Raw genomic sequence first — 288358 nt, 5'->3', positions numbered from 1 at the left:
TGAATCAGAGCATGCCTTGGAAACTCTCACTTTCTTCTCAAAGCTTCTCCTTTTTTATGTCCATGGCGTTTTCATGGCAAAATAATGGAGTGGGTTGCCAGTTCCTTCTCCACCACCCAGTTTACTGAGCCTGATAAGGATCTGGCCCATGGAGCCAAAAGGGTTACACACACACACCCCGCTTTAGAATCTTAAATGGCCTGGGACTAGAATATCAGAAGGCAGAGCTGGCTAACCCGCAGGCCACACCTGGCCTGCCAAGCTACAGGAAGATGCCTGCCAGGTCCTGATCTGATCGGGAGATAAAGCAGAGAGCGACTCAGAGGAACAGACAGAGCACTTAATCTTCTGATGGAGGGAGATAAATAGGGCTAACCAAATCCCAAACCCATGCAGGTCCTTTCAGGCCAGTGACCTGAAGCAGCCCCAGATCTCCCAGGGTTGAACTGGTCCACACAGAGTGACCCATAGTTGTCTCAGGGGTGGAGGCAGTCAGGCAGTACCAGTGGAGAAGTTATGGCTCTGATTGGTTGGATCCAGCTCATGGTCTCAGCCACGGCTGCCACCACATCCTTCTCTGCCTTCGTCTCCCCTCTGCCTCCAGAACTCCCATGTGTAATGGGAACTGTAGTCTTTTGCCAATGAGTGTCCTCTGAAGCCACGCCTACTGTTACAAAATTAACACTACCTTCCACATTGTTCTTTTTGGCAGAACCCACTGCCCACAAATCAGGTGGCCTGTGCTCCTGACCTGCCTTGCACTGGGGTGGGGAAGAGGCGCCTAGTTATCTCCCATTGGTTCAGGTGGAATCCCAATGCTTGCGTAGCCTCTGTGTTTAATAAAACCCTAATGAAGTATTTAGTTGGGAGGGGGGTGGCTAGCTACATGCATGCTCAATTAGGATTTTAAACCCTGTGCAAGGCCCCTATTAAGTTTGGATCCAAGTCAGGTTGGCCCCGATTGTCCGGGGTTGGAGCTGTTCTGAAGCACTGGGAGGACAGAACGCTTCAGATCAGGGGGCGTCATCTCTAAAGAGCAGGCAAAGGGATTTCTCTCTCTCTGTCTTCTCTTAAGACAGTTAGCACCTGCTAACTAAGTGAGAGCTGGACCATAAAGAAGGCTGATCGCTGAAGAATTGATGCTTTTGTATTATGGTGCTAGAGGAGACTCTTGAGAGTCCCATGGACTGCAAGAAGATCAAACCTATCCATTTTGAAGGAAATCAGCCCTGACTGCTCACTGGAAGGACAGATTGTGAAGCTGAGACTCCAATACTTTGGCCACCTCATGAGAAGAGAAGACTCCCTGGAAAAGACTCTGATGTTGGGAAAGATGGAGGGCACAAGGAGAAGGGGATGACAGAGGACAAGATGGTTGGACAGTGTTCTCGAAGCTACCAGCATGAGTTTGACCAAACTATGGGAGGCAGTGGAAGACAGAAGTGCCTGGCGTGCTCTGGTCCATGGGGTCACGAAGAGTCGGACACGACTAAATGGCTAAACAACAACAACTAAGTTCAGAGATAAAAGTCCTCAGCCTGCTTTTTAAGGGTAAAAGGCAGCACCCCTCCTCTCCTCCATTTCAGTGCTAAAATTTCTCTCTGAGAGCAGGTAGAGGCATCTTTTAAGAAAACCCAAAGACTGACTTATTCTGAAGGAACGTGTGTTCTCTCTTAAGGCATCCTACCTTTGTGAACAGGCAGGTGGCTGAACATGATGGGGTCTTTTGGGTGACACACTCAGACTGTAGAATTTCCTCCTACAAGAGACCCACTTTGCCTCCTCTCTCTCTCCTGGTCTTCTGACAAGTCTCCTGGCCAGACTCTTTTGCTTTACAGGGCTTTGGGGGTATAAACGTTCTAACATCAATCTCAACTAGGTCCTGCTTGTGAACTTCCTCTTCTGGCTGACCACTGTGATGCTGGACTAGATGGGTCTTTGATCTGATCCCCCAGGACTGTTCGTAAATTCTAAACACTGCATTCACTCCTGCAGGGATTTTGTCGTGATTTGGGTTTTTTCTACTGTTCTGGTTTTGTATATTTCCCCTATATTTACTTACACACACACACACCCTGGTGGTTTTAGTTTGGGACAGAAAAGGAAACAGCACCAAATATAGAAGAGAAAGACAAAAAAGAGGCATGCCTGAGAATGACGCTGAAAAACAATGAAATGGCAAATTGCCTAACAAACCTTCATCTGAAGTATGAGAGTTCATTTTGTTGGGTTATTCTGGGAAGCCCATTTCTTTTATTCTAACAATATCTTGTCAAAACAACTTCCTCTGCCCCTGAGAAGGTTTTCTTTTGAAACCATTTGGGCAATTTACTGTTTTATGAAACTTCCCTATTGTTTCTTACTGTAATTTTCAGGCTTCTTCAGAACCTCTTACATTTTATTGTAAATTTTATTAATTTTATTGAGAGCTGCTTTGGATGCTGCTGCTGCTTTTAAGCAGAAAAGCAGCTTATTTACATTTAAAAATGACTAGCAGTCAAGACCACATGACTTATCCCTTCCATTGCACATGAAGCATCATAAAGGGATATTGACCAAACTGTGGATAGCAGCCAGGATAGAGACAGACAGAAATAATGTAAGAGTAATGTAAAAAACCTCATGCCCAGGCTCCTGCAGCAAGCCCCGCCCCAGCTAAAGGTTTACACATGGTGGGCTGCTGGGAAGCCATCACTTTAAATGTCCCACAATGCTTCAGGCCAGCCTTAGATTGGACACTCTGGGAAATTTAAAATGGTGGCTGCACATACTCAGCTGCCTGGCACAGACAGCTCAGGGCAGGTATTAGCGGCAGTGGTGCCCTCCTGGAGTTCTGGGACCCCAAGGTTGGCACTGCCCCAGGGAGACAACTGGCAATGGCCACAGGTCTTGTCAAATACCATTTTAGGCAAAGGCATACAGAGGGGCAGGGACATTCAGTGTGGTCAGACAGACAGCTCAGAGATAAAATGGGAACAGACAGTGAATGCTGGTTTCCGGGGCAGGGCTTGACCTGGCTTAACCTTTTGAACATCTCCTTGAACACAGCCATGGGAAAAAGAATGAAAGGAATAAATATTTCACTTCCCCACCCTACCCCACCCACCACTTCTTTCTACTAAGCAGGCTATTGAGACATTGTGCGGAAAGAAAGGAAACAAAAGAACTTTTATACAATTGATATCAAGGTTGTCCTGCTTGGTGGTGCAGTGAGAGAGGCCAAAGCCCATCAAGGGTGCTTCAGCAGCAGTCTTATGGTCATGAAAACACACTCTCCAACATTTCTCTGATGAAAATAGAGTGCTATTTTTCTAGAAAAAGAGGTGCTGGAACTCACCATGAACGCCTGCCTTGTTCTCTTATAATGGCAATGGCACTCACCAAAGAGGTGCCAGAACTGAATTCTGGTGAGTTCTGGCTGAAAAAAAGCCCTGGGGATGTCCTATTCCATACCCTCCAACATTTCTCTGATGACAATAGGGGAAGGCAGGACATTCCAGGATCAAATCAGAAGCTGGGGTGGCTTCTGTAAATCTGTGACTGTCCCTGGAAAATAGGGACACTTGGAGGGTCTGTGAAAAATCCACCCTCTGTCAGGGAATGTTTTGAGTGAGTAGAGTCTGGGGGATTCTTCCTGATGAGGCTTTTGGTGTGCACTCACTCTGTCTTATTCACTGAATTGTTTGGAGGGTCCTATTCTTATATCGCTCCCATTCTTAAAGTAAGCAGTCATTCTTTAAATATGGGCTGCCATGTCACAACTTAGAAAGACAATTTTTAATAAATAATAATGGGGGCAGTCACTCCTTGAGGATGGGGGTACACCCATTTGCTTACAGGGCTGGATCCATTCTGCTCCCCCTGCTTGGTTTATAATAAACAGTTTCCTTTCTTTTCTTACTTCTCAGAATTGGGCACAAAGAGGCAACAAAGCATATGTTGCTGTTTTTCATTTTCAGGAATTGAAAGTTGTGTCTGCTGACTCCACTCATATAGAAACCAAGAAACTGGAAATCGTCTTCAATAAAGTGTTCTTCTTTTCAGAAATTGAAAGATTACGTCTGGTGGGTGCTGGATTCACCCAGCAACCCTGAAACTCTGTCAGCCCTCTGCCCTCAGCCCTGTAACTAGAGCACAGGCCATCTTCAGAATATATCCTCAGTGGTGTTATCAGGGTAGGACCTTGGGGCAGAAACTCAGGACTTCACTTAGTAGAATGAGCAGGAGCCCCCCCCCCCCGCAACACACGAGAGCTGGCTTACCACATTTCAAAAGAAGTGAAGTGTTTTGCATTTCTAAAGAGCAGCTTGCAAGGCCATAAAGTCCAGAGTCTAAAATTGCCTACCTGCACCACTGCATATCCTCTGAGCTATAAGTGCAAGAAATTTTTCTAAAAATGATATCTAAGATTCTCATGAAACTGCATTCAGTAGTGTTCAATGCCAAGAGTCCCAAACAGATAGTTCTTCCCTTCTGTTCTTCATATGATATGCTTAAGTGTTTGGGCCAGCAGAAATTGCACCGGCTGAGAGCCTCAGGCTGACAGCCCTTTAGAGCCCTTTTGGCTCATGCCAGAGGCACACTCCTCGTCTTCCCAGCATAGATTCACCCACTGAGTGCCTTTCCCGCTTTCCCACAAAATGGGTGCCAGCTCAGGGTTATGCATGCTCATCCATAGGCCTCCTGGGTGCCGTTTTTAAGAATCACCTCCCTTCCTCCTGACAACAATGGTGCTAGTCTGACTTTGGAGCAAGGTCTCTGCGCATGGGTGAGAATGCATTGATCCTGATCGTCACCTTGTTCAAGCCTGGATACAATGTGGATTGGATTCCAACCACCTCTGCCGTGGCCTATTATCCATGGGGTTATTGACACAAGGAGCCATAAAGAGTGACCCATCCCATTTTCCAGGTCATCGCATGCCTAACGAGTCCTCCATTTGCTATTCATTAATGCAAGAGGCAGCTCTCAACAAGCCCTCCTGCTCCCCTGAATGGGGCAAAGTTTCTAACGCCATCATTAAAACAGTATTCTGTGTAGCTAAATCCCTATACAGTGGTACCTCGGGTTACATACGCTCCAGTTTACATATGCTTCAGGTTACAGACTCTGCTAACCCAGAAACAGTGCTTCAGGTTAAGAACTTTGCTTCAGGATGAGAACAGAAATTGTGCTCCACTGGCGCAGCAGCAGCAGGAGGCCCCATTAGCTAAAGTGGTGCTTCAGGTTAAGAACAGTTTCAGGTTAAGTACGGACCTCCGGAATGAATTAAGTACTTAACCCGAGGTACCACTGTAGGTAGCGATGCTTCATAGATTTGTAAAGTAGATGGGCAGAAGGAGGCTTCTCTTCAGGTAAGTCATTTCAGTTTAGAAAGAAGGATGGGTTATCAGGGGTGGACGTGATAAAGGTGTGTACAATTATGCACGGTGAAGAGAAAGTAGATAGACATTTCTGTTCCCTTCTCAAAATATAGAACCCAGGCTCATAGGAAGCTGCCTTATACTGAGTTAAGTCATTTGGTCCATCTAGCTAGCTCAATATTGCCTACACTGGCCAGCAGGGTTCAGGGTTTCAGGCAGGGGACACTTCCAGCCGTACTTACAAATTCTGGAGATCAAACCTGGGGCTATTTGCATGCAAAGCACAGATTCTCACTTGAGGTGCTGGGCTCTCCTTCCATGTTGGTTTTAAAGAAAAGACTATTTGGTTATCTGTCACGGATGCTCTATGAGATTCCTGCATTGCGGGGGGTGGGTTGATGCTTGGGGTCCCTTCTAACTCTACAATTCTATGATTCCACTGGTGTTCAGTGTTGCTCAGGGCCAAACTAGATATGATATTAGATTTTCTCTTTAGTTTGCAAATGGCCTAAGCAGCCTCCAGTCCATGAGGGTTGGGGAGGGAAAGTTAAACATTTTGCTTGCCATTCATGGGCCTGACAAAAGTTACATCTCCTATTTTGTATTTCAAGCCTCCTCTGACATCATCAGAAACTTTTGTGCTTCCCCACAAACTGTGGTTGGCAAATTCAAAAGGTCCCAATTTGTTTCAATGGGTCATCTAGTCAACAAAGGGTCATCTAGCCAACAAAGGTTTGAAGCCCACTATCACAGTGACGCAGGCTGGGGGCTTTGCCCTGCAAATCTGTGGTAGGGATAGCGCCCTGCTCTCAAGTGCAGAACTATACATTTATGACCATGTGTAATTTGCTCTGACTCCACAATAAGTGGTGGCCAGAAATTATAGCGATGCAGTAAGGCCTGCTTCCTGCAGGTGGCGAAAATAAATTGGTTATCACAAATGCCTATTGGTGTGCACCCAAAATTCTTCTGAGTGATGGCACCCACTTGGGGAATTTGCTCCTTGCCCGCTCCCTGCTGTCCCTCATAGCAGTTAGGATATCAGTGAAGAAATGGTTATTCTGTGTTGCGACGGTGTTTGAATTAGTTCTTTGATGTAAATCACTTTGGGGACCCTGGCCCAAAAGTGGTATAACGTGCGTTTTCCAACATAAATTGCAAAATCCATTTTAGGTATTAGGCTAACCAAAATGTTACACAGTTATGTGCAAGCTTTCAGGATATCTCCACCCTGCCTTATTTATCATTTAGCTCGATGAAGAGTTCTGGAGAACGTGAAAGCTTGCACCCTGTTTTGTAACATTTTTATTGGCCTAATCCCTAACGGGGATTTTTCTTACGGATCAATGTGGCTGTCTTTGCTCTTTATAAAATATGCTCAAGTTAATCTGTTAGCATCTCCTATTCCTGTCAGGTGAGAAAAACATCCCAACTCACCCCCTCTCTGTTTTAGGAGTGCAACTGAAACCAACCTATCACAGTTTCCATATTCACAGGCAGGGCTGCAGCAATTTTCACCTTGGGGCAGGGATGGTGGCTCATCAAAGGAATGAACAAGTCAGCTACATCACAGCCTTAACACCTGCCAGGGAAGACTGGTTCCTGCTTCCAACCATAAGCTTTGCAAAAGGCCTTTTCTCTCCCTCCTTCTGTGAACCCAGAGAAACTTTCTTAAAGCCATAACTCCAAAAGGAAAAGAAGGGTCTGAACCAGAGGTTGGCAACCCAAGGCCCATGGGCCGTTTCCAGCCCATGAGCTTCCTGGAACTGGCCCATGGCCGTTCCATGGATCGACATAAGGATTCCATGCTTTTCCCCCCCTTTGTGACACCATTTTTTTTCTCGCCGCAGGGGCCGACTTCCGGGTCAGAAGAGCGCCAGAAATAACTTGAGCGCACGCCGGGGCGCACACAAGAGGTCTGCCGGGGAGTGGACCAGACCGGCCTCAAAAAATGTTGCCACCCCCCTGGTCTGAACATTTAAGAAACTTAAGAGACACAGATGTTTCCTTCCAGGCAATTTGGTTTCGGAAGGAAGAAGAGCTTTTTTTAAAAAAAACAACAACAACTCACTTTCAAGGGACCAACTGCTTTGGGTAAAACAGACTACAAGCTTTCAACCTATGCAGAATTGCCTGATAGTGACCTCCATGATGCAAGCCAGATGGCCTTCTCTGTGAATTTTCCAGCAACAGCAACCTACATCACCAGTAAAAAGCACTGTTTTGTTTTTAAAACAAAAACAAAACAAAAACATTTTGGAAGCAAATTAAGATACAAAGATCACAGGGGTTTTTTTAGAAAAAGAAAAAACAACATTGTTTGTTTGTTTAGCATCACCAACATACTTAACACTTTACAGCCAGCGTGGCCAGTGGTCAAGGATTATGGGAATTGTAGTCCAGAAATATCTGGAAGGCCATAGGTTCCTCATTTTTCTGGTAGCAGAGGAGGAGGAAGGCCTCTGCTCAAAGATAGCTAGAGTTTTTGCTTGTGCAGTCCATTCTATTGCATATGAGGAGACTAGACCATAGTGAGTAATGTGGGTGAGATGCTGTTTCTTTCCAGCAAGCTGTACCAGACTGTTCCCACTGGCTTTCTTTGCTGTGCTTCCCACGGTTTGGCAGGGCAGGAAGTTCCTCGCAGGCACACCCAGAATCACTCAACTCCAAGGGCTCCAGGCAAGATACACTATCTTCTTGTACACAAAATTTGTATACCTGCACATTTATGAAGCCAAGTTTCCAGACCCTGCTCTCCTCCCAGAAGGACGGTGCCGAAGTGACTGGCCCAGCCCAATGCCATGGGCCCAGCAAGTACTTCCATTGGGCAAGGATCGGCTTTTAACAGCACTCACCTGTCTAGCTTATAATTGCTTGCAAGCAGTGGTTTCTAACCCCATCTAGAGTAAGTCTTGAAAGATATTTGCCATGGTGTGGGATGGGAGATTGACTTATTCCCAGAGTATGGTCCTCAGCAGGAATGGGGAAGTTGTGGCCCTACAGATGTGGTTGGACTGTAGCTCCCATTACCTCCATCCAGCATAGCTACTGGTCAGGGATGATGAGTATAGTCTAACCACTTCTGGAGAGCCATAGGTCCACCCCAAACCCTGCCTAAAGGAACACAGTGAGGAAACTAAGCAGGTTTGGGTCTGGTCAGTATCTGGGCAGAAGTTTGTTTTATGCCCTCTTGAGTTCTCTGTTCAAAGAATGGCAGAAACCTAAATAAATAAAATAGTGTCATGGGCATATAATAGAAGCTGATGTGGTGCAGTGGTGAAAGTGCTGGACTAGGACCTGGGAGACTGGGGTTCAAATCCCCACTTGGCTACAAAGCTCACTGGGCCAGTCACAATCTCTCAGCCTAACCCACCTCACAGGGTTGTTGTGAGGATAAAACAGGTATAGGGAGATTCATGTGTGCCACCTTCAGCTCTTTGGAGAAAAAGGTGGGATATGAAAGTACCGTTTTTTTTGCTCTATAAGACTCACTTTTTCTCTCCTAAAAAGTAAGGGGAAATGTGTGTGCGTCTTATGGAGCGAATGCAGGCTGCGCAGCTATCACAGAAGTCAGAAAAGCAAGAGGGATTGCTGCTTTCACTGTGCAGCAATCCCTCTTGCCGTTCTGGCTTCTGAGATTCATAATATTTTTTTCCTTGTTTTCCTCCACCAAAAACTAGGTGCATCTTGTGGTCTGGTGCGTCTTATAGTGCAAAAAATACGGTAATTAATAAGTACCTATGATATATAGAGTATCCTCTTACACATCAGCCCCTCCAAAAAAGAGAAAGAGGCAATGAATCATGAAAAGAGGAAGGGACAAAAAGAAGAGCCCAATGTGCATTAAAAAAAATACAGATGATACTTTTACCTGTAACTTAGAAATAATTACTGTAATACATTGCACCATAGTTGGGAAGATAGTGACTAGACTCCTATCCAGGTACTAATGGTTGTTGAGCAACTTCAAGGTCCCTGTTCTCCCTTTTAATGGCTATTTACCTTTAGCACAGACTTGGGCCAGAGGGACAGGCTCCAGAGGGTATGTTGGTTGTCATCTGGTGGGTTAGTAGGGTCCACTAGTGGGCTGTGGCCTGACTTAAGGTGGGCTGCAGCAACAGCAACACTAGCACTGTACAAAGAGATGGCGTAAAATTAAAATTTTTATGCACGTTGGACTCAAGGAGTGGAAAAGGTTCTGGGACTATTGAAATAGCAGAGGCCTTCAAACAGGGGGCTGTCCTTTGTAAAGCTGGACCCGCGGCCAACCAGTCATGATGGGGATTCTTGAATCTCTGTCCTGATGCTGTGAGCTCTTCCATCCTCCTCCGCTAGGTTTGTAGCCCACAAATAAGCCTGGCTAGCTAGGCAGAAAGAGGGGTGGTGGTGGCAGTGGAGGGAGAAAATGGCAGCTCAAACTATAAGATCAGCCCCACCTACCTCACAGGGCCATTGTGTTTATAAAATAGGGAGGGAAGAACCATGCGCACCACTATGAGCTCCTCAGAAGGATAGGTGGTATATAAATGTAATACATACATACATATAAGTTGCGATAACTAATAAGTAAAGAAGAAAATGCTTCCTAGATTGAATGTAATATTTGCATCTTTTTAAAAAGCCTGTTTGGGTGAGGCAAGGAAACACCTTGATTTGGGTGAAATAAAGTCAGCATGTTTTGACAAGCGCCCCACCTGAATACAGTGATGGTGAAAGAGGCAATAAATAATCCATCCTGGATCAGTTTATTTGCTTTCAATGCTGGCTGAGAGTTGTAGTCTAAAACATCCAGAGGGAATGATGTTGTGGGACCCTAGTTTACACACGCAGGAAATGTCAGCCAACAACATTTACCAGGTTTCAGGGATTTGCACACCTCTAGCAATCTACTATATACAGTGGTACCTCTGGTCACGTACTTAATTCGTTCTGGAGGTCCATTCTTAACCTGAAACTGTTCTTAACCCGAAGCACCACTTTAGCCAATGGGGCCTCCCCCTGCTGCCACGCCGCCGCTGTGCGATTTCTGTTCTCATCCTGAAGCAAAGTTCTTAACCTGAGGTACTATTTCTGGGTTAGCAGAGTCTGTAACCTGAAGCGTATGTAACCCGAGGTACCACTGTATTTGGAAAGTGTTTTGTCCATTTGTACTCTACAAATTCAGATGCCTCTAGATATATTGTTGCCAAACTTGGCAGAAGGGTTCCTAAGTTGGGGATAGTGCTCTTCCTCAGCATTTGGACCTTGGCCACCATTTGTACTCAATATTGTGGATTGAAACATCACTTTCGTATGTGTTTTGATATAAGTTCTACTGTCTCTTCAGATATCATCGCCAAACTCAGCACAAGGGTTCCTGAGGTGGATGTCTACATTGCTGTTTGGGTGTCAGGCACCATTTTGAATCAGATAGCAGACCAAAATGTGTATTTTTCGGCGACTACACATATTTTTCAGCATATATTGTCACCAAGCTAGGCATGAATGTTCCTGATGTGGAGGTGACAGTCTTTGTCAACACTTGGATGCTAGGAGCCATTCTGAATCAAGACAGCAGACCCAAATGTGACTTGGGTGTGATTACACCTGTTTGGGGGCATAGGTTTGGATGCCTCTTAAGATATCATTGCGAAACGTGGCCCAGGGGTTCCTGAGTTTAGGGGTGGGAGATTTCATTGGAGTTTGAATACCAGGCACCAATTTGAACAAAGACAGTGGACCAAAGCATGACTTTGGTGTGACATCACCCAATTGTGGCATGCTAGGTCCAAACTCACCAATTACACTATCCATTTAAAAATCACCATATGTGGGGGGGGTTATCAAAATTCCCAGGGAATGAGCAGTCACCACTAGTATATAATTGATAATAGGGATATACATGAGCTAGAGATGATAGATAGATAGATGATAGATAGATGATAGATGATGACAAATATTAAAAAATAATAGAAGTTAAAAGCAGAAATCTTTTGAATCAAAAAGCCCAGTATTATATTGCACAACACAACCAAAAATATCATTCATCCTCTCATTTTCATGCTATTCTATGTGGGCAATGTACCCTCACTAGAAAACAGAGGCAGTGCACCAAATTTCAGGCTCCAGAGATTTACAATGTGCTTGTCTGGGTCTCCTGCTGGCCTCCTTCATCAGCAATGGATTATCCTTCTCTGTAACAGAAGTCTCGCCTTCATCGTTTGTGGAGGAAAAGAAGGAGCCATTAATTTGAGAGCATGGCAACAGCTGCACCAGGCTCCCCGGAGACCCTGTGTATATTATTAGGGCCCCTCCGAGGCTTAAGCTAAGCCTGGTTTCAAAGCCGGTTGCAGGCGCCTGAGCTACACTTAGGTTTTGTACCTGTCAGACTGACTGTTTATAAAGAGAGGGGGTGGAGTGGCAAGGAGTATGCAGGTGAAATTCAAGAGAATTTTCAGCTCTCTTGCAAAGAGACAGAGAGAGAGAGAGAGAGTAGCTAAAGAGGCCAGGCCATGATGAAGAGAACTAGGATTGACTGCAAACATCCTGCCACCTGGGTGATGCTACAAGAGGAGCCTGGGCGAGTAGGAGAAGCCTGGAAGACTCAGGTGGATGCAGAGCTAGTCATAATTTTTTTAAAAAAATTCCCTTTCTATTCTTGTTGATAGAGTTGACAAGTAGATAGAAGGGTGGCCACAGGCAGTGACAGTGATGGCTGGTGCCCACTGGGAATGGATAGGGCAGAAAGCAGAGAGACGAAGAAGAGGTGAAGCCAGAGACAAACTAATTCTAGTTATCCTCCTCCCTGCGTAATTCTATAAGGGCACCACTAAGGGCTCATCCACACTTCCACTTGTCCCGTGCCTACAAAACAGGACAATACTGTGTCCCCCTGTCCCACTGTACGCAAAAGCCAGCTATCAGGATGACCAAAGGTGACTCAGTTAGAGGGCCAGATCTGAACTCAGATAGCAGCTGTCCCAACACAACCCTCTCCATCACCTTCCCTAAAAGGGAGTATTAGCAGTTGGTCAATAGTTGTTCCTGTCCAAGGGATCCAGAGCCAGTTTCTTTAAGGAGAGAGGCAACCACTGCCTCTTTCAAAGCAGCAGGGACCAGCATCACACGCAGTAAAGTGTTAACCAGATTTTGTACAAAATTGAGATTTTGTAAAATCTCAAAAAAGTTTTTAAGCTGTTTTTAAGGAAATTTGCCAAAATCTACACTTCCAACATGGGTTGCCATATGTTCAGATTTCCCCCGGACAGTTCAGCGATTTCTACCCAGATGCTGTTTATGAGGACCAAATACCGGCTACGTCTGGAAAATTCTGGATGTATGGCAACCCTACTCTGGAGCCAACCAGTCACACCCCCTCAAGCCAGGAGGGACAGGACTCAAGAAAGCACATGGCCAGATGTATTTCCCGCAGCAATTTTGTCCACAACAGCTGACTGCATAAGCTGAAACTGACCCCACAACACATCCCTGATTCTGGCATTGGGTACATCAATCGGAGCTGCAACAAGAGCAACTTGGGGATCCACAGATTTGCTTCTGGTGCAAAGTATATGCAAATCTGTCCTCTTTTGCAAGAGGAAGACCCTATCCACATACAGTGCACTAGCCCCAGAAAATCTTGTTGGTATCTTGGTTCTTCTTGGGTTCTTATGTTCACTGTTATGATCATGGTTTTCCCAAACAATCCTGGAAACTGTAGTTTAGTGTGACTTTGAACTACTCAGCTCCGACCATTTGCTTTTCTAGCATTGAGAATAAGAAAGGTATTCCAGTTGGTGAACCATTTGGCAGGTTTCACAAACTTGCCACGCCTTAAGTTTCAAGGCAGGCTGCCAAGTCACCCAGGGAGTGTTGTTGGCACCATCCACAGCCATTGGGGCTAGTAAAAGCCTTTTATGAATAAGGAAAGAGACAGGATGGGTGGGTTGTATTGTTCTTCTGTGGATCATGTTAAAGGCCTGGAGATTCAGGCCACTGTTTAATTGAATATTGTACATGACTTTGAAACGTGTTGTAAACCACAACAGCACCCAAGGGCTCTAAGCGTTTCGTAGAAGACACTCAAAAATCCCAGCTGTCTTGAATAAGGCAGCTTCCAGACAATCTGTTTATTGAGCATTCATCCTTATTTGTTTGTGGGGAAGTTAGACGACATTGTATCAAGCAGATGCCACCCCACACTTTCCAGTGCATTTCCCCATCACTTTCCTTATTGCAAAAAGTGGGTTGGTTGCACAATCACCTTTCATTGTGCAACCTGAATTTGAGAGTATACAACTGAATCCCACCCAACAGTAGCGACAGCCTGGAATCACCCGGAGTACGATAGAGCATTGGATGAGTAATTGCTTTTTGTGGGAGCAGAGCCAGCATTCTCTTTAACTTCAGAGCATAAAAACATCTTGTAATTGCTGAATTATATAGAACCACCCCACCCTTTTTAAAAATGCTTTTATTCTGCTTATGGTTTTGGATGTGTGTGTACATGTTTGTTGTGTTTTGAACTGTTTAGAAGATCACACCTTAGAAGTTTTTTGCAACCCTAGGAAAGAAATTTCCCCTTTTGGTCAACAGGAAAAATAATTATTGATTGATAATTGAGTTTGCCTGCTGGATCTGCATTGTACACAGCACAGGTCTCCCTTACTTAACAATTCTTGACCATAATAAAGTTTTGCAAACATTGTGTGAATGTGTATTCTTTCATGAAACTAAGGACATCACTAATCAACATATGGAACCAGTTTATTATTTAGCTTTATTACACATTTTCTCAAACAGCAATGAGAATTTGTGAAGTAAAGTGTTGACAAGTCATTTTTAATGGCAACAAAACTAACAACCAGCCCTTTTTGCAGCAGTTTGGATGGAGCTACAAGAGAATACTGGTATAAAAAGGGTTGTAATATAGTTTTGGTTGGAAAGTTAACAAACAATATGAAGTTAGGGACTAAAAAGAAAGATCATTCTGGATTAGAATGGTTTGATTTTGTAATGTATGCAGATAAGAAAACCAATGATGTAATGGCACCCTCTCAGCATGCTTTATGGAACTCATCGTTGTTTGTTTATGCTTTAGAATGATAAGAATAACAATGACACTGGAAATGAATTTTATCTATGTTTTAAGTTATGTTCTTTGTATGTTTCTATGCATACAATTAATTAAAAAGAAAGGAAAAACTTACACAGTATGATTATGTCCCATACGACAGATGGGAAGATTGAGGCTGAACAATAGGAGCTTGCCTAAGGCCTCTTGTTAAGTACATGGCAAAGGTGAGATTCAGGAATAAGGAACTTCCTGATCCACAGCTCAGCCTGTTAGTCACTATACTACTGTGCTGAGCCACATTTGAACCCAGATCTCCACAGTCCTAGTGCAGCACTCCGCAGTGTACATTGGTTCTGACTTACTGCATGGGGATCCAGGCAGCCTGCTCCTCAGGACCTGCCTCTCTACATCGTCTTGTCCCATGATCAAGTATACGTGGGTATGCAGCATTTGGGTGAGATCACCTGAGCCTGCACTTTTACCTGCTTCGACTTTTATGAGGTCAGGCTCTGTCTCTTGAGTTGCTCCTCCTGAGTCACCCAGGTGGTGTTCACAAAGGTGTGGCTGGCCGCCCTTCTGCCATTCCCATGGTAACTAGGGTGCAGTGAACTAGCCTTAAGTAAAACAAACAGGCTTTGTGGAAACCAAAAGCAGGGAAGGCAAAGCTGAGGCTCCCACCCACCCCTGGCTTTCATTAAAGAGGCTGGTGTTTGATTCAATAAGCTCCACTTTTCCCCACCCCCACTCCGGACATGAAGAAGAAACCACCAGGCTTGATGACACTTCTTGAATAACACTGCAGTGACAATGATTGCTAAAGGAACCACCTCGTCACAAAATGCATCATTAACTTATTGGCATTGTATACCATCAAGACAAGGTCTATTCATTTTCACACCTGTTCCTTTTTACATTCATATCCGAACTTTCTTCCAAGGAGCAGCTCAAGGTGGCATACATGGTTCTCTCCTTCCCCCGGCCCCATTTTATCCTCACAACAACCCTGTGGTATAGGTTATGTCGGGCAGTTGTTACTGGTCCAAAAAGCTGGGGCTGATGGATAGTCGAAATCCCCTGGAGGCACCAGACCGGGCAAGGCTGTTAAATTTTGTTCTTGAATGTCATAGCTGTACAATTGATCTTCAAGTACTGTATACCAGGGGTCAGCAACCTTTTTCAGCCTTGGGCTGGTCCACCGTCCCTCAGACCTTGCTGAGGGCCAGACTATGTTTTTTTGGGGGGGGGGGGGATGAACGAATTCCTATGCTCCACAAATAACCCAGACATGCATTTTACATAAAAGCACACATTCTGCTCATGTAAAAACACCAGGCAGGCCCCACAAATAACCCAGAGATGCATTTTAAATAAAAGGACACATTCTACTCATGTAAAAACATGCTGATTCCCGGACTGTCCGTGGGCTGGATTTAGAAGGCAATTGGGCCACATTCAGCCCACGGGCCTTAGGTTGCCTACCCCTGCTGTATAATCTTCCTTTGGCAGATAGGAGGAGAAAAGTTCCTCCTTTGCAAAATAAAAGTGACAGGTTGATCTTAACAAGCACATGACAGTATAGGGCTGTCTACACGCCATAGATTTGAAACACATGGCTACCCCGCCCCCCAAGACTCTTGGGAACTGTAGTTTAAGGGTGCTATGAATTGCAGTTCTGAGAGGGGTAAACTGCAGCTCCCAGGATTCTTGGAGGGAAGTCATGTGCTTTAAATGTATGGTGTGTTCGCAGGCCATAGAACAATTAAGTATATTGTCTAAATTCTGAAGGTGCGGGCAGGGTTAAAGGTGCATGCATACCTGAAAGAAAAGCAGCAATTTCTCTCCTTTGACAGAGCAACATTGGTTGGTGTCTGCTGTTGCTTTCTAACTGTTAATGTTATCAATGATTTGATGAATAATGGCTGATTGCGCTATTCCAATGAAACTGACTGACAATCTGAATTGTGGGGGAGCAGAGGGCAGCTTAGTTTATTTTTGCATTATTAAAAAGAAGAATATAAAGCAGATGGGCATCTTGTCTAGTAATGACCACCAACCTGGAAGAAGATCGGACCCATTCATGGAGGATAAGGCAGTTGATGGCTGCAAGCCATGATTATTGCTCTGCCTCCATGGTCAGAGGCAGCAGTGCTTTGGGATTCCAGTTGCTGGGGACCTCAGGAGAGGAGAGTGCTCCTGTGCTTGGATCCTGTTTGTCAGTTTCCCACAGGCATCTGGTTGGCTACTGTGAGAAAAGGATGCTGAGCCACTGTCCTGATCCAGCAGACTCTTCTTATTACTTAGCTGACTAATATAATAACAACAGACAAATTCAAAAGGGAGGGCAGGTATTTTTAACAACTATTGGTCATTGATTTCTTAAATTGAGCCTCCATGTACACACACAGTATATCTGTGAATGTGACATGCCCACGGAAAAACAACAGGGGAAGACTTGTTTATCAACCTTCCGAGACTTCGGGCCATGGCAAGGCATCTCTTGTGTTTGTCGTAAGTATGTTCAGAATGTGAAGGCTAAAATTGCTTGCCAAACGAAACCCATTATTTATCCATTGGAATGGTTCGGGCTACCGAGTTCATAGAATACCGAACTTGAAAGAGGTGTGTAGGCTTCCACTGTGCTGCTGAACCAAAATCAAGGTGCCAGGGATGATGCAACATTCTTACGCAAGACGAAGATGAAGGGAAATCTGCAACAGTCCCATATTACCATTGAAACATCTCTAGACTTACCTTAACTAAATTAGAGACAGAGGCAGCCCTATCATTAGTGATGTGAAATGTGCCCTTAAGCTCAGGGCTGGGCACCACACAACATCCATTTTGTGCCCAGTATTATATTTCTGACAAATATTGTGCTGCTTTTCTGAGTTTGGCTGGAATGATTCAAATATTGTTATAAATTGCATTTAAGTGTATGGTGCTGCAGGATTACAGCTTCGCTGTGGGTTACTCTGGGGTGGCAAAGTTGATGTGCATAGTAAGTTTCAAGGGCTGGGCCTATTGGAGCAGCTTAGAAGGATCCAATCTGGGTTGGGTGGTGGTCCATCCTTGGTTCTAGCTCCACCTTGCCATTGGCTCTGACTCCACCTTCCCTGCCTTCTGCCCTACCAGTCCCAACAGGCACCAGCCCCCACTGGTTGGGAAGAGTTATGGGACAATTGTGAGGCATCTCTATCTCCTGTACATCTCTCACACTTTTCTCCCATGTGGCAGACTGCAGGGCTAAAGCTGCATGCTTCTCTCTCTCTCTCTCTCTCTCTCTGTCTGTGTGTGTGTGTGTGTGTGTGTCTCTACCTGGAGATACAACTCCTCTGCCTGCCTAGGGTGAAAATCCAGACACAAAAATTGAGCTTTTTCTTTGGCAAAGTTGTTGAGGGAAAGTGGCAGGAGGCCAGGCAAATCTGGAGACTTTGGGTCAAAGCCTGGCACACCTTCTTGGTGAGTTGTTCCTAGTAGACGGGAGGCTTCCATTTGTTTCTGGCTGAGGCACCAAAATATTTTAGGCTGGACCTGGATTGACAAAACCAACAGTTCCCTGGCTAGCTAAGTTCCTATTCCTTGGCAAACAAGGGCGTTCCCTCTGAAGCAAAGCTCTGTGTGAAAGGAGGTGGGTGTGGTGCTGGCAGCTGAAGGCATCTGGTAGGGCTAGGCCAGAACACGTATCTACAGCAGCATGACTCTGGCAGGAGAGGAGGCAGCACAGCGCATTCTGCACCTGTTGAGCCATATGCCTGGTTTTGGTTTGTTTTTTATCAATATTGACACTGCAATTCCTGTAGCAATAGAGTGATAAAGCAACGGCCAGTCTTTTAGAATGCACAAAGTTGAAAAAAAAGTAAGAATAATTCTGGCCGTTTGGAAGCATTTGCTCAGTTCATGCGACGTGTGCATGGATAGGAAGGCATGGAGGGTAGGGAGTGAGGTTGTACCCCTGCCTCTGAGACCTTCATGGATTGATGCACAGCTCTGAAGAAAGTCCACATTTGAGCACTGAGAGGCTCCCTCTGCGCAGCTGCATCCCTGCGTTTGCATACCCCTCCAACACTTTGAAGCAGAAATCTGGGATACCATCTTCTTGGACACCACCTTCCCGATTTTTATTGCAAGAGCGTGGCGGCCATTTTGGTTGTTGTGATCCTGTCTGATTTATCACCACTGTTTCCTGCCCCCCCCCAAAAAAAATGCTTTTTCAGGCACAGCACCCAAAAATGCATACTTTACATGAGATGGCAGCCCTGAAAAAACATTTTTTGGGGGGAAATCACGCCATGAAATCATCAGAGATCATAACAACAAAAATGGCCACCATTCTCTTGCAACAAAAAAATGAGATGTCCCAGTTTTTCCAGGACACTTGTGGGAAAACTCTGTACATACATAAAGCTCTGTTCAGACCTTGAAATGAGTATAGGAAGATCCATGGAATAACCCTTTACTTTTGCATGCAAAGCTTGTGATCTGCCACTGAACTTCAACCCTTACTTTTCAAATCCTTCCCCAAATCTCTCAAAACATGCCTTATTCAAAATGTTAATATTACAAAAAGAATATATTTCTGTCAGTTCTAATATAGCTACAACAAACAACAAATGTGTCCATTTTTCTCCCAACTTCAGGAGGGACCTGGATCCATTTCCTCTGTGTTAACTTGTTTATTAATTTGTCCATATCACCAATCTACCAAAACGTTCATGAGCCTATTCTTTGATTCCTGAAAATACAGGCCTTTTGCAGTATGGAGGAAGCACAATCCTGACTGCTAGCCAACAGTTAAATAAGAAGCCTAGAAGCAGAGGATTAATTTTCATACAAAACACTGAATAACACAGTCAACAGATCCAAACTCAGCCTGCCTCCAGGTATTTGGAAATGGCCTCTGAAAACAGGGGACAATTTATCTGAAGAGAATCACCTTAGCGCTACAATTGCCAAAGTCTGTCCGGACCCTAGAACAATGTCTATTGTAGCATGCCTCCTCAGATCCTGCACCCAGTGTTGAGACACTGTTTGTTGTATTCTAGTTATGCTACTGACTTGCATTGTCTGCTTTTAAGATGGCCAGGGTAGTGAATGCAAAAACCTGGAAAGAAAAGCACAGTTCAAATAAAGTGGCACTGATAAGGAACTTAGGGGAACATTTTGGAATGATAAAATTAGCAAAGTTGAAAAAGCAAGAAAACACCAAGGAATGTTTAAGCTGAAGAAGGTAAAGGTAAAGGTACCCCTGCCCGTACGGGCCAGTCTTGACAGACTCTGGGGTTGTGCGCCCATCTCACTTAAGAGGCCAGGGGCCAGCGCTGTCCGGAGACACTTCCGGGTCACGTGGCCAGCGTGACATCGCTGCTCTGGTGAGCCAGAGCCGCACACGGAAACGCCGTTTACCTTCCCGCTGGTAAGCGGTCCCTATTTATCTACTTGCACCCAGAGGTGCTTTCGAACTGCTAGGTTGGCAGGCGCTGGGACCGAGCAGCGGGAGCGCACCCCGCCGCAGGGATTCGAACCGCCGACCTTTCGATCGGCAAGTCCTAGGCGCTGAGGCTTTAACCCACAGCGCCACCTGCGTCCCCAAGCTGAAGAAACCTAGGGTTAATAGAGGCAGAGTCATTGTAACAGACAAAATAACAATAGTAACAATTACCATATGTTTCCGTGTATAAGACTAGGTGGATTGCTTTGTTGGGGGGTGGGGGGGTTGTGTTATGTTGTAAATAAAATTTCCAATAAAAATTTATTTATTTTTTAAAAAAAAGACTAGGTTTTTAAACCAAAATATTAGGTTTGAAATTGGGGCTCATCTTATACATGGGTAGTGCTGAGTGGTGTTTTCTTAATTTTGAGTCCGCAAAAATAGGGGGTGTCTTATACATAGGGGCATCTTATACATGGAAAAATACGGTAATTAACTTTCACCAATGAAAAATATTTTCAGAGGTGCACACTGTGCATTTAGGTCACCCTGTAGTTTGGCCAACAGAAGGATTCACCCCAGCAGCTGCTGATGGAAAGAAGGAAAAGGCAGCACAGGGAATCACGCTGGGACAGAACAGGCAGACTCTCCCCTGAATTTGCATTCAGTTTTTTGTTTTTATGCTGCTTTTCAGAGGAAGGAGCCCTCTCGGCAGCTCACAATCTGTCTCATCGAACAATTTTTAAAATTAAATTACAATCAGCAGCACAAAACACATCCTGGTTGGCCCAGCCCAGCAATCCAGATAAAACCAATTCAACAATTAGTCCTGGGTCCAACAATCTAACCACTACACCACAAATGGCTATTCTGGTTTGCAGCCTGAAAACAGGATGACCTCCAGCAGCCAGTGCTGGCTGGTGGCTGATGGGACTTATAGTCCAAACCATCTGGAAGGCCTCAAGTTGTGTGAAGGCTGCACTCTCTAGAAATATGACTTTCAGAACTCAAGTTAAAGCTGAGCAAGAGTAACATTTCATTGCAGCAAGTTCCAGGTTACAAATTAACTTTGCTGGCACTGCACGCTCAGGGTCTTAACCCCACATGTTGCAGCAGGAAATGGATCCTGTTTTTCTTCTCTGCAAACATTCGATACTATTTCTTAGTATTTTCAGCCCAGAAAATTGTATTATATATAGATCACAAGTTGGAAATGCATGGATGAAGGAGGGTGATTGGATGGGGTAGAATTAACTAGATTCTAAGCAATTCAGACAGGTCCCTCCCTGCTTTTTTGAGGGTTGGAAGGGCAAAATTTTAAATGATATTAATGAATATACAAAACCAATGAAAATTGAACATAAAACATTGCATCATTATTATATTATAATCCTCCCTCCCTCTAAGGAGATCTGAGCAATACATACTGTTCTCACTCATCCCATTTATTCCCCACAGCCACCCTGTGAAATACAATAGACTAAGAGTGAATGACAGTCACCCTACACAGTAGCTGGGAGCATGGTGGGGCAGAGGCGCTTACCAGATCTCCCTGCAGGTGTGTCACTGCTGCTTACCAGGAGAGAGAGGTGGCAGGTAGCAGCAAGGCAGGCATGGTGAAAACACACCATGCCAAGCCAATCCAGTGCTCCTGCTGGTGCATTTGCACCATGCTTTTCTCTCGGTAAGCAGCAGTGACACACCTGCCAGGTGGTCAGGTAAGAATATAGCCATTGCAGCTAGTATCCATTGATTTAATTCCCTTTAATTCCCAGGGTGAGCTTAATAGCTAAACAGGGATCTGAACCCAGATCCAAAACCAGATCCAAAACTCAGCACTGGCTCAAAGTACGAAAATCTATGGCTGCATATGAGTCAAACTGTAAACTATAATCTCCAAGCAGAGACCTGTTGTCTTATACCAGTATTTAGTAAAGTGTTGTCCGACATAGTTGATTCTATATGTATAAATATTACATTGCACTATTAACCTAGAAATGCCACTTCAAATCTTGCTTCTGGCACACTAATCAGCTTCAGGTCAAGCTACCTTCTCAACCTCAGCCCCTCAACAGTAATATGGGAACCTCTCAGGGTGACGTGGGTGACACTGTGGGTTAAACCACAGAGCCTAGGACTTGTCAATCAGAAGGTCAGCAGCTCGAATCCTCGTGACGGGGTGAGCTCCTGTTGCTCGGTCCCTGCTCCTGCCCACCTAGCAGTTAGAAAACACATCAAAGTGCAAGTAGATAAATATGTACCACTCTAGCGGGAAGATAAACAGTGTTTCCGTGTGCTGCTCTGGTTCTCCAGAAGTGGCTTAGTCATGCTGGCCACATGACCCGGAAGCTGGACGCCGGCTCCCTCGGCCAATAAAGCGAGATGAGCGCCGCAACCCCAGAGTCAGTCATGACTGGGCCTAGTGGTCAGGGGTCCCTTTACCTTTACCTTTACCTTTACCTCTCAGAGTTGGTGTAACACTCAGAAGGCACTGAGGTAAACATTTTTGCAGCTAGGAAAGAAATGCACTGAAAAGTGTGGGATCAATGAGAGATAGATGCCAGTCCCCTGGGGGCTCTGGGGGCCCAAGCACCCACACATTTCCCCATGAAGAGGCCAGGCACCCACAAATTTTGGTCATGCACATTGCATGGCACCCACAGTCGCAGGGCTAAGCTGGCACTCCTGAATGAGAGATTAATGGGAAGACTTATAAACAGGATGAATGTTCAGTAAACAGGTCACCAGGAGAGCCTCTAGTGGAATTCTGCACATTAGTTTAAAACTTTTGTGGGAAGAAAATGTCACCTTCCTCCTCAATATGACTCTCTCTTTTTTTAAAGCAGCGGTTGGATGGCAGCCTGTCATGGATGCTTTAGTTGAGATTCCTGCATTGCAGGGGGCTGGACTGAATGACCCTCGGGGTCCCTTCCAACTCTGCAGTTCTATGGTGCTATGACTCTCAGTCACCCTTCCCCCAAGTAATGCAAACGGTGGCTTCTTCCCCTCCTTGGCAGACCCTGTAACAGAGGCACCTGCAGCAGGCATTCAGCAAAGCCACTTAACATTCCATACCTGTGCAAAGGCCACTCCATTTTCAGCTGAACACTCCCTTCTTCTTGTGTGCTGGATCCATTTCTACAGGGAAGACAGGAATTCACTGAGCCACGTAAGGTGGTCAAACCCCACACCCCACCCCAAGTCCAACCAGCAAACACACTTTGGGCTATAACTGTATTCAGTCAGTCCTCTCAAACATCTCTTGTTTAAAGCCACTGGTGTGTATTCGAAAGGGCTCGGTTTCATATTCTGTGGTGCCTTTCTCTGAAGCCATGTCCAAACAGCTGCCATTATAGTGCCTGGGAAACACCTCCAGATGCAAATGGTACTGTTTCTTAACCAGATTTTTATACCTTCCTTTCACTAACAGTCACTGGGCAGCATCTTAAGACTATTACTTGACAGTAGAGGCACTCTATAGTCTCCTATGCAGGCTGTGTTTGAAGGGTGAGGAGGTGATAACTTGCAATGAAGGCTAGCAAATCTTTAAGGGAAGGGCCTTTAAATTTGCCTTGAACAAAGTTAGGCCTCAAAGCCTGCCGATCACTTCCTCCTCAGCCTTAGGGAAATAAAACTTCATCACATAAATTCCTGCCAGCTGTGCATAAGAGCCCTGTCAGTTTATTATTATTATTATTTAAAGGAAGCAACCTTCAACTGTCTCTGCAATGCAAATGGCGGGACTGGAGGACCCATATTTGGGCAACTTTTGGGAGGGCCTCAGTGCCACAACCTGCCAGCCATGCCACAGCCTTTGAGCTGGACATTCCTTGCCTGCCGAGTGAAGGTGACCAGGAGACAGAAGTTCCAGGGCAGGAAAGAGGGAAGGCCTTCCTCCTCTGAGGGGAAAAGGGCCAGAGGAAGGTGTTGAAGGAAATTGCAGATAAAAGCTTGATATTTATTAACAATGAGAATGGAAAGGAAGGGCATAAGAGAAAGAAACATGTGACTCAGGGGCAGGGCCTGGATTAAGACTTTTAGAGGTCCTAATCACTGAAAAGATTACAGTGCCCTTCTCTTTCTAATTCAAAATGAAAACCATTTAAAGGAGGGGAGGAGTGTGTTGTGGAAGGCTAGCAAATGGCTTTCTCACAATGGCTACCTCAATGCTTTTTAAGAAAAATCAAATAATTTCAAAAGAAAACCCTCATTTTGTGCAGGTTTTGCTGGTGTTTAGGTGTGATGCATTGTTCACTTACTTATTTAAGATACCTCTGTATGAAATGCATTTCAAAGTATAATTATAGGAACACAGAATAAAAACCACCAACCAAGAAATAAAATACACAATAATGCATCATAAAATTAATACAGCAACTAAAAGCAAAGCTTAAAATGCCTTCTCAGATGTGCAATAAAAACATTTAAAATAATCAAAACCACTGTTAAAATGTTTAAACCAAAATAACACTGGAAACCACTTCATTTCACACTACACTCAGCTGCCCCACAAGCAAAGTTTTTGAGTGACCCAACCCTCAACAAGTCCCCTAGTGGCCAGGTGCAAAATTGGGGAGGCTTCTGCACCTTTAATAGATGCATAGCACAATTTCAGCTTGCCTGCTGAAATTCCCTTTTGCATCTGCCCCCCCCCCATGCTGTTAGATTTCAGCTTTCCCCTCCACGCCCCCTGCATCCCTGACCATTGGCCAGGCTGTCTGGGGCTGATGAGTGTTGGAACCCCACACCTGGAGGGCAAAATCTGGAGCTACCCCACCCCTGCTATAAACTATGCAAAGATTGCATTTGTGAAATGCAATCCTAAGCATGTTTACTCTGAAGTAAGGCTCATAGTTCTGCCTTACAGGATCTGTCTGCAAGCAGGTATAAGATCCCAGGCTTTTAGCTTCATTTGGGGGCTGTTTCGCTCACAGCAGCAATGAGGTTTTTTACTTCTGCATAGAATTGAGAGCCAGTATTGGGTAGTGTTAGCCTAACGCCCTAACCCACCTCACAGGGTTGTTGTGAGGATGAAATGAGGAGAGGGAGAACGAACCACTTGCACCACCTTGAGTTGCTTGGTGCAAAAGGCAGGATATAAATGTAACAGAACTTTAAAACAAAAAACAAAAAACGGTTGCAGCTTTAAACAAGTAAAGATTTCAAAATAATGGTATCTGTGCCCAGGTGACAAAAACCGGCAGGTAACTAGCGAGAGAGGGAAGGGCTGAACACAAGATATTGAGGACGGAAGTCTTGCGAGCGAATATATCCTGGGGGCGCCCACTGTGCCTTTAGAAACGAATTGTAGCAGGAGTGTTGCATTCCACTTGCTGATAAAAGACTCCTTAAAAAAAAAAACCCCTCAGAAAGCAGGTTAAGGCACTTCCTGGAGTCAGAATTAAAACCGAGGGAGGAGGAGAAAAGGGAGTTTCCCTTCTGATCTCTCTTTCTCTCCCAGTCAGGAGCAAACACCAGCCCACACCAATCAGGTAAGCTCAGCCAGGCGTTGATTTCTCCCTAGGTCCCTCCCCTATACCTTTTCCAAAGGCCCAATGGCCTTGCCCCTTTGGGAGATTGACTAGGGTCACATGGTCTCACTCATGGGCAGGTAACTTAGGAAGAAGAGGAGAAGAAAAAGATTTTTTCCCCCTCCTTGATTAACCAAAGCTGGGTTTCCTGCCATGATGTCAGAAGGAGCTTGTTAATTTCATCCCCCAGTCTGACCTAGGAAGTAAGAGAAGCACCTCATCAAGGCAGGTACAACTGCAAAACAGAATCTCTCCTTAAATAATTTATTTTGGTCTTAGCTACCTCTCCCTGCCCCCCTTCCCCATAGTTCTGGCTCTTCTAATATTGTCCTTTTTAATCTCCACTTTGATCACTTGGAGGAAAGGGGCAACCCTTTATTTGTGGGGGTTTGTGTTGGGTTTGTTTTATACTCGATCTCTCTCTCTCTTTCTCTCCCTTATTTTTTTCCCTTTGTTTTGTTGTTCTTTTGTTTTTTACCTCTGCTTTTGATTGTAGCTGTTTCCCCCCCTGTGGTCATGACGGCTGCTTCTCCGCACAGTGACTCTCTGGTGGTCTTGTTTGGGGCAACAGCTGGTGCATATGGGGCTAAGCTGGGTTCCGATGAAAGGGAACTAATTCTCTTGGTGTGGCAAGTTGTGGATCTACACAGCAAGAAGGTATGGCTTCCCAAACTCTTGGTACAAAGTTGGGTGACGTGCAAAAAGGAAATGAGAAAACAGCAAATGCAGACCTACCCAAATTTGCCTGAGAGTAACATTCCCCAACTCCCCCCCCCACTCCAAAGCTGAGAAGGGCTAAGTATCCCTCTTCTCCAAAAATCTCCGTAGGTGGGGGAGCAACTTAAATTGTTTGACCACCTACATACATACACATATGCACTCTTACGAAATGGGGAACTCACTTGCTTCAAAATTGTCCTTAAAATTGATTGATGGAGGGGAAAATCTAGACTACAAAAGTGTTATCTCCCCCACTCCAGCTAATTTTTATCTGTTAGGCTTTAAATGCCAAAAGCTTTTGCTTCTTCTAGAAGTTGAGCCTTTTCCTCATTTGGGGTATTTGGTGTGTGTTGTGTATTTTTTTTTATTATTTTAAATCAGGCCTGCATGTTGCTTCTGGGACCTATCGCTTTATATGGGAATCGAACCCAGGGAGGGGGACTTTCTGTGTGCATTAAGAGCAACTTGGTCAAATCTCATTCCCTCCCCGCCTTCATTCTTGCACCCTGTGTCATACATTAACAGCTATTTAAAAAGCAAAAAAGCTGCCCAGTTGTCAATATGGCTGAGCCCCTTAATGAGAGTGTTGCAGGGTGACTTGTTTGCCCATGAAAACCAGCCAGTTCTGATGGGATAAACATAACTCCTCTCATCAGGATTATATAAGAATTGCAGCCAAGTCCCTTTTTCAGGGGAAGGGAGCAAGTCTTCCGAGAAAGAGAGCAACCAAGGAGTGAAACGAAACTTGGATTTTGTGAAATTGGCAAAATCTAACCTTTTTAAAGAAATTATAAGGCAGATTCCCTTAAACCATTGTGCTTTTCTTTTAACACACATGCATGTGTGCACACCACCCTGTTCCATTTTCTTACTTTTTCTTCTCCCTCCAACCTCCCCCCCCCCATTCCCACTTTGTTAAATATTTTCAGGTAGGGACCCTGCACAAATGCTTGGTGAAGGCCGACAATTTGGAGCTGAGCGATGAATGTGGAGAGGTGACAGGCTTAACCCCTGAAGGCCTGAGCAAAGCTGAGCCACTGGATCGAGTTCTCCAGCAGGTGAGGGAAGCTGAGGGTTAATGTTAATGCAGAGAGCAGGATTCTGACTGATGCAACAAGGCAAATAGACTTGCTTTTGACTTTCGCTTTGAAATCCGCTCCGCGGACCAGTTATTCACAGCAGCAATATTGCAAGCATGGTTTGCCCTGCCAGTAAGGCCTGCTCTGTTTATTCACCACATGCTTGCACATTTCTGATTATCGTCTCCAGTGACTTCTAGCTGAACGATGACAAGTATTGAATCTGGTGCTGTTAATAACCAGAGTGTTCGCCATGAGAGCCAGGAAGTCCCAGATTGTAATTTCACCTTTGCCTTGAACACCCTAAATGGCCTTAGACTATCTGTACCCCCACCCCAAAAAAGAACTACAACGCTTATGTGTTAACACACTCTGAAATCTCGAATGTGGTGTCTAAATGCAAAGTATAATGTTGACTATAAGCTAAAGTTATTTGGTCTGCAGTGGCTCATTCAAAAATGTCACTTGGTGCTTGATGTTGCACTCATCCAGGGACAAATTTGAATTCTCCATGGGAATTTGTGTATGGGTGACATATTCTGGCAGCTTTGGTTTTGAAAGCCTCTTGACAAAAGTCCAGTAGCACACAGGTCTAAAACAATCACAGATTGCTTGTACAGCCAGGTTAGCCCTCTTAATGCAATGTGGTAAGGCTGTTCCTATGGGATTTGGGCAGTGATGTAGTCTGGACATGACACTTTAAATGCTGATCTACTTGTCCAGTAAAAAATAAATAAAGAAAACAATAAATGATGGAGCCTCAAGAGCCTCTTTCCCCCAAATACCAAAGAGAAATTGAATAGAGAAATATTTAAATAGGATCCCTAATGGGGTTCAGGTGAAACTGAGGATGATGGGGGGGGGATTATTCTGAATATGGTAAAAAGACAAAGTTATCACCAAAAGGGCCGTTCCTGTACACAACTTGGATAGCAAGCCAAACTGGTTTGTCTTAATGTAATAAGTTAGGGAAAACAACTGGTAACCCTGAGGGTAGGGGGGCCGGAGTATGTTGTCTTTTAAGCAGTCCCACCATTAGCCCATTGCCATGAAGAAACACTTCACATGAGGGAAAGGAAGGGGTGTTTTAAGGGGATGGTTGTCTTTAGAAATACTTGAATGTGCCCTTCACAGCTTCTGCAAAGCCAGTGAGGTGCAGGGGGCCAGAGTATAGCTCTCTGTCTGGGGAGATGACTCCCACCACCACAAAGTTCACTGGGTGACCTTGGGCCACACGCTTTCTCTCAGGCTGACCTGGGAGCTAGTTATTACAGGGCTGGTGTGAAGGTAAAAGTGGGTGGGAAAGCTTTGCATGCTACCCTGAACTCCGGGGATGAAACTTTGGATAAAACTGTATTTGGGGGGGGGGATACTCTGTCCCTGGGTGCAGAATTGGCTGCCCTCCATATGTTGTGGACTACCAACTCTCACCAGCTTGCTATGCTGGCTTGGGCTGGTAGGAGTTGGTAGCCCCAAACATGTGTAGGGCACCAGGTTGAGGAAGGCTGATAAATAATACTTTATGTATTCTTTTAAGCAGTTCTGTAAAGGAAAGGTAGACTGAAGGGCAGGGAGTTTGCCCACACATTCAGATTTACTCAACGAGTTCTGTGGGATTTGAATATGGATGTAACTATCTAGCTCTGTGTTCTTACATTTTCATCCCACCTTTCTCCAACCTCGAGGCCCAATGCAGCATACATGGAGGTCCTGGGTAATCTCCCATCCATGCCCTAGCCAGATCCAGACCTGCTTAACTTCAGCAAGGTGGTGGCCAAACTCATATATGTTCTCCACGCAGGGACAGTTTTCTATCTAGGGGGAAAAGCTTGGGGCATTAAGACTTTTTTTCGTCCTGAAATTAGTTGTATATGGAGTTCACGAGTGGTACAGTTCTGTGCATTCTCTCCCCCACCCTCCCCAGCACCCAGCCAAACTGCAGCATCACGTACTGTCCTTTCTGTATGTTGCTGTTAATGTGGGGAGAGAGTTTGTTGGTTCACTTTTCAAAACATGCAAAGGTGTTTTGCCTTTACTTTTTCATATATGTGTGTGTCTTATGCTTTTGAGCAACCTGGAGTCAAATGGAAAAATACAACACCATAGCTTTTTTTTGGAATGTATGGAACTGGTTCTTCATATCTCATTAGAATTGCTGGTTGAGTGTGTTTGTGGGGAAAACTTGCTTAGGCTGTGGAACAGGTTAGTGTGTTGCCGCTTCTGGTGACAGGGATAGGCCCAGTAAGTAATGAGCAATGTATTTCAGTGTTGCTGTGATTTTGCCCTACATTGAATCATCCTTAGTTTTAATTATGAGTACAGCAGACTCTGGGTAGGGCAAGGGGAATGAAGTATTTTTGCAAAAGAAATCATTAGGCGTGGTGTATCCTCCCCCCCTTCTCCTCTCTTCGCTCTCCCCGGGTAGATTTCATGCAAGACCAGTTAAGACTGTAAAGTGACTTTTCAGTAGTTTGGAAATAGCTCTGAGACAAACGTTACGTACTGCAAGTTCAATCTTGTCCTTCGTCTTGCAACCAAAGACATCTGGAACAGCTTAGCTAAGTACACCTCGTTGTTCATCTTTTTTTAAAAAAATGACACACTATAATTATGCTCAATACTTCTATGTGATTGTATCCTATCATCACAAATTGCAAGTTAGATGTAGGTAGCTACTGCAGTACAAGCACAGAGGACATGCTACTGCCTCTGTCTAGGTGTGGTCGATGCTTCTTGGTCAAATGAAGGAGGATGCCTTGGGTGAGGCAGAGAATTTTGAGTTAAAGGATATCCACCTGTAACTCTCGCTGGTTCTTAGAAATCTGGGCTCTGTATCTTGTCCTGTTTTAAGACACAGCAATTTGAACATTTATTTGAACTAAGGAATCTTCTAGTCCTCAAGACCCGAAAGCATGGTTTCAGTGTTCCATCAATGCTGCAATTCAGATATGTGGTGCATTTCAGCCCATGCTAGTTCCTGTTGATCCATGCAGTTGATGGAACCAGGACTGCCCGTTTGGTTCCCCATAGTGACTTATCCTCCGATTATTTATAGAAGAAAACTTGTAATATTCCAATCCTCAATGTCCCACCACTACCAACCCTCTCTCTTGCTGTCACACCTTGCTGAAAGTTCTGCTCCTCCTCCTTAAAGCCTTTTGTTTACTCTGTGGTCACTGGTCTTCCACCAACTTTAAAAGCCAGAAGGGTGTGTTCTTGTTAAGAGAAATACTAGAAAAGGCATCTTGTAGGACAACTTGCCTTATCAATTACGAAATGTACCTTGGCAGCTGTGGTGTGTGAAATGGCCTTGCAGCATGCACATACATTTGCAAGTGTATGACAGATAAGTTGCGCCCACACCCCACTCTTAGGTTTAACTTATAAAGGCTCTGAAGAGGAAGTTGAATCCTGAAAAACAGCAGATCAAGAAAAACTAAATTGGTGCCATTTCCTAAATACACACACACACACTGGAAGCCAAAAATTGGTGATTTACCCCCCCAAAAATAGGGATTATGCCTGCTAAAGTGGGGCAGTTGGGGTGTTTGTGTGCTTGGGGAAAAGTGGGGGCTACAGTACAGTGGTACCTCGGGTTAAGTACTTAATTCATTCCGGAGGTCCATACTTAACCTGAAACTGTTCTTAACCTGAAGCACCACTTTAGCTAATGGGGCCTCCTGCTGCTGCCGTGCTGCCAGAGCATGGTTTCTGTTCTCATCCTGAAACAAAGTTCTTAACCTGAAGCACTATTTCTGGGTTAGCGGAGTCTGTAACCTGAAGCGTATGTAACCTGAAGCATATGTAACCCGAGGTACCACTGTATTGAACTTGGGGAGTTGCCACTGAGCCCACACCCTTTAAAATTGCAGAAATAAGCTTGAATGGCAAGGAGATTGTTACTTTTGAGCTAACTGTATATAAATATATTCACTCCCAGTCATTGAAAACATTCTGTTAAGTATCCTGTGCAATTGAGGTTCAGAAGTTCTGTCTTGCTTAGCAGAACTTACAAAGCTGCCTTATCAGAACACAGATCCATCTAGTAGTGGCAGAAGAACTCTGGGATTTTGGACAGGGATCTTCCCCAGAATTCCCTGGAGTTGCTAGGGATTGAACCTGGGACCATGTCCATGCATAGCAGATGCTCTGCCACTGAGCGGTGGCTCTTCCCAGATTTGAGCAGGAAAACAAGAAAGATTTCAATAGATGGGGGTGAGAATCCCAGCAAGATTTGAAAGTCTTGTCCTTCAAACTCTAGTCAAGATTAAATTGCAAAAAGCAGCACAGTTCTGGAGCATATGTTATGGCTGCTTTTCATAGGCAGAGCTCACACCAAAGGCTCATCTAGTCTAGCAACCTCCTTCCCACACTGCAGTGGCCAATCTCATGCCTCTGGGATACCCACTAGCAGGACATCAAGAAGGCAAGAGCCCTTCCTGGTTGTTGCTTTCCAACAACTAGTATTTAGAAGCACACTGCTCTGGAACTTGGAGGTTTTGTTTGGCTATCATGACTAACAGCCACTGGTAAGCTCATTCCTGGAGGATAAAGAGAACGCCCTTTTAAATACATCTAAGCTACCGGCTGTCACCAATAAAGTGCAACAGGTAAGTCCTGCCCTGTAATTCAGCCTCCCTCAACCTAGTGCTCTCTAGATGTTTTGGATTATGACTCCCATCAGGGGCAGTCAGAACATCTGGGAAGGACACTAGGTTGAGAAAAGCTGTCATAATTACATGAAAGTCATCCGCTCAGGAAAATCACACTCTGCTGCTTTTAAAAATGCAAAGGGGTGCTTGTGTCACATTGCAACCCACGGTTCAGTGTGACATGCACACTCATAAAGGTCTCCACGGCCATCATTTGAACTTGAGCCATCAGACAATGCTAAAGCAATGCTGATAGTAGAGACGGAGCTAGTTGCAACTGGCAGGTTGCTGGTGTTTGCTGCATGAATCTTTACCCAATATCCAGGAAGGCCAAAATGAGGAGTTGACACATGCCTGGAAAATATGCAAATATAGAGCAGCAGTTGACTAACCTGAACCCAGATGTTGTTGATCTACAAAGCCCATGAATTCAGAACATTGACCATGCTCTCTGAGGTTGATGGGAGTTTGCTCAATGACATCTAGACAGCATTGTTTCCTTTCTCTTTCTCTTTCTCTTTGTCTTGACCTTCTTATAGAAAATAGCACTGTTTTAGAGTCAGAAGATTAGCAACCTGTTTGAAGCATGGGAAGCTGCCTTGATCCTGAGTTGGTCCATTAGTCCATCTTTCTTAGGTCAATTCCAGACAACCTGCTTATTGAGCGGTAATCAAACTCCCATCAACCCCAGTCAGCATGGCCAATGAACAAGTTGTCCAGCAACAGTTTCGGTGTGCTTGAGTCCGCTCTTTCCCCATACATAAAGTTGTATCCAATTACATTCTACTCAAAGTTTACCCATTGAAATTCATTGACCTTAGTCCTGCCCATCAATTCCAACAGGTCTACTCTGAATAAAACATAGTTGGAGACAGCCCATTGATGGTACACAAATATAACATGCTCACAATGTGAGTGATTGTGAGCTTTAGAAGTCTTTATTGTAGCTCAAACTTTTATTGATAGTTCTCTTTGCTTAGTCCTGATTTAAACTCTCGAGTTGCAGGGCTAGCTTTGCATTATCTTATTTTGTTTTAAAAAAATCTGAGTCCTTGAAGATCAAAGGGAACCTTCACATAGCTGAAAAGCCATGTGCATAGCTTGTTCAGTATGGATCTAAGTATTTAGTTAAGTCCACAGGGACAATTGCTTATAGCTGCCGCAGCAAACACAAGGTAAGGTCTTTGACATGTGTAGACACTGATAGCTCTGTCTGCAAGCCCTCTGGCAGGGATATTTGCTTCTTTTTGTCTGACTTGGAAGCAACCTGGATGAATAGGCTGATCTCCTGGGGGGCATATTTTACACCTCTCTTATCTCCTCTCTATTCGTAGATTGCAAGAAGTAGTGTGTGAAACACAAATGGCATCATCAGTTTTTCTTTTGGCCTTTGTCCCTCATTTGTTGTAGGGTATCCAGGTCCCAATTTCCTTAATAGTGTACACCATGCATGTTTCATAAGCAAATGTATATAGGTCATGCCTACAAGGAACTAAAATGTTTTCCTTCCATCTATTATGAGGTTGAATGCATTGCCGTTTGGTTATCTGTTGTTGTAATATGGTGTCCCATGCTTTGTGTCCTGAGCTACAGCTATCCTTGAGAATGTGAAAGATGACTCTTGGCTCAAGAGAGTGCAGGAAAAAGTGCACAACATTTTGTGATATTTGTTGGGTCAATATTTCCCTGCTTCACAGCCAGAGGTGTGTCATAATCAATGTCTAAGTGCCAATCAAAGGCCATTCAGACATCTTTTTATTGTGTGTTTGTGATGTTTTGTGCTAATTATGATATTGGGGCCATTACATGTGATCTTGCTTTCAATACTATATGTTTGAGATAGTTTGGTTTTCTGTCAATTCATACCTTGTAGATTCCTGCTGAAATCCTGCATATATTTTTTCTTGAATGTGCTGCGCTGGTGGGTTTTCTTCCCACTTCTGTTGTGCTATAATTCCTCTCTGGACAGCAATAATGAAGTAGTATTCAGGAAGCATAATAATTCAGGAAGCAGTATAAATCCCTTACTAGTGTATTCTTATTGCATCAATAACATGTTGCAGAATATACCTGCAAACAAATTGGAGGAACACTAAGTCTTCTCTCTTAGTTGTTGTATTTGACAATATCCCCTGCATGATAGCCTTGAATCAATGTCTTATTTCCCCTGACAACTACACTTCTTTGAGCTTGGAATTCTAGTGGAGATTCTAATGCACTCTGACCCCAGGGCACCTCCAGACAACAGTTATGCTCATTCATATAAGGCAGAGGTTTTCACCCTTTTTGAGTCCATGGCTCCCTTGACCAACTACATTCTTTCTGCGGCACCCCTGTGGGGCTCAAGAGCTTAGTTATGACACCCCTTGCCTGCAGAGCTGGCAGCCTCTTGTCCTTTTTCAGACACCCTCCCTACTGTTGCCCCTAGTCTCTGAGCTGCCCCCGCCCCACCCCACCCCAAAGAGAGGTGCCTCCTCATACTGCCACACAGGAGCCTTGGAAGAGGATGCCCCCAGCCTTAGTGGCCCAATGGAGACTGGCTAAAGGTGAATGTGAGGACAACACCTTACCTTGGGAGGCAGCAGCGGGCGCTGCAGGGCCTGCACGGTGAAAAGGCTTCCCTTCAGCACCGGGCACTCAGCTCCCAGGCAGGCGTTGCTCACAGCAAGCACAAGAAAGGCCAACACAATGCCTGCCTGCCTGCCCAGTCTATCCATTCCCAACAGCAAGGGTTGGCGGGCTGGCTGGCTGGGCTATCTTGCCTGCTTGCTTACTTACTCTGAGGCTATCTCAGCTGCTGGCAACCAGCACCCCCTGGCCAGCCATAGAGGCACCATTCACTTGTAGCCAGGGCTGCTGCAACAAACAGCTGTGCAAGCCTTTGGGCAGCAGAGACACAAGAGGGCATCAGAGGAGGGAGGGAAAGAAAAAAAGAGATACAGAGACCAGTGTTGCCTGCAGCACCCCTGAACATCATTCAAGGCACCCCAGGGTGTCATGGGTTGAAAACCACTAATATAAGGCCCTGTCAGCACTATACATTTAAATCAGCATCATACCACTGTAAACAGTCATGGTTTCCCCCAAAGAATCCTGGGAACTGTAATTTAAGATACTGGTGTTAGGAGACCCCTATTCCCCTCCCAGAGCTATAGTTCCCCTCCCAGAGCTATAGACTAGCTTAACAGTCAATCAATCTTCTCAGGGAACTTGGAAATGTTCCCTAAGGGGAACAGGAGGCTCCTAACAACACTCAGCACCAATTCAGATAGGAAATCTTGCTGGTTGGTTTGGTGCTGCACTTGTTCTAGATTACCACCATAATTGTTTTTTCAAGAAGAAACTGTTGTATCAAATTTAGTAACTGCATTATAATACAGGAGCAAAGGAAAGTTTTCTGCAATGCTTAAAAGGAGCTTTGAGGGTGCTCAGGTCCTGGTTCTTGGTATGTGTCAGAATACAAGGACCTTTTTCCATTTGTGAAATTTTGGCAGGCATGATGCTTCCATCAGCAGATGGAATCTGTCTTTATTCTTTCAGACTAGTTTGGTTCCTGGTGTATTTGCTCTTAGCAGGGGAAAACAAATTTCAAAATATGGTCTCTTCTTCCAATGCCTAGTGGGAACTCTTCTTCATTTAAACTGCAAGGAACATCATGTTTCCTTTGATATTCTGAAAAGGCACTGGTAATACATAAAATGTAACATGCTGGAAGGCAGGTCATTTAGCAAACTAAAATTATTCAGCTGGTTGACAGGCTTGTTATTACTTTGCTTTTTTTATTGGGCTTCTTACCTGCCTTTTACCACAAGGTCCCAGGGTGTGTTGCCACAATATAAAAATGCAACATTAAAATCTGTTGAAAGGAGCTGGAGGCTGTAGTCCTGCAGTCCAGGAAGGCTGTAGGCCCTTAAAATATCTGGAGAATGTGATTTTGGGGGTAACTTATTTATTTATTTAACAAGACTGATATACAGTACCATGTAATCAACCATAACTTCTAAGAGGTTTCCATAAAACGGTAGAAAATATTCATAAGAAAACACTGATGATAAAATAAAACTTTAAAAGCAAATAGACTTAAAATTCATGAAAAGACGGGTGAAATCACCAGTTTCAAAACAAATATTCATAAGCAAATCACATGTGTAAGTAGGTTTGCCTAAACAAATATGTTTTTAGCAAGCACTGGAGGCGCCTGCCTAATATCTGTGGGAAGGGTATTCCAGAGAGTAGGCGCTGCTGCTACACAGAAGAATCGATTCCTTGCAAGTGCAGAATGATCATTATGTTGGTTCCACAGATCAAATGGGCAAATGTTGGATGAGGTGATCCTTCAAGTAAACTGGTCCCAAGCTTTATATACAAACAGTAACACCTTGCATTTGGCCCTACAAGGGAACTTGTGGTGGTAAAGCACTCTGGGTGAATGCAGCACAGTGCCATGCACGAACTGACAGTTCAGGAAGGCTCTTAAGAGCAGAGCCTGGGTTGACTTCGGTGCATTCATGTCTGGTCCTGCAGATGAGTGAGAGGCGTTGGCTCTTGGTAGCCGAAGAACAGAGGCACCACTTTTCTCAACATCAGTCAGCAGAAAATGGGCTGCATGTTTTCAACTTAAAAAAATAAAAGAGGGGTTCGGAAAGGACACAAGGGAAGATTACAGCCCTAAGATTCCTTCAGTCTGATTAACAGGTTGCAATTTTGTTTCAGGGGAAACCTGTTCTGCAGCCTTTTCCTCCTTCCTCTACCACCCCCCACCCCACCTTCACCATTTGATGGCAAGGGGCGTGTCCCTTTTCTACCTCTTTATATGGCCTTGCAAACCATCTTGATTTTATTCCACTTTTTTTAAAAAGGGGAGGAGTGCGGAAGGAATTATTGCAATAATGCATCAGGGGTGGAGGTTGGGAGTATTTCTGTCTCATTGCAGGAGTTTTCCTTTCTTTGATATGCACCTTTGGCCCCATCTGAAAAAGTGATCAGGAAAGCTGATTCAGCAGGATTCCTTCCAATTTGAATAATTAATTTGGTGTGGACGAAAATGCTGCTTAGCCACTCCTCTGCAGTGTATGGAGGACTGAGACCTGCCTGTGTGTTTGTGTGTGTAAAAATACTACAGTGGTACCTTGGGTTACAGACGCTTCAGGTTACAGACTCCGCTAACCCAGAAATATTACCTCAGGTTAAGAACTTTGCTTCAGGATGAGAACAGAAATCGTGTGGCGGCGGCACGGCAGCAGTGGGAGGTCCCATTAACTAAAGTGGTACCTCAGGTTAAGAACGGACCTCCGGAACAAATTAAGTTCATAACCAGAGGTACCACTGCATACAAAAGTAGCATGTACATTTGTTGCTCCACCCACTTTTTCCTCTGGCCCCGCCCACCACTTGCATGTGTTCCTTGGAAGGTTTGCTCAGAAGGAAATGCTGACCACATGGGCTGGGAAAGATTCCGCACTCCTGCTCTCCCCACCCCCTTTTTCTTTTGCCTAAAATGTTCCCCTGCCCTTTAGAAGCAGTGACAGAAAGCACAGGGATTTGCCACCAGCTGCATATTTAATACATTGCATGCCTTTAAAATGCAAACCAAGCCTGCAAGTTGCTAGGGTAAACTTTGGTTTTGCTGCAGAAGCGGATGCAGGTCTGGTGGTGGGTGGGAGGTATTAACGGTCCCTCACCAACATGCCTGTCAGGTGTTTACCTTTTCTTTGGAGCCAGCCAGTGTTTCTTCCACAGGGCATGTGGAACTGAAATGCCACTGGACTTGGGGTTTGATGGAGCTTGGTTCTATTTCCTTCTCTGATTTAACTGGGTGTCAGTCAACACTTGTCAGGTGTTCATCTGTGGTGGTTGATGCCCACTGAGACGGATAGTGGCAAAACGTCCTGCGCTGGTCCTACCCCAGGCTCTCCCTCCCTCCGCTGCCCTCAATCTGCATGAACTAAGTCCAAAGGCTGCATAGAATTAGGTCAAGGTCTGTAGGTTCTTTCTCTGTCTCCCACCTCATTGTAGCAGATCAGGGAGGGTGCATTAAATATATGGATTTTGACTGACAGATTTGCTTGGTTGCACTTATATGCCAGTTTTCTGCCAAGGCACCTGAGGCTATTTACAATATTAGGATAAACAAATTATACAAAATATTCCCAGGGCAACTTCAGGAGCTGCTGGCACAAGCTCTGTGGTCTGGGCTTTATGTCTTCTGCATTTCCCCCATGGCCTGCAGGTCTTAATACCCTCAGATGGGGACAGGGATAGGCAACTCCAACAGTTCTCTCAGTAGCTAGTGAGAACCACAGACAGGGGGAGTGCTGTTGTGTTTGGGTCCTGCTTGCAGGTTTCATATTATGGCATCTGGTTGGTCACTGTGAGAACAGGACTGGGTGAGCTACTGTTTTGATTCAGTGGAGCTTTTCTTAGGTGCTTATGATTCTTCTGCAGAAGTTTTCAGATTTATTAGTAGTAATTTATTTTTTGCACCTCTTTCTTGGTAGCATCCATTTCTATTTTGCATCAAGGTTACCTGCCCCTTTACCTTTCCTAGGGTCAGTCTGCATACTATTTAGTTCCACTTCATTCCAGTCAGCTTTCTGGAATTGCCAAAAATAGTGTGCGCCCTTGAAAAATTCCATTAAAAGATTCAAATTTCTAGAAGTGGCACTTTCTTAATTTTTGTTGCTGCAAAAAAGAAAAGAAAAAAAAGAACTGAAGAAAAGACCAGAGCCTTGTCACTGTGCTGGCTGAATTTGATGGGAATTGTAGTCAAAACAGGTTGGCAAATGCTGAAGTTAAGCTTTGCAAGAGTTCAAATGGATGGCTATTAAAATTGGTAGCTGGAGAACAAAGATGCCTTCACTCAGTTATCTGGCCTTCAACATAGCAATGTAACATGATTTAATGGGTCAAATGCATTTCAGAATTAATTCCTACAATAATTATTTAGCTGTGTGCTAGGTGCTGTATGGAACAAATATACAATGCAACTTCTCCATATTGATAACCCTGTCAATGGGAGAGTAACCTGAAGGAGTGCATAAAATAAAATGCCTGGTGCACCATTTTTAATTTGGTGGACTACTGAATCATGTTGATTCACCTGGCTAGGGGATGGTGTGTCTCTGTGTGTCTGTGTGTCTGTCAAGGGAGCAAAAGCTGTAGCTCAGTGGAAGAACATCTGCTTTGTATGCAAAAGATTCTAGGTTCAATCCCCAACATCTCTAGTTGGGGCTGGGAAAGACTTGATTCTGAAACCCTAGAGTCTTTGGGGAACCTTTGGCGCTCTCCAGATACTGCTGAACTACAACCTCCATCATCCCTGGTGGGAACTGTAATTCAGCAACACAGATAGAGGGTTGAAGGGTTCTCATCCATGCCCCAGAGAGCTGTTGCCAGTTAGTGCAGGTAGATACTGAGCTAGAGGGACTCACTTCTTGATCTCACTTCTTCAGTGGCAGTGCCCTATTGCTAAGCATGAAAAAGTACTTTTGTACTTGAATTATCAGTGATCATTAAAATAGAATCCCAGAGTCCACTTTACTGTTTCATGCCTGAAATGGGTCTCTACTTGACAACCCACGCTACACCACTGCACCACAAGCAATTTCTCTGTCACATCCTATAAAACAAGCACCTCTCTTTGTTTTCATCTTCTAAAGTGTCAGAGAATACAAAAACACATGCACTCCTCTAATGCAGTAGTTATCTAGGATCACATCTGCGGTCTGATGTGCCATCGCTGGTTTCTTCTACTTTCGCCAGGAAAAGGATTACCCTGTTCTTTGCCTTAAAAGTAGCATTATTTCCCCCTCCCCTGCTTTCTGCATTTTGCATTTACTTGTGCCAAGGCCTAGGTGACAGCACTGATGCATCCATGTGCATAATAAATGTGCAGAAACTGAAAACCAGGTGGAAGTTTCAGATATGTTGAGATGAGTCTGCAGAAAAAGGTGCTCTTTATTCTAAAGTTAGCACCACGCATGCCATGGGGGGGAGCATACTTGATATCTGATGTGGATTTTTTAAAAAGAAGTATGTGTAAACCCTTGCTGGTGGGAGTTGTAGCCCAAAGCACCAGGAAGGCTGGTGTGCACGGTTTCCCCCAGCTCTGCAGCTATTGTTTAGCCTTCCTCCTGATTGGTCCAGCTGTGCAGTACAAACAGTGAAAGAGTGTTGGGTAAATACAACGGGACCATGCTTTGCAATCAATAGAGCAAGTGCTAAAGATCACGTTGCTTAGGAAAGCTTGTCCTTGGAATGGGGGGAGAGAAAGAGAGAGAGAAGGCAAGAGGAAAACTAAACACTAACAACACACTGCAATGCCCACCATGGTTGGTTTGTTTTTTACTGACTCGGTCTATCTGTGTGAATGTGTGAATTCTTAACAAGTGTTGCTTTTTAGAAATAGCTTTGGAAATGGTTATCGTAGTTCACTGTCTACAACTAAGCTTAGGTAAGAGTTGAGGCTGCACTTGTTGCCATACAAGAGATACCTAAGGCGTCTCTTCTCTCTTCCCACCCCCTTTAATGCAACCACAGAGAGGGCTGTGAATCTGATGGGATTAGTAATGCAAAGAGGAGGGTGCCTTAGGGCCCCTCCAAATTGGAGGTGTGTTGGGAGTTTTTGCAGCTGCCTTCTGCAACATGTCATTAATGAAATGCTCACTCCAGCAGCACAAATACTAGAATTGGAATGATACAGAGAAGATGAGCATGGCCCCTACGCAAATTTGTCGGGGGGGGACGACACCCAACATGTTGTTAATTAAATAGTATTGTATTTATGCTGAATGGTCCACACATCATTATTGCCATCTAGAGGAACCACAAAAGTGGGACAGAAAACCAAATTGAGAGCGTTTATGGTGTGAAAGGTTGCAGGATTTTTCGGGAAAACCACAGGGCACAAACGTATTACAAGTGAAACACTATGCCCACCCTGAAATTTTCCACACCAGTTTGGTGATTATTAGTTTTTTGTTAGCATTTTGATGTGTGTTTCTCCTAAATTTGTGTCTGCTACTTTTCTTAACACAATGCATTTAAAGATTTTCATGAAAAAAATACTTTTACACTTTCCCCTAATGCAAAGGGGGCTAGCTTATGCCCCCTCCCCATGACATATGCTGTTTATCCACAACCCTTAATTGTTCCTGTGCATTTGGGGCTGCTGGGAGTTGCTAGTTGACTTCAGTTGGGGAAGGCTCTGTTACTGGACTTCCAGGATGCTGTTGCTCTTTAGATGGGATTCAGTCACACACCCAGTAAATTTAGGTTGTGCAATTAGAGGTGTGTGTGTGTGTGTGTGTGTGTGTGTGTGTGTGTTGCAGAACAAACCCTCTTCTCCAAAAGGGAGAAGAGGACTTTTTCCAGTAAGAAAAGTAGCAGGAAAATATCCTGGAAAGTTTGAGATGACACTTGACTTGCTGCAACATTGTCTAACCTCCCTGCAAAAAAAACACACCAAAAAAACCTGGATGGATGCTTAATAACCAGGTCATTTGGAAGCCCCCTATAGTATGCCCCTGAACTATGAATGAAGCAGAGTTTGTGGAAGTGGTCTGAGCGTGAGCTCCTGTCCCAAAAAAACCCTGTATTCTTTTCTTCTTCCTGGTTCTCTCAGCAGTGCAGCTATTCTGTGTGTGTGTGTGTGTGTGTGTGTGTGTGTGTGTGTGTTCGTGTGTGTACAATGATTGTACTGCCAGCCACCACTGATTAGGAGTAATCAGACTAGCAGGCAGTGTTTAGTGAGGCGTTTGCAGGCTGAAAGATGGCCATGAAGTGGAAGCTGGTGGGGCGGGGAAGTGAGAGAGCCATGTTGGATGGGGAATTTTTTTAAGAAAAGAGCACATCTCAAGGCATCTGCAGCATTAGTTCTTCCAGGTGTGTGGCGTGCAGGGCTGCAAATGGCAACAAGTGATCATTTGCTCCACTGTTGTTACCTGGAGCCCTGCAGGTGTTTGGAGGCTACAAGTAGCTGTAGTTGCTAGGGCTGATGGGAATTATAGTCCAAAACACTTGCAGGGCACCAGGTTGGGAAAGGCCATGGTAGATCATGGATGGGGATCCTGAGGCCCTCCAGTGGTTGTTGGACTCCAACTCCCATCTGCTCCACCTAGGATGGCCAACTGGCCAGGGATGATGAATGTTGTGGTCCAAGAACATATTCCTGTTAAGTACAACCCTGAAATTATTATCTGTGAGTGTATGTTTTAACCTTTTAATCTGTTTTTGGAAGGTTTTTAAAAACTTCATTTAGAAGTTTTAATTGTTGGTAAGTTTGCCGCCCTGGGCTCCTTTGGGAGCAAGAGCAGCATATACATATTAATAAGATAAATATGCTATAGTCCCTCTCCTTACTATGTATCTGTACTTATTTTGTTTGTATTCTTGTCTTTGGGAGGTGCCCATTCCATTCCCTCCCCACCAAAGAGTTGTTTATTGTCTTCCTACTTATGCAAACTGAAGCCCATTGAGACTTTTCTGTCGTGTTTGGTTGGCACTGTTTTGGTTGCATGCTTGGATAATGTGTTTGCTCTCAGTGTGTGTAGGGTGACCAAGAGGGATTTGCGCAGACGAGTCTGCTCCATTAGGGCAAATGGGGCACTGCCCCACCACTCTGCCCGCCTGCCTTCTTACTTACAATCTGTCAAAGGGGTGGCAGATGTCAGCTTTATTCTCCTTTCTACAGTGCTGCTTTTGTAGGACTCATCAGATCTAGGATTTCTTTGGCTCTTCCCATCATTTGCCTCCCTGCCCTATCAGGCTCAATGGGTACCAGCCACCACTGATTTGTGTGCGGGTTTTTCTGCACCCCAGCTTTGGGAGGTGCAAACTTGGGCTTTGAGATCATGAATGTTTTACATGGGCAAGAGATCGAGCGTCCAGCCACCATAGCTTTTGTGTGTGTGTGTGTGTGTGTATTGCCAGAAGCAGAAAGAAATTAGCTACAGCTTGATGGATTGCATTTGTTGCGTGTGGCAGCTTTTTAGCACAAGGTCACAGTGATCCCATTTTCAGTCATGTGGAATAACAGTTAACAGACGATTGAAAAGCAAAACCCCACTGGCAGGTGGGGGGGGGCTTTCTGTTTCAGAAAGTTTCTTTGCTTTTATTATGCCTGCAGGTGCGTTTGTAATCCAAAAAACTCATCTCTCTTCAGCAGTATTTCGTGGGCACGGGCTTGCTCTTGGTGAGGCCAAATTGGAGACTGCAGCAACACCAGATTTAGCAGAAAACAAGCTGTTAGATTTTTAAGAGGGAGGCCGTGAAACAAAGGCAATGATTTGGGCCCCAGCCTGTGTGTGCCCAGCAGTGTGTGGTGTGACACCACAACATCACGTTTTGAGCATGCACACTGCCGCTGCTCTCTAGCACCGCTTCTGTGCTGCCGCAACGGGGGTGGCAGAGCATGGGTGCACATCCAAGGCAGAGCCCAACAGAGGCCCAGAGGCGGAGGCCTCAGCCCAGTCGCCACCATGGTGGCAGAGTTAAGGCCGTGGGCAGCAGACGGAGGCCGGGCACCCACAGTGAGAATTTTGTGGGTGCCCATGCACCCAGGATTCTCTGGAGTTTGCACCAGTGCCATGAAACAACATCCATGCCATACATTTGAAGCTCCTTGCTCCCCATCCTTCATCCTGAAACCTGGGGGGGTTGTAGTTAACTCTTTACAGAGCTACAGTTCTCTGCGGCCTTAACAAACTACTGTTTCCAGGATTCTTTGGAAGAAACCATGTGCTTTAAAGGCCTGGTACGGATGGGACACAGGTGGTGCTGTGGGTTAAACCACAGAGCCTAGGACTTGCCGATCAGAAGTTCGGTGGTTCGAATCCCCGCGACTGGGTGAGCTCCCCTTATTCGGTCCCTGCTCCTGCCAACCTAGCAGTTTGAAAGCATGTCAAAGTGCAAGTAGATAAATAGGTACCCCTCCGGCGGGAAGGTAAACTGCATTTCCGTGCGCTGCTCTGGTTCTCCAGAAGCAGCTTAGTCATGCTGGCCACATGACCCGGAAGTTGTACGCCGGCTCCCTCGGCCAATAAAGCGAGATGAGCACCACAACCCCAGAGTCGGTCATGGCTGGACCTAATGGTCAGGGGTCCCCTTTACCCACTTTATGGATGTGATCAAAGACTCCATTCAGATACTGTGTTCTCCATTTGATAAGGGATGCTAACCATGATGCCTGAATTGATAATCTATGAATTATGCCCAGCTAGCTGAGGGCCATAGTTCTGAAGCAGGTTTGAAACCATGGTTTGTGCTAACACATTGATGGAGTGTCAAGCCAGAGTTATGGCTGTGTTACACTGCCCCCGGAGGTTACTACTATACCTAGAAATAGGAGTGTTGAGCCAAGAGAGTGTTGAGAAACCAGTGTAGCCTAGTGGTTAGAGTGCTGGACTAGCTGAGAATGTCCCCTGCCTGTGAAACTCAGGAGAGGCACTTCCAGTCAGGGCAGACAATACTGAGCCAAACCAACCAACCATCTCACTTACGGTAATGTAAAGCAGGTTGTGGTCGCACAAAGGGAGTAGGGGTTATATGCTGTCAAGCTTGGAGTTGTCTTGAGGAAAAGAGAGCAGACAGATGCTGGCATTTGGCCAACATGCAACTGACTAAACTTGCTGAGCCACTTTTCTCTCTGCTGCCAGATAAATAGCCAGAATCCTGTCCAACCAGTTTCTAAATCTGCTGCTCAATCAGTTTTCCCCTTCTTGGCCCAAATATTCACTTGTAGGTAAAATGTATTATAGGAGCTGGCGGGGGCAGCTAAACTTTTAAAACAAAGCCCTTTACAAAAAAAATTTCTCTTGTTACTTCATGATTCATGCTTAGCACTGCAACTTTATTATTGGTTCTGTTTATGAGCCAGGAAAGCAATATCATTGTCGATTATGATGCAGAAATCCCAGGTTCAGACTCTGGCATGCAGAGAGAGAGGGGGGGCTGGGAAAGACTTCTGAGACCCCCAAGTGTTGCCAACAGTCAATCCAGCGAGGACTGGGCTTAGTAGAATATGACTCTTGAATCATAGAATTGTAAAGTTGGAAGGCACACTGACACATCTGAATATGCTGCTTTCCCATATGGCGATCAAACCTGCAACCTTGGTGTTATCAGTACCACACTCTAAACCACTGAGCTAAAGGAACCATCAATCAGGCTTGATGCCAAGTGCCCATGTGTTGTACAGGTTCAAATCTTCACTCTGCTGTCAAGCCTGCTGGGTGATGGTGGGCCAGTCAGGATCTCTCAGCCTAACCTCCCTCAAAGGGTTGTTGTGAGAATAAAACTAGGATTAGTCACATGTACTACCCCATAAGACTCTGGATCCCACTGATCCACAATGTCTGACATCCCACTCCAAAATGCTCTGTTTCAGAGCTTTCTGTTGCTGCCACTGGTGATAGCTCCCCAACCTGTCTGGGTGGAGATCAGCCCTCTAGACATTGGCAGAGGCCAGTGGAGAAGGAACTGAACTGCATGTTAATTTCCCCAAGACATCAGTAATCAGGGCAATTTTCAGGTTGCAGCGCAAAGCAACCATATATTAAACAACAATGTAAGCAACCTGAGATTTTACCTTGAGGGCTGCTTGAGTGGAATGGCGGGCTACAGGTTTTCAAGACATGCGGGGAAGATTCTATCTCCCCATAGAAAGCCTCTGCTCTGGATCACTCTGTTTTGAACAAATATATTCATGTATTGACCTCAGTCCCCTATTATTGAGATGCTAATGAACTAACTGTTACTGTTTACCAAATGTGTTCAGATACATGCTGTGTTTGGATTCCCTCTAACCTGAGTCACCTGCAAGCGACTTCAGATCTGGTGCTTTGGACAATGGATCTGACTGAGTCAAAACCTTGCTTTTGCTGTAATTCCTGTAATCAAACACACCTTGGGCACAGCTACACTCCTACAAAACAGACTCAGGGGGAGGGGTGTCAGAGCTCCGACTGCATTTGTTTAAATGTTGGCATCAAGACAGTTTCTCTGAGGCTGCTGAACTCCACGCTCTTTAACAAGGGAGGCCTCTGAACTCCAAAATGTGCAGACTTCTGAAATTTCATGTTAATGAGAATAAAGAATAGAAGTGTGTCTTGGGATTTAGTTTTGAAACTGGCACAAGCCCTGAAAACGCTCTTTTTTTTCCGGTGCATACTGTTTTGCATCATTGGGCTCTATGAGTGAACCTTGAAGGGAGGGAGAACAGGTGGAAAATGCTGTTTCTGATGGTAAAAGGCTGTTGTGTTTTTTTTGTTTCTTTGCAGACCTCTTGAGACTGGTGGGTTTCTGGTTGTGCTGGGGCTTATTAGCACTGTCTGATAGCTGCAAAGAATATTATTGCAGGAAGGAGTGACAATCCTTTGTTGTTTTAAAGAGATCAGCAACTGGGAAGCCCCTGATTCCAATCTGGCCTCAGCCTGCTGTGAAAAGATGTATAGGGTTGTGAAAACACCATACGTGACTTCCGCCAAATAATCTTGGGACTTGTAGTTTACTCCCTCACATAGCAACAGTTCCCTTAAACTACAGTGCCCAGGATTCTTGTTGGGGGCGGGTGAAGAGTCTGGTGCTTTAAATGTATGTTGTATATGCAGTCTTGGACTAAGCACTTGGGTCTTCTGCTCTCCTTTGCCTCATCTGCTCCTTTATTGAGTTGCTGACCATTGTTTGCTTAACTTTCTCTCCTTATCAAATTGGTTAACAGAAACTTGTTAATCAGTGTTAACTGTTTGGTAGCTTTTGCTAAAACAGCACTGATCTTGCACTGGCATACACTCTCTTGTTTTTAAAAAGGCTGTGGTTGGCACCCTTGAATGGCAGATGCACATAATTACTGAGCCAAATTGGTGCATGTGTTTAATCAGGGATAGAATAATATGTGAAACCAAAACTTTCCTGCTCCCAGTTTGACTGGATTGCTCTGCTCTGATCCTCATTTTACTTTATATTTATTGTATTATTATATTTTAAAGAAGTCTGAGTTACCTTTCACCCAGGCACTCAGTGCCTGGTTTGCACATCACACTGGACCAAATCATGGCTTAACACAAACATGCAGCTTCCCAGAGAATTGATCACATGTGCTGTGTTTCTCCCCTAATCCTCAAACCATGGACCAAGTTGGGAGGATAAGCTAAGCCAAACCATGGCTTGACTCAGAGCAGCACAGGAGGAGGACGACCAGGGAAAGACCACAGTAGCCACAATCTCCTCTCTGGGAATCCTCACATTTCCCAAGCCTCTCCCGACTGCATTTCCCAGAATGGGCTGGGCCTTTCAGACATTTTTTGCAGAAGCATTCCATTGGGTCATGTTTCAAACTCGCTCATTTGGTGACTAGTATTTTAAATGGCGAGAAGAGGGACTGAGTTGGAAATCTGAATACAACTGTTTGCTTTTTCTAGTTCAGCCAACTTGTATCCAGTGATCTAAAGGCTCTGGGAAGAAACACTTACACATTCTGCACAGATGGCCAGCTCCTCATTCGGCAGGTCCTTCATCCAGAGGCCTCAAAAAAGGTACGTGGCTAGCAGGATCCTAGCACTAGCCTGGAAAACATGAATGCAGCCAGTGGTGTTCAGAGTAGGTCTGAAAAGTACAACTCCTTCGCCATCACCATGGCAGATTGTATAGTCTCCAAATGTGAGTGGAACTTGTGAAAGATGCACAGCACTGACCCAAATCATCTTGCTGCCTGAGATAAAATGCTTTTGCAACTTGTAAGAGACACAGAAGTTTCACAACTTTGGATGTTATCATGATGGGAATGGGACCTGCTTTCCGCTGGGCTCCCACACTCTCCCCCGCCCCCCACTATCTAGCATGGCTGAAAGGAAGAGATTTTATTTACCACAATTTACATTTCCAAAACCCTAAACCTGTTAATCCCAACTACTGTTTGTTGGAAACAAGTCAATTTCAAACTGATTTATTGAAGCTGGCTTGTTTCGGTTAAGATAAACCACAGTACGGGGCTTTGACATAGCACTAAAGTGTGGATAACAAAATTAGAAACAAAAGTTTCCAATCTCTTCCTTGCTGGAGAAGAACAGGGGAGCAGGGAGTTCAGAACAAACCAGTTTGGTATACAGTGGTACCTCGAGTTACAGATGCTTCAGGTTACAGACTCCGCTAACCCAGAAATACTACCTTGGGTTAAGAACTTTGCTTCAGGATGAGAACAGAAATCGCACGGCAGCAGCGGGAGGCCCCATTAGCTAAACTAGTACCACAGGTTAAGAACAGTTTCAGGTTAAGAACGGACCTCCAGAACGAATTAAGTTCTTAACCCAAGGTACTACTGTAACATCCTAAAGCTGTCACTAATTATGAACAGAGAGTGCCTCTCTCCTCCACTGCCATGGCTTCCTCCAGTAGTTTAAGGGTGCTGGGAACTGTAGCTCTGTGAGGGGCGAACTACAGTTCTCAGGATTCTTTGGGCGAAGCAGTGTGCATGAAATATATGGTGTGGATTTGACCTTAGTTGGAGAAAGCTAAGGATCTGCATCTATGTAGATCTGCATGAGTTTTTGTAACAATATTAATTATAGTTATAATAATGCCTTTGTGTTTGTCTTCTACTATTGGAGAAAACTAAAGACCTGCATCCGTGTAGGACATGAATGAGGCTTTCTAACGCTCCATATGTGTTGTTGTTTTTCTCCATCACAGAATCTCCTACTGTCTGACTGCTTTTATTCATTTTATGATCTGCGCAAAGAGTTTCATGACTGCTACCCTAATGTGGCCCCCGTGAAAGACCAAACTATCCAGTCTATGGCAGAATGTATCCTTTCTCTTGCTCCTTCTAAAGCAGGATTGGCTCTTTGTGTTGATACAGGTCCCAGTGGCCCTACCAACTTTTAATCCAGTGGGGTGATTTCTTCTCCCCACTTTTAAGGAAAAGGAAAACTTTTTTCTTTCTTTTTTAGTTTTAAGAAAGAGCTGAGCTTACACCACAATGCCACACTCTCTCTAGGGTTTGCCTGTAATGCCCTAGCTGTGACTCAGCACATGTGACCCATCTACCCTTTTCCTGCTAGGTTGCACTGTAGAGTTGGTGTAGTTTATGTGGCATAATACACTTCAGGTTCCTAGAGCACTGTCCCGAGAATAATCCACCCTGCAGAATGCAGGTGTGGGCCATCCCTGTTCTAGAAAACATAGCATTCCCCCCATCATGGATGGGATCTGTAGTCCAAGATCTTTGATCATTGGCCGTGATATCTGGAGCTGTAGTTCAATTCCTGCTCTATCACTGTAGTGAAATAACAACAACCCATGTAGCTGAAGATATCATGTGTAGTGCTTTTTTCTAGAAAAATAGGTGTCGGTACTCCCCATGAAGTTGTTACAGTAAGTGCCACACATTTCAACCAAAAAAAGAGAGGTGGTGGCACTGTGTACCCTTGAATACCCCATGGAAAAAAGCACTAGTAATTGTGTGTAGCCTTTACTTCATGGAGACCATAGCCATATATGCTGCTGATGTTTCTTACTATGCACTTGTGCATGTATCAATTGCGGTCGGATCATCATTTTTCTGATAGAACTCTTCATAATGGCAGCCTGCTGTCTGACAAACAGAATCAATATTAATCAGCCTATGGTGTATTCACTGCCATAATTGTGTGTCCTTGTTGCTCGTGAAACCCTTTTCCCTGTTTTCCTGAACATGCTGTCTAGATATAGGCTTTAGGATTAACGAAGCGGAGGAAGATTTTGGAGTGTGGCAAGTGAAAGCCATGGTGGCCATTATTTTCAGCATGCTGCCGGATACATGTGGTAAGTGGAAACAATTGCTTCTGCTGAATGTGGGCACTTTTCCATCATGGCTGACAAATGCCAGTTTTTCTCTCTTCAATCTTCTGGGTGCATTTCCATTTGAAAAATAAAGTATTTTTTAATGTGTTTTGATCAGTTGCAGATCACAGGTTCACTGTCCCAGAAACTGTGAAATACAAGTATGAAACTGGACCCTGGTAAGTAGTAGCTTCACAGTGCAGCAATGGGTGCATGATTGGGAGGGGGGTGCAAACAGTGGAATTTGCTCCCAAGGAGTGTGGTGGAGTCTCCTTCTTTGGAGGTCTTTAAGCAGAGGCTTGACAACCATATGTCAGGTGTGCTCTGATGGTGTTTCCTGCTTGGCAGGGGGTTGGACTCGATGGCCCTTGTGGTCTCTTCCAACTCTATGATTCTATGATCTCTGTCCCCAAGATGATTCTGTCACCCTGGTGTGAGGAACCATTGGCCCTCTATATGTTGCTGAACTACAACTCCCATCAGCCCCCATAAGCATGGCCCGTAGCCAGGGATGATGGGAGTTGCAGTCCAACTACATCTGGAGTGCCAAAGCTTCCCCATACCTGGTGCATCCCATGAATCCGGTTTTCTTTTGGTTTCTATACCTATATGTACTCTTTATTCCAGTATATCACGGGTGTGTATTTGAGGTGGTGGGGTTGAAGGGGAGCCTTCATAAGTCTTCCAAATATAAGTGCTTGTTTCTTTTTTCCACAAGCACATAAAAGAGTTTGATCCATTATTTTAGTGGTGCTTTCTTTGAACACCAAACTTGTTATGAGAATAATTTGCCCATGTTGTTGATACAACTTATGCCTCATAAGACATGGAATCCAAGTGGGCCACAGTAAAATGTTTTGCATGAATCCAGCACATGTTCTCCATTTTTTTCCATGCATCTAAGAAACCTATAGGTTCATGCAGATGTGGCCTTTGACCCTCCAGCAGCTTGGATGCAATAATACCAAAATAATTAAAGCACCTAGACACCAATCGTTACACCATTGCAACCAGACCTTTAGATACCTTTACCCATTTTTGCCTGTTGCATTAAAAGTTAATCAGCCCCTCGTAAGGTTTTTCTCACAGAATATCCTATATTCTTTTCTTTCAGTCCAAAGGGATGGGGGAAAGGAGCAGTTATACTGTAGAACTGTATTGCAAACTGCAGTTGGACGTAATGTAAGCAATGAAAGGCAGGCTGCCTCAAATTGTGTGGGAAGGTCTGGGGCATGCTTGGTCTTTGCACTTGTGCTGCCACCAGAGAGAGAGAGAGAGAGAAGAGAGAGATGACTACATGAAGGGACAACTCTGTTTATCTTGGTGCTCTTTCTGAGCTTCTTGGAAGTCTCCTGCCTTGCAGGCTGCCTCAAATTAAGGGCTGCCATCTCTCTTGAGCCCTTGAGCCAACCTTCTCAGCAGGCATTTGCACACTTTGCTCTTCACTCTTAGTGTGTCTCTGACTGAGTGTGCATTTTGTCAAGCTGAAATGAAATCATCAGGAGTGTGTAAACTTCTGGCAGTTGGCATCCAGGCCAGCTGACTGACAACTTGCTTCAGCAGCAGCGTGAGAATTTCCCCTTCCCCAGCCTTTCCTCAGTCCCATTTCCTGGGTCACAGGATGTGTGGTTGTTTTGCTGGGTTCTTAAGAGATGGAGAAGGGTGTGATTGGATTGCTTTAAATTAAAAACACGCAAATAAGCTAATATGGCAAGCAGGGGAAGGGAGAGAAAAAAGCCACAGGCAAATTTACAGATGGACACAGGCAGATGGACAACGGGGCTTCCTGCAGCTTGTCAAATCTTTTGGCTGGTTTGATTTCTGATAGTGTGCTGTTTTTCTTTTATTGCATTGGATAATCTGGATTCTCTTTTTTTCTTAGATGTGTTATATATTCTGTGCTGCATCACAGTTACTAAGGGGGTTCTTTTATTGTATGTGCTGTTTAATCTTTAAGCAGAAAAGCAGTATCTTTTTTGTTGTTGTTAAAAATGTGATAGTGAAATGGCGAAAATTGTCCTTTATTTGGGAGGTGGCAGTGTGTCTTGAATGGCATCCATTTTCCATTGCTCAAAGCAGGGACTCAAGCTGCCTCCTTATACTGAATCAAATCGTTCTTCTAGCTCAGTGCTATCTACACCAGGGGTAGCCTCTAAATGTTTTGGCTGTGCAGGAAAGAGCAATCGCAATAGCCTTGCCAGTCCAGTGTGCACCTATGTTTTGCTTTAAATGCACTATCTTGGAGCGGTGTCTTTCGCTTCCTGCAAGCTCAAGCTCATGTTTCATTTCACATCCTGGCTGGGATCCAAAGAGCTATTTTCATCCAGTGGAATGGTTTGCACTTCCCCCTCCTTGAATATCCGAATTCTCCCATCCCATATCACAAGCTCTCTCACATTTAAAACTATGTGGACACCTGACTTAGCAGGATGTGTAATTGTTCAAGAAACGCAAGCACACAGATGCTTGGGTTGCACAGAACTCATTGCGTAGTTCTTTGGCTCCTGGCCTCCACTGTGAAAGGGGTTGAGGCTCCCACTTCAGTGGCTGAAGTTGTGCACACCGGAATTGCCAAATAGCATAATTTGTTTTGTAGAAAGAACTCAACACTGGTGTGCTTATTACATGGTTGCTTGCAGCATAGATTAAAAAGAATTGTGGAGTGCTTGGGTCAGTTGCTGATCTCAGACGTCCTCCTTTTTCTTTTCCACAGTAGTAAATCAGAAGCAGTGGACAGCGAAACAGTAATACGTGCCAGAGGGCTCCCTTGGCAGTCTTCCGACCAGGACATTGCTCGGTTTTTCAAAGGCCTTAATATTGCCAAGTAAGATCTGCTGTAAAGTTCCCTGTTCAGGATGCAGTGCTATTTGACTTCATTGCTACAAATTCGTATGTGTGTTACATTTTCCTGCTGAAGGATTCCGAGTGCTTGGGAGAGAAAGAGGCATTTAGGCTGTCAGCCCATATGACTTGAGAAGTCAAGATACAAATAGGCCCCAGCTGATAAGGGCCCTTAGGGTTGCAGCCTTAGTTGTCTACTCAAGTCCCAAACGTTACTGCAGCGATGGGCAACCTCTGGCCAGGGGGCTCTGGCTCACCCTCAGGGCACTCCCTGCTCTCCACAGACCCGTGCCAAGCTCTGGACCTTTCACAAGTGCTTTCCCATGCTGGAATGTGCTCTTGAATAGTGATGTTGCATCTGGCTTGCTTTGATGGGGGACAGAAAGGGGGGGGTGTCTGACTTTTGCAAGGTTGGAGATGTAGCTTGAAGTACCAAGCTAAGAGTCAGATCCACTGTTCTGACAAATTTTGCCTCTCTCCCCCCCCAAACATATGTAGCCCCTGGAAAGTTTCCAACAAATCAATGTGGCCTTTGAGCTGAAAAATGTTCCTGCTTTACCTTAAATATGTCTTGCATCCATGCACTCTACCCCGGAAGAATAAAAGAGTAATTATTTTTTTCAGGATGTAGATGAAGTCATCCTTGTTCATCTTTTTTGTTTGTCTCCCTGCTAGAGGTGGGGTGGCCCTGTGCCTGAACGCCCAAGGAAGGAGGAATGGAGAGGCCCTGGTGCGATTTGTCAACTCTGAGCAGAGAGATTTGGCCCTAGAGCGGCACAAGCACCACATGGGTAGCAGATACATTGAGGTACATTTCTTGGGTTCAGGTCTGAATGCTTTTGGATGTTGTTAGCCCCTATGGTTTGTACAAGAAAAAGTGGGGAATGGATGAATAAATGAAAAGAAACAGATTTATCTTTACTGGGTTTCCTATTTCAACATTAAATCCGAGCCATTGTCAAATAATACTAATTTGGGAGCTGTTTGATCTAACATCACCAGAAAAGAGAGTACATATTTCCATAAAATGTGCATGTGCTAATTTGCAGGTTAAGATGGAAATTCAGTAATAATTAACTACAATTGAAATAGAATTGAGATGCTATGATTTAAATGGATGCATCTCATCCTAGTGGGGAATAAAATGGAGGACTGTCCTCTGTAAATTAGGACATGTGGTCATGTTAATTTGAGGGATCATCAATAAGTGTTGACAGGGTCCCCTCCCCTCACTCCTCCCTCTGCTGTAATTAGGCTTGGAAGACACATTTTGTGTTAACCAGTGTAAAAGTTTGCTCTGTGTGTGGTGCTTCTGGGCCCAGAAGGTTTGCTGACCTCTGCATTATCAGATCAGTAAAATGTGTTTTGCATGCACAGAAGGGTTAAAAACCTGTGTGTCAAAAAAAACAACTCCAGAAGTTATGCAATGCTAATGTTGTTCAGATTTAGTAGTATAGTCTGTCGCACCAACACAGGACTTTATTTTTTCCTTTCTTTACTTCAGGTTTACAAAGCAACTGGGGAAGAATTTTTGAAGATTGCTGGAGGTGAGAAGTTTGGAATAAACCTTGTCAGCTTTGCCATTGAAAGTTTGCTGTTGTGAATGTGCGAAAACAAAATAAATTTACAGTGTACTATCCATGCTCCATTGATGGGACGCAGGTGGCGCTGTGGGTTAAAGCCTCAGCGCCTAGGACTTGCCGATCGAAAGGTCGGCGGTTCGAATCCCTGCGGCGGGGTGCGCTCCCGCTGCTCGGTCCCAGCGCCTGCCAACCTAGCAGTTCGAAAGCACCTCCGGGTGCAAGTAGATAAATAGGGACCGCTTACCAGCGGGAAGGTAAACGGCGTTTCCGTGTGCGGCTCTGGCCACGTGACCCGGAAGTGTCTTCGGACAGCGCTGGCCCCTGGCCTCTTAAGTGAGATGGGCGCACAACCCCAGAGTCTGTCAAGACTGGCCCGTACGGGCAGGGGTACCTTTACCTTTACCTTTTTATCCATGCTCCATTAGCTTCCTGGTTAGACTACTGTCATGCACTTTACCTGGGGCTGCCTTTGAAGGCTACTTGGAAACCGCAGTTAACTCAGGATGATGTGGGATTACTAGCTGGGACTGGGCATGATGACAATATCGCTAACTGCACTGGCTCAGTTTCCAGGCCTGCTTGTGAAATAATTAGCAGTAAACAAGAAAGACCTGCCTCAAAGAGTTACCCCCTGTAATGTATTGTAATGCTAGACTGTGCTGAAATGTGCAAGTGCCGGGGAACTGAGTGCTTGACAGTACTTTACAGATGCCATTGAATGGTCGGTAATGTTTGATAGGGTTGCAACATTTAACCAATCGCATTAGATCAAGGGTGGTTGACCTGTGCCCTTCCAGGCACTCTTGGACTCCAGCTCCCATCAGCCCCAGTCTGTGTGGCAAATGGTGAGGGATGGTGGGAGTTGATCAGCAACATCAAGAGTGTCCTAGGTTCCCCATCCCTGGGTTAGATGAATTCATTTTGAAACACTTTTGATCATCTTAAAAGTTGCTTCAAAAGTTGGAGAAAGTATCTCAACGATCGAGCATCTATCCTGCATGCAGGTTCCTGGATCAATCCCTGGCATCTCCAGGTAGGCCCTTTCCTGAAACCCTGGAAAGTTGCTTCCAGTCAGTGCAGACAGTACTGAGCTAGATGGACCAATGGTCTGACTTGGTATAAGGCAACTTCCTAGGTTCTTAGGTCCACTTAATTAAATGCATGTGTAAAAGGATGCGGGTGGCGCTGTGAGTTAAACCACAGAGTCTAGGACTTGCTGATTAGAAGGTCGGTGGTTCGAATCCCCGCAACAGGGTGAGCTCCCGTTGCTCGGTCCCTGCTCCTGCCAACCTAGCAGTTCGAAAACATGTAAAAGTGCAAGTAGATAAATAGGTACTGCTCTGGCGGGAAGGGAAACAGCGTTTCCGTGCGCTGTTCTTGTTCGCCAGAAGTGGTTTAGTCATGCTGGCCACATGACCCGGAAGCTGTACGCCGGCTCCCTCGGCCAATAAAGCGAGATGAGCGCCGCAACCCCAGAGTCGGTCACGACTGGACCTAATGGTCAGGGGTCCCTTTACCTATGTATAAAAGAGAAATAGCAAATTATTGTAACTCTTCACCCCCTACCCACCCGCAGGTACCTCCAACGAAGTAGCTCAGTTCCTCTCCAAGGAGAACCAAGTCATCATCCGGATGCGGGGTCTCCCTTTCACAGCCACGCCTGAGGATGTCCTGGGGTTCCTGGGACCCGAGTGCCCCGTCACAGGAGGGAAGGAGGGGCTTCTCTTTGTCAAGTATCCAGACGGCCGGCCTACGGGAGATGCTTTCGTCTTGTTCGCCTGTGAAGAGTACGCGCAGAATGCACTTAAGAAACACAAGGAGATCCTGGGGAAGCGATACATTGAGCTCTTCAGAAGCACGGCAGCAGAAGTCCAGCAGGTTGGAGCACTTCCCCAATTCTGTGTATATGGGGGGGAGGAGAGAAAAGTGGCTCATCACTGTGTCACAGGAAACTGCAACGTCTGGAGGGCCAGAGGTTCCCCGTTCCTTTCTTGGCAAGAAGCTGCATTGGTGCTATGAGGTGACTGAGGTTGTTGGTGAGCCAGGGCCCCATTCGCCCAGCCTCCACTGCTTCTTTCTTCCATCCTACCAGTAGGAGCTTTGACTTCCGTGCAGCCAAAGCAAAGGTCAGGGGCAGGGCTGCTATTTCTTACTGAGGCCTTTGCCTTCCCCTTCCTTGTCACACAAGCAAGCAAGAACTGGAATTCAGTCCAGTCTTGTATGTTCCCACTTGCAAGGGCAGGGACCTCCTGAATGAGAGCCAACCTGGTTTAGCACCCAAAAATCACTATTGTGAAGAAACAACTGCTAGATAGTGGAAGGTGGAGAATTGCTATACAGAAAATCACCATCTTGGGGTCAGGTTGATGCATCCATGTAACACATTATTTACTGTACCTCATTTAGAGCAGACAAAGCTGTGTTATACTGAGTCACGTGTGAACTTAAGAAGCTGCCCTGATAATGGGCCATCTCGATCAGTATTGACCTAGAGCATGTCCATCTCATTGGTCTGGCACATGCAGCTTCCATGTCTGTGCAGTTATTCCATTGAATCTATTTTTATTAAGAGCAGTGACTGATAAACAGAAAATGCATATGCAGACGCTGCTGACATGGAATCCTATTTTTAACAAGTTACGAGTTCTTGGAACAGGAAAAGAAGGCAATCTAAGCTCAAACCCAGGGCAGGAGCTGTGCTAGGCTGTAATCCTAACTACATTTACCTGGGAGTGAGTCCCATTGAACTCAGTAGGACTGACTTCTGAGTGGGCATGTTTAGGATTGCACTATTGTTAGCCTGTTGCAGCAGAGGCCACTAAAGCCTCACCAAGCCTTCTGTAACCTGTTGCCCTCCAGGTGTCTGAATCTGTTAACTTCCATCACTGCCCCCCCAGCCAGCACAGTTACATATGGGAGTTCCAGTCCAGAACATCAGGAGGGCAACAGGTTGGGGCAAGGCTGACCTCAGATTTTTGTGTGTGGCTGAATAGCTATGACCAAACAAGCACATTACCAGACAGCAGCCACTTTATTTGCTGCTCTGCCTCCCCCTTGTCCTCTTTTAATCAGCTTTTGAACAATGGGCCTCAACAGGCAGCTTGTCTCCAATTATTTCTGTCTGGTTTCTGTCTTTTGGGAGGAACCCAAGAGGGAGAAGCTTCAGAAAGTAGCTCATGGGAACTGGGAGGCAAGGGGACCAGTGAGAAGCAGAGATTTCCCCTGGCCCAGATCTGGCAAATGATAATAAGCAATCTTTCTGCAAGTGGGAGCTGGTGGTAGTTGTTGTGTTTGCGTGCTCTCTCTGTGTGTGTGTGTGTGTGTGTGTGTGTGTGCGCGCACGCACTTTTTGGAACATGTAATGTCATTTCATGGAGGCTTTCCTTGTCATTAAAACAAAACGGTTGAGCAGGGCTCAAGTTATAACAGCTATCTGTAGCATTTAACCAACTTTAGCAGTTGGTTACTTTTCATTTATTTTCATATTATGTCTGTACCACTTAAATGTAATGAAACATAATAACATACCAGAGAAAAATGACCAGGGTTCAGGTGTCATAATGCGTCTGAGGCAGGTAACCAATATCACTTCCTGCATGATTAGAGGGAAGAGCATCGCAAGCGAAGCAGTGTGGCAAGGAGAGGCTTGTGCTGTTTTTTCCAAGGATGTCCCAAATTAATCTGTGGCTCATACTTCTATTTTTGGGGGAGCTTGTTCAAAGCAAGCAAGGATATCAGAGGCTGCTAGTCTGCAGTGCTTGTTGTTTTTGGCAGCTGGACACTGTGTGCACCCTTTTGTTCAGAGTCCTTGCTCACTTTGTAGGTGCAGCGTGCCCTGACCCCCGCTTCCCTTCTGTGTATATGATGTAAAGGTGCTGATGTAATGTGGGCTGGGAATGTACCAATAATGAGCAATTGAGAGAGTGGCACATTTCTTCCCACTTACTACAGCCTGTTGCTCATCAGACTCAGTTAAGTTTCTCTCTCTCTCTCTCCTGGGTCATGGAAATGATGCACTAGCTGCACTTGGACTATCATATATTTGCTTTATTAATAAACCAAGATACAAACATCCCTGTGATTAAGGGAACAAGCAAACCAAGAAGTCTTCAGTTTTCTACAGTTTCCCATTTTGTCCAAGCTAGGAAATGAACAAGCTTTGGAACAAGCCAGAAACCCATCTTCAAACCGTGGCTTAATATCCTGGCTTGTTCTTGAGTAATTAACTATTGTTTCGTGGTTTGGGTGAAATTATAGTTAACTGAAGAGTCCCTGGCTTTTTTTTTGCTGCAATGGGAAGAGTGAAGGGGCTGGATAAGTAACCCAAGGCTTGTCCATATCTTGGCTTGTCAAACTGAGATATGGTGGTCCGCAGCAACCCATTGTAGGACTCTTTTTGCATTTCCCTGGAGTGATTCCCCAAGCAGGAGAAGATCTACCTGCTTAGTTTTACTCCTATATCACTTACTTGCTCCCATCAGTGCTCACAGCTGAGGTTTCATAATGCTGGCTAGATCACCCCTCCCCTGGCTGCAAAGAGGTACTGTATTTTTCGCCCTATAGGACACACTTTTTCGCCTCCAAAAATGAAGGGGAAATGTGTGTGCGTCCTATGGGGTGAATGCAGGCTTTCGCTGAAGCCTGGAGAGCGAGAGGGGTCAGTGCGCACCGACCCCTCTCGCTCTCCAGGCTTCGCGCAGCTCTCCGCAAGCCGTGGGAGCCCGGCGCTGGGCTCCCACAGCTTGCGGAGAGTTGCCTGCATGCCGAAGCCTGGGCGCACTGAGCTCAGCGCGCCCAGGCTTTGAGCTTCGCGCAGCTCTCCGCAAGCCGTATAATAATAAGCATAAATAATAAGTGGCATATTTTGATCAACAAATCTCTGTGAAACAGAGTTTGTTGCAAGTGAAAGCGCGCCTTCCTAGCATTTCTGTTTCACTGTGCCTTATCAGAACAGTTGCAGCTGGATTTTTAAGTTCAGTATCCATTCCTCAATTTATGACATATTGAGTCCTGCTTAAGTCACACTCTGGACCACAGCTGAACAACTAACTGCTGGCCCAGTTTGGATTATCATATTCAGTTTTAATTAGCCTTTTACCTGTGCATGCATCCTCTTTGATCCTCCCTTTGTAGCCCGAACAGTCAAACCTGGAAGTCTCTAATTAACCATAGTTTCCCATTTCAACTGAACTGGAAAACTATAATTACCACATTTGAAACAAGACAGGACATTAAGCCACAGTTGGAAGCTGGTTGGCTATCATTTCTTGTTCTGAAGTTGGTGGTTTGTATCTTGCCTGCTTGGAAAAACTAGAAAACAATTACTTCCTACTTCAATTTCCTTGCCTCATTGAAGGAGATGGTGGATCAAAAGAGCTTTGTGTTTGTTTATGCAAAAACCTACTCGGCTATTCTTGTCCAAACGTGGCTACTGTGTTTCCTAAAATGTGAACTTCTAGTCTTGTGCTTTGGGTTAGTTTGCAGTTTGGAGCTGCTCTGTATGATGCTTTTGCCCTTTTCTTTTAACTTTGGTTTGTAGCGCATCACCTGCCAAGGGTTCAGGGTGGGAAACAGCAGTTTCATATGAGTGAGAAGATAGGAGGAGACCTTCTGGATAAGGCCAAAGGTCTTTTGAATCCAGCTTTCTGGTCTTGCAAGTAGGACTTGAGTGTCACAGGACTTTCCCCTCCTGTGGTTTCCAGAAACTGCATTCAGAAGCACACTGCTTGTGGCAGTGGAGGGTGGAGCACAGCCATCAGGGTTAGGGGTTTTAAAAAAAGATTTATTGTAATTTTACACATAACAAAAAAAAATATCAGCAATCTATGCATAAGCAAAAACCAATCACCTAAGTTGTCAAGCCTTGTTACGGAAAGCTGGTACCTTCTTGAATAAATATTATTTTCCAATGAATAAATAAATCCCCCAAACAGACAACAAAATCCAATCTGCAGCAAGAGGGGAAAACTGTAACACATATAAGACACGCATCCTCTAGATCTACCGTACTGAATAAAACTTACCCAGTTTTTCATAAATAAATCTTTGTTGTTGCTTACTCCTTGAATGAGCAATTCTGCCCATGGCAGCGTATTCCAAAAATTTTGCATGCCAATCTGTTACATGCGTTATAGAGGGTTAGTATCATTCAGCATTCAGTTTTGTCTACAGCTGCCTTCTGGCTATGCCTCCCATCTTGGAAAACGTCCCTTTTACTCAGCCCTGCTTGCTTCTGTTTCCACCCCTGATTCTTTGCCAACAGGTCCTCAACAGGTACATGTCGACGCCTCTCATCCCCACCCTCCCCACACCTATCATCCCCGTGATGCCACCTCCGTACACCATCGCTGCTGGCAGCGTGCGAGACTGTGTGCGGCTCAGAGGCCTGCCTTACACGGCTGGGATAGACGACATCCTGGAGTTCATGGGAGATGCTACTGCAGACATCAAGCCACACGGAGTCCACATGGTCCTGAACCAGCAGGTATGGGAATTCAAGATGGTTTCCCTAGTGTTTCAGTTAGAAGCAACGGGTGGAGAAACTGAATTTGGCCATTGGAGAAACAGCCCAGAAGCTCCCAACTTCTTCATTTATGTAATGTCCAGAGGAGGCCCAATCAATCAAGCTGGGATACGAACTGCCCAGAGCAGAATCCTCCTGGGGGGGGGGGGGGAGAATCACATGATCCCAGAAAATCAATTGTGTGTATTGTCTTTTAACATCTCTTTAAATATTGATGCTTTCAATATTTTAGACATGTAAATTGTGCAGTAATCAATGGAATAATTCCTTTAAGAAGTAAAAATAAAGCTCTGCTTAAAAAGAATAATATGCTAAAATTACTGATGGGACCAATGACTACAAGAGTGGGGAGAATGCCCCGTTTGACTTCTCTTCCATCCCCTTGCCTGGTTTTTTCTGTCTTCCAGGGCCGTCCCTCTGGCGATGCTTTTATCCAGATGAAATCTTCTGACCGGGCTTTCCTGGTGGCCCAGAAGTGCCACAAGAAGATGATGAAGGACCGTTACGTGGAAGTGTTCCAGTGTTCAGGAGAGGAGATGAATTTTGTTTTAATGGGTGGCACTTTAAATCGTAGTGGCTTGTCTCCGCCACCATGTAAGTTACCATGTAAGTCTCCCAAGTTCTTCTGCTCTCTTCTGTGCTGCTAACGGGGGACGCTCTGGTAGGTGCTGATGGCGCTGCGGTGGGGGTCTTGCCCTCTGTCTTGGGTTGAGTTGCGGTCTGTAATCACCCCTCCGTGGATAGGCTGGGACTGGAAGCTGGGCCCCAAATCAGATGTGATTCTGAAGCTGTTAGGGCTGTCAACCGCTTCAATAATTTTAGCTGATTGATCACCTGCCTTTTAACTATACTTTTGATTTATTTATCTTAATGAATTAAGTATGTGTATCAGCAGCCTCTCAGTGTTGGTGCCTTTTTTTAGGAAGTCAAGGGTATCTTATAATTTTTAGGGGGGAGGAAACTGTCACTCATTGCTAGAAGGGAAGGATATCTGTAATAAACTTTCATAGCCCTAATATAAGCATACCCAGGGCATGGTCTTGAGGGCACATGATAGAGCAAATTTGCTTATCCTCCATGAATTTGTCCTAAACTCTTTTAATCCTCATGAACTGTTATCCTGAGTTTTATTTATTTTGCATGTTTGTTTATAAGATTTGTTACCTGCCTTTCACCATAAGGTCCTAAGATGGGTCACAACAATAAAATCATACAATTAAAAACAAGTACTGCAAAGCCATTTTTAAAAATAAATCATAAAATGCATAACAATTCTAAACAAAAGCAGCACAACATAGGTTAAACAAAACAAAAGAAATGCCCCCTCACCCAAAAAAATAAACATGTCAAAAGCTGTGGCAACAAGGTGCAGCTTCAGCACAGAATCATGCAGCCATAGAATTGTAGAGTTGGGGGGTCCCAAGGGTCATCTAGTCCACACCCCCCCCAGCAATGCAGGAATGACAGCTGAAGACTCCCTGACAGATGGGAATACAGTGGAATACAGTGGAAGCTGAGTCGTGATAGTGTGTAGGTGCATCTTTGTGGAGAGTGAGTTCCACAATTTGGGGTTACCACCATTCCCCACGCTTCAGATGATGGTGGTGGAATTAAGAAGAGAGCCCCCATCCCAAGCCAATCTTAACACCAAATAAGGTCTGTAGGAAGTTCAATAATGGAAGAAAGGAAAGACAGAAATGTAATAAGGATTAACGCTTGCCAGTTAAAACTGGCCTGAACTGTTCTACCCAGCTAACAGTACAATGTACATTTATTAGAAAGTTAAATCCTGATAAATTCAGTCGGACTTACTCCCAGGAAAGTCTACATAGGATTGCAGCCAGTGAAACATACTTTTAAGTAACTATGCTTAGTTTCATTGTATAGTGTTAGATGATGGGTTGCATTGGTTTCTTAGGCTTGCAACCCTGTATTTTAAAATATTTGGGGGGTATTGGTAGCTATAGATTCTCCCCAAATTATTATGTACTTTGCTTTGAGGGGGGGACTGTGTTAACCTCATTACCCAAAAAAACCTCTGCAATAAATTTCGCCTTTAGCAGAGCTTGCTTGGCAATTACATTTTTTGTGCTTTTCTTTTTTTAATTGAAGCAATTTGCTCTGCAGCTGCCAATGAGATTAATCTCCTCCTGCCTCTTTGCAGTAGGGAGGTGCTGGTCTTCAGGGACATAGCTTGTTGTTGAAGACAGAGCATCTGTTGGGACAAGGGTTCTGATGGACCAAAACTGAGTGATGAAACGATGCATTTTCACGGTCTTAAAACACTTTATAAACAGTGTGGCTGGATTCATTGCACACCAAAGCAATGATGTCTGCAGCTTGGCATTTGGGTTTTGTTTTGTTGGCGGACAATAAAAGGGTAGCTTAAGAGCCAGTACTTGAAAGTGTGTGTAGGTGACTTCCACATTTTGCTAGACAGCTCATGGCTAAAAAAGTAGTTGAGAGAAGGATTGTGAAAAAATCCAGAACAGTTGTTTCCAGGGCTGAAAGCAACTATTGCTGTTTTGATGCCACAGTGACTGTTGAGCTTATGCTGCCAAGCCTACCAATCTAAGTTGCTTTTTAGAGACAGGAGGAAAAACAACAGCCAGAAAATAAAGCCCCAAGAGGACACATCAAGCTTTCCAATAAAGTAGAATATGCAGTGAGGGTCCATTTATAATAAGCACAACATAAAATAAGGCCTACAAATGCATGAATATTCTTGTAACATACCGCAATGAACGCACACATCCGTGAACTACTTTCAGTAAAGTAACTCAGCAGTTCATTTGCTGGCTTTTAACACATATTCGAAGAAATGGTTCACTCATGTTTATACTTAAATCAAGATGCTGGGCCTGGTCAGTGGGCTAGATCCTGACCTCTCCAAAGCCCAATGGGCCATTTTAACTGATGGGCGGAGTCATCTGTCACCTGTTCCTTTTTCTTTTCCTGGGTGGCTTGAAACAAACCATGCGTGTCAAAGGCATGGGGATTTTCAGGTGCTGCTGATCAATAGTAAAATCAGCTTTTGGGAGGGGAGGCACATGTCACGTATGACATCAAGGACATGGCTTGTGGAAAATGGCCAAAATAAGCCTGTGGGACTGAGGATCCCCACCACTGACTTAAAGCAATGAGAACCAGAAACTTGCCTTGCTACTCCCGAGAAAGGACAAAAAAACCATGAAACTCATTGATGAGGATTCTGAACAGATGACCATGCACTGCCCATTACATAAGCTTTTGCTCACAATATCACAATATCCCTAACTGTTCAACAAGTAACAGTTCGCTTAAAATATAAAAGGAAATGTAAGCTGACATAAAGTTTACCAGCACACCAATTAATTTCCCATAGTTGCCCAAAACTTATTTATTACATTCATGTGGCAGACACAGTTCTCCCCCTCCCCACTTTATCCGGACAACAACTCTGTGCAGTATGGTTAGGCTGAGAGGGAGTGACTGGCCCAAGATCACCTAGTAGGCTCTCTGTGGAGATTTGAACCAGAGTCTCCCAGGTTCTTTGTCCACCATTCTAGCCCCTAATGCCATGGCAGTAGTAACCAGCAAGTAATGGCAGCCACTAGTAGCAATGATGGTAGTAACTAGCAACCTACCCCTCAATTTCATACCTACTCAAAAGGCTGGAACTCCACTTGGAAGTTTTTCCCACCAGTAGCTCCCGTGACAGAGGGCTGGGGCCTCACCTGTCCAATGGATTCTGTCTTTGCTAACTTGCTTTTGGGGTTTTGTTTTGTGATCTTTATCCACAGGTCTTTCTCCTCCAGCCTATGCCTTTCAGACAGCTGCCGCCGTGATCCCAACAGAAGCGGCATTATATCAGTCGCAAGCGCTCTTGCCTCAAACCAGGTCCCAGCAGGCTTCGGCTGCTGTTGCCGCTGCCGCTGCTGCCGCCGCCGCTAGTCCAGCTGTGACCTACTACCCAACTCAGGCTGCTCAACTTTATATGAACTACACAGCTTACTACCCCAGGTACTATTCTGTTTGGGCTGGTAACTTTTCCAGGTAGGGTGAACTTTTTGCACCTGCATGTGTGAAACAGCCCTTGGACCTACCACTTTCCTATCTTTCCAGCCCACCGGTGTCCCCGACCACCGTAGGGTACATCACAGCACCCCAAGCAGCAGTTGCAGCCGCTGCCTCAGCCACGCACACTCCAATGCTGCCTCAGCCTGGTGCCCTTGTCCGGATGCAGGGATTGCCCTATAATGCAGGAATGAAGGAAATCCTCAGTTTCTTCCAGGGATATCAGGTTAGTCTTGGGTTTCTACCTTTGCTTCACCCTCTGTGTCACCAGGTAGCCTCTCAGCTGAGAGCTGCAGCCGGAACTTCTTGCATCATGCAGTTTCCGCATTTAATCAAGCGGATCCTGCGGCAAAACGTTGCAGTGCGGATCGCTCCTGTTCAGGTCTGGTTAGGGCTAACGAGAAGGAGGTCAAACCAGGGCCACTGAGAAGGAAGAATCTTCATGCCTGGGACAATCCCAACATTTGCAGAATTTAAGTTACAAAATTTGTTTTAAATGAAGAAGGGATCCGCAAGGGTGCAAAGGCAAACAAACCATCAACCAACAAAAATAGCACAAGGGCTTAGTATCTTGGTAACCACAGAATGTTGGGTATCTGTTGGAAAAGGGGATTGGGAGTGGAATGCCTTCTTCTGGAGAAAATGGCCAGTTTGGAATCAGGAGTACTCCTTCTAGCTAGAAATGATACACTTCAACATCTTCTTTCAGGTCCCACTTCTTTTATAATTGCCAACAGTTGTTTCCTTTGCCAGGCATACAGGTAAATGAGATGGTGTCCCGTCAATCATGTAGGGCTAATTCCATCTTTATATCACCATCCAATTTGCATACATGAGAAGCCATTCTTCTAAAGGGGAAAAGATGATACAGACAAGGCTTGCAAATGAACAAATCTTGCAGAGAGGAAAGATGAACGCCTTATAAGAAAAAATCTGCCATTCAGTTTTCAAAACATTTGCATTAAATGGGGGGGGGGGGAGACTAACAACAACCTTATGTTGAACTTATTGGGAACAGCTCTCTTTTCTTTTTAAGTCTAGGGATGGGGAACCATTTTCAAACCAAGGGCCATATTCCCTTCTGGACAGTCTTCTGGTGACTGCATGCCAGAGGCAAAAGTGGATAGAGCAAGAATGTAGTTTATTTTTAACCCTTGTTATGGTTGGCCAGTTTCTCCATACACTCAGCACAGCCCTCTATCCTCCAGGTATGCAAGAGGCATTGTCAGAGATCAAGGAAACATTCCAACCTGGGAGGATTTCTCACCCAGGCCTGAGATTTCCCACCCCTGTTTTATTCTATCCAGATGCTTTTGATCAATTCAAAGTTGCAGCTGTAAAAATGATTTTTTAAAATTGGGAATAATTATTTTCTGTGTGCGCTATTTTCTGTTTTGTTTCTTCCAAATAGCAATTCTTTTGTGAGAATACTTGTGTGCTTTCATCACCCTTCTTTAGGTCCTCATTCTTGCCAAACAGGTGTTCTTACAAATTATAATCTTCCCCCAAATCTCCTTAAGCAGCCCTACCCTATTCAAGGGTCTCTTGAAAAATGAATTCCTCCTTCTCTCATTCTGTAATCTATTTCTGAACACGGCCTGCGCTGCTAAATCTAATTGAATTATCTTCTCACTGTTTGCCATGCTTAGAACTTAGTGCTGTATTTGGAGGCATTGCTGCCATTGGCCAGTGTGGATCAGTGGGAGAATGATTGATTGAATCGGGTTGGGATGCAGGGGAGGTTATTTAAAGGGTGTTGCCCTAACAGTTTGAAAGTGTGACGTCTTGCATAGAAGCTAAATGACTCTAGATTACTCTGTTCTGCATTTCTCAAGGGTGCTGCCTGGGCCCATTACAGTGTCACAGTTCTTACTGTGCAGCATAAGGCAGTTTGTAGCATGGTGCACATAGCTGAAACATAAATTCTGACTTCCCACTGCAGTAGTATTGAAGCTTGCTTCTGTAAGGCTGGTGGAAGGGTTATAATACATCCTTGCAGCAAAATAGTATAGTGTCTGTTCTATTTATTAACTTGTGAAGAGTGACTGGCATTGCCCGTGTATCTTTAGAAACAAAAAAAAATGTGATTTTTAAATGGATAGTGCAGGTTGTAAATTTGGACCCATCACACCAAAAATTGGGCTGAAGTCACACCAAGGTCACATTTTGGTCTGCCACCGTGATTCAAAATGGTGGCTGGCATCCAAATGCTACCAAAGACTGCCACCCCACCCTGGGAACCCTCATGTCAAGTTTGACAATGGTATAATGAGAAGAGTTGAACCCATGCAAAAAAAAGAATAGATGAAATGAGTTGCATTTTGGTCCACCATCTTGTTTCAAAATGACACCTGGTGAAGGTTTCTTCCCCATGTCATCTCATGAATAAACAAGTGCTTAAAGAAAGCTATCCACTTCCACATATATGTGCACATTTTCCCAACCTATACTGAGCTTTAGTACTGCCTCACCTTCCCAGAAACTAAAATAGGTGTTATTGTGTCTGACCCTGCAGCTTTTCCAATAGGACATGATGACCAGATATCACTGAGAAGCAGAAAGATTGAGGGGGGCAGTGACACAAAGTGATGGCAAAATGCCAGAGGCATATGCATTCTCTGTCTCTGATCCCCACTTAACAGGACAGGAGACCTCATTGTGGTGGACTTCCTTTTCTTTCAAATAGATGCTTACACAAAGACATCTTCTCTGCTCTGGGTTTCTTTAGAAACCTAACGCCTTGCAAGACTTGTTCTTGATGCATTTCAGAGTCATCTCCTAGTTTATGGTTTTGTCTATATGATTGAGGGCAGGGAGGAGGAGGAGGAGGAGGAGTGTAGAACCTCTTCTGTATGTTCTTCTTTCTTTGGGTGTGAAACTTGAAGCCTTGGAAAAATGAACTTTTTGGGGGAGAGGAGTGTCTAGTTCTAGAGCGGTGTTTCCCAGTTTGCTTCCAAAACCACTCTGAGATTTGATGTCCAATATCTGCGAACTATTCGCAGGTTGTATTTTGAAATCAACCTTTTGTCATCCAATTAAATTTTATTTTGGCGTTTGCTTCCATCACCCTTATAATATTTAACAGTTGGTGCATGGCAGTGTTTGACAGATGACATGGGGTTGCATTTTAACACTGGGCCATTAATGAGGGTTCATAGTTTGCTAAAACATCTGGTGTTAATTCCAGGGCTTGGTCTGACTGGTCAAGTTGCCCAACTCAGGAACTAGCTTTGCTCTGTAGATCCATGGACTATTTTTTTATGTTTTCAACCTCACTTAATTCAAGTTGTTTTTTTTTGTTTCTTATTTGTCACAATCCATTAATACTTTTTATAGTTTTCCCTGGACACTCTGGGCTTGTAACATAGTATGCCTTGCTGTTGCTTAACCCAGCTTTATAGATTGGATCTCTGACAGTTGCAGCTTTTGTAAAGAGGCTTATGGGTGACTTTAAAAACATAAGTGCTACCTGGAATGTGATCTAAAGGCGCCCAAGCATTAGCTAGACTTCTGATGGTGTCTTGTAGGTTGCGCCATGCTTTTGCTTACATAGATTCTGGCACCTCAGGTGGATGCGTCCAGGGCATGGGGACGAAGGGCTTTCCAACGAAACAAAGGGCCTGAGAATGTAGGCTGCTCTTTGGCATCCCCATTCAAAACATCCCCATTGTGCTGGGGCAGACCCTTGCTTCTGACATCCTGGAGAAAGGCAGCCAACATAGCTTATTTGCATGCAGAAAGTCCCAGGTTCGATCCCTTGTTTCTCCAGTTGAAAGGATCAGGTAGCAGATGAAGGTTAAAACCCTTCTCCGCACGAAATACTGGAGCTGGAATAGAGTGGATGACACTGAGCTAGGTGGACCCAGTGCTTGACTTGTATCTTTCCCATGCAATTGTAGCCATGAATCCTCCCCACCCCTATTCTAATGACATTTGCAAGTGCTGGTCTATGTGGCTTGCTGGTAACAAGATGACCTGCCCCTTCTCTTGCTGACCTTATGTATCACACTTGTACTGTAGTATGCACCTGACGACTACAATGGCCTTATTCAGATCAACGACCAAGCAAGGAGTGTGTTACAAGCACCGAAAGACTGGGTTTGTTTGTAAGTGTTTGTAACCTCCAGTGAAGGTAAGCTCAGATTGGCAGAAGGTGGAGCCTTTTGGTGGTGATTGGAAAGAGGGCAAAATGATCAGCTGGGAGTGGTGGGAAATTGGTTTTTTCCTCCTTGCATCCTCCCTTCCTAGCTTGTGGTGGGGACTTTGCTCACTAACATTCCCTTGCTTCGGCGCCTGGCATGAATCAACTAACCTAATGGTGGCAGCGATGCTGGAGACCTCTGGAGGAGAAGGGGAATGCTGGCGATTATGTCCGCTTGGCATTCTCTCTCCACTCCGTAAGGGTTCTCTTGTTTTAAGCTAACATGATCATATTGACTGCTTTCTGGCATATATGCATGTAACAGGATCTTTCTGCTGTTGGACGTAAGGCAATGAAGGCAAAACGTTATCACTTGGGGCACTGAAGGGCTAGTTTCAATGGTCATGCTTTGTGGTTATATGTAGAGCAGGAGAAGGGGGCATCTGTGACCTTCTGGATGTTACTAGACTCCGGCTCACATCATCCAAGACCACTAGCTGTGTGAGCTGCGGCTGATGGGAGTTAAAGTCCAGCAACATATGGAGGGCAACCAGTTCCCCACCCCCTTGTCCGAAGCACACAGCGTTGATCTCTCTTCGCTCTTCTAAAATACTGAGACTGCATCATTCCAGGGGAATAAGGAAGCACCAAGTTCCTTTGATGATGCAGCAGCCAGTACTACAGCTGGCAGGTGTGAGGCCAATCCTCAGGGGAAGTGCTGGGTGCCTGGGAGGCAGCATTACTAGGTTGCATTATTGACAACTTTGCAAGGAAGATGCCAGCCCTTTGTTCTGGGAGCTCATTTTGAGAAAACACATACTGGTTTCAGTCTGCCTCCAATTTACACACACACAAACACACACATACTGAGCTAAGGGAACTTATATGAACGATGCATGTAACTTCAAAAAACCCAACCCTGGGTATTTTCTTCATTTCCCCCCAATATGCTGCGTGCCTGTGCAAGGAGACAAATCTTTCAACCCAGTTTGACCTACCCCAGTGGGAACTAGTCCGAAGCACACAGGAAATTTGTTGATAAGGATTAACTGGTATATACTTTACATATAGTTTGAGTTTCATTTGGCATCATTCTCCTCCAGAAAGACTGTGTTGCCTGAAACACCTGGGGATTTTTAATGCTGCAGGTGTCATTTCATCACCTTATTGCTGAGGAGCACATCCTCCAGCCAACCATGTGCATTAAACCTCCTGTTCAGATCCCGCAGACATCATATGGCAACCAGTGTGGGTTGTGGCCGCTGCTAAATGTAGGGGTTCTGGGACTGGATAACACACATGTATCAGATTTCATTCTCCAGTAACATCAAGCAACCACTTGTGTGGACAAACCCATATTTTGCTACTGTATTGTTCAAACTCGTAGGTATGAGCCTGTGTGTCAAATCTCAACTGTAGGCATTTGTTTGCTTGTTTTAAGTTGACCTTGTTGAGTGTGTGTGCATGTGCTAAAGAAAGATGTGATGTCCAAGCCAGAACGTCAGGCTAGTGTTAATTGACATATCTGAGCACCATCATTGCAGGACTATATCCATCTTTTTTCTTTTTCTCCACTCCAATTTAATGGTGGTCTACCTTCAGTGGTGCCTTTCCACACTGACTAATTTTGCCAAGTAAGCTGTGCACATTTTAGGATATGTGCTCGGGGAGCATGTGGCTCTCCTGATGTAGCTGGATTCTAGCTCTTATAATCCCTGGCTGTGATTCATGCTAGCTGGGGATAATGGGAGTTGTTGTCCAGCACCACCTGAAGTCCCCCACCCCTGTTGCAGAGCCCTGAGGCATGTTTTAGAATGCACAGATAGCCCACAAAGGCAGCAGGTAGGCCTATTCTGAAGCAAGTCATCTAGAACTCTCCTACATGTGCATATGGCAAGGGAAAGCTCAGTAATGTGGCCAGGATGCTTTTCAGGGAAATGTGTTTACCATAACCAACCTTCCCATTAAGTAGCTCTTAGTAAGCTTCAATATATGTATGCACACACATATACCAGGGTTCCCTGGAACACACTTTGAAAATCTCTACAACCATGTCCTAGCCCTTTGCTTTAGGACACTGTGGTTGTATTCAATTAAGACCTAACGCAGAGCAAATTAGAGTATTACTGTAACCTATTGTAGTTAGACATGCTCATTAGTTTCATTGAGTCTACTCTGAGTATGACTACTGTTGAATACCACCTGGGGATTTCAATCCAAGCTCAGTTTTGGTCACTGAAAAGACTGCTAACTCTGCCTTATTTGGAACTGTAGCCTATTAGAATATGGATGTAACTGAAACTAATGGGCAGGAGCAACTACTCATTAGACATGGGGCTTTCTTCCTCTCCCTTTCCCTCCCTCCCCAGCTTCAGGTTCTGCCTTCTCTGGACTAGGAAGGGCCTCTGTTTCATGGCTAAGGATTGTGTTATGCTTTGTACATAAGAACGTTGCAGGAGTTATCAGCACTGACAGTGGGTTCAAAGGAAAGCCTTTCTCCAGGAGAGATGGTGGGATGGTTCCTTCCTAGCACCCCAGGTTCCCCCCCCCCCCCGTTTTTGTGTACATAATAGTTATTTCTCTTGAGGTATTATCTCTTGACACCTGGCACATTCATGTGTGTCTGCCCATGCACATTTTAATCTTTTACTGATTAGTTTCACATAAGGAAGGTCAGGAAATCTTCTGGAGAAAGTCATTCATGATAAAGAGAATAAGCATTTAATCTCAGACTGAAGTCCTAGATTCTGGCCACTGTGCATTTCAGGTGGGTCTTCTCGCCTCAAGGATATTGTAGAGTTGGAAAAGGTTCAGAAAAGGGCAACCAGAATTATCAGTGGGATGGAACAACTCCTCTGTGAGCATTTGGACCTTTTGAGTATAGATGAAAAGGGTGAGAGGATACATGTGTGGCATGGAGAAAGTGGGTGGAGGAAGGTTTTTCTCCCACATAACATTAGAACTCATGGAAAATTCAGGGCAGACAAACAGAAGTATTTAATCCACACTGCACATAGTCAAAATATGGAATTCATTGCCACTGGATGCAGTGATGGCCACCAACTTGGATGGTTTTAAAAGAGGATTAGCCACATTCATGCAGGATAAGGCATTGTTCTGCCTCCACTGTCAGAGGCAGTGTTACAGGGAATCACAAGTGTGCCAGAGCTCTGTTGAGCTCATGTCCAGCTTACAGTTGTCCCAAGGACATCTGTGAGAACAGGGTGTTGGACTAGATGAGCCACTGGCCTGATCCAGCAGATACCACTTAAGTTCTCAGATGTAGGCTTGGGAAAGTTTTCTGCCCTGAAAAGCAGAGGCCTACTACCAGTGAGCACTGTATTATCACATACGAAAAAGGATTTACTGCCCTTCATAAGCATGACCTCAGGTTGGTCTCTGGCTGTTTTTCAGCTGCAACCAGCATGGTTTATGGTCAGGGATGATGGAGCTGTAGCCCAGCAGCAGCTGGAGAGCCACAGGCTCACAATCCCTGGACAAGGCGGCCTGACTTAGCGTAAATCATATTGGGGAAGGGCTGTAACTCAGCAGCAGAGCATCTGCTCTGCATACAGAAGGTCCCAGGTTCCAATCCCAACATTTCCAGGTGGAGCTGTGAAAGACCTTGGCCTGAAATCCCAGGGAATGGCTTCCAGACATTGTAGATGATACAAAATGGTCTGACTCGGTATAAGGCAGCTTCCTAGGTTTCTCTGTTTTGTTCTTGAGAATAGCATTGGTGCAGCCACCCATTTCCCATTGACTGCTCTCTTCTTCTTCCCCAGTGGAGTCCAGTCACAATTGCCAAGATGCCAGTGTGGTGTAGTGGTTAAGAGCGGTGGACTCGTAATCTGGTGAACCGGGTTCGCTTCCCAGCTCCTCCACATGCAGCTGCTGGGTGACCTTGGGCCAGTCACACTTCTCTGAAGTCTCTCAGCCCCACTCACCTCACAGAGTGTTTGTTGTGGGGGAGGAAGGGAAAGGGGAATGTTAGCTGCTTTGAGACTCCTTTGGGTAGTGATAAAGTGGGATATCAAATCCAAACTCTTCTTCTATAATCCCCAAGAGCTGTGACAACTGCTTTCGGTGAGGGTTGGGGTTGCAAGGTGCTGTGTTGGAGCTTGGCTCTCCAGGGGTGGTCCTTCTCTCTCTCCTCCTCTCCTCGATCTCTCAGGGTCCAAACCTTCCCGCTCTGACCCTTCTGCTCCATCCTTGCAGCTCCATGGAGACTCCATCCTCCTGCTTTACAACTTCAGTGGTCAGCCCAGCGGAGAAGCCTTGGTCACTTTCCCCAGCCTGGACTCGGCAAAGAAAGCTGTGGCCGAGAGAAGTGGATGCCACTTGGGAAGACACTGTGTGGAACTCTGCCTGATCTAACTGAGGCTGGACCTTCTGTGGGGTGGGCAGGAGTGAGGACAATCCCTGCTCAAAATTCACCCCTTTCTTTAAAAACACCGTCTTCCCTTACTCAAAAGTGCCTTCTCCTCCTGATGTGCCTGGGAAACAATCCTCGCAAGTGTCTTCAACTGAGCGGGACAGAAATACCCCTCCCTCTCCACCCCAAAAAATAGTGCTAGGATGTTTGATTTCAGCAGCGTTGCCATGAAAATCCCCCACCCCCACGTAATTTGGAGATAAATCTGTAGCACTTCACCAGTTGTAACCACAACAGATGTATTTTTAATTTAACTTTATTTCTGTGTATCAGTTTGGAGAGGAAACTGAAGCCTGTAGAATTCTTCAAATTTTCATTTCATTTTGAATCCAAACTTGCCAAAAGTTTAGTTGTTGTTGTTGCTGTTGCTGTTGTTGGCAGCAGGTAGGGGTGGGGGTTGCCCTTGCCTTGGAAGTTGGCTAGTGGAAGCCTGTTTTCCTGAAATGTGGCTGGGCACAAAACAACAACTTTGTCTGAATGTTTATATTGTTTCCTTTACTCCACTAGAGAATAACTTGGAAAGCTGCATCCAAATGAAATTGCAGAAAAAGCTTTTTAGTTTCTTTTTTTAAAAAATAAAAATGAAATGTATCATTTTGTTGGGTATGACACAAATAAGGAAATGAAATGAAGCCATATCTGTCTCCTAACATTCAAGCTGCCAACCTGTAAACCAAACGAAGAAAGATCCAGAACTTCAAAGAATTTCACTAGGACAAAGAATGGCACATAAACATTGAGGACTAGTAAATTATATTTTGTTTTATTTAAGCATCATAGCTCTCAGATATTGTATAAAGCATATTTTGCTTTAGTTTATGTGCATGCCATTTGTTTACAACATTATTCTTTATTTGTATATTATGAAGCAACCAGAGAAGTTGAAATCTCACCCTAATTAGTGCATGACTCTTTTTTTATGTGAGTATGTATATATGTGTTCAAAGAATATAGTTTTATGTTGCGTAGCGTGTGCTGAAACATCTACTGTAGAAGCACTAAATGATTTTGTTTTTACCGTGCCTTGATCCAGGACTTTTCTCAAAATGTGCAATAACAGCAGAAGAAACCAGAAGGAGCCCATTTTTGCAAGAGGCTCTTAGGTACCTGAGTATGCAGTCTAGTCTTACTTTCTTTTTGCTAAGAACATACGACTTGGAGTAGTACTTAAAGGAGAGAATCGGCCTCTCCCTCCCATGTCAAATGATGGTGTATGCTTCTTTATATAATAAATAAAAAGATGCTTGCAGGAAAAAACAACAACCCTGGCTTTCTTGAACATTTTCTAGATTGATGTTAACCCTGGATTGGAAAGCTGCAGAGATGTCACACTGAAAAGGTTCTGCAAGTTTCCTTCACCATACAGTCAATAACAATTTGCATATCATTTTTAAAAGACACAAATAAGTTAGTGTGAATTGGGCGGTTCTTATTTCCAATAACCTTTCTGTTATGAACTTGCCTTCTGCTCTCTATTTTATATTTGATACAGATGTGAAGCAATTAAATGTTTAGCAGGTGTTTTCAGCGTCACTCTCCTGGGTCTGTGCATGCTTGTTTCAACTTGTCTTTGGGCAGTTAGAATCACAGAACTGTAGGGTTGGAAGGGGTCCAAAGTGTCATCTTGTTGAACCCCCTACAATGCATGTGTCTACCTCACTGGATTCCTCAACCTTTGATTGACCTTTCAGTGCAAATCTGCTCTGCACAAAAGCATTCTGGGTAAGGTGATGTGAAAGTTCTGTCTATGGCAGGAATGGAGAACTTGTGGCCTTCCAGTGGTTGCTAGATGCCAGCTCCCATCAGGACCAGCCTCATGGCCAATTACCAGCATTGATGGGATCCGTAGTTCAAAACATCTGGAGGGCTCCATGCTGGGGAAAGCTGCTTTCAAGTGCTGTGAAGTTCTCTGTTTCAGCAAACACAGCCTGCTCCTCTGGAAAACTGAAAAAGCTGGTTTCCTGTTGGCACTATTCTACAGTAACTACAGCAGATGTTGCTTCACTACAACTCCCATCATCCCTGAGCATTGACTATGTGGGCTGGGGTGATGGGAATTGTGGTCCAGCAATATCAGCAAGGCTGCAGGTTCCCCCAGTAGGCAGCCCTAAGAAATGTGCCACAAACCCATCCTACCAGTAGGTGTCCCCTTTACACTGAATTTGACAGAGCAAGGACCAAAATCTGAAGCAGAAGCTATGGCCTTATAGTAAGAATTAATTGCGCTGATGATAACACAGTAATGACCTTCCAAAAATATATGCTCAGTCTTTCACTCTGCCTGGACCTCATTTTAGTCATAGGTGCATCTGAGAAATGCTGTTGCATTAAATTTGAGCTTAAATTTCTTTCTAGTGCATTTGGAAAATATGTGTTTCCAAACAAGATGGCCACTTCTTATATTGCCTCCAAAAAGGATGGGTAAAATGTTCATAGGCAAATGTGTTTACATACACGGAAATTTAGAAGTAATGTACGTTAATTCCAGTTGAACTAGTGCTCACTGTTGTAAGGTGTAAGGCTCCGTGGCCAGCTGAGCTCTGTGCCTGCTCAGCCTGCTGTTAAGGAGCTCACTGTTAATGGGCAGCTTCAACTCTGCTTCCACCCTCTTGAACCTGAACTGGGACTAGACAGTCCTTCAAGAACAGATGAAATTAAATTAGAAGACTCTCTTCTGAAATGGAGGACACATGGCCATCCTATCACAGACACACTTTTCTCAGGTTTATCTTTGGAAACATTAATTTGCCTGTGACCTCATGTTATATGCAAAAGGTCGGGTTTATGCATGCTTTTTTAAGAAAGCCATGTGAAATCGGTTCCTATTTTAAAAGCTAATTGTCTTAAAATAGAGAGGGGTTTTTCTTTTCTTTTAACGTTTTGCAGAAGAGGATGGTAGGGGGCAATCAACTTGGACTTAAACACTTTCCATGAAAATAACACATTACCCACTTTTGCAACTCTTAACTGTCAGCCAACTGTTGCACCTTAAGCCATGCAGAGATTCTCAAGTTTTCTTTATCCAGGGAATTCATTTCACATTGTCTTCTCTGCTGAGGAATCCTTAGTGGATTGCAGAGGATTCTGGGCTATGGCAGCTTTGGTCACGCCGGACACAGAACTGAATGGAGTGCCCTCAAATGTTCTCACTGCATTTATTCAGCTACACCTGGCCATCTAAGTGACTTCAAATGAGTCAGACTTGATTAGGTGTCTACTAAGTCTGCTTTGTTGGATCATTTTTTCTTGCAATGCAAGAATCCAGACTTTATTCTAGCCAGTGTAAAGAGCAAGCTATAATTACACTGTGGGGCTGTTTCAGTTGTGACCACCATCAAAAGGAACAGAATCAAGTTCTTACAGTATATCTGATTAAACTCCACATGCAAATATCCTTGATCTCTGAGTAGATTTGCAGAATTTCACCCAGTAAATAAATCCCCCTTAAAATCTGGCCCTGCCTCATCACTCTAATTACTGTGAGTCTATCGGGTCAATGGACACAATGTACTTGGGAGGGGGGATATTTCTTGCCTTTTTGCAAGTGCCCAAGCATTTTATATTATGGGTACCATTTGTCCTAATGTACAATACAGAAAGCAGCTTGCTGAATGCTTGGAAATATATAAATGAAGCCTCTTGTTACATCCTTGAAATAGTAATTTAATGGATGCTGCTGGCAGGAGGGCAGGGGAAGAGGCAGGTCTGAGAGGTGTCAAGGGAGACTGTGGCAAACGAAAACAGCTTTGGCCAGCTTTTAATAGCTCTTCTATGAAGCTGAAGGCGAGGCCAGCACCTGGGAGGAAGGTGGGTAGAAGGAGGCAGGGCCTGCCTGATACCTCTGCATTGCCCTGGGAGGGGGGACTGTCCCACATTTGATTCCAAATCATGTAATACGGGGGGAAGGATGTTTTTGGGGTTTCTGCAAAGCAGGGATCTTTCACTCTGGTTAATCTGTTGGGTAAGGCAGCACTTTCTCTTTCTGCAATCTCCCCCTTTTCTGTTTTCTCTTCTCATGAAACATAAAAAAACCAAAACAAAAAAAATTCCTTCCAGTAGCACCTTAAAGACCAACTAAGTTAGTTCTTGGTATGAGCTTTCGTGTGCATGCACACTTCTTCAGATACGCTTCTTCAGATCTGAAGAAATGTGCATGCACACGAAAGCTCATACCAAGAACTAACTTAGTTGGTCTTTAAGGTGCTACTGGAAGGAATTTTTTTTGTTTTGACTATGGCAGACCAACACGGCTACCTATCTGTATAAAAAAACCAATCACCCCTGCTGCAGATATAAACACCCATCTGCACTATACATTTAAAGCAGTATCACAGAGGGTATTATTCACATGTTGCATTCAGCAAGTATACATCCTCTGTACCTGTTGTACACAAAAATTGGTATGCACACTTTTGTAGTTATTCATGCGCAACATTCAATGAGTCAGCATGACTAGTGGTTAGAGGGCAATGGGAGCTGAAGTTCAGCAGCATCAGGAGGGCCACTAGCTACTAATCTGTAAGTATATTTATTGTTGCACACAACCCAATCTCTGAGCAGTGAGAGGCTCCATATCTCTTTTCCAGGGTTGTTTCCTTGAAATTAAGGTCAAAAGAGACTGTGGTGTCTTTATAATATGTGGTTTCATTTGCATATATACAAGCTGAAGATAGGACAGAGGAACTCAGAGCACTAACACTCCAGAAGATATTTGCTTCTCCATTAGGTTTATAGGGAAGCCCCAAGTCACATATTGGGTCCAACACACCAGCTTCTGTGTCCCCAACTTCCAGAATCCCCCCAAAACACTCTATCACACAGCCTCCCTTGTTCTATTGTTCTCCCTCCTGGGATGGCAATGTATTCAGCCATGTGAGGTGGGAAAAAAGCCACCCATTTGTCTCTGTAGCAGCAGGGCAATCTCTTTGGACATGTAAATGGCCAGCTAAGAGCATTATCTTACAGATAATCTTACAGAGACTGGTCTGACTGGTGCAACAGCTTCTTATTCTACATTCTAAACTTCTAAACACTCAATATATCCCCCCCTCAGTAACAGTGAGGCTGAGCAGAAAAATGCGGCTAGTAGGAGAAGGCAGGCAACAAAAGCCTTCAGCCAAACTTCCCCTCATATGAAATACTTTATTGTCGCTTGTACAGCTTGTATACAGTGAGATTACATGAGCACCCCCACTTCACCTCTCTTAGTATTAATTCCCCTCGTTTACTGACGCACAACCACCAAACCCAAAAGTCAGTTGCCCTGTTGTTATCTTTTCATTCAGCAGCCTAACAGCCCACAGATAAAAGCTGTTTTTTACCCTGTTGGTGTGACTAATCATGCTTCTATATCTTCTGCCCAAGAAAATGCCAGCCAGGGTGTGAATCATCCCTCAGAATTTTCCTCACTCTCCTGAGGCAACGTTCTTCCACGATGTCATCCAGTGGATTCACGGGATAGCCCATAATATCTTGTGCTGTATTCACCACCCTCTGTAGGCACTTCCTATCAGTTGATGTCAAACCAGCGTACCACACCGTGATGCAGTATGAAAGGACACTTTCTATTGTGGACCAGTAGAAGCAGATCATCAAATGTTGATTGACATTGTTCTTTCGCAATACTCTTAAGGAGATGGAGCCTCTGTTGGGCTTTCTTAACCACCTGGGTTGTACTGATTTTCCAAGTAAGGTCTTCACTGAGATAAACTCCTAGGAATTAAAAGGAAGAGACTCTCTCCACACAGCCCTCCCCGATGTACAGCGGGGCTAGTTCTCTCTTCCTCCGAAAGTCCAACACCATCTCCTTTGTTGTTCCCTAGGCACCATGTAGATATTTTTTGGACCTCCCCTCTATACGCTGCTTCATCTCCACCTGTTATTAAACCCATTAAGGTAGTGTCATCTGCAAACTTAATAACTGCAGTAGACGGGTCAGATGACACACAATCGTATGTATATGTATATAAATATATATGTATATATGCCCCCTCCCAGGCAGCCTTACTCAGTTTTTCTTATTACTTATGATACTGGAGTAGCCAGATGTCCTCCAGATGTTATTGAACTACAACTCCCATCATCCCTAATCTTTGCCCATACTGGCTGGGGATGATGGAAGTCCAACATCATCTGGAAGGCAGCACATTGACTACTGCCATGCTGTATACTACTCTTTGCCTGCTAAATAGGTCACAGTATCTTTCTGATTTAATAGCAGTGACGGGGCTGGATGGGAACGATGGTGTTCCCTGCACGGTATGTGCACAGCGGATGTCCCCGTCCAGGAGAGCAGGTGGTGAGAAGCCCAGTATTGACATGCCGCATCCTGATTTCCACTGTGATTCCATCAGCTAATTAATATTAGCACAGCTCACTTGAGCTTGAAAAGATGCCAAGTGGAACACAGCACAAAACTGGAAAAGCGAAACTGGCTCCACCAACAGTAACACAGGCGGCTGAGACTGAATTCAAAGCAGCAAAAGGCCAGTTCGGTTGAATAGTACAGGTATGCTCCACCCTGTTTTCTCATATCTTCTGCTTATTAAAAGTTCATCTCCTGCACAGATTAAGTTCTGGTGTGCTGGCATCATCAAGGGAATGGCCCCCATTTTTAAATCTAAGCTCACCCATCGACACACGGATGCTGCCCTTCTCAGCACACTCTCTGAATGTTACATGTGACTAACCATACACACACAAGCTCATCTATTGTGTACACATACTGTACACTGGCTGAATGCAATCCCTAACAGTTGAACTGTGTACCTGCACAGCTATTAACACATAGCATTCAACCAGTGATGAGTGAAGAGCCTAGGATGGCCCTATCTTAACAGGGCTGAAAATTATAAAGTACTGAAAAATGCAGTGTGGATGAATAGAAAGCCTAAGGCTAGTGTGTTTTTTAAAAACCTGTGTGTGTAAATAGCAGAGCACTGTGAGGCAACTAAAATGAGACCCTGCCTAGTGTAATAATAATAATATAGCACTGGAAAATTCACACACTGGTCTATAAAAGGATAACATTGTTTGGAGAAAGGCAGCAGCAATTCACAGTTCCATGTTGTGCACAAACAAACCAAAAAGAAAACCTGACAGCTATTCCATTATGCTAACTGCAGTAAGCTTGAAAGGTAATCTGTATTGTGAACTGCATGCAAGCCTTTATGGTTTTTATAATAGTGCAATAAAAAAAGCAGAGGAAAGAGATTTTAGACGTCATCACCACCATCAAGAGCCACCAAGAGGAAGAGAGTGAAGAAAGTGATGCAAATTCTAAGTTTCAGGAGCTGCTGCACTTTGAGGAAAAGTGAGATGCAACTGGGAAAATAGTAAAATTCTAAGCAGCGGAACCTGTGCCTCCAAACTGAGATCCAAACACAACACCACCAGCAGGGAAACGCAAAAACATATGACAACATGCTGGTGATAAAACTGGAACATGAACACATTTTCGTAATAGGGAGAGAGAGAGAATAAAATAGGTTATTCAGAAAAGGTGTGAACTTGGATGGTTGTTGTTTAGTAATTTATATGGTCCTTTTAGGATCGAGGTGCAGAGCCTAAGTTCTCAATACCATCTGTCTCTCCAGATTCTGTGGAGTAGATTTGAGGGAGAAAATTGATTATATTTTAATGAGGGGGAAAAGTAACAATTCACACCTCTTTAACCAAACATGCAAGCAAAAGACCCAGTTCTGCAGACCCAGAACCAGCACACAAACCCCTTAGCTCCTGGGTTCCAGCAAAAGAATTCTTCTAGTGTAGGCAGGCAAGTAAGTGCATCTACCCAATTAGCTCTTGAAGGGCAAACTGCTTCTGTCACAACTCTTCATCGTAAGGCGATGATGCCTAGAATGAGTTATGGACTAATTGCCCCATGTGACACAGCAGAGGTATGAGAGGGGGCTTGAGTCACAATTTCATTCCACAGAGGGTAAGTCATTTTACGGCACCTCTTGGCCTCATCAGTTCACACAAGCACTAGCAGATTACAGAGAGAGGAAAGCCTGAACCCACAAGCAAATTATCCTCCTGTCAATCGATCTGCAGCTCCAGCGTTACAGCTCTTAATTACATGGTAAGAATGTGGAGCAGGGTTCAAGCCTCCCCAAGCTATCTTTAGAAAGCCTAGGCCACCATGGCTTAATATGAAATCATTGGCACTTCCATCTACCCCCTCTATTTATATTGCAGGAGCATCCATATAGGCAGAGGCGCCGTCCAGGAGGCTAATCCTAAATTGGTCAGGGGCTCTTGCTAGGTCATGTGGTCTGGATCCTTGCTCTTTCCTCACATAGACAGATGCAACTACTACCAACCTCAAAGCTACTGATCCTGTATTTACAGCTGGCACCTTAGCAATACAGGCAAGCCTTCTGTCACCAGGTAGTGTAGCGTGGGTTATTAGAAACATACTGCCCATCTTGCAACAAATCTGCAGCTCTGATGCACTGTGGCTCTCTGAAAACTAAGGGAAAGACTATTTTTCAATTAAGATGCCAGAGACAGAACTGGGAACCTTATGCTACAAGCAGAATAACATGCTCTACTATTGAACTATTGCCTCTCATAAAATGCATTGGGGGGGGGAGTGCTCCTCCTGATATTCAGACAGAACACTGCTTGGAAAGAACTCTAAATCACATGCAAGCCTATTTGGCTCCTGGGTTATCTAAATGTTACCGCAGCAGTTTGTGAAACAGGAACTGTGTGGAACAGGTACTGTGGAAAGCGCACTACAGTCAAGAGACTGTGGAATGGATTTGGGCATCTCTATGGAATCTGGAGAAAATATAAAATCCTCCAAGGACCAAGAAGGTCATGAGAAAAGTCTCATCTCATGCAAAACATGCCAAATCTCCCAAAATAGTACACACACCTCATTGGAGACATACGTTTTTGTGCATTTTCTTCTTTATTTCAACACTATGATTCAAGAGCCTAAAACGCAAGTTTTTCCCTTTGTATTTCTGCATGTAGCACTGCAATCATAACTTACAAAAGGTTTAATACACAAAATGTACATGAAATTACAATACAAGGCTCTGTAAACATCTAGAATGTAACCTTTAGTCTTAAAATCATTATTGTCCCACATGGTTAAATATAAAACTTCAATTTGAATAGTCTCCAAACCTCTCAAGGAATGACATTCATTCTGTGTATCAAAAATAGAGTTTTCAAAGTTTTGTTTGCATACAAACAAAATTTGTCATTTTTTTCTTCTTTAATCTTTGGTTTACAAAGGATGGCAGTTCCATTTCTCTGATGAAGAGTTTATTACAATGAGTGCCAGATTGTGGTCAAACTTTGGTAAAGCCAAAACTGCTTTTAGTAGCCCATATCAAATGGGCCATGTACTGCCTCCTCATTTGATTAACAAAAGCCTCCACTCTTTCTGCTGAGAGTTGTTTTTGAATGCTTCCCATAATATTTTTCTAAAAAAATTGGACATCAGCATAGAAAGCAATTGTGCAGATTTGGAGGCGGGAGAGGCTAGCAAGGTAGATGCCAAAGTGCCAGTCACAGGCGGCTGCTGCTGAAAATTGTAAGTTGCATAGTCCAATAGAAATCATGTGCTTTTATATCCACTACATTACACAAGATTAACAGTCTTTAAATCTATAGCATCACACAAGCAAAACATTAAAATAAAATTAAGACCCTTGCACTGAAGTGTTTACAAGGCAAATACAACCATTTTTAGTACCCAAAGTCTATGTTTTTGTTTTAAATAGGAAAGCAGTTCTACATCTACAGGCATCAAGGTATTTAAAGGCATCAGAAGATTTTGTGAACCATCCGCCAATTCCACAGCTGCAAAAATCTCAATTTGTTTCAGTAGCTTGCTTGCAAGGGGCTCCCCTGTGCAAGCCCTGCTGAAATGGAGAGAGGCTGTAATGGTACAGCTTTTGGTGGATTGCTCACTTAGTGCATAGCAACACGGGATTGTTTGGGTTCCCACATTTTAGGAAAAATATAAATTCAAAACTATTCAGGAGGACTTAGAGAGGGAAGAGGCTACACCACACACCACCAAGGAGCATAAAACTCCACGGTGTATTGAAAGCTCTGAAAACTTGAAATCTCCCTGCAACCACTGGTTACTAGAGACCCATTACTACTTACGGAGTGAAAACTGTAATGCAGGAATTGTCACCAACTAGACATGAAAAGGCTAAGGCAATTTAAAAAGGAGTGAAGTGCTACACATGTAACTAGCTGTACTTAAGCTTATTTTAAAGCTATTTAACTTATGTGAACAGAAGACAGACTCACTTGAAAGCAACACTACAGAGAGACTATCTTTTCCAAATGACAGTATCGCTCCTTTTGATTTCTAATATTTATATATGACAAGCTAGTAACAGTAGTCTAATTCTAATAATATTACATATCTCAAAAAGTTAATTAAAAGCAAATTTACTGGGGGAAAGGGATGAATTTAAGAGCTACTCCAATTTGACATCTACCTGATTAAAGCATTCAAGATAGCTGTTCATATGAAGGCCACTTCCTTCCCTCTTGAATTGTAAATTCTAACTCCCAAAATTGTATTTGCTTTGACTGTCAAGGTTAAATATATATATTCTAAACTTCAGGAATTTTGTAGAAGACAGGCATTATGTTTCCACTGAAGATAAGCAAAAACATCTGAATGTACTGTATTTTATTTTACACTGAATGGTGGGCCACTGGCAGACCAAGTGACAAATCAGTCAGCAGAACATTGCCAGTTGGGGCTAATATCTGTAAGTGCCCTCTTGATAGCTAAAAGGAAGCTTAAAGAAGACAAAGCTCTCTTCACAGGAGATGTGGGAAATTGATTAAAACGCATTGGGCCAGAGTTAGAACAGATTTCCAGAAAAGGATGGCCTGATTTGGATGGGCTCTTATGTTCTTTCTGCACATATATCCTGGGGATGCAGTTAAGACTTACAATGTTTTTACAACAGGCCAGGCCAGATTAATATTTACTTGATTGCTTTCTTAGCAATCTGGAGTCCCTCTTTCTTATTTGGCTAGTCAAAGCTGAATAAGCTGGATTTTCAATTTTTTAAAAGAACTCAATATTCATACAAAAAGCAACATAAATATACTATCTAACGGGGATTCTGGATCTTACATGTTTGGATTATGAATTCGTAATTGCCCATCTTGTATGAAATACTAACACAAAGTTGTGTCACTCTGATGTTTCAACTCCAATCATGATTTTTTTTATTCAGGGTGGTCTGAAATTTCAAAATGTAGTGTAAACATGATTCCTTGATGGTGTGGGTTGCTGGAAGTACAACAGGAGTTGCAGAAGGGCAGTCCCCACTAATTTCAATAGCGCTTGCAGGAGAGAAACTCATGGTGGGTGTGCCCTGATGTCTGTTAACTACTAGAAAAAGCTGCCTCTGTCAGCAGTGTTAAGCACAACTGTTAAGAGCATGAGCGGCTAAACAGTTTTTCACTATTTATCAAAACCTGTTACATTTCCTTTACTACATACTGGGACTAATCAGATTTCTTGAAGGAGGAATCCCCATGAACATAAGTATCAAAATGTTATAAAGAAAATATTTTAAGAAACAAGTCTGAGTAACAAGAGATATAAATTGGATTTGTCTAGGGGTGGGGTGGGGGTGAGGAGACACACCATGGACTAAGTGAAAAACCCTACCTGAGGGATTTCAAGACAGTGTGGATAACCCGTACTTAAAACTATTCCAACCAAAAGGTTTCCTTATAGAGCATGGCTTTTTAGCATCCAAAAATCTTGGTTCTCTCCTTAAAAATTAGCATTTTATAAACTTTTCTGAACTAGAAAAACCTGTTTCACTTATAGGGGGGCCTGGGCTAGCAAGGGGTATAAAGTTATAAAAGTTAGATTTTGGAATGTCATTTTAATCCCAATATTTCCATGATGGAATGGTCTCTTTGCAGCCTACCAAGGATTTTCAATGTATAAAGAACAACAGACCTACATTTGGCTTTGCTTCCTAAAAGTCCAAAGAAAATGCTATTTTTTAATACACAAGACTTCCAAGGCATTGGCTTAAGATGACAGGTACTTTTGTGCCTCTGGAAGATTTCATTATAAAAAAAAGTTCTCTTTCAAACAATATAAGCTTAAAGGCTCTTCAAAAAGACCCCCAAAAAGGTATACAAATTTATATTACAGTCCTAATATCTCTAAGGAAAAGCAGCATATGAAGATGTGTATTTTTAAAAAAGAATTCCCACATTCAGTACTGTGCATATTGAGAGCAAAACTATATTTCTCCATACAATTAAGCACTTAATATAAAAGTTTTCTATTAAATGCACAAAACAAGCATAGCTCATTGGTATTTTTTCATGGTTAAAGTATCTTGGGTTGCTTCTTTGTGTCTATTTTTACAAAGTAATTTTTACAGCATCCTAGGAAGCTAGAAGTGTAACCGTTTCCCCACCCTCCCAGAACAGCTATGCAAAGGATCCACTGTTCCAGATCATCAAGGCCACAAAGTCGGAAGCACAGTAAATCTAAGGAGGGGGATGAAGCATTACTCAAAGGAAAAGTGCGAAGTTTTCTGGATCACTAAGTCACAAGCTTAGTAGCTACTGAGCTCCATCTGATAGTCCTGTCTCCAGAGATGCAGAAGATGCATGCGAAGAATGGAGAGCCACCCCTGCTCCATGGGACACCGAGATCTGTGACATATCTCTTCCTATGATTTCATTCACTGAAAGGAAAGAGAAAGGATTAATGTATTTGTTCAGTTTTCGTAAATATTGTTTTCTGAGTGGTACATTTACCAAACTCCATTCTGGATATTTATATAATTTCATATTAAACACAGTTAAAGCTACACAGGTTTAAAAATCTCTATACCATTGAAAAGAACATATGCAGGATGAAACTAAGCTTTTAAACAATACAAAGGGACTGGAGAGATCATGCTTTTTTGAAAGTTAGAATTTCAGACATTTCCTATCCCATTTTTCAAAGATTCACAGAGCAGTGTGATGTACTTTGCACATGAGTAGAGATCATTACGTCACATTTTCAGAACTGAGTCATGCATTACAAAAATGTTCTGATGCACTCTGATGTGCCCTGCATCAAAGCAGTCTTTTTTTTGTCTTTTGGTTGGAATACGGTTGTACCTTGGTTTGTGAACGCCTTGTGAGTCGAACATTTTGGCTCCCGAACGCCACAAACCCAGAAGTGAGTGTTCCAGTTTGCGAATGTTCTTTAGAACCTGAATGTCTGGCACACCTTCTGTGGCTTCCGGTTGGCTGCAGAAGCTGCATGCAACTGGAAGCAAGCTGTCTTCTTTAATTTTTGTTTAATTTTTGGCAATGGATGTGTAGGTGTAAACAATGCATGGATTCAGAAACCTATGTCATGTGGTATGCCTTAATTTCTAAATAAGAGAAATGGAGTCATCTTATACAAAAGTCATACTTCAATCCACTTCTGGCCCTGGGAGACAGAGGAGCAGGAGAGGTGGGGCAGGAGGAGGAGGTGTGGAAGTCCTTGACTACACCAGCCTGACCTATGTTTCCATCCTCCTGCATCTGGTTCTTCACTCGTCAATCCTGCTGCTCTCCTGCCTGTCCCGGCTGTTACAGGCTCCGCCATTCCACTGGTCCCTTCTCCCGGTGCCCACTCATCAGTATCCAGCCACCACTCCTTAGTGTCTAGCCAGTCCCTGACACTGAGACTGATGGGAGTGCAAAAACATATGGGGGGCCTGCTTCAGACAACGTGTCCTGCACTTGCTAGCTTTCTCTTTTACAGCTAATGATTGTGCAAAACAAATATGCAACTCAGCAATACTCTCAATTGGCGGCAACCCCCCTCTCCAGCTACACTGCCAGATGTGTCAGTGGGCATCAGCCATCAGATGCAGAAGAGCACACAGTGAGGCACTCTGGAAAACAGAACTCTTAAAATAGATACAGACAATGCTCCAGTAGTCTAAGCTATGCTTGAGCTTCAATGGATTTGTTCTCAGCTGCAGCACGTGCTATCACATTCCCTACCCTAAAAGCTCTTCCCTGTCTACTTGTCATTGCTTCCAAGCAATTTTGGCAATACCTAGCAGTTCTGCTAAGATGCCTTCAAAGAGCCCCAAGGGCTGACAACCTCAAGTTTGTTTTAAAAAAGTAATGTTTGAATTTGTCAAGAACATGATTTAATACAGATTGATTCTCCTTGCAGTTCCTTTTCTATAGCGTAGTGGGCCCATGAGGTAATTATTTTCCATACTGCTTCTGAGTTAGTTAAATCACCTTGACAATAAATAAATTTTGCAGCATTATCCTAGTCCTGTGCTCAAAGTCCCAACATGTCCAGAAACAGACAGAGGAATTATTTTCTTCTTCCCAGTTTCTTTGAGAAACTTGCAATTTCATAGCAGCAACAGCTTAAATTTAAAATGTGGAAATGCAGAGTTAATGCTCATCACTAAAGGGAGAAATCAATGTTTTATGTATGGAGGTGGTATTGTTTGTCATATTATGCATTTTGTGTTTTTATCCTATAAACTGCTCTGTGATCCTCGGCTAAAGGGGGGTAAATACATTTAATAAATTATAATAGTAGTAATATAAGTGCCTGTAAAAATTCACAGGCAGGACTGAGATTGGTGAAGAAGAAGATGACAAAGTCTCTTTTTCTCCCTCTATCATTACCCTTATTCCTGCCCCCGTTGGCCAGTATTTCGGGGCTGAGTTGGTCACTTTTCTTAGCCACACACTCTGCAGCCTGGCCAGGAAGTTGTTTTGGGACTACACACAAAGTCAGCATGGGCAAAGAATTAAAGAAGCACAATGTTTAACAGCCTACAAACTTTAATAAAATTGAAAGTACTGAGGAATGTCACATGCAGAGCTTACAATAAATAATTAAATTTTGAATGGTTTGAATGTATGCTGGCAAAATCTTTCCATCATAACTGAAAATAATAATTTACTATGCCAAAGGTCCTCGGGTGGCTCAATGGGTCAGTGCATTTGGCGAGAAAGTTGGTGGCTTGAGCACATGTAGGGATGTAGCCAGGATTCCTGCATTGCATGGGGTTGGACTAGATGACCCTTGGGATGCCTTCCAACTCCAGTTCTATGATTCTATTATTCTAAGAGACTTGGAACATACTGCCACATTTCTAAAGTTAGAAGCTGATTACAGTGGTACCTCGCAAGACGAATGCCTCGTAAGACGAAAAACTCGCAAGACGAAAGAGTTTTTCGTTTTTTGAGTTGCTTCACAAGACAAATTTCCCTATGGGCTTGCTTCACAAGACAAAAACGTCTTGCGAGTTTGTTTCCTTTTTCTTAAAACCGTTAATACCCAGGGAATCCGTGCTTCGCAAGACGAAAAAACTCGCAGAACGAAAAAACTCGCAGAACGAATTAATTTCGTCTTGCGAGGTACCACTGTAGTTAACAAGTCAGTCTACTGGTAAGAGGACAGGGGACTACATGTATTGCACTTTTATTCTTTTAAATATGCAATTTTGATGCTGATTCAAAATAATGCCTTAGTACAGAAATAAAATACAGTAAAATCCACTGTCAATCCTATCATATTACAAATGACAACACTGTCCTTATATGCACTGCAAGCTATTGAACACACTGCTGTTCAAGTCAATGGCTGCATCTGCATGTTTCTATTAAACATCAGAACACAGAGGAATAAACATTATTTGGAATTAGACTGCTTCTGCCTTCTAGAATTATACATGGTATCGTCCTTAACTCTGTGATAGCCAGACATTTACTGCTAAGTGTTCAGTTAATTTTTCTGTTGACAAAAGCATACTGAAATTGATTGCGGTGAGAACCAAGGTTATTTTTATGAAACAAAAAAGTGAACACAATCTGTTTCAAATTGTAATTAGATTAAAAACAAAGGTTATCTGCAAATATTCATTCCCTGTTCTCAAGGGTAAGTAAGGACCATAGCTCAGTGGTAGAGCAACTAACTACTTTGAATGCAGAAAGTCCTAGATTCAATCCCTGGCATCTTCAGATAGAACTAGAAATGTCCCCTGACTGACCCTGTAGAGAGCTGCTGCCATTCAGTGTAGACAATACTGAGGTAGATGGGCCAATGGTCTGACACTGCGTAAGGCAGCTTCCTACATTCCACCCTGCATCCTCTATCACACAGTAACAGTTATGTACCACTATTATAGGACTACCTTCTTCTTATACCTCCTTCCCACCAATACTCCATCTGGTCTCTTGGTCGAGACAGTTTAAAATTATGAGCTTAAAATGCATCCAAAACATCTCAGCAGCTAAACCAGCTAGGGATATCTTACAGCCAGCAGTTAAAGGTTTCAAAGTCTGCAGCACACACGTTTGCCACATTTATTCAATTTGGGGAGCTAACTGGAATATATTTCTGCACAGTTTCACATCTTTAGTTATTTAACACTTTATTCCTCTCTAAGACCATAAAAAGTTTCCCTAAGAGATCCACATTTGGCTTTGACTTTTCAGATGAATGTGGTTTGTATCCAACTAAGTCAAAATCAGTGGACTTAAGTTAGTAATGTTCATTGATTTCTGTACGGCCTAATAGGAGACAACCTAGACTAAATACTGGATAAACAACACAGGAGGTGTTAAAGTTCTATGCAAGTTACTGGTGTTTCTCTTCATTTGAGCCTTCAAATATTTGGCTTAAGTGACGTTTATTTTTAACAAATGCTTAGAACAGTGATGCCAAAACCGATAGCAATATTAAGAAAAAACTATGGCTTTTGACTGGAATCCTCCATATATTTACCAAGGAATAAGTGCCTTTAATATCTATTGGATTTATTCCTAAAAGCACAGTTAGAAGAGTTGCTGTATGCAAGGAAGGGGCCAGTAGTCCCTGAAAAAGCATATGGTAGCATTTCATCTGATAAAATTGTGCCAGTAGTAGAAGTACCAGGAAGAAGGAATTATGTGTTTCTTAATATTTTATGAGCTGTTGGGTTTATAGAATTACTCTCAATTTTATAAACTTCTAGGCAGTATGTATTTTATACAAGATACTCCAGAGTGGGGGAGAGCAAAAAAGGAATCCTGTTTACATGTAGCTTGAGAACTTGGCATTCTGGACTACTTGATTACCTGCTGACCATTTGGAAATTATTTTGAGGCTGTATAGTTGTAAGCAGAACAGGTGACAAGTGACACTTGATAAAGTTGCTGGAACGATCTGCTTTGCCTTTTGATCTTTAAAGTAAGAGTCTATTGGCAAGCTGCATTAACCTATCTGCAAACCGTAGAACCTCTGCTCAGATGCAAGTGAATCACAATACAACTGAGTCATGAATGTGCCAGTAATCCTAGTTTAGAAATGACTAAAGGTTTGGATTTCAAGAAGTATAATTCTATGATCTAATATTTAAAAGCAAACAAACAAGATAAATTGTGGTATTTTTAAGTAAGTGGAATAGAAAACAAAGGTTTCAGGGAAGAAAGGTATGAACTGTAGAAAGCAGATCCTTAGGTTATATTGCTTCTGAATTAGGAACAGACAAGACTGCACCACCACACTTGGGTTCTAATGTGATAAAAACTCCAAACTAGTAAGAATGTAACAAATGACACGGCAAATAAGCCTTAAATTTGAGAAGTACTAAAACTGTGCCCAGGCAACGCAAGAAGCAGAAGTGAATCACTCCATTTAGCTATTTATTGTAATTCCTCAGAATGATCAGATATACTAGGTGGCCACCATATGAGTCCTCCAAATTTTTCATTTATGTACATTTGAAAAGGAGCTCCATTGTATCATTACTAATTACATGATATTCTGGAATTAAATGCTTTTGTTAGGAACTTATGACATCTCCATCTGATACTCAAATTATTTTTCTATGCCCATAGGTTGGAACAGAGCTCCTGAAGAACAATTTTAATTTGGAAAGGTTATTACTGTATTGTGTAATATAAAGTTTTTCACTTGAAATTTAAGTAAATTTTGGGGAAACTTACTATCTTCTTATAAGTTCAAGACCCTAAACCTAATTTACACAGAAATGCCTGATTTTTAGAGTTCCAGGGAACTGTGCCACTCCTGAACCCCAGAGCCTTTAAAACCAAGAATCTCAAGTTACAAGATGAGCAACTGGAGTCACACTTGAGCTAATGTCTTCTAGTCACCTAACCACCACCAGCAGGACAGCATCCAAAACACTTTAAGCCCACAACTTATGTGGCAGTTATGTTCAAGGGATTGCACCTAAAGCCAAAATCACATACTGTATAGTAACAAATATGGGTTCAATGGCAGGTGGGATTGCTAAAGTCTTTTTCCCTGGACACCAGCCACCTTTTTCCCCCCCAAAAAATACTTTTTTGCCAAGCACATAAAGCTGAATGTGCACAAGTTAAATGTGCGTAAGTAGCAGGCTTACTGTAATTGAAAAGGGGCGATTCATGTTACCCTCTTAATGAAGGTGGGCTTGTATTCATGTCATCTCAGCTATTCTGAAATACCGAAGAGGGTGGGGACACAACACCAAAAGCAAAAGGCACAAAAACAAAATGGCAACAAAGAAAAATGAGATATTCAAAATGGTGCTTAAAATCTAACTTTATCAAATGATATAAAATACTGCAAAGCCCAACACATTTTGGATGAATTCTTCAGGACATGTAGGTTTTACTAATCACGCAACATCCCTTTCAAGTGCTATACCAAAAATACTGCTCATAGGGAAAGTGAAGTAATGAGCCCTCCTTATGTGCTCATAGGCTAGTTCCAAAGCAAACTCCTAAATCCACAGCCTTATTCCTTGCTTTTCTAATCCACAGCTTTATGTAATGGGAGATACAACGGATAAGGAAGTGAAAGAAGATTAGCAAAACGTCATCATAATCTGATACTGAACATAAATCAAGGTTAACATAACCTCAGACCAGTTAACAAAGATTGCATATTGTTACACTAAAACAGGAACATTTCATGGAAAAATTCTCAAGTATCTTGAAATCTTTTCAAAATCTAAGTAACTGTGCTACTCATTCCACTATTCGGATTCTTTTATATAATTGTTTTTTAAAAATAAGAGAAATGTATGTAGATTTTCCAGGAGACTTGAGCATCCTTTATCAGTGGATGCAAGTTATGCACTTTGGACACTCAGTCAGTTGTCAAAAATTGCTTGTGCTTTGCAAATATTTAGGAGTCTCTTTTATCAATTATTTCTATGAACTGTTTAAGAAGGATATTGACAAGCTGGACTGTATGCAGAGGAGGGTGACCAAGATGTTCAAGGGTCTGGAAACCAAGCCTTATGAGGCCTGGTTGAGGGAATTGAGTATGTTTAGCCTGGTAAAGATTGAGAGGAGATACAATAGTCATCTCCAAATGTCACATGGAGCAAGCAATGCTTTCTTCAACTATCTGATTTGCATCCAAAGTATGACACAAAGTCATGTTTAGAGAGGCATTATTAAACTTCCTATAACATAGGGTTATACCTACTAACAAACACTAAAACATTAAATGACTTAAGAAAAGATGACTGTCCACCTAACCTAGAGGCTCTCTGTGCATAGAAAAGCACTGATATACATATAACTCACAAGAAAGCAGACTTCAACACACATATGAAATGCTCAAGCACTCTTTCCCAGTTGCATACCTGCAACCAATATTACAACAAACAGGAAAGCCAACAACCAGGTCATGTGTATGTATCAGGCTCTTCAAATGCCTGACCTTTAAAGCCCTAAACGGCCTCGGTCCAGTATATCTGAAGGAGCGTCTCCTCCCCCATCATTCTGCCCGGACACTGAGGTCCAGCTCCGAGAGCCTTCTGGCGGTTCCCTCACTGCGAGAGGCCAAGTTACAGGGAACCAGGCAGAGGGCCTTCTCGGTAGTGGCGCCCGCCCTGTGGAATGCCCTCCCATCAGATGTCAAAGCGATAAACATCTACCTGACATTCAGAAGACATCTGAAGGCAGCCCTTCAGTTTTTAATATGTGACATTTCAGTGTATCTTTTATCTTTTATCTTTGTTGGAAGCCGCCCAGAGTGGCTGGGGAAACCCAACCAGATGGGCGGGGTACAAATAATAAATTATTAATTATTATTATTATTATTAAATTTAATCCTTTATTATACTATTTTTTCCCCTTTTCTTTTTCAATATACTGCTTTTTTTAAAAGCAAAAACGCATTCAACCTTACACTTATAACATCACTTACCATCATCCAAAGTGATGTCTTGCAACCCTATCGTCTGAAAATTCAACTCTCGATCTTCAGGTTCAGGTTTAATGTTAACAGCTGATTCCTCTGGTGAAAATGGAGATGAGTCACATATGTTATGATGCATCAAAGATGAAGCTGCAGGAATTCCACCCAAGCCTGGGCTGTGTGCCTGTGGGGACTGTTGTCCAGAGTGACCAACAGCAGTTGGAGGAGGAGATGAAGTGGGTCCTGAGCTAGGAGTCTGGTAAGGCATAGGCTGCAATTGTGGAGAAGATGGCCCAGATCGTGGTGAATGGCCCAATGAATGAGAAGGTTTTGGGGATGGCGATGAAGTGTTACCTGGATTTGAAGAATGGTAAGTAACTTGTTGCAACTGTGTGGAAGGGTGTCCCAGGGACTGAGTCATTGTGGAAGAGACAGAACTTTGCAGAGGATTTGAACAATGGTATCCCATTGACTGCAAATGAGGTGACGATTGTCTTGATTGAGTTGGGTGGACTGAAGGATGCCCTCCTGTTGCAGCTGAAGTTGACACTGAAACTGGACTTGAAGAAAGATAGGGCATTGTTGGTAGAGATTGGCAGCTAAGGTTTATCAATGGAGGTACAGCTGCATCTTGTTGAAAGGAAATTGCATCATAGCCTTGGCTGGAGGAAGCAGAGTTCATGGGAAGACCAGTCTGTCCATTAAACATAACATTAGATTGCATAGGCTGGTAGGAAGGCCTCGCAGAAGGTGCTGATGTTACCTGAAAAGATTGGTGGACTACAGCTGGAGACAAAACATGATGCTCTTCACCTGGACTAATGCTTCTATTCTGGATGTGTGGCAACTGAGATACTGGTGAGGATGCCATGGATGTGTACGTCTGCTGAACTGGGCATACAAGGCTCCTAGGTGAAGTAGAAAGTAAACTATCATGCGAGAGCCCTGGATCTGGTGAAGGCAGCTGAGTTTGGAGAGAAGAGAGTCCTTTAACACCTGTACAACGAGTCAAGGACAACGATGGAACTGAAGACAAATCCATTTCATCTCTGTTCTCTTGCTTTAGTACAACTGTGAAATAAGAAAACCAACTATTTACTAAATTCAGATAAAATGACGGACATCAGAACTTGGTCACAGAAGATGCAACCTTATCCCAAGTCAGTACAAGGCCATGCATATCGCCATATAGTGGTACCTTGGTTTACGAACAGTCATGTTTACGAACTATTCGGTTTACGAATTCCGCAAAACCGGAAGTAGTGTTCCGGTTTGCGAACTTTACCTCGGTCTATGAACGGAAGCTGAACGGTGGAAGGGCCCCCGGCGGCGGGAGGCCTCATTAGGGAAAGCGTGCCTCGGTTTAAGAATGGATTTGGTTTAAAAACAGACTTCAGGAACGGGTTAAGTTTGTAAACTGAGGTACCACTGTATAATCGATCCCGACCAAAAGAAGCCATGTGAGTCTCATGCAGATGTCATTCCCAGCCACAGTAAGCAATATACATCTTTATTAAGGTACATGTTAGAGATTGCATGCACAAGTCCCATATTCAAGATGGAATCTATGCCACACTTAACTATAATAGAATTAATTGTGCTGTTAGAAGTCAGAAAGAAAAGCCTGGAACCTGAACTGCTACCAACTGCAAGAACCAGAAAATATTGTGCCCTCCTCTCCTTGGCTATAATCACCCACATATATCTAACTCTGCTGTCTTTGTATAGATTTTAATTGTAAGCTGCTTTGAGAGTCAATCTTTGCTGAAAGTAGTGAATGAAATATACACAACTATTGATCATATAGGTTTATATTACCTAAAGAGTTTCACATTATAAGCAATGGAAATTGTGAAAAATGAAGAACTTTTTACAAGCACTTAATGCAAAATTTAAAAAGCTGAGACCCATTTCAGTATGCAAAGTCAACATTCAGTGTAGGAAGCAGTACACTCCGGCGGGCTAGGGACAAAGGTGAGAGCTGTTTCCTAGTTCTGCTGGATCTCTCAGCGGCGTTTGATACCATCGACCATAACATCCTTCTGGACCGTCTTGAGGGGCTGGGAGCTGGGGGCACTGTCATACAGTGGTTCCGCTCCTTCCTCCTGGGCCGTGTTCAGAAAGTGGTGGTGGGGGATGAGGGTTCAGACCCCTGGTCTCTCACTTGTGGGGTGCCTCAGGGTTCTGTCCTCTCCCCCATGCTTTTCAAAATTTACATGCAGCCACTGGGAGAGATCATCAGGAGGTTTGAGCAGGGTGTTCATCAGTATGCAGATGATACCCAGCTCTACCTCTCTTTTAAATCAGAACCAGTGAAGGCGGTGAAGGTCCTGTGTGAGTGTCTGGAAGCGGTTGGAGGATGGATGGCGGCTAACAGATTGAGATTGAATCCTGACAAGACAGAAGTACTGTTTTGGGGGGACAGGAGGCAGGCAGGTGTGGAGGATTCCCTGGTCCTGAATGGGGTAACTGTGCCCCTGAAGGACCAGACTCACAGCTGTCCATGGAGGCACAGGTCAAATCTGTATCCAGGGCAGCTGTTTACCAGCTCCATCTGGTAAGTAGGCTGAGACCCTATCTGCCTGCAGACTGTCTCGCCAGAGTGGTACATGCTCTGGTTATCTCCCGCTTGGACTACTGCAATGCGCTCTACGTGGGGCTACCTTTGAAGGTGACCCGGAAACTACAACTAATCCAGAATGCGGCAGCTAGACTGGTGACTGGGAGCGGCCGCCGAGACCATATAACACCGGTCTTGAAAGACCTACATTGGCTCCCAGTACATTTCCGAGCACAATTCAAAGTGTTGGTGCTGACCTTTAAAGCCCTAAACGGCCTCGGTCCAGTATATCTGAAGGAGCGTCTCCTCCCCCATCGTTCTGCCCGGACACTGAGGTCCAGCTCCGAGAGCCTTCTGGCGGTTCCCTCACTGCGAGAGGCCAAGTTACAGGGAACCAGGCAGAGGGCCTTCTCGGTAGTGGCGCCCGCCCTGTGGAATGCCCTCCCATCAGATGTCAAAGCGATAAACATCTACCTGACATTCAGAAGACATCTGAAGGCAGCCCTGTTCAGGGAAGTTTTTAATATGTGACATTTTAGTGTATCTTTCATCTTTGTTGGAAGCCACCCAGAGTGGCTGGGGAAACCCAGCCAGATGGGCGGGGTACAAATAAATAATAATAATAATAATAATAATAATAATAATAATAATAATAATAATAATTGAATCAGTCTGACTGTCATTTTATGGCATAGCTTGTTTATTTTACATAAACAGTCATGATAATAGGAATAAATTTTGCTTTCAAAATTAATAATCTCTGTGTGTAGTGAGATAGCATAATTTTACAAAATGTGTGTACCATTACTATTGTTTTAGACATCTTGATATGTTTAACTCAAGACAGTAATACTATATACATCTGAGTAAGTTGTATATGGTTGGTTTGAGACAGATTGTCAAGAGTGGGAGAGATGTGTATTAAAAGTGAAAATACTGTATTTTCCACCCAGCACTGACATTCACATTTATTGTTACAGATAGGTAGCCGTGTTGGTCTGCCATAGTCAAAACAAAACAAAATTCCTTCCAGTAGCACCTTAAAGACCAACTAAGTTAGTTCTTGGTATGAGCTTTCGTGTGCATGCACACTTCTTCAGATACACATATCTGAAGTAACTGAAGAAGTGTGCATGCACACGAAAGCTCATACCAAGAACTAACTTAGTTGGTCTTTAAGGTGCTACTGGAAGGAATTTTTTTTTGTATTCACATTTATTCTGCATTTTGAAGGGCTTTTCCTATTTCTAACCTTCAAGCTCAAAAGGTAAACAGTTTCTCCCCTGATCTTGGGTCTACAATTAATGCTTTCAAAATACCGCTGGATGGACTTCTCAACCTTTTATCAGCTGCCAAGAATTAGTGTTGTACAAAACATCAAGATCCAATTTAGGCACCTTAATAGCCATAGCCAAATATAATTGCAAAAATAATTTTTAAAAAACAGGTACCCCAAATCCAGGTTAAGTGCTATTGAAATTTGAAACAAAGAACATTTTGAATTTCACCCTTGATTTATACTAGAAAGAAGGTATGTATGTACCTGGAGTGTAAGTAAAACGCTGAGACTGACTTTTTTTCCTCTTGCCATTGCAAACATAGAACTGCACCTGGACAGTAGCTGTAACTGTTTTGTTGTGGTATGGAGGAACTTCAAGAACAATTGTAGCCTGAATGAAAAACGAATGAAATTTGCATATTAAAAGCAAGAGCAAACATCTTCCCCTAAATAAGCCTCGTCCTCTCCAAGATCAGCTGGCAAAGCATATGCTTTCTCCTCTAAAGTACTGTACTATTTGTTAGGCTACCAGGCAGAGACTTTTAAGTGGTGGCATCTTTTTTACAGAATGGCCATCGCTGGGAAAGTTCAATAGGCCACCTCCCCATCTCTCCACTCCCTTTCTTTTGTATCCTTAAAAGTCACAGAAAATCTAACTGTGATTTTAAATTTCTTATAAACAGTTCCTTGATGCAGGACAAATCATCATATTAATCTTTTAATTATGTAAAGTATATTCCAGAATTTTCATTTGCTAACCAAACATCTATACTACTGGACATGTCAGTGGCACATAAATTCAACTTCTTAGACATGGCTGGGTTCTCTGTGGCTAAAAGGTAGATAAAGGACTTCTGCTATATTTGCTGTAGTATGTTGGAAATCTATTATCCCCTTTTTTCTTCACACCATTTTGGCTCCTTTTACATCCCAAGCCCCTGGGCTCAACTCCTTTCCACTACTCCGACGCCTATCTTTAGTCTTTTCCACCTCCTCTGTTTTAATATCTTTTTTTCTCTTTGTTTCCAGATAGTACTCTAGAAAGAAACCTTTTTAATATTAATCTAGCCTTCCCAGGATATAGCTTCAGGAGCTCTTTCAAACCCAGAACTCAGTTCTCAAACATATTAAGCAGCAATAAGATTATGTGGGTGCCTTTCCCCCTCATTATTGATACAGCTCTTTGGCCTACATGATCAATGTAGACAATACAGAGCTGACAGGCAGTATCTCTCTAGGGTTTCATAATGGAATTTTTCTCATCCCCCACCTGGATGTGCATAGACTGAAAGCTGCACTCTTTTGCACACAAAGCATGACTACCACTGAGATAAGCCCTTCCTGAGCAACCATAATAGTCACAGCACTCAATGGAGGAAAGGCTTTGCATCAGAAATTCTGAATTCCAGGTAGGGTTTGACACCTTTCAGTGAAGTCCTTGCAGAAAGAACATAAAACGTCCTCCTACCGGCCAATTCTGGTCTAACTGCCATGCTCAAAGCCAACTCCTAGAAAAACTAGCTAGCTCCTACATTCTGCAAACATTTATTGCACCCCTACTGATATGTAAACACCCATGAAGTAGATCAGTTATACTTAAACATTTAACCTTTCTGCTAAAATGAGAAAATTTATGGCTACCCACATTGTGCTCAAGTGTCTGCCAAGCTGCTTACAAGGCTACAGTACATTTAAAAATAATTCCCCACGTTTAAAAGAAAGCTCACCTCTTGACTCCTTTCTCTAATTATTTTTCCTTCCACCTCCCACTGGGGCCTTCCATCTATCAAGAGAAATATTTTAGTTGAAGTATCAAATTACTGAAAAAAGCAATCTAATAATTAATGATAGACAAAACACAGACTGTAAAAATCCTTCATGCTAGTTTTCCTTTAAAAATCCAAAGGTATCTCAATGCACGAGATCCCCAACATTTGAGTTATGCATAGTACTGACACAGAATTGCCTTGATTTAACTGCTAGCAAAGAGTCCAGAAAGATGAATACTGTATAGAAAAGGTAGGTTTAAAAGAGGAATCTGAAATAGGGGAGAGAAGGAAATTGTTGTTTTGGCACATTCATAATTAATTCATAACTAGTGGCTGCTGCAATTGCAGAATAGCTTGCATAAAAAAGGAGTGCAAAGAGAGGCTACACTTGGGAGGTGGGGAGACTTAAGGCTCCTTCACCTGCTGAAAGAATAGCAAACCAGGTTAAAAATCACTGGGAAAGTAAGAAGCAGCACCTTGGTAAGGGAAAACTCTGCAATAATTCTAAGCAGCTAAAGCTTAGAATGTGCAGAAACAGTGGCTGTTGCTCTACACGAGTTTCTAATGTCACTTCTGATGAGAAATGTTATAGGGTGTGTTGAATTTTTCAATTTCCAAAATGAGGGCTGATGAAAAGTTGTAATATGATTTGAGAATTCAAATGATATTTTGGTTAAATTAATATAATTTAGGGTTTTTTGGTAAATAACTACATAATATTGACTTTTACATTTTTGTAGAATTTTGTGGAATAATCTTAAACTTGTGTTATTAAACAAATTGTGAAAAAATGTTGGGAAATTGCATTAAAATCATTAAAAATGATTGCCAAGTACTTGCAGTTATATTATATATTGCTAGTAGCTCTGTTATTTATATATTTAAAACATTCTATATTAAATTGCATACTACAATTACACACATGCACACACACACACACACACACACACACATATATAATTCACTAATGTTGTGTTATATACTCACCTTGCCCCTTTTCAAGAAATATTATTTTTGATTCTGGAAGGAAATTCGATCCAGTAACAACCATTTCATGGCCTCCATTTACTGAGCAACTGTTGATGTTGTATTTCTCTATCTGAGGAAGTTCTTGAGCCGATCTCTGAGCTTTGTGAAAAAGATGTACAAATATAAATAAGCATGCTAGAATTATAGCTAGGAGGGTAAGGTGGCCAAAGCCTGTATTTACCATTTAAAACAGTGTGCATCATTTAAACATAATTATTATCGTAGATAGGTGCTGGTAATCATGCAGTGTTCATTTTCCTAAAGGAGAGGAAAACAAGTTTTTCATATCCATATATCATTATCACTAAGCTGGTTTCCAAGTCAACTATGCCCCTTCTATGAAAGGAAAATGCTAAACTAGAACAAATTTTATATAAATCTGCTATGAGGCACAATTTAGGCTATTAAAATGGGTGGAAAATCCCATGTTGAAAACAATGCTACATGACTCAAATAATGTTTTTCAAAAGAAATTGTGGTTCAAAAGCGTTTATATCAAAATGCAAGTTATTTTGTGAGGGTATACATCAGATTTGGACAAATTCCAAATAAAAAACATATTCAGAGCTTTTGGGACATATTCAGAGCTTTTATTAGCTGAAGGGGAATCGTCAGAAATGCTGCAAACACACGTGGGGACCTCTAAACTGATTGAGGGGAATGTGACTGTTAAAAAAACTGTGCAGTAGATCTCCAAAAATGGAAACACTTCTCCCTAAGCTTGCCATTTAAGGGAGAAGAAGAGCTCTTTAGCTTCCAATCAGAGGGATTTTACCAGGGCTCTCAAATCAACTTTTGGGAATGGATGTTAAAGTAACATATCACCTTGTTCTTGTCTATTATGTAGTCTTTCCTAGTTCTGTTAGGGGTGTTTCCTTGGAAATGCTAGACATTTGAATCCCTCTGTCTCTGTACCATCTCCCCACAATCCACTCCTGTTAATCAGCTTTCTGATTTTTGGTGCCAATACAGCAGAACACAAACCTGAAGTTTCCCCATCTCCCGCTACACTCATTTATCATAACTCCCTAGCTCCTACACCCAAACTTCTGAAATTGTGCAGTTTGCTTTCCTAGAGTATTTGATGCATGCCATTTTTATAATAAAATTGTTTCCCACAAAACTGCAAATCCCATTTAGTTCTCCTACCAATATTAACTTTTAAAGGAGCCCAACACAAAACCAAAACCCTGGATCTATTTGACAGTAATTTGGCAGTCTTTATCCATTTAGGTAATGTTATGCGTGTAAATTGCATCTAATTTTATACCAGTATTTCCTTCCAGCTAGAAGCCCCACACAGCTAATAATAAGGCAATATATATTGCCATGCTAAATTCAGAATTCTAATATTATGTATTTCTATAACTATCAATATGGATCTAGCCCAGGCTTCCTCAACCTCGGCCCTCCAGATGTTTTGAGACGACAATTCCCAGCATCCCTGACCACTGGTCCGGCTAGCTAGGGATCATGGGAGTTATAGGCCAAAAACATCTGGAGGGCCGAGGTTGAGGAAGCCTGATCTAGCCAATTAATCTAACAAAGGGAAAAACTCAACACAACAAAATAATAACTTAAAAATGAGTACAAATTAGCATCAAAAGGGGATAAATCCAGCATGAAATCAGTTTTTATTTTATTAAGTGTACTCAATGAGGAACACAACACAAAGAAGAGAAAACTTACAGCATTCAACAGGTATTGAAGCAGCTTGAAGGGACAAGACTTTTCCATTAGGCTGTGGGATGTGAACTCGAAACACAAGCCGCACTCTTGTATTCTTCCTTCCAATATCTGTCTCCCCTTTACGAAGTTCTATGTCAGAATTGCGGAGTTTCAAAATACCTGCACAGTCAATACTATGGGAGACAGAGAGTTGAATGAAAATGTACGTCAGATGTTTCTTTTTATATAATTCAAGTATGCATATTTTATAGTTACTCATATTTTCCTTCTTGCTGTTTGAATGCTTGTCAGACATGAAACCAACATCCATGCACATTGTTCTTTACTAGCTTATGTGGGAATACAGTCTCAATACTCTACCCAGTACCATTAACAAATGCAGAAACAAAGAATGCTATTTAAAATGGCAGGAGTCATCCTTAGAAGCAACCGCAGCTGTGCCACACAAAGAAACAAAACAATCTCTTATTTTTCCATGAAATTATCATTTTGAAATGGCAAACTATGCATATAATAAAATGTGGAAGAAACTGGATACTTTTTTAAATTTGCAAAACACTAAACAGGCAAAGTATCACACCACAGGTATATGGTAGAAGTAGACAAACTATCCAACACTAAGGTCCACTCTGAAAATGTGGGAGTTGGAAGAACCTTGGGTGACTATTCCTATAGTTAACATATGCCAATGAAATTCTCATGAGTAATGCTCATGAAAATTGCACATGCCAGACTACAGCTGGTGGCTAGGGTGCACTTGTTACAAGCCTCATTCAGCAACTGTTACCTTCATGTATCACATTTCTTCCATCTGAACTAATAAATCTTGAGGGTTAGATTAAGCTCAAATTCACCAAGTCAGTTTGAATACAACATTCCTATCCCTCCAAACCACATGGTGAAGGCTCATGGACTCCTTCTTTATCCCACATACTCTCTTCCTAGTTTGAGCAAACCATAGTCTACTGTTGCACCCAAACTATGACTTGTGCAAAGGAGGAAGGGAAGGAGGAAATCTGAGTGGATGAGGGGAGGGAATGCAAATGCCTAACCTGCCAAAACATGGGTTTGGAGATCAAAACATTACATCTGAGCCAATCTATTTTAACATTCCTATTTGGTCAGATCTTAGTATTTTGCTATTACATGGACTAGAAACATTTGTTTTGTTTGAAAAAAACTTTCAATTTTTGTAAATCGCTCTGAGGTTTTTTACAGTTGAGCTGTGTATATGTTTTTTTTAAAAAAATACTAATTTCTGGAATCAATATGAATCATACAGAAATTGTAGAGGCACAGGGAGTGAAAGAGAGAACAAACAGCTATCCTGAATATGCTTACAGGCTAATAAAAATTACTTTAAAATTCTAATAAGCAAATACAAAAAAGTAAGTGAATCAGTTATTATCTAGCCAATGTATTTATGATCCACCTTCTACATGTGTCAAGATGATTTACACCCATAAAAATCCAGATATAGTTTAAAAAACAATCCAAAATGTAACTTGAAGACACCTGTCGTAGGGACAGCTACACCCAAAAAATCCTGCTTCACGTTACTGTAAAAAACATTTCTCATTCATTTCATGTAAAATACAGTAGCAGCCGCAACAACAACTTTAAACTACTGCAAGAAACTGGTAATCTTTCATTTAGGAGAAACACTATATAGCAGAAAACATTTCAGTGTGTCATTTACAGGTTAGAAAACCCATCCATAATAAATCTTGTATCAATCTGGAGAATACTTTCTTTAAAATGAAGCGACTGTTGAGAAGCCATCATTAGAAGATAGCACACATTTCCTATGAAGTTTGTAACATCACCTCCCTAAATATGGCTGGGAAACCTGGAATGCAATATGTTGATCTGCTTGAACATATCTTTTGACGTACCTGGCTGACATATTGTTTTCAGGAAGAAGTGGAATTTCCAAGACCTTTGTGCTTGCAATAATTATCTCTTGACTAGCAGTAGCAACTGTTTTACCCGTGATTCTATGCACTTGGTAGAAGGCATGTGGCCGTAGATAACGATCATCCGCTGTCCCAATGAACATCTGTAGGTTTACTGGCTTTTCACTATAACCCAGGAGCTAATAAAAAAGAAAAAAAGATAACTTCTAAATCCCGGTTTTGTAAAAGAAATTGGCTTTGCCCAAAAACTAAAAAACAGACGTTAATGCATTAGGACTGTAAGTCATACATAAATACATTTACTTACATGAGTCCAAATAATTTAAAAGGCATGATTATGGAGTCCAGTGGTTTCGAATTTGTCTCAAAGTATACATTTTTGTAGCTGTACCTACTTTAAAAACTTTAAATATGAATTTTACTACCACCACTTAAAATAGTTCCCATACATTCATTGCAATCTTTGTAACTCATGAATAATAATAATAATAATAATAACAATAATAATAATAATAATAATTTATTATGTATACCCCACCCATCTGGCTGGGTTTTCCCAGCTACCCTGGGCAGCTCTCAACAGAAAATTAAAAATACGATAAAACATCAAACATTAAAAACATCCTTAAACAGGGCTGCCTTCAGATGTCTTCTAAAAGTCAGATACTTTTTTATTTCCTTGACATCTGATAGGAGGGCGTTCCACAGAGTGGGCACCGCTACCTTAAAGCCCCTCTGTCTGGTTCCATGTAACCTCACTTCTCACAGTGAGGGAACCACCAGAAGGCCCTCAGAGCTGGACCTCAGTGAAGGAATTACAGTACTTTAAATATCACTTTACTGCTGAACAGAAATGACAGCAGCTTACTTAAACCCAACTAGTGACTTGACTTCCTGGCTCATCAAGAAATGTATCAAATACAATCAAAATTCACAATCACTCCCTACAATAACTCCCCATTGTGTTGTGGGGAACATAATCACTGTATCCCAGGAATAAGAGATGAGACATCACCTGACAAGGCTGCTAGTCTGGCTCACCTATTAAGCATTCAGAAAGCTATATCCAGGTGCCAAATGAGGGTTAATCAAGAGGGGGTGCTCTTCACCAGCTTAAATTTCACCTAGATTCTACACCAAAGTGATGGGCGGGACAGGCAGAGAAAGATACTACTTGGCAGGAAAGTTGCCCATGTTAATTGGCCCCAATAAGGTAAATACAGCATTTTGACATTTATGAACCAGCATGGCCTTACTACTGCCGGGTTTTCTACAAACTCCAACAGCTGTTGGGGACACAATGTTATAAACTAGGATATTTTAAGGAAGCAGCAATGTGCTGTATCAACTGTACTAATCTTAAATTAACTGCCACATAATGCAATGTGCCTGGGAAACTCAGTATAACTATTCTCCAATATTTTATTTTTAAACATTTACACTGGCTGGAAGAAGTTATAGACTTGTTCTGGAACAACAAAATAAGAATGGTTCTACATGTCTTGATCACCCTATGCTTAAAAAAGAGAAGTGTTTTACTAATCATGGCACTGGGGTCAATTAGACCACAGTGGTTAAGAACCTAAACTGTCCACCAATTCTCCCCATGCAAATGTTGCCCTGCAATAATGTTGCCTTGTATTTATTGAATACATTTATATATTGTACTTCAAAGCAGGTTCCCTGGGTGGTTTGTGTAAACACAATTCAGAATAAAAACACTACAACAAGGCAATAAGCCCAGCCAAAAAACCCAAGTTAAAACCAGCAAGAAACACAGAAACAATTGAAACAATAATAATATGCAGCATTGTGTCATCTGCATAACCACAGACTAGCCAAGGCTTTCATATGCGTGCCAGTCAAGCTGGATAGAATGGTCTCGGCAAATTTTCCCAGATCAATCTTCCTCAACATCAACTTAGGGACCATCTACATCAGCTCAGGCAGGGAAACCAATGGGAAGCAGGGTGGCTGATACACCAGCAGAATCCCTAATCAATCCCTAGACCCCAGTACAAGCCTGGCACATGACTGAACAGGATGACTTATGGAATTCCTATAGAGATCTCACAAGCCTATACTTATGCTTGCACTGAGTACCCAAAAAGGAACAGCCCAGAGAGACTAACTCCTCCCAGCTCACCAAGTCTCAGTACTGCACACCAAGTCAGCCTCCTCATCCACAATTAATCACAAATGGATGAGGAAAAAATTGTTATTGACTAACCTGGAATTTAGCACTTGAAGGCCAGAGGGTAAGCTAGTAAGGTTACCATAAACCATCTGGGTGGAGATGAGCTCTTGACATGATGGTGCTGAAGCAAAATGAAGATGGTAAAAAGAAGCACCTCCAGGAAGAACACAGGACTACAAATTCCGTTTTGGTCTTGTAATGTTTCTGCCTTATATACTACTTTTGTATCCTGCAGTGTTTGCTTCCATATTAATGTTTCAAAACAGCCAAAATAAGCAGCTATACACTACTGTGTATCTTTGAACACTTGAATAATATTCTCTCCCACAGACACTTTGAACTTACTGAATTCCAGGTTGTGTTGATGCACAACAGATGCCCAAAATATTTCTTCAGGAACTTCACAGAAAGAGCATTGACTACTGTACTTAATGAGCACTACCTCAGCAAATGAAAGGAAAACTACTCCACCATTTAAGTCCAAGACTGCTTTCACTTGAACACATGCTCTTTCAGGAATATGTTGTCTGAACTGAGATTCTACCTTTTTTTAGGCAAAACTAAAAGTAAAGTACCAAATTCCTGCCTGTTCTTTGCTTAGGGTCTTTCTTGTGAAGAATACTTATGCCCACATTCACAATATGGTAACATAACACTTTCCATGTACTTTCAATATTTTGCTTGAAAAAAGTTTTATCTCAAGAGAATACTAAAAATCTATTTTGTTTACACAGTTATTGCCATCTGCAGGGCTAGCTCTGAAAACCCCCCAAATACAGATATATAGATTAGGGATGTGTGATAAATCGCTGTATCATTGAATACTAGTATTGAAATAACATTGTCTAAGTGTTTCACCAAGGCAATATACCGGTGAACAAAAGGTGGACACTAACAGCTTCCCAGGGGGTAGCTCATCTGAACAATACTTTACTTTGCAGATTATTTGCTGGAATGGTATATCCAGCTTTGTTTCTCTCTCCCTCCTAACCGATAAGAAAAGCCCTCACACAAACCAGCAAACACTTTCAGCTTCACCAGTATCTTTCCACTTAAAGGGTAAAGGGATCCCTAACCATTAGGTCCAGTCGTGGACAACTCTGGGGTTGCGGCGCTCATCTTGCTTTACTGGCCTAGGGAGCCGGCGGTTGTCCGCAGACAGCTTCCGGGTCATGTGGCCAGCGTGACTAAGCCGCTTCTGGCGAAACCAGAGCAGCGCACGGAAACACCGTCTACCTTCCCACCGGAGCAGTACCTATTTATCTACTTGCACTTTGACATGCTTTCAAAATGCTAGGTTGGCAGGAGCAGGGACCAAGCAACGGGAGCTCACGCCGTCACAGGGATTCAAACCGCCGACCTTCTGATCAGCAAGCCCTAGGCTCTGTGGTTTAACCCACAGCGCCACCCATGTCTTTCCACTTAGAACTCAGCTAGTTATGTAGAACCTGCTAACAATCCAGGAGGAACACCCCCCCCCCGCTAGAGAGTCAAGATGCAGCAGCAAACAAAGAACTAAACAAAGAACTGGAAAGCACTTCTTTCTTCTCTCACAACCCCACCAGTGAAAAAAGAGAAGGAAGCGTGTTTTTAAATTTTCTGGTGGTGTTTACGTTGTTGGTTTCCCCTAAATAACTTTCCTCCATGTCAAAAAGGAAGGGTTTTTTTATTTAAAGGAGACTATATTTTGCTTGCTTGCCCTCCCTCCCTTGGTTATAAAGGAAGAGCTTGGTGAGATGAGGGCTTTGGGGGGGCTCTTCTGTGGGGGGGGGCGAATGGAGGGGAGATCAGGCTGGCTGCCTTATGCTGAAATGGGAGGTTGGGTACTCTGTGAGAATGATGGGGAGGGTGTTTTTCAGTAAGCAGTGCAAGCAAATTTGTGTCTACTCACAAGCAAGCCCTACTGAATTCAATGAGGCTTGCTCCCAGGAAGGTAGAAGTTAGTTTAATTGAACTCAGTGGGGCTTAGGCATGCAGAGATTCCACTTAGACCTCTGAGTGGGGAAGCAGATGCAACTTGGCTAGCAAATCACTTAAAATATTCTTAAGTTGGTTGAAAATATATTAAATATATTATATGGAAGTTTATTTAATATTTTTATTAAATCTACTACTTTCTTAAATTTTAAGGCCCTCCACCACCGCAGGGAGCCTCGTCAAGGCCCTCTGCTGCTGTGCGGAAACAAGACACACCCTCTGCCACTGCAGCGAGGTATGGCAGGACCCTCTGCCGCCATAGGGAGGCCCAGCAAGGCCCTCCACCACCACAGATATGTACTGTGATATATAGAGATATCATATTTAGCTGGTGATATATCATGATGTTGAAAACCAGGTATCACCCAGTACAAATATAGATTAAATAAATAAATAAATAAAGTTGTGCCAGAATGGATGTTCCAACTGCATTGTGCTTTACAGTATTGTGTAGAGACTATTTTATTGTACATCTCCTTGGAGAGGAAGCTGAGGAGTTAAAAAACCAGAATAACTATCATCAATATTGTCTCAAGATTCTTTTTCCTGGCATTAAGGTTTCTGAGAGACATTTGACCATAATTCAGTGGTAGCGCACATACTTTATACAGAGAAGGTCCCAGTTATTTCCAGTTAAAAGAACCAGGTAACAAGTAAAGAACAAGACCTTTTCCTGAGACCCTAAAGAGCCATTGCCAATCAGAGTAGACAGCCCTAGGACAGACAAATAAACTGGTCTGGTGTAAGGCAGCAACCAATGTCCCCACAATAGTTCTGTTCAATGCCGTCTTCCTTAACTACGAATCCACCCATGCAGAAGAGTTTTGCACGATTTCGCCCTTTACAAGTCTTCCAGAAAGAAAATGTGTATATCTACTTGGAATGACAGCTGCATTGTTGTCCTTCTGTAAAATCCAAAATCCTCATACAAGTTAGGCAGTGATAAATCATCCCATAAATATTAAGTTTAATTAGATTACTGACACCAATGCCAGCCTGTTGAATATGCAACCATATGTCCTTTACACAAAGATAGTAAATTAAACTGGTGGTTGAAGGGAGAGGAGATGAGCTAGAAGTGTAATATTACAAAAGGGAGCACCGTATATTTAAAATAAATTTATATTTACTACCAGCATCTGCTCCAGTTAAATCTAAACACACTCATGTGCAACACAATCATACACTTTCATTTTGTAAACATAATCATATGCTCTTCACCCAAGGGATCAAACAGAATGTTGTAAATAATGAAAAAGTTACAGCACACTGTCACTACTGACCTCTAAAAACCCTCCGCTAGTAACTGTATACTGTAACACACAACCCATTGCTTTATGGAGGAAACTCTGCCAAGTTGTTTGTGTGTTTCTGTATCGTTTCCATAGCAAAGGTCAGTGGATGCTAAGTTAAACTAAAGCTGAAAGGCTGAAGAGAGAAGGTCACCAAAGGATAAGCTACAATAGTTTCCCCCTGAAAAAACTAATTGTACTAGTGTGTTACAGGTGGATAACTCTGCTTTTATGTAAAGCGAGATGAAAATCAGTATGTATGCATTTTTAATATTTGAAAATATCTAGAACACAATGCTTTCAACCAAAGATGCATGCAGATTTTTATTACAAAGTTAAACTTTGTTTCTGTTGTGATATGTGTGCATGCATTGTTGTTTAAACTTAAGAAAAGCAATAAAAATAAAATTTAAAAACAAGGTTAAGCTTTTGACCATATTGTTTGAATTAGTAACTGACATTTTGGAATGAAATAATGTTACCATATTAAACAGCATTAGAATTATTTTGGTTAGACCTTTAAATTTCCAAATCTGAAGTTACCATCTTATATAGGTCCTTGCAGAAAATAACCCACACAATCCAGATTGGGAGGCTACAAGCACAGAACTGGTGCAGAACAGGTACTTGTAAAAAATTTCAAAAATATAAAATGAGCATGCATATAGCAAAGAAAACTGAACAGGCAAACTTTAAAGTCATTTTAGTCAAAGTTCATTTTTTGTATCTTCTAGTTTTGACTCCCCACCTCCTTTAGCAGATTGGCAGTTTATTCTGTACGTATTTAACCAACATACAGAACAGCCTCAAAGGTGCTGGGGGTAAGCATCTTGAGAACATACAATGGAAGGGCTGGAAAAGGGAAGCTAATATTAAACATTATGCTCCAACGTTAAACAACATTTTCATCAACATCACCTTATCAATTCTCTTGCAAACTCTCCAGCTACCAGGCCAGAGATTTCATAATTACGTGCTAACTTCTAAACACATATAGTTGTACCAGCTTCAGGAAAATCCCAACTGCATGCACAGAGGGAAAATAAAACAGAGTGGCACAAGATCAGTTTGTGCTTAATGAAGGAACTGCAAGACATTTTAATGTTCTCTTCATGGGGCCAGCAGCAACTGGTAGGGGATTTAAAAATGGAAAGATGACACATAGTTAGGGTTAATCTTCCCTTTCTCCACTGCACAACCCTGATTCAAACCTACTACCAATGCAGTAGTAATAGAGTGAAATAGAGGATTTTGAAATGCAACCGATATGTTCACAGATCTCTCACTTTTATAACTAGTTTGGACCTAAAAACTGATAATAAATGATGGAGCCCTTGGAGACCTCTATTTAAAAAAGAAAATACAAGAAAGAACAGGCACCAGAAACAGAGGCACAATAGACTAACATGACAGTCAAGTTGTGATGAATGAGTGGAGAAAGTTCCTTTAGTAATTATGGTCAGAAATGTTCTAAATTCAATTCAAGGCTAAACTAAATTTCATCTCATTTTCAATGCATTTGTATCCCACCAATCTTCCAAGAAACTCTAGGTTATCTTCATTTATCCTCACCACCAGTCCATGAGCTTTAACAGCTGAAACAGGAACTTGTCCAAGGCCACCCAGTGAGAATCCTGACTGATATTTCTTATTACTTTCCAATACCTTAAAATTCATTCCCCAATACTGCCCCCATCAAATAATGTAAGCTTTGTGGAAAGGCTCTCATATGAACTCCAAGCTCAGCACACTTTATTTTGCTTAATTATAGAAGTGGTCCTAGTAATGTTCCTTCCACACAAGCCAACTTATTTCAAAATAAAAGTTGTAAACAACCAATTTTAATACTTACTGCTAAGATGTTATTCTATAAAAGGCTATGCATGGTGCTTAGGTTTCTAGCAATCTCACATTGCAACACTTAACTGGTTCTAATAACCATTATAAAACAAGAAAAATCCTTGTAAACTATCAGCTTATCCAAAGTTAGTTCAATAATCCCAGCTCCACATAAACTACACTTTTGGCAAGCTGCTTCAAGACTTTGTTTACAGAGACTGTTTTTTGAAGACTGCATCTCTCTCAACCCAAAACTGTAGAAGCAACTCAGAAAGTCAACTGCACGACTGAAATAGAAGAGATGATCACATAAATTGGACACATTAATGCACACTTGAAAGTGGACAAACAGTAGAATAGTACTATGGGTAAATCTCTTAGAACAGCAGCATTTTTATTTACTTTAAGGTAACTATATCTATAGGCTGTCCAGTTATAAAAGTTCTCTGGATAACTTAAGTTCACACAAAGGCAAGGGGAGAATGGAAGGACTGGTGTGCCCAGCACCAACTGGTGAGCAAGAAAGCACGACAGCACAGTTAACTAAAACTGTACAGACTGAAAACCAGTCAACTTCTTCCCTCTTCACAAAATGAGACTGAACAATGACTGTACAGATCAGCAACTGAGTTTTAGTTGTGATAAGCAATAGTAGTGTATCTCCTGCATGGGGAGCTGCCATCCCTTTACATTAGCTCTTATAGATCACATACATTTCAGTATCAGTTACTGAATCTATGTGCATGAGCACATATATGTATATAAACTTCATGAATAACACAAATGGGGGTGAAATGCCACATACATCCTAACTTACTTTCAAAGCAGTTCAATACCTACTAATTAGTGCTAGTCTTACATACATATGGCAAATCTAAAAAAAAAGATATTTGAAAGAAGCAGAGGAAGGATAATAATATATAATACAACCAGACTCTTCACCTGGGGAGTGTTTGCCCTCTTGATTAAAAAGAAGTAGTTTTACTTGGATAAACAGCTGCTTTTTAAAAAAGTAAGAGCTGTATTCTAATACTGTTAAAATTTGAACTTGATCTGTGGGTTCTGTTTCATTTTCAATATTTCTATCCAGGGAAGTAAAACAAGCTACTATTTCGGCTCCACTAATTTAATTGTTACATAAATTATACAATTTAGGAAATTTCTTCCTTCCCATCTCCCAACCTGAATTGATAATTTAAAAAATCCCAGTGCTTCTTTCATATAGATGGTATTACGTTTATCTCAAAGCCCACTTGTGTTATACAGACAACTCTCAGCTTACACTGGAGTTATGTAGCCCATAAAGCCAAAATTGCATATAATCAAAACACAATGGGTACAATGGCAGGTAGGATTGCCAAAGTTATTTTCCCCAGACACCCACTCCCTTTATGCCTCATTCATTCATGCTAAGCACATAAAGTTGAATGTTGAAAAGTTGAATGTGTGTAAATTGCGAGTAATCTGTACGGTATATAAAAAGGACATGTTGAGCAGGTGTTAGTCATTGCTCCTACCAAAATTCCCAAACACAGTCAAGTCATGCTTGCTTTCTGGATTGGAGTGTGGATCCTATTGCTAGGAAACTGCTCATAGGACAGGATGCCTAATTAGTTTCAATAGGAATTCTGCTGGATCAGGCCAAAGACTCACCTATCCACCATTCTGTTCTCAGTGGTCAACCAGATGCCCATGGGAAGCCCACAAGAAGGAACTAAGTGGAACAACACTCTCCTCAATGGCATATTCTGTGGAACTTGATATCCTGCATGCCCCTGCCCTACAGACAGTTTCTAACAAAAAGTACCACCCTCTACTACATTTTCCATCTCATTCTTTAGGACAAACAACTATTATCACATCTATTAAAACTAGCTTTTTCTAATTGTGCGCATTTCTAGACTAAAAACACAATCCACAAAGTAAGCAAGCTAAAGTCCCAACTAACAGAGCATAAACATAATGTATGGTTTCACTTATTATCAAACGTAACTTGTAATTTTCTGAAAACTAATTTCTTGGCAATCTGGTTTTCTTTCCTATCTTGAGACCCAATCAGCTCTGCAGAGAAGCCACCTTCATCAGACTCCTCCCTCCATCTTGTCACCTGAAACCAGCCATTCCACCAGTGCCATGCCTTTAGATTGCAAGGCTGAGAGCAGGAACTGATCTTTGCAAGCTGCCATGTGACTCTTTTTAGGTTGGAGAGCAAGATAAAAATGGTTCAAAATTTATCATTCAACACACACCTCTATTACAATCTTCATTAACATTCAAAGTTAACAGTAGTTCACGGATAAAACATTATATTAGCATCTTTTACCTTCACTACAGGATGGCCACCAGTTGATGCTTTTACTGCTCCTCTACTGCCTTCTGTTTCATAATGTGCTCTATGATGAGTTTTTGGTTGCACTTCTATTTTCAATTCACACTGTCCATATTGAGTAGGCAAAGGCCAGTCTAGGGGAGGCAACGAAGATGTGCTAAAAACAAGAAGTGAACAGATTTCATTATTTAATACATTTATACCCTTCACTTTCAACTCCTAAACAGCGCCAAGGGCAGCAAGCACTACAAATACAGTAATAAAAGCGAGCATACAAAAATCAAACAGAATAAAAATCTATTGAATACAGTAAAATATTTCATGCAATGGTGGACCTTGTCCACCATTGGACAAGGGTAATGTGGTCAGTTATAAGGCAATTGCCACCATGAAAAGGACATAGTATGAATGAGGAGAGACTACCATGTGCAAAAGTGACATTTGTTGCATTTTCATAAACCTTCACTGCATGCAGAAGTCCTCACCCAATCTCCTCTGCAAAATTTAACTCAAAAAGAAGCCCTGTATCCTTTGGTCAGATGTGAGAGCCATCTGGCTGTGACATCTTTCACTGCACTGATTACCAGGGTTAATTCAGTTGATCTGGCTGGCTAGGTGGGTGTCCCCTTCCTCCCTCACCATTCCACGTACGGTGAGCCCATCCAAAATATATATTTTAGTCCAGCATATCACAGCCAGCACTTCCTCTCATATTAACCACTTCACCCACTAAGAATTATGAGAGAAGCCTACTTGGGACATATTTCACTTCTTGAGTTGATCAGAAGAGTGGAACAGTTTGAACCCAACTATGTGATCATTCAAAGAAAATATCCTGATATTTAAAAATAAAACAAGTATTTTTAAAAATGTTACTACCCCAACACCAATAATAGGTTTTTCCAGGAAATGTGAATGAAGCAACCCAAGTTTGTACTATTTGTGTACAAGTTTAATTTTCGTTTTCACTCAGTTTTGTTGTTTTCCTTTTTTCCCCCTTTTTTGTTCTTATGCGTTATTGAAGTTTAGGTTCTTATTTAAATACATTAAAAGTTCTATTTAAAAAACCCCTGATCATTCAGTCTAAGGAATGCATATGTGGGCTTTCTATTGTTACTGGTCTTTCAAGATGTTTAAACAATTTTTAAATGTTATTAGCAGCCATAGAGGGATTCTTACTTATCTTTATTGTAGCATTATAAATAAAAGATTGGCTAACAAAACAAAACAGAAGTCTAAGCAGGGTCAAACAAACATAGCAGGATCGAATTTTAAAAGTTATGTACTTTAAACTGTTTTAAATACAATGTGACCATCATGAGCAGTTAAACATGCATTCAGAACCATAATTCTTATTAATCTTAATCTGAAATTCACTCTTCAATGAAGTAGAATACTACAAAGCCAATAACTATGGTGTTTAAGCCTCACTCCCCACGGTAAACTTTTGCATTATTCCAAAATATTCATTAGCCAGGCTGTAAAACTCACATTTCTGAAGTCATGGAAAGACTGCTGCTTGTAATACAGTGATTGCCTAAGCTTTCCTATGGAGCATAAGCAGACACCTGCAAACCCTAGCCTACTGAATATGGCCATGACTGCCTCTTTCCCAATAGACAGATTTAATAGATGTCTGGATTACTTAAGATCACCTTCCATAATTAAGTGCTGTCCTCCTAACTTAATGAAATCCATGCAGCCTTTTCTAGGTTAAAAGCAGAACCCTTAATTAGCTAAGTCATCTTACCATCCACCTTTTTCCATGTTTCAGAAGATGAAAAACCAAGGAGGAAAGCATGCATTTCTTGTAAACTTAGGTGAATTTGTTCACCCAAGCTGCAAGGGCATATATGAATAAATAATACAAATATAGTATTATCAAAATTGATAGAAATCATGAGAGTTCTTATTAGAATGATCACCACTTGTTGGCAACTGCTCTGTCAATAGCAGACAATAATAGCAGCTGTATTATATTTAAATGCATACACATTATTCATCATTATTTTCTCCTCTAACATTAGAGGAAAGAGAATGAAACACTGAGAATTCCTACAAAAATACCAGAAGAAATGTCAGCATTACTCAAAATAAGAGCTAAACTTTAAATAAGTAGAGGGGACCAAGGTAAAAAGCGTATCTGCTAGCAATGTATTTTTGAGTAAACAAACTATCAGAGAAAAGATGCAATTTTTTAAAATGTTCATTAGGGAGAACATTACCCAAAAACCTTTTTTGCTTATTAGTATTTCTCATATCCCACCATCAAGAGAAGCCTTCAGTGAGTGGTCAATGTACTATTAAGAGTGCTACACTAAATTGATCTCATTTATGAAAAGCAAAACAAATATACACTACCACCTCAAAGTTACCCAGCTGACTGGTCCAAGACACCTATCCAATTTCACAGGACAGAAAAATTATTTGCAACTAAAACTAGTCCATATAAAAAATGGCAACCACTTAGTAAATCCAGCATCTGAACATAGAATTTCATTTGCCTACTTAAAACACTAATGACTATGGTTATTACTTAAATATTTGTTTGTCTGATAGCACAGCAGTTACCAGTGCCCAGCATCTATGGCAGAACTGGCTAAGGAATACCAAGCAAGAGAAGCATTGCAAAGCTAATGCAGAAAGTGTTTACTGCTTTAACATGCAAGTGGGCAAAGAGCAGATTGATCAGCCACAAAACTCTTTCTATTTTACAGCTCTAACCTTGAGAAACAGGCTTCCTGTTCCAAGGGGCAATATTGTTAAACCTAAGTTCTTTTGTCAAACTGCATGTCAGGCTACTTGCTGCTCTTAGGCAAATAGCATCAACTGCCCCAAACCTGTTTACACAAAGTATAGCAAATGTTGGGATGTGTGGTGGCACTGTGGTCTAAACCACTGAGCCTAGGACTTGCCGATCGGAAGATCGACAGTTTGAATCCCTGTGACGGGGTGAGCTCCCGCTGCTCGGTCCCAACTTCTGCCAACCTAGCAGTTCAAAAGCACGTCAAAGTGCAAGTAGATAAATAGGTACCGCTCCGGTGGGAAGGTAAACGGCATTTCTGTGCGCTGCTCTGTTTTCGCCAGAAGCGGCTTAGTCATGCTGGCCACATAACCGGAAAAACTTTCTGCGGACAAACGTCGGCTCCCTCAGCCAGTAAAGCAAGATGAGCGCCGCAACCCCAGAGTTGTCCGCGACTGGACTTTAACTGTCAGGGATCCTTTACCTTTATATCGCAAATGTTGCCTTAGCCTACACTGTTCATTTCAAGGTTTTTTTTTCTCTCTCTTTTGCCTCTGACCTTGCACTACACAATTTTGAAGAATCAAGTACAGTGGTACCTTGGGCTACAGACACTTCAGGTTACAGATGCTTCAGGTTACAGACTCCACTAACCCAGAAATAGTACCTCGGATTAAGAACTTTGCTTCAGGATGAGAACAGAAATCGCACAGCAGCGGTGCGGCGGCAGCAGGAGGCCCCATTAGCTAAAGCAGTACCTCAGGTTAAGAACCGTTTCAGGTTAAGAACGGACCTCCAGAACGAATTAAGTTCTTAACCCAGGGTACCACTGTATGTGTAGGTTATCTTCCACTATTACATTGGTAACTGAACATGGAGCTTTATTTAGGGAAGTTTGGATGCTCCAACAGCCAGTAAGTTTGTCTTTCTGGCTCCAGTTTCTAGGAAAATGCAAAGCAATTGTGGTTTCAGGATCCAACGCCAATGCTTCATGGCACCAAAGTTTATTTAAACTGGTCTCAGAATGTTTGCCACTGCTAAAAGACTGAAAATCGGAACACCACAGGGCAAACACACGCACCTGTGTTAACTTCTTAAACATAACTGCATTTTTAAAGAACCATTAGATGGTGCGTAAACATTAAACTGTTTATTCTTCTAACACCTAATAACTTCAAAGGTACCTGCTGAATTTATGGGGACACTTATTCCCAGGTCAACAAATATATTTGAAGGCTTTGTTTATATAGCTTAGTTTCTAATGTTACTGAGCAATATATAGTTAAGATATGCTTTGTTTCTGTTTAGGCAGTCACCAATAGCTATGGCTGATAACCCATGACTGATAACCCTAAAAGGATTAAAGTATTGTTGAATTGCTAATTCAAAATCAGAGTAAATCTAAAAAAGCCTTCTGATTTCAGACATCTGGCTAGTAAACAAATCTTAAGTAATAATATCCAATTTTTTCCATTGCACTGATAAAAGAAGGGAAATGGGTAGGAATTATTTAAAGCACTCTCATTTTTCTATCAGGGAGATCTAAAGGAGAAGAGTGGGCTCAACATACCCAACATAAACTCTGCGGGCTGTGTCCAACTAAATTCTACTTCGAATAAACCGACTGAAATTAATGTACCCAAGTTAGCCTTGTCCATCAATTTCAATGGACCAGATGAAATTATCTGAAAAAAGCAACCAACCAAGGAAAAATGTGGTAATGCAAATTACTACTTTTAAACATTGATATGGGCACTGCAGAGGGCCTATAATGGATGTGAGAGTAAGAGAGAATAATATTTTGATTGAAGGCAGTTGCTGGAATTCTATGTGACTAACATTCCCATTTAAATCCATATCATCTAGTAGGAGGGAGCAAACATTTAAAATTGTGCAAAAATGGTATATGATGCGTATGAGACTGTTTCAAATGAAGATATCTAATTCAATAATATGATGGAGAGGATACTGGGAACCAGGGTCATTCTAGCATACACGCTGGACTTATGAAAAAGTGTTGCAGTTTTGGACTTTGCTGAATTACTAAAATGTCTGGACAGCAAATACTGAAATCTCTGGAATTGGCACTGCTAAACACTGTTCAAAACAACAAGGGGGCTTATCATTTCAAGTCCCTAATTGGATATATTTGTGTAGCTGCCCAGCTGAATATCGGAAAGACCAAAAGGGTGCTGTGTTAACTACTGGGGCGGGGGGGCTTCCCCCAAAAAAGAATCCTGAGGAAACTATAGTTTACCCGTCACATGACAACAATTCCCAACACCCTTAATAAACTACAGTTCCTGGGGTTATTGGGGGAAAGCCATGTGCTTAAAATATGTGTTAAATGTGCTTTAAATGTATGGTGTGGATGTGCCCTACTTTGATCGTAAGATTCTGAAAATGCTACATTCTGGTGGAGAAAAGGGGGAGGGGGAGATATAAGAGGCGAAATTCCTATCTGTTTCTACACTACATCTGTAGAACATCTAGCAAAGAACAGAGTATAGTACCATAACAGCAGCATATGTACTTTCTTGTTTACAGTTTGGAAGGGTACAGAGCAGGATTGGGCAACCTGTGGTCTTCCAGATACTGTTGGACTCCAACAACCATCAGCACCAACCAGCAGTCAATTTGCAAGCTCCTCTCTGGAAGTCCATGTTTGCATAGTCATGCTAAGCCATAGTTTGGCTCACCATGTCATGTGAACTGGGTCACTGTGGTTTGCTTTAGATACACAGTGTTCCGTTGCACCAGAAGCGGTTTAGTCATGCTAGCCACATGACCCAGAAAGCTGTCTGTGGGCAAACGCCGGCTTCCTCACCTTTGACTGGACTTAACTGTCCAGGGGTCCTTTATACCTTTTTACCTTTTTTACAACACTAAACTATGGCATTGTGTCTCTTCCCGCCCTCTTCATTAGTCTCTAATTCTCTGGCAAGGCTACAAAGAGATCAGGAACTTTGACTTTCATTTTTAAGTGTTTGCAATTTATTGTTATATCCAAATCCAAAACTTATTTATCTTAACTAATTTTCACCATAGCCTGGGGAAATAAGCCATGGGAAATAAATTAACCATGGCTTGATTTGTTTCCCTAAACCATAGTTAAGATTTACCACAGTTTATCCATGTTTGAAGAGTTAAAACTGGAAGTGAAACTTTAAATAGCTTAGCACTATGCTTGATTGAGGCCTGTGTCTAGGCCAAATTATCTCTACACATATTCAATGATTTACAAGTTATTTAGTTGTAATTTGTGAGGCAATATAATGTTCAGGCACTAGGTGATTTGTTTACAACAAAATACCTTAGGAATACAACTGCCTAAAGAGACTTACTATCTTGTATTACAGTGTATCAACTTCTAGTAATATATACATATAAAGACAACAGCACAAGTAGTCCATTTCCCACAATTACTTACCGAAAGATAGGAGTATGGCCAGGCTTTGGTTTGTTCCAGGTGAAGTGTGAAGGAACAGAAAGAAATTGGTCACCAGACAAGTCTTTTTTTAACATATGCTGGGCTCCAGAGCTATCATCTATTGCTGTTTCAAGTGATGGTGATAAACTACCCTGTTCTTCAGAACAAAGCTCTATTTTTCCTGATATAATGGCAGTTTGATCCTCAGAGGTCTTTCGTGTTTTAAGAGGGATGTCAGTCTCTGCACAACACTGAAAAGGTGAAAGGCCAGGAGTCAGACCATGAAGAGAAGAATTTAGCCATGTGTCTTCAGTTATACTTCCCCTAGGAGAATGTCCTGGAGAGGGAGTTGGAGAATGGTGAGGAGAAAGTGAACCAACGTAACAGATCTCAGCACTAGAATGTCGCCGTTTCCCACACGGTGATGTAGGTCGCGATGATGGTCTTGAGGTTGGCCTCGGGCTAAGCCAATTTTCATCTGTGATACTAGTCCTAGGAGAATGACAAGGAGATTGTCTAGGTGACAAGGCATGCCCAAATCCATAAGATTGTTGCCAGGGTTCATCCACTGGACAGCCCCTTGGAGAACCTCCAGGAGATGCCAAAGGTGATCCAAGGGTAAATCTAGCAGCAGCTTCATTCAGTTCTGAATCCACATCATCATAAATATGAGAAATCGACTCACAAGAGGAGGCATCCGAGAACCAGCTTCGGGAGGAAATGCTGCTGGCAGGACTTGGGCTAAGGGACGAATCCCTGTAAGATGGCTCAAGAGGAAGATACAAATGGTCCCTTGAAGGCCTTTCCATATATTCATTTTGAGGGCCATTTGTGTGCAATTCATTTTCACTGGCTTCTATTCCTTGATGACAGTTAGGAGAAATAGATGTAATTTGAATGCTAGGACACTCAAATGTCTTAGGACCACCTAGTGCACTGTACTTGGATTGTGGTACTTCACACATTCCTTCATAGCTTTTATGACCCTGCAGTCTAGTAGGCGAAGACAAAGGAGAATGATGTGACTGAAATCCATGACAAGGGATACAAATAGGATGATTTACAGATGATGAATGATCTACACTGAAGATGCACACAGAAGCACAGTCATCAGGTTCAAGATCTGAAAGAGACATTGAAGTGCAGTTATTGTAACTTGGAAAACTATTTAAATACTTTGTTTTAGGAATTTTTCATTACGCTGACATTTCTAGCAATTCCATTACCCTTCTTCAACAAAGTGTCCAAAACAGTTAACATTTCAAAATACTAAGAGAGCAATATAAAAGAAAGGCACAGGAGATAAAATTAATATAATATAACCAAATCATTACAAAAATTCATTCAATTTTTTTAAAAAAAGTTTGATTCATTAATAAAAAGGCAACATCAGATCAGTACCAAGTTTGTTAGCTTCCTGTAAAATTTGAATTCTACAGAAAAAGAGCTTCTTCCTTCAGTATACTTATTTTATTTAGACAAGCTGCCCTATCCTTCAAGGCAGAAAATACTCACTATTTAAAAACAAAAAACAATAAGCCTATCCTTTCCAAACCACATGTACCAGATTCATGCACATTCATTTTCTGTGTGTGTTCTTTCAAAGCATGGTTAAAAAAACCTAGCAGCCTAACTGTACTTCACATTTTACTTCTAAAGGATCTCAGCACATAGTGCAGATCACACAAATGGCAACAGAAATACTTCAATTATTGAAGGTCATACTAAAGCTGGGCAGCATCTTTAAAAAAAAGCAGCTTTGCTTAGAAGTGCCATATTTTTCGCTTCATAAGACACTTTTTCCCTCCTAAAAAATAAGGGGAAATGTGTGTGCATGTTATGGAGCAAATGCAGGCGGGAGGCAGACGGGAAAAGCACGCTCTCCACGCTCTTTAAAGGGAGCCATCCCTCTGTCCCTTCCCCTACCTCCCGCAAAAGCCAGCTCCCTTTCACGAGCCGCACGGAGCGTGTGTGCGGCTCTTGCGGGCTTCTCCCTCCTCAGGGAAAAGCCTGCAAGCGCCGCACACAGGCTCCACATGGCTCGTGAAAGGGAATGCTGAGCAGAGCCTGGGATGCATACAGGCTCTGCTCAGCGCTCCCTTTAAAGAATATTTTTTTTCTTGCAATTCCCCTCTAAAAACTAGGTGCGTCTTATGGAGCGAAAAATACGGCGAGAAATACGGTATATCATCAGCTGGGAATATTATCTTAATATTTTTTGTTAAAGTCTATACATAATTTGATTCATTAATTACTGCCAGCATTAGTTTAAACTAGGAAAGTGATGCTTTCAATCCCTTCCTTGCCGTCCCAACCAGAAACAGCAGGAATATAGGAATCTGTTGTTGAAGAAGGCCTTGTACTACTAAAATATGCTTTTGCATCACTTTGAAACAGAGCCTATAACTTTACAGTTCAGTGAAACAGACATTTGTGAACAAAAGATTCAAACGATAGTGTTGATTTCATGAATTACAATACCAGCAGAATGTCATTGCTGCTGCTAAACAAACAATATAACTGCTCATTCAACATTGTTTGACACATTTCTCACTTGTACAGTGTAAATGCTAAATGTGCCTGTAGCTTTGAGACCAAGATTTGAAATATTCCTCCTCCTAGTATATCCTGATCAAAAAAAGGTCTAACTGGTTTGTACAGCTACCCTTTCCAGCACAAAGGCCAACAAATGCATGTTTAAAATGTGGCTACAACAAAATGAGCACCAAACCTCATGCATTTTTAAACAAACTGATGTTTTCTCATTAGAGAACATAATCTACACAGCAGCAGCAAATCCACAGTATATTTAAGGCCACTTAATACATTGCAGAATTCTTAAAACAGAATGCTATTCTGTATGAGAATGAATATGAAACTTTGAATAGAGACCATGGGCAAATGCCCTTATATGTGGGGTACTTCTGTCAGATATACTTGGTCAGAATCTTCCTGCCTTCCCCACTGTGTATACACATGTTGGAACACACACACGTGTAAAATTGCCACTCAAATATATGGCTCGCACCAGGGACGAGAAACCTGTGGCTTCCTGTATGTTGTGGGACTCCCAACACCCATCAACACCAGCCACCATGATCAATTGTCAGCAATTATGGGAGTTCGAGTCCAACCATATCTTGAGGCCTAAAGCTTCTCCAACTCTGGTCTACAAAGAGGTGCTGTCCATAGAGGAATTGCACAACTAAGGGACATGGCCTTTTAGGACAATAATCTCTGCGCTAATCCAGTGTCAGAGAAGTGCCAAGTTGAGCTTTCCATTGTTTGTATATACACATGCCAAATGACCTTTTGTTGGTGATGGCACACCAGAATGTAAAGTTAGGCTAATTCAACTTCACAGCACAGACTGCTATTAAAGCAACAAAGCCTGACCTAGACAATATGTAATACAGGCAACCAATTCACATGGGGGTTACATTCTGGAAGCACATATGTTGGTGGGGCCTGCGTAAGGCTGCCCTGTCCCATCCCTGCCCTCACCAGTTCTATCCCTTCTGTGATGTTTTTGAGAGGTTTTCAGGTCATCTCCAAGTTCAGTGTGCTGCGCATTGTGCGAAGTCAAGCACAAATTGGACACACCTAAATCGCTCGCTGCCTGTATTGTGCATATATGTAACTGAATCACTGAGCACAAAAGTTAATGCAGACTTCATATAAATCAGGTGTGGGGAACCTTCAGCCCTCCAGATACTGCTAAACTATAACTACCATCATTTTCTAGATTCTTGTACTAATGAGGGTGAATGGAATGGGAAAATATTATCAAATAAATTTAGACAATGCCAATATTACTATACAGTCTCTAGACAAGAATCCAGAAGCCTAATGTTTTGGCATTATCACAGAAGCTAACACAGTAATTAAACTGCCATATAAAAGCAAATTGTCCTCTCCTCCACACATTTGAGCCCAGACATGACAAACTCACATTGAACTGCATGATCAAGTACCGTACTTTTCGCCCCATAGGACGCACCTAGTTTTTTGGGGGGGAAATAAAGGGGGGGGAAATCCCTTTATTTCCCCCCCTAAACCAGGTCGGGGAAACCGAACCAGGTTGAGGAACAGCGGGATGGCGGCGCTGTGCCTCCTTGCTGTCCCCCGAGCTTGTGGGGCTGGCCGATGTCTGTCCAGCGGGCGGGGCGTTCTGCTTCAGGGCGCCTCTCGCACCGGGCGGCAGGCTGCTATCCACAGCGTAGGGTGCTCCCCACGCTGCGGATGTCTGTCTGGCGGGCGGGGCGCTCTGCTTCAGGGTGCCTCTCGCGCCGGGTGACAGGCTGCTATCCGCAGCGTAGGGTGCTCCCCACGCTGCGGATGTCTGTCCGGCGGGCAAGGCGCTCTGCTTCAGGGTACCCTCTCGCTCTCCAAGCTTGAGCGAAAGCCTGCATTCGCCCCATAGGACGCCCCCAGATTTCCCCTTCATTTTTGGAGGGGAAAAAGTGCGTCCTATAGGGCGAAAAATACGGTAACTGTTTTTATAATGTAAGATATACTATAGCCTTAGAAGACACCTTGGAGGAGCAACAAACGCTGACAACTATTAAAGAACATCAGCATCTCCCTTAGTTGGATGTGTTCCATCTCAGATATGCTTCTCCTTCCATAATAGTATTTTCTGAGAATACTGAGTCCAAAGAAACCACCTACACATTGGCCTGATTCACACACAATGTTAAACCATGGTTTGGTGTTAAATGAAAACCCAATCCAGCATCTTGACTATGGTTTATTAACTATAGTCTGTTGGAAAATAAGAATCCATGGGATGCTCTTGGCTTAATAACCTTAATTGTTGTTTAGCATTATGTATGAACCTGGACATGTTATATGTGTGGTTTGCTTGTCCTGCCCAATTTACCCTCCAAGCTACAGAGATGCTAGCCAAGAGCAGATGAAAAATGAAACTGCTCTCACTGTCTGTGCCAGAAAATATGACATTGCTGCTAAGTCTGCCTAGTAACAGGATCCTTTCCCTGCCCAATTCCTCAACCTACAGCCTTTGCTTTACAGCTGTGACACATGGTGATGAAACCTTAAAGCAACTTCTGTTCTGTCCTTAACTAACAAACTGAACCTCTCTGAAGTCCCCCCCAAAAAAACACATTCACTGTACATCTATAGTGCAGAAAAGACATGAAAATTTAAACAGAAAGTTCAAGTGATTATTCTCCATTATGTATGGCTTTCACTACATTACCCAATTTTTAATTGTTTAAAAGGTGCCTTTTACTAGCATTTGGCAAGTCATGCCTCACATACTGCAAGTCACAACTACACAAATGAATATAGTGCTTGTCAACATGTTTTAAAAGCAAGAAAAACACCTCAGCTAAGATACCCACCCCTAGGGTATGCCAACAACTCTCTCAACAAATTTCTCTTAAATTCCCCTACAAACAGATCATGATTAGTGAGATCAGGACTTTTTTTTCAGCCGGAACACACTGGAATTCAGTTCTGGCACCTCTCAGGTGGGTGCCATTGCCATTAAAGAGAGCAAGGGAGGCATTCATGATGAGTTCTGGTACCTCTTTTTCCAGAAAAATAGCACTGAATGAGGTGAACACTTAGCCACAAGCCCTTTTTTGGACAACATGCCAACATTTCAAGCCAAACCTTAGTTTATTTCAGTACAGTGCAACAGTAAAAAGAACTTGGAAGGAGCAAAGTGGATCACATGACCTTGCTAAGTCATAGTTTGGCTTACAAGTTATGCATATCACCTCTCTATGGTTTACCTTTGGCTTAGTGCAGGCATGGCCAAACTTGGCCCTCCAGCTGTTTTTGAACTACAGTTCCCATCATCCCAACCACTGGTCCTGTTAGCTAGGGATGATTGGAGTTGTAGTCCAAAAACAGCGGAAGGGCCAAGTTTGCCCATGCCTGGTTTAGTGTGATGTACAAACCAGACCAATGCATTCAATACAGTATTTCTGTCTCTACCAACTTTAGTGTGCACCCCACACAACTAGGAAGTCAGTCACTACAATTCCAATCTTATAGAAAAACCAAAGCTTGGAAGAAATAACTTGCTCCAAGATTCAAGGCTGTACTGGGATTTGAATCCCAATATCCAGTTCCAAAATTCAACCATTCTATTAACTGGCTCATAACTTCACTTAATTATAATTGCCTCAACTGTATCTGTCAGTTTCATTTTCAAACAGTTTTTTAAACACAAACAATCCTTATCTCATATAAACATAACTTTTATTCTGCAATGATCTGAGGCAAGACATGAAAGCTTACTGTATTCGTTACAGACAAAATAAGGAACACTAAAAATTAAGAGATAAATAAGTCCATATGTTACGTAAATTATGATGAGCTAACCAAATGCCCAACATCTTCAGGGCTGTGTTTTGTTCTTCATTTATGATAACACTCACTGCTGCAGATTTATAAACAAAAAGAACTAAAAGCTGGTTAAATTACTAAGTATTTTATAAAGTGATACAAAACAGGCAAGTTGTGCAAGAAAACAGTTAGAATTCTAAATACACCAAGCTCTTGGGCACCTGCTCAACATTTTAGTCTTACAGTCTCTCTCTCAATCAAGTTCCACTGGTTTTCTCCAGAAAACCATTTCAAGTAGGATTTTATTTTATTTACTCATTCACCCAAGAAACACTCAGTTTTCCCCACCATGAAGTTTGGTAGTGTCATGATGACCATCTCAAGCTTGTTTAGGGTAGCAAAATACAGCCACATGTCTCTCAGATAAGACTCAAATACCACGTTTCCTCTGGAATGTACCTATTATAACATGTCAAAACCTTTGTTTTTTGGCAAGACCAATCCAGAACATTCTGGCCACCTGGATTACTGCAACCATATTTTCTAACTTTTTACTATAACTCAGCCACCTGTAACCAGAATAAGGCAGCCAAATCATTCACCTTACTTAGACCTTGCAATGCCTCAGCTTGCTTCACTGGCATCTTGTCCTCTTCAACAACCAGCACAAACTTCTTGTCCTTAATTTTAAAGCTCTCCAAAAGCTTCATATTCCAAGATATCACTGCCCATGATTATCATACCTCCCAATTACTACCTTGAAACAAAACCTCAACCTAAAGACCTACTGATCACTTAAAATAATATCATTCTCCCATGCAGGCCTTCCCTCCTGCTGGTGCTACCTCCCGGGATACATACACTGCATGAATCCATCCTTTAAATCCCTCCCAACCAACTCTTCTGTGAAACCTCTCATTCCACAAAAAATTAAGTATATATAACTGTATTGCTGCACAATCATCCTATTACTCTTTCTTGATCTTCCTCTCCCTTTTTAAATTATGAGCTCTTACAGACAAGGAGCTTTCATTTGGCTTACATTACTCTGTAAACTGACAGGTACATAAATGGCACTAAATAAAACATTTTTATGGCCATTATCTCCACAGTTTTTTTAGTTACACATGAAAGCTTTCCCTCCTAATTAACTAGGATAAAAGATTCTTTTGCTCACTTAGGAAACTTCATCATGCTAAATTCCACCACCAGCTCCTCCTCACCTGCTTCCAGAATTTTTTTTAAAAAATATATGCCTATTGTCAATGATGCTGCTGTTTCTAATTTGTGCATAAGTTAACAGGTATCATATTTATTTTGTTCTCAGAATTACGTCCTCTATACTTCACCATATAGTTTATGAGGCCAAAAGGCAGGATATGAATGTTTTAAATATGCAGTCACAACCATGTTTTTAAAAAAGGGTAACAGAAGGCAATAAGTTATTGTAATTTTCAAAACATGTACAAATATGTCCGTGTTGTGTTTAAAGGGTTATCAAAAGTGCAACTCAGTCAACTTTTCTCTCAAGAAAATCCATGTTACTTTCAAGTAAATTGGGAAAGTTTATTTAAAAGAAGCAACATACTTTCATAAAATATTACAACATGGACTTGAAAAGGCATGTTACTTTTAACTCCTACAACCAATGTGATATCCACATCAACATCATCTGCCCCATTTCTTCTCCTCTTAAATAATCTAAGAGAAGAGGAAGGCATGCCATGAAAGCTGAAGTTCATCCAATAGGCTAGCCTGGTTTGTACATCACATTAAACCATTGTTAAAATAAACTATGGCTTAATGTAAACAAGCATTGCTAAAATAATGGGTGCTTCCTTCCTCCTCTGCTCCTGCTGCTATGCCCATCGGGCTAATTGACACTGACCCAGTGGTTTTGCCTACCTCATAGCAATCATCACAACTTGTTGGGCATTGGGGCAATCCTTTGTTTTGGATGGAGGGGAGGTTGTAGTTTCCGCATGCCCCTACAAACGCTGGGGTATCTGGGGATCTGGTCTCTTATTATTTGGGTTGGGGTATGGGAAGTCCGATGCCTGGTCCTGAAAGCCATGCTGTGTAGCATGTGGTGTCATCCGAACTCAGACCTTTCACTCATGGTTTGGAGACAAAGTCACAAGTCTTGGTCTAGATGATACAAGTGATACCATGGGCTTGTTTCCCAGTAGCTTGATTGCCATATGCCAGCATGCAGCACATTCACATTAAGCTACAGTTTATTTTAACTATGGTCTGACAGGACACGTGAACCAAACCACTTTCCCCTCTCCTCCATTCTGTGGTGACTGAAACGTTTTGAGGCTCAAATTTTAAGCTATCATATTTCACCAGGTCCAGTTAAGATATATACCATGCATAGCTATAGTAATTTGAACAAAGTAAAATTAATAAGTATGCAAAATACTATTCAGGATACCTATTCCTAATACAAGCTAAAAGCAATTACTGTAGATTTGTTTTCCTTCTCTGCATTTAAACAAACTACCACCATTATCCTCCCTATCTTCAGAATTCAAGGAAATTTTGCATCTTTATTTGCACAAAGTTTGGTAATATCGTGTGTGTTATGTAAGGCACTTTTTTCATAAATGCAAATGGACAGATACAAACAAAGGCAGCAACAATCACTGCGAACAGACTAACACTGGAACTAATTATGTGGGGCTTATTTTAAGTAGTCATCCACAAAAAGTGTTAAGTCGTTTACAATATGAAGAAGCTTGCAGTGTGAGCTTATAAATACAATACTACCCTGTCAAACTCTTCATCCCCTTCCTCCATTAAAACTGCCACAATCCTCAAAGAGCAGCCAAAAAAACAACCTTGCACTTCCAATAAATAACTTTGAACTTTTACAAAATGTCAATACATAAACAGTTCAAGCTATTTTAGCCTCAGTCCTCTTTTTATTAGCAGCCTCTTTCAGCAGTACTGTCAGTAATGGGTTTCTGCACATACCAGTTTTATAACTCTGAATTCTGTACAGATGAACTACCATAGCTACCTGATTTTAGCCAGTTAAACACATTTTGCTGCCAAAAATCATATTTAGTAAGAACATTCTACAGTATTTAACAAGAACAAAGGATTGGTATATAGATACTGGTGTGATGACAGGGTCTAGAAGACTGTAGGACGAAACGGAAAAACAGGCTAAGAGGAAGGCACATTTGGCAAACCCTCACCATGATCAACTCCCACCTGGAAACCTATGTCCCCAATGTGGAAGGATGTGTGGATGCAGAATTGGTCTCCACAGCCACTTATGGACTCACTGTTAAGACTGTGTTCATGGAAGACAATCTTACACAGCTACAAGTGATCACCAAAAAAAGAATAAAGAAAGAAGATCAACAGAGGGAAGACTTCTGTGGGTTTAAATTTATGATCACCCAGTCCCTGAGTCAATCTTTAGTTTTTTAAACCATTTTCCTTTGGTGGGAAAAGCCTGGGACCTGGACTGTGGCATCAATTTCTAAGGGCCAAAGACTGCTCCCCCAACACGCATGTCACCACCGTGTCCCTAATTAAATTGTAATTTGTATGGATTTTAGCCATAAAGTGTTTGGGGAACCTATCCAGGCTGAAAAGGAATATTTAAAAACAGTTCATCTCAACTCTAAAATCTCTCTATTCATATCCAATTATTAAGGAACATCTAGTTACACTGGCAGGACGCGGGTGGCGCTGTGGGTCGGCGGTTCGAATCCCCGCGGCGGGGTGAGCTCCCGTCTTTCGGTCCCAGCTCCTGCCCACGTAGCAGTTCGAAAGCACCCCTAAGTGCAAGTAGATAAATAGGTACCGCTTTATAGCGGGAAGGTAAATGGCGTTTCTGTGTGCTGCGCTGGTGCTGGCTCGCCAGAGCAGCTTCATCACGCTGGCCACATGACCCGGAGGTGTCTCCGGACAGCACTTGCCCCCGGCCTCTTAAGTGAGATGGGCGCACAACCTTAGAGTCGGACACGACTGGCCCGTACTGGCAGGGGTACCTTTACCTTTTACTTTAGTTACACTGGACCTATAGCGTCCCAGTTGAGTTATCTTTAAAGACTTCCTGATTCTATCACTTGCATGCAGATACACAGCCTTTCACCACAAGGCATGGCTCAACTTTACATCATATTCCTGCAAGTTCCCTTCCAATGCACAATATCCTGTCCACACATGCAGCAAATGTGCACTCTTTTATAAATGAAAGGAAACACAAAACTTGAAATATATTAAAGTAAAATTAAGCAAAACAAAATGATGAGGTGCTAGTGCAGAGGATTTGCCTTTGTGCTACTTGCAATGGTGCTTCATAAGTGGAGCTGCACAGTGGCAGCCAGTATGTACAAATTTACTGAAGACTTTAAAGAACACAAGGAAAGAAATCTCGCAAGTGTTAAGGAAAGGACAGTTATGGCAATTGCCACTTGCTAACGTCAGTATGATATAGTGGTTAGTGTGTCTGACTAGCACCTGAGTTTAAATCCCCACTTGGCCATGAAGCTTGCTGGGCCACTTACTACCTCTCAGCATAACCTCACAGGGTTGTCGTAGGGTTTAAATGAAGGGGAGAAGCTTGGAGAAATGCTCTTCTCAGGGAAGCAAGCCTGGCAGCATCACTATCTGCTTTTAAATGCCAGGAAAAAATATTCTTATTCACCCAGGCTTTTGCTCCTCAATTTGGGGGGTCCATAGATAGGTTTACTGCCTCTTCTTCTACTCATCTTTCTAATGGGGTAAGCATTTTAGGTTCTTGTTTTAATGTTTATTTTTACCCTGCAAATAACTTTTCTGAAAAAGCAAGCAATAAACTAATAACAGTAACTATTCCAAATTAGAAAAACGTCCATGCCTATTCACCTGATGGGAATTCTTATGAGGAATGCAGCTAATTTACAAGTCAATTAAAGATTAAGAATACTGAAATATAGGTGGAACCTGATGAACAAATCACGTTGAAGCAGCTCATTTGAATCAACAATACTTGCCAATCTTTTTTAAAGTTTTTTCTAGTATATTTTTAAAAACATGAAGTGCATTTTCAAAACTAGACTTCCCAAAATAGCCATGTGCTATTTGCGTATCATCTTCACCAACATCCTAAAGCGTTAGCCTTATTCCTTGCTTCCTTCATTTTTTTCTTGGGGGTATGTGGTTATGCTATGTTTTAAGAGATTCGTAAGTTATTCATTTCACAAAAATAAGTGGCTAACAATGCATTTCCATGCTCAAATTAACTTTTAAGGCACTAAACAGTTTAATACTGGATTACCATATAGTCTGCCTGTATTGAAACCAACTTCCTCAGAACGTGGCGAACTCTCCTTCACTGGAAGTTTTCAAAGGGAGGTTAGATGGCCATCTGTCTGTGATTCTTTAGCTGTCTGTGATTCTTTAGCCCCATTGCAGGGGGTTGGACTAGATAACCCTTGGGGGTACCTTCCAACACTACAGTTCTATGATTGTGCCCATAATCAAGTTCTATGCACGTTATACAAATATTCAACAACACAGTACAAACAAGATTACTTTTGTCCATCACTAACATATAACTTGGTCAAGGATTCGTTGAATGATAAAAGGGTATTTTACACTGTGCTCTTCTTTAGAAGTAAACTGCTTCAAAATGTCAATAATCTTCACAGAGGCTTTCATCAAAATACTGCCAGTTTCAGTTCCTTCATACACTTGCTCTTTATTTCCTTTTTTGCAGCTTGTTCATAATCATCACGCACATGATATTGAGACCCTGTTGCACTTATTTCACTAAGGCACTTCAGGATTCCTCAATTCTAGGTATGCAGCTTTCAGGACCACTGAGGGCCAAGGTGATTTGAATATACCGTATTTACTCAAATCTAATGCTCACTTTTTCTGGCCAAATAACGTTGCAAAAATTAAGCTGTGCATTATATTCAATGGCACATTTACATTCGGCAACAAATATGTTTTTGGTTTCAAGGTTCTGAAAACTGAGGTGTGCATTAGATTTGATGGAGCATTAAACTCGAGTAAATAATGTATTTATCTTCCACAAGCAGTTTACTTCCTAAGACAACAGCTTGACAGATTCACCACCAATTCCTCCATTTTCACACTACTGCATAGCCTTTGGCATAGCAGACTAGTCTGTTCAGGTTTGTGTCCCCCAGAGGAATGTTGTATTTTTTATTTTTTTTTGGTAGTTGACTTCTCTTGTGTTTAAGTTGTTTATTTTTCTTTATTTTTTTCTTGGAGGATAGAAACTTCCTACACTCTTTTCATTACAGTACTTGCATAATTCTTACAGACCATATACACTAAATTACTTCGTTATCCCACCTGCCATAAATAAACTACCGGTACCTTAAAGAAACTGCCCAAAATAAACCAAACACCTCCAGAAAACAGAATCATAAACCAGTGACTTCCCAGAAAGTTATGGAACTAACAAACCACATTACAAATAAATAGTCTGAATGCCAGCTCTGCCAGTAGGCTTCTTGGTTTGAGGCTTAAATTTGCTAAGTTTGGTATTTGATTTAACATCAGTTTGTAAAAGCACCAACCATTCAAATAAAAGCTGGCTAGAGAATCCTCAGTTCAGCTCACTTAATGACCATTTGAAATTTGCTTTATCAATGAAATATTACAGCTGGGCACCCCAACCACCCACCCCTTTTCGTATGCAAAGACAACTCCAGATACAACCTCCAACCACCCCTCTCACTACCCGCCTGCTGCCTTAACGCCGCAGGAACCTCCAAGAACACAGAGTTCATAGCTCAGTAGTAGAGGATGTGTTTTTCATGTGCTGAGGTCCTAAGTTCAATCCCTGACAGTTAAGAGGATCTCATATGACAAAGCTGGGAAAACCTCTGGCCTGAGTCACTGCCAGTCAGAGGCAGCAATAGTGGGCTACATGAACCAGTTCAGTATACAGCTGCTTCATATGTGCAAAATACACTATGTTCAACCCAAGTTATTTTCTATCAGCTTCACAGAAGTTTCCAAACAGGATATATACAGTCTCCCTTACCAAGAGTTCAACATCTCACAACACTTTCTGGGATCTTTGAGCCCAAACAAAACATTCATTATTCTTTCCTCATTCAGGACCTGGAGAACTAACAATCTTATTCATGCTTACTCAGAAGCAAGCTTCATTCTCTGATCCATCTGTCCTTGAGCACTTGTGGGGAAGAGAACCGATGGGGTGGGGTGGGGTGGGAGAGAATGTCCAGAATTCCATAACAAGAGTATAAAGTTCAATGGGACTTGCTTTGAAGAAAATGTACGAAAGACTGAAGCTACCGTTAGAGTCAAATCCTATGCATAGTTACAGAGTTCAATGCTACTTTGTCCCCTGAGAGTACATACAATTGTATGCATTTTTTACACTCAGAAGTGAGCCCATTTTAGTTTGTACGCTCCTCCAAGCAGGCACCTGTCCTGCTAGTGTTACCTAAAAAAATAACAATTACTCACTAGTGAAATGTGCGTAGCATTTACAGCAGACATATGGCTGAATCCTATGTGTGCTTACTCTGAATCACGTCCCACTAGGTCCAACAAGATCTATTCCCATGTAGGCTTATTTTGGATTGCCCCAAGCATATATTTAAGTCACTGAATTGAACCAAATAAGACATGCAGCTTGATCATACGCACACTGATCCTAAATAAGATTTGACCATGTTTATTAATTTTTTTAGTAGATATGGGTTCCAATAGGATTCACTCTTAATCTCGAATAAATTTATTCCGTCAAGAGTTCCTCGCTCATGACCTCGTGGTCCAATTCCACGCACATCAATCCTGTCACTGGGGTCAATGTCACTTTCTTCCAAGTAACTTAACATACACTGACGCAGAATCAAGTCAGTGGAACCAAAAGGGGCTTACTCTATGCGTCCACAATATATACACAGCAGCCACGCCCTGTGACCCGGATCCTACGCACGCCGGCCCTGTGACCACTGGGCCTTACTCCCGAGTAACCTTACACTCGTCTACTCGGAGAAGTTTGTTATCAGGCTTCAAAGTTCCGCAAGAATCTTTTGGGGGGCTTCTGTTACAGCAGAATTGATTAATTACAGACAAATTAAACGTGCGCTGAATCGCAGGGCCACCATCACGCGCACACCCCTCACCAACCCTAAGGCCAGCGCGACTCGGGTAGGGAAATCAAGGGCTGCAGCCAACCAAGACCTGCTCGGAGTAGTCCCAACGAAATAAAAGGGCGTGACTAATTCAGGTCCGTTAATTCCCACTGCTCTGCTCCGAGTAGGACTTGGTTGGTGGCAATCTTCTCCCCCTACCCCGCCGCACCTCCCCGAAGCCCCGTCGCGTCCGAAGCGGCTGGAAGGAGTTGCAAAGCTGCCGCCTCCCCCCCCCCCGCCCCCGGCCGAGCAACAGGGCAACAGGCGAGCCAGCCTGGTCCGCGAGACGCACCTGCTGAGGCGGCGGCAGGCCCAAGCGGCTGTGGCAGTGGCGTCGTCGTCGACGGCGGCGGCCCCGGGCCCGGCTGCTGCCCGTCCTCCCCGAAGATGAGCCTGAAGTCGAACTCGTCGTTGGCGCCGCCGCAGTTTGCCGCAGTCATCGGGGGGCGGGTGGGGAGCCCTGACCCCGCCGCCGCGCCGGGCTTCGTTGGGCTGGGCTGAGGCGAGGACAGGGGGCTGGGAGCGAGGGGGGGACCAGGAGGGGGGGAAGGGGGGCAGGGCGGGCGGGCTGCGGCGCCCCCCGTCAGGGCCGCCTCATAGTACTGCGTAAGAGAGGAGGAGGAATAAGGGGAGGAGGCGGCAGAAGCAGCGCTCCGGGCGGCGAAAAAGCGGCTTCTTCTTCCACGGTTTGACGGCGGCAACGGCGACTCGGCGTCCTCGCAGCTCCTGAACTCCCGCCTGTCACTCACAAGTGCCGGAGGGGGGGAGGGGAGGGGAAAGGCGACTAGAAGCCGCTGCGAAGGCCACGCCTCCCGGGTCTCCGCGCGCCGGGCCACGCCCGCTCCCCTCACGCGGCACCTCCGCCATCGCGCCACGCCCATTTCGAGCCCTCCGCTCGCTTATTGGTTGGCGAACGGAGAAAAGAGACAAGAGTTTTCAGTATGGGCTTATTGGGGGTTTTTTTTCCTTTTCTTTTTACATCTTCCTTTGCTTGATTAGTATATCCTATTGATTATTTGGGGTTGTATTCTCAAAATTTAAGAAACATTTATTTAAAAACAACAGTGTATGCATACACAGAGGTGGAGCCTCTTGGCTACAATCGGGCTCACCAAATTAGGATTGCAGACATTTGCCTGGGAATAAATCCATTTAATTTTTAAGAATTAAATCTAGGTTGCATTGTGCTACTGTGCAAATTCTTATAGCACAATCTTAAGTGAACATAAACTTTAGCACATGTATGAAATGTAATGCTCTGTTGCAGTTATATTGGATTGCTTCCAACATTAGTCATGCTCAGAGTAGTTAAAGCATTCGCAGTAGGGAATAAAACTCTTGTTTCTCTTTTGTAGACCCAAATGAAAATAGCAGAGCCACACAAACAGCTTGATTACACGCACAGAGCGCTATCTTTCTGTTACAGGTCCAGAACTCTTTTTCACCCAGATCCTTGCATTAGCAGCACCACTGATCCCACTGTGCATATCTACTCAAAACTAAACAGAGCAAGGCCGAATGTTGGTGAACAACAAAAGATTCCACAAATGACGCATTATCATGAGCAAGCTTTGGACTGCTCCGGACCTCCTCATCAGCCTGACAGGGTGTGTTAGGCTGACAGAGAGTGACTGAGGCAATCTGAGCAACACGCTCAGTAAGGATTTGAATCCTGGTCTTCCATACCCCAGTCTTAAACTCTAACCATTTTACACAGCACTGTTTCTTTATTTACTCGGATTCCAGTACAGCGACATACAATCAATTAAAAGAAGACTGGGTGCACGCTTACGGAAAGGGACTACCTAAAAAGCATGGGGATAGAAATGTAAAGGAAAATGATTGTTTGGGGTGGCGGGAAATACGCTTTAAATGTATAGTATTTAACGTGAAACCTGCTTATAACTTCTCTACTTTGAACGCAGAATGAGGGGAACAGAGGTATGATCACCGCAAAGCCATGCAACCTCTTAAGAAATCTGCTTTTCGTTTTAGAGTTGCTGTTTGTATGCCGTTTTACATTGATTCCAATGTACTTCCAAAGCTCTAGTCCCTCATCAAGAGGATTCGAACCGCAATAAGAAGCCGGAAGTGTCTTTGTCAACCACAGGCACTTGGCCCTTAAAGAGCAGTTCACTCCACCCGCCAGCTGTCCGCTGCCCTAGCTTTACTGGCACGCGCGGGCCCCGCCTCCTTTTTACGTCACGCGCTCGTCGCAGCCAGTCTCTCACAGCCGTTGCTTTTTAGCTTAGCCACACCCGTCAGCCTCTCCTTCCGCCCGACAGGAAAGATTTTTGTCCCCGGGGCTCCTCCCTCGCCCTTCTCTCGTCTGGCTTTCCCTACGCAAGCTTAAGCGGTTTGCCCGGTGACGTAAAAAAAACGGCCAGAACATTTTCGCCTCGTGACTAGAAACCAGTAGGAATTGTGGGTTCAGCTGTTTTGGTGGACTACGACTCCCATCATCCCTAATGGTCGCTCCGCGCACACTGAGCCTGACGGGAGCTGTGGTCCAACAATATCTGGTTTAAAGAGACCTCCTGACTTTGCCCTTTTGGGGAGCGAACTCGCTTGTTTTGTGAATGCAGCACAAGCAACTGTCCACGGGCACACCAGATGGTTTATGTCCGTTTAGTTAGATTCTGAGATGACTCAAGCCAAGCCTCGACGGGAAAAGATGAAGGTGCCTCCGAGTATATAGAGAGTGCCTTTTCTGAGCTCCTGTTGACAGCACTGGCCTAATCCTATTTCCCAAGAAGTAAGTGCGACTGAGTTTAGTATTATTACTCTTTAAAAAAAACACAGTACCTGGAACAACTCATCGGGATCCCCACAAATTATTATTTATTTAAAAGTATTCTAATAGCTCTTCATAAAAAAATTACAGGGTGGTGGGAAATTGTGAATAAAAAAAATTCATACAACATATAAACTCACAAATAAACATAACAAAACACAGCAAGACAAAACAACCCCAGCTCCTGAAAATTTGAAAATCTTCCAAAACCACCTATAATCTAAAAGATCTGTCTTTTCGGCTGGGAACTCTGCCATCAAGTAATTCCTCAGTACACATTCGGCGCCTTCTCCCTCCCCATGCCATCAAAGAACCTGGATTTGCACCATGAACTGCCCAGAGCACTCTGCAGGTCAATAAGTTGCAGCCACACTTGGAATGTACTTGTGTACAATTCTGGTTGCTTTTTGGTTAAGAGGTAAGGGGGAACATGATAGAGGTGCAAAACATTGTGCAGGGTGTAGAGAAAGTAATATTGGAACCCAATGAGGCCATCAGGTGGAGCTGAATGTGGGACAATTCAGGACAGACAAAGGGAAGTAGAGTACTTCGTAATTTAGGATGAAGGCATTATGACACTGACCGTTTTATTTTCAATTCCTTTCCTACTGCTCCCTAACATGGAATTTACCTTTCTTTAAAATTCACTGTACTGATTAGATGGACCACTGGTATGATTCTGCAGGTCTTTCTTTTTGTTCTAAAATTGGATGTTTTTCTGAGCTGGCATCTGCCCTCAGACACCTTCCTTAGCTCACCTGCAGCTGTACAAATAAAGCTATTCTCTCTTTCTGTCCTCCCTGCCCCCCCTTTCACTGTTGTGTCTCAAGGGATCTGCTGCAGATCATCAGATGGGGACTTTATGTTTTTTTCAAAGCACTTGGATTATTTTAAGTGCTAAACAAATTAGAAAGAAGGGGTGGGCCTGAGCCAATGAGGCAAAAACACAAGTGATAATGGCAGCAGGGAGGGAGGGTGCGGAAAGTACTGCTTGAAAGAGAAGCTTGATCAAGCATCTTTTTCTTAAGATCTGGGGGGGGGGGGGGGAGACGGAATACCCAGTGATGCCATCATTTTGGCACATATGTCCAGACCCCTATTCAGCAAAATAAGCAGAAGGGTTCCCAAATGCAGCCAGGCTGGCTTAACATATTTTAAACTTTAAGAAGAAGCACTCTTTGAAGTGGGGAGGAAGATGCTAGTATTCTACAAGCAGGGCTAAGCTCAAAAGAATCCCCTTTTCAAGCAGTCTCGCAAAAGGTGGGTTGGATTGGGGGCCTGGTTTTGCCTATCTACTTTGAAAGGGGCTTCTCTTGAACAGCAGGATGCTTGTAAAATACTAGCAACTCTCAGTCTCTCCACCAGCACCCCATGAGGAAGGGAGTGCATTGTTGAAATGCCTTTCTTTCTGCCCAGGTGGAGGAGGGAGGGAGGGAGAAACCAAGATTTTACAAGGCTCCTGCTCAAGGGAAGCAAATGAACACGCTCCCTATTGTCTCTTTCAGTGCCTATTGAGGATCATTCTTTTTCAACACGCTTTTATTTGGAGAGTTCCCTCCCAGTCCTGTATCTATTTGAAATTGTTTTTATTGTTGACATTTTTATTGTTAATTCACTTTAAGAAGTTTGATAGGAAGTGATTCATAAATTGAATGGAAAAAATAAATCTAAAAAGGTATGTGTGTTTGTAAGATCGTTAACTCCAGAGTCTAGAATTATTATTGCAATGTTGAACATCTTCCAGTAAGAGGGAAACATTGCAGTTGTGTTACTCTAGCTGGGACCTTTCATTTATTTCTCTATTTTTACTATTTGGAGTTGACTTGCACGTCTCGTTAAGGAATTTCTTAATACAGTGACATCCTCAAGGCAACTTTTCACTGTTATGCCAGATGAAATAAGAGCCCCAACTGTCACTGCCTGCCAACAAGCAATTTCAAAAGAATGGTTCCAAAATCCATGGACAGGCAATACCTTTATTAGGTCCACCTAAACTGTCACAAAATACTTAGTGAGTGAGCTTTTGAGTTATTCAGAACACCTCAGCAGGCTGGATGTTAAGCAAAGTGAGGGAGAGGGAGTAAAGCTGGCTTGATGTTGAATCCACAAAGCCTGTTTCATTAGCCCCTTGGTGTGACATGATTACATAGAGATTTGCATTTGAGTTGAAATAAAAAATTTAAGGTCTTATATATATAATAAATGTTCATAAATGTACCAACCAAGTGCATATAAAGATGTGTGGACCACATGTCTGGAGCAGCACAGGAGGACCGCCCTGAAACCATTTTGACTCCCAAACTGAACAAATGTTTTCTCTGCAAGGAGGGAGGGGGAGGGGGAGCCTCCCCATCGTCTTTTTGTTCACAAATCCTGTCTTAAGGGTACGTCTGTGTATGAATAGGGTGAGCCTGTGACCTGGCTTAGGAACTACCTGTAAGTATTTGTCATTACAAAAGACTGGCCAGGCTCCCCAGGGTATCCAATCAAGTGACCATTAACAGGTGATAAACGATGCACTCAGATTTCTGTTGTAGACCACCCTTTCTGTAATGTAGGTATGATGTATGGGGGGTGTTGGACTTCAGGGTGGGCAATTTAAAATGTCTATATAAGGGCGGACACACCTTTGTTCTGGGTCCTCCTCCTTTCCTGCATGTGAGGGGAGCACCCTGTTGCAACAGTTCAATAAAGATCAGACTAACAAGCTGCTTTGTTTCTCAATATTCTCTGGTTGGCCTCTGTTATTTTCTCTGACCAATGGAGAACCTACAAAGGACTCTATAAGGGCTCTTGTGTCCCCCATAAGGGAATAAGGGCAGATTTTTGTTTATTACAGACTGCTACCTGAAATTTATTTCTAACCCTACTCTTAGAGCCACCATAGCTAAAGGTGCAACTGATGCCAACTGCAATTTTAGAATATATTTTTCAAAAAAATCTCTCATTATTTAGTCTCTACCTTTGCAGTAGTAGTTCTACAGAGGACATGCCACATTATTTTATTGCTGTTTTCGGCAGTTAATACAGATTTTTCAGATCCAGCTGGGAAAGCTAATTGGTCTGAATGGCAGAAAATTGATTTTTCTGCCAGCCTCTTATAATCAAGAGACCCTATTAGCAGTGGCTGAATTCACCATGGCAGGCCTCTAAAGTGAGAGCCTATTTTCTCTTCTCAGCAGTATGATAAAGAAGTAGATTTTGTTGCTACAGTGAACATTTTCTTTTGTTGCAATTATTTCTTTTTTTTTTCATTATTGTTCTCGGATGTGACTCTTGGTTGAAACAGTACAGACTGATGGTGAGTTTTATGCTCACTTAATAATCATAAGGCACTATCTTGTAACTGTTCTTTCACTGCCTTTGCTATTGGGTGGAAAATGTTAACATAAAAAAAGTCCACTGTCCATCTGTATTAGAAGATGAGTGATAATATCCCAATACTTTGACTAATTTATTTCCTAATACTCTTATTTCAGTAGTTACTCTTGAGTAATCATGCGTATATTAAGGGTCAAACTGGTTTCATTTTAAGAGATGTTTTGAAATGTAAGATAGCACTAAAATGAAATACAGGATTGTCTTTAGTAGTGTGAACAGCTGTTCCTATGATTGACTGTGGTCCTCATTGTGTGGACTTAAGATACAGGGCGGGGGTGGGGGCAGGGGCAGGGTGGGTTTTCTAAACCATGCACACTATTTTAGCATAAGAACATTACTTCCATATCCATCTTTTTATATTAATCTAAAAACTGTTCACTGCACATAGAAAAATTATATTAAATAAATTCCATCTTATTGTTAGAATGATCTTTTTCTTTTTTTGAGGGGACAGGTTTATTGCTCAGAAAAGTGATTGGGCTCGAAAGAGAAGCAAAAGTGTAAATATCGCATTGTTGATTCCCAACTGTGTAATGTGATATGAACTGTAAGAACAGCTGCCATATCATTTAACAGCAAAAGAACCAGATTAATTAAAATATAGCTGTTTGAATTTGCTGAATGTGATGATCTGTATATGCAGCAATGAGATGATTACAGGTAGGCTGAAGCTGATGCTTAGAAACAGTCTCACAGTAATCTGACTTAATTTAGTTTTCTCCCCACCCTGTGGTTTAAAACTACAGTATAGCCTGACTGTCACTAAGTAAGGACAGGATGAGTAACCCATCCTCTTCCTCCCCTCTCCACATTCCGTTTCAGGCCAGTTGTGATTTTTCCTCATGGTCATCTATGTCCAGCTCAATATTTTAGTTTGGTTCAGTAATATAGTTTTGGTTCAGTAATAACAACAATTTATGGAAGAGGAACAAACTTTCTGCTTCCACAGCCCTGCCTAGCCTCCCCTCAATTCTGGCATCTTAATGCAGTATGCCCAGGATTCATTAAACCACAGTTTTCTGCTATGTCCAAATTAGGAGACTGCAGTTTTAGCACTAGCTAGATCCCCGATTGGCAAACCATGGTTTGCAATCCTGGGTTATAGTCGAAACTTAAACCCACAATTTCCCATTTTGCATATGTTGTAGGGCTGGCCCAAGATGTCTTGCCACTAGAGATGCCACATCCCCTCATCTTAGTCCTTGTACAGAAGCCAACTAGATCTGTAGCTGAATCCTACTTCAGCACTAATGATGAGAGAGTACACTACACTTCAGTGTACAATGATGGCAGTAGACTAGCTTAACTACAAGACATGTACAAGACATGTAGTTCATGCAGCTCTGTTGCGTGGTGAGGTCCCGCCCCCCACCAGGATAAATAAAGGCACAAGACACCATAATTTAAGGTTAAATGGGCAAATTAGGCCACAACTTTATTGAATTCAGGAATGAGAGGCATTGGCTTAGGCATTGGTCCTATCAACTATCCGGCTCCAGCCCATTTGCTGGAGACACGGGAAGGGTTAACACCATAGAGGGGGAGTCTCCTGCTGAGGCACGTCAACTAGGAACTCCCCCAGGTCACTGCTCTGGGGCGTGCCTTTGGCCCACACCTCCATAGGCTTCGGACAGGGCCACGCCCCCCGGAGTCCTTTATCGGACCAACCTTCGTTCACTGGGGGGAGGTGATGGCGTTCCTCCCCCCACACACGCATCCTCTTAACCCCTTCTTACCAATGCCTAACCGCCAATGCCGAGGAGTTGTGACGAGTTGCTACGAGGTAGGCGAAAAACCAAATGGCTGTAAATTGCCAATTGGGAAAAATTCCTACCATGCCCCTTGCGGCGACAGACCGAAGTCCATAGCAAAGTCAGAGACCTGCCTAAAGCCTACCTAAAGGGAAAGTGGAAATTTGCCCCAAAACTTTTTACCGATGGAAATTTAGTCCTTTACAGTAGGCTTTCCAAGACTTTAGCTTGTAGCCTCTTTGCTCCACTCTAATTACAAAAGGGGAAGGCGGACTTCCTGTTTTGAACCTCCGTGTTTCGGTGCCAAATTAAGACGTTTAAAAATCCAATTCTCCTTCTTCGCTCTACTCACGGGTAGTTGCTTTAAGATCAAATTGTCCACAGGAAAAAGTCAGCGCTCTCCGGCAACAGCTATGCAGCTTCGCTCCGTGGAAGAAGCAGTCAATTCGAGGAACCGTGCCGCTCACCCCACATCGCTCCGGATCCCTGAAACCGGGTTTCCCCGCAAGTAGGGCAGGCGCAAAAGGTCCCACCGAATCCAACGTTCACAGGCTTCACCCGCCTTTGATTTTTAGTGGATCTTCGCCTTCGCCGTGGCAGCCAGACCCGGATTTCCACGAGGCAAATTCCTCCCGATCAGAGGAATTCCGCCATTACCAGAGGCGCCAACCCAGTAGTTGGTAGTTGACTTCTCTTGTGTTTAAGAGGTTTATTTTTCTATATTTTTTTCTTGGAGGATAGAAACTTCCTACACTTTTTTCATTACAGTACTTGCATAATTCTTACAGACCATATACACAAGTCATTCTGATCAAAGGAGGCATATTTCACAGAACAAGGCTTCTGTGGTATTGCATCATTGACTGAGCCACCTCTAGGATAGGATAGGTTGTGGATCATAGGATACTCTTCTGGAGTCTATGGGAGGACAATGCCTAAAGGTGAAATGAGTAAACCCGCTATAGGTGGCTCTCTGAAGGGGCCGGCCACCCTCCCGGCCAGAATTTTCTTTAATTCTTTTTGCAATAGCTGGCATTTCCCAAACTGATTCTTTGGTTTGGGGGGTTCCCTGAGTTAGGGGGTAATGAAACAAGGATCTTGAAGCCATAAGAGAAACTCTTTCCCAGGGTACTTTGCTGCCTCTATTTTAGGGTATTCATCGAGAAGGGTTCTAAGAGGTGAAAGCTTAACAGAAGAGAACACCACAGTCAAGGGCCAAATTCATACCAGTTTGTGGCTGATCTTTTTGGCGGGTCTGTGAGCTTTTCAAGACCCCTGGTGGAAATGCCCCCTGCTGCCCGGAAAGGGCTGTTTACCTTTAAAACATGAAGACCCGATTGGCCGGCTGGGGGGGGGGACGCCACGGACAAGATTCCCCTGCTCTCGCGGGGCTGAAACCAGCCCCCGCTCACGTGGGGTGGGCGTGAAGCCCGCAACCCCACCTCCTGGGCAGGCCGGAAATGGCTTTCTCCAACACCTCACTTGATCTCCCCACCCCACTCCCCAGACACCCGCTGCCTAAGGCAGCTGCTTCACTCTGCCTAATGGTAAGGCTGACTCTGAGATACTGGTGTGATGACCTCTAACAACATTGTATTAAGCCATGAGAGAGGAGAGAGAGCCTAAGCACTTGATTGTGCTCTCTCTCTCTTAGGAGGCAGCCTAAGCACTGAATTGAGGTAGTGGGCTTTTACCCCACTCTTTTGCTGAAAGTGCTCCCCACATGGCTTACAAAGATTGTAAGACAATCCCTGCCCTCAGGCTTACAACTGAAGAGACATGACAGGAGAGGAAAGGAGAATGAGGAGGGAGGGGAAAGCAAGCTCAGGCAGTGGTTCTGAAAGTGACAGCTCTTAAACCAAGCAGCTGGAGTGGAAACAGTCCAGGTGGTCTGAATGGAATAGTACAACTAAGTGACAATTGAGTGTCAAAGCAGAGTGTCAAAAGCAGCTGTCTCTCAGTAGAGGCCATTGAATAGCCTTGCTGAATATCTCCCCCTGCTCTGCAGTCTGATGGAATTGGTGCTGTTAGTTAACAATTTAAATTGACCAATGCAACTAGATTGTGGATGTCTCAGGCAAAAAACCCTTTTGCTTCAACTGGAGAGGTTTTTTTCAACTGGAGACTGTTTTTAACCTGTGTTGTTGCTGCTGTGTTGTTGACTTGATGAGATGCCCTTGTGAATATAAACATGACATTGGACTCCAATTCCTATCAGTCCCAGGCAGCATGGCCAGAGATCAGAAATGATGAGAGTTGTAGTTCATCAACATCTAGAGGGCACCACATTGGCTCCCCTTCTTCCACCCATTTTGATAGAATATATAGTAGATTTTAGCTCTTGCTAATCTTCCAACCACACCGTGACATCTGAACTGGCCTCCCTCTGCATTTGATCCAGACTTTGCCACATTGGATCTCACACACATTCCAGGGGCAATATGTGGCGTGCAGTAAAGAATGCAGCAGTTCTCCTAGTGCCAGGACTCTGATGTAGGTACAGGAAAATCCCTCTTGTTCTTTAGTGAATATCAACAAAGTTGTGTTTGCCTGGGATGCATAGACTGGTAGCTACTCCAAAGCAATGCTGGGTGTGTCCTCAGCTTCAGATTATAGTTCCATTATCTGCAGGAAGGCTAGGCTCAACATTTAGCACTATTTTCCCCTCAGGTGTGTGAGAAGTTATTATTACTATTTCCAACAGTCTCTTACTCCAAAGGAAATGCCTGGTTGGTACAGGTGTGGCTTTGCTTGACAATAGAACCTCACCTGAAGCACTAAGAAGGCCTCCGGTTTCAGTCTGGAAATATCAGAATGGCAGCTTTGCCAATGGAAACCCAGCCAAAGCAGTCTCTTTGTGGGAAACATGGCCTGAGGTAATTAAGCTTCGACAACTCCTTCTGAAGAGCAGGCAAAGTAGAGCAAGAAACAAACGAAAGGCACAATCCAGCAGCCAGGAAAACCCTTTTGAAATGAACAGGAATATTACTAGTGATTTAGGCCCTCAAATGCTAAGTAGGCAAAGGCTGGGAAGCCTCATGCCTGAGGGGCCAAATGTGGCCCCTCCAGGCCTCTCTGTCTGGCCCTCAGAACTCTTCCCAGGCCATGTCCCCTCTCCCCAGGCTGTGCTACTTCATTCCCTGAGTGTTTCTGCCAGGCTGGAATGTGCACTTGAACTCTCGTAATGTTTCTTGCTTGCCTTGATGGAGAATGAAGAGAGGAGTATCTGAGCAGGTGTAGAAGCAAGCATACTGTAAAAAGATTTTTTAAAATCACATTTGTTTCTCTGTGCACTTTTTCCTCTGGCCCTGCTCACCACTGGCATGTGGCCCTCAGCTCTCACCCCAAAAGTATTCCAAAAGTATATAATAACCTTACAGTGCAATCCCATACCTGTATATTCATCCAGAAGCAAATTCTACTGAGTTGAGGGGAAGGCTTGCTTCTGAACAGACATGACTAGGGTTGTACTGTTAGAGTCTTGGGAATGGGGAACCTGTGGACCTTCAGATGCTGTTGGACTCCAACTCCCACCAGCCTCAGCCAGCATGGCCAATGCTCAGGGTTGATGGGAGCAGGAGTTCAGCAATGCCTCTGAAGGGCTGCAGGTTCCCCATCCCTGCTTAGGAGAGTCGGTCTTCCTTGGGAAGGCTGTTGCATAACACGGGTGCTGCTATCAAAACCCAATCCCCCACCCTCTGGTGATAGCAAGCATCACTCCATTTGGTGGAGGCACTCAGGGTTCAGTTAGGTACACAATACATATGTGACAAGGTATTTTTTTCAGGTAATGCATAAAATTACAGGAAGCCTAAACTGAAAAGTGTTACAGTTTGGGTTTATATATCCTGATGTCACAAACAGTCCAATTACATTTTTTAACCACCTTTCTTATGCAGCATGTATGCTCACATGCCATAACAGCGATCTCTCATGCCCTTACCCAATGAAGTTGATCTTATTTTCTCCATCTTCCTTGGCCCAGACAGGATCCGGGTTGATGCACATCTCTTCAGATGAGGCAGGCTGTTATCAGCAACTTCTGATGCAACAGTTAGTCAAGGAGGCAAAGAAGACAACTCGCTCTCTTCTCAAGGAAGCTCACAACTTCAGCAAGGGCACTCATTCAAGCCGGGCCAGCAGCCTGCCTCTCTGATCTATTATGCATTCCCACTCAAAATATTGACTGTTACAAATTAATAATTTATATAAGAAATATATCAATAAATCCAAGGTTATATACCTAAAGTTACTGGCAACCAACGAATATAACTAATTTGCTTGGTCTCTTAAGATCAGTCAACCCAAAATTTGTCCTTTTGTTTTCAGAGCTGTGCACAGAACATATGAAGAAAGCGTGTGAAAGAAGCTTTTGGGGGCTCAGAGTTTTTCTAGCATGAAAGCAACATTTTAAAAAGATGCTTTATTAATTTTCACAATAAACAAAATCATTACATTAAAGAAAAAGAAATAAAATGAAACATTTAAAATAATAGCAGGATGAAGGCTCCCCGTTGCCCTGTGGAGGCTTCGCAGGCTACCCCAGAGCTGCTCGACCCAAAGAGCAGGTTGGGGAGCAGCGGAAAGGCTGCACACAGCCTTCCCGCTGCTCCCCAGGGCTGGGGGGGGGGGAAGCGTGGCTTTCCCCCACCGCCAATCCCACAAGCTCACTTATTTCCCCTTGTTTTGTACACTTTTGCCAATTTAATCATTGTTAAATACCACCAATACATCATTTTCATATAATTCTCTTTAAATAAGGTTGTTGTTGTTGTTTAGTCGTGTCCGTCTCTTCATGACCCCATGGACCAGAGTACGCCAGGCACTTCTGTCTTCCACTGCCTCCCACAGTTTGGTCAAACTCTTTAAATAAGGTACAGGCCGTAAATTTTATATCATTCTTCCATGGTATTTCCCAATCTGCCATTTGAATATTATTTCCCACATCTATTGCCCACTTTATCATAACACACTTGACCTCTCCATCCTTAGTTTCCCATTCCAACAATATATTATACATTTTTTATAATAATTTTCTTTTATTTCTCTCTGGAAATTTGAAATTTCATAGGTGAATCCTTTCTTTTTATCATTTTTAAATACTTCATTTAACTGAAAATATTATAACCAATATGTTACCTTCCCTTTTATTTCTTGAGATTCCTTCGATTTTAATTGATTATCGATTTCTGTTAACAGCTCTCTATATGTTGCCCAATTAGTTGTGAAATTCAGCATTCAAGGAAGTTCTACATTCAGCACAGAAGGTCATAGGTGACTTTTATTTAATGCACGACATCTGGTTGTTTTAATAATTCCCTTGGCTAATTGCCAGTGCAACGGTGAAACATGAAACTCCTGGCACAAGTAAATAATACTAACTTGGAGAGAGGGAGAGAGGGTAAAGTATACAGCACTGAAGCTTTGCCTCAACAGCTGGCCCCACTCAAGAATTAAAATCTTTACTGTTAGTTGAAGCATTTGTTTAAAAAAACGGGATTTCATAGTCATAACTTTTTTTTTTAAAGAATTCATATGAGATGCGAGAAGATGCTGTCAAATGCAGACTCTCCAGAGTGCCTCTGTTATTGACTTCACCTTGTCTTAAAAATATATATACTAAATTTCTGATCAATGGGACATTTGTCCTACAGCAATAATGGCTACCCACAAGGTGAGCCGGGATGAAAATATATCCCACATAAAACTCAGAGAGGCCATGGAGTCTCTCATAGGCACTTTTTATGGCCTTCCTTAGGAAGTTTAACAGCTCCTCAGAAGTTGCAGGGGTAAGATTAGCCTCCTTGAGTCCTGTAACCTCCCCCCAACCTCTCTCTCACACACCTTGGTACATTTGTGATATGAAACAAACACTGCCTTTCTTTATTGTTGGGTTAGCAGTCTACTGCACAAAGCAGACATGACTTCATAAAGTTCTCTGCTGTTTTATATTTCTGAGATTATTAAGGGGCAGACAAAAATGGCTGTTTCCTTACAGGGTCTGCCTCTGTGTACAGGTCAATTTGAGAACCAAGGGACCTAATGATTGAGGCCCAGATTTTAATATCTCCTTTGGCTTACTTCACAAACAAAAGCTCCAACCAAGAAACTGAAGTAAATTTTTTTAAGGGAGAAAAGAAATGAAACATGGGATAGAACATAGGGTTGCCATGTGTCCTCTTTTTCCAGGACACATTCTTTTTTCATGGCAATCCATAGTTAAAAGTAGAAGTCGGCAAATGTGTCCTCTTTTTTGCTCTTCAAAATATGGCAACCCAACTATATCATTCATGATATGGCACATTCGTATACGCACTAGTAATTATTCACTGAAAACTATTAATGAAGATAGTTCCTGCCCTGCCCCTTAATCAAAGGATATCTAAATGAAAAATATCTACCTGAGATAAAAAAAAATTAGATCATTGCAGTGCCTTTCATCAACTGAACTGTTCTCTGCGATCTTAACAATTGCGGCTCTTTATTCTGGTGCCAGCCGAGTTTGCATAAGGTGAAGATAAAACAGTAGAGACCTTGAAAGGGTCAAAGGAGGAAAAAAAAACAAGGAAGCAAAACTCAGTCATATCTAGAAAGTATAAAGTAACAACAGATAAGTGGCTTAAGATCCAATAATGAAAGATACTATACCGAAGTAGGGCCTAAGTTATGAGGATATCATAGGGTGGTATCCACTGAAACCATACTCAGAGTAAACACATTAAAATCGATGGAGTCAAGTGTGTTATTTCAATGGGACTACTCAGAGTAAACCTAATTTTAGATATCACCAATTGGGTGTATATAGAAATACATAAGGACCAGGACCTGCTATGGGTACTTTCTCCTACATCTAAAGCTTATCTTACCCTCTCCTTTGCAATATGTTTGACAAGTGTAAGTAAAGGTAAAGGTACCCCTGCCCGTACGGGCCAGTCTTGACAGACTCTGGGGTTGTGCGCCCATCTCACTTAAGAGGCCAGGGGCCAGCGCTGTCCGGAGACACTTCCGGGTCACGTGGCCAGCGTGACATCGCTGCTCTGGCGAGCCAGAGCTGCACACGGAAACGCCGTTTACCTTCCCGCTGGTAAGCGGTCCCTATTTATCTACTTGCACCCGGAGGTGCTTTCAAACTGTTAGGTTGGCAGGCGCTGGGACCGAGCAGTGGGAGCGCACCCCGCCGCAGGGATTCGAACCGCCGACCTTTCGATCGGCAAGTCCTAGGCGCTGAGGCTTTAACCCACAGCGCCACCTGCGTCCCCAATTGAACCTTGATCTGCCCTGTCTTGGTCATCCCAACATGCTTGAGGCATGCTGTCCACTTCTGGTTTTATTTTTATTTTTGGAGTACTCCAAGTACATTTAGCACTGCCAGAAGAAGAAGAAGAAGAAGAAGAAGAAGAAGAAGAAGAAGAAGAAGAAGAAGGTGAAGACAACGACGTTGAAATAGAGTACATAGCCCCCAGGGAGGGGTGGGGTTAGTGATGTCACCTATTTCTAGCCAATCAGCACTGTGCACAGCCTACCTTTCTATAAATTCATTAGTATTATCTGGTTGACTAATACAAAATATTTACAGGTGACTTACTCTCCCCAGACCACATACCTCACTGGTCCTCCTTCACCCCCCAAATGGTTTTGCCTGACTGGCATGTGCCCTTGAGCTCTGCTAATGCCCCTTGATTGACTGGATGGACAATACAGGAGTGTGCATGTGTGTAAAACTAGCGTACAACACAAATATGTATTTACAATCATTGCTCCACCCACTTTTGCCTTTGGCCCTGCCCAGCATTGGCATATGGCCCTTGGAAGGCTGCTCAGAAGGGAATGCAGCCCTTGGGCTGAAAATAAATTCGCTGCCTCTGGCCTAACCTACCCCACAGGGTTATTGTGAGGCTAAAATGAGTATGGCATAATTATGTTTGCCTCCCAATCCCAAAGCAGGTAGTCGCTCCTCAGAAGGCGTGTGTGTGTAGCCGATTCTCTCCTTCACACACAGCTACGTGTGTGTGTGTGTGTAGATCCAGCCCCCGTCTCCCTTTTTATGATCACACCCAGGCCAAGGGGCCTGCGGAAACCTCTTCCCTCCTTCATTTTTTTTGTACCTTTTTATCAAAGCGTCCTATTTGATCCTGCTTAGGTGACGTGAGTCAAGGGCAGCAAGCGCTTGTTCTAAAAAGGAAGCCAGCTGGGGGAAAGTCTCAGCTAGCAGAACTGTATGTACCCACGAATTCCGCCAAGGCAATGGCATCGAGTGGTTCTCGTCTCTGACATGCTTCTGCTTGGCAGAAAATGCCGGAGACAGCAACAGCTGCCTTGCTCTCCTGCAGACTCTAATCCGCCAGGTTTACACAGTTGTTGGAGGAAGATTAAAGGCAAAAGCCATAAAAAAAAGAAGAAAGAAGAAGAGGAGGCACTGATTGGGGAAGCTGTTCAAGCTCCATAACAAAGGTAGGCCTATGTGCCTGCTACTCATCGCCTCTGACTCCCATGCCAAATAAGTGCTCATAATTGAAATAGGATCCAGAGGGCTGCCGTTTTTGTTTTGATTTGTATCTTATCACCTTTGCCACTGTGCTTTTAATGCCAGCTTTCCATGTAGAAATTCAAGCATGTTGCATCCCCCCTTTCTACCCCTGTAATAATCAGGAAGTGGAATCTGTAGATCGTGTTCTTTTGTTTCTATGCTGGAGTTTGGCAGCAGACGAATGGCCCATTGCTGACCAAACTACTGGGAAGGTCAGTTCAATCCTACGTTAAATATCTAATGGAAGGTACAAGCACACAGTGGCAAAATTTCTGTCGGCAGCAGGGAGGCCAAGAGGACAACTCAGCACTTGAAACTGGAAGGACCATCTTCAAGGATTAACTTGAGAGTATTGTAGTTTTATATGATAGTTTTTAATGTACTTCACAATCTGTTTTGCTCCAAGATTCTTGTGTACTGTATGCTTTATTATTTTTGCTCTATTGACTGTAAGAAATTGATTGATGTTGAAATGGCTGCAATGATAAGCACATTACTTACTTTTGAGTAGAGATGGGTGGATCTGTTGATTTTGTTTTGCCTCGTTTTTTCCAATCTCAAGTTCAGTTTGCCACATTTCCACATCCGTTTGCAATTTTTTAGAAAACAAAGTCTTCACAAAAATATGTCAGCATCTTAGTTTGCATTTCTCCTAATATAGTCATACTTTCCTGCCATTTTGCCTAACAAGCCTTTTCCTGTATGATTGTGCATTTCCGTATTATTCTCATTAATATGCATTTATTTTGGTTTGCAAAATTCAAAGAACTACAGATTTCAAAGAATAGATGCTTACTGTTTTATCATGGTTTTGGGGAAGCAAGAATTAGGTAGGTTTACAAAAAATAATAATTCAAGAGCCAAACTAAATTTCCCCACCATTTGTAAGTAAAAATGCATCAAAAACTATATATAGTGAATTGTGGATACATATTTTTATGTTTTCTTTTTCTGAACATAATTGAAATAATTATTTTGAAAAAGCATCAGGGGAAACACACATGACTGTACATCTATTATATGCAGGTCCAGCCTGAATCTGACTGATTTCAAGGGGATAGTTAAGTACACGTCCTCAAATCTCCCATGTTGAAATCAGGGTGATTCAGAAATGCTTAACTTTGGGGAGATCGTGCTGCTGGTTTTGGCTTTTGTTTGTTTGTTTAAAAAAAGCAAACTATATCAAAGCACAGATTCTCAGGAAACAGAAATATCTTCTGTGCCCAGCTATATTCACTTCTGTACAATCATTATATAAATGCAGCTTTGATTGGAAGAGACCCTCAAGCTTATTCTGACACAAGGCAAGACCACCCACCCTTCAGCTGCCCCCCCACTACATCACAGATGGTTCCAAAGAATGCAGAATCCATTTACTAGCAGGAGCCAGAGCAAACTTCCACCCCACCTCCCGCTTTGGGAACTCCTGTGCTGGATTACAGAGACATCTGCGGGGATTTAATGTGAGCAAGAAAGTGCCTGCCAGGCCTTAGGCCAGAATTGTTTTGTGCATATATTTGGGGGCTTAGGCTAGGAGATAGCCCTTTGTAAGCAGAAATTTCCCAAGACATTTTTGAGGCCTGAAGGCAAAAATGCAGACTGTGCTCTCCGTGGTGATAGAAATGAATTGGCTGGGTTCTCCTCCTACCCTGCGCCATCTACACTTAAAATATGGCTCCCAAGGCAGGCTGTCTAAGGCTGTTCCTATGTCCAAATCGGTGCATGTCAGAAGTGGCTAAGTACAGACAGTCTGCGCTTCAAAAGTGAAATCACAGGACAACACATTTTAATTTTTAACAGTGTTTCCATTGCAATTAAAATGTTAGCTTGCCAAGTGCTTGCCAATCTTCCAGAGGCCTTTGCCCACTTTGGCTAGAGCACTGGCATGTGTGAGAGGAGTGTTTATATCCTACACTGCAATCCTATGCATGCTTGTTTGTGAATAACTCCTATTGAATGTTAGCAGTGGGTCAGTAGGATTGTACTGTTAATGACTGCATGCGTTAACTGCTGGCACAATTTCTGCTGTCTCTAATGACTACAGGAGCTTTCTTTTTTTAAGGAGGCTTACTTTAAAAAGAAATGAAAAGCAAAAAATTAGGGAAGGGATGTAGAGCAGAGAAGGGGGACTCTCTCCTCTTATATGCGCGCTCTCTCTCTCTCTCTCTCTCTCACACACACACACAGAGAGAGAGAGAGAGAGAGAGAGAGAGAGAGAGAGAGAGCAGGGGGTCTTACCCATAGAGGCTAGTGGCGCGGGGTGCCAAGTTCTGGAGGGCGCCAGGGAAGAGGTGTAAGCTGGACATGGCGCTTCTCAGCATCAGCTCGCTGCCCTCACCCGCCTCTGCCGCGCCCAGAGCGCCTGTCTGCCTTGGCCACTGTGGCACAAAGCGGCCAGCTGAGCCGGAAGGAGCCGCATCCAGTCGCTGCCCTCTTCCTCCAGCCCCACCAGCAGCACCATCCTCCCTAAAAAAACCTCTGGGAAACGGGGGGGGGGGCATCGGAGGGAGCTTTGCACCAAAGCACCAGATATGCTTAGGACGGCCCTGCGCACGCGCACACACACACACACACACACACACACAATGGGCAAATCTATCCAGTACAGTTTCTCTTGGTTTGTCATTCACTCTTAATTTCAGTTCTCCACATTGCTACATCAGTTTGCATTATTATTTTTTAAAGTCCCTGTGAAAATTTATCCCACTTCTGTATTCAGTTTTACCGAATATACACATTTTTGAGAAAATTTCCCCCAGCACAATGCATTTTCGTATGCTGTTTTTACAAATACAACCATTTATATACAGACTTTGATATATGCATTTTTGTACACATTATTTGGCTGGAAAACTGCACTGCAAATTTCAGAGATGGGCAGCTGTGTTATGGCTTACATATTGTTTTGGAAATTGTGGATTTGGTAGGTTTGCCTTTAAATGCAAACTGAATTGAATTCTCCCCATCCTGACCTGATGCCTACTCAGATGTGATATTCCTGACCAAGCAGCAGCCATGCAGCCAAATGTCAGCCCAGATGCACAAATTACTGGAACTGTTTACGTTGACTCCTTGCCAGAACATCTTGCAGCCTGAGCAATAACTGACCCTAGTTGTAGGGCTGTCACCAATGCTGGCCTGCCTGTGTATCTTTTATTAAGTGGGTTATAACAAGCTAAATATGTTATTGGCCTGGCATTCTGCACAGTACTGAATGGAAGGGGCATCCCTTCATTCTGTATGCAAGTGGGTCAAATCATGGCCAGTCTGTTCTGACCTATAAGGAAGTCAGAATGTACCACAGCAACAGGCAGCAATAAATTATACGGCTGGTTCCTGTGCCTGAGAGCTAAATTGGGAATTCTCAAACCTTCTCTCTCTCGCTCGCTCGCTCGCTTGCCCTCTTTTCAGGGCTTGTAAACACATTTTAAAATACATTTTGTCATCTTACACTATTGATTATCAGGCACATATATGGTGAATATCTTGTCTGCAAAGAGGAGACCAATCTGGCCCCAAGGTACAAGGAGCTTTCATAGAATCATAGAAATTATAGAGTGGATTCCTATACCCCAATCGGCTCAGATCTTCCCCCAGGCCAGACTATTCCAGGTCCCCAATCTCCTCCAACTCTTCCTCATCAATTACCCTCTCCATTATGTCTCCATGATGCTCTTGACACTCTCCTTATGGAGGTCTTCAACAATGCAAAATTTTAAGTTAATTTAGAAAACTTTATTATGGGTTGCCTTCATTTAAATAAGGCAATTTTATCTTAGCTATCTTAGGATGGATACCTTTTTATTTCTGCAGAGAAATAAAAATACATGGCTGCATCTGATTGATTGATTGCCAGGCACCTGTATTCTGCTTTTCATCATGCAGTCCCAGGGTGGGTCCATGCAACTCAATACAAGTAAACCATGGAATACATAAACTAGACTACAGTAATACCTGACCAGATTATGAATTAAACTGAATCAAATAGCAATCAGAGACAGCAGCAACTCTGTGGTGGGAGGGATATTCTGATTTTGTCCTCCACAAACAAAGGCTTGTGGGAAGAGGGTGCATCTTGACCACACATCCAAATATTTATAGTGATGAGGTTACATTTACAGATGCACCTCAGAAGGGAGGGCTTTGCACTACCTGGGAGCTGCCCCAGAGGAGGCTTATTTCATGCACTGCTGCCCCATGGACTTCAGAGGGTGGTGCAAATTCCAGCAGATCTCTAGGCAAGGAAATGCAACCTGAAGTTTACAGAGAAGCCAACAACCATCTTGGTTACCTCAAACGGCTTGCTCAAGGGTATATACTGAAGCTAAGGGGCCTGTTTGCTGTCCTCCTGGGATGCCCTTTAAAGAAAACATGAGAGGGCTGATTGAGAGTGAAACTGGAAGAGGCACCAATCCTGGAGAACAAACAGAAGCGTTTGTTGCAGAGAACAAAGGAAAGATGACTCCTAAATGATAGCCAATGGGTCTTGTGTGTATATGTGTTATTGTGTCTTAGCAAATATTGAGACCGTCTTTCCAGAGCAGTAAAGAGAAAAGTCTCATCAAAGGATCGTATTGGTGAGGGGAAAGCGTGATACACATCAGTGGATAGATGGAAAGTATGTGCTGAAACTTCAGTGAAGAAAAGCACAATGCCTCCCGAAAGAACCTTTAAGAACTGTGTCTACACACATGACAATTTAAATTACAGATTTGCGAGGGCGAGGGCATCATACCACAGCAGCATACCTGCGAAAATGAAATAAACCCAAACAAGCAGCCAGGCCTCAAATATTTTATGATAGCCAGAAAGCTCCTAGCTTAGTGTGCAACTGCAACTATTGGATATATGAGAACTGGCCTGAATTCAGAGATGCTTTCGGAGGTCTGAGTGTTCATCTTAAGGAACTGAGTTTCTTGGGTGAGAAATGTCAGCCTGGAAGGCTTCTGAGAGAAGGAGACTTGTTTGTGAGAGATTGCTGGCGTTAGCATCTCATTCTGATCTCAGCTGGAATATTGTGAGAACAGCCAGCTTCCCTCCTGGGGCTTCAGAGGCTGGAAGTAGAGGAGGGAGGGGGTTGGGAGATGCAGTGCTTGGGCAGCTAAAACAAGCAAATAAATAAAATCAGGGAAGGGATATTTTCCTCCTCTGTAGCAGTTTGCCAGCAGCTGTGGTGATGGTCAGAAGGAAGGAAAGCTCTTCAGACCAGAGGGCAGGCAACACCTATCTTGCTCCATTCATTTCAAAGCAACTTAACTTCCAAAATAATAGCTAAGAACACAGGAAGAGTCCTGCTGGATAATGTTAAAAGTCCATTTAGTCCAGTATCCTGTACTCACAGATTCCAACCAGATGCCCATTATGGGAAGTCCACAAGCAGGGCCAGAGTATAGCATTGTCTCCGCACTTGTGATTCCCAGCATTCTGGTATTCAGGAGCATGTCGCCTCTCAACCCGGGGGGGGGGGGGGTAGAACACAAGACACCATGGCTGGTAACCATTGCTAGTCTTATTCTGCCATGAATTTGTCTAATTCTCTTTTAAAAGCCATGCAAGTTGGTGGACATTGCTACATCTTGTGTTAGCGGGTTCCACACTTTTAAGATTGTTGAACACTTTTAGTTCAGATTTATGTAATAATCACACAAACACACACACTTTGATAACTGCTAATATTCATTTTCTTTTGTCAGCTTAGGGCTTCCATTTTTGTAATTCCAGAGGTGGCACAGCTGCCATATTACTATAAGCTTATATAGAAAAGCACACAGGATTGCAAAGGCATGCACACACACTTCACTAAATAATAAAGTTCTGAAGGCCACAATAGCCACTTTTCCCCCCTTCACCCACAGCCCACAATGAAATCCACCCTCTTTCTGCCTTCACTCCCCTCCTTATAAGTCCTCCATCTCATCCTCCAAATTAATGGCAATTTTGGAGGAGGAGGAGGAGGAGGAGAGAAAATGAAGAAGTGATGATGTGGCAGAAACAGACATATCAAAATCACAAGGGGAAAAAGAGAAAAGGGAGAGGGCAGCCTCAACTGCAGAAACATGAAAACAGTCATTGGACATTTTCTTAGGAAACTACCAGTATTATTAAAATAGCTCAAGAAATTCCTGCCAAATATTTTGAAATTTTTCCAGGCTTGCTTAAGATAGATCATTGTCTCTTTCACAGCCAAGGCAATCAAACCTCAAGTCCACCTTCCAGGATAGCCAGGTGAATTTGTTTACTTTGAGGATTTGTAGGTGTTCTTCAGCCAAAGAGACTCCCAAAGAGGCTTACATGCAGTCAGGTTAAATAAGGCAGTTCCTGCCAGTAGGCTTACCATCTAAAAGACACAACATACAAGGAAAACAGGACCAGGAGGGAAGAGGGCAAATGGAAAAGCAAACTTGTGTGACAGTTCTTAAAAGTTAAATAGTAGTTCTTGGGCCCTGCTTTCCATCTTTCCCACTGAGCCAGCCTGCTGGAGTAGCCGCTACCAGTGGAGGAGGAGGAGGCCCAATAGAGTTGCCATTTCAGCAGAACTGACTTGTTTAGTCACAAATAATTGCTGCCTGCAGAAACTAGAAACCAAACTTCTGGCATTTGTTCAGCCCCAATTATATGGCACATATCCTAAAATACTCAGTGGGAGTTATTCCTTAGTAAGTGTGTTTATTACTAGGCTGCAGTTCTATATCTGTTTACCCCATTGAACTGAGTAGGTCTTACTTATTAGTAGACATGCACAGTGAGAGGCAAATTAAAGAGAAAGAAAGGAACAGGGATTGCGCAAGGATCCGAACCAAATGGTGAGGCTTGTCTGCCTTTGAACAGCAGAGACGGCCAGCCCTGCCTTTGCTGCAAAGCTCAGCTGATGCTTCGCTGGCTGAATCGGCCACTGAATTGGAACACGGCATTAGTTAGATTACATGTGGATGGTCAGGCCCTGCCAAGAATAGCTAACAGAGGAAAGCTCTTCCAGAGCCCAAAACAATGAATGAGATATTTATGGCTTCTTAGGGCAGTAGTCAATTATGTTTTGCTCAGAGCAGAGCCACTGAAATTAATGAGTCTACTCTGAGTAATACTTAGTTGAATATCACACCTGGGAATAATATCACCCAGACCACCAAGGCTGTATTATTTGTTATCTAAATAGGTATGTGGGTATTATCTATAGAGATCCAGGGTTCACTTCTCATGGCACATAATTAAACTGTGGAACTCACTCCCACAGGAGGCAGTGATAGCCACCAACCTAAATGGCTTTAAAAGGGGATTAGACAAATGCATGGAGGACAAGGCTATAAACAGCTGCTAGCCACTGTCAGAGGCATCATGACTCTAAATACCAGTTGCTGGGAATTGCAAGTGAGCAGAGCGCTGTTGTGCTCATGTCTAGCTTATAGGCTTCCCACAGACATCAGGCTGACCAGTGTGAGAACAGGATGCTGGACTAGATGGGCCACTGGCCTGATCCAGAAAGCTTGTCTTGTGTTCTTGTGCTGCTCTGCCCTTTCTTCCTTTCTGGCTCAGCCTGCTCCATGAAGATGGCTGCTGTTGACATCCTTTCTGCTGAGCCAGGTGGTGCTACCAGCAAGGACTATCAAAGCAGGTAAGGGGCTGCGCCCCAGCTACATGCATTAGGTCAGGATCCTGTTAGATGCAAACTCACAATGCAAAGGCATCAATTTTATGGGCAGAAACCAAGACAGTTTCAATGGCAAATGCATTCAGCAACAGATAATAATAAAGGAGAACAAAAAAAATATGTTTCTCTTCATGTTGGCTCCTGTTACTCTAGTAACTGGGATAAGGTTGCCATCATTGCCAGTTTGTTACCATAGCTATTAATGCCCTGAGACAAAGTAAGCAAGTACTGGATTTCTCTCTGCTGCTAAAGGAGGAAGGGCTTTCCCCCAGTTAGAGAGTTTCCCAGATTGTCTCAAATGGCATAAGCAGCTTCAGCTTTGGAACAGATGACAATCAACAGTGGCGTAGCGTGGGTTGTCAGCACCCGGGGCAAGGCAAGTAATTTGCACCCCCTAACCCGTGGATTTGCGCCCCCTAACCCCCAGGTGTTGCACCTGGTGCGGCCGGCCCCCCCTGCACCCCCCACGCTACGCCACTGACAATCAATGAGCTTTAGGAAAAGAGCTTTACACCAACTTTCACCAAGCAGGGGCCCTCCTGATGTTTTCAACTACAGATGGGATGGAGATTGTAATCCAAAACATCTGGAGGATCGTAGGTTGGGGAAGGTTGTTCTCATCTGTGTGTGTGTGTGTGTGTGTGTGTGTGTGTGTGTGTGTGAGAGAGAGAGAGAGAGAGAGAGAGAGAGAGAGAGAGATGGGTTTTCAGTCTACATAAAGATGCTCAGTCAGACTTCCAAAAGATGCAATTAAATCTCTGCTTTGAATTGCACCTGAAAGGAGACTTCTGGAAGAAAGTCTGCTAAAGGCATAGGAGCAGCGTCAGGGGGAAAGGCGGTGGCTCTTGCCTGAAGCAGTGGTGCCCAAGAATGATATCAATAGTCAGTTCACAACCATGTTAGTTGCAAGGCCCAGTGGGTTGTATTCAACAAAATCCTATGCAGAGTAGACCCACTGGAATTATTGAACCCATTATGTCCATTAACTGCAGTGGGTTTACTCTGAGTAGGACTAGCATTGAATATCACCCACAGTAAACAATCCTCCCTCCCTCTTACACCTCGCAACCTCTGCTTCCTACCATCCTCAAAACAGAACTTTGGAAACGGCCTTATCCTGACTCAGACCCTTGCTCCATCTCAGTGGTGGCTGCCATCCTCTGAGGCTGGTAGGGGGGAAGGCAAGGATACTAAACAGGAGGCAGAGCCAATCACAGGCAGGACCGACTAATTCCATTCCCTCATCCAATTCCCCCCTCTGAGTCGTAGTACAAAGGCAACACAGAGACTAAGGAGGAGGAAGCTGACAAGCGGTACCACCCATGGATTGGATGTAAGAAGCAAACAGGTGGGGACTGGAGGGGAGCAGGATGAAGATAGTGGGGCAATGCTCCTCTTGCCCTAGGGGACCAGCCTTCACCGGTCCATCTAGCTCAATACAAACTGGCAGAAGATCTCCAGGATTTCAGACATCTCCTAGCCCTACGTGGAGATGCAGGGGGTAGAACCTGGGACCTTCTGCATGCAAAACAGATCCCCTACCACTGAGCTATTATTTCCATATTTGCCGGCTCCCCCTATATTTTAGCCATATAGGACTACTGCACCCTTCTCTAAACTAATACCTCCACCTTGGCTGTTTTGGACTACAGCTGTGCTTGCAGGGGTTGACGGTAGTCATAGTCCAAAACAGCCAGAGGGCACCAGGTTGGAGAAGGCTGCGTTACCTGTCTATGAACTGTCAAGATCAGCCGCCAAATAAGGCCTTTCATTTCAGATAAACACACCCACTCTGTTCAACAAGGCATCCAGTCAGAAATCGGGGTGGTTTATGCATCTTTGGCATGCACCAGCAGCGGCCTGTGACTTCAGTTTGTGGCAAATGCACCCAGAAAAATGGTGAATAAACAGGGAGCATAGAACTGGGCTACTTAGGAAGGAGACTTCCAGGTAATTATGGTGTGTGGCTCAACAGATGACTTGGCATCTTTGCTCAAAGTTAGTTTCCTGTCTTTCTGCATAAAAAAAAAGGTTTCATGGATGAAATAGATCAATATGTACTCTTCCCTTGCTTGATGTTCCTTGTTCCTAGCCAGTGGTATTTGCTTTCTGACCACATGTCCCTGTGCCATCTGGAGACCTCAGCAAGCTTCCATGCCATCTTTTTGCACAGGAATAAATGGACCCTTCTAGAAGATGATTCACATGGTAGGGGAAGGGCCATAGCCCTGGTTCTTTCCCCAGGAAATCCAGGTAGGGCTTGAAGAAACCCCGGTCTGAAAGCCTGGGGAGCTGCTGCCAGTCAGTGTAGACAATACTGATCGAGACGGACTGAGCCAGCTTCCTATGTTCCTTAAACAAAAAACAAGAACATAAGAAGAAGCCTTGTGAATCAGATAATAGACCTGCCAGGCCATCATGTTTTCTACAAAGGTTAAGAAAATGCTTGCAATCAGGGCAGGTGGAGAGTAGCCTCCTACTGTTGTTGCCTATAGAATCATAGAACTATAGAGCTGGAAGGGAAGCGAAGAGACATCTAGTCCCACCCCCTGCAATGCAAGAATCACAGAAAATAATAAGGCTAGTGTAATTGGCTTTTGTACTTGAAAAATGCTTAGAAGTGTATTTTGGCATTAAGAGGTGTATAAATAAATACCAGTCAATCAATGAGAGAGATGTATTGCCTCTGAACCTGGCTCTGCCCCATCCTTCCCTCTGTATGCACCTCCTCAGGGGAACATCATGTATGGCTGGACTAACTGCATCTTGAGTGCAACATACTTGAATTCTCTGTGAGTGCTGAATGTTCACCAGGGAGAGTCCAAGTGCTGTTGGACTCCAACTCCCTTCAGGCCTAGCCAGCATGTCCAGTGATCAGAGATGATGGGGTGTTGCAGCCTGGCAGCTTCTGGAGGGCCACAATATTCTTCTAGGAGGTGGCTCTGCTGATGTAAGAGAAAAGGTTGGAGGTTGAGTGCAAGTGAGTCTAACTTTCAAAGGGAATTACATTGGCTGCACATGCAATACATTGTCATTTTTGCATCCAGCCCATCAGCCAAGCAGCTCAGGGTTCTGCAATGGGATTATTCCATGCCAGGCTGAGAGGTTGCAAGGGGCCCCAGGTTACCTTGAAAACTTCACTAATGAACAGGAATTTGAACCCAGGTCTTCCTAGGCCACATCATAATGCAGGAATGGGAAAACATTGGCCTTCCAGATGTTGTTGGGTTACAACTCACACCATCCCTGACCATTGAAGATGGTATTTAATATCAAAAAGAACTTAAATAAACACTTTATTTATGGTCTTTATTAAATAATTCATGTGGGCTAAAAACACCCTTCATAAGCCCACTCGCCACCATACACAGAGAATGCCCTCTTACAATGCAGGGGTTCCCAAATTGTGGTCTAATAGCTAAGTGCTCTGATGACTTCTAAGTACAGCTCCAATCTGCAATGATTCCTGACAGCAATAACTGAGTGCTCCAGAAGCACTCAGATGACAATGTAGGAGCACCAAGGAAGTGCTCTGGACTGTGATAAGGCAGGTTGTATCATCAAATCAGATTTGTAGAGTTGGAAAGGACTCATCTAGTGTCATTTAGTCCAACTCCCTGCAAAGCAGTATAGGTGACACGGTGATGCTGCCCCGCTTGTTCTTGGTGTATATATATACCTCTTTATTGTCTTTGTATGTTTACTAAAATAAAGCAGGGTGAATTTAAGAGGGCGGGGGGCAAAGTAGGCCAGCGAAAACAAGGAAAGTCTCCTTGACTAAGCAATCTTGTTTCCCTAGTTTCACTCTGTTTAGAGTCTAAGCTTGTCAGGGCAGGCATAGAGCTTGTCTGCTTATCTTTGTGTCTGGAAAATATCTCCCTGGTTCTGAAAACGGCAGAGTTTCAAGTCATCACCAGTAATATTCACAAGCAGAGAATGAAGATGTTGGCCTTAGTTTCATTACTTAGTTTCATTACTTATATATTCCATGAGTTGTGTGAGATGGAGACACTGGACTTTGTGCTGAAGGGGGTATGGTGGCGGGTACGCTGAGATGGGCAACACCTCTAGTGAGCAGAAGAACTTCCGGAGAGAAGTTCTGTGGAAATCAAGGCTGTCAATGGCTACCAAGATCAGAGGCAGCATGCCCCTGAACACCAGCTGTTGTGCTCCTCTCCTGCTTATGAGCTTCCCATGCATATCTGGTTGGCTGCTGTGAGAACAGGATGCTGGACCAGATGGGCCTTTGCAGAAGAACCAATAAATTGGAATGATGTGTGGACGTTCCAGTATAAATCCACCACTGATGCACTGTTATTGTATCTATGACAACAACACCACCAGTCTTTGGAAGGGCTGTAAGGGACCACCCTACAGCCAACCATCCCACCTGGGCTTAAGGATACAGCACTTGGCTAACCCTGTGCAAGCCCTTGTCACTGGAGCTGGGGTTAGATCTTTGGACCAGGGGTTCAAGCCTCAAATACCCAACAGGACCCACACCAAGTTTTGCATTTTTGCATTGTTTTAAAGGTGGGCCAGCTTCACTAACATGGGCCAGCTTAAGATAGACGGAAGCTGTTTTGCACATCTGACAGTTGTGGCTGCTCCACTTGTTCAGAAAGTCTATTTTGGTTTAAGCGCAAGAACATGTGCATGCATGTGCAAAGATCTTAAAAGACGATGACCTTTTAAAGTCAATCAAGCTGAATGTTGACAGCCACGCTGGCGTGGGTGGCAGAAGATGTGGTTGGAGATACTTTGGTGTAGGAGGAAACTAATGAAGCTGTGCAGTTTCATTGCCCATCAAGAGAAAAACCTCCTGGTGCTCTAGGTTTTGTCAAACAATTATATATATACACATACACTTTCATGTTTGTTTATAGGAAACTTCCATATAGGTTTCTTAAAGGGCCAGGAAATAGCTGTCTCATTTGTATCTATTTTTAATCTGAGCTTTTGAAAAAATCTGTGCAGTGCAAGGGCAAGATCAGGGATGGGGATCCAGGTGTTGTTGGACTCCAACTCCCATCAGGCCAAGCCAGCATGACCAGTGGCCAAGGATGATGGGATCTGTAATGCAGTAATATCTGGTTGTTGCCAGGTTTTGGGAGCTTTTGGGTAAGACACCCATTCTCAGTGTGAGCTGCTTCCCTCTGTTGGAGCATCCCTCCTCACTGCTGCTGTCACCACCTGTTACTGCTGCGCCTCCTTTTCATCAATGCCAGAACCTGCTCTCTGGCCACATAGCTGGCAGGCAGGCAGGTGATGACAGCTGCCACCATTATTCAGTTGCTCACCCCTTCCGGACCAGAGAGGTCAGGGAAGCAAGCAAGGGAGCTGGAGAAGGTCTAGGGAACACTTTGTAGTCTGTTCTCACTCAGCCATGCCAACCCCAATTGTAGCAATTCAGTATAGGGAAACTCAGGTTCACATCCATGACCAAAGGTCACTGGGAGGCTCTGGGCAATTTCCTCTCCCTCTTTTGTCCTGTTCCCCACTGTCAAAATTCTTCATATCCTGGCGCTTTTCATGCAGAAGGTTGCAGGTTCCTGTTCTCCAGGAAGAGCTGGGAGAGACTACTGCCTGAAATCCTGGAGAGAATCCTGGTTGGGGAAATAAATAAATAAATAAATAAATAAATAAATAAATAAATAAATAAATAAATAATCCAGACCATCAGGACTGGGACATGTCCCTTGTGTGCCCTTCAGATCCTTAGAGAACATACCTGTGCATTCCCACAGCAAACATCAGCACCTGTGTGCCAAGCTGCGTCAAGGGCAAGCCAGTCCGGCTATGCACATCAGTGTGTTTGCAGCTGCATGAGGTCAGCAGAAAAGTCAGTGCGCACATGGCGCAGAAGGTGAGCGAGGAAGCTGCTGCTCCTCCATGTCGGATGTGAACTGTGTGGGCGAGCTTCTTCTCATTCTTCTCCTCCAGCAGATTTTTGGATGGAGACTTCACAACCTGGGGCAATGGGTATGAACACAGCCAGCCTCAAAGAGATCAAGGGGCTGATGAAGAGTAAAGTGTTTTTTGATTGTTGATGCAAACAGGATGAGGTTAAGACTTTCTAATTCAGGGCAACAGAGCAAGTTGTGTTTTCTTGGGGGTTTTTCGTTTTTGTTTTATGTTTTGGCAAAGGCTCACTTTCCCCTCAACATGCTTACACATTTGGTTTAGGTTTGGACTTGTGGGGGGGGGGGGAGGCAAAATGTTCTTCTGAACACACGCACACACGTATGTGTGCCTGTGCATGCATACAGCTATATCGATCTATCTGTATCTATATTTGGCCTCCGGCTTTGTTCTCTTTTCTGCTTCTGTCAAAAAGGCAAACAGGTGCGTCGGCTGCATAGAGCAACAGATGGCAACCTCCACCCTTCCCCAGTAACTTTGATGGATTGAAGGAGTCAAGAGTCTCAGCTGGGGAAGGGCTGTAGCTCAGAGGCAGAGCATCTGCTTTGCAGGCAGAAGGTCCCAGGTTCAATCCCTGGCCTCCCTAGATTGGATTGGGAAAGAATCTTGCTCGAAACCCTGGAGAGTCACTGCCGGTGTTGACAATACTGAGCTAGATTGACCACTGGTCTGATACATTAAAATGCAGCTCCCTATGCTGGGAAGGGCTGTAGTTCAATGATAGACTAGTTGCTCTGCAGGCAGAAGGTCCCATGTTCAACCCCTGGCCTTTCCAGGTAGGGATGTGAGAGTCCCTGCTTGCAACCTTGGAGAGCCCCTGCCAGTCAGTGTCTAGACAACACTGCACTAGTTGGACCAAACGCTCTTGAATCACTATAAGGCAGCTTCCTATGGGCTTTTTCTGGTTGGCAACAGAGAACAAGGCAGTCTCACATCCTCCAAGCTTAGCTTAAAACCGCTAAGCTTTGGACACTGAATCAAACTGAGGTGGGGGAGAAGGCAGTGTGTGTATGGTACAGCTTCTGAAGATGAAAGTTAAGGAACTGCTGAATCAGGCTATTTGCAGTGCCAAAATACTTGCCATTTAGAGTGTTTGACTGGAGTGTTTCTTGCACTCTTCAACAGTGCGTTTCCAACTGTATTTCTGGGAATGTTTGAGGTTTCCCTAGAACTTTTCAGGGCTTTCCTCAAAGGGAAGATCACAGCTTGGAAAACACGCTGCCCTGAAACACAGTTTGTCTGTTAGTAATAAACTTGCTACTGTGAAATGCAGGCACCCGAGGGGGGCTAGGAATATTCTACGTCACATTCTCCATTCCAGAAGAGCAGCAAGCCGAGTTGGTGCCCTGCAGGAGCTGAGCTGATGCCTCAGAGCAGGTTGGAAAGAAGGGGGAACCGATGACCATTAGCCACGTTTCTGATGAGTTGCCCAATAATGCCTGCTTGCTTCTCACAAAGCATTCTGGACTTGACCCAGCTGTGAAGATATACTCAAGATCATTTAACACAGATGCGTTGGAGCTTAACTGTGAAGCAGGAATGGGGAACCTGTAGTCCTCTAGATAATGATAAATTCCCGACTTTCATCAGCCCTAGTCAGCATGGCCAATGACCATGTCAGTCAGCATCTGGAGGGCCACAAGTTCTCCATCCCGTGTGTGTGTGTGTGTGTGTATGGAGGAAGGGCCCTTCCCTCATGTTAAGTGATGAAGGACTGGTGGTTAAAAAGAGTTCTCCTCCCCTCCCAGTCAACACATGAAAGTAACGACCCTTGCCCATGCCTCCGTTAAGTGAATATTTCAATAGACAGCCCAAATGTTTGCTCATAGCTTGGGTACAGGGGTGGAGCACCTGTGGCCCTCCAGATTTTGATGGACTACAGTCCCCCATCTTCTCTGCCCTTTGGTCATCCTGGCTGGGGCACCACAACATCTAGAGCACCACAGGTTCCCCACCCCTGCCTTAGTTATGTATGTTAGTTGTGCATAATTATATATTTTTTTGGTTTTAAATATGTATACTGTCCTATACCTGCAGGTCTCAGGGCAGTTCTCTACATAACATCACAATATAAAACTGGGAATGTTCCACACGCCTATTTTTGGACCCTGTTGACCAACCTAGGCTGCCTTATTCAAAGGCAATGAACAAATGCACTTGACTTGAAGCGAAGGAAACATGAAACAGCTTCCTCTTTCTCTCTCTCAAGTTGAGGGCTCACTGACTCCCACCTCACTTGTTTCCTGAAACCAACTGTCTGCTGAGGCAAGGCTGGAGGCTGCTCTATGCACTCCGAGGCCCAGAGGAAGAATGGCACAAACATTTTATTGGATCATCCCATTAACCTGCAAGCCTATCCTGAGGTCCCCAGCACTTTACAGGAAAGGAACTCTGGCATCAGTAGAATTTGATAGGCAAGGAAACCAGGGATAACTGGGCCACCCCAAAAGAATACTTTGATCATACCTGCATCCTTTTCAGGTATTTTATACACGGATATGTCCCATTTTATCCTCTTAATAACCCTGTGAGATATGGTCGAGATTATCTAGGAGACCTTGAGCCAGGCACACATAAAGAAATCACTTGGCACACATCAGTAGTATCTGCCAAAGGCTTAGAAAGCAACAAGGATTAGTGGGAAACCTTCACAGTTAAGGGATGGGATTTCTTTAGTTAATGCAGCAATTAAATCCATTGTCATGCTTCCACTTGTGGTCTCCTTTCCTCCTATAAACTTTTCAAAGACCAAAAAGGAGTAAGGAAAACATATAAAATGTTTGTGCATATTTTCAGAAATATCCTTTAGGCACAGACTACTCTTCACCATCTACACAAAACTGCCGGATGAGGTCACGCAGAGGTTTGGGTTGACATATCAGCGCACTGATGACACTCAGCCATCCTTCTCATTTCTATCAGATGATCCTAGGGAGATGGTGGAAACTTTGAACCAGTGTCTGCAGGCAGTTTTGATCCTGATAAGGGCAAACTAACTGAAACAGTCCAGGCAAGACAGAGGCTCTGGTAGTTGGGCATTCTGCTGATCTGGGTGGAGGTATGCAGCTTCTTCCAGGTCAGATTGCACTTCCCCCTGAAGCAGGGCTTTCCCCCCCAGCCAGAACTCACTGGAACTCAGTTCTGGCACCTCTCAGGTGGGCACCATTTCCATTATAAGAGAACAAGGGAACAAACAAGGGAGAACAAGGGAACAAACAAGGGAGGTGAGTTCTGGCACCTCTTTTTCTAGAATAATAGCACTGCCCTGGAGGATCAGGTTTGAAGTCTGAGGATTCTCCTAGACCCCACATTGTTCCTGGATGCCCAGGTGCCATTGATAGTTAGAATGCCTTTTATCAGCTTCACGCTGGAGAAAGCAGATCTGGTATCAATCACATGTTGGTTAGATCCTAGTTAGACTACTGCAATGCTCTCATGTGGGGCTGCCTTTAAAAGAGTTTGGAAACTGCGATGGGTTCAAAATGTGGCCATAGGATCATGGCAAGAGTAAGACCACTAGCACAGACTATATCGAGCCTATACCAATTACTTTGCTTACCAGTTTGTTTCTGGGCTCAGTATGAACTGCTGGTTTCCACCCAGAAGTGGTTAACCTGTGATCTTCCACATGTTGTTGGGCTACAACTCCCATCTTCCCTAATCACTGAATATGCTAGCTGGGGTAACTGGAGTTTGAATCCAACATCTGGAGGGTCACAGGTCCGCCGCTACTCAATTAACCTTTACTGCCCTAATTGACCTACAACTACATTACCTTAAGGATCACCTCCGCCCATATGAATGCAATCTAAGTCCCAAGATCAGCATCAGCGACCTTATTCCCTGATGTGTCATTCGCAAAAATGTGAATGGCAGGTTAAAGGGAGTGGGATTTCTGGACAGTGGCTCACTGGTTCAGGAATTCTCTCTCTGGGAAAGTACACCAATCCTCATCTCCTCCTGTGTTTGGACAAGCGCTGAAAACCTTTTTATCCATCAAGGCTTGTAATGATTACTTTCCCCTAGTTTTATGCTGTCCCCTTTGCACTGCAGTTGTGATGGTTTTGACATTTGGCAGATCTTAACTTTCCCCCTCTTTTTTTATTATATCTGTGATTGTCATAAGTTGCTTTGGGGAAATTTTATTTCCTAGTAATTGTTTGGATATACATAATTAAAATAAAATAAGAAATATAATTTGAGATTAACAACCGGACTGTGGATTTATTTTTTATTTATTTTTAAAGGAAAAAGCCTGAACTCCAGGCACCCATCAAACATTCCTTTGCAAACCCACTTTATCACCGCATTGTGCCATTTGCCATCTTCTCCCATTGCAGAGATCCCCAGTTCTCAACAGCAGGAAAACAACATCATTGCTGCAACATGATAGAAACGCTTGTTTAAAAGCGCCGTTAGCAGAAGGGCTCCTGCAAGCAGAGCAAAGGGATTAAAGTAATCCAACGCAGAGCTGGATTATGGCTGAAGATCTGCTATGGTTTGCCAAATCGTGTCAGGGCCATCTCCTCCCCCACCCCACTCCTGCTCAGAAGAACACTGTGACTCCACTGGGAATCCCTGGACTCAGGCCAGCCAACTGTTTCTGAAGGCTGCCTCGTCTCCAAGGGATGCACAGAAATCCCAGCTTGCAAAGTCTGCACTCAGGGTGTAATTCATTATCAGCAAATAAACAGATGAGCACAGGTATGATGTATTGCTTTATCTTTAACCCCTAAATCATCTGCAAGCTCTCTCACTAAGAGACAAAGAAAACTTTCAGCAAAAAGACTCGGATATTTGAGTCTAAGTCTTTGACAAACTTCTAAAAAGCTAGGGGACAAGGGTAAAGGAATAGCATTTGGAATGGGGGGGTTTGGAGGGGTGCTTAACCCATCACCTTCTTGCTCCCCCCACAATTTCTCCCCTCACCACTTTTTAGGAAGTTCCACAAAGCGCTGGATTCCATCACCCAAGTGTTTCGCTAAACATCTAGTTTGAACGTAAGGCAATTAGGAGGAAAATGATATTAAAATCCACAGTCACTTGATAGCTAATGCACATGAAAGAAGGCAGCTGTCTGCTTATTTCATTTCATTTTCAATTTATATTACAGGCTTTCTTCATTGCTGTCCTCAAGGTAGTTTGCAGCCCATAGAAATGACAAAAATATACAACAAAAATCAATGAAAACTGCCATCCTATAAGCATTAAAAAAGGCCTGAATTCTTGTAAGCACGACTTCCGGCGGCGCGCGTCTCCGGTGCGGGAAGGGATTCGGCCAGGAGCGCGAACCCAGTCCGATAAACAGGGGGAAAAGGGGGTGCTGGAGGGCGAGAGCACCCCAGAAACACATCCGGAGGGTGTCCGGAGGCACAGGGAGCCAGCAGAGACCGAGCGCGGCTCACCCCGCTGTCAGGTAACCTTTGCAAGGCGAGGAGAACAGCGAGGAGAGCAGCAGGTCCTGGGCAGCCATTTCCTCCCCCCGAGCAACGGACAGCCCAGACCCCGCTGGCGATTTGCGCACCGTTTCAGTGAGTAAGAAACCCGGGGATGGTTAAACGTGAAGGCCAAACTATTTTGAAAAAAAAAAAACCCGGAGTGAGCAAGGAGGGAATTTTAGAGGTTCTGCCGTTACCAGGGATCGGCGGCTACGCAGAGAGCAGCAGAGCAAGGCAAGTGTATTGAGCCACCACTGGTGATTACTTTGTTTCCCTGAAAGACTTTACGCTAGAAACCATCCGACCCCCTATAGAAAAAGGGGGGTTTCAACAGGGAACAGAGGACGAAGTTATTAAATTAGAGCCATCTGTAAAAACGAAGGGACGCCGGAAAACGCCATCCTCACCGCTTTGCGGAAAGCGGAAGAGAAGCACTGGCGGCGCCATTAAGGAGAATAAAACGTACCGGGGATTAATTTACAACTTTACAAAATGGACTAACCTGATCTAAAAAACTGTGTGGCTGTGCTCCAGTCTATCTCTTGGCACTATAGCGAAGAGTTGGGTACATCTCCGTTCTTAACTTTTTGCTGCCTGCTCAACATTTGGGAAACAAATATTACCGGACGCTGACGGACTCTTTGGCTAATTTACACCGAAAGCCCGCCTTCAGCAACAGAGAGCGCCATCTAGCGGACAAAGTGTTTATAACGCCTGGGAATTTTTATTCCTACCCTGACCTTACTTTTCACTTTCGGTTACCGCTTCCCCAGCATCTCTGTACCCCCCCTCCCCCCCTCCCCCCTTCCTTTTCTCTTCTTTCTCTCCTTTTTCCCAAACTCCAGGAAAAAACGGAGTGGAGACTCTGAGCGAACCCTCTGGGAGACTCTGACGGTGTAGACCTCCCATCCATTATCTGGAAAACAAACTTCCTTAACACAATTTTTACAAGACTATACGGTGCTGTTTGAAAGCACACATCACCCTGCGGACATAAGAGCTTTCAAAGCCCTGAATGTTGGTGCTGTTTGTAAGCATACATTACAGTGTGGACATAAGAACTTTTAAACTCCTGAACTCTAAAACTATAGGACTCTCTCCGATACCTCAAAGTTACAATACGGTAAAAAAGGAAATAACAGATCATTGTGTAATTGAAAGACTGTTGGAAAAGACTGTCAAAACAGGGGACTGGGTTAACTAGGAAATAGAAACCTGGTCAGAAGTGCTATAATTATATTGCTGGGAGTACTCAACATCTGATAAAACAAAGAATGTCAAACACAGGGAAAAGACCAGAAGGGGGAACACCAGGGGACAGAAAGGGATCAAAGCAGGAAGGGGAGTTCAGAGCAGAGATATTAAGAATGTTTGCGGAGATAAGGGAGAGCGAGAAAAATGTAGAATGTAAGTTGGAACAAGTAGAGCATAGAATTGGGGATGTAGATAAGAAGCTAGACGAAACGGTTAATGAACTGAAGAGTCAACTTAAGGAGGTATTCAGGAGGACACAGACAGTGGAGGAAGGTATGAAAAAGACAAGAGCAGAACTAAAGGAAGTAAGACGTGAGGAGGAAAAAATTAAAGCTGAGATACTGGATTTGAACAAGAGTCAAGAGGATATGAAAGATTGGATTGCTTTGAATGAACTTAGGCAGAGGGAGGCTAACCTTAGGATGAGAGGTATACCCGAAGTCCAGGGAGAAAATGTAAAAGAGAAACTAATAATAGAATTAGCCCTTTGGTTGGAAATAGCACCAGAAGAGGTAGGAAGGGCAGTGCAATCGGCCTTTAGACTGAAAACTAAGCCTCCAGGGAACAAAAAATTTGTAGGAGATTGCCTGATAATATTCAAAGACAGGGAAATAAGAAACAGAATTCTCTCTAAAAACAGAGAGAAAAGATTAAACATTGAAGGGAATAACATAATAATTTTTAAAGACATTCCTGTCAGGCTTTTAAAACGTAGAGATTCCTACAAAGAACTGGTACAGATACTCAAAAGAAATAACATCGAGTTCAAATGGGAGTTTCCTGAAGGCATTTCCTTTACATACAGGAGTAAGAGACAAAAATTGACAAATCCAGGAGAAACAGATAAATTCTTAAGGAAATACAAAGAACTAAAACCGCAAAGGGAAAAGGGTAAAGACGGAGGAATAGGATCGGAAGGAGTGCTGGAGGGGGAGACGGGAAGCTCGGGGGGGGAGGAGGGAGAGGGAGGAGGGACGGGGGAGGAAACGTAAGAGGAAGGTTAAAAGGAAATCACAGCTGTTTTTTTTTTTTTTTCCTGTTTTTTCCTACAAATTAAATCACAATGGTGTTAAAGGTATACAGTTGGAATGTTAATGGGATGAATGATAAGGGAAAGAGGAACCGAATTGAACATATTTTGAAGAAGGAAAGTCTGGATGTTATCTGTCTCCAAGAGACACATATTGCGAGAAAGCACAAAAGGATTCTGATTAATCAAAGATTGGGGAATGAGTATGTATCCTTAGACCAGAAGAAAAAAAGGGGGGTGGTGATTTATATAAAAAAACAAATTGAAGCGAAACAGTTATTTAAAGACGAGGAAGGAAGGATAATAGCAGTGAAAATAAATTGGCAGGGAGAAAAGATAATAATAGTGGGAATATATGCGCCTAATGATAATAAGTCAGAATTTTACGGGAGATTGGAAGAAAAGCTGTATGACTACGCTGATGAGAAAATTATACTACTGGGAGACATGAATGGAGTGATGTCGTTAGAAATGGACAGATTGAGGGAAACAAAGGGTAGAGAAGGGAAGCTACCCAGAACGTTTTTCTCCCTTATTCAAAATTGCAACTTGGTAGACATTTGGAGATTCAATCATCCCATGGAAAAACAATATACCTTCCACTCGGAACCTAACGATTCATCATCAAGATTGGATCAGATGTGGATTTCGAAAGAGATAACTACTAGAGCGGTACGGGTGGAGATTCAGGTCAGAACAATTTCAGACCACAACCCATTAATTATGGAATTAAGAGGGCAGGAAAGCAGATCAAATAGATGGAAACTTAAAGATTATTTACTGGACGATCAAGAGGTAGTAGAAAAAGCCCAAACCAGATTAAAAGAATATTTCGAGGATAACTTAGGAAACAACACAAAATTGAAGGTGGTGTGGGACGCAGGTAAGGCGGTGATGCGGGGTTTTTTTATCCAGCAGAGCGCAATTAAGAACAAAAAGAGAGAAAAAGGGAAAAAAGAAATTATACAACAACTAGCAGAGAACGAGCAGAAACTAACTCAAAACCCAAAAAATAAGAAGATAAAAGAGAACATAAAAATCTTACAATCACAATACACAATGCTGGTAAATAGAGAGATAGAATGGAAAATCAAAAGACTGAGACAGAGGAACTTCGAACATGCCAACAAAACGGGAAAGCTACTATCCTGGCAATTAAAAAAAAGGAAGGAACAGAATACGATAAACAGGATAGTGGTGGAAGGAGAAGAGATAAATAAACCCAAGGAAATAAGGAGAGCCTTTTTGGATTTCTATGGAGAGCTCTTTAGAAACACCGGAAAGAACAAGACTAGAAAAATAGAGAGATACTTAAAGTCTAAGAATATTAATAAGATCCCCCCAGCAGATAAAGAGAAATTAAATGCCCCAATTGAGATAGAGGAAATTAAAGCAATAATAACAGATTTAAAAAATGGGAAAGCCCCAGGCCCAGATGGGTTTAGTAGTAGATATTACAAAGAAATGGCACCGGTTCTACTGGCACCACTACAAGAAGTAATGAATAACATTCTTAACGAAAGAGAAATACCGGAGACGTGGAAGGAGGCGTTGATTACACTAATCCCAAAACAAGATTCAGACTTAGAACAAATTAAAAACTACAGACCTATTTCCCTACTAAATATAGATTATAAGATCTTTGCGGGAGTCCTAGCAAAAAGATACAAGGCCATCTTAGTAAAAAATATCCACAGAGACCAAGCCGGCTTTTTGCCGGGTAGGCAAATGAAAGATAACATAAGAAATATTATTAATATAATAGAATACTTAACAGAAAGATGTGACAAACAAGGTATATTGTTATTTGTGGACGCTGAGAAGGCGTTCGACAATGTAAATTGGGAATTTTTGCTGAGACAACTGGAATACATGGAAGTAGGTACTGAATTTTATAACGGGATAAAAGCAATTTACACGGAACAAAGGGCAAAACTGTTGATAAACAATGTGGAGACGGAAGAAATAACAGTAACTAAAGGAACAAGACAGGGATGCCCACTGTCCCCACTGTTATTTATAACGATATTAGAAATACTACTAAACTCCATCAGAGATAACAAAGGAATAAAAGGAATCAGGGTCGGCCACCACGAACACAAAACTAAAGCCTTCGCAGACGATCTGGTGGTAACAATGGAAGACCCACTGGATTCAACAAAAGAGGTACTTAGAGAATTCGACCAATTTGGGGAAGTAGCGGGCTTCAAATTAAACAAAAGGAAAACAAAAATAATAGCTAAGAATATGCAATTAGACAAATTGGAGGAATTACAAAGAGAAACAGAAATAGAAGTGACAAAAAAGCTAAAATATTTAGGGGTATGGATAACACCAAAAAATATAGACTTATTCAAAAATAATTATGAAACCGTATGGAAAGGGGTCAGGAAAGACATAGAAACGTGGGGTCGGCTCAAATTGCTATTCTGGGGAAGAATAGCTACAATTAAAATGTCGGTACTGCCAAGAATTCTATTTCTTTTTCAAAATATCCCGATCATTAAAGGCATAAAGATATTTAAAACCTGGCATAAGGAAATTTCTAGATACATCTGGCAGGGGAGGAAGCCGAGAGTAAAATTTAAATTATTAACGGACATAAAAGAGAGGGGAGGCTTCGCTCTCCCAGACCTAAAATTATATTACGAGGCATCCTGCCTATGCTGGGTTAAAACATGGATAAAACTGGAAGAACCGGAAGTGTTAGACCTAGAGGGCCACGATAACCGATCAGGGTGGCATGCCTATTTGTGGCATGGGAGGAAGAAAGGACACAAGGGATTTGGGAACCATATATTCAGAGGTCCCCTGTTGGAGGTCTGGGAAAGATACAAGGATGTATTAGAACCCAAAACACCCCAATGGCTGTCTCCACTAGAGGTTATGTCGGTTAAAAAGACTAACATGAGAGCCAACTGGGCAACCTACGAACAACTCCTAATGAAGGCGGAAGGAAAGTGGAAAATGAGGCCGTATGAGCAGGTCAAACCCCAAGTATATGACTGGCTACATTATCACCAGATAAACGATATGTTTAAGAAAGACGTTAAAGATAAAGGATATGCCGACAAAAAGTCTAGATTCCAATCTGAGATTTTGGAGAATAACATAAAAACTCTATCCAAAATGTATAAACAACTATTAGATTGGAACTTAGGCGACGAGGAAGTTAAGGCGGTAATGATACACTGGGCTAAAGATTTTGGCCGTAACATCTACTTTGAAGAGTGGGAAAAACTTTGGAAATACCACCTTAATTTCACGGCCTGTGTGTCATTAAAAGAGAACCTAATGAAAATGTTTTACCGCTGGTATTTGACTCCGGTAAAATTAGCCAGGATGTACGGATCTTGCAACAAATGTTGGAAGTGTAAAGAAAGGGAAGGGACTTTCTACCACATGTGGTGGGAATGCCAAAAGGTCAAAGAGTTCTGGGAAAGCATATATAATGAATTAAAGAAAATGTTAAGGTACACCTTCGCAAAAAGACCAGAGGCGTTCTTACTAGGTCTGGTAGGAAAGGAGATAAAAAAGAAGGATTACAAACTGTTTCAATACGCCATAACGGCTGCAAGGGTGTTGATTGCCAAAAACTGGAAACAAGAGAGTTTGCCGACTATAGAGGAATGGAGAGCTAAACTACTAGATTATGTGGAGATGGACAGGATGTCAGGAAAAGTTAGATATAAAAAAGATCAGAGGTTTGTCAAAGATTGGGAAAGTTTTACGGAATATCTGGAAAGCTTAACTGATGAACAGATAACACTAGTTGGTTTCAAAGGTGCTCTGTAAAAAGCTAAGGGTAATGCCTATGGAACACGGAAGAATGAGAACGACTCATGGCACTACACACAAAAGAATGCGGATTCACTTTTTTTGTTATTATGGACGATTCGTGGAACAGCAGAAGGAAGTCCTTTCTTATTTTCTTTGTAAAACATTAAGAGTGTTGATATAGTTTGATTTGTATTTTGATTTGTACAAATTAATAAAAAGTATGCATGAAAAAAAAAAAAAGAATTCTTGTAAGCACATTTCAACAACCCATTTCACATAAAATACAACAAAACACCAGCAAACAAATCACTCCATCCTCATTACAAAGAAACAAGACAATTTCTGCAAAAATACAAAACCTCATAATGCCAGAGGTCACGCAAAAAGAAGAATGGAGCCGTTAGGTTACATAGATGCTTCCTTGCCCTGTGCGATCCATCCACTCACAGCAAGGGGGCCAGAAACACCCCCGTCCTGAAAACACAGTGCCATCCATTTCATAGATCCAGGATCAATATGATGTTGAGTTGGCACTTAAAATCTTGGTGCCACAGCATCAACTCCCCCCCCCAAATCTCTTGGCACAGGCAAAGAGCCACATGGCAAGAGTTTTTTGGCTCTTGCTAAAGGCTTACATGAAACGCCCAAGCAGCTCTCAAATGAATAAACTACCTCCTTCCAGGTGTCTGCAATTCTGCTCATCATCTCTGAACTTTTATTCCCTTCTCACCTGCACCATTTTGTAAAAGTTTAAAAGCTGGCATTATACCCAGGTCACAACAGCACAACAAACTGAAATTACCTTCCCATTGGTGACAAGACCCACAGGGCTTAATTCACTGGAGGGTGTGTGTGTGCAGTGCTGCCATGGCTCTCTATAAACTCAGCAACAAACAGGCAAAACCCCTGAGGAGACTCAGTACCATTCTGACAATCTAAACACACACGGTTCCTCTCTCAAAAGCTTCCGGAGGCGGAGCGAAACAGCAATGGCGGTCCTCTTCGCGCTGTGAAGAGGGGCTCCGCGGAAAAGGGTCGTCCGCTACGGCAAAGCGGAGACCCGTTAAGAAAAACCACAGGTAGAGTGAGCCTGTGGTCGTGGGACTCGGCGGGCACCAAGAGCGACCTCGGAAACGAAGAAGGGACCCCGTAAGGGGCTCCGGAACGTGGAGGGGGTAGCGGTGCTGTGAGTTCATCGCTCTTTCCGCGGGAGTGAAGCCGCGCGGCTGCTGCTGATGAGCGCTGACCTTTCTTCCTTGAACATTCGATTGGAATCAACTTACTCGTGAGTAAGATCTTTGAGATTTGGGACTCTAAATTTCTGAAATTTGGCTGAAAGCGGGAGACGTTAAAAAGGAAGTCCGTCTTCCGGCTCTGTTTAAACACCAAGCAAAGAGCTATAAATCTGAAGCGCTGAGAGGGACTTTTAAGAAGTTGGAGTATACCTTGCAAATTCGGATTAAAGTGCATGAAAAGTTAAGAAAAGTTGAGAACTTTCTTCTTACAAGAGGATATAGACAGCAACCTCTTCCTTTCCCTTTTGTGTGGATTACAAAGTTTCAAAACCCAGCTCTCGGGCTGTCTGGATACAAAAATCATCAGACTGCGGTAACTGTATAACTTTAAAGATACATTGGGGCTACTTTTGTGGTTACAAATAAGGAACTGTTGCATGCACCACTGTAAAGAACACTTACTCTCTGCTAGTTAAAATGAACTTTTGAAGGTTCTACCCCTTGGTTTTTGGTTCTTTTTTTTACTTTTGGAATTTCTTGGAAATTTTAAAGTGGGGAATTTAATGGTGGAAACTTTTCACTTTTTTTTTTTCTTAACTCTTGGGGAGCTCCCCCTACTGGATTGTGGAATATTTAGTCTCTGGGAACTGCAGGTTGTTTTTGTAAAGCTTCTACCTGGATGTTTTCCTTTCGGTTTGTCTTTCCCATGGGATTTACAATTTGACCTTGCCACATGGACAGCTGTGGAATGAGTGGTGCCGCAAAAACAAGAGCTGCCAAAAAAGCAAAACAATCTGAGCTAGTACAAACAACTTTGCCGGTGCAGCCTCGCAGATCATCAGTTCCAATAGTTACAGGTCTGCAAGAAGGAGAAACTAAACAGCCAGCTTTTCGGGACATGGCTGCAGGAGGACTAGATCCTGTATCTAAGGAAATTTTGGAACAGCTGGCAGCGTTAAATAAAAAGGCAGATGAGCAGGCCTCTAAGTTTGATCAGGTGACAGCCACAATTAACAAACTGACTGACCAAGTTTCTAAAAATTTAGAGGCCATTGGAAATTTGCAATCAACAACAGCAGAAAATCGTAAATTAGCTGAAGAAGCAAATTTAAAGGCAGACCAAAACAAAAAGAGGATAGAGGAAGTAAGAGGAGAAGTAAGACCACTGAGCAGACAGCTTAATGAACAGCAAGCCTACCTGTCCATGGCAGAACTGAAAAATCGGGAAAGCAACCTTAGGATCAGGAATATACCAGAACTTGAGAAAGAAGATTTGATCAGCTACTTGACGGCAGAAATATCAAAGTTCTGGGGTATTGCAGAAGACAAGGACTTTAAAATTGTCACCGCTTTCAGGCTGGGAAGAGTAGCAAAGAAGGACAAACCAAGAGATTGCTTGGTCATTTTGAGATCTAAGCAAGAAAAAGATAATATACTCGGCCTTCATTTTAAAAACACATTGGTGATTCAGGGAAGGACTGCAGAAATCTTCAGAGACATACCGAAACAGCTGTTGGATTTAAGAATTGTATATAAAGACCTCGCAAGCCTACTGAGAAACAACACAATCCCTTATAGGTGGGAATTCCCTCAAGGACTATCTTTCAGAATCAAAGGGAAAAAAGTGAGAATTAGATCAGCAGAAGACCAAGAAAAATTTTTGAACGACTACGGGGAGGACCTTCGGAAAGGAGTAGCAGGTGCTTGGCCACCACCTCCGCCTGGTGCAATACCTCCAGATCTTGACGGCAAGAAAGACACTCCTACTGGCTAACAATTTGATTCAAGATGTCTCTGCAGCTATTTAGCTGGAACATTCATGGTGCAAATTCCCCTGAGAAAAGGAAAAAGATTTTTCACATATTGAGAAAGGAACAATTGGACATCATATGCCTACAAGAAACACATGTGACTAGGCTCCATAGGAGAGTTTTAATTAACAAAAGATTAGGCCAAGAATTTGTTTCCTCAGACAAAGTTAAGAAAAGAGGAGTAGTGATTTATGCAAAAGAGAACCTAGCACCAAAGTTGATATTCAAAGATGAACAAGGAAGAATTTTGGCGATTGAAATCCAAACACAAGGAGAAAAATTTCTGATAGTAGGAGTATATGCACCAAATGAGGGGAAATCGGAATTTTATAAAAAGCTGCATGAGATAATGTTGGATCATATAGACTACACCAACATCATTTTGATGGGAGATATGAATGGAGTCGTCTCTACACATATGGACAAGTCACAAAACCAAAATCTGACTAAAGATGGCAGACTACCTAAATCTTTTTTTGAACTGACAGACAATATGGACTTGATCGACATTTGGAGGACCAAAAACCCACTAGGTAAAGAAGGGACTTTCTTTTCTGAGGCTCACCTATCATGGACAAGAATTGACCAAATTTGGATAACTAGAGGGCTGGCCCCTAAGACAAAAAAAATAGAGATCTGCCCTAAAACTTGCTCCGACCATAACGCATTGAAAATGGATCTGAGACTTGTGCCAGCTGGATCCTTCAGATGGAGAATGAATGACACTTTGTTTAGAGATCAGGAGATTGTGAAGAAGGCCCAAAAAACGTTGAAGGATTATTTTGAAATCAATATGAATACCCCGGTGGACAAGAGAACAATCTGGGACGCAAGCAAAGCTGTAATGAGGGGGTTTCTGATTCAACAAAATTCTATTAAGAAAAAACTCTGGAATGGGAAAAGAGATAAGATTTTAGAGAAGATACGAGAGGGTGAAAAAAGACTTAGACTTAACCCAAAGTCAAAAGAAGTGTTAAGAGAAATTAAGTTCCATCAAGCACAATACGCCAAATTGATAAATCAAGAAGTAGAATGGAAAATTAAACAAATGAAACAAAGATCTTTTGAATCAGCAAACAAATGTGGAAAACTATTAGCATGGCAGCTGAAAAAGAGACACAAATTGAATTCTATTACCAACTTGGAGGTTGATGGAGAAAGTATTCAGAAACCAGAAGAAATTAGAAAGTGTTTCCAGAGATATTTCAAAAAACTGTTTACTCAAGGTCCACAGGCGGAGGAGGAGATTATTCAATTTTTAAAAAGTAATGGATTGAAAAAATTATCCCAAGACAAACAAACAACCCTGAATTACAGAATAACACAGCAGGAAATAGAAAGTGCCATTCAGAACATGCAATTGGGGAAATCCCCAGGCCCAGATGGACTCACCTCCAAATATTATAAGGTTTTAAAAGATTATTTGATTCAACCATTAGTGGAGGTGTGTAACCAAATTATGGAGGGGAAGGGGGCTCCGGAATCGTGGAAAGAAGCATTCATCACTTTGATACCAAAATTGGAATCTGAAAAGACTCAACTCAAGAATTATCGTCCTATTTCACTCCTGAATGTGGATTACAAAATTTTTGCTGACATTCTGGCAAGTAGATTTAAAAAAGTTCTGAATGAAGTAATTCATAAAGACCAAGCAGGCTTTCTCCCTGGTAGACATTTGTCTGACAACACTAGGAACATTATAGATGTTTTGGAGCTATTGCAGACAAATATGAACACAAGAGCTGTATTAATTTTTATAGATGCAGAGAAGGCCTTTGACAATATATCTTGGAAATTTATGAAGAGAAATTTGGAAGGGATGGGAGTGGGAGGGGCGTTTCAAAATGGTATAGAAGCAATCTATTCAGAGCAAAAAGCTAAATTGATAGTGAATAATGTGGTGACAGAAGAGTTCAGAATTGAAAAAGGAACACGACAGGGGTGCCCCCTATCACCCCTGCTATTTATTTCGGTCCTGGAGGTATTGCTGAACTTGATTAGGAAGGATCGGGTGGTACAAGGAATACAGGTCGGAGGTAAACAATACAAGTTGAAGGCCTTTGCAGATGATTTGGTTTTAACACTACAGGAGCCAGAATCTAGTACTAAAAGAGCTTTAGAATTAATTTATGAGTTTGGTCAGGTGGCAGGATTCAAGTTGAACAAACAAAAAACAAAGGTTTTGGCGAAAAATCTGACTTCTTTAGAAATAGATGAGTTTCAGAAAGAAACGGAGTTAACGGTGGCTAAAAAAGTGAAATACCTGGGGGTGAACTTGACGGGGAAAAATTTGAACTTATTTAAAGATAATTATGAAAAATGCTGGATTGAAATTAAAAAGGATTTAGAAATCTGGTCAAGATTAAAACTTACCTTGTTGGGAAGAATTGCAGCTGTAAAGATGAATGTATTGCCAAAGATGTTATTCTTGTTCCAAACCCTGCAGATCGTGGATAGAGTGGAGTGTTTTGGAAAGTGGCAGAAGGACATTACGAAATTTGTCTGGCAGGGCAAAAGGCCCCGGATAAAACTTAAAATACTAACAGATGCTAAAGAAAGAGGGGGGTTTGCCCTGCCGGACTTAAGGTTATACTATGAGGCAGCATCCTTCTGCTGGCTGAAGGATTGGTTTCTACTAGAAAACACTGATGTCCTAGATCTGGAAGGGTTTAACAATGCTTTTGGATGGCATGCATATTTGTGGTACGACAAGGTAAAGGTACATAAATTATTCAAGAGCCATATTGTCAGGAAAGCTTTGTTTAATGTCTGGACTAAATACAAGGACTTACTTGAAAATAAGACGCCGAGGTGGTTGTCACCAACGGAGGCGAAGACCACCAAAGGACTTAACACGGAGAGTGGTTGGGCTAAATATTGTGAGATAATAGAAAAAGTTGGAGATAATTGGAAGCTGCAGAGTTTAGAAAAAATAAAGGACAAGGTGCGAGACTGGTTTCTCTATGCCCAAATTCAAGAGATGTTTAAAAAAGATAAAAAGATTGGTTTCCAGGTGGAAAAATCAAAATTAGAGACAGAACTACTTGAACCTAAGACGAAAGTGCTCTCAAGAATGTATAACTTGCTGCTTAAATGGAACACACAAGATGAGTTAGTTAAATCAGCTATGATTAAATGGGCTCAAGACATTGGTTACAACATCATGTTTGAAGACTGGGAAAGGTTATGGAACACAGATATGAAATTCACGGCATGTAGTGCCTTGAAAGAAAACATTATGAAAATGATATATAGGTGGTACATGACCCCAGTCAAACTAGCAAAGATTTATCATTTGTCTGATAAAAGGTGTTGGAAGTGTAAGGAAGCTGAAGGAACGTTCTTTCACCTCTGGTGGACATGCCCGAAGGTGAAGGCATTCTGGGAAATGGTTTATAACGAGTTGAAAAAGGTATTTAAGTATACCTTTACTAAGAAACCAGAGGCCTTCCTCCTGGGCATTGTGGGCCAGAGAGTGACAAAGAAGGATAGAACCTTCTTTTTATATGCAACTACAGCAGCAAGAATTCTTTTAGCTAAATATTGGAAGGTACAGGAGCTACCCACGCTGGAAGAGTGGCATACGCAGCTGATGGACTATATGGAACTGGCCGAAATGACTGGCAGAATCCGAGACCTGGGAGAAGAGGCAGTGGAAGAGGACTGGAAAAAATTTAAGGACTATTTACAAAAACATTATAAGTTATGTGAATGTTGAGAATTTGTTAAGTTTTTAGACAACAAGCCTCAGATTCCAAATTTTTGATATTGCTGGAATTTAAGTTCTGATTGTGAAATGACTAAAGTCTAGGGTAAAGTTTCTATATTGAGGACTGTTGGAATTGTGAACTAATAATATTTCCCCTAAACCTAATATACAATTGAGGAAAGTACAAAAACACAGGAAACAAGGTATTAATTTGCTGTAACTTTATTTTATTGAAAAAGATGCAGGGGATGGAAGATGTGGGGAAGTCCAGTAGATCATGAAAAATTGTTTTGCAAAGTACGATTTCTTTTTTGCTTATAACCTTTTTTCTTTTCTTTCTGTAAAACTGCCTTTGTTGAATAACTGACGATGTATTTGACCTTGGAAAAAAGCAAATAAAAACATTATTATAAAAAAAAATCAAAAGAGAGTCCTCACAGTTCTGGATTAATTTCAGTTGAGCTGCATACATGAATGTGAAAACACAATGACTTTCAAAGGGGTCTAGTGAATGAAGCCAAAAGTGTACGTTACAAGACTTCTGTCAGCTTTTTTAAAGCAAGAGTGCCAAAGTAAGAATATTGTAGCGTAAGAGAAAGATAGCTGGCGTGTTCATTAAAAAGAAACACCAGAACATAACTGCTTTTTAACTATATGCAAGTCCCTTTCTTTCTCAACTTGCAAAGAATGATAAAGTAGGAGGAATGGAAAGCAGATACGGGGAAATGGTGGCACACACAAGAGTCAGGAAAGAGGACAAGGAGGGATGCAGAATATTTGAACCCATAGTCACTTCCCTGCAGGTTCTGGACTTTCAGCAGATGCAAGGGCTGCAAAAACCAGCTTTTCTTATATAATCAATTCTTACAGCACTGAGTTCCAAAGTAATTTTCAGGCTTGCTTTTCGACTTTATCACAGAACATCTTGTGTGCAAATGTATTCTGGGTGGCAGAAGGTGGGGGGCAAAAAAAAAAATTCAGAGTTATTCCTGTTATCAAAGCAGGAAAAACTCTCTTGTCACAACTTGCCAATCTGAAGATTTCCCAGAGTGAAACAACAGCAAGGAAAACATTCCCACTAGGACTTATTGAACAGATTTTGCACAGAGTCATATAAAGCCTGAGGTCACTGCTTTGTTCACACGCCACTAAAGCGAAGGCTATTAATAGGCTAAGCCTCGGCCGCATGTTTTACTTGAACTCCAGGCGCTCTGCCTGTCTGACTAAGCCGCCCTTTTGGAGAACCTCCATTTCAAGCTGGATCCAACGCTAGCAAAACAAAAAAAACACCTGAAGCTGGAGTATGAATGTAGCAAATAAATAAATGAAAACAATTCTTATACCCAGAAAGCAAGAAAAACAACAATAGGCTTCTGCAGGTCCACACTCCTGAACCGCAAGAAGACAATACTCGAGAGCTCAGATACCACTGATGCATCAAGCTGATTGTTTTGAAGTTTCTGTATCTGTTTTATAAATTTCAAAGTTACCGTATTTTTCGCCCCATAGGACGCACCGGCCCATAGGACGCACTGCGCCTCCCCGCTGTCCCCGGAGCTTGCGGGGCTGGCAGCGGGGAGAAGCACGCGTCTCCCCGCCGTCAGCCTCCAAACCCCATTGGGAGACAGCGGGATAGCGGCGTTATGCCTCCCCGCTGTCCCCCGACCTTGTGGGGCTGGCACTGCGGCTCTCCTGAAGCCTGGAGAGCGAGAGGGGTCGGTGCGCACCAACCCCTCTCGCTCTCCAGGCTTCAGCGAAAGCCTGCATTCGCCCGATAGGACGCACACACATTTCCCCTTCATTTTTGGAGGGGAAAAAGTGTGTCCTATAGGGCGAAAAATACGGTACGTTAAATGCATATTATTGTTGGTATCAACACCCACTCTCACTCCGACCCTGCAGTTAAACAATAATTGCCTGCTATGTTGAATAATCAATATTGCTTATTTTTTTATTTCTCTATTTTGTGTAGCAGGTTCCAATGTAACCACTGAACTGGTTTTTAAACTATTTTTTACCTGTGTTTATATATGGAATTGTTTTTAATTTTTTTAATGCTTTTCTTGTTGCGACCTTTTTACCATTGCATATTTTACTGCCCCAGGACCTTATGGTTAAAGTAAGAAACCTAAGAAAGGAAAACATACAAATTGGAGGATGGGAGGGAATCATGAGGACTAGGAGCAATCTGTATTGCAGGGATTGGACTAGATGGCGCTCGTAGTCCCTTCTGACTCTACAATTCTGTAATTCTATACTTTCAAGTGGATTTTGCCAGAAGAGCTCACCACCTATCATTCTTTGCATTCTGCCTTCGCCGGGCGACAACAAATAACAAGCTCACACCGAGGTTGTGTATTCAGGAGATCAGAGGCTGGTGCCAGCCAGACAACAGCCACTAGCTCAGAACAAGGTCCTTTTGGCTGCGATCCTCACCGCCTGCCCCAGTTAACCCTACCCCCACCCCACCCCAGCCACCTGCTTTCCCCCGGTGACTTTTAGTTGTCACAACTGGTGACAAAACCCTTTTGTGAATGAGAAGTCCTTTAACAAGCTCACACCTGTTTCTCATGGCACTGCAGCCCTGCTGAAAGCCTCCTGAAAGCTGCGCTGCCCCGCAGGTCAGAGTGGGTAAGTTAAAAAAAGAAAAAGAAAGAAAAACCACCCAAGCATTTTTGAAGCCTGAACCAGAGAGCAGCTGAGCTGCCATGTGGCTCTGAAACTGCCCTGCTGGAGTTTCGCTATTCAAGCAGCGTTTGGCCCCACATTCCAGGGCTGGGCTCGGCTTGAAGCCTGGGACATTCCAAAAATCGTTCCACTGACATTTCCTCAGGAGAAGGGAGTCCCCAATGCAGGAGTATCTAAGGCCAAAGGGCTTATAAGAGCTCTTCAGAGTCACATTCCAAATGGTCAGTGTGTGCAAATGCAGAAGGGGAGAGATGGAAGCATCTCCTGCACTGAGATCTTTGACAGGGCACCCATTTCTGGCTTTTGTTTGTTTATTTATTTAGATTTGCATGCTTAAAAACAACAACACACAAATCAAAGATTAGGGCAAGAAATCAGAATTAATTGAGACGCAGCATCCGAACCATTTCTGGCCAATCCAAAACTCTAAAACTAAGGTGCAGAACATTTTCCAGACAGAAGGCCACATTCTATTCAGGGCAGCTGCCTGGAGGCCACATGCACCCGGTGGTCTGAAGCAAATGTAGGCAAAGAAAATGTGAATTTTGCCTTTGTGCAGGAGGCAAGTTTCTACACACTCATGCACACCTCTTTCCTGCACTTAGGCAAGCAAGAAGCATTATTGGAGTTCAAAGACACAATCCAGATAGGAAAAACGCTTCTCAGTGGCTAATCCAAACAGGTAGGATCTTACCATGCTTTCAAAAGGCTTCAGTGGGAAAGTCATAATTTTTTGTGTGGTGGTGTGATATCTCCCTTTGGATCTGTGCTGCCTAAATTGGGTAACAGATGGCGTTGTTAAGAGGGAGTCCTTAGAGGAACAAGCGACAGTGCAAATGCTGTGCTGAGAAAATCCCAGTCCCTCAAAATCAATGCTCAGATTAAATCAATGGTGCATATTTGACGTTGACCTAGTTTTCATGCGTGAATCATATGCAGATCATTGACGTTTTTGCTGCACCAGACTTCTGTTTGTTTGCAAGCTGAAGTGTGACTGCTGTGGTGAGCTTGGCAGAAATACCAGTAGCCACACGGGTAGCGCTGTGGGTAAAACCTCAGTGCCTAGGGCTTGCCGATCGCATGGTCGGCGGTTCGAATCCCCGCGGCGTGGTGAGCTCCCGTCGTTCGGTCCCAGCTCCTGCCCACCTAGCAGTTTGAAAGAACCCCTAAGTGCAAGTAGATAAATAGGTACCGCTTTATAGCGGGAAGGTAAACGGTGTTACCATGTGCTGCGCTGGTGCTGGTTCGCCAGAGCAGCTTCGTCACGCTGGCCACGTGACCCGGAAGTGTCTCCGGACAGCACTGGCCCCCGGCCTCTTAAGTGAGATGGGCGCACAACCCTAGAATCGGACACGACTGGCCCGTACGGTCAGGGGTACCTTTACCTTTATGTTGAGTATGGGCTCATACTGAGAGCCAGTGTGGTGTAGTGGTTAAGAGCGGTAGTCACGTAATCTGGGAAACCGGGTTCGCGTCTCCGCTCCTCCACATGCAGCTGCTGGGTGACCTTGGGCCAGTCACACTTCTGTGAAGTCTCTCAGCCCCACTCACCTCACAGAGTGTTTGTTGTGGGGGAGGAAGGGAAAGGAGATTGTTAGCCGCTTTGAGACTCCTGAAGGGGAGTGAAAGGCGGGATATCAAATCCAAACTCTTCTTCTTCTTCTTCTTCTCACCCAGAAAGTGGCCTCCTCTGCTCCTGGTTCAGCATTACCAAGGCGGTAAGGTCAGCACTACAGTAGCACACAGCTGGACCATGAGCTACGGACCACACTGCCCTCTGCTGTTTACATAGAGTACAACCCCCCCCCTGCATTTGGTTTAGTTGACAGGAATCTTGTTTTTCAAGGTACAGAAGAGATAAAAACAGATAAAAACAGAGCAAACAGAAAATATTGAAGGAAATCTCTCTCAGTTCTAAGTAGCTCCCACAGTTACTGCAACCTAAATAAATGAGATATCATCAGAGACAGGAGTGCTGGGGAGCAGGAGCCTTCTTTTGGGAATCACCAGTAAGGACCCAGTAAGGTCCCCAATCACCATGCTTTACTTTCTCCTATGTAAGCGAATGGATGCCCTTCATTTGTATGGCAGAAATGAAAGCATTACAGAACAAGAGTCTGGCTGCTGGATCAAGCCAATAGCTCATCTAGTCTAGCATCTTATTTTCACAGCAGCCATCAAGCCCACAAGCAGGACTTGGAGTGCAAGAACACTCTCCCTACTTGAATACCAGTTGCTGGGAATCACAATTGTGCTCGAGGACAGCTTTTTGGTGGGGCAAAATCTGCCACCCATCCTTGACACACTCGGTGGCCCAACATTCATTCGCCCTCATGATTTCTCTGCAACGTACCATTTCCCCATTCCCAGCTCCTAACCATGTCTCAAAACCGCATTCCATTTGTGGGAGAAATCTGGGACTGAATCAGCTCAAGCCTAAGTTTTGTTTTTTGATAATGAAGGGAATGTTGCTAGTATACAAATAGTCTTGCCTATTCTAAAAAGGTAAGGAGATCATCTAAATATAATGGGTTCAGATAATTACTTTTGTCCCCCTCATCTCACTTTGGCCTGGAATATAATCAAAACATAAGAAAGCACTTAACGTAAAACCACTTTTAGGAGACAGGGGATCAACTTTTTAATTGATACTTACAGAAGACAGACAAATAACAAGATGTACACTTTTTTTGAACTGGAATTCAGAATTTCATATAGCTTAAAAAGATACATTCTGTAAAAAGGGTTGCCAATGTGTTGCCCTCCACATATATGACCACAGCTCCCATCATTCACAACCACTGTCCATGTTGGAAGGGGCTGATGGGAACTGTAGTTCAACAACATCCAAGGTCCACCATGTTGGCTTCTGCTGCTGTAAAAGGTAAGGAAAAGATGTATAGCAAGATCCACTTCCACCCTAACCACCTTCCCTCCATAGCTACAAATCTGTCTTAAGATTCTCACCAGCCTGCAACCAAACATCAGGTATTAAATAGATAAGAGATTCAATATATCTGCGACACTGGGGTTACTGCCCTTGAGCTCCTTTGTGTCACTGAGCTCTTCCCAAAGAGAGAACCAGCTGGCTAACTGACTGAAGACTGCTGTGTAGGAAGATCATTTCAAACTGGAAAACTCCAGGACTATTTAAACACACACATTAACTTTCCCCCTTCCCACATTCAAATACATTTACTGGAAAAGAGAATTCAACACAGAGCCAATCTTGTCTTTTCTCAATGAAACTGCAAGCTACAAAGGCATCAAATGAAGAGCAGAAAGAAGCCAATGATATCATACATGTTGCAATTCAAAATCCAGAGTTGTCTGTTCCAGCGGACTGCGTCCAGAAGAAATAGAGGGCGAGTGGAGAAAGCTGCATAGTTGTAGAATGGCTGTTTTCACACCATTGCGACACTTAAGAAACACTGGGGTTAGAAGTGCCTGGAATAACATGAGTTTTTTTGCAAGCAGCCTTGGCTACAAGGTCATTTCCGTGCTCTCCATTGTTCAAGTGTTCCTGGTCTTGCCTCTTGCGTTTGTTAACCAAATGGTTTGCTTCTTCATTCCACTTCCCTTCTGGGAGGCCAAGGGTTCGTAAACAGGCAATGGCTGCAGCTTGTTCTGCTAACTTCTTTGACTTTTCCCTGTAAGAAAGAACAAAACGTAAGGTAGGAAGAGAGCAATTTAGAAACGTACATGCTGCCCAACCCCAGCTGTGACACTTGCATGTCCTATGATGAATTCTCAAGGTAGGGCTGGAAAAGACTCCTGATTGACACCCCAGAGAGTTGCTGTCAGTCAGTGTAGGCAATACTGAGCAACATCAACTAATGGTCTGACTTGATATACAGCAGGTTCCTACATTCCAATTAACCACGGTCTGCCTGGGTTTGGACAACACAGCAAGCTGTAATTAATCAAAAGCATCTGAAATCGTCACAGCTGTAACGGAGGGGACGGAACAAGCCCAAAGCTTGCTGCAGTTCATTCTGGCAAAGCAAAATGGTAGTTTAGTGTGCTACATCTAAACCAGTCTAAAGCATGTGAAGTTCTTTAAACATTTGAAATCGCTGTGCCTACACACCAGCATCACTTCTGTAATTTACAGGTTATGCAAACTAATGAACAATTATATGTTGTTCCCTCTGACCCTCCAGCTCCCATTTGGGGTAAAAAAGCCACCCTCCAAAAAGACTTACCATAAAGTTGATCTGTACTTTTGTTCTGCTACCGTGACAATAGAACAGAAGAGTCTATCTAGTGGTCTTTCAACCTAAAACAAGGCAAGACATCAAAGGATAATTTCATGTTGTCTTCATAAAATGAAAAAGAAACCTGTGAGCTGGCTCTGGCTACAGGGTCATATATCCTCTTGGGAAAGTGGTAAGGGCAGCCCTCAGGTGGCAGGTCCCTGGAATTGCAACTGTGAAATTGTAAATGGGAGCAACAGCACAGCTCTCTTTGAATACACGTAACTTATTCAATAGGTCTATTGCTGTGGTACTTCAACATGAAACATCAGATCCTGCCCACCAAGCAGCTAGGATATTTTAACTTGATGTTGGGGCAAATGTCACCACCAAGAAGTAAACCTGTGTTTGGCCTGTACCACTTCCCCTTGCAGATTGGAACTCATCCAACTGAATTTTCTCATAGAAATCTAGGTGTCAGGCAGAAGAGTTTGAGGAGATTTCACCCCTCCCATATCCAAGAATCTGCTGATGTCTCTGCTGATTCTCCAGAGAGGAGGGGTGGTTCTGCTCTCTACTTATTCCCTCCAGCCTCTCATCAAAGAGAGAGAGAGAGAGAGAGAGAGAGAGAGACAGAGAGAGACTGAGTGTTAGAGATCGTGTGTATAGATAAGGTTGCTGCTAAGAGCAGCTGCAGACACTCAGTGCAGTTCAGCTTTTCCATTTAGCTCTGTATATAGTTGTATTATAGTTGTAGATAGAATAAAGAAGATATTCTACAGAGCTGCTCTCCGAGTCGTTTATGCTCTGCTATACTCTGCTGTGCGACGACTGTCTTCTTGTGGGAGTGAATCCGGTGCTCACAACTCTAAGCTGTGAGTCCACAGCACTTTGACCTGTTCCTGTGCAGAAGGTGGTCTCTGGAAGTGCTACCCAGCTCGCCTAGCCCAGTCGGGGTTGAAGTGGATGAGTCCAGTTGTTGGCACTGGCTCAGGGGCGATGCTGACAGAGTTCTAGCCCAGTCTACTCCCTGACATGCTAGTTGTCTAAATGAACTAGCTCTCACCTGAACAGTAAAGTTGCTTAGCCCAGATAATAGGCCCACCAGAACTAGATCTACAGCCTGTTTCAAAGATGCAAGGTGGATGTATGATCCAGTAAATACAAAAGCAGAAAACAGTTTGTCGGGGTTTTCACAGAGGAACTAGATGAGAAAGTCACCTCTCCCCTTACAAGGAACAGTTTTATATTTGAAATGTGGAACTATGTGCACTAATACTAAGAAATGAGCAAAAAAAATCAGAAAATACCACCCTTGTAAAAGCTGCCCATCTTTGAAGAAAAAGTGCTCCAGACATATAAAATAACTTCTGGCAATGCAATTTTTTGCAAAAAAATAGTGTGGAAGGTTTCACATACCCCTACAATAAATGCCAGAGGGTGGCATCAAAGATGGCTGAAATCATATCTGACTGGAGGTCTTTGATTCTGGGAAGCTTCTATGTCACAACTTCAAACACAATTATTGCAACTTCAAATGATAACAGCTTGCATGTGCCCAACAGCCACCACAGATAAATCTTAAATCCTGCTCAACATTATCTTTGTAATTATACTTTGCAGGTAGCTCACACATTGATCTGAGACTCAATAAGTGTTCAGAAACTAAACACATGTGGCATATTCATTTACAGACAAAACTGCCACATAGAAATAAAACATGAGCACCACTTTCTACAATAATAATAATAATAATAATAATAATAATAATAATAATAATAATAATATAATAATAATAATAATAATAATTTATTATTTGTACCCCGCCCATCTGGCTGGGTTTCCCCAGCCACTCTGGGCGGCTTCCAACAAAGATGAAAGATACACTAAAATGTCACATATTAAAAACTTCCCTGAACAGGGCTGCCTTCAGATGTCTTCTGAATGTCAGGTAGATGTTTATAGCTTTGACATCTGATGGGAGGGCGTTCCACAGGGCAGGCGCCACTACCGAGAAGGCCCTCTGCCTGGTTCCCTGTAACTTGGCCTCTCGCAGTGAGGGAACCGCCAGAAGGCCCTCAGAGCTGGACCTCAGTGTCCGGGCAGAATGATGGGGGAGGAGACGCTCCTTCAGATACACTGGACTTTCAATCATGCTGCACACTACCTAGAAAGCTGATTTATATGTTCGTGTGTGAATCAGCCCATTTCCCTGGTAGCAAATCCCATCAAACTCAATTGGACTTTTTTCTCAGTACAGTGGTACCTTGAGTTACAAATGCCTCAGATTACAAATGCTTCAGGTTACAAACTCTGTTAACCTGGAAGAGTTACCTCGAGTTGAGAACTTTGCCCCAGGATGAGAATGGAAATCGTGTACGGCTGGCACAGCGGCAGCAAGAGGCCCCATTAGCGAAAGCACGCCTCTAGTTAAGAACAGTATCAGGTTAAGAACGGATGTCCGGAGCGAATTAAGTTCGTAACTAGAGGTACCACTGTAGACATGTATAGGATTACACTGTGTCTTTCAAAAGAGTACTTGTTGCAGAACACAGAGACTCACAGTTTCATAAACAGGCTGAGGGTGCTTTTCTTTCCTACACCATTCCAAGAGACACATTTTGGGTGTGATCTGTGGGGGATATTCTCGTCTGAAGAGAAAAGCAAAAACATAATTATTAATCATCCCAGGAGAGTGAGTGTGTTAAGTCTTTGGATGGCAAAAGGATGACTGAAGCAGGCACAATGCAAAAAAAAGGGCTGCAGGAACAAACTCTTATGGGCAACTGACCTGGTTGTGTGGTGCCTGTGCTAAAAATAAAAATTAAGCTCTGCATCCAGGCAATCCAAATTCCGAGCCAATAAAATCCAAATTCTACAACCTGAGTTGTAGACCCAATGGAATTAATGATCAATGATTAACTTAGTTTCAATCATTTTGTTGGGTCTACTCTGAGTAGACCGTGGTTGCATACCCTCATTTATTATATTCTGCATAATTAATTCTCACTTTTCCTAATCATAATCAAAATTAAAGAGTATTGTGAGGGCACCAAAGGAACTTGCCCCTTGCCTGCAATCATTGAAAATTGGCTCCTCTCTGGCTCCTGAAATTTTAGCAAGCATTTCCCACACACTTCCAAGCATATCTGTGTCACCATCAGGGCTTCTTTAAATACAAAAACTGGGACTCTCAGAAAGCTGAACCTTGTGCCCAATGCAGACAGTGACCATTTTAGGTGCGTCTGATATATGTGCAATTGTGTCGAAACTGGAAGTGATCACAAAACATCACAACTAAAGGCAGGGGCAGAGTGGGGTGTTTGCAGGTTTTTTTCAATGGAGAACAGAAGACATTGGGATAGCCCTGTACTGAAAGAAACAGAAGAATCAAATCCTTTTTCTTACTTATCAAATTTAACAGCCATTTTTATGACATCAGAATCTTCACTGTGGTCTTCTTCATCTTGGTTGCTAGCTTCTAGAGATGCTTTTTTGGCTTCCAAAAGAGCGGAAGTTTCTTGGTAAAAACTGCTCATCTCAAAAGCTTCACTAATGACAAACAAAGCCACAATACATCCAAATTAATATTAGAACTATACCCTCTAATTGCAGAGAAGTTTTAAAGAATGTATCAGGTGTCAAAACTAGCATCTATCACAGGGATGGTATTACTATTTTCCCATTTCATAACTTCTTAAGAAATGTCTTGGGCAGTTTATGCCACAAAATTTGTTGCACGGCTGTGTATGAAGTGTGTGCATAGGTTTCTTTAAAACTGCAGGATTACATTGGAAACATGGAAAGCTGATGTGGGGAGATGATTTCCAAAAAGATTTTGTTCCTTTGTCCTGAATGATTATGCTGGAGCTACATTTTTACATCAAAGCCAAGATCTCTCCTGAACAGCTGCCAAGCAGCAGCATGGGGTACTAAGTTATAGTAAGGAAGAGGAAGATGTTTAACCTGACTGCCATTTTGCCCTGCAATCTTCACACACCCCACTCTGCTGCAGCAACTATGTGCCTGGAAGCCCAGTTAGCGGAGTGACTGGGAAGTAGGTAATGCCGGAGGAAAGCAGTAGACCAAGTTAAGCATCCTCTCCTACCTACCTCTTTATCCCCTTTACTCTGCCACTTGGCAGTGAATGCAATCTGTCACTGAACATGCTGCTCTGACCTCAAAGACTTGTCTTTGACTCTCTACTAGATGCAATAAACCATTGACTACTAGGAGGTAGTCCTAAACTACTTTTTAAAATTCAGGGTCCTCGTATGGTACTTTAACTGAAAATTTAAAACAGCAACCTTAACAACACACTTCAAATGCATTTACATTTTAAAACTCATCCCTTTCCATGCCCTCTTCCTCAGGCACAGTACAGTGGTCGCTTTACCAAGGGCTATTTACTTTGGTTCAAAAGGAAATACTCCTACCAGATTTCCTGCATGGATTGTGCTGCATGTAGCTTCTTCCCTTGTGCGTTTTCTAATTGCTCCCTTAACATCTGGCACAAGCAGTACTTGGTGTTGGTGTAGTGGTTATCATATCTCACTGCCTGATGAAAGCAATACAAGAAACAACATGGTAGAAGAAAAAGCAGATTGCAATCATCTAGTGAACCTACAGCCTGTGGGCCTCCTTCAGTCACTTACTGAATTTCATCCAGCTCATAGTAAGTGTATCTAAATATAAATCTATTAAAGTAGACTGAGAAGGGATGCTTTTGCCTTTATTTACACTTTCACCTTTCTCAAAACTATCCCTCATTTTCCCTTGTGTGAAGTGTCTCCCAACATATTATTTGTGGATCAATGGCTCTTGGGGTTGGGGGGAGGCCTCCCAATCCTGTTCTAGCCCAGGCCATCCCATCTTGTTTCTTTATATCCCTAGGTTGGCTAAAATCCTACTATCTTGAAGGCCTATTTATCTAAAAACAAAGGGCTTGATGAAACTCGTTAAGATGGAAGTGCTGTTGTGGAGTAGCTCTTGAATCTGGAAATTGGGTAGACAGCATGTTCTGGATAGGGTTTGCACTTCCCTTAAAAGAGCAGATTCAAGTTTGTCACTAGAGCTCATTTGTTTCAGTGCCATGGAGTGTCTTTCCTGCTTTAACTGGTTTGCCAGTTACAATCATTCCTGGATAGAGTGTGGCTACAGTGACTCGTGCTCTGGTAACCTTATGTTGGATTATTGCAATGCACTCTCTATGGGGCTGCCCTTAGGGTTCAGGTAACAATGATCCTGAAAGATCTTCATTGGCTGCCTATTCATTTCCAGGCTGAATTTAAGGTGCTTCCTGTTCTCACAGTGACCATGGGAATTCCACAAGCAGGACTCTATCTCTCCTTAATGTTTCCAGCAACTGGTATTCAGAAGCAACAGTGGATGTAGATTTTTTAGAACAGAAATCAAGAAACCGTACATATTTGATATATTCCTGCATGACATCCTTTAAGGGCCATGGACCTTCCTTCCTGAAGACAGAGGGGTTCCACATGGCAGCACGAGCAACCATGACTGAAGATGCTGCTGTTACTTGCTGGAAGACCTTTATGTCAGAATATTCTTTTATGAAGTCATGAGAGCCTCCACTGAAATAAGAACAGCATTACTTCTATCAGTATTAACAAACTCAGTATTAGAATTTAATCTTTTTTAAAAAACAAAACAAAACACCAAGCTACAGCAATGTAGTTTAATTCCAATTAACCCCACAAAGCTTAAAATGAATACTTCCCTATGCTACAATCCTTGCAAGCCAAGAATGGCACTGTTTTAATTAGACTCATTTGGTTAACAATGTGCCCCACTATTTTATGAGATCATGCTGATCCAGCAAAGGCCTGAAAGGTACTCAAACCTGGTGCTATTGTTGCAGGCAGAAGGATTAAAGGAAGTTTATCACCAAAGTAGTCAAAACAATTGTGCAAAACTTCTTATTCATAGCGAGCGTCCAAATAATAATAATAACAATAATAATAATAATAATAATAATAATAATAATAATAATAATAATAAAGCTCAGGAATACTTTAAAGCAAGCAGAAACACTTCAGCCAAAATAAAAGGACTGACATCAGGAACTTGCACGACTGTGGATATGCACCAGCACAGAATGTGGTTTGGGGAATCCTGAGAATTTTAACTTTTAAGCCAACAGACAAATCTGGGACTTGGGTCCACCACTCTGCCCCTGACAGGCACCCAGCTCCAAGGTACTGCTGAAGCTGCAATTAATCACAGGATAGGATAACATCCTATGTCAAGCTCACCTAAATGATGCGAAGTCCTTAACATTTGTAATTTCTGGGAATTTTGGAGTTTGAGTGCACATTAAAACAATATGCTAAACCAATGTTTTTTTAAAAAAAATGAATTTAGGACTACGTACACGTTGTTCTGAGTGCTAGTATGATGTCATTTATCATGAATGAATCTTTCAGTTCCTATCTCTATTTTTTCCTCAACATTCTGCCCATTGCTAGATAGGGATGCCTCACAACAAAAGGTAGCAATCTAGTCCCACTTACTTGGCTATTACTGGTATAGAGACTGCTTCAGAAATGGCTTTGATCACATCACAGTGGACAGGATGCTGAGGCCTCTCTTCTTTCTTCCTTTGCAAGGAAGAGAATGAAAGGAAACAAACAGATCAAAGATTACTGGCGCAGAGCATTCTTCTTCGCAGATGTAATTCCAGCCAGCCAGGCCCTTGCGGCGCAGAAATACATTCAAGAAGGGCTAACCAGAAATTATTTTGCTCCAGAGAGACGGAAAATTAACTCACCTTCCATGAACTGCAACAGCAGCAACACCAGTCCGCTCTATCTTCTTCACTAAACTTATTGTTTCTTCTTTCTGGAAATGGAGAGTCACAAACCGCCATCTGTTTGCAAGTTCCCTTCAATGCAGGCAGTACGTAACTCTATGATAACCTGGGTATATGCCCAATGAGTGATGGGAAATGGGCAGGCCTTGCCTGACATCTGTACCCTTATGTCATGTTTGGCTAAGAGCCTACACACACAGGCCCAGTGAACAAAACATTACACTCCAACTTTGAGGGGTGACGACAGGGTCTACATGCAGTGAGCTGTACATACCTAATGCCAGAGAGGGAAGGCCAGTGCATCCCAGTTCTGCTTCCCCTCTCCATGTATGTTCTACGCCAGCAGGAGCTATGTCTATCTTTGGCTTATTAAAATAAAGGTAAAGGTACCCCTGCCCGTATGGGCCAGTCGTGTCCGACTCTAGGGTTGTGCGCCCATCTCACTTAAGAGGCCGGGGGCCAGCACTGTCCGGAGACACTTCCGGGTCATGTGGCCAGCGTGATGAAGCTGCCCTGGCGAGCCAGCACCAGCGCAGCACACGGAAACGCCGTTTACCTTCCCGCTATAAAGCGGTACCTATTTATCTACTTGCACTTAGGGGTGCTTTTGAACTGCTAGGTGGGCAGGAGCTGGGACCGAAAGAAGGGAGCTCACCCCGCCGCGGGGATTCAAACCGCCGACCATGCGATCGGCAAGTCTAGGCACTGAGGTTTTACCCACAGTGCCACCCGCGTCCCTCTTTGGCTCATTGCCAAACAACTTTAACAGAGCGATCCTATACATATTTACTCAGAAGTAAATCTCCCTATGTTTAAGAGGTCTGACTCCCAGGTAAATGTGTGCAGAATAGCAGCCTGAACCCCACAAAATGAATTTTCGTGTCTTATTGCTGAGACCAAATTCAACTAGTGACAGCACCGTCCACCCAGGATGTTGCTGGACTTCAACTCCTATCAGCCTCAGTCAGCATGAGCAAGGACCAGGGACAATGCTTAGGGCCACAGGGTCTCTATTTCTGGTCTAGACAGATTGTGCATGGATGCAACTTTTGATTTTCCTATTCACAGAAGGGGAAATTTCACAAGAGTTGCTTCTTCCAACTTTGCAGTATTCTGCATGATTAAACCATTTGCTTGAGCAACTATTTTGAGCTGGCTTTTGCAACAGATATATTGCCTGCCATCTTAAATTTAAAAGCTAATGATTTCCATCCTTTTAAGCTTCCTTGGTTTGTCATAGACTGCCTAGGCAGCAGTGCTATTTTATTCATTTCTGATAAAATACAACTATTACTGTATTATCATAATTTACTGTGCTTTCTGGTCAAAGCACTGCACATTTGCCCAAGATCCAATGTTTCAAAAACCACAAGATGTTCTTACTGACGGCAGGATTCTGATTTTGCAGGTCACTGGCTTAGAAATGCCTTTGACAAGGGTAGTCAGAATCTAAAGAGACAAAAAAGGACTGTTTCAGCAAAAGGAAAGCAGGACTTCAGTCTGCCAGAGCCAGTGTGGTGTAGTGGTTAAGAGCGGTAGTCGTCTAATTTGGGGAACCGGGTTCGCGTCTCCACTCCTCCACATGCAGCTGCTGGGTGACCTTGGGCCAGTCACACTTCTGTGAAGTCTCTCAGCCCCACTCACCTCACAGAGTGTTTGTTGTGGGGGAGGAAGGGAAAGGAGAATGTTAGCCGCTTTGAGACTCCTGAAGGGGAGTGAAAGGCGGGATATCAAATCCAAACTCTTCTTCTTCTTCTTCTTGACATGCCTAGCTAGTACTGCTAAGATTTCCTCACTTGCTCTGCTCCCATCCCTCCCCACTTCACTTCCTTTCTCAGTAAGAAGCATGGAGGAGCAAAAGCACCTTAAAAAGTGAACAACATCTTAAATCTAATTCACTATCTGCTCAGACCGTTTGTTTTGTTTGTTTGTTTTGTTTTACTTATATACCAGACTTCACCCGAGGATCACACAGTATAAAAGCACAAAAATACACAACATAATAAACCACATATCTTGAGGTCAAAAGTTGCCTTCCCCAGCCTGGTGTCATCCAGATGTTATGAAATACAGCTCCCATCATTCATAACCATTTGCGATGCTTGCAAAAGACTTGAAGTCCAAAACAACTGGAGAGCACCATGCTGGGAAGTTTGACTTAACTAATCCCTAGAACAATTGCTTCATGCTACTCCCAACTGTTCCTTCTGAGCAGATTTCTTAAAAAAAAAAGTTGTGGTATGCTTGCATTTTCATCAGCTTTCGAACAGCGCACACCAGTTACTCTGGCACCCCATTGTTATTTGTTCATTCTCTGAATCTCATTTGTCCTATGCACAGGTGGTTGGAAATGTTCAAGTACCTTGTTTTTGTACTTCATCCTTTCAAGGACTTTTAATTCTTGACATATTTTGATAACTTTTTAAAAAAATCAATAACATTCCATATGCTCTGGAAGTCTTTAGAAATCAAGGATTCTAAGCACAAGCTGGTTCTTTGGTCCTGCACTGAAGAATGCCCCCAAATCCAAAAACTATAGCTGTTGAGATAGCAAAATAGCACTACAAACCATCCTTTGTCTTAAAACATTCGTGATACAACAGCAGACATTTTAATGCCTTGCCAACCCATCCAATTCCCAGGATATTTTGCAGTTTATTCTTTGTTGAGTTACAGCATAAAGCAAAAAGCAAGACAAAATAAAAATGAATACAGAAATTACTTACAGATTCTATCTTGTCGGGATCAGACAGGAGTGCTGCTCCCATTCCTCCCTGGGAAAAGGTACACACAAAAGGCATTCATTATCTCTGTACCACAGAACCAACAAGGCACTTATCAAAAAGAATATAAAGCAGTACAGTCACACCCACACATGAAAATTTCAAATCTCCACATATTATGCAGAAAAATCATGTCTGCTCCCATGGATCATTATTACACTTTCTGTAATGCTAAGTATTGACAAGTAGTCTGATACAAAGCAATGTACATGTTTCTCAACCCCTGAAATCTTCAATTCAGGAATGAGGGACCTGGTGGACTCCAACTCCCATTAGCACTAGTCAACATGGATGATGGGAGTTGTAATCCAACAATATATGGAGGACCACAAGTTTCCCTTTAGTTCAAAGCATCTCAGATAGGCTGGGGTCTTTCTCAGCTATGCCTGTACCCCCGGGCTAGAAGGACCAACAGTCCAACTCAATGTAAGGTATGAAGGTGGGTCTGGCACCAAGAGGCTTCCCCATATCCTGCAACTACAAGAACCTATTTCTTAAAATGGATATTAAGTCGAACTGCATGCATAAACACAAGATGCATTCTTTTTAACGGAAGAAAAAAAATACAGCTGGACAAGAGTCAACCTACCTTAGTGGAATATTCTTTGGGGCATCCCATATTGACATCAATGCCAGCAACATCATTCTCTCTGAAATGCCAGAGAGAAAAAGAAATTGTGTATGTTAAAACCAAAGGACCCCCCAAACATTTATACACTGCCTTTGAACAATGGATCTCCAAGGTGGATTAAAACAGTAAGATACAAATCTCTCATCTCTCAACTGTGGGGTGGCTAACCAAGGCACTGGCAGCTGGTGGGGACACAATGTTAAGAACTGGTGTTTCTGTTGATGCCATTCTTACATTGCCCAGCAGTACTGGGTGGTCACCAAGTGGCAGTGCTTCTCTTCTTCCAGACCAGGTGGAACATTGCTTTCAGCTGGGCTGGAGAACTCAAGAGAGACGCTTAAGGTGCATTATGTGAAAAAGCCAATCCCCATGCTCCTTGAGAGCTTTTGCCTTGCTGGGAGGTGTCCTTGAACAGTGATCATGCAATTTGTTTGCTTGGATGGGGAGCACATGGGTGGATGAAGAAATTCTCAACTTTTGCAGTTCAAATTCACATGATAGGGTGAGCTCCTGTTGCTCTGTCCCAGCTTCTGCCAACCTAGCAGTTCGAAAGCACCAGTGCAAGTAAACAGGTACTGCTGTGACGGGAAGGTAAATGGCGTTTCTGTGCACCCTGGCACTTGTCACGGTCTTCCGTGCTGTGCTTCTGGCCCATCTACTTTTGCCCCTGGGAGGCTGTCCAGAAGGGAATACAGCCCACAGGATGAAAATGGTTCCTCATCCTTGTCACAAGGTCCCATTTGGGGGTATTAAAATAAAACTTTTAATATAAGGAAGCGACACTTGGCACAATAACCTAAACACATCATTAGGCTGTTACAAAGAAGCAGGCCCTTATTAGCTACTGTTTTGCCTGGTATAGGTGTAAATGCTGGCATGCGGAGTATCATCTTTACTCCTGATGCACAAAAATGGATGCAGTGAGAGAGTAATAAGCAAGATAGTAATTTTTGTCAATTTATTTGCAAGGCTTGGTGAATTGGTACAGATCATGCCAAACCATTCTTTAGCAGGCCCCCAAAGGATGAAAAAGGTTTTTATAAAAAGGTAAAATTTGACAGATACTTACACAAGTTTGGCTACAGCCAAGGCTCTCTCAGCATCTGCTGTCCCCTGAACAGCACAGCAGCAAAGAGAAAAAGACATAAGACAAAAACAGTTTTACCTTTTTGTGAACCACTTTGAGGGTTTTTTTACAATCAAGCAGTGTTGCCATTTTATGAAATAAATAAATAAAATAATTAATACATGGCAGACAAGAATTACCCACGATTTCATCCAAACCTTACAAAACAATGTACTCTCCTACACCCATGAAATCACAAGAGATCTCATTGGAACTGTCCTTAGCAGTACATTAACAAATGTAAATACCACAGATCATATTTGGATAGCAGGATGTTGAGAGCTAGTTACTTCCTACCATTTGAAAGACAACATGGTCCTTTTCCCTTTCACAGGTCCTGAACACAACTCTTTCATTGGGAGCAACGAAGTCCACTGTTCCAAGCACCTCTGCAGGACAGAAAAGGGAAACAGAACAGCATGAAGATAAAAAAGCATGCATCCATCTTTTCACTCAAAGTGTTACAGTTCTAAGATCTTAAGAGAGAAAGAAAAACAAAATTGCTGCCAGATTTTTTTTAAAAAAAGCATGCATTATAAAGATGATTGGCAGGCTTTCCGTTTTCCCAATTACATTTATTGGGTGTATCATTGTTAGATTAGTATTAAACTCTTCCAAAGGAAGCAGGCCCATTACAATACACTTCAAACTCAAAATATCAAATATTTATATGCTGCTTTTTGGTGCAGAGTGCCCCTATCTCTAATAACAATCCTGAACAGGTTGAAGTCCCAGCAACTTATAACCTGAATCTTCAGCAATAGGAAGGGACATAGTGTACTTATATTTATTTTATTTCAAGGTTTATTTAGTTCATAGTTGAAGAAGTTCACAATTACCTACACAACCATTTGGTCAAAAGGACCCCATTCTGGGGCTGTGCTAGAATGCATTCCATTAGCCAATATTACGGGGAATATTTAGCAGTCTGTGAAGATTTTCTACTAAATTAAATACAAGCTGAAGACAACAAACGATTCTACCAGTGCTCTGAGAAACACTGGTTTAAGGGATGCTTCAGTTAAGCCAAGTACAGGGAACCATTGACCCTCCAGATGTTGCTGAACTATTATTCCCATCAGCCTCAGGAAGTATAAATAATGGCATGGGATGATGGAGAGCCCAAGAGAAGAAAACTGGAAAGCCCCACCTATAACCTCACCTTATTTGTCCCTCAAGTGACTGAATATATAAGCAGATACTTGCCATTTGCAACTCTCTTGCACTGCAGCATCTTTATGTCAATCAGCTCCTTCAAGAAAAAAGACAAAAGTTATAAAAATGCATCAAACAAAGGGAAAGGTGGATTCATATACACAAAGGCACCCCAACTTAATCATGATTTAAACCGACTCAGGTTCCTATTACCAGAATCCAAAAATGACTTTCAGGAGTGGACTTGAGTTGGACTAACCAGCTTCAAGACATTTGTTAAGGAAAAACTTAACAAATGTATTCACAGTTGCTCACTTCTCCTGGCTTGGACACTGTGACATTGGAAGAAGAATGCTTCCAGGGAGGACAATACAGCCAGAACCACCACTGATACATCGAGTCCCTCCCATGAGGAGTTTCCCATCAAGTCAGCAGTCTGAAGGGAGAACTATGTCACAGGAGCTGCCCCATCCTCCTGCCTGGACATGGTCACCAACTCTGCTCCCAGAAGAGTTGCTTTTAGGGAGGGACTGCTGTGTTTAAAGAGAAAGTCAGCCAGAACTGCCACTGGAATCAGCAATGAGTTGCTGATCTTCTAGACTGCTAAAATCTGCATAGCAGAACTATATAACTGTGTTATAAGAATTGTAACACATTTAAGAAGTTCTGCTAGACTTTGCTTTTCCCTCTTCCTGCCCATTCCTTTTTCCTCGTGTGTTGTAGGGTTTAGATTACAGGTCTGAGGGAAGGATCTATCTTAGTACTCATTTTGGTAAGAGGGCCTTTTTGGCTAAAAGGCAAAGTATAAGTGCCTTAAATTTTAAAAAGACATGTAAACCCTGGTTAGCATTTAACACTGTTAAGTTCTGAGTTGAAGTTTCCTTTTGCTGCTTAAGCCAGGAGTAGGGCATTTGCTCCAGAGGCTACATTTATGCACCATGCTAAACCATGGTTTAATGCTACATGCATGAGAAGGAAGGAGCCACTGCAAGCCTTGGGCTCATGCATTCTTCCTACTTTCCTGCATTGCGGAGAGGATTTTGGCAGAGTTTCACATCACTTTCCACAAAACGCTGTTGAGGAAAGGCTTGTGGCCCTTGGTGTGGCAGGCACAGCCCGACAAAAGAAAGAGCAAAACTCCAAGTTTTGAGCAACGTCCACCAACATACTGCTTGTTTGCAGTTAACCATAATGAAACAAAATTAACACAACATGCAAGCCAAGCCACTGGGAACAACGTGAGCAAAATAGAAATATTCTCTTGCCTCATTGACTCAGCCACCCTACCTCACAGTATACAATATCGGCACCATAATCCAAAGCTAGAAGTCGCATTGGTAGGGTCCCAACCCTGACCATAGGTGCCAATATGGCCTTATTTCTGAAAGAAAGCGATGTTGTGTTCACCGTCATGTTTCTTGGATTGTCTGAAATGAAAACATTTTGGGGGCAAAATTGAATTATTGTTAAACAAAGACAAAGACAAACTACAATAGTATATCTTACTTCAGCCAAGAAGCAGTTCAGAGTGGGAACTTATATATGAGCTGGAAGCTTCATTTCCTTCCTAGTTCTCAGTCAGGCCCCAACCCAAGCAAGTATTTCCAAAGCACTTCCCCCTTCTTGCAAAGCCATTTCTGACCCCATGGGGGAAGAGAGGGGGTTGCGGTCTTGCCCCTCCCCCAAGCGCGGGGGCTGGCCTGCTGCCCCAGCGAGAGTTGGGGGAATCCCTGGGCGTGCCTTCCACCCGTCCGCCAATCGGCCGGCTGGGGGAGGCGTGGCCTTGGCATACTTAAGGCCAGGCACGCCCAGGGACCACCCTCTTTACTCCTGGCCAGCTGAGAGGTTTTCCCATCCCACCCACCCTTAGGTATAGGTTAGCTTAGGTAGATATGACCTTGCTATGGACTTCGGTTGGTCGCCGCAAGGGGCCTGGTAGGAATTTTTCCAAGTTGGCGAACTTACGGCCTTTTGGTTTTTTCGCCTACCTCGTAGCAAACGTCACAACTTTCTTTAGTATTGGCGGTTAGGCATTGGCTGGGGGTTCAATTGTTATGCAAATGGATCGGGGGGAAGGTACGCCATCACCTTCCCCAAGAAAAGGGGTAGTCCGGTAAAGGACTCCGGGGGGCGTTGTCTTGTCCGAAACCTGGGAAGGTAAGGGCCTCCGGCACGCCCCCGAGCGGTGACACCCGTGGGATCCTAGTTGGCGTACTTCAACAGGACCCCCCACGGTTCGTGTTAACCCATCCCGGTCACCATGCCGGGTAGTGGATAGGTGCCAATGCCTAAGGCCAATACCTTCAATTCTCTAATCAATAAAGTTGTGGCCTTTTCATGCCCAATTACCTTAATCAACGTCTCCTGTGTCTTTATTTCTGGGGGGGGGAGGGGTATTGACACGCAAGTAGCCTCATGGGCAGCTAGGCAAGCACTTTGAAATTACTGCCCCTGTGGGAGACTGGGATGTGTGATAATTTTCCCCCTTTCACTTGGTCACTCTGTAAGACATGGCACCTGAGCTTGTTGTACTCCCTAATCCTTTCTCCTTTTTTGTCATGTCTCTTGGGGAACCTGCAGACAGGGGCTGTCCATTGATTTAGATTTATTTGTAAGTCACTCTGAGGGCCTTTTTTGGCCAAAGAGTGGGACAAAAACACTTCTGAATTACTTCTCTTCATTCTGCACTAGTCAAGCACATCTACAATACAATGTTATTTAAGGAAACAGACAAATTGGTAAAGGATGATCAGAGGCAAGAAAAATAAGAAGGAACTAAAAAGTAAGTGCAGTTCAACAATGGAACTAATCAATTTGGGATAGCTTTTCAACCCTGCTGCAGGCCTTCAAGCAGAGGGTGGAAAGCAATCTGTTGGGGAAACTGAAGATCTCGTTTGACTGTATTGATTACAAGGCCCTCTCCAAACTAAGAATCAATGAAAGTCCTGCTTCATCTTTTAACTAAGTGTGTTGGTTGAGTGGTTCCCAAGCTTCTTTCCCCATGGCCACTTGAAAACTGCAGTGTCTTGGCAAACCACTTCAAATGATTTTTCTGTCTGTTGTAGCAATTGCAATATGCTGTGGTAGGTGCTACATGTTTTTTAGCAAATAATAAAACATACTGTTGCTTCTGCTTTTCTTCACAAACAGTTCCTAGATTACAATTTGGGAGCTCCTGTGTTAGTCTGCTGAAGAAAAGAGAGAAAAGGCTTGTATCTGACTAGGTCATACTCAAAAGCAAACCCATTGAAACCAACTGAATTAAATCAGTCGCGACTAACTGAACAGCACTGATTTCAATGGGTCTGTTCTGACCATGAGTTCAGTGCCAGATGTAGGGTGGTGCGGGCAGTTTCCCCACACAGGGCATTGAGCCAAGGGAGCACAAAATGGAGAAGATCCATAATTGAGAGGATTTGAGGGCGCCACATTATGAACCCTGATTTGTTAGATACAACCCAGATTTGCAGCACCTTAATGACTAAACAAATTAATTATGGCATATTAAACAGCCTAAGCAACCTCCAGGTGTTGGTGGTCTCCAATAATAGGGTCAATTGATGCACCAAGGAGAGGAAAAGACCAAGGCAGTTAAGGGGGGGGGGAACCATTGGAAAGTTGTGGGACTCCAGTTCCCATCAGCCCCTGCCAGCACAGCCAGCGGTTCAACATCTGGAAGACATCAGGTTTGGGAAGGCCGACTTATTATGGACTTATGTTTATCGCCTTTAATGTTCTGCTGCTTTCTTCTCCAAGCACGGCTAAATGAGAGCCCAGCCCAAAGTTAGGGAAGGGGGTTTTAGGGGAGGGGATGGGGGCCTCCTTTATCCCTTTAAGGAGCTTCAGAAGGAGAGGGGCAGAGGGGCGGCCTAGAGGAGGCAAATGCCATTCCCAACGAACTCACCACGCGCCGGACTCAGCCCCGCCTCCTTCCTCGAGGAGTCAGCTACCACGCACGCGCGCCCATCCCTTCTCCACCCCCTCGCAGGACGTCATCCGCACAAGTCTTCCCTTTTCCCATAGATATAGAAATAGAGAAAAATACAACTTCGATTTCCGAGTTCTACTTTTGAAAACAAAATTTAAAAAATGAAAAGAAACATTTTTGTTCTTCCCTCGGAAATTGAGAGATGTCCATAGAAAACAACAGAGACTTGGACCGTTACAATTTTGGGCATCAGCCCTCAAATATTTAGGTACGGTATGATGAAGTGCTAGATACGGTATGATACCTATGGAGGTACCACAGCAATAGAGCGACACCACTCTACGTGCATAAAGAGTCCATAAACAGACCTTTTTTGTGTGACTGCAATATCTTGTTATATTTCTGTAAGATCATCCCGGCTGGAAACTTCATGCGGAAGTATCACTCTATTTCTTTCTCTATGGCGTACCAACTGTCCATTCTCTGAACGCGGCACAGCGCACGCGGTTTACGTCATCAGCCGACGACCGCATGCGGTGAGGCCGATCGCCGAATAGAAACAAGAGCGGGCTTGAGACGTCATTAGAACGCGACTCTTATCGAAACTTTCCTATTCTGCTTTGCGGAGGCTCGGTCTCATGGCTCTCGCTGCGTGCGGGGCCTCTCGGGGCGCCCCGACCCGCTTTTCCCCGTGGCTGCGGCTTGCTTTCGACCGCTGGGTCCTCCGCCCGAGCTCCGGCGGACCGCCGCCCGCACCGGAGTCGGAGAAGGAGAAGGTGGTGCGGATCCCGCGTGCATGGCAACTCCGGCTGGAGCGGGGCTCCTTCAGGCGCAGAGGAAGAGGCGCCCCCGCAGCTGACATTCCTCGGACCGGGAAGCTTTTGCTGCGGAGCCGGCGGCCGGAACTCAGCCAAGCCGCTCGCCACACGGTGGGGCGCTGGGAACAGCCGCCCTTGGTCTCGGCTGGCTGGAAGCATCGCTTGTCTCGGGGGGACTATTTCCAGCTGCAGCGAATGCGACAGGAGGCGCCTCAGGAGCGAGACCCCGATGCTGCTCCCTCCTCTTTCCAAGCTCTGGGAGTGCAGCCACAGCTGGCCTCCATCTTAGAGGATGTTCTCAGCATCTCTAAGCCCACTGCTGTGCAGATACGTGCCATCCCTCCCCTGCTGACGGGATGCAATGCGCTGTGTGCTGCAGAGACTGGCAGCGGGAAAACCCTGGCCTACCTGCTGCCCCTTATCCAGCGGCTCTTGCAATCCCCGGCCCTCACATATGGGGCCGCTGCTATCCCTGCCCCCCGCTCCTTGGTGGTGTTGCCATCCCGGGAGCTTGCAGGACAGGTGCGACGCGTTGCCTCTTACCTGTGCACTCCACTGGACTTGCAGGTGACAGATATAGGTGGTGGCCGGGGCAAACACTCTGTCCAGCAGAAGCTCCGGGCTGGTCCTGCTGATCTCTTGGTGGCCACACCAGGTGCACTGTATAAGGCTTTGCAGAGAAAGGGATTGTCCCTGGAAAAGCTGTGCTGCCTAGTGTTGGATGAAGTGGACACCTTGCTGGATCCCACATTTGTAGACCTTGTGGAAGATGTGCTTCGGCATGCCTTCTTTGCCACTAGCCCTGAGGAACTTGGTGATGTTTGGAATCCTAAAGCCCAGTTAGTGGCTGTAGGAGCCACCCTTCCAAAGGGGTTGGGTGACCTGCTGAGTAAAGTCACTGATCTGAGCAGCTTCAATGTCCTAACCAGCTTTAGTCTGCATCGTCTTCAACCTCATGTTGAGCAAAAGTTTGTGCGTCTGAAAGGCGCTGACAAGGTGGTGGAGCTATTGCAGCTTATAAAAGACCGGGGGCCCTCATCTGGAGCTGTTTTGATTTTCTGCAACAAGGCCAGCACTGTCAACTGGCTTGGTTACATTTTGGATGATCATAAAATTAAACACCTACGCCTGCAAGGACAGATGCCAGCACTTGAGAGAGCTGGCATCTTTGACACCTTCCAGAAAGGCCAATTTGACATCTTAGTATGCACTGATATTGCTTCCCGGGGTCTGGACACCACCCATGTGGAGCTAGTTGTGAACTATGACTTCCCAGCAACACTGCACGATTATCTGCATCGTGTTGGGCGTATTGGTCGCACAGGCAGTAAGTTCCCTGGGACTGCAGTTAGCTTTGTAACCCACAGGTGGGATGTGGACCTTGTCCGGAAAATAGAAACTGCAGCTCGTAAAAGGACTCCATTGCCAGGGATGGAACCTGTTGTTAAAGAAGCTTTGTCTAAAAAGAAAAAGCCCTGAGTCTCACTAAAGGATTCTAGTTTAAAGTGATGTTTGAATAGGTACTTGACTGTGTAAGTGCAATCAAACATTCTGTGTACTTAGGTTGAGAACCTGTGCAAAAGAGCAGCCCAACCAAATAACTATGTGTACTCATTAAAGGCACAAGCATAAATTACTGTTGGAATGGAATTGTCTGACTTCTCAGTTTCATGTAGGCTCATGCTTGTGTGTTAGGTGAGCACATCCATCAGATAAAGGGGAGGGAGGAACTATTCTGTGTGATCCCCTTACTGCTTTTACCTATAGAGGTCAGATTCAACTTCAAAGAAAGAATGACAACCTATACGTGAAGCACCCTTTGTTTCTTGTTCTTACCTAAGCAGCCAAAGCAGTTAGAGAATTTGGGGCAGAACTTTTCAATGGGCTCTTCTTGTCCCTCTGCCATTTGCACATTTTTCTTGATGCATGAACTGTTGGTCAGTGGTGAAATACATGCTTTGCATGCCAAAGTTTCCCGGTTCAATCCCAGCCATCATGAGGTAGAGCTGAGAAAAACCCCTACCTCTAATCCTGGATTGTGTAGACAATCCTGTCAGTGTAGACAATACAGAGCTAAAAGGACTTGTGACAGGAAAATATTTGTATGTTCCTATGCACGTGAAGCCAGTCTGTTAGCTGAACTTAACTCCTAATGAAATCAAAGAGAGTTAAGTCTTGATTTGACCCCTTTACTTCAGTGATATTCACATTGAGCTAACAGATTAAATCCAGCCTGACATCTGCATGTGGGTGCAATATACATACTTATTGCAAGGCCACCAGTTTTGCTGGTGCAAGAGCCGCAGTGGTTGTACCAGCACCAATAGGATGTGACCTTCAAATGACTATGCAACTCTTGTTGTCCTAGACCTAGCATAACCCACTTCAGCTGCTATTCCGAATGCTTGATACCTGTACTAAAAAGAACTTTATCTGTCTTCCTATTATCCCAGCCAGGTCCCAGGAAAGAATGTTAATACCTTTCTGGATGTTTTCTAGTCAGTTACGGTATCTTAAAGGAGAGCTGAAGGTATCACAATATGCTTTTCTATAATTACTCATAGGCCTGAGCTTATCTTGAGCATTTGTTAATGGATAATTCCTTTGATTTATGGAAAATATATTGCTAGCAGGGTAGGAGTTTGGGGCCTCTAACCTGGGCATATTTCTTCCAGTACTGTACCTGCAATTGGGCCAATATAATGAATCTTCCCTTCTTCTTTTGTCTTGGAACCTATCTGGATATTATTAGGATAGTTGACAAAAGGCAGGAGTCTTATGGCTCAACAACTTCCTGCCCCTTCTACTCAAATTGCCTTTTACAAATTGCAATTTTCTTTTTGAATTAAGTACAAAGAAAGGTTGGTGTGGATATTTAGACAACCTTTCAATTTGAATAAATTCAGTAAACATATGAATTAGAGACCAAAATTTATCCCATACACCAGGATCCAGAAAGGCTAGTTCGATGCTACCTCTCTTATCACAATTAGAGTTTCCTAAATCCATGGAAGCTTTTACAATGGCTTGAATTTCGGCTTGTAGTTCAAATTTTGTTTTCATTATTGTGCTGGGTTTCTTTACTGGCCAGTTATGAATGGCCACCTTTGGAACATCTGAGGACCACTTTCTATAATAATTCTAGGACTTTGGACTTGCCTCCTCATTCATTACCTTTCCAAGTATGACCTTCCAACTCTACAATTCTATTATTCTATGCCTGTCCCTGAAGCAGCACCATGTAGGATTGATAGCTAGTTGATTAGGGCTATTTTTCTTAATAATAAAAAAGCACTGAGACTTGTTGAACATGGAGTCACACAATGTTTTAATACAGTGTTTTCCAATTTTGCACAGCAGAGTGAAGCAAAGGACATTTCCACTGCAGACTGATCACAATGGTGTTTCTCATTTTTACGACAGCAACACAGTGTAGGAAAAAACACACAGCCTGGTGGTTAGTCTGATGCATTCAGATAATGCACAGTAACAGGTGTGGGTTTTTTACATGAACATTTATTTATTTATTCATTTATTTAATATACTGCCCTATACCCGCAGGTCTCAGGGCGGTTCGCAGAATGAAATAAAAATATATACATACTCGATCACACAGTTTGCAGGCAGTGCCTCTGAACAGAAAGAGAGATTGGTGCCTTATGGAAACCATAGTGAAGCTCAGCACAAAGCATACATGTGTCTAATGACATTTTCTTAACATTCATGATGCGTTGCTTCTGCCATTCTCCTATTTTCTGATTATTCTTGTTGCCTTTCCCCCTCTTGTCTCTCCCATGCCCTACCGGATCTTAGCCGGATCTGGTGTGCACCTGCATCTGCCAATTATCATGATTACTGTAGTCTCTAAGCTGTGTAGAAGCTGGTTAGCTCAGTTGATTAGAGCATGGTGCTGATAACACCAAGGTGATGGGTTTGATCCCTGTATGGATGCATATTCCTGCATTGCAGGGGGTTGGGCTAGATGATCCATGGGGTCCCTTCAAATTCTATCGTTCTATCCTTTCAAGTAAACGAGCACAATAATGTCAGAAATCAATTAAGACTGTAAAATCATAATTCCTGCTGAACTAAAAAAAGTCTTCAGTAGGTGCCGGAAGTTTAGCAGGCCTGCTTGACCTCACCTGAAAGGAAGTTCCAGGAAACTGGGTCTACAGTACTGAATGCATGGCTCCTGGTGACTACAAGCCATGCATCTGAACCATGGGAGTACCACTAGAAAATCTCTCAAAGACCTCAGTGATCGGGCAGGAATATTACGCACAGCATGGTTACTTTTTGGAGACACAGCTATGTGGACACAGGTCTTCATGGCAAGGTGGAATCAGATCAAACTCTCTTTCTGGTTGTAGAGATTGATCTATTTAATTCTTACCCTCCAGGGGGCTCTGAACATAGTCCTTGGATTTGAGCAACACCATCACAAAATCAGAGGTTTGTGATAGACTTGTTCATGTTGTCAGAACTGTGCAGGGAGCTGGTGTCACATCAAAACTTTTCACAAATGAAGCTGTGCACATTGTGTTTCAAATGATAAATGTGCCACTTAGACATATGAATTGGGCCATCTGGGCTATGCCTGGGCAACCTTTTCTGCAGGATATGGAATAAGCACAGAGGATGGCATTGGAAGCAAAATGTATTAGAAGCAGATTTCTGCTTCCTGCAAATCAAAGTGTTTGTTTGTTTGTTTAACTGGAGATGGAGAAACAAGTTTCTAGTCCTTATGGCTATGAAGATATAAACAGTATTCAGGCAGGGCATGCTGAAACATCAGAACCCAGAAAAGTAGCTGAAATAATTTTCAGTGGTTGAGAGGGAGGCATCAGTGCCCTAACTAGCTCCTTCCTATTAATACCCAAACCAGAATAAATAATACAGATCAGTTTTTTAAATAAATTATGCAAAACAGAGTGACTATGCCAATGTACATTCTGTATCAAAAGGGTAAAATTATCTTGGGCCAAAAATTCAAAATGTCTTGGTATGTGCAATGCAAGATCTCACCATGATATAATCAAGGAAGCCTTTCACAAATGAGGTGGTGGAGATAAAAGTGAGCTTTGGCACTATGGATCCGTAGCAACAATTGCCTTCCAATGTGTCTTCCTTCACCATCCTCTTACCTTTATTATCCGTCACTGCTAAATAGACTTACCGGTACTTCACACATGGACATATCTTTCCATAAGACATTACTGTACTACACTTCATACATAGTGAAAGCAGATATGTGTCCTGCTCCACAAAGAATAACCCTTACTTTGAAGGGTTTTGCAGTCCAAGTCCAGTTTAAAAATAAAGAACCCTAAGAAGGGTATAGATAGACTGGGAGGGTTTGAAGTTACCTGTCAAGAGTGAGCATCTGGACTGCGCAGGCCCACCAGTCACTTGGCCAGTGTCTTCCGCACATTGTACTTCTGTTGAATTTACAGCGATTCAAAATTTGTTCCTATACATATGCACATCAGCATCCTCTTTTGGGGCAGGGTTTAAGTGGCTCCCTTACTTTCAGCTGTAAACCACAGTTAAATCTCAGCCTGTAGCAGCTTTAGGTGCCACCCCTCCATAAAACGTTGAAAACATCTCAGAAAGCTGTCGCTCTGAAGCCACAATTATGAGCGAAGGTGGTGATGAGGAATGGACAGCTCCTGTGAGTACCATTAATGTCACAGAGGGAACATCCAGAATGGGTCTGCTTCCCCCACCCCTTTCCCCCCATCCCTTTTGAGATGAATCTGTGCCTGTGCAAGGAATTTCTGGACACTGCTGCATTTCTCTTGTTTCTTCCTTTGCTGATAGCACTTCCTCCCTGCCCCATGTCACACGTTGGTTGTTGAGTGAGAAGTGGAGAAGTTCTCCATGCGGATCCTCACCATCTTCTCCGCAGGGGGCGGCTGAAGGAGGCCCTTGCATGTGAAGACTTGCCGGCAGGCTGTGCGGAAATTCTCCGACAGGAAAGCGTAGATGATGGGGTTGATGCAAGAGTTCCCATAGGCTAAGCAGTGTGCGATGATGCGAAAGGTGAAGGAGATATCGTTCAGGGGGAACTTCCCAAACTCAGCCCACATAGTGATGATGTGGTGTGGGAGCCAGGAGATTAGAAAGACAGCAACCACCAGCAGCACTGTTTGAGCTGTCTAGAAAACAAAAGCAAACAAAGGTTTTGAAATTTTAATAGTGTGTTTTGATAGTTGTATAGCCTGCCCTGGGACCTTAGAGTGAAGGGTGTGTGATTCTAACAACAACAACATCAACAACAACACAGAATGTGGTCTGGCTATTATAAATTATTGCTACCAACTAAAACAGATTCGGCTGACTTTGGGGGATGCAAATCAGCCTTCCCCAGGCTAGTGCCCTCCAGATGCTTTTGGCTGCAACTACCGTCGACCTCAGCCAGCATGGCCGGTGGTTGAGGATGATAGGAGCTGTAGTCCAAAACATCTGGAAGGAATTGAGGTGGGGAAGACAGGTGCAAAATGTTAATGTTGCTTCCACACGTTTAATTTGTGCGCAGTTGCACAGCAGTGTAGGTGGGATAGTTTTTTTACACTTTTATCATATTTTTTTATTTCTAGAGCCTGCCTCTCAAAATTCTGTTCCCCTCTCCCCGTCCTACTTATAACACAGAGAGACAATAACAGAAATATCACACAGTAAATTTGCAAGCGACATTTAACAAACCATTTGTACAAAACAAAGACAAGCTCCACTTATAACCAATTACAAAAGAGAACGTTATAAAGAGGCGGTACTGAGAAATGGTCAGAAGATGCTAGAATAATCATCAGTCTGGATAGCCTTATCACCATCTGGAACACATTAAATGGAAAATAGCTGCAATTAACTGCTGCACTTGGTCAGTGGGGGGGGCTAATCCTCTTAGCTGTTTTGAACAGTCTAACAACCCATTAATTAGCTTCTTTCCCAATTAGCTTCGTGCCCAAAAGAAAGAAGTGTCTTTGTTTTCCCTTTGGATTCAGTGTGGGGTGGAGGGAAATAGTGTTTGCTAATAGCCAGAGGTCTAAGAACACAGCACTGCAGGCACAGAGCTGTGACACCACCACAGGCAAGTCATTCCCTTTGTACATATACCTGCGGGGGCTCATGCATGGGCAGAAGATAAGCATCCAGGGCTTGGCTCTAAAACTTTATTTCCCATTAGCAAAACATAGCTGTAAACATGTGATTGAATTAGGCTGGCGGGAGATGACTGCCAAGAAGTTTCTGGCTGGCAAGGGAATTATTGGAGTGCTGGAATGCTGCTGCTTTGGGATTCATACAGCCTGCACGCTTGTTTTCCTACCTGCTCAGCCTGTCTATCTATAAACCTAAGAAAGCACCAGATGTCTCCAGCTGTAGTCACGTCCTGCCTGCGTGTGGAATGCTGAACTAGATGGGCCTTTGGTCTGATTTTGCAGGGCTGTTTTTATTTTATAAAGGCTATCAGCGGCTACCAGCCACGGTCAGAGGCAATAGGCATTATGCCTCTGAACGCCTGTTACTGGGATTCACTCGTGGGGAAAGGGCTGTTGTGCACAGGTCCTTCTTACAAGCTCCCTGGTTGGTCACTGTGAGAACGGGATGCTGGGTTGGAAACACAGGAAGTTGCCATATATATACCAACACAGACCGACTGATCCATCTGGCTCAGTACTGCCTGCACTGACTGGAAGCAACTCTCCTGGATTGCAGATGGGGGTCTCCAAGCCCTGCCTGGAGAAGTCAGGAAAAAAAAGATGCCTGATGCACTTATGTTCTTAGTCAATGCCGTCATAAATAATGCCTCACTGAGTTCAGTGAATCTCACTTGCAGGTAATCAGTCAAAGAATTGCCATCACTCTGATCCTAACAGATTGGCTATTATTTCATGCTTCCTTTAGGGGTTTGTGGCCCTGGGTGTGTATGTTTTTTTGTGTGACGGTGATGATGGCCTGCACTTCCACTCCACCATTAGCAGACCCTGATTTGGAATTTACAGGATGTGTCAATTACAGGGGATTGAGGTGTAGTCCCTGGGAGGGATGACGGTGGTAAATCAAGGTGGGAAGGACTTTGTGGTTAAAAACAAAAAACCTTAGGCATGTTCCTATGGACATTAGCTGGGTGTGAAATTTCATCCACTGACCCCTATGGAGTTTTGACAGCCCTGCTCAACATCCTGGTATAGTCTGCATTGCCCTTTTAGCACTGGCTTCTGTCGGCTGCCTGAGTGTAATCTCAATTTGAGTCATCATTCAAACATCACTGCAAAAGTGCAAACCTCACATGGGTTAAAGTGCTGTTGGAAATGCGTCCTAATCATGTTGCTTTGGTTACCTGTGTTTGGCTCAGAGAACACAGCCATTTGGAGCTGCGTAGATGTTCGACAGCACATTTTGGTAATTCTGGAAAATAATTACAAAGCAGCTTGTGGAGTGGAGGCAGGGAAGGTGAAGCACACGTGAAGAAAGGGCACTCTCTGTTAGAGAACCTGCAGCTGCTCATAAGAGCCCAGGAAAAGCTGTACTGGATTTGGCAAAGACCCATTGAGTCCAACATCTGCTCTCACAGTAAGAGGCAACCAATTGCCTATGGGAAGCCTGCTAGTAAGACCTGAATAAAGCAGCGATCTCTCCCATGTGGAAATGGGGAGAACTGAACTTAAGACTGGAAAAAGGAGAAACCGATAGAAATGAATTGCAAAAAAAGAAGAAAAAGGAGAAACAGGAGAAACGGAGAGACACTGAAATTGACTGATTCACCCATCCCTGTCCACACATGCATAGGTGGCAGCAAGCAGAGAAAGAGAGAGAGAGAGAGAGAGAGAGAGAGAGAGAGAGAGAGAGAGAGAGAGAGAGAGAGAGAGAGAGAGAGAGAGAGAATAGGAGAAGGCACAGGCACCCTTTGCTATTGGGCAGGGTCGGCAATTGAAGAGGAGGTGCTCATTCTCTACAAAGAGGAGTGTAAACATACTTACAAAATGTTATGGAGCAATCTGCCACAAAACTGAGACCAAAACTCAAATATCTGTGCTGAATGTGCGCGCTCTCTCTCTCTCTCTCTCCTTCCCCCCTCCCCACCTCATCTATATCAGAATAATAGGTGGCAAGGTCTGTAATCATATTATGGAATGTAATATCACTAGAGAGCTAATGGACAGAGGAAGGTAGAGCAAGGAAGAATATCTCAGCAGAAGATGCTCCAAATGGGGAAATGATTTTTAGATTCAATCCAAACCAATTAATTCAACTTCTGCCAGTCTTGTAGCCCAAAAATGTAAGAGCTGCAGAGGAAGAACTGCATTGCAAAAACCAACCACTCTTGTTTAAAAGTGCCACCAGCCAGGCCAAAGTATAAGAATCATATGCTGCTCATGGGAATGTGATCACAGTTTACATTCATCATTTTGAGTCACCCCTCTAAGAGCGCTGCAAGAAAGTTTGTTGTTCCCATTTGTTGCAGATGGGAAGCAGATGCTAAATAGCTGCCCTCTGGCAAAAGCTGCCATCCAACCTCCCCTCAACATTTTGCAGATGGCAATGGGGATACTCTGGGAAAACTTGTGACTCACAAGGATGGATGAATCTGGCAGTTTCCATTTCTCCAAGTTTCTCATTTTCATTTCAGCATAGGTTGCAATTTTTTAAAAGTCCTCACAAAAATGTATCAGCATTTTAGTGTGCATTTCTCCTAACATACACATTTTTGAAAGCAATTTCCCCTAATATAATACCTTTGTGTCTGTTATTGCCAGCAATATATGCATTATGTACATGTGCACATTGTAGTCCATGTGTTGGTAACCTCAAGGCTGGATTACTGTAATATGCTGTATGTGGGGCTGCCCTAGGGCCTGGTTTGGAAGCTCCAGCGGGAGCAGAATGCAGTGGCCGGACTACTGATGGGAGCTCAACATGGCTAACAACATGGGACATCATTGTTAAAGCATCAGCATTGGCTGCCCATTTGCTACCAAGCCAGGTTCAAAGTCCTTGTATTACTGTATTTTTTGCTCTATAAGACTCACTTTTTCCTTCCTAAAAAGTAAGGGGAAATGTGTGTGCGTCTTATGGAGCGAATGCAGGCTGCACAGCTATCCCAGAAGCCAGAACAGCAAGAGGGATCACTGCTTTCACTGCGCAGCAATCCCTCTTGTTGTTCTGGCTTCTGAGATTCAGAATTATTTTTTTCTTGTTTTCCTCCTCCAAAAACTAGGTGCGTCTTATGGCCTGGTGCGTCTTATAGAGTGAAAAATACGGTAATTTGACCTCTAAGGCACCAAGGGCATTTCTCCAGGAGCATTTTGGGAAATTTAAAATGGAGGAATATAGCTATCTATTGTTGCCCCAAGACCACAGCACCAATGTCAGTGCCCACCATTAGCTGATAGCGACCACAATGGCTATGTTATGTTCTCCCTCCACTGTTGGGGGCAGTATGTCTTTGAACATCAGTTGCTGGGAATTGTTATTATGCTTGTGTTCTGTTTGTTGGCTTCCCATAAGCAAAGGGTTCGGCCACTGTGAGAACATGATGCTGACCTAAATGGCCTGATCCAGTAGGTTATTCTTGTGAACTAATGCAGAGTTCCCCAAATTTGGGTCGCCAGCTGTTTTTGGACTACTGTTCCCATCATTCCTGACCACTGGTCCTGATAGCTAGGGATGATGGGTGTTGTAGTTCAAAACCAGTGGGAGACCCAATTTTGGGAAACCCTGGTCTAATGTCAGGGTTTCCCAAAATTGGGTCCTGCACAGTTCCTCTGCCAAAGGAGAGAAGAGTCACTGACTATTCTGGCTTGAAAGAGGACGCTATATGGGACTATACGGTCTGAGTTATGATCCTGAAAACAAGAGCAGCACAGGCAATATGGCTCACTTCCAGGATTTATTCTCTCCCCCTTGATACACAAGTTAATCCCCTCATTTTTCCTCCTTGAAAGCTGTTTGAATGTTTAAAGCCAGGCATTGAAAGAACACAGCGTCTGCGACGAATGGAGAATGATGTGTAAGTTCTATGTATGTGGCAAAGTACAAGACAGCTCCATCCTTCTGTTGTATTCAGTGGAGGCCTGCCTACGAGGGTGAATGGGGCATTGCCCTGCCATGCTCTCTGCCCCATGGGTGTAGTCAGGGGGGGCAGCTGCCCCCCTCAGATCAAGTAAAACAATAGAAATACTTAACTAATTGATCAATCATGTCAGTTCTGCCCCATCAACAAAGTCCTGTCCCCCCAACAAAAATCCTGGCTACACCCATGGCCTGCCCACAACCTGCTTCCCACTGTTTTATTAAACCCAGGGGGTAGTGCCACCTGTTAGCTTCCTCCTCCTTAATCTCATTATTCTGAAGTTTTTCATCCCTTCAGAAAGGTCTACAGCACCGGAAGAATTCAACAAGTTTTAAAAAAATACGCATGTTTCCTTCCATGCTAGAAGAAGAGAAGTGTGCAAAGGCTAGAGAAAGAACTGTGTGTGGTGGGGTGTCCTATTTGCCATCCTTTAGACCCCCTAGGAAATTCCAATCAAAGCAAATCTGCTGTAGCCTGGAACTAGGTGTGTGGGACACAGCTGGAAGCAGCCTCAGCAAGCTCTGTCATCCTTGACACCTGCCCATAAAAGTAAGTCTAGAGATATACGTGGTGCCAGCATCTTGCAGGAACTTTTCTTATTACAGTGGTACCTTGGGTTACAGACACTTCAGGTTACAGACTCCGCTAATCCAGAAATAGTACCTCGGGTTAAGAACTTTGCTTCAGGATGAGAACAGAAATGGTGTGGCGGTGGGAGGCCCCATTAGCTAAAGTGGTACCTCAGGTTAAGAACAGTTTCAGGTTAAGAACGGACATCTGGAATGAATTAAGTTCTTAACCCGAGGTACCACTGTATGAGTTTTGGGCATTGATCTGTGAATTTGTTTGAGCCCTGAGTGAGACCCAGGGTGGATGGGTGGAGTCAAGTGAGAGCTAGGAGGCTGAGAGGTGTTGCATGGGAAATGGTGTCAGAAAGACAAGGAATTGATATCAGTATCTATATTGTAGTACAGATATAGTCTAAAGAAATAAAAAAGATCATCAAACTTAAAAGATAACTCATCACCAAACCACAAGGATATATTTTGCCCATAATTTGGCAGGTTTTTATCTACTCTGGAGAACAGATACTACTATTCCTGCAAATGACAAGACAATAGCCATTTTTTAATTTCCCATCATAGTGAATGAAGCTTCATTTTGTCCAAAGTGGTTTCTGCTGGGTAGCTCAGTTGGTAGAGCATGAGACTCTTAATCCCAGGGTTGTGAGTCCCTTGTTGGGCAAAATACTCCTGCATTGCAGCAGGTTGGACTAGATGGTCCTCGTGGTCCCTTCCAGCTCTAGAATTCTAAGATTCGGACCCCAAGCCAAATTAGGCAGTCTCCAAAATACTTCAGACCAAAGCAAGGTGTTTTCCGACATGCTGAATTAGGATCCAAACCAAATCTTGTGACAGGTGCCCACCCCTGCTCTGCACCTTTCCCTGCCTCTTCAGGCCACTCATTTGAGGTGGGTGGGAGGTCTGCTCCCCTGCTTGTGAACTTAAATGTATTCCAACTTTAGACGTCATTTCGACAGAACAAGATAAATGTCTCTGGAGTTTTACATTTGTACAGCTTCCAAAGGTCACCTGGATGAAGAGACAAGCGTCTGCTACAATTTATTAATCACATCAGAATCAGAATCAATCACATACATAATTGGGAAGGAAACAGACCAAAACCACAAGCCATAGTCACGCATCTAAATAGTGATCTGGCTGACAGCACTGCAAAAGTATATGCTTCTGATGGAGCATGATAGAATAATTTTACGGGGCTCTGTGATCAGTTATACTTTAGCGCTGGGGCAGGCAATATTTTGCTTGCTAATGTTCCCTGGTAATTGGATGTTGTTTTCTTTTAATTTACCTTTCTTTTGGATCTCTCTGACTTCTTGGAAATATTCTTCACCTTCTTTTGAAGATGGCGTATAACCTAAGGAAAGAAAGGAAGAAACTTGCTTTATTGCACAATAGATGTTTCTTATTCTGCTGCATCAGGGGTGTGGGGTACCCTAGGTCAGGGTGGGGGGCAAGTGCAGCCTTCTGGCTGTTTCTTGTCAGTTCCTGGGACTCTCACCAGGTCACCTCGCACCAACCCTGTGCTCTCCTCAGGCGACTTTGCCTGACCAGAATGTGGTGGTATTAATTTACTTATACCACGAAACACCTAAAAAATAGTTTTGAAAACAGTACCGAAAAACCAGCTAAAGATAGGTTGAAAACAACGCATAAGGCAGAGCCCTTTTCACCTAGCTGGAGAAGTTTGGTGAAACAAAAATGTTTTCAATTGTTTCCATAAGGACAAAAAACAAAACAGGGGTAGCCACACTGAAAGCCAGTCTTGGAAAGGGATTGGTCCACCTGGAGTAACCCAGAGCTGTCAAAAGTGTGTTTTGTGGAGGGTGGGGGGAAGATATTAAACATGTGGTCAAGGGAGGGGAGGGGGAAGGAGATCATGCAAGCAGAGACTCTCTGCCAGCACCATCTCCTTCCCCTGCCCTCCTCCCTGTCCAACCATATGAAATAGCCCTATAAAAGGCTCCTCATGGCTATGATTTGGTTCAGGGCTCAGGTTGGATCAGGCATGGAAAGATCCAGTCCAAATTGGGACCCGATCAGAATTGCCAAATTGGGTCTTGAACCAAATTGGGCCTGCCATCCACCTAACAATGCCCTTTCCCAGAGCACACCATTCCATCCCACCTCCATTTTTACACATGCAACCCAACGTTTCCCAGCAGTCACCTGTGCCCGCCGTCCTTCCTACCTTAGTCTCCCTCCCATTGCCAGCCAAAAATATATTTTGTACTTCTATGAAGCTCGAGGTCTCCATAAGATTGCTGGTATCTCCCTCTTTAGCATGAATGAAGCTGCTTTTGCTACAGAAGGATGAGGGTCAGAAAGTGAGGGTCAAACTCAGTGTGGCCTTGGTCACATGGTTGGCCGCTGCATAGCTGGTTTTCAGAACCAAACCGGTGGCACTGTGGAAGGGCCAGACTATGGAGTGTGCAGGAAGCACAGGGTTCAACCGTTTGCTCCCAGCCATGGCCCCTGCCAGAATCAGATCTGTCCCTCTCCCACATTGATTCGTTTATCTAGGCTTATATGCAATTTGTACATAATCAATTTAGTTTGTTTTTAAATGTTGAGTAGAAATGATTCACATGATGTATTGCCTCTGTTGCTATAGCCCCTGAAGACACTTTTAAACAATAATTGGCTGAAATACGTTGGGCTGTTTGGAAAACAAAACCCATGTTTTCAGCATCTTAAGACACATTGTTTTCTGCTTTGGGGTTCATTTCAGAAGCTCTCTGCTATTTGCGTTTCTCACGACATTGATGCAATCCCAGGGGTGGGCAATTGGATCTGGTTGGTGGGTCAGATTATTACATCCCCCAGCACCCTCCCACACCCCATGAGCCAATTTTAACAGGTGGCCATGGTAGTAGACCAATCTGGGAGTGACAAGTGCATAGATAACTAAAGTGAGATCTGACCTTGTTATTAGCAATGGGGAAAAGTGGTCTTTTGAGTTGAGTTTACTAGGGGAGTGTGATAGACTAAAATTGTGACTGACATATTTCGGTGGCACCATTCAACTCAACAATTGGACTCAGCCATTCAACTCCATTCAAGGGTGACTGTTTATTTGACAGATTCTGCTTTGAATGTGTTCTGGATTGAATTTCTCCCCCTTCTCTATCCATGGCTACTAGCTGGGATGGCTATATGCTAGCTTCACGTTTGGAAGCAATATTCCTTTGTGGATGAGACTAGGCATAATGCTCATTGGGTGAATGCAAATAACACACACTTTTATTGTTATGAAAACAGCAGCCTTTCTGAAGCTGCTCTCTGGATTTCAGTTGAATCTTCCACTGACGCTAATGTGGAATGCACAAAAATGCTTTGGAAAGGTGACTGATCATTGCCTGACCATAGCAAGGAGAGAAAGTATTCACATTGCCTTCTCAGTGGTGCTGAGGTTGTTCAGGCTCCCCCGGAGCAGCTGTTTACATAACAAAATCCACATGACTTAATTGCATTCATGTAATTAACATGAGATTCCAGTCTGGCCCTGATTTGCCAGTTGCCAAGGAACAACAAGAGGATAAGCCCATTGCCCCGATGTTCTCCTTGCAGGCTTTGTCCAGATATCAGGCAAAGCCCCTGTGGGGAAGAGGATGCTGGACCAGTTAAGTCTCTGGTCTGATCCAGCTTCTTGGGTTCTTACATGTCAGGTGCAGGTATATAAATGGAACAAAGTGGATATGCAGATGGGTAAAGCATGTCTTGTAAAAACAGGAATGGTTCTGTCTCCTTGGATATTCAAATAATGTTGTGTACTGGCTTCTATTTATATCTTTATATTAGAGACCTCTTGCTTCTCATCTATGATCTCTAAGAGGCACAGCCAGTCTCAGCAGGTGTGTGTTGCTAAGTACAGTGGTGGGCGGGCACCCAGCTTGTGTCATCTACTTAGCTTTTGTACAGGATCTCTGACAGCCACCAACTGGAACCAAGTGCAGAGATAACCAATATGGCGCCCTCCAGATGTTGTTGGACTCTGCCTTCTATCAATCCCAGCCAGCAGGACCATTGGTCAGGATGATGAGAGCTGGAATCAAAGTCCAGCAACATGCATCTAGAGGGCACCACATGGACTTCCCCTTCACACTGGCTCAGTGCAGCAGACGTACACTCACAGCTGAAGAAGGACAAAGATACTTCTGAGCATTATGCTCAGCCCAGGGATTCATTCTTGTGATCTACTTACTGCAGGTTTCAAAAAGATCTAGCAGTAGATCCCAGCCTGCCTTTTACCTACGCAAGGCTTAGTAGATCATTACACAGGAAGGTGTCTGTCAGTGAGTCACACCACTGGTCCATCTAGCTCAGTATTGTCTATACCAGGGATGGGGAATCTCATTCCCAAGGGCCAAATGTGGCCTATCAAGCCTCTCTGTCTGGTCCTCCAAACCCTCCTGAGGATACCCCCTACCTGCACCCCTCACCTTCTCAGGCTGCCCTCTTCGCTGACTCTGCTTTGCACCTTGGGGGTCCTTGCCTGGCTGGAATGTGTCCTTGAACTCTGATGAGACCTTTAGCTTCTCTGGATAGAGGATGATATATTTATGTGATATAGTGGTATATAAATGTTTCTGTAAATAATAAATAGATAAAGAGGGGAACATGCAGAAACTAAGCTACTGTGCAAAGGTAGCATTTGCATTCATTGCTCTGCCCACTTTTGTTTCTGGCCCTGCCCACCTTTGGCATGTGGCCCTCAGAAGGTTGCCCAGAAGGAAATGTGGCCCTTAGGCTGAAAAAGTTCCCTCACCTTTGTCTGCACGGACTGGCAGTAGATCTCTGGAGTTTCAGGCAGAGGACATTCCCTGCCTTACCTGGAAATATCAGGGACTGAACCTGAGACCTTCTTCATGCAAACCAAGCAGATGCCGTCCCCTGAGCTATGGCCCTTCCCCTCGACAAAGACTTTTTCTTTTTAAATAGCTGCTTGTAAACAAATGTCTTTTATTTACTTTCAGGTAAATAATTTCTGCATAAAGGTTTTGCTTTTATTTAACTCCATTCCAGGATCAAGATAAGGTACGTTAGACTCACTGGAGATTTTATTTTTATTATTTTAAAGAATGACATTAAGAGGGGGGGGGAATTCATGCAGTGCACCAACAAAATTTAGATTAACCTTTTGAAAACGCAGTTACAGCAAGCACTGTAACCAAGCAATGAATGTGCTTAACCATTAATGCTAGGAGACTTTACGTACTTAAGCCAATTAATTAAAAGAAAATCCATCATGTATACCTCTTGCTGGCATACTCACACAAAGCAATGAGGCAGAAGGCAATCAAACTACTCCCAAGCAGCCACACTACAGAATTTTTTGCTTGGAAGGAAACATGCATGCATTGGCTCCAGCCACCTGCCTGTCCCAAAGCAAGACTGATCGCCTTTCCTTCGATTGATCCACATCTTCCCTGCAGTGTTGGCACCTGAGGTGGGTTCACAGTGGAACAATATGCTCCTGCACATTAGTTTGCTGTATTACCCTCATAACAACCTGGGAGGTAGCTTAGGCCACTCCCAGTGACTTGTCCAAAGCTTCCTAACTGAATGGGGATTTGAACATGGGTCTCCAAAGTCCTGATCTAACAACTACACCAGTCTAACTCTTTGTCACAGTTTTTCCGCTCCTGCTCTTCACTTTGCTGAATGTTGCTGCTTATCATTTTGCTCATCTTTGCACCTGGCCCAACACCAAGAGTCAGCATAACTGGGTATCTGCGGAGAGTCCACACAACGACAAGTCACCCTCCCCTTGGACCTGTTGCAGTGAGGAGGTGGAGCCACTCAGGAAAGTGGAAATGACTCACCAGGGGGAGCATAGCTGCTGTTCCAGCTTCCCAGCAGATGGGTCACTGCTCCTAACTGAAAGGAAGGCAGTACTGAGCAAGGTGAACCAATGGTCTGACTCGGTATAAGGCAGCTTCCTAGGTTTCTATGGGTTGCATTCAATGAACAGGCTTCCTACCCTTGAAATAGAACAGGGGTAAGCAAACCTTTTCAGCAGGGGACTGGTCCACTGTCCCTCAGACCTTGTGGGGGGCTGGACTATATTTTTTTGGGGGGGGATGAACAAATGCCTATGCCCCACAAATAACACAGAGATGCATTTTAAATAAAAGGACACATTCTACTCATGTAAAAACACGCTGATTCCTGGACTGTCTGCACGCCAGATTTAGAAGGCGATTGGGCTGGATCTGGCCCCTGGGCCTTAGTTTGCCCACCCATGAAATAGAGGAAGACTTCAAACAGAGGACTGTCTTCTGTAAAGCAGGACACACAACCATCTGAGAAAAGGCAGGCAGGTGTTGAACTAGTCTCATGACTGAGCAAGTATGTAGAATAGGACCTGCCGTGGTTCAGGAATGGGGGGGGATTCATAAAGCCAAGTATGCATGTGGGTACATTCTGGATTTGACTCAACCCAAATGCTTCACAAGATCTGCACAGGTGTGCATTAAAGGGGAAAGAAAGCCAACTCTTATTGTCTTCAGTTCAATTAGTTTGCTGCGTTAGCATCACCCGGGCTGGGTGGATTATTCAAGATAGTCCCAGCTTTCGTGGGAGACAAATCTGACTCAATACCTGTCATGAAAAGGACATTTTGTTGGGGATCAAGTCCATTAGACCTGACCTTCTGTATTTTGTGATAGTGGCACACCCTGAGTCCCTAGTGCCCCAAAGGAGGAAGTTCCCAAGATCTTAGCTGGAGGGGAAGAAAAGAAAGGAGGAAAGGAGGTGAGATAGGTTTTGGGATGTACTCTTGTGGAAAGGGAGCTATTCTCACTCCATTCCTGTCTCTCTCACCCAAAAGGCTTCCTCCTTCCTCTGCCCTTAATATACATGTCTCCAGCCACACCTGTCTCGGAGAGCATAGTGGCCCAGAAGGGAATGCAAGGGCTGCTTTTGCTTCTGGGCATTGTCAGAGAGGGCCAGGGCCAGAGACAAAAGTGGGCAGATCAATAAATATATTTTACCTTCGTACATATTATATTCCCTGTGGTCTTTCCAAAACTTATTTATAAACTATGTAGCGATTTGTGTAACCAGGTCTTGTCCCAAAAAAATTACACAAGGATGGTCATAGCTATTCCTCTCCTTGGAAAGGCTTTCTTTGCCCAGACACACTATGTGCCAATGTAATCCACTTGCTTGATAGAATTTGATGCGAGCAATTTCACTGATCCAGCTATTACCTGCAGAAGAAAATGATATTCTGCAAAGGACCTCTGTCTGAATTTTGCTCAGAAAGAAAACAAATTAAAAAGTAGGACTGCAAAGTTTAATCAATTCAGAAACTTTGAATCAGCTGAAATGGTGTCCCTAAATTATCCTGCAAGATAGGTACACACACACACTTACACACACACTTTGTACAAGGTAATCAAAACATCATGTACCATAAAATACAGTCTTCTGATGACACACTTGTACATCACCTAAAAATAAAAGAAGAACACTTCTTGCTTCAGAACTACTATCTTACTCATATGCAAATGGAATGAAAACTCATATGATGACTCAATTAAAATGTTTGTAACTGGTTCACAAAGCCTTTTTTTAAAAAAAAAAAAAACCCACAACACTACAAACTGATGTGGTAATGTGAAGAACTGTACTTAAGATTGGGGGGAGGGAGAGAAATTAAAAGAAATTGACATATTCACACATCCTAAATGGTCTAAGGGTGGTAAATGAGGAGCCTTGGAGAGAATATGTGGCACAGGGGTTATGGGAAGAGATAAATACACTTTAAGTGTTTCTCACACACTCTCTCTTAAAAATGCTTTAAATACACAGACCTTCCATTACAAACAGTCACAAACAAACAACATTTATCTCATCATAAAACAACACAGGCTCTCCTCTCCTGCAATCATTGTTAAAGGTGGCTCCCAGACATTGGAACTCCCTGCCCCTTGAGGTACACCTGGACCCAGCTATTTCATAGGAAAAGGAAAAGGAAATGGGAAAGGTGTATATTCTTTTGCCCAGGTCTTGGGAAGGTGAAATGATGGTTTATTTTCTGCGTATGATTTTATTGGTGGGCAGTTGTTTTAATAGTTTACTGCCTGTTGTGTTTTATTGTTTTGTAACTCATTCTGTTATCTTTGGTGAAGGTTGGGTAATAAATATGCTAAAATAAAATAAATAATGTTGGAAGTGGCATCCTCTTGTGAGGTGCAAGAACAGTAGGCAGAATTTTGTATGTGACTTTTGGCTAATGCTAGGAGCTGTAGTGACAAAAGGTAAGTCTTGCTCTGTGTGGGATCCAAAGATGAGTTTGAGGTTTTCCTGGAAACTGAATGGGGAAGGAAGAACTGTGGAGTATTAATGCCATGAGTACCTCTGTCCTGTACTCTGGTTGTATATATGGGTTAAAAAAAACCATATATCTTAAAGACACCACAGTTTCCGCTGACCTTTATTCAAAAGAAACCAAACCCACGCAGGGAATTCTGAAATGAGTGCAGAAATTGCCTCTATTCACAAATTTGCTAGTCCTCGGGACTGGATTAACTTCATTCAAGTACAATTGCTGGCATCCTATGCCCTTTTAAAATGTGCTTTGGGGGGCACATTTTTTGTTTTTATTATGTATTTTGTGGTTTTATATCTTGATTTTATTCTGTGAATCGTCCTGAGACCCCCGGGTATAGGGCATTATATAAATTTTTAACAACGACAACAATCTCAAAACTCTGCATATCTGTTGCTAAACGTACCTACTTGAGTATAAGCCCCATTAGGACTTCCTAATGAGTAGGCCTGGGGTGGTATTCAGTCTAGTTCTACTGAACGTAGTAGGTCATTCAAGTTAATAGGCATACTAACTTAGGTTCAGTCATTTTAGTCAGCCTGCTCTGAGAAGGAGTTATTTGATTAGGATTTGCTACATTGCAGGCATGTTTTGCTGTCCAAAGCATCCTGAGATTGGGACTTAAACATTGAGTAAACCAACTGGACTAAGGCTGCTGTCCTAAACTGACTTACATAGGAGTAACCCCCTTTAAATTCAATGGCACTTACTTCTGCAGGATCCTGTCCTACTAAGACTACCTTTCTGCATTTCACCCCGAGGATCTCAAGGGTCTCTTTAGCTCCTCAAAGCAATGAGGCAGGTCCGTTTGTTCTGTTGTTCATAGGATTTCAGGGATGTTGTGTTGTCCAAATCACATCCAAAGTCGGGAGTTACTTTTGAGTAAACATACAACAACAACAACAACAACTACTGCAATGCCAAATCCGGGAGTAAACACGCATAACAAGCCACAATCCGATCTTTTGTTTTTTCCAATGGCAGGTGTTTATGTAGATAATGCTAATAATACTGCCCCGTTTCCTTTTCAAATTGGCTGTACAGGCAACGTGCATCATGAGACAATTGTCTAGCATGCAATTAAACTAGTCATAATAATCGTGGAAGAATAGGAATATGAGTAAGAAAAATAAGAAAATGAGTAAGAAAAATAAATCCCCTCTGGAGAGCTACAGGGTGGGGCAAACTATTTGCCTGAATCCTATGTCTACTTAAAAGTAAGTCCCTTGGAGATCAGTGGGGTTTACTCTCAGGTAACCCTTTGGACATTTGGTCCCCCGACTTAGGGAATAACCTCTGTCTAAGTAATGCACATGGCACATGCAGCCTTACAGCACCAATCCTCAACATGTCCACTCAGAGAGAAATCCCACTGAATGAATGGGGAAATGAGAGAGCATGAAAAGGGAGAAAGACCTTCTTTTGATAGATGCACATCAGAGGGAAATGGACAACAATTCACACCCCTAACTGCAGCTCTGTTCCCCCACCCCCAGCAATCCAAGGCTTCATCAGCCATAGAGATCCACTAGAAGAGCACCAGTAGCTAGACTGGTGTAGCCCAGGAGTAGCACCAGTTAAGGGTGCTCTACCAATATTAGAGTTATTGTGTAGGTCCCGGTTCCTGAGCATGGCCAAATCTCTATGGGGAGGGCTGTGCACAGGACATGGGCAGAATGAACATAGAGATGCAGCCATGGGTGGTCCACATGTGCAGTAAGAACCACCTTTCTCCTTAGACCACCATCCGTAACTTAGCATTTGCTGCAAGAACCCCAGAAAGTGTCCACCCGTGAACACAATCCCTTTGATGCTCATCACTGTCCTAGGGGACTTGGAAAGGGAGAAGAAAAAGGGAAATCTTAGCGCCTGTACTTGGCTGAAGGAAAAATGAATGTAGAAAAGAACGGGAGCCAAGGCAGTCTACAAGAGAGAACAAAGCAGAAAAGAAGAAGAGCAGGAAGAAGAACATTTCTGGAAAGAAAGCAGTGAGGTGTTCTGCCAGATATCTAAGGGAGGAGAGACCTGCACATAGCTGATGGAGAGAAAGTATGAAGATGACCATGAGAAAAAGTGCAAGAATGGAGAAAATCCCCCGCCATCTTAATCTCAGATTTTCAAGAGGTCTAGCAACATTCAACTTCAAACATGCTGGGATTGCCAGTGGCGCAGTTTACGTGGTCTTAGACCTAATAATCTTACGCAGGCTGTCAAAAGAAGTTCTGGGACCAAGTAGCTGTGGTTTAAACTAAGCCACAGAGAAGACGAATGTGGCAGCATTCCGAAACCTGTTGCCAACCACCCATCTCCATCCCCTCTTGCCCCGACACCCACCTTGGCATAGCAGCAGGTGATGAGCACCAGAGGCAGCAGGTAACCCACCACCAGAATGGTAACCTTGTAGACCTGCTTGGCCGCAGGGTTGTCTGCCCAATGCTCCCAGCAGAAGGAGCTGTTGGGTGCCTGCCGGTGGCCTCTCATGAGGGCCTGGTGCTGAGCCACCGGGATGGCGATGAGCAGAGACAGGAGCCAGATGACCCCCACGCCCAGGGTGGCGTTGCGCTTGCTGCGGATGCAGAGCGAGCGCTTGGCGTGCACCACGGCGATGTACCTGTCCACCGACATGGCCACCAAGGTGAAGATGCTGACCAGCATGGTGGTCATGACCAGGTAGTGGACCCACTTGCAGAAGAAGGCACCGAAGACCCACTCGGGCAGGGAGTAGATGGTGGCCTGGAAGGGGACGCAGAAGACGAGGAAAGAGCAGTCTGCAATGCTCAGGTTGAGGATGAAGATGTTGGTGGCACTGCGTGATGGGCGCCCACCTGGCCGGAGATGGCCAAGCACCACCAGGACCAGCATATTCCCCACCATGCCCAGGAGGAAGATCACCCCAAACAACACAGGCACAATCACCGTCTCCGGGCCACTTCCAGATACGCTTGGCCAGGAAAGGGAGGCGTTGGCCTGTTCGAACCCAAAGTCATGGCTGCAAACGGTAGCATTGCTCACAGCTTCTTCCATGGAGCCAGGTCACTTGATGGGATGCCCCCCACACCCTTTTAAGGGATAGAACTACCTTTCCTTGGACCCTCCAGGAAAAAGAGGGTGTCTGTGTGTTTTGTCTGGAGGTTTGGGAGTTCTTGGACCCTGGGGCAAAGGCTTCTCCTCCAGGATGGAGACCTGTTGGATCCCGAATGCTCTCTCTTCAGATACCTTCTCCAGTGTGGTGGTGGTCAACGTCAGTGATGCCCCACGAAAGGGTGTGCGGCTAGACAGGCAGCTGGATGAGAATCTTCTGGGTTTAGTCTTTGCTTGTCACTGGAAGCCAAAGGTCAGCAGCAGGAGGAGACAGCGTGCGAGAGAGAAAGAGCTAAAGAAACCTCTGCGCTTGAGAGGCTGTTGCCTTAAGCCTCTTCCAAAGATCTGCGGCTGAAGTGTTGTGAGCCTAGGCTGAGAGTGGCAGACTGAGCCCTTTCCAGCTCCTCCTCCTCCCTTTGCTTTGTACTCAGAGGGAGGGGAGAGGGCTGACAGCTAAGCAGATGAAGTGCTGGTATAGTGGGTGTTTCTACCAGGGTAATCAAAAGTATTGCCTTTCCCCCAGTTTCCCAAATTCTACAGTGCAAGTTAAAAACATGTTCGAGGGGTGGGGCAGAAATTCAATTTAAAGGTGTAGCTTTCTGCATTTTCCAGAGCCATACGCAAACCTAAAAACAGCTGTTCCTTGAAATTTGCATTTCTCTGAACGTTGCAATGCAGTGCTCTAGCCATGTATCTAAAAATGCATATACTAGGGCTAAGTGTGCATAAAAATGCATATATCAGCATGCAAATGTGAATCATCTTAGGGAAATTGCTTTGCAAATGTGTGCATTATGTGGCAAATTTGCATTGGAAAATGTGTATATTGGGAGAAATTTGCACTAAAATGCTGGTGAATTTTCATGAGGACTTTTAAAATTATTTCATGCAAACTGATGTGGAATGGTGGAGAACTAAACGTATTCTTAGAAAAGTGAGAAACTGAGAGAAATCAGAATTGACAGATACTGTATTTCAGTCCTTCTGCTGGCTCACTCAACTTTCTGTGCAGTGTTAAAGAACATGTACACAAAGGAGGTGTGTTTCTTTGTGTGTGTCAATATTCTATACAAGAAATGCAGGCTACCCAGGGACCTGAAGAAAGCCAGAGCAGGGAATCTTCTGAAATCTGAGGGCCATCTTCTCCAATAGACAACCTTCTGGTATCCTACTTGCTTGGCCCCTCAGGTCTAAACCACACCTTCTCCCTAGGTCATGCCCTTCCCTGGACCTGCTGCACACCCAATGAGGCTCATAGAAACATAAAATTGTAGAGTTGGTCGGGCTCCAAAGGGTCATCTAGTCCAACCCCCTGCAAAACAGGAATCACAAGTAAATAATTTTATTTCATAACATTTATACACCATTTGATTGTAAAAAAAAGAGAAAAGAAAAGCCCTTAAAGCAGTTTACAATAAGATAAAACTATAAAATCAGGACAGATTTACAGCAGTGTGGTTTTTTTAAGGTCAAAATATACTTTTTATTTGACTAACTTTTGTTAATGAGTATGTAAGCTTTCCTGCTACACAGAACTCTTCAGTAAGGAAGAGAGAAGGAGGTTTCACAGCCAAGGGGAGAGAGCAAGGTAACTCATTAACATTAATTCAAATACATTATTATTTAGCCATTCCCATTCCACTCCACTCTGTAATGGCCGGTAATGTTATAATTTAATACATCTATCAATCCCTTTCCAGCTAAATAATGTCTTACAAGACAAAAACCTCACTCCCTTCCAGTGGGTTCTGGCCACTCAGGCTGCTGTTCTGCCCAATAGTTCTGTGTGCTCCTGAAGCTTACAACAGTATTTCAAAGCATATGTCCCCCAACAGATGGCCATCCAATTTCTCTTTAAAGACCTTCAATAAGGGAGAGTCATTCAGGCAAACAAGAGGCTATTATTATTATTATTATTATTATTATTATTATTATTATTATTACAATTCAAGTATATATCCTGCAGATTCCTGCATTGCAGGGAGTTGCACTAGAACACCCAAATCCACTTTAATTGCATAAACCTAAAGTTCTGGGATGCACCTGAATCTCTCTGGCAAAATACTGACAGCCTATAGATGGCCACAAGTGTACTCAGAAGAAGTAAATTCAGTGAGGCTTCCTCCTTGTTAAGCTGGTATAGAATTGCAGCCTTAAGTTACACAGAGGCTGCAATTTTCTGCTTTCATCAGGAGCAAGAATAGAGTCTTAAAATGTACTGCTCTCTGAAGAAAGCATTCCGGACTCTGACACATTTTGCTGCTCTTTCAGCTTTTCTATCATTATGTCCTGCCTAAAGAAGCAAAGGAGATTGCTTCATTAGGTGTTGAAAAGTGGAGATAATAAGGGAGCTGTCAGTGAAGCAATATGTAAATGTCAAATAAGGTGGATGGCTGATCTGACTGGAAAAAGCCAAGAGTGACTAAGGTAGGGAAAGCTGAATCTATCAATTTCAGTTTCTATTAGTTTCACATTTTCCCACTTTTACAATTCACTTCTCCACATTTCTACATAAGCTTGCACTGATAACAAAAAGTCCTCAGGAAAATTCTTCAGCATCTTATGGCAGTTCACTCCTAATATACACATTTTTCTATGCAGTTCTGACTGGGAACACTTATTTGGCAAAACAATTGCCTACCCCCCATAAAAAAGTACTTTCCCCACAGAACACAGCTTGCATTTATGGTATGCTGACTTAGACGGCTTCGAAACAGGAAACCAGACAAACTTCTGAAGAAGGCTAGGTCTCTCCATGAATGCTTTCCACAAGAGCCATATGCAACCACAGCATTCAGAGGCTGTGTCCTTCCCTCTTTGTTTTCAGTGTTCGGAGCAGAGTGTCACGGCTTATGTAGCCAAAACAGTACCATCCATGCACAGGACATATCAGCAGCCGAAGGAAAACTCCAAGTTCTGCAGAAGTGCAGAGCCCAGTGCAGTCTCAGCTAATTAAGTGATTGTGGAATGTTGTCTGGCTGTTTGAGAGGATGACCCGACAGGAGAGAGGGAATGGAGTGTCTTAGAGGGGGGCATGGCTGGCTGAACCGAAACACTCCATAGTGCAATATTTTGTTACAGGTTGAGTTTGAGTCTCTCAAAGCAGTTGCTGGGCAACCACAATGAGAAAGGACAACGGCTGTGCACGTCTTGCTTGTGGGCTTCACAGGTTGTCCCCCTGTGGGAAATTGGATGCTGGCCCAATCCAATTGTTTTTCATTTTATGTACCTCCCCTGCATGTGAGAATGTCAAGACAGTCGTGTAAATTGGCCAGAGCCAAGATTACTTAACATTGCTTTGGCTCATTTTGATGCTGTTTATCTGAGCATCGGGGAGTCATGAATTTCTGAAATGCTTCTGTTTTGCCGTCTGGGCTTGATTATGCACTCTGCAGACCTCCCTTTCATCAGACTTTCTCAAAAGCACTTTAAAATCAGGCAAAGCATGTCATAACGCTACAGTGGAAAAGGTACTCAGTATATTCACCTACAGAGGTGGGAAAATGGTTAAGTGGACTCCTCTGGGAACAGAACCCACGAACAGCAAGAACTGGGATAGAACATTAGCTAGACAATTTGCATTAGAGCAATCCATGCTATGGATTGAGGTGGAAATAGCTGTTAATACCTCTCTCCCAATCTCATTCCCAACTATCTTAGGGGTCTGGAAACCAAGTCCTATAACAAATTATTTGAAAGAGCCAGCTCAGAGAAGCAAAGGTCAAGGGGAGGCATGAGTGGTAATCAAATATCTGAAGGGCTGCCACACAGAAGCAAAACACAGACCAACAGATGAAATTGCAGGGAAGATCTTGGCTAAGTATTAGGAGAAGCATCCTAACTGGATCAACTGTTTTAACAGTAGAGCAGTCTACCTTAGTAGGCTGGTCAGCTCTTCTTCTCTGGGAGAGAATTAAGCAGAAACTGGATGGGCACCTGTCAGGGCTGCCAGTGTTGCATCCTGCACTGACGATTGTGCAAGCGAGGCTGGACTAGATGACTGGTACAGTATAGCTGCCTGCCTGCCTGCCTGCCTCTCTGGGTATCATCCATCTATCTATCTTGGCCAATACCTTTTTGTGCAAGTAGAACAATCAAAGTCCATACCTCACAGGTTTTCCTAATCTACTTGGTTTTTTGATGCCTTACTCTGGCCCACTTTTGACCTACCAGACTGAAGGTTTTTTGTTTTTTCAGTAACATGATTCCCCTTAGTTGTTGGGGTGGTTTTTTTAGAACTGTTTTTATCGGCTATAACTGCCTCTCATTATATTGCATTTGTAAATGTTTTACGATCTATTCTGTTAATAGTTTTTAAATTGAAGCTTCCCAGAGTGCTGTGATTACAGCAGAATGACATAGCATGCATTTTACGAGTCAATAATGTTCTCTGGGAGAAAGTGAAGAGATGCACCCTTGGGGATTTGCGGCCAAGACTGGGGCGGGGGAGCTGCAGTGGGCTTCATGCTTGCCACTTGTGGCAGGTTTGCCCCCCTCGCAACTGTGTCCTGGATTGCAACTCACATGCTTTGTCCCATAGGATGAATGAGGACCATTGAGAGCTAAGCCGGCCACTTTCCAAGTACTCTTGTGACGGCACATTGTTGACAACAACAAATATAGTCACTGAGGCATGGAGGTGATCCAATGCAGAGAGGAAATTACATTTTTTAGCAGCTGCAAAGCAGCTTTGGCAAGCTATAAAGGCAAATACTGAGAATTGTTTGGCCATGAATCGGTAATAACCCTTTTGGGAAGAGCAGACCAGGGGCTGGTAAGGAGGTTAGAGGCATCACCCTCCACAACTGCCCAGGCTTCCTCAGGAATGTTCTTATACTAAGTCATGCTACACAGCTTTCCTCAGACCTGGTGTTTGGGACTACAGTGTCCATCAGCTCCAATTCGCACAGCTGTATCATCTACTCCAGTGTAGCCATGCTGGGCAACATACTGCAGATACTGGAGGGTGAACATGAGACCTTCTGCAGGCAGAGTATATCAATGCGCTATAACTCAACACATGTTCTGGAACTTACACTGACTCAGATAAGGCCATTGGTCTTGTAGCTCACCTAACTGGCAGCAGCTCTCCAGCCTTCAGACAGCAAGCATTCAGAACTTGGAAATGCCATAGACAGTTAACATGCAAAGCTATAGCCCTTCCCTAAGTAAGTGAAGCACTATTCAATGCCATTCACGAGCCTAATAAATCCAGAATCTAAAATTATCTAATTGTGATAGTGCTCCATAATTTCAGGAACCTTTACTTTTAAAACAGGGTGGTGGTGGGGATTCTTTGCTACTTCCCTACCGTTACTGTAGGGAAAACAGAGAAAGTGCTGCCACCTAGCTCCAGCTTTTAAACATTGCAGGAAAAAATACAGCTACACGTGCGCGCGCGAATTGCATCAGGTTGCAATAGCTGTGCTTCTGGGAGTATTTGCGCTGTGAATAAAATGTATTTGGTGCATGGTTAAGGTATTTACACCAATCACCTTAGAAATTGAAAATTTGCTCCAGCAGAAGTAAAATACTTTTCTTGAGTGTGTCTGTTGCTAAGTTGATCTCAAACAGCAGTAATAAACTTTACATAATCGGATTGCCCAGAATAAATTACTTGACTGCTGGTGCAAAATTCTCCTGCGAGTTTCCCTCAGGAAAGTAACTGGTAGAGCAGGCATAGGCAAACTCGGCCCTCCAGATGCTTTGGAAGTACAACGCCCATCATCCCTAGCCACTGGTCCTGTTAGCTAGGGACGATGGGAGTTGTAGTCCCAAAACAGCTGGAGGGCCGAGTTTGTCTATGCCTGTGGTAGAGACTGCTGAAAACATTTTCCTAGATAGCCCTTGTAGCCTGTTCCAGCAGGGGTCACTGTAAGAGGCTGGAGCAGTAGAATGGTGGCTGCGACAGAAAATCCAAGTAGCATCAAGTCTTGTGGGCGAGGCAGTGGCAGACTGCAAACAGAGGGAAGTGATGGCCTGGTCCCTGCCATACTCAGTGGCGTAGCGTGGGGGTGCAGGGGGGGCGCTAATCTAGTGGAAGAGACTCGAGTGCTAAAATCCACGGGTTAGGGGCGCAAATTACTTGCCTTGCCCCGGGTGCTGACAACCCACGCTACGCCACTGGCCACACTGCAGTGCCATTGCTCTAGATTGTAAAAGTATGTACTGCAGTGGGATCAGGTGACCAGAGGAGCCAGCTGGGGCTCGTCTGGGCTTTTATGGCTGCTAATTCTGGCCTGCTTCCTTAGACTGAGTTAGCTGGAACTCAATGCAGGATGAGCCACCTTTCCGGGCACTCTCCTGGTGTTCTTAGAAGTGTGTGCAAAGCTACACTGCTAGCTTTGCTCCAACTCAGGAGAGGAGGAGAGGAGGGCAATAACTTTGTTCCCTTCCTCTTGGCTTAACGCAAGCAGCCTAATGGCCCATACAGGGCTGACCATGAGGCAAAGGGTAAGATGGTGCCAGCCTCATTCCATGTACTGGGCTGGTAGCTGAATTTTGGTTCAATACTAATGACAGGGCAGCCTCCACCACAGAGCTTCTTTGTTAGTTGCCACCTCCCTTGGATGGAGGTTTTCTCTAGACAGGAGGGAAGCATCAATTTATTTTTATCAGAGAAGCTGACGAAGGTAGAAGCCGAAACACTTTGCAGCATAAATAAAGTGAGTGTGTGTGTGGTGAAAATTACTTACCTGTCATTGCTATCACTGCGGTTTTCGTGAAAACAGCTCCAGGCTGATAGGTGATGCCATTATCATCACCTTCAAATTGTTGATCCCCAGTCCTGCGTATGTGAAACAACTTGCCACGACACCAGTCCCAAGTCACCCTTTGCTATGGAACCTGCAAATCGAGCAGCTTTTGGGGTGAATTCTGTTTTTCAGGGTAAGTAATGATATAGTGCCAGGGGTAGAGAAATCATCCAAGAGAGCTGGGAAGAAGGCTAGGCAATGGGAGTGTTAAGCTCTCACAGGCAAGATGCTTGGTGCTACACTGCAAGCCAATGTCCCTCAAGAAAAGCATGTACCTGTCCTGGTTCCCACTCATGGATGCAGTACATGGACTCTTGGCACCATTCTTGCCAAAGGTTTCATTCCCCAAATCACTACAATGTCCAAACACAGATCAGGTTACACAGCTCAGGAATTCAAAGGAGAGCTCTATGGCGCATGACTGGGCAATTGCTAGTCACTGACTCAACACCTGACACAGCCCTTTTTTGAAGAGTGGGGCAGGCACAGTGATTCACATGGGTCCCATCCCAAATGTCAGGGCTAGGCAAGCCAACAAGCATTCATGAGGGCAGGCTGGGCCTGCACATGCTCTTTGGTGCAGCCCTGGAAACCATGTCTGAGCCAGGCTCGTGAGCCTCCCTGTTGGCAGTCAGAGACAGGGCAGTGGCTGTAATGGAAGCTTGTGAGGTGGGAGCAACGCCAGGCAACTGAACCTGGGATTGAACCCAGATTACTTAGCCCCTCCCCAGAATCAAGATGGACATCTTGACTCCAGGCAGAAGATAGATTGGGGTTGTCTAGGAGGTCTCTGGGTGATTTCTCAGTGTATCAGAAAGGATTCTAGTTTCCAATTGTTTAACAAAATGCAACAGGTGCAAAATTGGATAGCATTACAGTGGTACCTCAGGTTAAGTACTTAATTCGTTTCAGAGGTCCATTCTTAACCTGAAACTGTTCTTAACCTGAGGCACCACTTTAGCTAATGGGGCCTCCCGCTGCCGCCGCGCCGCCAGAGCACGATTTCTGTTCTCATCCTGAAGCAAAGTTCTTAACCCAAGGTACTATTTTTGGGTTAGCGGAGTCTGTAACCTGAAGCGTATGTAACCTGAGGTACCACTGTACCCAATGTTACTTGTAGCCATTCTGATTCCTTCCAGATGTTTTGGAATACAACTCCCACCAGCAAGCAGCCATTATGGCCAATGACTAGGGATGATGGGAGTTGTAGTTTGTAACATTTGAAGGGCTGTGTGAAGGACAGATTGTGAAGCTGAGGCTCCAGTACTTTGGCCACCTCATGAGAAGAGAAGACTCCCTGGAGAAGACCCTGATGTTGGGAAAGATGGAGGGCACAAGGAGAAGGGGGCGACAAAGGACGAGATGGTTGGATAGTGTTTTCGAGGCTACCAGCATGAGTTTGACCAAACTGCGGGAGGCAGTAGAGGACAGAGGTGCCTGGCGTTCTCTGGTCCATGGGGTCACGAAGAGTCGGACACGACTAAACGACTAAACAACAACAACGTGTTGGCTACCCCATACCTTGTGGTTGGGAAGACTGTGCCCCTCAGAAAGTAATATCTTGGTAGAAAAATAATCTTCCTCCAATTTTTAGAATCCCGCTGATTCCCATGACTCAATAATGGCGAGATGAGAAAAGTGCTACAGCCCACTCTGTGACTTTCATCTTTCATCTTGTTTGTCTTGAGAATAAAACAGATGCCGTCCAACACATGCAAACTAGTCATTCACTATTGTGAAAACTTAGCTCTGTCTGTAGGGAATGGGAAGGATACTGAAAAGAAACATAGCCTTTTTATATATATAAAATATTGTTATTTTTTATTTTTTGCACAATAGGGTGCATGCTTTAAAGCTCTCAGTTGTGCATTGGCAGCTCCACCTACCCCACACCTGAAAATACAGATGTAGGGCAGGAGTGGGTAGGTTGTGGGGAATAGCCTCATGGGCCAAATTGATGCCTGTGTCGGGCCTAATTCTGTCTGTAGGCTGTAGGATCCCTGCCCCTGATCTTAAAAGATGCCACCAGTTTACATGTTCGTGGAGGCAAGTAGCTTTATTATTCTCTGTGAGCAGCATGAGTCCCACATGGACGCAGCAATATTAAGGTGCTTGGTTGTCCCCAAGTAGAAGACGAAGAAGGCATTAACCAGGAGGAGGCCTCAGGTCTAAACGGCAGTCGTGTTGTACATCATCTGGGGAAATTTCCTCTTCTCCAGCTGTCATGGAAGCACTCTCATCACGCACCTAGAAAAATCCAAAATTCAGAGCTAACTAGAAGGCAAAACCCACTGGAACCTAGAGTTCGTCCTCTTTATCTATTTCAGTAATTTGTATACCAATCTTTTCTAACTGGTGCATAGGAGTTTCAATACAATGAAACTAAAAAGGATGAAAGAATGAAGAATACAGAAGCAGATGTAATCCGTAGGTATATTTATTTGCATTACTCCTCACTACAGTCACCACACCATCTTTCCATTTGCTCTTTTGTTTCCACCAGCTGTCTAAGTTTTAACTGTAACCTGCTTGCTGCAGGGGCCTTCACTTCAGGTATCTAAGCAGCTGGGAGATGTAGTCCAAAATACCTGAAAGGCCCCAGGCTGGGGAATGCTGCTTTATATACTGATGGTTCTGTCTGTCTATTTAAGAAAGCAGCAGCAACAACAACAATAGCAACAACCAAAAGTCCAGATCAGACCAAAGGTCCATCTAGCCCACCATCCTGTTCTGACAGAGGCCAATCAGATGCCTATGGGAAGCCTGTAATATCTCTCTGCAGTTGACAGCTACTGGCTATGTTAGGTGCTTATCTTTCATTCAAGAGGCCAGAGAAATAGAAGGAAAATAAATTTAAAAATATCAAGTTGCCATAAGCACATTAAACCACTGGACCATTAGCATAACTAGAAGGCCTTCTTGATAGTGGCACCCTCCCTGTGGGAAGCTCTCCCTTCAGATGTAAAGGAGATTAAGAACTACATAACTTTTAGAAGACATCTGAAAGTTATGCAGGCAGCCCTGTATGGGGAAGTTTTTAATGTTTGGTGCTTTATTATGTTTTATATATTCTGTAAGCTGCCCAGAGTGGCTGAGGAAACCCAGCTAGATGGGCAGGGTATAAATAATAAAAATATTATTAATAATAATAATGATATTTAATGGGCTGGATCCCAACTTAATTAATTGAACTCAGTTCCTATTGCAACCAATAAGAGTTAATTTAAGACTCAACTAACTTGTCCCAATGATTACAGTGTGACCTAAGCTCAACTAACTTTGATAGGATCTAAGTCAATGTCTCTCATTCTTCTGTTCCAGTAGACAATATCAGGCATTTAAAAATTGTAATTCAATTTGTAGAATTTTGCTTTGCTATAAATGTTTACAATAAGGTGAATCAATTTATTATAACTATCATCTAAACTTTCCTTAACCATTCAAACAAATTTTGAAGTTATCTATTTCCACCATCACCCCAGAATTTTGCTAAGCAAAATTAATCACACAATGTTTTAAGTATCCCGTCAACATTCCCAAGTGGCATGTTGTGTGAATATGGAGATTACATGTGTTTTCCATAAGAGTCCCAAAGTTGCTACTGCTTGTTCAGGAGGCCTGGTGCATTACTTATGCTTGTAAACCAAAAATAGGGAACGCAGGGGCCGAATGTGGCCCTTCAGGCATCTATACCAGACCCTTAGGTTTGTTTCAGGAAGTGCAAATGAGTACAGTTTTGCATTAAACTGAATTTCTTCCCTATCCCTAACATGAGTTCAGCTGAACATCCAAATGCCCAAGGTGATCTGCTAGATAAACAGATAGAATTATTTCACTCTTACTTTTTCCACCTCTTGGAAAACACGAAGTAAGTTCTGTCTCAAAACGCCTTCCAGTTCCTCCTCACTCCAACCTCTCCTTAACAGCTCCTCGATCAAGGCTGGGTATTTGGAAACATCTTCCAGCCCTTCTGGGTACCTGCAAATAAATTACAATTCACCATATAAGCCACGGTTCCCTTTGGCCAGTAATTGCAGAGAAGGGGGCTGATGTCCTTCTCAGAACAAAGCAAGGGCCAAGCTGCTTTCAACCAACCCTTGGATGTTTACAGTGGACTTCAAAAGCACAGCTAGCAAGGCCACACTGAACTCCCGTAGCTTCCTACACTCTGGTTTTTAGCAGCCTTCATCAAGCTGGTGCCCTCTCAAGGTTTTGGACTGCACCTCTCAGCATCCTCAGCGAGCACAGCTGGTGCTGATGGGAGTCATAGTCCAAAGTATCTGGGGAGAGGCAGCAGGTTGGCAAAGGCTACTGCATGGTATATTCTTCTTTTCCCCTCAGAGGAAAGTCAGTTGAGGGAGGTGGGTAGCAAATGTACTTGAGCTTCTCAATATCTCCTGTATACCTGAAGGAGCGTCTCCATGCCCATCATCCAGCCCGAACACTGCGGTCCAGTGCTGAGGGTCTTCTGGCAGTTCTCTCGCTGTAAGGTTACAGGGAACCAGACAGAGGGCCTTCTCAGTAGTGGCACCCGCCTTGTGGAACGCCCTCCCAGCAGATGTCAAGGCAATAATAATAATAATAATAATAATAATAATAATAATAATATCTTTATTGTCATTGCCCCCTCTCGGGGACAATGAAATTACTTGACTGCTCCATAAAAACACTAATTAAAACAATACAGTATAATACAGCAAGGAAGATTAGATGACTTTCAAAGTCCAGGCTTCCCATTCAGGGCCGAGATCGCTCTGGAGAAGAAGCTGTTTTTAAGACGGCTCGTTCTTGTCTTCATCGTCCTGTATCTCTGTCCCGACGGCAGGAGCTCGAAGAGACAGTGACCAGGATGCGATGGATCTTTTACTATGTCCAGTGCCTTCCTATGGCACCTTGTGGCATAAATCTGCTCTAAGGTGGAGAGTGCGCAGCCAACAATGCTCTCTGCTGCCTTAACAACTCTGCACAACCCCATCCTGTCCTATGGCTTATGTGTGTGGTACGGAAGCCATAAGTGAGCATGCTCTCAATGGCACAGTGATAGAAGGCAAGCAGCAGTTTTTGCGGAAGATGGTTTTTCCTTAGAATTCTCAAAAATTCTACAGTCTCTGCTGTGCCTTCTTCACAAGCCCCCTTGTGTTGACACTCCAGGACAGATCCTCTTGTAATTCAGTGCCCAAAAATCTGAACGTTGTTACGCTCTCCACACAGACCCCATCAATCAAAAGTGGCTGGACATTACTCTGTCTCCTGAAGTCCACCACAAGCTCCTTTGTCTTCCTTGTATTTATGAGCAAGTTGTTAGCTCTGCACCACTCTGTCAGCCGCTCCACCTCATCTCTATAATCCGTTTCACCCTCCCTTTCAGGGATGAGCCCAATCACGGTTGTGTCATCTGCAAATTTGACAACCCTATTACTAGGGTGAGCAGCGACACAATCGTAAATAAAGAACTATTTTAATTTTAAAAGACAAAAACTTCCCTGTTTAGGGAAGTTTTTAATGTCTGACGCTATATTGTTTTTAATATTTGGTTGGAAGCCGCCCAGATTGGCTGGGGAAACCCAGCCAGATGGTGGGACATAAATAAATTATTATTATTATTATTATTATTATTATTATTATTATTATTATTATTTATTATCTCCAAACAATTCAGGCCTAGTAAAATTCCAGGTGAAATGGAAACAACTGCTTCACATCTTGCAGATTAATCCTATGTGTAAAACACTGTTGTTGTTTCTCCTGCTGCTGCTGTTATTTCCACATTTCTTTTCAAACAAAGCCAAGGGAGTAGACAAAAAGCAAATCACAATGCCAGAAACAGTAATACAGTACCAATTAGATCCTAGCAGAGTGCAGCAAAGCAAACAGCCAAGCAATCAGGATGGGGGAAATTCATGAGCCACAAGTGGCTTATGGGATGCCCACAGTTTAACAAACTCATTAAGTTGTTAAAAACATATTGATTTACTAGCTTAGTCCCTCAGTCTTGCCTATCCCTAATAATGTTTACTAACTTGTTCACTCCATCGTAGTCACCACCAATTCCGATATATTCTGAGCCTATCGTTGTCCTGATGTGGTCAAAATGATCTAAGGGGAGGATGGAAAGCATGAGTTATATGATTCAGAAAGACCGGCAAACGTGACTAGTGTGGTTTGGGGTTGGTAAATAATTGGACTGGGAGAAGAGAGTTGAAATCAGAATTCAGCAATGGAGTTCACTGGGCAACATTGGGGTCAGTACTGGGTGTGGAGGTTTTGTTTTTAATTGCTAACAAGTACATGGCAGGGCTGTCTATTTTCAATCAAGACCGCAGCATGTGGGGAATGGAGGTGTAACCCCTCCCTCCCACTCTGATCCTGTCTAAGTTGACACATGCACTGCAATCAGCAGCAGAAATTAATCTCTCTTTGGAATTCATGGAAGGGTTTTTTGTGCTGCTAATTGCAGCAGTGGCAATTTTCATTTATTTATAAAAGTGTTTGTGCATTGCCCACTCATAAAATATCAAGGTGGTGTACAGAAATAAGGTAAGGAGACACAAGCTTGTATTCCAAATCCCTGCTGGTAGGTAAAAAAGGTAAAGGACCCATGCCAGTTAAGTCCAGTCACGAATGACTCTGGGGTTGTGGCGCTCACCTTGCTTTACTGGCCGAGGGAGCCGGTGTTTGTCCGCAGACAGTTTTTCTGGGTCATGTGGCCAGCATGACTAAGCCGCTTCTGGCAAACCAGAGCAGCACACAGAAACAACGTTTACCTTCCTGCCGGAGCAATACCTATTAATCTACTTGCACTTTGATGTGCTATCGAACTGCTAGGTTGGCAGGAGCAGGGACCGAGCAACGGGAGCTCACCCCGTAGTGGGGATTCAAACCTCCGACTTTCTGATCGGCAAGCCCTAGGCTCAGTGGTTTAGACCACAGCGCCACCCACGTCCCCTGTTGGTAGAGTGTTGTGAAAATGTGAAGAACTGAATTTAAGACTGGGAAAATGAGAACTGAAAGTGGCAGATTTGTCCTCCCACTGTGCTTGACGTCTGCCCTGGGAGGTACACACTTGCTACGGTCGAAATGTCAACTGCATTGTTGTCACAGTCCAGTATCTTGGCAAAGAAGGTCACCATCACAATTCCGTTGTTTGCTTTCTGCAAGGAGGAAGGCAAAATGAATGGCCAGCCCATTCACCACAATCCAAAGTAACACTTACAGCCTGATTGCGTCTTCCTAGTGTTCGCAATTGGATTACTGCAATGCACTCCGTTTGGAGCTACCCTTTGAGTTATTGTTCTCATTATTATTTATTAAAGTTATTGGTCACTTTTTTTACCAAGGGAACTCAAAGCAACTTACAATATATAAGCAAACAAACACATACATTGAAAGTGGCATGAAAGGAAAAACAAAGAAAAATCTAAAAGACAATCCTATTTTTTAAAAGGCAGGATTAAAACATTCCAGCCACCGATAATTAAGAGCCTATTAAAAAGGTCTGGCAAAAAAAGAAATGTATTTGTCTTGTACCAGGTGAATATTGTCCTCTGGTCAGTTCAGAGGCTGCAGCTGGTGCAGAACACAGTAGCTTGGTTGCTTGCAGGGGCAAACTACTGCCAGCGTGTAATATCTTGCAGGCTTTCCACTGGCTTCCAATCTGCTACCAGGTCAAGTTGAAGGTGTTGGTACTAACATATAAAGCCCTATACAGCTTGGGACCAGGTTATCCGAGGGACCACCTTATCCTTTAAATACCCAGGAGATAACTGAGTTTCTCTCAGAAGTTGCAAAGATCTCAGAAGCCTACTCTGCAGTAACTCAGAGCAGGGCTTTCAATGTGGCAGTTGTTTCAAACAACATTCCTGTAAAACTGTGACAGGCTCCCGCTACCAGCGCTTTCTGGAAACAACTGAAGACATTCTTGTTCTGTTGTTTGCTGTTTCTATTGTACATTGCCTTGAGATGATTGTGTACAAGATGATCAATAAATTGACGGAGATGATTCAATGCCTCTTGGTGGTGTGGCACAGAAGTACGCACAATTTGTGCAGAGATTACTCTTTTGTTGCTTTTCTACAATGCAGCTACCCCTCTGGAAATGATCACATGCAAAACACAAAATGCCATGTTGTGCACGTATCAAATAGTACAATATTTTCAGTTGCAGATATGATATTCCACAAATATTTGAATATTCCAAGTGTATCAATCACCAAACAGTCACAGAGGAGAATAATTTGGGATCAGTTTGGTTTCTCCTCACTTCTTAAGCAATAGTGACCCATGCTTTAAGACACTGACCAGGAAAGGGCTGTAGCTCAGCAAGAGAGCATCTTCTTTGCATTCAGAAGGTCCCAGGTTCAATCCCCAGCATTTCCAGGCAGGACTGGAAGAGACTTCCTGTCTGAAACCCCAGAGAGCTCCTGTCAGTCAGTGTTGGCAGTACTAAACTAGATGGACCATTATAATACAGCTTTATAAGTAGCTCTCCATCTTGCTTTTACCTGGACATCTTTAAATTGGTTCTCTGAGGAAGAATTCTTTTTACTGACTTTGCACCTGGGAGGAAAAAATGTGCCTCTGAGCTCCCTATTATGTCCTCCCTTTGCCTGGGTTTGGACAAGCATTAAGCTTTAGCTACACCTACCAGGAGGTGCAAAATATGGTCAGGGACGTTCCTTGGGTTGTTGCAAATGGAGAAGGCTGAAGAATGGCTGAAAATGACTGGTGCACGAGAGACGCTGAGGGCAGCTGCCGCCGTTGTGTCAGATGTGTGAGATAAGTCTATTAGCATCCCAAGACGATTCATCTCCTTCACCACTTCCTAGCACAAAAATAAACAAGACGGTTTCATCGGTTTTGCTACTCTGGCCAAAAATAGAGCACAGCTCATATTTCACTTTGGCAATGGAAATACATGCATTCTATTTTTCTTGAGCTTTGAAAATGACTGTGGGGAAGGGAGAGCCAGAAACTGGACATGCATCCTGGAGTCAACAATGTGACAGCAGCAAAAGGAGCTAATGCTATTCTAGATGGCATCAACAGAATTATGGCATCTGGATTTAAAGAAGTAATACAGCCACGCTATTCTGCTTTGGTCAGACCCCAGCTAGAGTACTGTGTCCAGTTCTGGGCACCACAGTTTAAGAAGGATATTGTCTGGCAAAGTGAAGTGCCTCTGCTGACAATGTTGAATTCCTCCCTATGAGTCTGGGAGTGGGGTGGAGATGGAGAACTCCAGAAAATAATTCTCAGCCCCCTCTGCAAACTATAAACCCCCAGGATTCTTTGGGGAAAGACGATTAAACTGGCCTAAAACCCAGACAGGTGATAATAAGCTTTTGTTGCTATAGGATGCTAGGATGCTTCTTCGGAAGAGAATCAGTAGTGGGCATTGCAAAGGACTTCATCAGTTTACGTACTTTGCCAAAATCAGTCAAGCCACCAGTGTTAGGATAGTCTTGTGATTGCTTTGATGATGTCTCAGCCCTAAAAATGCAGGGAAGGAAAATGATTATTCAAACGGAAAAGAAGTACAGGAATCATCTAGCCCAGTACTGTTTACACCTGTGTATTTTGGATATGAGTCTGTCCAAACTGCGGGAGGCAGTGGAAGACAGGAGTGCCTGGCGTGCTCTGGTTCATGGGGTCACGAAGAGTCGGACACGACTAAATGACTAAACAAATTTTGGATATTTATTTATAGTGACCTGTATTAAACTCCTTTCTGAATCAGCGCAGGTAATTGTGGGCTGGATCTAGACACATTAAAAAAAGTGTTTCAGGAAAACACGTATACTTCCACATGAGAAATCACATTGGCGAAAGACGGTACTCCACAGCGCCATCTGTTTTCACAGTGTTAGAACACATACAAAATGCTTTTTCCTTACTAATGTAGCTGAGTCCCCAATCTCTTTCTGTTCTGCTTGTGGCTCACTGGTCAACCATCAACCTGTGCAATCTGAACATTCAACATCTTCTACCCATGGGCCCTGTACACACTTGCTGCGTGTAACCATCACAAGTTCCTTTCAGTTGTAGGGTGTGGTTTTTTTTAAACTACTACTGTATTGGTTATTCTTAGAACCCCACCTCCTTGAGGGGGAAAATACATTTATTTTCTCCCTGCAGGAATACATTGCAGTATCTTAACCAACGTTGGCAAATCCCAGAGAAACAGCCCCTCTCTGAAGGAACACTTGTTTGTAGCTTACCAGGGAGTGTTGCAGTTATGGGTCAGCGTCATGTACCGAACGCCCAGCTCGTAGAACATCCTCAGGGTCGCAAGGCTGCTGTCGATGGAGTGTCCCCCTTCGATGCCAATCAAGCATGCTATCTTTTTGCTGTCAGTGCTGGCAATGCCTGGATTTTGATCAGAAAGACAGATCTGAATTTAACCAGACACATTAACACAGAATGATCAAAAGAGAGCAATGCAGAGAGCTTGCACTGGGCACACTTACCATGTAGTCATAAACTACAGTAGCTTAACAGTAATTTCAGTTCCAGTGTGGGGCAGTAGTTAAGAGTGTTGGACTTGGAATGAGGAGACCTGGGTTCAAATCCTCTCTTAGCCACAAAGCTCACAGGGTGTGTGTTTGGAACAATTATGGGGGTAGAATTCTTATCTCCCACCTCTAATTTCCCAGAGCTCTGTTAGTGGACCAGATGGTTTCCTTTTATGTATAAATATGGAGTGTAACTCATGGAGGCCTGTGGCTAAAACCTTTTATAGTTAGAGACAGTGCAGTGTAGTGTAGTGTAGTGGTTAGTGCTGGTCCAGGACAGATGGGGAACTTTCTTATGCCTGAGGGTCACATTGCCTTCTGGGCAGTCTTCCAGGGGCCATATGGACCAGAGCTCAAAGTTCGGAAAGCATCAGAATATAAAAATCAATATCAAGCATCACCTTCAGAAGATGTCACCAGTTCCAGTTCCTCATAGCTTTTACACATCCGTTTGACAACATCAATCTGCTCCAGAGTGAGGCGCACAACATCTTTCTTCTGAGCGCTACACAGAACATACACTGACCAAAACTGAAAGAAACATGAAAATAGAGTTTGTCAGCATGAGTGGGTGGATGGGTGGAAAGCTGGAGCATCTCTACAGTCCCTTCCAACTCTGTGATTCTGCAATTCTAAGACTGGCATCTGGCCAAGAGAGGGGAGGGCTGCTAAAATGGTCAGACTGATCAGATGGATTTAGCCAGGAGCGTTCTTTTGTTAGACAATTTCTGGCAATGTGTTTCTATGGGAACCGAGATGGTTCAAAAAGGCATAGATAGATGACGACTTGTCACCTCACTCCAGGTGTAGGAAGGCAGGCTAGGCCCGCAGTGTGAGGCAGGCAGGCAGGCAGGCAGGCAGAGAAATGATTTTTGGGCTCTGCAAAGCTAAGAGCGTTTTGAGGGTGCTGGCTGCCTCTCCAGAGATCTAATGTGGCTTTGGGCTATTTGTTGGAGTATTTAAGCTGTGCATCCCCCACCTGTGCTTAACCTGCCCATTTGAAAACCAGTCAATTATCGTGAAAATGGCAATAAGCCTGTGTTTCCCAGTGGTGGCTGGTGCCCATTGGGACTAGTAAGGTGGAAGGCAGGAAGGATGAAAGAGGGAGGCAGCCAGCGACAGGCAGAGCCAGCTAATGCTAGTTTTGTCCTCAACCTTCTGCCTGCAGGATCCTGCAATGGCAACCCTGGGATTAAGGAGAATGGAACTGATAGGCAGTGCTAACCCTAGCCTAGATGGCCACCAGGTGGGGTTGGCTGAGGGCAGACAGAGTTTGATGGGGCAGTGCCCTGTTCTCTCTGATAGAGCTCCACTGCCACCACTGAATGAAACCAAACTGCTCACTGCTCAGAAAAGTGGTTCCCTTCCACAGGCTGCACTGCCCCTCAGACAGGAGAATGTAAACTTCCTACAGTCAAGGACTTGTCTGCTAAGGAGACTTGCTAGGTTGTGGGTCATGTTTTACTTGCCCTCTGTCAGGTCCACAGCACTGTTCTACTCACCCTCTCCTTTGAAGAGCTCTCAGGGGACAGTCCTCCATTTGCGCAGCTCCAGTCCAACACCATTTTAAAGATAAAGAAGGAAGGGCAGGAGCATTGAAGAGCTTTTGCCCACAGAGGGGAGTTGAACTTGGCTCCCAATCAAAAGTGTTGCCACGGCCAACACTAAAACTCTACATACACTGTGCAGCCATCTTAGCGGAGGGGAGTGTGGGTGTTTGGGGGTGGGCATTGGCAGCACATGCCACTGAGGGCCTCCTGACATATGGTGCTGGCCTGGCCGCTAACACAAAATCCACCAGAGGGGTCCAGGTTGGCCAACCAACCAAGACCCAGTGTCCCATAATAGTCAGAGCACCAGACTAGGACTGAAGAGACACAGGTTGGGCACAAACTGATAACTTGCCCAAATCCTAGATGCAGCATTAATTGTGTACCCATACAGAAATGCAGATAAAGGGGAAATATGTTTCCATACACACCTTCCAGCATGGTCTACAATCTAGCCTTGATTTCCACCTCCGTCTTTTCCATTATGGCAACAGACATCCAGCCAAAGCTAGAAGTATACGCATCCCTCCCCCATGCTTGGTCTCTGGCTCACTCTAGCAAGGAACTCAGTCCAAGAGTACGGATATACTTCTACCCTGGAAGTACATCTACTTCTACCCTGGCCTACCTGGGCACCCACATGACCAGCCTGGAGCTTCTCAATATTTGTGGATGTGGTGCTGAGGGTCCTTAAATCAATTTTACTCAGCTGGTTTTTATAAAACCATCTCAACTTCAGTGGCAGATCATTGTGCCTGAAAGATAAAAAAAGGATTTGGGGGAGGGTGGTTCATCCTTTCCATATTTTAAAAAATGTCATTCAGACAATGCTAGCAGCACACATAGATTGAAGCTATAAAGATATCCAATTAGAACAACTTCTTGGTATCTGTTGATAAAATATAACAGAAAACCTAGTCCATTATGAAATTTCCAAAACACCTGAGCTCATGGGCAGGACCCCCACATGTACCAAGCATTGAACAACCTCCCCAACACTTAGGGGACCCATCAAGATTCATTCTGGACATAGGTATCTTGAATGGCTTCTTAATTTAAACAGTTAGTCTAAGTTCTGCACAGTTCTGTTTTCCCCCTGCCAATTTGGCAGGATCCCATTTGGCACTGGTGATATTTCAAGGACCACTTGGTCTGGAATTAGGATTAACTTCCCTTTAAACGGTTCTGCCATAACTCATCTCCAGGCTGAGATCCTAAATCCTGCAGACTTCTCAGTCCTCGTGTCTTGGCTGTCCTCATTAACCTCTTTCCACCAAAGTAGTTGCCAGAATGAAGTGATGATTCGACGCAGAAAGAGAATACCCAGAGGGATCAGAGTTGCCAAAACTGCCAAGCATGAAACTGTCAATTTTGGATTGCTTGGAGTTTGGGAGGGTTGCAGACTCTGCATGTCCTCTATGACTCCTTGTTATTGCATATCCATGAGGTCATATCATATCAGTATAGAACAGTCTAATGCATGGGTAGGCAAATATAGGCCCAGGGGCCATATCTGGCCCAATTGCCTTCTAAATCCGGCCTGCAGACGGTCTGGGAATCAGTGTATTTTTACATTAGTAGAATGTGTCCTTTTATTTAAAATGCATCTCTGCGTTATTTGTGGGGCATAGAAATTTGTTAATTTCCCCCCGCCCCCCCAAAAAATATAGTCTGGCCCCCCACAAGGTCTGAGGGACAATGGACCAGTCCCCTGCTGAAAAACTTTGCTGACCCCTGGTCTAATGAGCAGTTGTAAAGTTTTCCAATCAGCATTACCTCCACCTTAGCTGTAAAGGCATTTTGGTTTAATTCTTTCTCTCAACTGACACCTCATCCACACTCAGTGATCTATCTTTCTTATTATGGCTTTTTACAGAGGGGCTTCTCCTCCTTCTTTCTCAGTGGCTAAATCTCCATTGGTAAATCTTGGTGGGGATCAACAAAATGCAGTAGGGAGCACAGTTCATAAAGCTAAACAATTTGTGTGTGAAGAGTTCCAGCAAAGCATTCACCCTGCATCCCAAACACCAAAAGCTCCAACTCTAGTTCCAAGCGCTAAGGTCTCCCACGCAGCTGATAGAAATTTAAGTTAATGAACTTTGGAGCCCTTTAAACCACAAAGGCAAGGCAGAAACCCAGCAGGCATAATTCTTTTGGTTTGAGGTCAGCAGAATAGAAGAAGAAGAAGAGGAGGAGGAGGAGGAGTTTGGATTTCATATCCCGCTTTATCACTACCCAAAGGCGTCTCAAAGTGGCTAACAATCTCCTTTCCCTTCCTCCCCCGCAACAAACACTCTGTGAGGTGAGTGGGGCTGAGAGACTTCAGAGAAGTGTGACTAGCCCAAGGTCACCCAGCAGCTGCATGTGGAGGAGTGGAGACGCGAACCCGGTTCACCAGATTACGAGTCCACCACTCTTAACCACTACACCACACTGGTGGAGTTAAAATAAACAAGAACAATTAAAAAGAATTAAATTTAGACTTAAACCACACAGTTACCACTCACATCTCCATATTGGAAACAATCCACCAGCTATTTATTTCAAAGATTTATGTGGTACCTTTTAGGGCAAAACTTTTCCCAAACATCTCACATCCATTTCTGGTGTTGAACTCCTGTGTTTATCAGACATGGTACTGGAGATTTTTTTTTTTTTAAAGAGAGCTAAAAATGCAATTGCAGACCAGCTTATCTAATGTGGAAAGTTAAAGCACACTACTAAGGCTTTTGGGTTCATATTAACTATTTTGTTAAATTGAAAGCTTTTTGCTTGCAGATTCAGGCCATATTATTGCTTTCTTGCTCAGTGTGGCCTGAGGATTAGTAATTAATTGCCCTCATTCATGCTGTTTTGTTCCCAAGTGGGGGGCGTTAAATAACTGATTCCTATTATTTTTCCCCTCTTCTCTTTCCATGATAAAAGAGGGAAAGGGGGGAAGACTAGTAAGGAACTGGAATCTAAGTCCCCACTATGAGAAATTAAAGTTGATTAAATAAGGGGAAATTAAGGGGACACTTAATTCACTAATCTGACCCTCAGCCACCCCAAGAAACAGTGTTTTAAGTACTGTGAATAACAATATTGAAATGCCAACATTGCAATAGTAAAGCTAAACAAGTGTTCTGTAAAATGAGCACCATCATCTAATGGCATAATCATATTGGTGCAGAATTTGAAAGCTTTCCCTTTGATACAAAATGAGGTTTTTTTTAGCACAGCATATGATACCTCAGGCTTCCCCATAATGCCCAAGAATAATAACACAACAAGGTGTCTTAATGTATTTTGGACAGGGAGACGAAAAAAGAAATCGGGCCTACCCATCAATTAAAGGGACTTTCACCATGAGGTTGAGAGCCCTCTCTCTTAACGATTCATCAGCTCCAGCATCCCAAACGCCAGGAAGCAGCAGCAACAGCTCCAGCAGAAGCCATTTCAGCACAATCCTCTTCAGGTCCAAAAACATGTTTGCTGAGTGGTAGAAGCAGGGCAATTTTAAACTCAACCGGTAGTTTTATCTTTTACTAGTTTAGCTCTGAAAGGAAGGGGAAATACCCACCTGAAATCATCCATCAGCCTTGGCCTCTTCCCACACAGAAAGAAAACACACGGTGACCCTGTTCTGAATGAGCTCTGGAAATCCCTTCTTGAAAGGCTCTCCTCCACCCACACCCTGGTTGTATACTGTACTTCTCATAATCTGTTGATATAAAAAGTTACACGGCCTAATAATGTAGGAGGGAAGACTCTGTACCATGTTGGGTACAGTACTGGGATTTTTTGCTGGGTGATTCAGGCTCTGTTTCCCACTTAGTCTTGGGGCTTGTTCACATCTGAGTACAGCGGTACCTCGGGTTAAGTACTTAATTCATTCCGGAGGTCCGTTCTTAACCTGAAACTGTTCTTAACCTGAAGCACCATTTTAGCTAATGGGGCCTCCTGCTGCTGCACCGCCGGAGCACAATTTCTGTTCTCATCCTGAAGCAAAGTTCTTAACCTGAAGCACTATTTCTGGGTTAGCGGAGTCTGTAACCTGAAGCGTATGTAACCCGAGGTACCACTGTATTATCTGGCTGTTAATCCACTTTTTCCACACATGAGTTAGACTGAAGAAGTCTACACCTGCATGTATTCATCTCTACATTTGAGAAAGCTTTATTTTAGAATCACTGGATCCTGTAGATGAGGCCTTTGTATAAAATGGACTAGTTGAGAGCTATCCCCATGGAATTTAGTGGGGCTTAATTCTCAAGTAATATATGATTACTGTGATATTAACCCACACTAGAAACTGTGAGACCAGGGACGCCAACACAAACCAACTGCAATGCTTTTGTGTCCACAGGTTTGCAAGAGAGGATGATGGGAAGAAAAGCAGCACTAGGGCCTGTCCATGTGACCTCCTGGCATAGCTGTTTTCCCTTTTTTAAAGTGAAATTCCCTTATTCCGAATACGATTCCTCGCAAGAAAAGGGAAAAGTTGACAGCTATGTCTCCTGGCTCCCACCCATGTGGCTTTATTGGCCCCACCTACATGACTTCCTTGTCCAGAGCTGCCTCACCAGGTCCAGGGACTACTAGCCACCGCTGGATTAAAGGGAAGGAAATACAAAAGGGCATATCACTGAAGCTGTTGCATTTGGCACCAAATGCAGTTCTGCGGGAGAAGGAATATTTGTCTCCGGAACAGAGGAAGAAACATTTTATCACCAAAAGGAGGATGAAGTGTTAGGCCAAGAAACTAAGCAGACTGCTCTGGAATTAAACTAATTGCAAGAAGTGGGAGGTAGGAACTAGGGATGCACAAATCTATCAGTTTCTCAGTTTTCCAATCTTAAATTCACTTTCCCACATTTCCACAACAGTTTGCTTAAAAGAGAGAGAGGCCCTCATGAAAATTATCAGCATTTTATTGCAAATATCCATGTGTTTATAAGCAATGTTGACAAATATACGCATTTTTGCAAAGCAATTTACCGTAACATAGTGCATTTGGGTGTGTTATTTCTGTGCTTTTTATGCACAAATTACCCTTGCATATGCATTTTTGCACACATCACTTGGCCAGAGAACTGCGAAATGCAGAGAAGTGTGAATTTTGAAGGACTGGTGTTTCTTGGTTCACATCCCTCTGGAGATCTAGTTTGTGTCACAAAGAGGAAAGGAAGAAAAAATAAAGGCAGTGAGGGAGTCCAGATTTTCAAAGGAGATGAGCAAAATTCACTTAAGGCTGCTAACTAAATAAGTGTCAGCATTTATAGAATTGTGAAATATCATGCAACATGTGGTTAATTTGTGATGCTCCACATGTTTGTTTGTTTGTTTGTTTGTTTACATAGAGATTTATATCCCACTTTTCACCATGTTGGTCACAAAGCAGCATACAAGAATAAGATAAACAATATACAAAATTTAAAACATAAATTAAACCCCCCAAATTTCAAATCTTAAAAATAAAAGTTTTTAAAATGTAAAATATCTGGGAAGCTTATTTCTGGGTACAGAGGTCTCCTGAAATACAGCAGTTTTGACTGGGCACCTGAAACTCAGTTGGAATGGTGTCTGTATAACCCCTTGTGGGTGAGAGTTCCACGGAGTTTGGTTTTCCCTGGCTGGAATGTGTCCTTGGAGTCTGATAATGCCTCCTGGATGGAGGATAGTGATGGTTGAGTTAGTGAGCAACCTATTATACAAATGTAAGATTTACATTTGTTTCTCCACCTAATTTCGCCTCTGGCCCCACCCACCCCAGCACAAGGAACGTTGCTCAGAAGGAAACACAGCCCTCCCCTTGGGCTGAAAAATGTTCCCCAGCCCTGTCATGACAGTTAACCAAATATAATAAAAGATCCTCACTCAGTTCCAAGAATTCTTTTTTTCTTTTCTTGTGATCATGAAAAAACTGAAGAGGGTTTTCAACACTTCCTTGCTCCCTAACCAGAAATGAAGTTCTCTGAAACTTAAAACACGCACAGCTGGGCTCTTGTGAGCTGCACATGTTTCAGCTAAGATGTTTTCTTCTAGCATCACTTCAAAGCATAACATGACCCATATGTAAGATATATAATAACCTTTTGAACAACTCAGACTGAACAGTTCTGCCAGATGGAGGGAATGGAACAGGAGGAAGCTGGGGGCAACCTGTTTTGCTGTGACTTTAAAAGCTATTCACTTTGATTTCTGGACCTGAAGATGGACATCATCTTCCAGGCGGCGGTGGGGAGGGGGGAACTTTCTGTTCCTGAAAGTGAAGATATAAGCCTACCCCGCCCCCGGTCCATGCCACTTGTAGCATGCTTTTAGAACAGAGGTAAATGTAAGTAGTTGAAGCATTGGCAATACAAATCTCCGTTGCATTTCCGCAAACTCCTTCAGAAGCGTGACTTCCCTTCGTGAGCAAATGCAGTTTCTCCCATTTCCATTTCCCTCTTTCGCTTCCCCCAAAGTACAAGCCCAGAGACTGCTTTTTGCTTTTCAAGAGGTGCCTTGCTTCATTCCAATATATTTTAAAGTTCTCACATTGTCTGGAACTTGAAAATTATATACGCAATGACTACATTCATAAATGAAAACTAAGAGGTTTAGATTAGTTCTGTGTGGTCTGTTGAGAAATGTCCATATTGTTTTCTTTATCATAAAGGATTGCACTCCATATGTGTACCTTTTGCCACTCACATATACCAGTGCTGAAAGTCCGACAGATAGGATAGATAGATGATAGATAGATGATGATAGATGATAGATAGATAGATAGATAGATAGATAGATAGATGGTAGATAGATAGATAGATGATAGATGATAGATAGATAGATAGATAGATAGATAGATAGATAGATAGATAGATAGATAGATGATAGATAGATAGATAGATGATAGATAGATAGATGATAGATAGATAGATAGATAGATAGATAGATAGATAGATAGATTAGATAGATAGATAGATAGATAGATGATAGATGATAGATGATGATAGATAGATAGATAGATAGATAGATAGATAGATAGATAGATGATAGATAGATAGATGATAGATAGATAGATGATAGATGATTGATAGATAGATAGATGATAGATGATAGATAGATAGATGATAGATATAGATAGATAGATAGATAGATAGATAGATAGATAGATAGATAGATAGATACAGTGGTACCTCATGTTACATATGCTTCAGGTTACATACGCTTCAGGTTACATACTCCTCTAACCCAGAAATAGTGCTTCAGGTTAAGAACTTTGCTTCAGGTTGAGAACAGAAGTTGTGCTCCGGCGGCGCGGCAGCAGCAGGAGGCCCCATTAGCTAAAGTGGTGCTTCAGGTTAAGAATAGTTTCAGGTTAAGTACGGACCTTCGGAACAAATTAAGTACTTAACCCGAGGTACCACTGTAGATAGATAGGTGATGATAGATAGATATAGATGATAGATGATAGATGATAGATAGATAGATAGATGATAGATAGATAGATGATGATAGATGATAGATAGATAGATAGATAGATAGATAGATGATAGAGATAGATAGATATAGATAGATAGATAGATAGATAGATAGATAGATAGATGATAGATAGATAGATAGATAGATAGATAGATGATAGATAGATAGATAGATAGATAGATAGATAGATAGATAGATGATAGAGATAGATAGATATAGATAGATAGATAGATAGATGATAGATAGATAGATAGATAGATAGATAGATAGATAGATAGATGATAGATAGATAGATAGATAGATAGATAGATAGATAGATAGATAGATGATAGATAGATAATAGGTAGGTAGGTAGGTAGGTAGGTAGGTAGATGCTAAAGCAGCCTCATTTTTGAATTCTGAAAAAGGGAGGGAAATGACCATCTAAGTAATACAGGAACCACTGCAAAGTAGTGCCACTCATCCCTAACTCAGACAGCCACTTCAGAAAGATAACATGGTTGATGGTATCAAAAGTCACTGAGAAGTTGAGGAGAATTAACAAAGATACATTTCCCCTGCCTCTCTCCTGACAGAGATCATCATACAGGCAGACCAAAGCAATTTCTGTGCCAAAACCAAGCCTAAACCACAGCTGAAATGGATCCAGAAATTGCCACTGAGTGAGTTTAAAATCTTCTGCCGCCCTCTGAGCAGCTCCATCCAGTGAACATGCTTGTGGACTTGAAAGAGGTTCTGCTGAAGTGGCTTCTGTTTTCTAGCATTTGGGATACCAGAACTGACCGATTGTTAAGGCAGAGCTGCCTCGACCTCATGACGGGAGCCCCTTTAATTGATTAGTATGCCCAATTTCTTTCTCCCTCCCCAAATGCATTAAGGCACCTTGCCACATTATTGTTTTGGGCACTCTGAGCACATTATGATGTATTCAACGTATTATCGTGTAATGCATAAAAAAACAACCCATCATTTTGAATGCAGAAAAGCCTTTCAAATGCTTTACCCAAATGAGTTGTGCAATTAAATTAATATGCTCATTTTGCACAAAGATCCTGTTATTTTTGCTATTTCCACTCTGAAGCAGAATTAAAATGATGTCCTCTAAAGGAAAAATATATTATTTTTACCCTTACTTATTTGATTTATAACCATAGCCTTCATGAAATTGCCCCAAACACATTATTATATAAAGTACTGGATCGGGAATGTGCTATTTTGCTAGGTAGAAGTGGTCACCTGTGCAGATTGCTAATCTCTCCTCTTTTTACCATGCAGAGACAATGATCTATCCGAGAATCTGAAATTGTTCTAACATAACAAGCTGAGCAAAACTGACATAAGGACCCTTGACTCCGCCCTCACGAATGTTCAGAAGCTCCAGGCTGGCTGTGTTAGTGCTCAGATAAGTGTTGCAGACCATGCATTATGTTCAGTGTGCATTATGTGTGTGTTTTTCAAAGTGTGTTTAGCATTTTTCCAGAAAAAGCAACTTACTTTTTCCAGAAAAAGCAACCGTGAGAGCCCCTGTCCTGGATTAGAATGCTAGCACATGGCAGGATGGGCGTCTTCAGGAAAAAGAAACTGGCCAGCATGTTTTGTTTTTTAAAATGTGCTTAGCATAACACGTAATTTCTCTCAGGTCTGCAGCCTTGGATCGATGTCCTTGTTAGAATGATCAATAAACCCAACTGGTTTCAGGGTTTGATAAATACCTTGGACTGTAAAAAGGACTGTTCCATTATGTTCTTTGTAGGTTATAAATGCAATATACGGCTGCCAGACTGTGTTAAATAAGGAATGGAAGAGGAAGGAGAACAAAAGTAAATTAGATTTGGGAACTGTTAGGACATCCCTGTTCCCCTCACAGAGCTACAATTCCCAGAGTTCTCCATGAAGGGAAATTGATTGTTAAACTATTCTGGGAATTGTAGCTCCGAGAAAAGAATAGGGGTCTCCTAACTACTTTCAGCACCCTTAACACATTACAGTTCCCAGGATTCTTCGAGGGAAGCCATGACTACTTAAAGTGGTATCATACTGCTTTAAATGCATAGTGTAGATGGGGTCTCAGAGCTGGAGGGAGTTTGTGGTTGTCTTCTAACACTACAAAGAAGTATGCCCATTTTTTGGCTTTCCTCTTTCAGTTTCAAAACACAATTTGAAATAATAGAATGCCATCCTGAGCACTGTGCCATCTGTGCAATACCTGAGCTGTGTTTAGCCAGGTTGCTATAGCTGATGGTGCCATCGGTCTCTGTTGCACTAAGAAGTGGTGAAAGAGATTAATCATCTGGGGATGATAATAGACTTGGCTCATTTGTCTGAAGCAACTGCAGTGGCACATCTCAGCATCTCCAAAGCACTGGCCATTTTCAGCCTTTCGTTGGCCTTCTCAATGCCCAATGAGCATTCCCGGTCCTATTTTGAAGTTTCTGGTGAATGTGGCAAATCCTTCATGCCTGTCCATACTTGTGCAAAGAGAGGATCATAGTAGGATACTTGGAAGTATGTCTTTCCTCCCAGCTGCAAAATCAGTACGGGAACTGATTCCTCAAAGGATCGAATAAAAGAGGCCCAGGTACAAACAAGATACACAAGATGTATTCGTACGCTAACAAAGCCAGTGTCAATATCATTTGGTCCTGTCCTGTCCCGTCCCATGGATGGCAACTGTTGCAGAGGAACCAAACCAGTAGCCTGGAATAGTTCTGGACTGATACTTTGACTGCCATTTAATGCAACCCTTCTTGGAGGGGGAGGGACAAATAGAAATGCTAATGATGTTTGGGTAGATGAAACATAAATTTCTTAAGCAACCCTCCTTGTGCTTCTTGTTTTTGTTTCTCTTGCATTCTGTTAACAATGTAAGATTGCTAGACCTCTAGCAATTGCTAGATACTCTTCCACTTCCTGTAGTTTCTCAGCTTGGCTCTGCTTGCTGGCATTACCATGGAAACCAGACTGATTTAATGGACACTGCAGCAAGTGCTGGCAAGCTACAGCATGTCTGGATGGTCAATTTAATGTTCAGGGACAATGAAAGTTTGGGGGGGTATTAAAATTAGAAACAAGTATGAGAGAGAAAACCTGGCAACCCCTTATGCCAAATATGCAGAAGCAGCAGAAAAATATACTCTGCCTTTGCAGCCAGGAGGAGTAATTGGAGAAATGAACTTCAGCACATCACTGGGCTAGAGTGATAGGATCAATGAGGAGGACAGTCCAAATTGCTATCCAAAGGCAGAGAGAGGCAGCCAATATGTGTCCAGAGTTCAGGAGAACCACAGATGTAAAATGCAAGGCTTGCAGTACCATGGACAGATCACTGGGTGCAAGGAACTTACTCCCAATTGAGGGCTTACATGAACTTCCTCTTGCCCTGCTGCTCCCCACCCTTCTGCTCTAGGGCAAAGATATGCAGGCTGAGTCCCTACCTGCCCCCTACCGAGAAGTCCCTACCTGTCCCACCAGAGTGGTGCATGCCCTGGTTATCTCCCGTTTGGACTACTGCAATGTACTCTACGTGGGGCTACCTTTGAAGGTGACTTGGAAACTACAACTAATCCAGAATGCAGCAGCTAGACTGGTGACTGGGAGTGGCCTCAGGGACAGTATAACACCGGTCCTAAAGGATCTTCACTGGCTTCCAGTACGTTTATAAGCACAATTCAAAGTGTTGGTGCTGACCTTTAAAGCCCTAAACAGCCTCAGCTCAGTATACCTGAAGGAGCGTCTCCACCCCCATCGTTCAGCCCGGACACTGAGGTCCAGCTCCAAGGGTCTTCTGCTGGTTCCCTCACTGTGAGAAGCAAAGTTACAGGGAACAAGGCAGAGGGCCTTCTCGGTAGTGGTGCCCTCCCTGTGGAACGTCCTCCCTTCAGATGTAAAGGAAATAAACAACTATCTGACTTTTAGAAGACACCTGAAGGCTGCCCTGTTTAGGGAAGTTTTTAAAAATTGATGTTTTTATTATGTTTTTAGATATGTTGTAAGCCACCCAGAGTGGCTGGGGAAACCCAGCCAGATGGGTGGGGTAATAATAATAGGCAATTCAGGTTTTCTCTGGATTGTTGTTTGCTCTGATATAGCACTAAAGAGCCAGTTTAACCTGGGAAAGGAGCATGGCAATGGGAAAACCGCTCAGACCTATGCCTAGAATGTATGGATCAAATGGAAAACCACTTGGACTTCTGCTTTCTAGGCCTGGAGCAAGAGGAAGTGTGGATGAGCTCTGGGTCTCAATCCGAAAAGCAAAAGCTGAAATCTGGCAACCCTGGACGGGATTCGGAAAAGGGCAACGAGAAAGATTGAAGGGGATGGAGCAGCCTTCCCTTTGAGGAAAGGTATCTGGGGCTTTTCAGTTTAGAGAAAAGACAAGTAAGAGGGGACATGATAATCTCGTATAAAATAATGTATAGGGTGGAGAAAGAGGCTAGAGGAAAAATTGTCTGCCTCTGTCATAACTTGTGGACATCAAATTAAGCTGAATGTTGGAAGATTTAGGACAGACAAAAAAGAGAGCACTTGTTTTCACTCAGCACATAGTTAAACTGAGGAATTCACTCCCACAAGAGGGATGGCCCCCAACTTGGATGGCGGTAAAGAGGGATTAGACACATTTGCAGAGGATAAGGCTGTCAGTGACTATCAGTGCATTGCATGTGTTGTCATTTCCAGACAATATTGTCAGTAAAAAATTATCCCGCTGATAAGGTGCCGTGGTAGAAATTACCCCTGGATGCTTCGCCTATCACCAAATCTCCATAGTAGGAATGGTTTGTTCTTCTCTTACCCTCCCACTTCCTCTTTTAAGTGCACTCATTTTAGCCTTATATGGCATTTGAGGCCTGGGAACTCTGCCAGAAAAGTAAAACCTATTTTCATCTGAACTACAATGTGTGAGATTTTCACTAAGCAGCTTTTACCATGCCAGAGTTGCTGAAACTGTTTTGCTGGCAGCCGGTGCACTTCAGTTCTCTGTGCTTTGTTATCTCTGGGGAGAAAGAAAACCATGTACCAAACTGTCGGAAACTACTGGAAGTCAGTGTGACTCTGAATTCTAGAAACCCATTATAAACCCCTCAGTGAGCAGTTTCCAAGCATTCAGCCCTTGCTGTACTGCAAGGAGGATCCACTTATACAATTACTGGACACAAGAAGTAATGAGTTTTGTGGTGACTCATCATGAGGTGTTTTTTTCCCCCAACAGACACCCTAGACTGGAGGATGTTTCTCAATATCCAGTCTTGATCCAGGATTTGCTGAGAAGAGGCTGGAGTTAGGAAGAACTGAAGGGCACTTTGAAAGAGAATTTCTTCATGCTTTCCAGACAGTGGGAAAAGTAAGGTCAATAAAACCCAAATAGCATGTTTTGTTTTTCAAAGCTGCCATTTCACTTTATGGTGGTTTGGTTGCCAATGATGGGTTCTGCTGTATGATTGTAATTGTTTGTACTTGCTACACTGTAATACAACTTGTTTCCACTTGATGGGTGGAAGGGCACCAAGAACCTGGTTTGCTCTGTCTGGCTTCAAAGGATAGGACTATACATGTGTGACAGTTTCAGATTTCTCCTAACAGGCACGTTTCTATGCAATTTTGTCTAAGAGACACATTTTTGCAAACCAACTCCCCTAATACAATAGATAGTAAAAATGTTACTTACATATACGTGTGTGTGCACTCTCTCTCACACAATTTACACTAGTACATGAATTATTTACTTTGGAAACTGCAATGCAAAATGTGGATTTCAAAGTACGGCTGTGTTTTGGTTCACACTATGTTTTGAGAAGTGTGAGTTGGGTAGGTTTGCCTTTAAATGCATGCTGAATTGACTTTCTCCCCTATTCCTAAGTTGAGATTCTGTCTAGGGACTCTAGAGATGAGTTGTGTATATGACAATTAGGTTTTTCCAGGTTAGGTTTTTTGTCTGCCTGTCTGTCTGTTTTCTGAGCAGCCTCTGGCTAGATTGTCTGCTTTGGTATATAGCTGTAGCCTGTGTTCTCCTGCCCCTGAGGGAGTTTCACAGGGAGTTTTCTGCTATGGCACCTCATCTTGCATCATTGCCCCAGTGATGCTGAGCAGCATCATAGCCCACACATTTGAGACTTCAGTTTGAGTGTTCAGGGCTGGCACTGCCATTAGGCAGATAGTGGATGATAGGTGGTGGGAAACAGCTTCAAGGTGTTTGAGGACAGTGTTGTGTGTGCCACATAACATGTCCCATATCCCCCAAGGCAGGAAGATTCAAGTGCCATCAAGGAAACATTTAAATATTTCATTGGTGTTGATGAGGAGTTGCGAGTTTGTTTGTCTCAAATTAAGAGAAATGAGATTACCCAGCAAAAGCAAGCTCACACTTCTCATTCAGTTGGTATATATACTGAAGGTACACATGTAAGAGACTTGTTTCTAATTATATTTTGGGAATTATTCGTGTTCTTATGTAGCTGCAGTATTTTATACTTTCTGGGTGTCCCATGTTCATATTATAAAGTAGTTGTGTCCTATGTTATCAATCAAGCACTGCTAGAAGTTGTCCCCCCCCCCCCATTGTATTTCTTATTTTTAGAAAATCAGTGTGGTTCAAGCAATTTTTTTATTCTGAAAGTGTGGCCCAGAGAAAAAAGTTTGGGGACCACTGCCCTAAGCTAACCTACTGTTTTCAGCTGTGGTGGAGGATACTAAGCCATTACCAGCGCTGTAACCAAAGAGAATCTAGAGAATGAACAAAGTTTACAGCACAGGGATCTACTGATACAGATCTAGAAGAATGAAAGCAGATTTTATACGTAATTCCTGGAACTGTAGCAAAGGGAAAACGTTTTGTACAATAATGTTGACAACAGCACAGGGAATTACAGGATATGTTTTTACCTGAAAATCCTTTAAAAATGCTTCTTGGAATGTTCCAGTTTGCACGTAGACCTTCAACAAATACAAACTCTGCTGATGACAGCAAAACTTTATATTGCCCAATCTTGGAAATGTAAACAATACTCCAACAACTACACAATTGCTAAAGAATTGTGTGGGAAACAGCCTTGCAGATAAAACAACCATATAATAGAAAAAAACAACAGAATAATTACGAAAGCAAATGTACTGACCAATGTTTATACATTTTTGGAAAGACAACATGGCAGATAATAACCTCCTTATTTACATTAATGTAATTATCTGCGCTTTCCCTTCCCTTCATAATATTTTTCTTTCTACAGTATTCACATTTTCTCTTCACTTTATTACTGCAATCTATCGTAAAATTAATAAAAATATTAATTTGAAAAGTCATAGAAAATCCAGGGAACTGCAGTTTGTCAAGGGTCCAGTGAACTGTATCTCTGTGAGGCCAGCACTGTTAACAAACTACAGTTCTCCAGATTCTTCGGGGAAGCTGTAACTGTTAACGAGAGTGCTTTAAATGTATGGCACGGATGCAACCCTAGTCCAGCTAGCTAAACACAACTGGCTCTCTTTTAAGTTTTCATGATAGTCCAACATCCTATTTCATTGCCAGAAGCTTTATTATCTTTCCCTCCCTGTGTGGATGTAATAAGGGTGAGAGACCTGATATTAAGCAAGTTGAGCAACAACTTGTTAATCTTTCTCCTGCCAGCTGTCCTCATATCATGCACTGCCTCTGGCAGAAGTGCTGTGCATTCAGTCCCACCCCCCACCCCACCCCCCCGATGTGACATGATAGAAATTCACAAAATTATGCAAAGCATGAAGAAAGTTTTTCTCCTTCTGTCGTAACACCAGATCTCAGAGGTGTCCAAGGAAGGGGGATGTTGGAAGATTTGGGACAGATAAAAGGAAGTACTTCTTCACACAGCTCATAATTTAACTATGGAACTCACTTCCACAGGAGGCAGTGATGGCTACCCATTTGGATGCTATGGAAGAGGATTAGGCTAATTCATGGAGGACAAAGCTTTCAGCGACTGCTAGCTAGGCTGGCCATGCTTTACCTCCACTATGAAGGCATTATGCCTCTGAATACCAGTTGCCGGGAACCACAGGTGGGCAGAGTGCTGTTGTGCTCAGGTTCTGCATTCAGGCTTCCCACATGCATCTGGTCAGCCACTGTGACAGCAGGATGCTGAACTAGACAGGCCACTTGCCTGATCTAGCAGACTTGTCCTGCGTTCTAAAATTACTTGGCCATTTATTGTTGGAGTTTGGCGGGGTTAAGACTGTCAGGCAATCTAAAATTGGGTGGATTGTTGTTTTTTCGCTGCGTTATGGGTTTCTGCTGGGGAAGGGAGAGCTTGCATTCATAGATAATGACACGGACACAGAAGTTCCAGTGAAGAGCACAGTTGGGAACAATTGCCGAGAAATCTCAGAGAGTGAGGATATTTGGTCCTGTCCAAATTGCTCTGAAACAACAGAAAATGGATCTGCTGCAACTTGGGTCATCAGACTTCTGCAATGACTACACTTAATGTAAGTGGTCTCTTTTGTTTGCCACAGACTTCTGAGCAACTGCTGTAAACTGTCTCTAGAGCTTATTTAATTCTAAGGGAGAAGACCAAGCTGCCATTCCCAGAGGGTTGGCAGTCATTTGCCTCCTCATTTCTTTTTTACAAGACAGAAAGAAAAATTGTAGTAGAGATTGTGAGTACTTCCTACCCACAGTGGGTGAAAATATAAACTTGAAAGCCCTTTTAGAATGTGCACCAGTAAAATAGGTCAGGCATTTTTATGGATTGCCTGCCTACTCTAAAAATCATCATCTCTACATGGAGCTCTCTAGAGTCTGTAAATGATGGCAGGAGAAAAAAAACAAACCCTGAAAAAATAGAGAGGTTGGGAGGCTCGTTGGCCTTTATAGTTCCAAAACACAGATGGGGAAGATACTTGCTTGTGATTGCATTAATGAAAAAATTACCTAATTTGCACTTCTTGCATCAATATGTGAACTGAAACACAACTATTCTTTGAAATTCACTGTCCTTCGAAATTCACACAGCTAAATGTTTCAGAATACGTTGATGTGATAGGATGTACAATGTCATACCCTCCAACAATTCTCTGATGAAAATAGGGACGTCCCATTCCATAATGATAGTTTTACTATTTATACCCCACACATCTTACTGGGTTGCCCCAGCCACTCTGAGCAGCTTCCAACATATGAAAACATAATGAAACATTTTTTAAAAACACCTTCCCTATACAGGATTGCCTTTAGACAGCTTGGGGGTCAGATAATTCCATACCCTCCAACATTTCTTCAATGAAAACAGGGACATCCTAAGGAAAAGTGGGACATTCCGGGATCAAAACAGAAACCAGGACGGCTTCTCTAAATCAGGGACGTCCCTGGAAAATAGGGACACTTGGAGGGTCTGCAGTGTCTGCATTTCCCTACTAATATACATATTTTTGTACACAATGTTTGTTTGAACTACACAGTAAAATGAGGAGTTGTGTGAATTTTGAAGGGTAATTGTGTTTCAGTTCAAGTATTGGTTCAAAAAGTGTGAATTAGGGCTGTGCATGGCCCCTGGTTCTGTTCAGGCCCTGAATTGGGCCCAATGTAACACACCAAAGTGGGCACCAGATTGGGGAGGGGGGCATACACAGCCCTGCTATTGTCCATTTCATTGCATTTTAATGTAGTGCAATCCTACCTTGGGTAGTAGGTAGAATATAAATAATCCAAAATAGCTAAAATAAAGTGGCATCAGTAGCATGCCCACTAAACCTTATTGCGCTGAGGCAGCAATAAGCACAGAAGAAGCTACCTTACACCAGAACCTTACACCAGCCCAATAGTGTCTGTTTTGACAGGTAGTTCAACTCACAGATGTTGAACATCAAGTGCCACTTGGTCCTTCTCACCACAGAGGCCAGGGAAGGATTCTGAGGTCTCCTGCATGCATAGCAGATACTCTGCCACTCAGCTATGAAGGCTCCTCCCCATACATAGCTACATCCACACAACCTATTTTGGCAATGTACAGAAGATTCTTCAATTAGTGGTTTTATAGAGGAGGGAGAGAGAGGAGAGGTGTAATGTTTTGGGATAGGCTGAAGGGCCTGAATGCTGGGAGAAATGAAAAGCAGAGGTGGCTAGGCAGTTATGAAGTGAGATGGTGCATTGTGAGGTGGGAGGAGAGAGAGAAACGACTTCATGTCAGCCTGGAAACATATTGCTATAAATTCTCAGCTGTTCTCACAGCATGCGGCTGAGAAACTGAAATGCCTGCAACTCTGTTATGATCATACATTCCAGTGAGCCTATTTTCCGGGGGAAATCCCTATTTGGGTTATTGGTCCCTGATAAATTGCTGTCCCAGTTTTGCCTTTTAAGGATGCCCTTTTAAACTTCTCACAGGGATAGTCACATTTGTCTCTTGCAGCAGCAAAAACAACATGCTTGTCACACTAACAGATTTCTTACAGTGTCAGAGGTAGCCTTGAGACCGCAAAAGCTCATTAGGCCAGAGTCACCACTGTAGTGACTTTGGGTACTAGTGCGCCCACCAGTACCTCCTATGCTGCCTGTGAAAGGTGTCAGTAAACGCCCCTGCAATATAATACAGCCGTAGGTCTGTCATCACAAAGCAGTTCACTTGGTCGCTGACAGATGCTGCTATATTGCAGAAACGGTATGATGACAGATTGGGCTCCCAAAACTGCAGGGCCATTGCAGCAGTGTCAGAGGGTGAGGAATGTGTAATTTGGGAATATGTGTGAAATGGCACAAACTGCTTGGTCTGTGTTTCGAGTTGCCCTTCCCCCACATCTTATTTCTGTTCAGTGTTAGGATGCAAGCTGTGATAGGCCTTTTGAAACAGCTCAAGGCCACAGGTCTCTGGCATGACTCATCCACCTTCCCTTTCTCCAAAGAGTATGTATATGTGCATTGGTGTTTCATATGTGTTTATAAAGCCAAGACTGCATTCAGCAGTAATTTGGGTATATTTTAGTGAATTGTGGTGGTGGTGGATCTATCTCCAGACTTTGATCTCTCAGCATATTTGAATCTCTTTAGTATAGCCTCTTAAGACCACAGAAATGTGGATGAGCCCTATGACAGCGATGAATAATTTCAGTTTTGAAGTTATGGGATTTATCTGTGTCAATCTCCCTGGGGCATTACAAGCAAAAGGTGGTTATCAGACTGACAAATGAATAATAGACTGAGAACTGTATTGCAAAATTCAGAGAAGTACAGGAATCAAAGGATGCCTTCATTTGCATCCATATATGAGATCAAAAAGTGCTAGTCAGAATCCTTCAACATCCTCAAGTGCCCCTCTTGTTTTTTTTGCTATGCAAACAGCAATTCCGGAAAAGTTTGAGCAATCTTGTGACACTGAGGGGTGGACAGGGACAGCTTAACTCTTTCAACCCCTGCTACGTTTGTTTTTAAAATCACCTCTCTGAAAGTACTATTTGCGTTCCATGAGGCTGAGAGAGGAGTGAGATTTGGAATCGGAGCAACTAAGTAGGAGCAAGAGAAAAGCAAGAAGGCCCTGGGAATCCTAGACATATGAGAAATCCTTGCATGTGTTGTTCGTTCTCTGTTATTTCTTACTAACTCTTTATGCAGTTATAGTTACAGCTTCATCAATCTTTAAAACAGTTTTGACTTGTCTGATCTAAGGGGAGGGAGCTCCCATGAACTCCAGGTCTGACTCTTCAGTCAGGGCAATAGGATCCTTACTGGACAGTGTTGGAGTCATATTATAAAATAGATAATAAGAAAAGCTGACTAATATCAATGGACAGGAAGGTCCGTGGTGTAGATGCTGGTGCCACATGAAAAGATTGATTACCTTCAAGTGCAGAATGTATGCCATGAGGCATTTGTAAAAGTAAATTATTTTCAGCCCAACTGATATAACCTGTTGAAACCTTTTGCCTTACTTGAGAACTGTCTCTGTGGGTGAGGGTGCAAAAGACATGTGAGGACTTGTTCAAATGTATGGAGAGCCTTTTCTTCTGGTGCCACATATATCACTTGCGTGATGTCAAAAACCAGTCATGGCCTGGAACTCATTCTGTCTTGGCAGGGAAAGGATCAAGGCTGTCCTTAAATGCCCTCAAGGAGGACGTTGAGTGTGTGTTTCATCCATGTGGGAGTCAACCCCTGTCACGTCCATGGAATGTGAAGCTAAATACATCTCTTCTGGGTTAAAACGCTATTAATCATTTTCTGCTGGAAAGCCAGCTTAGAGACGTTGTTTTCTGAAAGTGAGGTTGCAAGGTTCTCATCTGTAATTAAAACTCTTCCTCTCTCCACCCCTCCTTCAGTGGCCAGCCAACAAAACGCAGAGCATCATCTGTGTTTGGAAGCCATTGCCTGAGGAACCTCCACAAACTCAACAGCTTGGTGCTGCTCTTTATTCAAGGTGCCACGTGAACGTGGCCATTCGGTAAACATGCTTTCGGGTCCAAAGAGGGATCCGTGGAAGATGCTTCTGTGGCTGCTGCTCCTGCTGCTTGCTGACATTTTGGGATCCAGAGCTGAGGCAGACTTAAGAAAGAAGGCTCATGACCTAATGAAGCAAGTCCCGTTAATCGATGGGTAGGTGGAATTCCTTGTTTTCAGAACTATGAAAGCATCACTGTGGTGTGAGCTGGGCTATATTCTGATATAGCAAGGATTGTGGAAACTTTTTTTAGCTTTCTGTGGTTGTATGCCAGTTACAAAAGATAACTTTTGTATAGAAAGCTAGCTTCTTTCTCTCTCTCTCTCTCTCTCTCTCTCTCTCTCTCTCTCTCTCTCTCTCTCTCTCTCTCCCCATCCATGAAAGTAAAAACCATTATCAGAATTCAAAAGCCTCTTCTGGCATGGCAAAAAGACAGCCTGAGGTGAAAGAGTGTGACTTGGGGGTGGGTTTTGACCTGGGGAGAGTCCCAAGAGGCAGATAGAGAGGCCTGGAAGGCTGGATTTGGCCCCTGATCCTGAGGATCTCCACCCCTGTGAATACAGTATTCTTCTGATTCAATATAATTCTTTTCTTGAATACGAACAAACAGAGCTTGCAAATATTCAGTCATTCTTGCCTGCCTCTGGAATTACATTCCTGGTTGTGTTGCAAACTGCCTCTGCCAGGCAGCAATGAGGAAGGAATCTGCCCAACTCGAATTTCAAAGCAGGCACACCTGATTTGATTCCAGTCTGTACATGAGCCAAATCAGATCACGAGTCCTCCTTATAACTTGCAGTCCTATGGGTCCCTTCACAAGGTAGTACAGGGGCTGTTCCACATTGTCTTATCTCTTCCTTTTACATTAAAAAGAAAGAAAGAAAACCCAGCCTCCCAGAGCATATAGTGCATGAGGCTATTAATATGCCTGTTTAAACATGGGGGCAGCCATGTTTCCTTTATACAATCCCCGCCCCCGGCCCCCAAAATTGAGAATATGGGTCTCATTGACCTGCGGCATTTCAATATCAAGGGTACTGTGGCAAACTGCTGCCATGATGGGGCCAAACGTCTGTGGGCCAAAAGTCCAGGTCATTGGGGTCAAGAGAGGGAGGGAGGCATGCCACAAGGTCTGTGACAGAAATACACCTGTGTGAACTAAGTAATTCAAAGAGTGCCTTACAGTCCATCCTCTTTCATTAGCTCCCACAGCGATAGCAGATAGAGACGTACCTTTTAGAAAGCAGTAATAGACTAAAATGTCCTGTCTTCTTATCGCGCAGACACAACGACCTGCCCCTGAAGCTGAGATGGTTCTACCAGAACAAGCTGAGCAAGACTGACTTGAGAACACTCAACAAAACAGACACAAACATCCGGAAGCTCCAAATGGGCCATGTTGGTGCTCAGGTAGGTGTTTGGTGTGTACCCAAACCCTGCAAAATGCAGGATTGAACTCATCAGCTGATTCTATACAATCGCTGGTATAAAAGAGTGTGGGAAGTGAATTGTTGTGTGGTCCCTTGATGTAAGAGGTGAAAGAGGAAAAATATAGCAAAGAGGGGTATAGGATGGATCCTGATGATGATAACAACAACAACAACAACGATAATAATAATAATAATAATATATTTATACCCCACCCATCTAGCTGGGTTTTCCCAGCCACTCTGGGTGACTCCCAACAGAATATTAAAAACATGATAAATAAGGCCTGTGAGCATGCCATCTATTATATGGGTATTTTCTATGGGGTTGGGTTATGGAGGGGAAAATGTCCAAATGCAGTTACAGTTTGAATTCATACCACTCCTACCGATGTACTTCAAAGGGATCCCTTCTCAGCACCCATCAGCTCCTTTGAAGGCAGTTGGGTCAACGGCATATCAACCGAGCGTCCATTGTGTGTACCTATAGTTGTGCCAAACAGGCATATATACACCTGAAATTCTGTTTTAAAGCTGCATTTTGTCAACTTTCTTCCAGTTTTGGTCCGTGTATGTTCTCTGCAGTGCACAGAACAAAGACGCTGTCCGCTTGACGTTGGAACAGATCGATGTTGTCAAGCGGATGTGCAAAGACTATGAAGAATTTGAGCTGGTGACATCTTCTCAAGGTAACGTGTCCTGCATTTGCTAGAGTGAGATGGTCTCCTTAGGTAGCTAATTTTTGATAACCTGAAAGGAGAGCAAATAGCCAGTTATTGAATCTATTATCGTATTTTTACTGCTGGGAGGAGGAAGAAAGCTGCTTGTAGGATTTTCTTCCTCAAATGCCAAATAACATGGCTGGGCTGTGGTAAAAGGCACATTGGTGTATGTGGCAGGGACTCTACCTGCTGTTATGCCTCAGGTAGAAAAAATATATTGGCTGGCCCTACTCAGGCAGAAAAATATCCCATGTACATCAGCCAAAAATCATATGCTAGATCCAGAAATGAGTGACACAGTTTTCACATTAGCATATTATCTTATCCACAGCCCCTTCAGATACTCCATCCTCACATGGAAGCAGGGGATGCCAGAGGCAGGTTTGGAGCACTAAATATGAGGAGGGCAGGCATGTTTAGTAGCTGTTTTGGGCTGGCAGGGGGGTAGCTATTATTTTGCCTTCCTAATGCAGGCATTGCTAACAGTAAAAACATGAAAAGCTGTTAGGGATGGGAGAGAAATTCGATTCTGCTTACATTGAAAGGTGAACTTACCTAATTCACATTTTTCATAACAATATGCAAATCAAATACAAACATCCCACTTTTCTGAATTTTGCAATTCATTTCTCCAGCCATGTAACGTGTGCCAAAATGCATATAGTAAACCGTGCATATAAATGTGTATATATTAGTGAAAATGACATACAAAAATGCACTATATTGGGGGAAATTGCTTTGCAAAAATGTGTACGGTATATCAGAGGAAATGTCATATTAAATGGTGTATAGTAGGAAAAATTCACACTAAAGTGCTAATGAATCTTAATGAGAACTTAAAAGAACAACAATCCCAAAACCAATGTGGAAATGTGAGGAACTTAATTTAAGACTGGAGAAACAAGAAACCGAGCGAAAACAAAATTCTTCATTCCTATATGCAGTAAATCTACCCATAGTTGCACAACTATGTTGCTATGCATTGATGTCCCTTTAAAAATTCAGATCTGTCTTTCTGATCAAAATCCAGGCATTGCCAGCACTGACAGCAAAAAGATAGCCTGCTTGATTGGCATCGAAGGGGGACACTCCATCGACAGCAGCCTCGCGACCCTGAGGATGTTCTACGAGCTGGGCGTTCGGTACATGACGCTGACCCATAACTGCAACACTCCCTGGTAAGCTACAAACAAGTGTTTCTTCAGAGAGGGGCTGTTTCTCTGGGATTTGCCAACGTTGGTTAAGATACTGCAATGTATTTATTCCCGTACTGAGAAAATACATGTGTCAGTAGGTCAGTCTGCTAAACGAAGGACCAGGGGAAGGCTGTAGCTCACTTGTTCAACATCCACTTTACATACAGAAGGTCACAAATTTGATCCCTGGCATCTCCAGGTTGGGTTGGAAAAGGCTTCTGTATGAAACCCTGGAGAGTCAGTGCTAGGTGGAAGGAATAAGCAGTTGAAGCAGGGGTGCCTCAGGAAGTTTTGCTACTTGATCCAAAACTGAAAATGGCACCTGCAGCCACTTGAGGTGACTGGAGGTGGCCCAGCGGAGTCCCAGCATGCTGAAGGAGGCCAGAGAGGAGCAGGCAGTGGCGGCTGCGGGTGACAAGCACAGGAGACAGTGAGTGGTGTGCTCCTCAGGGCACGAATCTGCCATCCCTCCCAGTTGTCCCCAGCCTGCCACCTGAGGTGACTGCCTCACCATGCCTCATGGGAGGGCAGGCCTTGAGTTGAAGGACGGTTGGATTTAGAGTGAAGAGAGAGGAATTCAATTCCCTGCTTGGCCGTTTCTCAGTTTAACCTACTTCATAGGGTTGTGGAAATAAAAAGGAGCATTGTTTATGTTTTCCTGCATTCTTTAAATAAACACTGGTTTAAATAAGTCATAAATTAATCTATTTCAGGGGTTGCCAATGTGCCATTTTGGGATGCCCAGCATCCCTTCTGTGGCACCCGTGTGTGCTGGTCCCGGGGGTAAGGTACCATGGGTGTAAGCAGAGTCCACACGAAGAGAGGCGAGGTCCGAGGTGGAGAGCCGGGCGGGGAACAGGAACGCTGGAACAGGAGACAGAGCAGGGAACAGGAACACCGGATGAACAGGAACAGGAGGCCGAGCAGGGAACAGGGGCACCAGATGGTCAGGAACAGGAGGCCGAGCAGGGAACAGGAGCACCGGATGGTCAGGAACAGGAGGCCGAGCAGGGAACAGGGGCACCAGATGGTCAGGAACAGGAGGCCGAGCAGGGAACAGGAGCACCGGATGGTCAGGAACAGGAGGCCGAGCAGGGATCAGGAACACAGGAAGGTCCGAAGCCAACAACGACATTGCTCCCGCAACCTGGGGCCGGGCTGACTGGGCTTTTATCCTCTTCTAAGGCCGGGGGCGGTCCCGGCCCCCAGGAGCCCCGCCTCCTCTGGCCTTAAGGCGAGCACTCCTCCTGGGGGCAACCAGTTCCCTTCGCCTCTCTGCCCTAAGCCTCTGCAGATCAGGAGAGGCCGAAGGGTTACTGGGCCCTGGAGGAGGCTCACCTGTAGCCACTGAGTCGTCAAGCCCCTCTGGGGCCAGAAGGGTTTCACCTGGGGCCAGCTCCTGGTGCTCAGCCACAGGTGCAGGCTCTTCAGCATCTAGGCCTTGCCCCAGTTCAGCCGGCCCTGGAGGCGGGGACTCCTGTGCAGGCTGGGATTCCTCTGGTTCATCCTCTGAATCGGAATCCCAGGCCATCACACCGTGAAAGGCCTAAGTAAATATTCCCTCAAAACTCCACAATACCCTTTGCTCTTCCTGCTCAGTTCTTGATTGCACTGGCTCAGCCTCCCCTTACACTGAGCACACCCCCTTAAACATGCTCACTTGTCATGGGATGCCTGGATTGGGCACCCAAGATCCCATCTGTTCTGACCAGAGGAGAGATGCAAAGAGCTGATAGAAGTGCCTCCCCCCCCCCCTTTAAGTGGCTCATGAGGAGTGTGCCTGTTCCTTCCCCACCTGAATCTTTTCTGCTGTCTTGGATGTGGCAGCTATTTTGTGTTATGTCACGACCCCACAGCAACCATTCTGTTTCATGCCACACACCCCATGGCAGCCAATTTTTGACTGATGCTCACAACATCCCAGAAAAGTTCAGTGTTCTAGATGTGATTACATCTGCCTCTCTGTGTGTTTGTAACTCTGTTCCACTTCAGAGTTTGAAATATTTCCTTGACAGGCTTACGTTTCTTCTTAAACATCCCTCACCATCTTTGTTCCCCTGCAGGGCAGAAACCTCAGCAAAGCAAGAACATGAATTTTATCCCAAGACTGAGGGCCTGAGCACTTTCGGCAAAGTAAGCATTGGTGAAGTGAAAATTAGCAAATTGCTGGCTGATATGCACCTGAATGTCTTTGAAATGTACATACTCTGCAGAAAAGGCAAATTCCATATTAGTGTCACTAGTAATGGGATCAAGGGGAACCACACTGCACTCAGCATTGAGGGGGGAGAGTGTTGTTGCACTCAGATTCTGCTTGTGGGCTTCCCAGAGGTATCGGATTGGCCCCTGTGGGAACAGGATGCTAGGTTTGGTGGGCCTTTGTCCTGATGCAGCAGCCAGGCTTTGCTTATGTTCTTAGATCATGTCAGAGTAGCATAACCCACAGCGCCTATATCGTGCTAGGAAGTGGTGAAGGAGATGAATCGACTGGGGATGATGGTGGACTTATCTCACACGTCTGACGCAACAGCAAGGGCAGCTCTTAGTATCTCCAAAGCGCCGGTCATTTTCAGCCATTCATCCGCCTTCTCAATCTGCAACCATTCAAGAAATGTTCCAGATGATATCCTGCTGGATCTGGTGAGTGAGACTTAGGGCTTATCCAAACTCACCATTCCTCTGTGCTTTACTTCATGGTCTGAGATTTAAAGCTCCGTGTCTGAGCACTCTCTCTTTCTTTCTCTTTTGCTTTGGTGTTTCCCCCACAAAAACCCACTCTTTAAAGCTGAATAAGAGCAAATGGAAATCCATTGAAAACCCAAATTGCCATTTGTTGTGCTTCAGCATTAATGAGTGGGTTTTCTTGGGTTCAGCCCCTCCTGTCCTGGCCAATGACATGAAAACCTCTATTTCTTGTTGTCCAATGAGCCTCACCAACTCAGGGAATGACCAATAAGGCTTCTGCATATGATCTCAGTGACCAAGCTAGTATATAAGGGATCTGGTGGTCCCTGAGGTAGCCCAGACCTAATCAGTCTAATACAGGAACACCTTCAGTTGTTTAACTTGTATATTCTGTAGATAACTTAGTGCGTATCTACACTTGTGGTTTATAACATTAAAAATGTGTTATTAAAATGTGACACCAGGGGGTGCTGCAGAGCAAAGGGAAACTGCCATTAAATGTTATAGAATGTTATATTTAATAATGTTTAGAAGATCAATCTAGATCTAGCCCTGGTGTCTTCCCACATCAAACCTGAGTTTGACTTTATATTCTTTTCTGAGAGTTTTTTCCTCCCTACCTCAGCCTTTACTTTTAGATACGATTATATTGTCATTGATGTTCTAGCTGCCAACATCCATATCATTATTGATGGTACCAGTCTACTTGTATCTGACTTGCTTCATTTTCTCTTCCTTTGTTTTAGAAAAGGAATCGTGGGATTGTGATGGTGACATTCCCAACCAAATTCTTGGCCTGTGGTAGCCAAACAGTGAGCATTTCAACTGTTGCAGGTTAGCAGAAGCAGCTTTCTATATATCGCTCTATTAGTAATATCACACTACTTTCCAGAACTAGAGTGGAATATAGCACAAGTTTACCCTCATTTCCATGTTATTTGCAAATGGAATATTTCTGGAACACAGAAATGAGCACTAAGCTTGCACCACAGTCCCCTGTAGTTCTAGAAGTGGCTTTTACATTCTGTGACAGCTCAAACAGAATACTGAACTTCAGGGGAAAGTTGTGAAAATGGAATAAATTGCCATGGGAATGCAACCTGTGTCATTCTGCCACACACAAAGACTGCAGGTGTGCTTATTCAAGGTAGATACCCATCCTACGGAACAAACTAGACCTTACTTAATGGTGTGATTAGGAGCTATAAAAGGGTACCTTTTTAGGTGCATGAGGGTGGTTTCCATCAGGGCTGCAGAACAGACGAAAGGGAAGTTGAACCTTTTCCTCCACAGCTACAGCTACAATTGCAATGAAATACCACCACCACTAAAAAAAGTGTGGTGACTGGTTAGGGGAAGCTAAACCTTTTGTGGTTTTAATGAAAGCCGTCTTTCACTGAGTATGTTCAGTATCTGTTGGAGCGTAGTAGAGAGTGGGGTGGACTGGAGGTTCCTGGAAGAGAGCATAGCTGGACAGCACTCCATGCTGCAACCTTTTGTTGCAGCTCCCACTTGTAATCCTTCTAGCACTCACATAACTACTACTCCAAGCACATGACATTTTCTTTTTCAGCACGGTTCAAATGGTTTGCCCATTGTATATGTAATTGGAGGTAATATTGAACCCAGGTCTTATTATCCCAAGGTCAGTGACCAGGGAAATAAATAAATATCAGGTCAGCTGCCTTGAAAAAATTTATTTCCAGCTCTGAGCTTGCATTACTGTAGCAGCTGCCTTCCTTCAGCCTGTTCTGACCTGTCTGTTCCCCAGAGGTCAAGCCTCTGTGAAAAATCATCCTAATGAATAATGTTACTAAGAAAATAACCTAAAATCTGTACAAATGTTTTTGTTCATTTAATCAGTTGTGGCATTTCTGCAACTAAGAACAAAATGTTCTAGTGTGTAGCTTTGAGGTAAACTTTCAAATTGCAAAACAAGTAGATCTGATATATTTTATGTTACCTTTTGGTTAGCTGTCTGTAAGATGTCCCTTGACAGCAGAGAATCCCACCCAGTCCCACACCTGCCCCACTCAGTTTTCTCATCATTCTCTGGTAAAGCAGGACCAGTGATGGGTGTGGCCTGGAAAAAGCTCAAAGGGCCAGACAGAGAGGCCTCACTTTCAAGACTTACCAAGCTGATCTTGGTCTTTAAAATGCAAAGGGTGAAAAAAAACCATGGAGAATCATGTAATGTGTAGTTTGAACCTCAGGGTGAACTGCACATACTTCAGTGGCCCAACTTGCAACTGAATTTGCCCACAATTGGACATGTTGTGTTTCTATCAGACGTCATAAATGGCTGTGCATTTCCCCCCTGACATGTACTTCTGCTCTGACAACTATTGTCATTGTTGTCTCCTTTAAATGATCTAGATCACTTTGACCACATAAAGGAAATTGCAGGTTCACATTCAATAGGAATTGGCGGTGACTATGATGGATTAGTTCGGTTAGTAACCTTTTTTCATTGTCGTGCAAGACAGTTACATATTCAGCACTACAGTGGGATGCTGTTTTAAATGGCATCCTTGGAATTCCCCCACAGTGTAGAATCACCCCATGTCCTCTTGACATCATTGTGTCTTGTGTTTCTCAACCTCCACTGTTGGTAGCCAATGGTGAGGACCAGGGGTCACCATCATTATTGATTAAATTTATAAACTACCCTTCATCCAAAGATCACAGGGTGGTTTACAGCATAAGAATGGTACCCTTGAGATGTTCCTCAAGGTGCACTGCAGCCACCCCCAGTCTTCAGGTGGTGAGGTTAGTTACCTTTTCATCCCTACGGGACTGCCTCTCCTGGTATGTCCCACAGAGGAACTTACGGTCTTCAAACAAAAACATCCTGAAGGTCCCAGGCCACAGAGAGGTTAGGCTGGCCTCAACTAGAGCCAGGGCTTTTTCGGCTGTGGCTCCAATCTGGTGGAATGCTCTGTCACAAGAGACTAGGGCCCTGCGGGACTTGACATCTTTCCGCAGGGCCTGCAAGACAGAGCAGTTCCAGCAGGCCTTTGGTCAGGGCACAGCCTGACTCCCTCCTTTGGCAATCTTCACAGAACTGTAGCCTAATGGTTGCCATCAATTTGAGTTGAATTAATTTTAATGAAATGATTTTAGAATGTTGTATTATTTTGTTGTTGTTAGCCGCCTTGAGCCTGGCTTCGGCTGGGTAGGGCGGGATATAAATAAAATTTATTATTATTATTATTATTATTATTATTATTATTATTATTATTATTATCCTTTGAAAAGTACATCGAGCTGATGGAGGAAGTTGGAAGAATGACACTCTTCCCCACTTCCTGTTTCAGCTCTATGCTCTCAGCTTACTTCTACTGGATCCAACTTTTACCCAGATGTATTGGGAAAGCAGGGTGTTCGTGTGTGAGCATGTTTGTGTGTGAGCATGTACACCTTCTTTCTGTCACTCTATGGGTGGATGATCTAGGAGCAGGAGAAGTACACAGAGGTGATGGTGCCTGTGACAGTCAGTCAAAAATCTGCATGTTCCCACATGTGTAAAATAGTTGGCAACCCTGTGGATGAGGCAATGCAAGACCACCGACTAACTGTTCAGGGCCAGCCCTACCATTTGACCTGATATCCTCTAACCTGCTATACTCAGGAATGTTATAGGATATTGTCCTGTCACCAAAGATTCAAGAGCTGTAGCTCACTGGTAGAGAATCTGCTTTGCATGCAGAATGTCCCAGTTTCAATCCTCAGCATCTCCAGGTATTGAGGCAATGTTCTCTGCCCAGAGAGCTGTTGCCAGTCAGTGTAGATGGACCAAGCTAGATTGACCACGGTCTGCCTCTGTAGAAGGTAGCTTTCTAGTTTCCTAAATTCTAACTGCTTGTCCAACCTCTGTACATTATGGAATACATGTATTGCATGTAACATGCTTCAACTTCCAGAGCGTAAGGACTCTATGTAGAACAAAAAAAACTATGAAAATGGTTGCATCCCGCTCAGGAGGGGCATTCCAAACTTGACTGGGATTAAATCCCTGAAAACAATTTAGATATCCCACAGTTTTCATAGCCTTTTCATTCTGTGAAAGGAATTACATCACACAGTGCAAGTGGAGGAAATGATTGGATGTCAGCAAGGCTCCCTCGGTCGGATTCTTGAATCTGATTTAGCACAAAAAGGATGTATATCCCCTCAGGAGTTAGCTGCACAGTTAACTGAACTCGGGGACTTATTAAGTTCCCTCTCTAGGGGGGAAAATGCCATCCAATATACATTTTGTTTGTTCCATACCTCAGTGTGAGCTTTCTTTGCTAACAGATTCCCTGAAGGACTAGAAGATGTCTCTAAATATCCAGCCTTGATCGAGGAGCTGTTGAGGAGAGGCTGGAGTGAAGAAGAACTGAAGGGTGTTTTGAGAGAGAACTTTCTTCGTGTTTTCCGGGAGGTGGAAAAAGTACTGCTAATGTTTGGTTTCCCCTTTTAACTGGCATTACATTTCCCCAAGGGAGGGAAAGAAATCCTCTAGGTCCGAGATAAGGAACCTGGGTCTTCTAGATGTTCCCTGATCTAAGAGTTGAGATTACCCAGCAAATTTGAAATGTGAGACTAAAAACAGAAACATTTCATTGCTGGATCAAATTTAAGACTGTTTTAGGTCAGTACTCAGCCTCCAATAAACAGCTAGTCAGGTGTCCCTGGGGGGGAAAGCAGACCAGCCTAAAAATGGGCATCACTTAGTGTGGGAGGAAAATATAATCCCTGTGACCCACATGTGTGGGGTAAATAATAAAAAAGTATCAGCTGGGTGCCTGGATTCACAACTTGGGGCTAAATTCACTCTCCAGCAGGAGAGTAGCAGAGTTTAAACTCTCCACCTGACTCCATTTTCTTTCTCCCCCATCCCACAATGATTAGACAGCAGTCTGGATCCACTAAGCATGTTCAACTTTGTTTGTTTGTTTGTTTGTTTGTTTATGTCTCTACATATTAGAGGGTTTTTTGTTTTGAAATTGTAATTCTGTAAATCTTGGAGTCCCCCCAAGTCTGATGATACTTTTTGCCTGGGTGTGGTGGTGTTTCTTTTCCCAGATAAGGACCAGAATTTAGAGCATGAGTTCACTATTTGTATGTAGCAGCCTTCCCCAATTAGGTGCCCTCCAATAGTTGCTCTGTCCCAGCTCCTGTCAACCTAGCAGTTCAAAAGCACACCAGTCCAAGTAGATAAATAGGTCCTGCTGTGGCAGGAAGGTAAACAGTGCTTCTGTGTGCTCTGGCTTCTGTCATGGTGTTCCGTTGCACCAGAAGTGGTTTAATCATGCTGGCCACATGACTGTCTGTGGGCAAATGCCGGCTCCCTCGGCCTGAAGCAAGATGAGTGCCGTACCCCATAGTCACCTTTGACTGGACTTAACCGTCCAGGGGTCCTTTAACTTTACAAGTCTTGAATAGCAACTTTGAGCAGCCTCAGCTAGCATCGCCAGGCTGCTATATAAGGGTGCTTTGTTCACAGAAGGTCCCAGCTACTGGCATCACCAGACTTCCCAAGACCCTGGTAAACCACTGCCAACCCAAGGAAACATCATTAGACAGTTTATGCACAGCCTAAATCAGGACTGGGGAATCTTTGGCCTGCCAGATGTGGCTAAAGTACTGGTCTCATCATCCCTGGCCACAGTCCAGCAACATCTGGAGGGCCACATGTTCCCCAGTCCTGGCCTGAATTGTCGCCAACTAAGTTGTACTAAAAGTAGACCCACTGAAATTGATGGGCTTAAATGAGTTGTAGCCATTAAATTCAACAGCCCTACTCCGGATGCCGTCCGCATATCAGATGGGTCAACAGAATAAGGCAGCTTCATATGTTTATAGTTGATGCAAAGGTCTCGCTTTCTGATTTATCATTGTGTTTGAATACTTCTAGGTGCGTAATGAGAACTTGTCAGAGGGCGTGAGCGAAGTGGAAATTCCTCCTGAAAAAGTCGATCATTCTTGTCACACAGAACTAAAACCCCCATCTAAGCGGGCGACCAATTCCCATGGACTGCATTGGGGAGGGCAGCAGCCATACAGCCTCATTCTCTCAATTGCAGTGTATGCAATTCTAAATTGAGATCATCATCTCAGGCAGTGGTGCAACAACCCGGCATGCGTGTTTGGAAGATACAATGTGAAGCGTGACACATGCTTTGTGAGGGCCCCACTGTGCCTTCTTCATTTCCGTGAATGAAGAGAAGAGGCTGTCTCTGCACACGAAAGGCAGTCAGGTGAAATACAAGGACAAGACTCCTTTGCCTTAAATATTTGTGCTGAAAACCAGGTTTCAGCAAACACCACCTTCAAATGCAGCAGGTGTTAAGTTTGGGGCAGGGAACCAGATGCTGTGGGATGGCAGCTCCCATCCTTACTGACCCTTGCCTGCACTGGCTGGGGCTGATGGGAGCTGAGAGCCCCACATCACCTGGAGGGTCACTGCTAGCAATGTGGGAGACATTCAGTGCAGTTCACATTTATAGGCAAACCTGCCTAATGCACACTTTCCAAAACAATATGCAATTCAAAACACAGGCATCCATAACTATCCATAATTTTGTGCTAAATCACTGTTAAATTTTCACAAGGACTTTATTTTTTTTTTTAAAGAAAACTACAAACTGGTTTAGAAATACAGTGGTACCTCAGGTTCAGAACTTAATTCGTTCTGGAAGTCTGTTCTTAACCTGAACCTGTTCTTAACCTGAAGCACCACTTTAGCTAATGGGGCCTCCCGCTGCCGCCGTGCCACCGGAGCACAATTTCTGTTCTTATCCTGAAGCAAGGTACTATTTCTGGGTTAGCGGAGTCTGTAACCTGAAGCGTCTGTAACCTGAAGTGTCTGTAACCCGAGGTACCACCATATGGAGAACTAAAGAGTGGAGGGATGAGAAATTTGGGGCAGATTGGCCGCACCATATACATCTAAAGCATACCCTGTATACATTTAAAGCACATGGCTTTCCCCAAATAAACCTGGGAACTGTAGTTTCTTAAATGTAGTTTTGTGAGAGGAAATGACAGTTCCCAGGATTCTTTGGGGTGGGTGGGACATGTGCTTTAAATGTATGTGGTTGTTCTGCCCAGAGAGAAAGGCTGAGATGTAGGAGGAGGCCTGTTTGATAGCCATACTGTACGGTTGCCATACGCCCGGAATTTCCTGGACATAACTGGCAGTTGGCCCTCGGAAACAGTGTCTGGGTGGAAATTGCTTAAATGTCCAGGAAAATCTGGACGTATGGCAAGCTCAACAACATTTCTGTTCAAATTTTCACTTTTTTAAATACGGCAACGCTACCATACCAAAATATAGGAATTCCTTCCATAGAGAGGCTTGTCAATCCCTACATTGATGACTTTTCACCACTATTTCAGGACTTTCCTCTTCTGACAGGCTTTTGACCTCTGAGATTAATGACCTCTCTCTCTTTCTCTTTCTAGTAGTATGCTGTTTTTTTGTTTTGCTTTTTCATTTCGGCTTGTTTTAGTTGTTTGCTGTCTCAAGCATGCTGAGTGAAAAAAATGTTTTGTTTTTTAGGGCAGTAAATCGTTAAATAAATCCAAAACCAGATCAATATCCAGCAGTTTCACCAAAACAAATGAGGGACAGCTGCTGAGGGAGAGGAGATTTAGATTCATGGATCCTATAAAATGCTGGAAAATTGTTTGTAAATACCACATGTGATATAATAGTTGTGAAGAGTTTTGCTGTATAATATATACATTCGAAATTATTATAATGAGCAATTGTGTGACTGCTCACTTTTGGATTCACTAGCTAAAGCCCTAGTCTACATGCTCTCAGAGGGGCCTGGGCTGTAATGTAATTCCCACTTGCTTGGGAGTGAGCTTAATGGAACTCAATGGGACTTGTGTACATTATACTGCCAATCATCCTGATTAACTTCAGTTGGATCAGAACCTTTGGTTCCAGGACCTCTGACCCTCCAGGGGTTACTGGACTACAGATCCCATTATCTTTGTCCATTGGCCATGTTGGCTGGGGCTGATGGAGTCCAACATCATCTGGAAGGATGATAACTTCCCACCCCAGTTAATCTCATGGACAAAACTTGGCACTTTCCACATTTTCTCCTGCAAGTTCCAAACATCTCAGATGCCTGCTCCACAGTAACTCAGAGCAGCGCTTTCAGTGTGGCTGCCTCTATTCTGTGAAATACCATTCCTGTCAAAATACGGCAGGAGCCTACCTTCTTCACTTTCTGGAAACAGAAAGATATTTTTATTCTAACAGGCTTTCCCAACTGCATAAATGGATCTTTGCCATTAGTGTCTGTTTTGAGGGGTTTTCGCTATGTTTTAAACATATGTTTTTGTGTTTTCAAATGCTGTGACGATTGTACAGAAGGTAATAAATAAATAAATAAATAAATAATCATTATTTATTTTTATTTATTATTAAAAGCAACCACATGCACGTTGGTATGAAGCACAGGGCTTAAATTCTCTGAACAACATTGCTTTTTTAAAAAACACTTGGCTGAAAATTTTAGAAAGGCAGTAACATATAAAGGATCAAATGTCTGACTTGGGTCCAGCAGTTTTATTTTAATTTAAGGGTGGGGAACCTCTAAACAAGAGCCAAATCTGTCCAGCCCTCTTCCCCAGGCTTCAAACCACACTGGTCTTGCTGTGTCTCCTCTTACGTAACCTGACCTGACTGGCGGATGGATCCATTCAGATTCTTGAGTGACTACTGTGAGCACCACCCCTTCTAGTTACTTCTATGTGACACCCCCCCCCCAAGATACAGAGGAGACAGGGTGTGCACACCCACATTTCTGAGGGAATAGTATGAAAACGTTGGATCTGTTAGTATAAATCTAAGCCACAAAGAGCTGATACAGCAGTTCCTTAGGACCTAAGAGATTCCTGTTGTTCGGTGTCCAAACAACTCGCTCAACCATTGTAGGTCTGACTTCACTCACTGGTTAACATCTCCAAGGGGCAGGAGCAGCCAAGGTGGCTCATCTCACAGATAATCAATAATAATAATACAGTAATAATGTTATGTACTGAAGTTCTCACCCTGGGCCAGCAGGGGGATACTGTAGATAGTTCAGGTCCACATATGCAAATAAGGGATCGAAAGTGACGTTCAGTGATTGGATAGTTACAGAAAGTTGCTACAGTTACAATCTAGTGGAGCTCTATATAAGCAGGCTGGCTGAACCCTTCAGTTCAGTTCTGTTCTGGCCTCTGAATAAACAAGAGCTGTTTGAAGAATCGCTGTGTCATCTGATATGTTCACCCACAACTTAACTAATAATAATAATAATAATAATAATAATAATAATAATAATAATATATTATTTGTACCCCGCCCATCTGGCTGGGTTTTCCAACCACTCTGGGCGGCTTCCAACAAAATATTAAAATACAATAGTCTGTTAAACATTAAAAGCTTCCCTGCACAATTTGCTGCTTAACTTTCTTTCTAGGAAGACTAGATACTTCTTTTAAAAAACAAACAAACAAAGCTTTAAGTCTGTGGATCCTTGTGGTCATGCGCAATTGCCCCAAGTGCACCTTTATAATCTGATCATGAACAAATTTCAGACACACTCAGGAAAGACCAGGAAATACATTAGACTTGGTGGGCAGGATCAGAAGTGGCTCTTATTCCACTTGCTGCCTGCAAATATTGCCCACCATCTGGAATATTTCAAGGGACAAAGGGAGGAAGTTTGCCAGCCAGACCAGTACACTTTGCTGCCCAAAGCGAATCTCAGGTGGCAATCTCCCCTTTCAGAGAAAGGAAGCCCGGCTCCTCATTGGAGCAACAGAAGAATGTGAGTTTGGCTTTGATGTCTGTCTGGACCCTCATTTGTTGGGCTGCAGAGCCCTCTTGTGTCTTTATGCAGTCCCTGCAAGTGTCCCATCCCCCCCCTTCACCCAACCCCTTTTTTGTTTTAGAGGCTTTTTAGTTCGAAAACACATCAAAGTGCAAGTAGATAAACAGGTACCGCTCTGGCGGGAAGGTAAACGGCATTTCCGTGCACTCTTCTGGTTCACCAGAAGCGGCTTAGTCATGCTGGCTACATGACCTGGAAGCTGTACGCAGGCTCCCTCGGCCAATAAAGCGAGATGAGCACCGCAACCCCAGAGTCGGCCACGACTGGACCTAATGGCCAGGGGTCCCTTTACCTTTACCTTTACCTAAGCCAGAGGTTGGGCACCCTCCAGGTGATGATGGACTCGAGTTTCCAGCATCCCTGACCATGAGCCATGCTGAAAAAGGTTGGTGGGAGCTGAGTCACGCATCATCTGAAAGGCCAAAGGTTCTCCATCCCTGGCTAAAACCTGCCTTACAAACAGCTGATTCAATGCTGGGCGAATTCAGTGCCCCCTGCCTTCAGCACCAGTCAGACAGCTCCAGAGGGACACTAGCCTTCTGTAGAAGAAGGGAAATGCCGAATCAGATACCTTTTTTTAATATAAAAAAACAAATAATGGGTACAAAAGAGTACAGAAGTTGAGTAAGGACATGAAAGGAATACTTGCTTCCACCATGGCCTGAGTGAGCTCCAGCTTCCCAGTCCCGGTCTCTTGCCCCTAAGGTCCTCAGGGAGAAGAGGAAGCAGGGGAAGGCGCAAAGGTGGAAGAGATGCTCCCAGAGAGAGTAGGGCCATTAGAATCTCCTTTGTCCCCTCTCCCACTGTCTCCAAGACAAAGAGTGGCTGAAAGCAACAGGACCAGCTGGAGCTGCTGCGCAGAAGAAATTGCCAGCTGCTTACACACACTATGTCTGAAGAAGGGGTTTAAATGTGCTGATGGATGCGTGATCACACTGTTGCTCTGGCTCAGAGCACAAGTCTCGAGGAGATGCCTAGCTAGATACTTAGCAGGAGTGGTGCATGTAATTCTTGCACCACAGGTACCGATGTAATTGCATGCTTTGACAATAAAGAACTAAACTTACAATTGCAGGTCCTCATTGGGGGCTAGGTGTACTCAGGACATATACACATTTTTGCAAGTCACTTTTTCCTAATATAATCCATTTATGTATGTTATTTTCACTAATGGGCTGTTTTAAATGGTTTTTAATGTTGTCGTGATGTTGCAACCCACCCTGGGACATTACAGTGAAAAGCAGGTAATAGAACAACAACATGACACACATTTTACACACACTTTAATATACCATATGCATTATGGTACAAATTACCGTATTTTTTACTCTATAAGACTCACTTTTCCCCTCCTAATAAGTAAGGGGAAATGTGTGTGCATCTTATGGAGCGAATGCAGGCTGTGCAGCTATCCCAGAAGCCAGAACAGCAAGAGGGATTGCTGCTTTCACTGCGCAGAGATCCCTCTTGCTGTTCTGGCTTCTGAGATTCAGAGTATTTTTTTTCTTGTTTTCGTCCTCCAAAAACTAGGTGCGTCTTGTGGTCTGGTTCGTCTTATAGAGCAAAAAATACGGTACTTGCTTGGATAACTGGATTGCATAATTTGGAGAGGTGTGAACTTTGAAGGATGGCCGTGTTTCCATCTGTGTATTGTTTTAGAAAGTGCAAATTAAGTAGATTCACCTTTAAATGTGAAGTGAATCAAATTTCTCTCTCATTCCTAATGTTTTAACTGTAGCTTTGTATTATCCGTGAACCCAGCACTCTTTCCCAACCACAGTTTCTTTAGGAATCCCACTACAAAACTACAAAGTCATAAGGCAAAAGCAGCTGGAAGACAAGGCAAGCTTTAGAGAAAGAAGCCATGGTTTGTTTGGACATTTGTGGGACAACTCGTGTTTGACTCGTGGTTTGCTAAATAACATGTGGCTTAAATAAACCATGGTTTAGTGTTATGCATGAACCAGCCCACTGTCAAATCATTAAAGCAATTCTGCCTGGCAATGTATATCCACAGCCTCCAGCAGGGAAGCTACCTAATCCTTTTAACTGAAAGGGCCAGAGAATGAACTTGGAGCCGTATGGGGAAAGGCTGTGGCTCAATGGTAGCTTTGCATGCAGACAGTTCCAAGTTCAATCCCTGGCATCTCCAGGCAGAGCTAGGAGAGTCATCTGCCTGAAACCCTGGAGAGGTGTTAAATGGTCTGACTCAGTATCAGGCAGCTTCCTATGATTCTTAAAACAATAGCTCTACCACTGAGCTATTGTCCCTCCCCAAAGGAGATTGATTTACCTTCTAGTGATTTAACTAATTTGACATGGAAAAACAAACACTGCTTCCTGTCCATCTCTGCTCGCCCTTTGAAAGAAGCAATCGAATAAACAATCTAAACAAACTTCTGAAAGTTTCCTCTTGGTACTAAGTCTTAAGAGAATGCATCAGCGCACTGCTCAGCCTTAACCAAGGTTGCTTTTTATCAGTGAATCAGACAAGGCTTATCCTGACTGCCTACCACTTCAAAGCATGCAGCACCAATTGCATTTTAGCCTTTACAGTTTAATCCTACACACCCTGGGCTCGAGGAAAATAAAGCAAAAGTCTTGTTTGCTTGTAATGGAAGCGATAGCAGTGCCATTGTCTTTCCTTAAAAAATGAAAAAGCAGGATGATGTCTCTCTGGAGCATGGAGGGGGTAGGGGAGACACCGCTGGGGAAGGGGGCGGGGATTCTGCATTCCTTTCATATCACTTGTTATCTAAGCATTTATTCTGATTTATTTGCAAGGGTGGTTAAGCAGTATTGTGTCAACCTATTTTTATACTTTGCAAGCGATTTTCTTGGTCATCTTCCTTACCAGAAAAAAACCCACTTTTTAAAAGTGAGTTTGTTGGAAAAGATCACCAAATCTAGTTCAACTACACAACCTGAATTTGTCTGTATGCAATTGAATCCCACCTGCAAAATAGCAATAGTCTGGAAGAAGTCCCTTTCTCTAACATGAAAATATCAGACACCAACACAACAAACTTCTGATTATAGCCACCTGGTCAAACACAATAAGAAGAACCTGCTGGATCAGGCCAGTGCCCATCTAGCCCAGCATTCTGTTCTCACAGTGGCTGACCCAATGTCTATGGGAAGACCTCAAGCAGGACCTGAGCACAAGAGCCCTTTCTCCCCTCCTGCGGTTGCCAGTAGCTGGTATTCAGAATACTAACCACGGAGGCAAAGCATAGCCATCATGGCTAGCCCTTTCCTCCATGAATTTGTGTAAGCCAGACATGTCCAACCAGTGGACCACAATCAACAGGTAGATAGATCCCTTGGTGTGCGTGGTTGATCACAGGATCCTTATCAATCGCTGCCTTAGAGAAGCATCGCAATGAATGTTTCTGCCCCCCCACTCTGTTCCTCCATTGCGTCTAGTGGGCGGAGTTTGGTGTTTCCTCATTGCGATCTGGAGCACGGTGATTGCCTTTAGCGCTGGTCTTTCCAAAAAGCTCAACAATTCTGGTGAATCCTCAATGACAATGGGTAGATCACTGTCAGTTTTTTTACACTGGGAGTAGATCGCAGTCTCTTGGGAGTTGGACAGGCCTGGTCTAAGCCTCTTTTAAAAGTCAGCCAATTTGGTGACCCTCACAATCTCCTGTGGGAGCAAGTTCCAAATTTATATGCTGTGTGTGAAGAAGTATATTCTTTCTTCTGTCCTGAATCTTCCAATAGGCAGCTTCGTTGGGTGTCTGCAAGTTCTAGTGCTATGAGGGAGGGAGAAAAAACTTTTCTATATCCGCAATACACCAGACATTTTAAATGAACACCACAAAACAGCAAATTTTCCAGAAGCACTGTTTTCCCACAGAGTCCCTTTGTCTACCACATTTCAGAGAAGCAAACAAGAAAAAAATGTTCCCCTCCTTTGTAAAGTGTACCTAATCCCCAAAATTGTTACATTCGTGGACAAGTTCACTGGTGACTTATAGCACCATGCGGTGTATGTTTACACAGAAGTAAGTCTCCCAGAGTCCAGGGACACTTGCCCTAAACTCAGCGTGCATAGGAATGGATCTTAGGCTGCATAAATACCATAAATTTAAAGCACCCCACCCCCCAAAGAATCCTGGGAACTGCAGCTTGTTAAGGATGCTGGGAATTGTAGCTCTGTGAGGGGTAAACTACAGTTCCCAGGATTCCTTAGAAATAAATTTAACAGTGAATAATCTCATTTTCACATTTGAAGCTTAATTTCAGAAATTTACCAGGTGGGTCAGTTATCTGTCCATTTTATCTGGTCTCTGCAAGCCCTAAGCTATAATATAATCCAAGTGTGGTAAT

At 43.3% G+C, this 288358-nt stretch overlaps 7 protein-coding genes and 1 long non-coding RNA gene across 16 annotated transcripts; 4 read left to right on the top strand and 4 right to left on the bottom strand.

The window, feature by feature from the left end:
• Nucleotides 1-25448: 25448 nt before the first annotated feature.
• ESRP2 (epithelial splicing regulatory protein 2) lies at nt 25449-74484 on the top strand. Of its 3 annotated transcripts, none has more exons than XM_081920316.1 (17): nt 25449-25606; nt 25874-26034; nt 27027-27155; nt 47245-47358; nt 48512-48626; nt 49526-49624; nt 49761-49821; nt 52356-52466; nt 53159-53291; nt 53988-54030; nt 55643-55944; nt 60329-60550; nt 60997-61183; nt 64372-64591; nt 64694-64871; nt 68666-68777; nt 73005-74484. In XM_081920316.1, the coding sequence occupies exons 2-16, from the start codon at nt 25894-25896 to the stop codon at nt 68753-68755; spliced, it is 2145 nt and encodes a 714-aa protein (XP_081776442.1). In that variant the 5' UTR covers nt 25449-25606; nt 25874-25893; the 3' UTR covers nt 68756-68777; nt 73005-74484. The 3 variants fall into 3 exon arrangements, with proteins under 3 accessions (XP_081776442.1, XP_081776441.1, XP_081776440.1); XM_081920315.1 differs by having other exon boundaries at nt 25451-25602; nt 60997-61195; XM_081920314.1 differs by having other exon boundaries at nt 25451-25606; nt 60997-61195.
• A 7638-nt stretch (nt 74485-82122) lies between these two features.
• NFATC3 (nuclear factor of activated T cells 3) lies at nt 82123-134462 on the bottom strand. The gene is made up of 10 exons (XM_081920269.1): nt 134231-134462; nt 119468-120590; nt 113289-113451; nt 103640-103839; nt 101745-101917; nt 100014-100154; nt 98985-99040; nt 97522-97648; nt 93428-94489; nt 82123-85940 (listed from the first exon to the last, which is right to left on the bottom strand). Exons 1-10 carry the CDS (start codon nt 134376-134378, stop codon nt 85816-85818), a joined length of 3318 nt encoding a protein of 1105 aa, XP_081776395.1. The 5' UTR covers nt 134379-134462; the 3' UTR covers nt 82123-85815.
• A 1264-nt stretch (nt 134463-135726) lies between these two features.
• LOC309375065 lies at nt 135727-146157 on the top strand. Its single transcript, XR_014170788.1, has 2 exons — nt 135727-136693; nt 145850-146157. It is a non-coding gene; the product is annotated as an uncharacterized lncRNA (long non-coding RNA).
• Nucleotides 146158-168039: 21882 nt separating this feature from the next.
• Nucleotides 168040-205057, bottom strand: DUS2 (dihydrouridine synthase 2). Of its 2 annotated transcripts, XM_081920369.1 has the most exons (16): nt 204749-205057; nt 202914-203053; nt 201678-201723; nt 200769-200860; nt 200415-200458; nt 199304-199364; nt 198658-198705; nt 197315-197380; nt 195890-195960; nt 195633-195719; nt 194525-194693; nt 193536-193657; nt 192508-192651; nt 191663-191750; nt 189109-189182; nt 187520-188553 (listed from the first exon to the last, which is right to left on the bottom strand). In XM_081920369.1, exons 2-16 carry the CDS (start codon nt 203037-203039, stop codon nt 188325-188327), a joined length of 1467 nt encoding a protein of 488 aa, XP_081776495.1. In that variant the 5' UTR covers nt 203040-203053; nt 204749-205057; the 3' UTR covers nt 187520-188324. The 2 variants fall into 2 exon arrangements, 1 of the variants encoding a protein (XP_081776495.1); XR_014170775.1 differs by lacking the exons at nt 201678-201723; nt 202914-203053; nt 204749-205057 and adding an exon at nt 168040-168053 and having other exon boundaries at nt 188097-188553; nt 200769-200949.
• Nucleotides 205058-206091: 1034 nt separating this feature from the next.
• Nucleotides 206092-208005, top strand: DDX28 (DEAD-box helicase 28). Its single transcript, XM_081920348.1, has one exon. The coding sequence runs from the start codon at nt 206193-206195 to the stop codon at nt 207849-207851; it is 1659 nt and encodes a 552-aa protein (XP_081776474.1). The 5' UTR covers nt 206092-206192; the 3' UTR covers nt 207852-208005.
• A 1726-nt stretch (nt 208006-209731) lies between these two features.
• Nucleotides 209732-229832, bottom strand: LOC309376707 (galanin receptor type 1-like). Its single transcript, XM_081923312.1, has 3 exons — nt 228700-229832; nt 219319-219384; nt 209732-212530 (listed from the first exon to the last, which is right to left on the bottom strand). The coding sequence occupies exons 1-3, from the start codon at nt 229387-229389 to the stop codon at nt 212213-212215; spliced, it is 1074 nt and encodes a 357-aa protein (XP_081779438.1). The 5' UTR covers nt 229390-229832; the 3' UTR covers nt 209732-212212.
• Nucleotides 229833-238238: 8406 nt separating this feature from the next.
• On the bottom strand, nt 238239-251939 carry LOC309376671 (dipeptidase 2-like). 2 transcript variants are annotated; one of them, XM_081923223.1, is made up of 11 exons: nt 251825-251939; nt 251586-251736; nt 248891-249017; nt 247114-247243; nt 246419-246566; nt 245624-245690; nt 244846-245022; nt 243265-243352; nt 242222-242297; nt 240044-240179; nt 238239-238448 (listed from the first exon to the last, which is right to left on the bottom strand). In XM_081923223.1, the coding sequence occupies exons 1-11, from the start codon at nt 251832-251834 to the stop codon at nt 238347-238349; spliced, it is 1212 nt and encodes a 403-aa protein (XP_081779349.1). In that variant the 5' UTR covers nt 251835-251939; the 3' UTR covers nt 238239-238346. The 2 variants fall into 2 exon arrangements, with proteins under 2 accessions (XP_081779349.1, XP_081779350.1); XM_081923224.1 differs by lacking the exon at nt 251586-251736 and having other exon boundaries at nt 251825-251853.
• Nucleotides 251940-260805: 8866 nt separating this feature from the next.
• On the top strand, nt 260806-280914 carry LOC309376706 (dipeptidase 2-like). Of its 5 annotated transcripts, none has more exons than XM_081923311.1 (11): nt 260806-261052; nt 268086-268261; nt 269390-269516; nt 270093-270222; nt 271286-271433; nt 273515-273584; nt 273915-274091; nt 274883-274970; nt 276513-276588; nt 278436-278571; nt 280039-280914. In XM_081923311.1, exons 2-11 carry the CDS (start codon nt 268116-268118, stop codon nt 280225-280227), a joined length of 1287 nt encoding a protein of 428 aa, XP_081779437.1. In that variant the 5' UTR covers nt 260806-261052; nt 268086-268115; the 3' UTR covers nt 280228-280914. The 5 variants fall into 5 exon arrangements, with proteins under 5 accessions (XP_081779437.1, XP_081779435.1, XP_081779436.1 ...); XM_081923309.1 differs by having other exon boundaries at nt 260807-261052; nt 267988-268261; XM_081923310.1 differs by having other exon boundaries at nt 260807-261057; nt 267988-268261.
• The last annotated feature ends 7444 nt before the right edge of the window (nt 280915-288358 follow it).

This window comes from Podarcis melisellensis (genome assembly GCF_964234715.1).
Source record: "Podarcis melisellensis genome assembly, chromosome: 8".
Lineage (NCBI taxonomy): Eukaryota > Metazoa > Chordata > Lepidosauria > Squamata > Lacertidae > Podarcis > Podarcis melisellensis.
This window is presented reverse-complemented; position numbering and strand designations above follow the sequence as displayed.

What these genes read in the sequence shown, in the direction of transcription:
- ESRP2 (XM_081920315.1), top strand. Translation starts at nt 25,894, where the DNA reads ATGACGGCTGCTTCTCCGCACAGTGACTCTCTGGTGGTCTTGTTTGGG. An exon ending in TGGATCGAGTTCTCCAGCAG is followed by an intron (nt 27,156 to 47,244) that starts GTGAGGGAAGCT and finishes TGCTTTTTCTAG; the next exon opens with TTCAGCCAACTTGTATCCAG. An exon ending in ATCCAGAGGCCTCAAAAAAG is followed by an intron (nt 47,359 to 48,511) that starts GTACGTGGCTAG and finishes TCTCCATCACAG; the next exon opens with AATCTCCTACTGTCTGACTG.
- NFATC3 (XM_081920269.1), bottom strand. Translation starts at nt 134,378, where the DNA reads ATGACTGCGGCAAACTGCGGCGGCGCCAACGACGAGTTCGACTTCAGG. An exon ending in GTGGCCATCCTGTAGTGAAG is followed by an intron (nt 103,840 to 113,288) that starts GTAAAAGATGCT and finishes CTTTTTTATTAG; the next exon opens with CTCCTGGGTTATAGTGAAAA. An exon ending in TTAGAGAAAGGAGTCAAGAG is followed by an intron (nt 97,649 to 98,984) that starts GTGAGCTTTCTT and finishes TTTTTCATTCAG; the next exon opens with GCTACAATTGTTCTTGAAGT.
- DUS2 (XM_081920369.1), bottom strand. Translation starts at nt 203,039, where the DNA reads ATGACGGTGAACACAACATCGCTTTCTTTCAGAAATAAGGCCATATTG. An exon ending in ATCCCGACAAGATAGAATCT is followed by an intron (nt 197,381 to 198,657) that starts GTAAGTAATTTC and finishes TTGTCTCTTTAG; the next exon opens with ATTCTGACTACCCTTGTCAA. An exon ending in AAGTACAGATCAACTTTATG is followed by an intron (nt 188,554 to 189,108) that starts GTAAGTCTTTTT and finishes TCTTTCTTACAG; the next exon opens with GGAAAAGTCAAAGAAGTTAG.
- DDX28 (XM_081920348.1), top strand. Translation starts at nt 206,193, where the DNA reads ATGGCTCTCGCTGCGTGCGGGGCCTCTCGGGGCGCCCCGACCCGCTTT.
- LOC309376707 (XM_081923312.1), bottom strand. Translation starts at nt 229,389, where the DNA reads ATGGAAGAAGCTGTGAGCAATGCTACCGTTTGCAGCCATGACTTTGGG. An exon ending in TCACCTGCTGCTATGCCAAG is followed by an intron (nt 219,385 to 228,699) that starts GTGGGTGTCGGG and finishes TTCTTTCCTTAG; the next exon opens with GTTATACGCCATCTTCAAAA. An exon ending in CAGAGAGATCCAAAAGAAAG is followed by an intron (nt 212,531 to 219,318) that starts GTAAATTAAAAG and finishes TTTGTTTTCTAG; the next exon opens with ACAGCTCAAACAGTGCTGCT.
- LOC309376671 (XM_081923223.1), bottom strand. An exon ending in AAAGTCCCTTTAATTGATGG is followed by an intron (nt 249,018 to 251,585) that starts GTAGGCCCGATT and finishes TTTATCTTTCAG; the next exon opens with GCACAATGATCTGCCACTGA. An exon ending in CTGGTCATGTGGGTGCCCAG is followed by an intron (nt 247,244 to 248,890) that starts GTAGGCCAGGGT and finishes TGTTTCTTTCAG; the next exon opens with TTTTGGTCAGTGTATGTTCT.
- LOC309376706 (XM_081923307.1), top strand. An exon ending in GAGCATTTCAACTGTTGCAG is followed by an intron (nt 274,971 to 276,512) that starts GTTAGCAGAAGC and finishes TAAATGATCTAG; the next exon opens with ATCACTTTGACCACATAAAG. An exon ending in TTTTCCGGGAGGTGGAAAAA is followed by an intron (nt 278,572 to 280,038) that starts GTACTGCTAATG and finishes GAATACTTCTAG; the next exon opens with GTGCGTAATGAGAACTTGTC.